Here is a 229,661-nt window from a genome sequence, read left to right on the forward strand (position 1 = left end):
AAATCATACCAAAACTGATGTCAAGGAGCTTATTGCCTCTGTTTTCTTTTATGAGTTTTATGGGTTCAGATCTTACATTCAAGTCTTTATTTTGAGTTGATTTTTGTGTATGGTGTAATGCAAGCATGTCAAACTCAAAATCTAACACGGGCCAAATAAACAAGGTTTAAGTTTATATGGGCCACAAAAAAAACAAAAGCTTCAATTTTCATAGAAACAGGTTTATTTTGATAGAGACATGCTGAATACAAAGGGCTGAAATAAATGAGCAATTGTTAACATAAAATAATAGAACATTTTAATAAAAATTGATATTTTTTCATGAACATTAACTTACCAGACACTGAATAACTGCAAAATTAATAAGCATAACGCAAGTAAACCTATTTTTCTTGTTCTCCAAAAGTGAAATAGTTCCTGTTGTACACACCAAACAAGTCACTAAAAGGACTAATGACGTGGCAATTGGCTGCTAAAATATTCGCTGCTAGCTTTGGTGGAGAGAAATGGTGCACCTGCGCATAAGACACAAGGGAGATGAATGCAACACGATTATAGTAATCAATCATTAGTGTACATTGTAGTTGGTTATTAAAATTATGTATAACGGGATATTGTAAAAATTAAGTTATGAAAACTTTTCTAATTTATTTTTTTCTTAAATCATTATCTGTGTACATATACCATTGCCCCCCTCCCATACATGTCCTTCCTCCCCAGAGTTTTGTGTCCATTGGTTGTACTCATATGCATGTATACAAGTCCTTCGGTTGATCTCTTATCTTCTTCAGATCTCCCTCCCCTCTCCGCTGTAATTTGACAGTCTGCTTGTTGCTTTACTGTCTCTATATCTATCTTTTGGTTCATCAGTTTATAATGTTCTTTATATAAATGAGTGAGGTCATGTGGTGTTTCTCTTTCATTGACTGGCTTATTTCACTCAGCATGATGTTCTCCAATTCCATCCAGGTTGCTGCAAATGATGAGAATTCCTTATTTTTTATGGCAGCATAATATTCCATTGTATAGATGTACCATAGTTTTTTGATCCAATCATCTGCTGATGGACACCTAGGCTGTTTCCAAATCCCAGCTATTGTAGATTGTGCTGCTATGAACATAGGGGTGCATATATCCTTTCTGGTTGGTGTTTCTATTATAGTTTCTTGGGATATATTCCTAGGAGTGGGATTACTGGGTCAAATGGGAGTTCCATTTTCAGTTTTTTGAGGAAGCTCCATAGTGTTCTCCACAGTGGTTGCACCAGTCTACATTCCCACCAGCAGTGCACGAGGGTTCCTTTTTCTCTGCAACCTCGCCAACACTTGTCGTTTGTTGATTTGTTGATGTTGGCCATTCTGACAGGTGTGAGATGGTACCGCATTGTTGTTTTGATTTGCATCTCTCGGATAATTAGTGACTTTGAGCATGAGCCTTTTGGCCTTCCTTTTGTCTTCTTTTGAGAAGATTCTATTTAGATCCATTGTCCATTTTTTAATTGGGTCATTTATCTTCCTTTTATTTAGTTGTATAAGCTGTCTGTAGATGTTGGAAATTAAACCTTTATCAGTGATAACATTTGCAAATATGTTCTCCCATACAGTGGGCTTTCTTGTTGTTTGTTGATGGTTTCTTTTGCTGTAAGGTTACAAAATTTTTATTAAAACATTTCTTACATACCATTATATTGGCTGGGCCACAAAAATATTCATTGTGGGCCGCAACTTTGACATGCTTGGTGTAATGTAATAGTGCAGTTTCATTCTTTTGCATATGGCTATCCAGTTTTCCTATTACCATTTACTGAAGAAACTGTCCTTTCCAAATTGTGTATTCTTGGCTTCTTTGTCCTAAATTAATCAACCATATATTAATGGGTTTATTCCTGTGCTCTATTCTATTGCACTCATCTATGTGTTTGTTTTTATGCCAATACATACTGTTTTGATTGTTATAGCTTTGTAATATAGTTTGACATCAGGAAGTATGATGTCTCCAACTTTGTTCTTTCTAAAGGCTGCTTTGGTTATCTGGGGTCTTTTGTGATTATACACACATTTTAGATATGTTCATTCTATTTATGTGAAAAATGCCATTGGCATTTTAATATGGGTTGCATTGAATCTTTAGATTGCTTTGGGTAGTATAGACATTTTAACAATATTCTTGCATTCCATGAGCATGGGATATCTTTCTGTTTGTGTTTTCTTTCATTTCTTTCATTAACACCTTAGTTTTCAGGGTATAGATCTTTCACCTATCTTGTTCAACTTATTACTAGGTATTTTATCTTTTTAATGCAAGTTAAAATGGAATTTTTTTCTTAACTACTGATTGTTATTAGTATATAGAGATGCAATATATTTCTGTATCCTGCCACTTGACTGAATTTGTTAGTTCTAACAGTTTTTTGGTGGAGACAGTTTTACTTCACCCTTTCTTATTTCACGCCTTTTATTTATTTTTCTTGCTTAATTGCTCTGACCAGAACTTCCAATACTATGTTGAGTAAAAGTGGTGTGAGTGAGCATCTTTGTCTTGTTCCTGATCTTAAGAGAAAAAGGTGTTAGCTTCTCACTATTGAACAATTGTAGCTATGGGCTTGTCATTTATGGCCTTTATTATGTTTAGGTATGTTTCTTCTGTATTCACTTCATTGAGAGTTTTTACTGTAATGGCAACTTACTCTGAAATGCATCAGAAAGATAAAATGTGTGGATGGATGGGTGGATGGATAGATAGATGGTGACAGACCAAATGGAGCAGCTATTAAGTGATGAGTACATGGATGGTTGTTGAACAACCATATTAATTGTTCTGTGTGATTGGAATTTTTCATAATAAAATGCTTTGAAATTTATTTAGCCTATTAGAAGATCCTAACTGCTCTGACAAAAAGTTGAGCAAGGCACTGGGAGAGGGATGTGGAGTGACTGGGACGGGGCTGCCATGTTAAATAAGATCGTTCAGGAAGGCCTCCCTGAGGAGATGTTGGAAATGAGAGTGTGAGCAACCAGAGATCTCAGGGGAGAATGTTCCAGGCAAAGGGAACAGTAAGTACAGGAAGGTCCGGGGGCACAAACAGGTTCCTGAAATGGTGAGGAGGCCAGCACAATACCTGAAGCCAAAGGTATTGGGGGTGAATGTTGAGGCTGAAGGAACAGCCGGGAGGCAGATCCCAGACTTCATGGTTATGGTTAGCCTTTGACTTTGCTCTGAATGGGTGGGGTGCAGGAACAGCCTGGTCCAGCAGCATCACTCTTGCCTTCTGTCAGTGTCTCGAGACCAGCCTGAAGGAGGCAAGGCCAAAGCAAGGGGGCCAGTGAGATGACAGCAGCAGGTGCTGGTGGCTTTGGCCTGAGTGGCAGTGGTTAAGTGGTGTGGTCAGATTCTGAAGATATTTTCTTTCTTTCTTTTATGTTTTTTATGGAAATTTTTTTTATTAATTTACTTTAAATAATTATTTTATTGATTTCAGAGAGGAGAAGAGAGAGAAAGAAACATCAATGATGAGAATTATTGATTGGCTGCCTCCTACACACCCCCTACTGGGGGGGTGGGGATCGAGCCCCTAACCCGGGCCTGTGCCCTTGGTGGGAATCGAACCTGGGACCCTTTAGTCCACAGGCCGATGCTCTCTCCACTGAGCCAAACCAGCTAGGGCTCTTATTTATTTTTTTAATCCTCACCCAAGATATGTGTGTCTTTATAAAATTGATTTTTAGAGAGAGAGGCAAGGAGAGAAACATTGGTGTGAGAGACATTGATTGACTGCCTCCCACAGGTACCCGGACCTGGGATTGAACACCAACCTAGGTATGTGGCCTCACTTGGAATCAAACCCACCACCTTTTGGTGTATTATGGGACGACACTCCAATCAATGGACCCACCTGGCCAGGGTTGGAGATATTTTCAATATAGAACCAGTGGGACTTCGGAAAGGACTGAATGAGGGGTAGGGGGAGGCGTGGGGGAAAGGAGTGAAAATGACAGAGGAGGACACGGAAGGTCACGTGTTAGGGGCAGGCCAGTTCAGTTGCGGGTGGTCATGTTTGTGATGTTTGCCAGGTGGAGACAAGGCCAGGCCTTTGCAGTCAGAGAAGATGGGGGAGAGGAGGAAGCAGGGAGGAGAGAGACCAGAGGACTGGAGGAGGTGTGCTAGCCCTGCTGGCTGGTCAGCTAAGAGGAAGAGTGAGCACAGACCTTGAGGTCTGAGGGATGGTCCCCTCCCCCACTGCAGCCTCAGCCTGGGCCAGTCTGACAAGAGGTGTAACCACTCCCCAAGGCCACAGCCGACCTAGTTCTTCTTCGCTCTTCCTGGCTGAGGTTCACTCAGTCTCCTACAGCTTTGCGTTTGTGAGCTATGTCCACATGACACCCACAGCTCTAGATCAAGAGTCAGCGAACGAAGGCCAAATAGTTAGGAAATTAGGAAATAACGTGACTGGGCTACAGCCATGCCCGTTCCCGTGGGCTAAGGCTGCTTCCACGCCCTGCAGAACAGTGGCTGCCAGGGACCATGTGGCCCATAAAGCCAAAAACATGGACTGTCTGGCCCTTCAAAGGAACGTTTGCTAACTCCCGCCTCCCCGTCACTGTGTGTGGTTCTGTTATAGGGATACTCAGCACATTCAATGGGACAGGTAGGGGGGCCCTTTTGGGGGGCCATTATGAAATGCTCCGATAAACAAGCCTGTGTTTCCCTGGTCTTGTGTACTCAGAAGTGAAATTCCTGGTTTATAAGAATTGGCCATCTTCGCCGGAGCCGGTTTGGCTCAGTGGATAGAGTATCGGCCTTTGGACTGAAGGGTCCCGGGTTCGATTCCGGTCAAGGGCATGTACCTTGGTTGTGGGCACATCCCCAGTAGGGGGCGTGTAAGTGGCAGCTGATCAATGACTCTCTTATCGATGTTTCTATCTCTCTCCCTTTCTCTCTGTAAAAAATCAATAAAATATATTTTTAAAAAAAGTTATGGGCATCTTCAGCTTTAGTAGATTTTGCCAAATTGCTTTCCAATGTGGCTAAAACGATTTACCCTCCCATAGCAGTGTAAGAAGTTCCCATATTCCTCTAAAACTTGGTCTCGAGTTGTCAGACTTCCAGGGAGCGGTTCTTCGGTGTGTGGGTTCTGTGGTCAGTCTGCCTGTGAATGACCGTTCTCTATCTTTCCCTGTCTCGGTGCTCTGGCAGGGACTTCCAAACAAGACTGCGTTTTGTTCGGGGAAAAAGTTTTAAAGTTTGTCCCTGGCTTTAAGAAAGCAATGCTTAACCTTTTATCATATGCCGTAGTGTTTTACCGTTAAGTATAATGTTTGCTGCAGGTGAGGTTTTGACTTTTATTTCGGGAGAGCTCACGTAGAAAACTATTTGGACTAGTTGGTTTTTTGAGGTATGTGTCTCTCTTTCTGCATTAGTCTTGCAAGTGATATTTTCCTAGAAAATTGTCCATTTCATCTGTGTTTTAAATTTACTGGCATAGAGTGTCTAATCTTATTGTTGTCATTTCTGATAATAACATATTTATGTACCTTCTGAAATTAGTGTTTATTTTATTCAAAGATCTAGCTTTGTGGTCCATACTAGTGTTTTTGTTCTATATTTCATCAATTTCTTTCTTTCTTTTTTTTAAAAAAATATATTTTATTGCTGAAACCGGTTTGGCTCAGTGGATAGAGTATCGGCCTGCGGACTCAAGGGTCCCAGGTTCAATTCCCGTCAAGGGCATGTATAATACCTTGGTTGTGGGCACATCCCCAGTGGGGGGTGTGCAAGAGGCGGCTGATCAATGATTCTCATCGATGTTTCTAACTCTCTATCCCTTTCCCTTCCTCGTATTGTATTTTTATTGACTTTTTTACAGAGAGGAAGGGAGAGGGATAGAGAGTTAGAAACATGGATCAGCTGCCTCCTGTACACCTCCTACTGGGGATGTGCCCGCAACCAGGCCACAGACTGACACTCTATCCACTGAGCCAAACCGGTTTTGGCTATATTTCATCAATTTCTGCTCTTCATTATCTTCCTTCACCTTTTCTTTTCTTTTTTACACTGTTATTCATTTTTTTTTAATTAAAAAAATTTAATCCTCACCTGGACTGTTTTGTCTTATTGATGAGAGAGAAAGAAAGAAGAGAAACATTTCTCAGTTGCTTCCCATATCTGCCCTAACCAGAGGTCAACCCCTCAACCTGGGCATGTGCCCTGACCGAGAATCAAACCCACCACCTTTTGGTGAACAGAACGATGCTCCAACCAGCTGAGCCAGGGCTGTTGTCCCTTTTAAAAATGCTTTGACACCGCTCATTTTCCACATTCCTTCTTACCTAATAAGGTTATAAATTTTCTAATTGCAGCTTACTATGGCCCCCCCCCCAATTTTTTATGTTTCTCATTTCTTGTTTTAGCCAGTTTTATTTTCTATATGATTTTATCTTTGAGTAATAAGTTTAGAAGAATGTTTAAATGTTCAAACATTTGACGTTTATTTCGCTCATGTCTATCACCAGGGAATGTGGTCTGTATGAAATGGATTCATTGATATCTGTTGAGCTGTGTCTTGGGGTCCAGTAGTTAGGTAATTTTCTTGTAAAGGTTTCTTGTAAAGCTTGAAAGTAAAATACTGGATTGGGTTCATGGTTTTGTCAGGATCCATTGATCAGGACTATTAAAATCTCCTACAATGCTACAGGATTTGACACTTTTCCTTTGTATCTTGTCACTTTTTCTTTATACATTTTCAACCCCTTTAAAAACCTCTAACATACAAGTTTAAAATTGTTACATCTTTCTTGAAAATTTGTCATTTTGTGGTGAACCTCTTTAAAAAATTTTATTGATTTCAGAGAAGAGGAAGAGAGAGAAATATCGATGGGAGAAAATCATTATCGGATGCCTCCTGCGCGCCCACACTGGGGATGGAGCCCACAACCCAGGCATGTGCCCTGGCCTCTGGGTCATAGGTTGACACTCAACCACTGAGCTAAGCTGACTGGACTGGTGACTCTCCTTTATCCCTGATAATGACTTTTCCCTTAAAGCCTGTCTTGTCTGATTTTTCTATAGATACCTTTTGGTTAGTTTTTCTCAAGTATACTTTCTTAAAAAACTTTTGGTGCCCTGAGGTCTTAAATGTCCTCTGGTAAGTGGCATGAAGCTGCATTTTATTTTTCTTGACCAACTTGGTCACCTGCTTTAGCGGATGAAGGTAAAACATTTCCCCGCTGGTTTGGCACCATTTATATACCAGTTCTTTACGTTGCTCCCTTTTTCTTTTCTGCCTGCCATTATATTGTATTTTAATACCCTCTACTAACTTTTTCTCTTTTCTGTCTCAGAAGTCATACTTTCTATTCTTTTAGTGATTCCTCTTAAGTGTCTGAAATACATGTTTGACTATAGAAAACTGCACAATTATCTCCTCCCCTTCCTCCTCTCAAACAAACCAAGCTTCTTAGCACACCTGAGCTCTGATTCCCCTCGCCTGTCTTGTTATTGTGTTTCATGCTCCTTGTTTGCACTCCACAAATTAATCATCGCCATTCATGTTCTAATTAGGCGCTTGTTTAGATGACTTACATGTTTACCAGGTTAGCTGCTCACCATTTTCCATCCACTGCCCCATCTCTCAGGTTCTGCAGATTCACTGCGAAACGCCCCAGTGCTTTTAGTTCCATTTATCCGGCTCTGGGTTTTAATTCTGGAAACTCTTCTTAAGGCACTGCCTCTACTATATTCTTCTCTTCTGGAATTCCGATTGGACAGGTGAGTTCTCACTTTACTTTTCCACTCCCTCCTTTACGTTTTATCCCCTTGTTTCTTAGTTAATTGTTTGATTATTCTCCAGTTCACAGATTCTCTTCTGCTGTGTGCAGTCTGCTCACCTGCCTTATCGAGACTTGAATGTCAATAGCTCTATTTTTCAATTCTAGGGATTTCTTTTAAAAGCTCTGTTCCTTTTTAGTGACTTGCTCTTTCATGTTTTGATCTCGCCCACCCGCCTTTACCGTTCTCTAACCAAAAGCCCCGGACTTTTTGGTTCTGCCATCCTCAGCACCTCACACTGCCCTGGACTGACAGCCTGGGTGTGCCTGTCAGTGGCAGGGACAGGAAGAGAGGATGCGGAGCCGCAGCCTGACCGTGATGTGATTTCCCCACCGCGAAGCTCTGACTCCGCTCCGCGGCAGCCTCCCGGCTTCCCAGCCTCCGCTCCGCCGGCCTGGGACGCGGCCACGCAGGCCGTGACGTCACGCGACTGTGACGCCCGGGAGCCGCCCCTTCCTGGTGCGGGCGGGGACTCCAGGCTCTGCGCCCTGACGTCAAGGTCTCGGCGGGCGGGTTTTGCGTCGGCCCAATGGGAGCAGCGCGCCGGCCTCCCCTTTAAGGAATGTTGTGACCTGACGTCACCCGAGCGAGTTACCTCCCGGAGCCTCGGACGCGGGGCTCAGCGTGAGCCCGAGCCCGTGAGCGCGAGGTGAGGAGCCCCCGCGCCCGGACCACACCACCGCCCCGCCCGGAGCCCGGCCTGCGCCCCGCCGGGCCCGCGAGATGCCCTCGGACCGGCCTTTCAAGCAGCGGCGGAGCTTCGGTGAGGCCTGGCGGGCGATCTGCGATCTGCGATGTGGGGGCGGGGGGCTGGGGAGTTGGGGGCGCGACCCAACCTCCAGCCGAAGGTGACGTCAGCCCTGTGACGTCAGCTCCCCGCCGGACCCCAAGCTGGGAGGCAGATTCTGGCCGGGGCCCTCCCAACCCGGTCCTGGGTCCGGCCTGCCGAACGGCCGGGGGCGGGGGCTTCGGGGAGGTGGGGCCGGGCCGCTCCTCGAGGACAGTCGGGGCGAAGGGCACGGAGGACCCAGGTCCAGCCTCACCGCCTGACCTCCTCCCGCAGCCGACCGCTGTAAGGAGGTGCAGCAGATCCGCGACCAGCACCCCAGCAAGATCCCGGTGAGTCCCCGTCCCCGCCCGCCCGCCGGCCCCGCCCCGCCCGCCCGCCCGCCCGCGCTCACGGCCCGCCCCCCGCCCCAGGTGATCATCGAGCGCTACAAGGGCGAGAAGCAGCTGCCCGTCCTGGACAAGACCAAGTTCCTGGTCCCCGACCACGTCAACATGAGCGAGCTGGTCAAGATCATCCGGTGCGCGGGCAGCGTCCTCAGAGGGGGCTGGAGTCCTGCTGGGCCGGGCCAGGGCCGCCTGAGTGGGAGTGGCCATAGGATGGGCACTGGGTCCCTCTCCGGGGAGGATGGGAAAGTTCAAGGTCAGGGATGGGTGTGGAGTCGGAATCGTTGGGGAGGGAGCCAAGCCCCTCACTGTCCGCCCTCCTGCCCCAGGCGCCGCCTGCAGCTGAACCCCACGCAGGCCTTCTTCCTGCTGGTGAACCAGCACAGCATGGTGAGCGTGTCCACGCCCATCGCGGACATCTACGAGCAGGAGAAGGATGACGACGGCTTCCTCTACATGGTCTACGCCTCGCAGGAAACCTTCGGCTTCTGAGCCAGCAGTAGGGGGAGGGGTTGGGAGGGGAGTGGGAGGCCCCGCCAGGCCCTGCCCAGGGAGCTCCTGGCTCCCGAACTGAGCTTCCTCTGCCCCTGGGGGCGGGGCGGGGCTGCTACCCCTTACCTTAGGGGGCACCAACCACTCCGCCTCTGCTCCGTGCGGACCCGGGCCTGCCAAGTGAGGGCTGCCCCTCTGGGTGCTGGCTGGGGGATGGTGGGGGGCAGCCCCGCCACCCCTGCTCTGTCTGGTTTGTCTTTTTTACTTTAGGCCCCTGCCTGTCTGCCCCTCCCCCACCCGAGGCTCTGCTTCCTGCCTGGAACCACCCACCCTTGAAGGACTGGCCCCTGGCTCACCTGTCTGACATGGTGTATGGATCTGTGGTCACTGTCCCTCTGCAGAATAAAGATTGCTCAGGCCAGTCTGGCCCTCTGCCTCCAGCTGCTTGGGGGGTGGGAGGGCTGCTGGTGGCTGTCCCACGCCATCTGGGCTCACCAGGGCACACTCGCTCTGCGGACGTGGGTTCATTCTGGAAGCCCACACCCTGTGTCCTGTACCACGGAGGTGTCAGGGGCCCACGCCTTCCAGGAGTGCAGTGTGGGCCCAGGGTAGACTTCATACCAAAAAAAATTTATTACGTCAACAGCCTAACAAACCCTGCTCCCTGCTCCCTCCCCTCTCCTGTCCGGGAGGGGCTCCTTTGTGCGCAGAGCCAACGCCCACCCGTGGGTCCAAGTGGAGGTGCGCCTGGCAGAGCCCCACAGGCCTGCGCCGGCCGCGGCTCTCCTCTGGTGCCAAGATTGTGACCCTGGACTTGAACCTCATCTGCCTGAGGACTTGCCTGCTGGCAATTCCGGCTCGAGGGCTTGGCCCAGCTTCTGGCCGGTCCAGTCTACCCCCTGAAGTCCGTGCAGCCCTGAGCCCGGCCTGGCCTACTTGAGCACAAGCATGGCCTCTGTGCCGTCCTTGGCCGTCAGGTAGAGACCATGAGTGAGGTAGTACTCTCGCCGCAGGAAGGCATAGAAGTAGTCAGAAATCAGCAGGATCTGTGGGGGGAGAGGAGAGAGTGAGAGGCTTCGAGGCACCTCCCCCTGAACCTTGGGCCCCGAGGAGCTAGGCAGGAGTTGGGGAGACCCTCCCGCCTCGGGGTCTACACTTGACCCTGCAAGGTCTCACTGGCACCTTCGAAGTGCCCGTAGGGCCCTCCCGCCCTCCACATTGTCATAGCTCCTTCCCAAGCCCTGGCCTCTGCACTCCAGATGGTGCTTCTGCAGCCAGACCTCCCCTCGCGGGTACCCGCAGGCCTCTTGGATGCACCCCGTCAGACCAGTTTCCCCCACTGGGAACCCAGGCCTCACCTCTTCCAGGTGCTCCGGCCACAGGATCGCCTGATATTTCTCCCATATACACAGTTCTACCTCCTAAGCTCTCAAATCCACCCATTTCCACCCATCCTAACAGTTCCCACCCTGGACAAAGCCACTATCAACAGCAGTCCCGTCTCTGGGCTTCCTAATCTCAAACTTCCCCTTCCCTCAGGCCATTTTCCCTGACAGCCAGAGGCTGCTTTTCAAAACAGATGTGGTCATGTTAAGACCTCCGTCTAAAGCAGGGGTCTTCAAACTACGGCCCGCGGGCCACATGCGGCCCGCAGAGGAGTCTGATCGGGCCCGCCAGGTTTTTTGGGCAGTGAGCGCAGCCGAGGTGTTACAGTAGGAATTAGTAGTTCATATAGTCCGGCCCTCCAGCTCTCTGAGGGACCGTGATCTGGCCCCCACTTTAAAAAGTTTGAGGACCCCTGGTCTAAAGGCTTCCTGTGGCGAGTCAGGGGGTGCAGATCCCCTCCGGGCTGAGGCCTGCACCGGGTCCTGCTGTGGAGAGAGTGCCTCCCGCTCCCGTCCCACCGGCCTCGGCCTCGCTCCAGCCACACTGGCCTCTGCCTCCCCCTGCAGGGTCTTGGCTGTTCCCTCTGCCTGGCCCGCTCTCCCCACTTCCATCTGCTCAGCCCCTGCTGGCCCCCCCTTCAGACCTCAGGAAGGTCTTCCTCAGAGAAGCCCGCTCTTGTGCCCCAGACCAGTGGTCGGCAAACTTGCAAGCCACGGTTTGCCGCTCTGTTAACTAATGAGTTTGCCGACCACTGCGTAAGGCATTCCTCTTCCCCAGAAGTTCTGACTTCAGGTTAAAGACATTAGTGCATTATTAAAATGTTTTTTTAAGTGTTTTTCCCTAAGTCAGTGGTCGGCAGACTCACTAGTCTACGGAACGGCAAACCACGGCTTGCGAGCTGCATGTGGCTCGCAAGCCTCAGTTTGCCGACCGCTGCCCCAGACTGTGTCTTGGCCCCATTAATCTCTATTTGGCAGCATAAACTCATCCAAATTGCAGTTTTACATTCGTTTCTGCGTCTGACGAGTGCTCCTCCCTCCCTGCACGGGGCACGGTGCTGTGTGCACCCAGCTCTTTCCTGTGTGAACCACAGATGTGCAGCTACCACCCCTCTGAGGCCGAGCAGAACTGGGATTTGCCAAGGTCCCCGCATGCTGGACCTACAGTCTTACAGCCCATGTGGCCCCAGACCTCCAGTGCCTGGGGCAGAGGAGCAGGGCCAGCCCCATGGAGAGACGACGAGAGGGGCCACCAGTGCAGACACCACAGCTCTCAGGCACTCGGAGGCCTCTCAGACTATCAGCACCAACCACCTCCTGGCACAGGTGGGGAGACAAGCCCAGAGCAGGGGGAGCACCGGCTAGGGTCTTGGAGCAGATCAGAGGTTGAGCTGAGCCTGGGATCTCGGCCGCTGACCCTGAGACCCCAATCCTGGGCAGCCGCTCTCACACCAGCCAGGAAGGAGAGCACAGAGTGACCTGGAGGAGATCAGGGCCAATGCCAGCAATGGCTTTAGGATAAGGACACCTCGGGAGCCTGTCTGGAAGGATGATGAAAATTAAGGCACAAGGGGTTCAACAGTTGGTCTAAAACTTTACAGGGGGAGCTGGACTCACGGCCATGACCTGCAGGCCATGCATCAGTGCCAGCGGGCACAGGACTCAGGCTCCGTGGGCGTCAGTAGAGCAGACCAAGCCCAGGAAGCCCTCAAGGCCTGGCACCCCAGCTGCCCTAGGGGGGCAGGTGTCACAGCAAACACCTCCCATCCTACAGCCCGTTCTTACACAGGCACAAGGCTCCTGGTCCGGGGAGCCTGTAGCTGTGGTTGAGCTGGTGGGGTCTGATCCCCAAGCCAGGTCAGATGAAGGGCAAGTGCAAAGCCACAATTCACAAACGAAATGAGCCAACACCAATGACACATAATCAGCTGGACAAGCAATAGGAAGTCAAAATAACAGGTATTAGGTTGAACCATATGAAATTGCCATTTTACAGCTCAGTTGACTATTGTCAATTTCATATAGTTCAATCAAATGTAATGTAAAAAGAGAAAAAGAACCAATAAATACAGAGTAAGCAGGTTATCTAGAAGTTCCTGAACAAATAAATAGCTATAAGATTTTAGGGAGTTATTATTTTTCCTTAAAAGCCTTAACTTTGTAAATTAGATGCATGCATTATGTTGATAAAAAATAACAATCTTCCAATATATAATTGAATAATACACAAATGGTGGGTGATTCCTTTTGATATCCTTGCAGGAGAATTAAAAATAAGCCCTACCTGATTTGGCTCAGTGGATAGAGCATTAGCCTGCAGAATGAAGGGTCCCGGGTTCGATTCTGGTCAAGGGCACATGCTTGAGTTGCAGGCTTGGTCCCAGTATGGGGCATGCAGGAGGCAGCCGATCAATGATTCTCTCTCATCATTGATGTTTCTATCTATCTCTCTCTTCCCCTCTGAAATCAATAAACATATATGAAAAAATTATATATATAAAAGCCTAAGTGACCGAATGACTGAACAACTGGTCACTATGATGCACACTGACCACCAGGGGGCAGACATGCAATGCAGAAGCTGCCTCTTGTCATCAGTGTGCTCCCACAGTGGGAGCGCCGCGCAGCTGACCCACTCATCCTGGTGGCAGCCACTCTCTCTAGTCCTGCAGGCCCAATCAGGGGAGAACGGGCCAGGCCCCGATGGACTGGCCTGGCTGGCATGATTGGTCCCGACAGCACTGCCAGCCTCCTGAAAGCCAGCCTCTGGCACTGTGGCCGCTTCCCCTCCCTAGATGCTGGGCAAGGAAGAAAGGATATAAAAGTGGCTGCCAGGTGGCTCCTGACAACCGGCATGAGGTCACTGGGCCAGCAAGGCATCCCCCCGCAGTGTGTCCCGGCACCCCCACTCAGGACGGGCACCGGATGCAGGGCTTGGGGCTAGCAGTGCGGCTGTGGCAAGAGCCTCTCCAGTCGGGACTGACTGGGTGGGAGCCGAGGCAGGCACAGCAGGGCTGGGATGGGTGGGAACGGCAGGCAGGAGCGGCAGGTTGCGTTGGACTGGATTTTGGCCGATCCCCTCAGGCCAACCCCAAGGGACCCCACCTGTGCACAAATTTGTGCACCGGGCTTCTAATAATAATAATAATAATATATGAACTGAGGGAGGAAACCAAGATGGCGGCATAGGGTAGACACCCGAATGCATCCTACCACAACAAATTGGAATTTAGAACTGGAAAACAGGGGAGGCATTGCCCTGAAGCACGGGACGACTAGCTGAGAGGAGACTCTGCCATCTGGGAAGGAGGGAGAAGGTGCGCTGAACCTCAGGAACTGTGAAGGTACGGAGAACGCGCTGGCTTAATCCAGGCGCGCGGAGAGGGCGGACAGCTATGCGCGGCTGGCTTTCTTGTTTGAGTAACAGAATCACCCTATTGCTCTGATAGACTGCCCCAGTCAGGGAGAGGCCAGACTGTCAGGCAGTGGGCAGAGATCTCTTGGAGGTGTGTGAAGCCAGAGGCCATTACTGCGGGACTTGGGGAGGAGCCGAAGGGAAAACAAAGCTTGTCTGCACCAACCGGAGACTCTGCCCCATCTGTGGCTGAGCACAGAAGCTCTCCCAGAGGCTGGCTTTCTCTAAGGAGGGATTGGCCAGAATCCAAAGCTTGTCTGCGCCTTTACCAAAGAGGTGCACGTGCCTGCAACCAATCTTCCGAAACTCTCAGAGAACAGGTCTTTTCTAAGGCGAGACTGACAGGGAACCAAAGATTGTCTGCACCACCCCGAGACCCTGCCCCATCCAAGCGGAGTACAGAAGCCTTCCTAGCTGAGATACTGCTGATCCTCACAGCCAATTGGCTTGGAGATCATCGCTTCCCAGTGATACCAACAAAAAGCAAGGCTTAACAACAAGACTGCACACACAGCCCACAAAGGGCTACACCAAGACTGCCCACCGCCGGTAACTGGGAAGGCTGTGCTACTGGGCTCTACCAGAACACCTAGCACACAAAGCTATTCCATCAAATCAGGGAAACAACTAAAATGCAGACAAGAGGAAGGACCCAAAAGAAGGAGATGGAGGAAAAGAAAAGATTGGACATTGAGTTCAAAATTACAGTTATAAGGTTATTCAAGAATATCCTAAAAAAAAGGCTGATAAAATAAATGAGACCTATAAGGATATGAAAAGGGAGCAATGAGAAATAATAAGGGATCAACTAGAAATGAAGAAAACATTCTCTGAAATAAAAAATATTACACAGAGTCCTAAAAACAGACTGGAAGATCGCAAGAATCAAGACAAAGATTTAGAACACAAAGAGCCAGAGGACACTCCTCCACAGAAGCAAGAAGACAAGAGAATCCAGAAAGTTGAAGATAATGTAAGAAAACTCTGGGACAATTTCAAGTGAACCAACATCAGAATTATGGGGATCCCAGAAGAAGAGAGAGAGCAAGATACCAAAAACATACTGAAAGAAATAGTGACAGAAAACTTCCCCCACCTGGTGAAAGAAATAGACTTATAAGTCCAGGAAGCCCGCAGAACCCCAAACAAAAGGAATCCAAGGAGGACCACACCAAGACACATCATAATTAAAATTCCAAGAGCAAAAGACAAAGATAATATTAAAAGCAGCAAGAGAAAAGCAGGTAGTTACCTATAAAGGAGCACCCATACGATTGTCAGCTGATTTCTCAACAGAAATCATGCAGGCCAGATGGAAATGGCAAGAAATATTCAAGGTGATGAATAGCAAGAACCTACAGCCAAAAATAATCTACCCAGCAAAGCTATCACTCAGAATCGAAGGCCAGATAAAGAGCTTCACAAATAAAAAAAAGCTAAGAGTTCATCACCGCCAAACCAGAATTATATGAATTGCTGAAGGGAGTTATTTAGGAAGAGGAAGAAAATAAAGATAAAAATTATGAAAAACAAATACGTAACTATCAAGTGAATCTAAAAACCAAGGGAATTAAAAAATCTGATGAACAATATTAACTGGTGTCGAAACCGGTTTGGCTCAGTGGATAGAGTGTCAGCCTGCGGACTGAAGGGTCCTGGGTTCGATTCCGGTCAAGGGCATGTACTTTGGTTGCGGGCACGTCCCCAGTGCGGGGTGTGCAAGAGGCAGCTGATCGATGTTTCTAACTCTTTATCCCTCTCTCTTCCTCTCTGTGAAAAATCAATACAATATATTTAAAAAAACACAACAACAACAAAACAAAACAAAACAAAAAACAATATTAACTGGTGAATATAATAGAATCAGAGGCATGGAAAGCGAGTGGACTGATGATTCTCGGGGAAAAGGGGAGTGGGGGTGCGGGAAGAGACTGAACAAAAACTGTGCACCTGTGGATGAGGACAATGGGCGATGGGGAAAGGACAGAGGGTGGGGTGGGAACCTGGTGGAGGGAAGCAATTGGGGGGGGGGAGGGGAGAGGAACACATTTGTAATAATCTGAATAAAGATTTATTTAAAATATGTATATATGTGAACTCTTTCCTCTCGCCACCCAAGATGCCTAAGGGGAAGCAGGTGGCCCTGGCCCCTGTGGTCATGAAGCAGCAGGAGGCCAAGAAGGTCAATCCCCTGTTGGAGAAAAGGCCCAAGAATTTTCGAATTGGACAGGACATCAAGCCCAAAAGGGACCTCACCTGCTTTGTCAAATGGCCCAGCGACATTCGGCTGCAGCAGCAAAGGGCTATTCTCTACACGTGTCTGAAAGTGCCTCCTGTCATTAACCAGCTCACCCAGGTCCTGGACCGCCAAACTGCTACTCAGCCGCTGAAGCTGGCCCACAGGTACAGACCAGAGACAGAGCAAGGAAGAGGAGGCTGCTGGCTCAGCTGAGAAGAAAGCAGCCAGTAGAAAGGGGCGTCCCCACCAAGAGGCCACCTGTCCTTTGAGCAGGGGTTAACGCTGTCACCACCCTCAGGGAGAGAACAGGAAGACCCAGCTGGGGGTGACCACACACAGTGCGATCCCATCCAGCTGTGGTCTCCTGCCCGCCCTGTGCTGGCAGACGGGGTTCCCACTGCATGAGCAAGGGGAGGCCAGGCTGGGCGTCTCGGCCACAGGAACCTGCACCACTGCTGCCTTCACACAAGTTAACCCGGAGGACAAGGCAGCACTGGCTGAGCCGGGGGAGGCTGTCCAGACCAGCTACAAGGACAGATATGGTGAGATCCGCCGCCGCTGGGGCAACGTCCTGGCTCCCAGTCAGAGGCTCCCACGGCCCAACTGGAAAAGGCCAAGGAACCGGCCACGAAGCTGAGCTAAGTGTGCTGTGGAGTTTTTCGTACATAAAATAAAAATCCTTCTCCAGCCTAAATAATGTATAAAATCCCCCTTCCAGAAAGTAGAGCTTAATTCTTGCCCACTCTCACCGCCCCCGAGGATGGGCGAGGCTCGGGGACTCACTCCCAAGAGCAGAGCAGGAGCAGCTTCCCCAGGGGAGACTGGAGCAGGGTGACCGGACGATGGAGGTGACAGCGTGGAGCCGTGTGGCTGCCTGTGCACGGCCTGCTCCAGGAGCCCCACGCCCGGTCCCAGGACGAGAAAAGCGTCAGCCGAACTGGCAGTGGGGACACCCGGCACGTCCCTGCCAATGCTCCAAGACTGTCCAGGTCGTGAGAAATGAGGAAAGCGAGCAGAGGACACAGGGAGGCTTGACAACTAAGTGTCATGTGGTGCCTTTGGGCCCTGGGAGCCAGGACAGGGAAAACGGGAATTCTCCATCCAGTCTGGAGTTTACTTAGTCATCATGGACCAGGGGCAGTTTCTTGGTTTTGACAAATGTGTCACGGTAACATAAGATGTGAACACGGAAAAGGTGGAAGCAAGATCTAGATCGACAGAAAACTGCTTCCTGTGGCAATCATGTTCTTCGCGGCACTTCCCAACTGCCCGAAGCTTTCCCCTCACAGCCCCCTCCAGGCGAGGAACGCCAGCAGCCACCCCCTCCCCACAGCCTCCTCCCTGGGCTCGGGTTCCAGCTCACAGCCCTCCCCTCCCCTTCCCGGCAGAGTGCGGCTTTCAGAGCGTGAATCTTATCGCAGTGTCCTCAGCTTAAAACCAGAAGCTCAGCCTGGTCCTCAGCACAGTGAGGCCCAGGAGGCCACACGCTCGGACGCTGCTGACCTGAAATGGCCTCCTTCCTATCAGGTGGCACTCACCCGGCCTACGGAGCTCCCTCCTCCCCCACCCCCTCCGCCCCACACACATCCCGTCTCAGGACTCCACTCAGAGGGCTCCCTCCAGAGCTTCCTAACTGCCCAGCTCCGAGCTGTCTGTCTTATTCGGAGCACTACCCGGCCGCCCCAGCCCTGCCTGTTTCCTTTTCTCTCTCTCCCACAGACTGTGGGCTCCTTAGGAGCAGGGCTCTGTCTCCTTCACCCCAGTGGTGCACAGCAGGCACCTAATTCATACTGCAAATTAGTAAATCAGGCCCACGGAGCTCTGTGACGGGTCTGAGGCCAGCGAGCCAGATGGGCTGGGAATTACTGGAATCAGGGCTTCCGAAGCTCAGGCTTCTGGCTGGCCGTGCCCCCATGCACTTAACCCAGGCCTTCCCGTCACTCTGGCTGGGAGGGAGGCTATGAAAGCTTGTGAGAGACAAGCTTGGGATGCTGAGCACGGACCGAGGTCTGTGGATGAGAGGGATGAAGGAATGAAGACCTTGGCGAATGCCACTGGAGGAGGAAACCCAAGTAAACACGACAGCCCGCTGGACAAGGGCTCAGCCTGGCCACAGGCACCCTCCCCGCTGCCCACAGGAACAGCCTGGAATGGCCGCCGCCTGTCACAGCGGGGCCACATGCCCCAACACTCCCTCCAGGGCCACTCCCCAGAATGACACCAGGAAGCTGAGGCAGTTCCAGGAGGCAGGACTGGGTCTCATTTGTCCTGAAGTGAATAAGCGAGTGCTGAGCAGGGCCCGATGTGCCAGTGGCTGGTGCCCAGATTCCAGGGCTTCCTGGGGACAGAAAACAGGGCCAGCCCAGGACCGGGGTCTGTAGCTCGAGCAGCGCCAGGACGGCCTCCCAGGGGCATGTTCCAGACCCTGCTGGAAGGGACGGGCAGGGCCTGCCGGAGGCAGGAGGGGAAGGGAGCTCTGGCTCTGACCCCCTAAGAATCCAGCAGAACTTGCCACAGGCCCAGCTGGGACCAAGTCAAACTGGAACTGGGAGGTTAGGATGTATAAGACTGAGAGATCACTGGTCATAAAATATGGTTTCTAATCCCTGCTCACTCCATTCACCAATAAACAGTCACTGAACATTACTGGTGCGGGATGTGGTGGTGAAGGAGGGAGACCAGGGCTGCCTCAGAGGAGTCTGCAGGCTGAGGGAGGCCGGGATGAGCAAGGCATGACTCAGTGCACCTCTGTGGAGGTTTGTGATTTCCGAGCCTCAGCATCTTCACAGGTGTCAGGGAGGAAGAGCAGTGCCTTCCACAGGTGAGTTAATGAATTCCTTATCCTAATAAAATCAAGTAAAACAACTTAGAGGGCTGTCAGTAGGGGAGTAGTTACGTCAGGTGTGATGAGTCCACGTACCTTGGACTCAAAAAGGAGCTTCCTCTCTCATGTACGAACATAGGTCACCAAGGTGTTTTACTAAAAGGACAAAACGTCATGCTTCCATTGTGATGCCAACAATCTCACACACACACACACACACACACACACCTCTTTCTCCATGTGCACATGAGTACATGCAAAGCAAGGGAAAGGTCGAGGCCACAAAAGCACATGATCCAGAAGATGAGAGATCGTAGGAGCCTGGCCTCTAGCAAGCTCTCTTTAAACATGAACCCCTATTATAATTTGGGGGAAAGACTCGTGTTTCCTGATTTTAAGTTGAATCAGGGTGAGTGGGATATCTTATTTTACTCTTTTTAAAAATATATATATTTTATTGATTTTTTACAGAGAGGAAGAGAGAGGGATAGAGAGTTAGAAACATCGATGAGAAAGAATCATTGATCAGCTGCCTCTTGCACACCCCCTGCTGGGGATGTGCTAGCAACCAAGGTACATTCCCTTGACCGGAATCAAACCTGGGACCTCTCAGTCCGCAGGCCGACGCTCTATCCACTGAGCCAAACCGGTCTCGGCTTATTTTACTCTTTTTAAAAAGCTAAACTTGGTGCACACCCCCTCTGGGGAACACAGCCATGCCATTTCCTTCCCCTCTTCCCTCCCCCCCACCCCCCCGCCCCCACATGCATCTCCTAAACCCCAGGCACCCTCTGAGGTGCATACAGGGAGCAATGGGCAGCAGCAGCTCATCCAGGGCTGAGCCCCTGAACCTGTCCCTAAAGCCCCCTTTCCTCTGACTTCCCAGAGAGCCACAGCAGCCCACCCAGGCTCTCCCATTGCTGCTTCCTGTCTCACTGTCTCCTGCCTTAATAGTACTCTCAAACTCACCTAAAAAAGAAAAAAAGAAAAAAAGCTAAGTTAAAATGCATCCCTGTTTGTTTATATGTCATCCTTGAAGACCTGCAGAAGAACAGGGTCAGTAACAAAGGGCCCTGGGGGGGTTGTGGGGGGAGGGAGGCTGTTCTGCTTCTGGGTCTGAATGGTTTCCTAGGAAATTGCTCTGGGTATTTGAAAAGGAAGTTTGTGCTATTTCCCATGTTCGACATATGAATAATGGCAACAGGACCACACGGTACATGTCCAATTCTTTCAACACCCCGAGAGGTGGGAGAAAACGCCACCCAGAGAAACTCAATCATTTGCTGAAGGTCACACAGTAAGGGGGTGGAGGGGGACCTCAATCATCCAATCTATTTCAGTGTACACACACACACACACACACACACACTCACACTCACACACACACACGCTCCTCTACGGACGGGTGTTGTCATTTCCTGGTCACTGACTCTGAGGCACAATTAGCTAATGATCCGTGCCACATGCTGGAAAACACTCAGTGGCCCCAGGGGATGTGGGCCGAGGTCACTGGTGGTTTACCTGCGGGTGAAACTAGTAATCTACCCATAGACTGTTCTATGACAGGCATGGCACCGACCACCTCTAACCGAGCAGGGCTTAACTCCACAGGCCAAGATGTTCCCTACATTCAGCTCCTGATTCAGCAATGCCGGCCTGGCTCTGGTCGCCTGCTGAAAACCCACACTCACCAGGCCTCAGGAGAGCTCCGGGGAGAGGAGGAGGACCTCTGGCGCCGCCCCAGCGAGGAGAGCTGAGAAGAGCTAGCTGTGGCCTGGACCCCTCCCTGAACGCCATACTTTTCAACGGCAGCACTGACTCCAGGTCAGACTGCGGCAGAGGAGCGGGTGCCGGGGCGTCTTCACTGGCCAGAGACCGGGCTCTGGCAGAAGCTGGAGAAGCGTTGTGGGAGAGCAGCCCTCCTCTGACCTTAGCCACTGGGGTGACCTGGCTCCCTCCTGCCACTCCTCGGTGCTCCCCTCCCTCTCACTCGGAGTCTCTAAGGTCCAGCTGCTGCTCCTCATTCCCTGTGGCCTCCCTTGACCACTCACAACAGGAAAGGATCTGCTCCCTCCAGATCCCTCCAGTGCTTACTCTGCACATTTGTCCATTAATCACATGATGCTCCCCCTGGCTATCTTTGGTTCGTTCATTCATTCAACAAATATTTGCTAAACAATGCTCTGTACCAAGTGCTGGTAGCTGGGGACCCTGCAGTGGGAGGACAGGCCAATCTCTGCCTTTAGGAAGCTCACAGGCAGAGAGAGAAGAATAAATAGTCTAGCTATAGGTAGGGTAAGAGTGATGAAGGGGGCTAACAAACAGTGGGGCAGGGGAACCTCATGAGGAGGTGACATTTAACATCCTAAAATTCCGAATGTCTCAGCTTTAAACCCTGTGACTACCAACAGGTGCGAGGGCAGAGTAAGTACAACCCTCATGACAAGGGCTGCTCTCCTACCTCAGCCAATGCTCCCTGACAGCAATATGACTGAGTGCCCGGCTTTCTGAATAAGGGCCCCACCTGACAAGCCCCTTAAGTGACCTGGTGGTGGCAGCCGCAAAGCCCCAAGCCAGCAGCCCCGGAAGCATCTGACCCCACAGAGCTGTCTCTGGCTCCGAGCCACAGAGCCCAGATCCCAGGCGGCCGATGACACATGGTGCTGGCTGTGCTTGAACAAACCACAGCTCAGTCCCTTGGACCGCTGCTGGGAAGCCTGGAGGTGTTCTGACCCGTCTGAAGGGCAAACTGGCAGCATCTGGCCAAATGTACAATGTAGATGCCCTCTGCTTCAGCGAATTCCACCCCCTGGAATCTATCCTAAGAAAACACTGGCATGCCTATACAAGAGCACGCGAAGAAATACGCAAAACAATACTCTTCCATTTATAGCAAAACAATGAGAAGCAACCTGGATGTCCATCAGGATACATCATGGTACAGCCTCACTGTGGGATATCGGAGCCACTAAAAAATTATCGCGAGATCAGATCACTAAGTGAAAAACAGCAGTGCAAAGTGTGATTTCTTTATATAAACTAAAAAGCTCGTGTGTGTGTGTGTGTGTGTGTGTGTGTGTATGAACGCACAGGGGACGTCTGCAGACACACACCAGACTGACCCCAGTGATCACAGCTGCACGGGGCAAGGGTTAGGGTCCAGGCAGATTTCCAATTTTCATTCCATATGTTTCTATGTTGACTTCTTTTCCCTAGCAATAATGAATTCATGTATTACTTGTATGATTTAAAACACATGTTAGCCCTAGTAGGTTTGGCTCAGTGGACAGAGCATTGGCCTGTGGACTGAAGGGTCCCAGGTTCAATTCTAGTCAAGGACACCTGCCTGGGTTGTGGGCTCGATCCCTAGTGAGGGGTGTGCAGGAGGTAGCTGATCAATGATTCTCTCTCATCATGGATGCTTCTATCTCTCTTAGGTCCTCTCTGCAATCAATAAGAATACATTAAAAAAAAATTTTTAAGATAAAAAGCAATGCCAAAAATCAGCCTGGTTTTTCACTGTAGCTGAGTCATTAACACACTCCATCTACCCAGCCTTTGCTTCCCACCCCCAGTCCCATCCTCCTGTCCCAACAGTTCAGTTCCTCTTGCCTTTAGTGGCACTTGACCACTTGCCGAGATCTCCATGCCATTCACAGCGACCCTTGCTTAGTAAAGGCGCCAAAGGCAGCACATAGAAAGCTGTTCTCTGGCAGGTTCCACAGATGCTTCCTCATCACTGCGATCCCACCCACCCCCGGCCCACACCTGACACTCATGGCTGGACAAGCCGGGGGCCATTCCAGTGGCCTCGCTGAGCTCCATCTCCCAGGGCAGGCCCAATGCCCACACCTGCCAGTCATCCCTTTCAAAGGAAAAGGGGGTTTTAGAAAGACCGAAGAGCCAGGACCAGCCTCCAGACTCCTCCGAGACACTAAGTCGATCCTGCAAGACGTAGGTAGGAGGTGCTGAGCACCCGCCACCAATAACTGCTGTGCGACAGGCTGCTCCCACCCAGGCCACAGGCCCTTCATCACTCTTCCTGTTGTTCACAAATCAAGATAAATAGCTGGGCTGGACATTAATTGGCCAGAAATGTCCATGCAGGAAATACCAGACCCATCACTCACAGCAGAAGCCCGAACTCCCTCCTTTTTCCCAGAAGCTAACCTTGGAGGCAGGCCTCCCTCGGGGTTACTCAGACCATCACAGGCTCCCGCTCCCTGCCCCCCTTCCAGCCCATTATGCACAGGAAACGCCGGGCTGTGCCCATGGCAAATGGAACGGTAAACGGGACCACGGATCCCACGGGGCCTCCCCTGAGGACAGAGCCAGCCCGAGGGGATGCAGCACAGCGGAAGGGACCTTTGGAGGTGTCTGCTCTCCACCTGAAACAGAATCTCTGGAAGAGCTTGTGAAAACCAAATTTCTGACTGTTTTCCACATCTACTGAGACCACATCTGTGGAAGTGGGATTAGAAAATCAAAGCCATGTAATGGTAACAGATATAACTACATAACAATACAGATTAACAAGACCCTCCCCACCCTCCAGGGATTCTGCTGCCCAGGGGGAGGCTTGCCCTGGGCCAGGGAGGGCTGGGCTCCTGGCTGGCACTTCTCATTCAGTGACCCATGGCCTCCTCTCCTGCTACTCCCAGCCGTGCAATTTGCACTCCAGACTCACCCTGTAGCTAGACCCAACCATTTCTCGGGTCCCTGTCTTTGCTCCTGCTATCCCCGGAGCCTCTCCTCCCCCGCTCCTGCCCCCCCCGCCCTCAGACGGGCACTCACTCGGTGCCATGCAGCCAGGCACTGTTACAGAAAGGGGGTGGCCTCAGAAACCAAGCCTTCCCGACATTCTGTTCTTGGCTCCTCCAGTGACCTTGGTCAAGAGGCAACCTTCATGGGCCTCGATTCCCATTTGTTGTTTTTTGTTTGTTTTTTTAAAAACTTCATCCAAGGATACTTCTCCACTGATTTTTAAAGAGAGTGGAAGAGAGAGGGCAAGACAGAGAGAGAAATATCAATGTGAGAGAAACAGATCGACTGGATGCCTTCTGCACACGCCCAGACCAGGACCCGAGCTGGGAAGGAGTTTGCAACCGAGGTACGTGCCCTTGACCAGAATTGAACCCAAGACCCTTCAGTCTGCAGGCTGACCATCTATCCACTGAGCAAACCAGCCAGGGCTCGATTCCCATTTATAAAATAGGGGCAACACTGTGCCAAGGCTTGCTGTGAGAATTCAACAAGGCAGTGGCTCAGCATGGAGCCCAATTAACGTTAGCAGATGCAGTTTTCCCATTGCTCTCAGTCCCGATCTTCTCTACCAGACAATGAGGTACTTGAGGGGAGGAACTGTCCCCTCATTCACATCCAAACCCCTAGTTTGCAGAACCCACAGCCTAGGTCACATATGAATACAAAACGAACCCCTGTTCCGTGCCCCCCTTCACTCTTACCTGCCCAACGTTGAAGGTCAGTGTGATGGCATAGAAGAAATTGGAGTTGGCACTCCCTGCGTAAATCCAGAGGTGCCACAGGACCGGGAAGAGCAGGGAGCAGACAATGATGATGCAGCCGAGGACGAAGATGTTCCGCAGGACTGCAAACACAGACGGTCACAATGAGCCCGAGGCTGACTCCGTGCGGAGAGGCCCAGGGAGAGCCCAGTGCAAACATCCGCCGCCGCCCCCCCCCCCCCCCCCCCCCCCCCCGCTCCTCAGAGGCCCTGGGTGCCAACGGCAGACCCCAGTCATGGCTCCCTGTGCCCAAGGCCAATGGGAGGTCCTCGATTTGGACTCTGTACCTCCTGCTGTGCCTCTGGGAGCAAGGCATGCTCTCTGCCCCAATCTCAGAGGGTCCTAGAAACACACCTTCCATTCTGCTTAATTCATGTTTTAGGTCTCCTGTCTTGCTCTTCAAATGTCCCCCACTCTTCCTTAGGTGATTTAAACACCTCGTTCTTACACACACCCCCAACGTCACACCCCCCGGAGGGAGTGCGGAATCCCACCGAGGAGCAGCTCTCCACGGAGGCCTGCACACGGCGAGGCCAGCAGCAGGGCCTTCAGGGAGGGGAGGCAGCGTGACAGGGGGGCACAGGCTTGCCTTTGCCTGAGAGATTGGTTAAAATTCCTGCTTTGTCAGCAAGCTCCTCTGAGTCTCAGCTTCCCCCTCTCTAACACAGGACTAAAACGCCAATTTCATAGGAGTGTTACATGGATTGAACAGGAAAACCTGGCACAGCCGGATTACTGTGTGTTTTTAACAAATTACCACAAATTTAGTGGCTTAAACAATGTAACTTACTATCTCACAGATCCAGAGGCCAGAAGTCCAAAATGGGTCTCACAGGCTAAAAACCAAGGTACCTCCAGGCTGCACTCCCTCCGGAGGCTCAGGGGGAAACCTGCTGCTTGGCTGTGGGTGGGCAGAGGCCGCCTGCGTGCTCGGCTCATGGCCCCTTCCCTCTTCAGCCCGCAACGTCGGATTAAGTCCTTCCCACCTTGCCTCACTCTGAAGTCCTCTCCTGACGCCCTCATCACTCTTAAAAAACAGACTCCAGTCCTGACGGCTTTTCTCCGCGGTCAGGGTAAGAGGTGCAGGCTCTCCGTCCCGGTAGGGCACGGGAGCATGCAGGAGGGAACCAACCGCTGTCTCTCACACAGATTTTTTTTCTCTCTTCCTCCCCTTCCCTTCAGCTCACTCTAGAAATCAATGGAAAAGATTTCCTCGGGTGAGGATCAAAACAAACAAACGAACGAAAAACAGACTTGAGTTTTGAGAGCAGTTGTGGATTCTCAGCAAAAGGGAGAGGAAGGCTCAGAGATTTCCCATGTGCCCCTGGCTCCCGCCTGATCACATGGGGCCCAGCTGGACATTCCAGAACACTCTCCCTGCAGGTCTCTGGGCCAATGGAAGGCGATACAGCCGCAGGTTTGGGGAATTATGTGAAGATCGTTTTGGGAGGTGAAAGGGACGTTATTCTGCCTACTACGCAGTGCTTTTCCCCCCTTCTAATTCAACAGGGGAACTCTGAAAGTAAGATTATATGCTAATATTTTTATTTCATTCTTTACACTTTATTGCATTTGTAAGTGAACTAAGAAATATTATTTAAAATAAATTAATTAAAAGAATACCTTGCCCAGCCAGCGTGGCTCAGTGGTTGAGCATCGACCTATGAACCAGGAGGTCACGGTGTGATTACTGGTCAGGGCACATGCTCAGGTTGTGGGCACAATCCCCAGTGTGGGGCATGCAGGAGGCAGCTAACTGATGATTCTCTCTCATCACTGATGTTTCTATTTCTCTCTCCCACTCCCTTCCTCTCTGAAATAAATTAAAAAAAAAACCCAAACCTTAAAAAACACACAAAAACCCCCGTTCTTTGGTTCAGTGGATAGTGTGTTGGCCTGTGGACCAAAGGGTCCCGGGTTCAATCACGATCAAGGGCACGTACCTTGGTTGCAGGCTCCTCAGCCCTGGCCCTCATCGGAAGCAAACCAATCGATGTGTTTCTCTCACATCAATATTTCTGTCTTTCCCTCTCTCTTCCACTCTCCCCCCTCCTCAAAAAAAAGGCAATGGAAAAATATCCTTGGGTGAGTTTTAACAAAAAAAAAAAATAAAATAAAAAAATTAAAAATTAAAAATTAAAAAAAAACAACCACACACAAATAAACCTTCATTCTGAGTCTGGTAATGGTGAGCATTTAATGAATTACAGTTCCCTTCCTCAGCCTGATCCTGACCTTCCGGGAATCCCTTCTCCTAAGTCAGAATTTTGGGGCTGCGAATATCAGCTGTGCAAAGACTTGGCTGAAATGCTGTTGTGGGGGCTCCATGCATTGGGAAGAATGGCTTACACACGGTTCTCAATTTTGGTTGTAAAATGAAATCATCTGTGGAAGCCACATTAAGTAAATCAGAGTCTCTAGGGATGGGTTCATCATAATTTCTAAAAGCTTACCCCATAAAAATAAAATAAAATATCTTCCCTTGATTCCAATATGCAGCCACGGTTGCGAACCACTGAGACCCTCAGCAGTCTGCAACAGGACATCACTGCCACAGGGAGAGTGACCGGACAGGTAGTTCAAAGCTCTTATGAAAGCCGAATGCTTTCAATTTATGGTTCATTCCCTTTGAGAAATGACACGATTTTGGTTGCTGGTTGTTGCTTTTGTATAAAGCCCTCTTTTATGAAATGGAAATGAATGGTTGGTAGTTGACTGTTTTTTAAAAACAACAAACAAACAAACAAACACGTTTATACTGATTTTAGAGAGAGAGGCAGAGAGAGAGAAACTTCCATTGGTTGCCTCCCGCATGCACCCTGATAAGGGATCAAATTGGCAACATTTTGGCGCACTGGGTGATGCCCAACCCATTTAACTACACTGGCAAGGGCTGGTAGTTGGCTTAATGTCATCAGTAAAAGAAAAAGTTGGCAACTCTCTGAAATCCCACGATTTAGAATGGACTGGAGGGCTCTGAGGTCCTCTTTTATGATGTGAAATTTCCACACGATTCTGGGCTTTCACAGCTGACAGGTTAAAGCCTTTCTGAGACCTCTCATCCTCTCTCCCAGAACAGGAAGTTTGGAAAAGGAATGTGTGCACTGAGAATTATTATTGTTGATGTTGTTATTATTAAGCAATGTTACAGCCTTGAGAAGTAATAAACCTATTTATCATTGCTCCATCTCAATATCACTATTTACATTTCAGTGTTCTTTCTCGCTCTCTGGAAATTATTTTGCTAGAAAGGATATACATTTTTCCTGAAAGAGAACTCCGGTGGCCTGACAGCCCAGGTGGGTCTTTATTCCATGCCTATCGCCTCTCTGGACTTCAGATCCGGCGACAAGGTGACCTAGTGCACAGAGCCTGAGAGAGGCTCACAGCAGCTCCGGGTGCAGTTATGAAGACCTGCAAAGACACATTCCCATGTGCCTGGAGGAAATGCCACCGGCATCCAGCTGGCTCCTGGCCTGGGTGACCTTTCAGGACTGGGAGCCGCTCCGCGCTCCTGCCGGCTGGCGGGCCAGAGGATTAGAGCTGATGCCAGAGAAGATGCAGAGGGGCCCAGGGCACAGGACAGCTTGTTCCAGGCACCAGGAGGTGTCAGAGATGTCAGCGGTGACCAGGGCCCAGCGAGACGAAAGGGTTCACCCTTCATGAGACTTGCCGGGCCAGATGGAGTCAGGTTTCCCACTACCTTCACTGGGCTGGCTTCTCCAATCTCTGGCTCCGCTACTGACAAACTGAGACTTCAGGCAAGTCACTTTCTCTCTCTAAGCCTCAGACATTCAGAAACAAAATTCCAGTCCCATCGGGAGGAACAGAGGGTATTTAAGGATTTCAAAGGTCATGGGGCCATTCCCTTTCTTCCTTCCCTTCCTTTTCTTTCTTTCCTCCTTGCTTTTCCCTCCCTCCTCTCCCCGCCCCCTTCCCTTTCTCCTTTTTTCTCTCTCTCTTTAACGTTAGTCCTGACCCAAGGATATTTTCCCATTGATGTTTATGACAGTGGAAGGGAGAGGGAGAGGCAGAGAGAAACATTGATGTGAGAGAGACACATCGATGGGCCGCCTCCCACACGGGCCCCAACCAGGCTGAGGATGGAGCCTGCACTGAGGTACGGACCCTTGACCAGAATTGAACCTGGGACTCTTTAGTCTGCAGGCTGATGCTTTACCCACTGAGCAAACCAGCTAGGGTGTCACTCCCTTTCTTAAACTAGGTGCTAGGTACATGGGAATTTATTGTATTATTATTCTTTTATAATTTATATATTTTGTATCAATAGTATTTTATATTTATATAACAGTCAATGAAAACAAAGTAAAACACACAAAATCCAGCCCTTTGGTAACTGGCTTTTTCAGCTGGACCTCGGCAGGTGGCAAGGGCTCTGCCAGCAGGCTGCTCCCTAACACCAGTGTGTGTCCTGTGATTCATCCTGGCCCGGCACCACAGAGTCCTGGTGCGTCTGGGGCCTCCACTCCGGGAAGGGCCCCTGGGCCTCTTCTCCCCGCTGAGCAGGAGAGGAAAGCAAAAAGGTGAACATGTGAGCAGGCATGTTAGCACTGGTAACTAACGTTTAAACTGAATTCTTAACCACATCAAAAGTCTGGATGTATTCAACTTAGGCTTAGAGTCTTCTCAAAGCCTCCACTCATGTTCTCAGGCCCAGGCTACAGACACTCCTCACTGGGTGTCATGACGCACAGCTGTCACGCCCCAAACAGACACATGAGTGCCCAAGTGTGAGGACACTGGCAGCAGGGACGGCCGCCAGCCCTCTCTGCAGGCCTTCAGACAGCTGACATTGCCCAGCCTGCCAGCAGCAGCATCTATTAGATCATCCAGGTTCCTGGAAACTCCATCCTTATTTTGTTGAGCTTCATCACCCCAGAGGGCATAAAATAGCTTATTTCAAGTTCTGAGGGTATGTTTATTTGAATGGCTCTGAAGGACTCTGGCTTCCAAGCCTGAAGCTTTGATCATGGAACTCTGCAGCAGATGTCCGTCCCCACATAATTATTACTCTGATAATAACTACAGTGCTATTTATATTTACACTGTCCCAAACTTAAAACTCTCGTGATATCCTCCCCACCTGACAGATGAAAAAATGGGAGGACCGGAAAGATGAAATGATTTGCCTTAAAACACACAGGAAAGCCAGAAATGAGACGCAGGCCTGTTTGGGCCAGACTGCGGGTGAAAGATGTTAGCAGAGGGACAGATGCTCTGTGTAGGATAGACAGCTAAGAAAAAAAGTACTCTACTTTTAGGGAAAGAGGTTCGATGTTCCCAAGACCCATTATGTCACAAACGGGTACGTTCACATGTTTGGTGGCTTCATGATCTGTCACTAGCTACTCTCTGCCAAGGGGCCCCAATCTGACCCTGAGCCCGCTGGGCTGGGTGATTCTTATCTGTGCAATGAGGATGTCACAGGCAGAGGATGACACTTCCTCCGCCCAGCCAGGCAGGGCTGGTCATCGCCCCACCGGGCCATCACCTGCACAGCAGGCCTGGGGCCCGCCCACTCAGTGTTTACCTCCTCAGAGGCCCTCTTACAGGCAGGCTTCTTTCTGGCAGCTGGGCAGTTTCACTTCCTGGTTGACTCCCAGACAGTCCCCAAACAACAAGCCTGCCCTTCAGGATTCATTCTTGACACCTTGCTATACACCCACTGTAAGCGAGGAAAGTCCAACAGCTTCCTTTCCATTCTGGTCAGAGAATCGGGGTGCTGGGCCGCTGACACGGCCTCTTTATTAGGGGTTTAAAACCCCCACCCACAAGCATTTGCCGAGCTGTGCTGTGTGTCAGGTTTGATCCTAGGTGTTGGAGACAAGTGAGTCATGAGCCTACAGAGCCCACAAACACTTAGGGAACACTGGGGGCTAGGAAGCACAGCTAGATCACCACTCAGCCATCTTCCGAGCAGGGGGTGGTCAGAGGTTAAAGGGGTCTTCACGTAGGCTGGAAATCTGGTACTGCTCATCTGTTTTCTATAGACCTCTGAGTGCAGTTCTTAGAAATGGTTCAAAGCCCTAGGTCTATCATTGTGCTAATATGATAGCCTTCACCATGTATGGCTTCTTAAGTTTAACTTAATCTGAATTAAAAATTCAGTTCCTTAGTCACACTAGCGGCTGGCTACTCTATTAAACTGTGCAGACATAGGACATTTCCATCACCACAGAAAAGTCCTATTGGTCAGTACCAGCTAGAGGCTCACAGATTTGGATTCCTATGCTAGCCCTTCCACTAACCAGACACATGACCTTGAACAAGTGGCTCTACCTTTCTGTACCTCAGTTTTCTCATCTGCAAAATGGGGATACTCTCCTCAAAGGCTGGCATGAAGATAAAATGAGCTCATGCATGTAATACTCTTAGGACCACAATGGCCAGGTACATAGTAAGTACTCAATAAATGATATTTTTATTTTCATCATGAGTCTATAGTACCAAAGAGGCAGTTACTGTGCCTCATGTCACTGCCTCTCTCCTGGTACTGTTGGCATAACAGATGATGCCCATCCAATGCCCCTCAATTCCTTTTCCCTGGCTGCTTCCTCTGAGCCAGGCTGACACGTACCTGCCACCAGGGGCTAGAGGCAGGAAGGAATACTCACATCTGTAGAGATGGTTCCACACGGGGAAGAAGGCCATATAGAGGGCCACATCCCCCACTGTTGGGTAGGACTTGAAGATGGAGATGATGGCAATCTGGATGAACATGAAGAAGATAGGATGCTCCCTGGGGTAGGGCAGGACAGACAGACAGACAAAGATCAGTCAGGCACCAGGCCCACCCCTGAGATTCCTGACTCTCTCCTTCAAACCCAAAACTACTCTCCAGGGAACTTCAGGCAAGGGCTCACTCTGCTACCCATAAGACACTGGGGCCAGGTCAAGTAGCAGAGCCAAAAACTGTGTGGCCTGGCTGTCATGGCTCAGTGTTTGAGTGTCAACCTATGAACCAGGTCATAGGTCAATTCCCAGTCAGGGCACATGCCTGGGTGGCAGACTTGATCCCTAGCAGGGGGGTGTGCAGGAAGCAGCCAATCAATGATTCTCTCTCATCATTGAAGTTTCTATCTCTCCCTCTCTCTTCCTCTCTGAAATCAATAAAAACATATTTAATAACAAACAAACAAAAACCTGTGGGGACCCAGAGATGCCCAGAGGTGGTGGTGAGGGCTCAGCAAACACTGGAGAAACAGGGCACAGAGACATTTCCCATCATCCTCCCCACCGCAGCCCCAGGAGCCACCACGGGAAAAACAAGTGAAGCCAGCCGCTCTTCTGACTGGGCTTACAGACTGCGTGTAATTAGTCTCCCGGCCAGAGGCCCTGCTGACAACTGGGCGCAGGGCAGGAAGTGCTTCCTTGCTGATGCTTTCTCTCTGGCAATTGGGTCAGTGGGGTCTACAGATCCTTAGCTACGACGAATTCTTTTCCAGAAAGAGAAGTGAGAGCTGGGCAGCTTTTCAGCTCTTAAGGGCTGGAACTGGAGTTCTTGTTTCCTTAAGCTCATAACAAAATGGTTACCATTCCCTGAACCCTTGCTCTGCTAAGTTCGTGCTAGGCCCTTTTCTTACAATGTTGCACGTGATTCTCTCGACGCCTCTACTGCCCCTCGAGGTAGGTAATGTCACCTGCACTGAGCAGATGAGGAAATTGGGTTCAGAAAAGTCAGAGTTAGCAGGAAGTGAATGAGCTGTTTGTCTTCAGAACACCTAAGCACCCCTGAGACTGTTCTCCTGAGTGCCGAGCACAGGACAGTCTGTCAGGCAGGGCGGGGACACAGTTCAGTCTCCAGGGTTCCACCAAGAGCTGACCACAGGCAAAAGGGAAGCAAGCAGAAAGAGGCCAGGTCTACACCCTCCTTAGCTACATCTGAGCAACCTGCACGGGGCCTGCATCTGCAAAGTTCCTGGATGCCCAACTCATGGAGGTTTTCTTTGGAGGTTAATGGCATTCTTGTCTTGCAGGTCAAAAGGCAGGGTGACTCAATGGGTGTAAATCTGACAAACATGAAAACCCAGTAAACATGTACACACCCAAACATACAATCCTTCTACAGAGCAACTACAGAAACTCAGCTTGGCAAAGTCACGCAACCCTGTAGCTCTTAAGGGTTCATCTACCTCAGTGATCATCTTCCTAAAGATAACCCAGATCACTGGCTTTGGGCTTTAGGTGGCTGATAAAAACATTTCTTTGAAGAGACCAGTAAAGCCCTCGCTGGTTTGGCTCCGTGGATAGAGCGTTGGCCTGCGGACTGAAGGGTCCCAGGTTCAATCCCAGTTAAGGGCACATGCAGGAGGCAGCCAATCAATGATTCTCATCATTAATGCTTCTATCTTTCTCTACTCTCCCTTCCTCTCTGAAATCAATAAAAATATATTAAAAAAAAAAAAAAAAAAAAAAAAAACCAGTAAAAATGCAGTGCCAGAAAGCATGGAGACCAGAACCTCCTGCGACGCTGCCCAGAGACAGGTGGCCTGCAGGACCCTGGTTCCACACTGACGCAAACCCCGCAGGAGCTTCCGATCCTCTGCCTCCTGCTTCTGAGCCCGTGGTGGTGTTGTCTAACTAGGAGTGTCTGTGGCCTCTCACGTGTTGATGATGGGAGCTGGCGGAGAGCTGGCTTTACAGAGTGAGGAGAGATGCTCTGGGCTCCCACTTCCCTCAGCCCAGCGGCCGGGCCTGACAAGAACAAGGGCAAGGAATGTGGTCCAGAGGCAGCTGGAGAGCTTGCCTGGGTAAGGCTGCCAGAGTGCTGGAGCCTCGGCCAGGGAAGGGTGGATTCCTGTCAGATGCCAGGCCAAGGCTGTCATGAGAAGGAGGCATCAGCTCTGAGCTTTTACCCAGTGGGACTGGTTCACTGGCCATGAGGAACGGCAGAAGATTAGAGCAGAGAACTCAAGCTCTTGAAATCCAAATCAAACTCTCCCAGCCTTCCCGGACCATCCAGGCTTAGCGGTAACTGTTTTCCCTTCTTTGAAGCTAAGATAATAGAACTATTTCCAGGGGCTACTACAAGTGATCTCTCTCAGATCAAGGGGCTGAGCATAGATTCTGGAGCCAGACAAACCTGAGTCTGGATCCCAGCTCCACTGCTTAAAAGCTGTGTGACTGGAAAAATCACTCCACTTCTCTGAATGTCAGTTTCCTCAAGTATACCATGGGAGTGATGATCGTAAAATAATGTCTACGTCCAATAGCTACCGAAGGGTTAGGTATGAATACCTTTCAGAAAACAGAGAAAGGTGCCTGGGATGGAGCTAGTTAGCATGTTAGCTCTGTCATACTGCAGAAGAGAGCTCCACAGACAATCCTTTTGAGGGAAATTGATGAGAAGATTAAACAGAGCTACAGGTGGCCAGCCTCCCACCTAAAGCATCTTTTTAAAAAATAAAATAAAGAATTATATATTTTATTGATTTTTTTACAGAGAGGAAGGGAGAGGGATAGAGAGAAACATCGATCAGCTGCCTCCTGCACACCCCCTACTGGGGATGTGCCTGCAACCAAGGTACATGCCCTTGACCGGAATCGAACCTGGAACCTTTCACAACGCAGAGTACTAACCACTATACGATCACGGCGAGCTACCGGAGCCTTGAACCTGGAACCTTTCAGTTCACAGGCTGATGCTCTATCCACTGAGCCAAACCGGTTAGGGCCACCTAACGCATCTCGAGTCCCCTTTGACAAACTGTCACTGGGCTGCCGATACAGGACACCCAACAAGATTTACTTTTTCCAAAGACAACCTCCGACTCCAACCTATGCTGTTATCCAGAACAGTGAGTGGCCTCAGCAGCAGTGTGGGTGCAGGTGCCCCAGCGGAGAAATATCAGGGTGCTCCCTGCAGCCTGCACCCGTGTGTGACTCCACTGCTGGCTATGGCCACTGACACCCAGGGCGGCTGAGGGCAGGGCTCCCTGGCAAAGATGGCAGAAACCTAACAGCAGATGCTCCCAACCTGAAAGGCACCTGCAAGGCTACACATGGTTCTCTGAACAGAGAGGGAGCAGGCCCAGCCACTTACTTCAGCTTTATGGCTAAGGGGATCGTGTAGAAGAAGACGTTGATCTGAAACACACACACGAAGAAGAGGCTGAAGTGCTCAAACATCTCCGCAAAGAAGTACCAAAAAAGACCGATGTTTGGAGTGAGGTCTGGCACAGAAAGTCTGGAGTGAAGAAAACAAAGGGAGAGAAAAAAGAGAGCCACGTTACAAATGGTCTGCTTTCACCTGGCTTTCTCCTGAAGACGCTGATCACTGCGGGGCTGTGAAGATGACTTTGTCTCCACAGAGATCGGGGTGTGAGGGGCTCCATAGGCACCCTGGATATAGCTAATTAACAAACGTAACGACAGAGAATGACAACCTATAATAAATGTCAGCTGAGCCAGACTCTGGCATGTATCAAATATCTGAAATGAGGCAGGGATTCATGCTAGAAATCAAAAGACCAGCCCCTATTGTACTGCCAAGACATACATGTTTAAAATTAGGAGTTACTCAGTACTGTAACAAAAGAGGAATGGGTTCTCCATGAACAATAGCTATTTGGGCATTCCAAAGACTTGTCTAGAGAAACAAGCTCGAAGACTCTGCTCCTCCCCATTCCTGCTCGGCATCCCACAGCGGGGGCCACTGCAGAGAGACTTCTAGGGGCTGAGGAATCACCAGCAGGTTCTGGCGAGGATACGAGACCTCATTTGAGAAGTACGGGTTTAACTGGAAAACTTTTTGTCGAGTTGTATCAGATAAAAATTGGCTGCAATTCTGGCTCTTCTAAAAATTTACTTTATATTTTTTATTGAAAAAATATGGAGTGGAAGCTGATGTCATTCACAATTTCACAAGGGGAACACATGGAGCATGAAGAACATGAGGAAAGCACTCGTGGTCAGATTTCACTAACAGCTGCCCCCAGGGCAGGCCTTTGCCTTCTGCTGTAACTACATTTCCTCGTCTGTCAAATGAGATACAGAACAGTGTGTGGCCAGCAGGAAACCAGGAGAGGCTTTTCACTCCTATCTGAGTGTTACAAATTCCGATTCAAGGCAGAGCGTGAAGAGCTGAAAGTTACTGAGATATTATTATATTCAGCCAGGATTTAACAAAATTAGCAGTCCAGATTCCCAAAGGGGAGTCTGCCGCTCCAGATCCCCTCCCCCCTGGTTTAAGTGTCTACCACCCCCCTGGACTGTGAGCTCCCGGAAGCCTGGGCTTTAGCATGTCATCCAGAGAGCCTTGGAAATGTCTGCAGAATTCTTACTGCAAACCCATTCTGATTTTTTTCTAAAAAGGTTGACACATGGGAGGTGGCATTATTTTAAAGAGACCCTCTTGCCGTGAAGGAATACATCCGTTCCTCTTAGGGACTGAACCAAAACCTTCTAGGCAGAGGCTGGTGGTCGCTTTGGATGTTCCTGGCGAGTGCACTAGTTCAAATATATGCTGTAGACCAGTGGTCCTCAAAGTGAGTTTCCTGGACCAGCCGAACAGCATCAGCTGAAAACTTGTTAGAAATGCAAATTCTTGGTCCCTACCTCAGACTTACTTAAAACCTCTAGAAGTGGGGCCCAGCAACGGGGGTGTTAGCAAGCCCTGAGGCAATTCTGATGCGTTCTAAAGCGGAAGACCATGGGTCTAGATCAGTGTTTCCCAAACTTCTCTATGATGAGAATCACCTGGTGGAGTTGTTAAAACACAGATTCCTGAATCCCAACTAAGAAGTGCTAAACTAGAATTTTTGGGAACATATAGGTAAAATTGTATACTTAACTAGTGCTCTAACACAGATGTTATATACAGAGCACTAAGTTAGGTATGCAATTTTACCTATATGTTCTCAAAAATTCTAGTTTAGCACTTCTTGGTTGGGATTCAGGAATCTGTGTTTTAACAACTCCACCAGGTGATTCTCATCATGAGAGAAGTTTGGGAAACACTGGTCTAGATGCTCCCTGTGGTTGCTCGCACTCAGATTCCAGCTGGAGTTGTGAAAAACAAACTAGCTTCCAGAGTTTTCTAATGAGGTCACTACTTACATGAAGCCGTAGACTGCGGGGATGAAATCCCAAGAGCTGAGAAGGAAGAAGGAGAGGCAAATGATTACCACTAGGCTCCCCACGTACATCATGGCATACTCCCAAGAGAAGATCCAGAAGGCTCTGCTCTTTACTTTCACAGGTATGTACTCCCGCTAGGAGAGAAGGCAAAACAGTACATTTAGGGAGACCAATAATATAATAGAGGGTAGTTATCACCTTAAACTGAAAAACACAGGAAATAGAAAAGGTTGAAAACCAAAGGATTGAAAATATATACTAGGTAAACACTAACTAAAAGAAAACTAGTTTGATTATACTGTTACCGGATAAAAAGTATTACAGAGATAAGGATGCTCCATAATCATAAAAGGTTCTAGTCATCAGAAAGATATAACATTTCTAAACTTGTATGTAGCTAATAACACAGTCTCAAAATATATAAAACAGACATGGACAGAGCTACAAAGGAAAAACAGACAAATTGATCATCAGTGTATAACTGAATAGGTCAAACAGGCAAAAACCAGTAACCAAGTGGCACGTGTGAATAGCAATATTTAATAAATTTGGTCTCATGAGATCTTATAAAACATAATCCTATATAATAAAGATGCAATATGCAAATGGGCATTATGTGTCCCCTTAACGACCGGATCAGGAGGGTGGGGCACCGAGCTACAAGTGGAAAACTACAGGAAGGGGCCGGGGCAGCAAGCTATGAGGGGAAGTGGGGAAGAGGGTGGGGGGCGGGGAGCTACAGGAGGTTGGGGCAGCAGGCTAAGAGCTACTGGAGGGCGGCAGCAAGCTACTGGTGAGCTATAAGACACACAGATTCATGCACTGGGCTACTAGTACTTGTATAGAATAGTACACCAAATAATGGGAGGATTCACATTCATTTTAAGCATTTGGGGCATCTATTTTTTGAAAATATTTTTAAAATTTATTTCAGAGAGGTAGTGAGAGACAGAAACCTCAGTGATGATAAAGAAGCCTGCCCAGTGTGGCTCAGAGATTGAATGTGAACCTATGAACCAGGAGATCATGGTTCAGTTCCTGCTCAGGGCACATGCCTGGGTTGCGGGCTCAATCCAGTGTGGAGCATGCAGGAGGTAGCCGATTGATGTTTTTTTTCTCATCATTGATGTTTCTATCGCTTTCTCCCTCTCCTTTCTTCTCTGAAATCAATAAAAATATATTTTTTCCCTAAGAAAAGGAACAAGACAGGGATGTCCCCTTTCACCACTCTTATTCAATAAAAAATATATTTTAAAAAAATGATGAGAGAGAATCATTGATCATCTGCCTTCTGTATGCCTCCATGGGGATGAAGCCCACAACCCAGGCATGTGCCCTGAGCGGGAATTGAACCATGATCTTTTGGTTCATAGGTCAACATTCAACCTCTAAGCCACACTGCTAGGCTGGGGACATTTATTTATTTTTTTATTTCAATTTTCTATACTGTTAAGAGTACTTACAGAGTCGCCCCCCCCCTCCCGCATTGTCCCCCTTTCCAAGTTCCCACCCAGTCCTTCACCACCCTATTGTCTGCATCTATAGGTTCTTTAATCTCTTCCCATCTTCCCTTCCCCTGTCCCTTGGAGATTATCCATTCTATTCAATGTTTACATGCCTCTAGTTCTATTTTATTCATGAACTAGAGGCCTGGTGCATAACATTCATGAATGGGGGGGAGGGGGTAGGTGTCCCTCAGCCCGGCCTGCACCCTCTCGCAGTCCGGGACCCCTTGGGGAATGTCCGCCTGCGAGCTTAGGCCCACTCCCAGTCCTTTGTGCTGCCCTGGAGGTGAGAGAGGCTCCTGCCACCACCACTGCACTTGCCAGCCATGAGCCCAGCTTCTGGCTGAGCAGTGCTCCCCCTGTGGGAGTGCACTGACCCCCAGGGGGCAGCTCCTACATTGAGCATCATAACACTGTAGTTCTGCTGTTTGGTTGATTTGCATATTAGGTTTTTATTATACGAATTTAGTTTGTTCATTAGACTCCTTATTTGTTTATTTTGATTTTTACTAGTAGAATCAATTGTTGATAGATATGTATTTACTGCCATTTTATTGTATTTTTATCTTTTTTTCTTCCTATTCTTTCTCTTAAAGAATACCCTTTAAGCCGAGACCAGTTTGGCTCAGTGGTAAAGCGTCGGCCTCTGGACTGAAGGGTCCCAGGTTCTATTCTGGTCAAGGGCATGTACATTGGTTGCGGGCGCATCCCCGGTGGGGGGTGTGCAGGAGGCAGCTGGTCGATGTTTCTCTCTCATCAATGTTTCTGGCTCTCTGTCCCTCTCCCTTCCTCTCTGTAAAAAATCAATAAAATATATATATTTTTAAAAAAGAATACCCTTTAATATTTCATGTTAGATTGGTTTGGTATTGATGAAGTCTTTTAGCTTTTTCTTGTCTGTGAAGCTCTTTATCTGACCTTCAATTCTGAATAATAGCTTTGCTGGGTGTAGGTCCCTGCTATTCATCACTTTGATTATTTCTTGCCACTTTCTGGCCTGCAAAGTTTCTGTTGAGAAATCAGCTGACAGTCGTATGGGAACTCCCTTATAAGTAACTTACTGCTTTTCTTTTGCTGCTTTTAAGATTCTCTCTTTGTCTTTAACCTTTAACATTTTATTTATGATGTGTCTTGGTGTGGCCTCTTCAGGTTCCTCTTATTTGGGACTCTCTGAGCTTCCTGGACTTGTAAGTCTATTTCTTTCACCTGGTAGGGGAAAGTTTCTGTCATTATTTCTTCAAATAGGTTTTTAATATCTTGCTCTCTGTCTTCTCTTTCTGGCAGCCACATAATACAACCTCACAGTACAAATGTTGTTATAAATGAAGTTGTCCCAGAGGGTCTTTATACCATTTTCATATTTTTGGATCCTTTTTTCTTTTTGCCCTTCGGATTTTTTTGCTTCCTCATATTCCAAATTGCTGATTTGACTGGTGGCATCCTCTACTCTACTGTTGAATCCCTATAAATTATTCTTTATTTCAGTTAGTGTATGCTTAATTTCTAAGTGGCCCTTTTTCATCTTTGATGCTCTCTCTCACTAAAGTTCTTGAAATTCTATGTCCCTTGAAGCTCTCATTAAGATCCTTGAGCATCATAATAACAATTGTTCTGAACTCTGTATCTAGTAGATTGTTTGCTTCCATTTCATTTAGTTCTTTTTCTGGAGGTTTCTTCTGTTCTTTCATTTGTGAAAGGCTTCTTTGTCTCTGCGTTTTGGTTGCTTCCCTATGTTTGTTTCTATGTATTAGGTAGAGCAGCTATGTCTCCTGGAATTGGCAGAGTGGCCTAATGTAGTAGGTGTCCTGTAGGGCACAGTGGCTTATCTTCCCCAGTCACCTGAGCTGGTCACTCTAGGTATGCCCCTGTGTGGGCTGTGTGCACAGTCTTATTGTAGTTGAGCCTTGATTGCTGTTGGCATCACTGGGAGGAATTGACTCCCAGTCCACTGGCTGTGAGGACCAACTACAACTGTAGTGGGAGAGCTGCTGTGCAAGTCCCTATGGAGCAGAACTTGCTTCCATGGGACTTTGGTACTCACTGAGTCTGCCCCATGAATGTGTAGCTGGTGGATGTGTAGAGTTGTAATCTGGTATGGTCTGAAGCTGTCCATTGGGTGCACTGGCTCTGGGACCTCCCAGCAGAAGCTACAGAGTTATCTGCAGATGGATGCTAGTCATGTTGGGCTTGGAAGTGCCAGGCGAGGTCAAGCTGTGAAGCAAGGCAGACTGGTTCTAATGCTAGGACTTGGGCCTTTTATTGAGAGTTATGGGGCATGCTGACACCAGCTGCTGCTTGTTTGGAAGAGTTAAGCAAAGCCTGAGCCAGGACAGGCTATTCATATGGAAAAGCAGCTGCAAACAGCTTGGGTGGGGTTGCAAACTGTATGGATCAAGGTCTCATAATCACCAGGGCAAAGTGAACAGTGTGAGCCAGATTGATGGAGACTCAGATATGGCTGCCAGTCAGCTCTGTGACAGGGGAGATCTCAGCATAGGAACAATGATCCCTCTGGCACTTCTGTCTGGGAAAAAAACCGCCCCGGAGTTCTTGCACCAATGCCAGACAATCCAGTTCCTCTCTGGTGTCCCTGGGTCCCCCCAAGTCACTACCCAGCACTGGAACTTAGAGGGAGCAAGTCTGAGTAAGTCTGTGCATGGCCCTTTAAGAGGAACTGCTGGGATTCTGAGAGCCTCCACGTCACTCAGCCACAATCCCCGCTGGTTTTCACAGGCTAAAGTTATGGGGATTTCTCTTCCAAGCACTAGAAGCCTGTGCTGAGGGTACAGTGTGGGGCTGGTACTCCTTGCTCCTTACAGGAGGTCTTCACAACCGAGATATCCTTCCTAATTAAAGAAACCACCACAGGTGGGTGCTGGAAGCCTCCCTCCCATTTACCATCTCAATGTGTTTTCTTCTTTACTTCTCTAGCTGTAAGGTTTCCATTCAGTCCTATTTCAGGTGGTTCTGAATTATGGTTGTTCTGTATTTTAATTGTAATTTTGATGTGGTTGTGGGAGGCACCAAGTACTGGCATTTACCTACGCCACCATCTTTATTCCATTCCAAGCATTTGGGAGCATTTATAAAAATTTACCATGTACATAAATCAGACCACAAAGAAATAACAACAAATTTCAAGGATACTATAGCATACAGATACAAATCTGTGACCATAATGCAATTAATCAAAATTGTTAATAAAAAGATAGCCGAAATCTTAGAAAACCTTTTCTAAATTACTCAGTGGTGAAATAAATGATAAAAGAAAATTTTTATGTTAGAAATGATTACGAAAATACCTTATATCACTTTTCATATAATGTGGATAAAACGTACTCTGAGGAAAAAGTACAAGCCTTATAAGCCTATATTTAAAACAGAGGGCTGAAAATAAATAAGCTAAACATCCATTTTAGACATTAGAAATAGAATAACAAAATAACCACTCCCCAAGAAGAAAGGAAATAATAAAGGTAAAAGTAGAATTTGATGAAATTGAAAAGTCACTATATAAGGAAGCAACAAAGCCAAAAGCCAGCTCTTAGAAATGACTAAATAAGACTGATGAAACTCTAAGATTGATTAAGAAAAAAGAAAAATCAAAGAAACAATATTAGGAACATATAAGGGGACAAAAAGGATGCAGCAGTCTTTAAGAAATACAATTTAAAAACTTATGCCAATGTGTTAAAAAACTGAGACAAAACACATTCTATGAAAAATATAAATGTTTTAAATATTTCAATTAATATGCCAGTGTCATACAAAATAAATAAAAGGAGATGAAAGGAGGTGACGATGAAATGTAATAAAATATTCTTGATTGGATCAAAATTGTTCTGAAGGCTCTGTACATAATTGAGAACTTGAATTTGGAGTGTATATATTAGATAATATGAATCTATGAAAGTTCAACTTACTGGGTGTGCTAATAGTTATGTAGAAAAATGCTCCAGTTTTTAAGAGTTACCTGTTGAGTATTTAGGGCTGATATGTCTTATTATATGTCATTTCCCTGAAAATAAGTCAGAAAAAAAGAAAAAGAAAGAAAAGATCTGATACACACACACACACACACACACACACACACTAAGATATGGAAAATGTGGCAAAATGATAACTGGAGAGTTTACATAGAAGGTATTTATTATTCTAGTCTTCCAACTTTTCTTAAAGCATCAAATAAAAAATTACCAAAAATCAAATTCATGAAGAAATAAAAAATTTTGAATGGTCCTATAACCATTTAAGAAATAATTCAGCTACACATGAAAAAGATCATGATAAAGTTGTGACTAGGTTTTTTCCAAAAATTCAAGGTTAGTTGAGCATAAGGAAGCTATCAATATACGAACCACAAACAGCATCAAGAAATCCTATTAGTATATAGATATATGCAACAACTATTTATGATAAAAATAATAAAAAAAATCCAATGAAGTGGGATAAAAAAATTAACACAGAAATAGCTTTCAAATACAAAAATAATAAAAAATTAAGAGGACACAGCTGAAACCGGTTTGGCTCAGTGGATAGAGCATCGGCTTGGGGACTGAGGGGTCCCGGGTTTGATTCCAGTCAAGGGCATGTACCTTGGTTGCGGGCATATCCCCAGTAGGGGGTGTGCAAGAGGCAGCTGATCGATGACTCTCCCTCATCGATGTTTCTAACTCTCTATCTCTCTCCCTTCCTCTCTGTACAAAATCAATAAAATATATTTTTTTTAAAAAGAGGACACAATGATAGATGAAACCACGTTTATAATAACACCAAAAAAATAAAAAATAAAACTAAGATTTAAATTTAACAGGAAATGTGCAAAACCTATTCAAGAAAAATTTTAAAGCAATCCTGAAAGACACTAAAGTCAACTGCTTAAATTTGGTTACATTACAATGAAAAGTTCTGTGCAACAAAATCACTATAATCACTATAAGACGAGAATGTATGTCCACACAAAAACTTATACATGAATGTTCATAGCAGCATTATTCATATTGCTTCCTATAGATGCCTTCACCAGGGATCAAACCTGCAACCCCAGTACGTTATAACGAAATTCGTGCACGGGAGGGGGATGTCCCTCAGCCAAGCCTGCACCCTCTCCAATCTGGGATCCATTGAGGGATGTCCGACTGCCCATTTAGGCCCGATCCTAGTGGACTGCTGGCTCCAACTGCTCGCCTGTCTGCCTGCCTGATTGCCCCTAACTGCTTCTGCCTGCCAGCTGATCACCCCCTAATCACTCCCCTGCCAGCCCAATTGCCCCTAACTGCTCTCCCCTGCCAGTCTGGTCACACAATGAAGTACTATGCAGCTGTAGAAAAACAACAAAACAATAAGGACTATCTGTTTAAATAGTTTCCAGGAAATAATGTTAAGTGGAAAAAGCAGAACACAAAAAGATTATCTATCCTTCATAAAAGAAAAAAAGGGGAGGATGTAAGAGAATATACGTGTGCTCTGGCTCAGGTGGTTGAAGCATTGTCCTGTGGAGTGGCACATATATTCCATTCCAGTCAGGGCACATACTTGGGTTGCAGGTTTGATCCCCAGTGGAGGCATCTATGAGAGGCAACAGATTGATATTTCTCTTTCACATCGGTGTGTTTCTCTCTCTCTCGCTTTTCCTCCTTCTCTCTAAATAAAATAAAGGAAGGAAGGAAAGAAGGAAGGAAGGATACAGAGATACATGGATCTGTTAATTTGTGCAAAAGCAATACAGGAAAGAAACTGAAAACTAGAGAGATTAATTACGTGGGGTAACAGGGAAGGTAGAAAGCAAAGACCAAGATAGCAAGGATGAGCCTTAGCTGGTTTGGCTCAGTGGATAGCGTGTCAGCCTGTGGACTGAAGGTTCCTGGGTTCGGTCAAGGGCACATGCCTGGGTTGCGGGCTCAATCCCTAGTTGGGGGCATACAGAAGGCAGCCGATCAATTATTCTCCCTCATTATTGATGTTTCTATCTTTCTTCCCCTTTCCCATCCCTCTCTGAAATCAATTTAAAAAAGGTAGCAGGGATGAGGATAGAATAGTTCTCTGAATATATCTTTAAAAAATATATAGGTTATCATCTATTTCTGCATGTGGTTTATATTAAAAACATCCTATTGGAACACTCAGATCTTAGTCACTCTTTGACTCTGAGTTGGACATGGTCTGAATCAACCTGATTTGACCTCCTCAAATGTCCCCATTGGGAAATCTTATCTTGAGACTAGGGCATTCTGCTTGTAAAAAAACAGGAACATACCAGAATTCTGAGCAATAAATCAATCTAATAATTGAAATGAAGACAAGGTTCTGACATTGTCAGAACTACTGGCCCAAGGAAAAGTAGGTGCAATGAAGATTTGACAACACAAGTCATGGATGAGCTAGATAGACTTTCCCAGAGACAACAGCAGACTAGAAAAGCAGAAAGATTGTTGTTTCACTTCCTTATGGGTCTGGAACACTGTGTCTGTCTTAGAGTTGCTGAATATATCTTTTTGTATAGCCGACTCTTAGAATTACAGTAGTATTTAAATCCCTTCACATACTCCCCAAATAAACAATTAAAATCAACCAGGATATAGGGGAAATCCAAAATGAATATAAACAGTAATAAATTAACCTAACTATGTCACAAATCAATAACATAACCACACTGAAGGGTTATATGGGGTAGAAAAGAACTAAACTGACTATGAGAAATAGTAAGTTGACAGAATACTATAAGGCTAAAGGCAAAAAGAACTATATATGAACGTTATAATCAAGTCAGTAAGTGTATTTCTATGGGGGTATTCTCACAGCAATTCTAGAACTACTTTATATGCTTACTAGAATTGAACAAACAAGAAAATATATTGCAGACAATGAAAGCTAGGTTTCTCACTGTTAAGAAAAAGAGAAAGAAGTTATAAGGAAAAGGGAGAGACTAAAGTGAACCCGGTGGTGTTGGCTGGAATCACAGGTATCAGTATAAATGGATAGAAAGGTAAAGAATTACAGATGGCCCTAGCTGGTTTGGCTCAGTGGATAGAGTGTCTGCCTGAGGACTGAAGGGTCCCAGGTTTGATTCTGGTCAAGGGCACATGTTGGGGTTGCAGGCTTGATCCCCAGTAGGGGGCGTGCAGGAGGCAGCTGATCAATGAATCTCATCATTGATGTTTCTATCTCTCTCTCCCTCTCCCTTTCTCTCTGAAATCAATACAAATATATCTATTTTTACGAAGAATTGTAGATGTGTATATATGTTAGTTAGCATACATATATTATTTCATAGCTCTGTCTCTCAGAAGCAATGACTCCCTTTTAACAATAAGCATACCTAAAACCATTGGTTTCTAAATAACATTCTTCAATAAAAGGAATCCAACTGTCCCTGAAGAAGTACTGATTTCAGGGCTGGGCGAGAAAATACAAGATGAGCCTGGAACATCTTGTGGTATCAGAAAAAAAGGGAAGGAAAGGCTCAAAATAGTAGGGGCTTGTCAAAATAACACAGGAGCGAACCTGAAGGACTTCTTCATGGTCAAAGCTAGAAAAATATGAGCAATAAGCTAATGATAGCACCCAATTTTTTTTTTTTTTGAGGGGAAATTCCTATAACGTACATTTAACCATTTTGAAGTGTGTGATTTGGTGACCATTTTAATCATGTATAATGCATAGGTTCTTTAACAGTTATCTTGAAAGAAGTTTGAGGCGGGTGAGAAATAGATCCTCCTCTACAAAAAGGAAAGCAAGCTCCGGAGCAGATTCTGGCATATTTTGCAACATCTATTAAGCAAAAACATTTTAAAAAAGAAACTCAAGGAATCCTTTGATTTCTTGTTATTTATAAACCCTAGGGCCAAACGTAATGTACGAGTCCAGCCTGCAAACTTCACAGTGAACAGATGGGGATTCGTTTTACCCACCTCTTGTCATTTACAACCTCTTTTGCTCAATAATAAATGCTAACTAAAAATGAAAAGTGTGTAAGTGCAAGTGTTGAAAGAATGATGCTTAAATGTTCTGATCAATTTTTAAACCTTTTTATTTTAAAACACAGAAAACTATGTAAAAGATATAGCTTAGTGAATGATTATAAGGCAAATATCCTTATAACCGCTGCCCGGGTCCAAAGAAAGACATTTCCAGTGACTCCCCACGTCTCTCTCCGTGTCCTGTCCCCACCACAATCCCCTCTTCCCTCCACAGTAACCACATTTATCCTGGCTTTTATATTAGAAGAAAAATATCACTTCCTTGCATTTCTTTATGGTTTTCCCCATAAATGTGCATCCCTTTACATTATAGTTAAGTCTTGGCCATTAAAAAACATCTGATTCAACTTTTAAGCCTCTTTTAATGCACAGGTCCTGTACCCACCTCACTCCCATGCATTGCTCTTTCTTTCTTCCTTAGAATTCATCTGTCGGAGTAACTGACTCATTTAATCTCGGGAATGTCCTGCAATCTGTTTTTTACTATTACACGCTTTGTCTTCAGTATTTCTTACAAATTGGCAGCTGGATCCAGAGGCTTGATCAAGTTTGGCTTTGATCCCTTTGGGCAAAACTTTGGTGGCAGTATGTTCTTTCATCATGAGGCATTATTTTTGTTTGTTTTAGTATATTTTTATTGATTTCAGAGAGAAGGGGAGGGGGAGAGATGGAAACATCAGTGATGAGAGAGAATCAATGATCGGCTGCCTCTTGCACGCCCCACACGGGATTGAGCCCGCAATCCAGGCATGTGCCCTTGACCTGAATTGAACCCGGGACCCTTCAGTCCACAGGCCAACGCTCAATCAACTGAGTCAAACTGGCCAGGGCTTGTTTTTTTTAATGTTAATCCTCTATGCCTAAATCAGCTGGAGACAGAATTATACTATCCTATCATTTTGTTTCTATTTATAAGCTGGAATAATTTCATAAAGAGATGCTTCCTCTCACTTATTATATGCTTACCTCATGATACAGAAAAGGCAGGATAAATGCTTAATTTTTTCTTTTATTTATCCAGTTTTCAAGATAATGAACTTGTTCCCTGTCAATTCTCTTAATTTGACCGATTAGATTCCTTTATTTATTTTTAATTTTTTAATTTATTAAGGTATTACATATGTGTCCTTATCTCCCCCATTGCCTCCTCACCCCCACCCCCACTCATGCCCTCATCCTCCTGGTGTCTGTGTACATTGGTTAGGCTTATATGCATGCACACAAATCCTTTGGTTGATCTTTCCCCTTACCTCCACCCTCCCTTACTTTTCCTCTGAGGTTTGAAATCTGATCGGTGCTCCTCTGTCTCTGGATCTGTTTTTGTTCATCATTTATCTTTCTCTGGCTAGCTCACTTCACTTAGCATAATGCTCTCTAGTTCCATCCATGCTGTTGCAAATGGTAAGAATTTCTTCTTTTTTAATGCAGCATAGTATTCCATTGTGTAGATGTACCACAGTTTTTTAATCCACTCATCTGCTGATGGAAACTTAGGCTGTTACCACATCTTAGCTATTGTAAATTGTGCTGCTATGAACATAGGAGTGCATATATCCTTTCTAATTGGTGTTCCTAGTTTCTTGGGCTATATTCCTAGAAGTAGGATCACTGGGTTAAATGGGAGTTCCATTTTTAGTTTTTTGAGGAAACTCCATACTGTTTTCTACAGTGGCTGCACCAGCAGTGCATGAGGATTCCTTCTTCTCCACATCCTCACCAGCACTTGTTGTTTGTTGATTTTTGATGAAAGCCATTCTGACAGGTGTGAGATGGTACCATATTGTTGTTTTGATTTGCATGTCTCAAATGATTAGAAAATAAACAAATGGGACTACATCAAAATAGAAAGCTTTGTGCAGCAAAAGAAACCATCAACAAAACAACAAGAAAGTCCACTGCATGGGAGAACATATTTGCCAATGTTATCACCGATAAAGGTTTAATCTCCAACATATACAGGGTACTCATACAACTTAACAAAAGGAAGATAAATAATCCAATAAAAAAATGGGCAATGGACCTAAATAGATACTTTTTGAAAGAAGACATAGGAAGGCCAAGAGACAATGAAAACATGCTCAAAGTCACAAATCATCCTTCTCCCTTCCTCTCAGTAAAAAATCAATAAAAATATATTAAAAAAAAAGAAAAGAAAAAAGAAAAACCTGTTTGGGTTTAGCTCCTTTGATACCAGGTAGAACCATGTAACCTATCCAAAACTCCAGAAAGTATAGAAATCACAGGTTTAACCCTTTCAGTTCAAAAATAAGAGGTCAGATTGGATCCTTAAGGGCACTCACAAAGTATTTTCTCCTGGTTTCTGTCACTTTATTTCAAAGAAAATAAGAACCTCAAGCCGTGTAAGGGGATCCATGGCTTTAGGAATCCGAAGCAAAAGGAGGAAACTAGGAACTTCCCTGACTGCACCTCTGCTAGCCTCACAGCTCGGCCTCGAGGTTCTGTGCACTTTAGGGCTATTTTATTCTGCACGCTATCAGATCATAACATTTAAAGCTTGTCTCTCACTTGGAAACTAGGCCCTAAGCCAAGGTCAGAGGAAGAGTGAAGATCGGGGGGGGGGGGAGACCAGAGGGCTCAAACTACCATTCTCATAAGTGACTCACTAGTGAGCCAGATGGAGCACTCCCCGCCTTGGTGCTGAAGCCTCCCTGTGTCTCACATGGGAAAGAGAAAAACAGCTTTACCTCTGACATTGGTTGGACACTCGCTTGTCCACCTCCTGCCCTCTCAAAATTCTACCAGCAGAATGGAGGCAAGTTTGTAGTGTCAAAGAAGTTAAGTACAAACTAACTTTCACAGTTCCTCTGACCATAGAAAATGAAATATTTTCTTTTTCTTTTTCTTTTTTTTATAAAATATATTTTATTGTTTTTGTACAGAGAGGAAGGGAGAGAGATAGAGAGCTAGAAACATTGATGAGAGAGAGTCATCGATCAGCTGCCTCTTGCACACCCCCCACTGGGGATATGCCCGCAACCAAGGTACATGCCCTTGACCGGAATCAAACCCGGGTCCCTTCAGTTCCCAAGCCGACGCTCAATCCATTGAGCCAAACCGGTTTCGGCAAAAATGAAATATTTTATTTTCCCCTCATCACTCCAGGTACCTTCAAGCTGGTGACCCTGTCCTTTCTATGAACATTTGAGCACTAATCAACAAATCAAATAATAACCATAACTGATATCTACTAAACTCTTACCATACTCTGTTCTAACTATTTGACATGCATTAACCGTTTTCAGTAGCTACTATTATATTAACCCTATTGTATAGGTGAGTAAACAAGGCATAGCGAAGTAGTTACTTTCCCAAGATCACAAAGCTAATACACATCCAAGCCAGGACAACTTCAGAGCCTATATTCTATCTCCCTCTTTTTAACTATAAAATTTTCAAACACAAAAAAAGTTGAAAGAGTATGCTAATCAACTACATATCTGTCACCGAGATTAAATAGTAACACCTTGCCATACTTTTTATCTGTGTGTATAAATATTTCTGTGCATAAATTTTCTACATATCATGACACCTCTCCCAAAAACACTTCTGCATGCAGCTCCTAAAAGGAAGGAGATTCCGCCCAGCTGGCATGGCTCAGTGATTGAGTGTCGACCTATGAACCAAAAGGTCACAGTTTGATTCCTGGTCAGAGCACATGTCTGGGTTGTAGGCTCTGCCCCAGTGTGGAGCCTGCAGGAGACAGCCAGTCAATAATTCTCTCTCATCATTGATATTTCTATCTCTCCCTTTCCTTTCCTCTCTAAAATCAATTAAAATAGGTGGTTTTATAAAAAAAAAATATTTAAAAAGTAAGATTTGCCTATGAACCATAATACTATTATCACATCCAAGAAATTACAATTCCCTATTATCATCTAACTAGAGGCCCGGTGCACAAAATTTGTGCTCAGTGAGGGAGTGTCCCTCAGCCCAACCTGCACCCTCTCCAATCTGGGACTCCTCGGGATTGGGCCTAAATAGGCAGTCAGACATCCCTCTCACAATCCAGGACTGCTGGTTTCCAACCGCTTGCATGTCTGCCTACCTGATTGCCCCTAACCGCTTCTGCTTACTAGCTAATCACCCCTAACTCCTTGCCAGGCTGATAGATGCCTAATTGCCCTCCCCTGCCAGCCTGATTGTCCCTAACTGCCCTCACCTGTCAACCTGGTCACCCCTAACTGCCTTCCCCTGCAAGCCTGGTTGCCCCTAACTGTCCTCCCCTGCAGACTTGGTCACTCCCAACTGTCCTCCCCTGCTGGCCCAGCCACCCCTAACTGCACTCCCTTGACAGCCTAGTCACCCCTTACTGCCCTCCCCTGCAGACCTTGTTGCCCACAACTGCCCTCCCCTGATGGCCATCTTGTGGCGGCCATCTTGTGTCCACATGGGGGCAGCCATCTTTGACCATATGAGGGTGGCCATCTTGTGTTAGAGTGATGGTCAATTTGCATATTACCTCTTTATTATATAGGATATCTCTCTCATCGATGTTTCTCTCTATTTCTCTCCCTTCCGCTCTGTAAAAAATGAATAAAATATATATATATATAAAAAAGAATAAACTGTGCCGAAGCTGGTTTGGCTAGTGGTAGAGCGTCGGTCTGTGGACTGAAAGGTCCCAGGTTTGATTCCGGTCAAGGGCATGTACATTGGTTGCGGGCACATCCCCGGTATGGGGTGTGCAAGAGGCAGCTGGTGGATGTTTCTCTCTCATCGACGTTTCTAGCTCTCTATCTCTCTCCCTTCCTCTCTGTAAAAAATCAATAAAATATATTTAAAAAAAAAAAGAATAAACTGTAAATATGAAGTAAGAAAGACAATACAAACAACAACCATTGTTATGTGGAAAAATGCTTGGATTCAAGAAGAATCTAGAAAGAAACTCAAAGCAAAATAATTTCATAATATGATGTTATATCTATTAAACTAGCAATCATAAGTCAAATTTAAAAAGCCAATGGCTGCCCTGGCCAATTTCATTCAGTGATTAGCATGTCAGCCCATGGACTGAAGGATCCTGGGTTCAATTCTGGTCAAGGGCACATACCTCGGTTGCAGGCTCAATCCTGGCCCTTATCAGGTGCATGAGGAAGGCAACCAATCAATGTTTCTGTCTCTCTCTTTTTCCTTCTCCCCTCCCTTCCACTCTCTCTAAAAAATTGACAAAATATCCTCAGGCAAGGATTAACAACAAAAAGCCAATGGCACCCTGCGAGGAAGTGGTTCATTTCACTTCAGACACCTATGGTGACACTGCAAATAGGCCCAGGATTTCAGGAGAACAATCTGGGCTTGCATAATAAGAACTATTCAACTTCTCTCACCTTTAGTTCAAATGATTCAGCTGGAGAAACATGCTTTAAGGAAATAAAGAAAACCAGATTTCTACACTATTTTTATTAGTGACACTAGGTCACATCTCAAAATAATCAAGTAGAAGACCAAGCTAACCATGCATCATCATGACATCAACACAAAGATATATTAAAAAGTCAGTTAAAATGATAAGCATATAGCCTATTCCAATAAATGGGGATATATATTTGGTTTTAGCAACAGTGCTTATACTTAAGAACAATGGCTCTGAAATTAGACATTTCTTGGTTTGAATCCAAACACTGCCCCCTCTACACTTCGAAGAAATGTTTCTCTTTAAACAATGGATTTGTAAGCAGAAGAAAGTAAGTGTGAATTAAGCCATGATAAGCCATGCCCTCCTTTCCCCCAAGCAGAGACAGGCTATGTATCAAATGTCACTTGAGTACTGGCTTCTGACCAGCGAGTGCTTACCTGGAGGAGATAAAGGAGTCCTGGGACAAACAAGGTGAGTGGGTACAGAGACTGGTATGTCGCTAAGGCAAGAAAAATAGCACTGAGGAAGGCACTACCTGTAAAAAGAAATAAATGTATGGAATAATCCAGCCTCATCAATCAGAATTAGATTTGGAGGGCCCCCAAATCAAGAAACTTTCTCTAACTTTTCAAATAAATCACCTGTCAAATATCCCCTGATATACAAGGTGCTTTGGAAACTCACAGAGAGCCTCTTGGCTTGAATACCAATGAAAGAAAACAAGGAAGTCAAAACCATTTACCTTTAGCAACCTGAAATATTAGAGGTATATTTATTTTAACAATTCCAGACCCATAAAGATTTTATAAAACTTCAGCCCAAAGGGGGGGCGGGGAGTAAGAGATCAAGAAAGGATTTGTATGCATGCATAGAAGCATAACCAGCTGGGAGCGGTTTGGTTCAGTGGATAGAGCACTGTCCTGTGGACTGAAGGGTCCCGGGTTCGATTCCGGTCAAGGGCATGTGCCTTGGTTGCGGGCACATCCCCAGTGGGGAGTGTGCAAGAGGCAGCTGGTTGATGTTTCTCTCTCATCGACGTTTCTAACTCTCTGTCCCTCTCAATTCCTGTGTAAAATCAATAAAATATATTTTTAAAAAGGCAAAAAAAAGCAAAAAAAAAAAAAAAACCCAGCATAACCAATGGACACAGACAGTAGGGGGGTGAAGGCCTGCGCTGGGAGCTGGGAGCGAGGAGCAACTGGGAGAGGTCAGTTGGGGGAGGGGGGAAGGAGGCATATGTAATACTTTCAACAATAAAAAACAAAAAACAGAGGAAGTGATCACGTTTGTTGCTTGGTTTAAAATAAATAAAAAAGGTTTTTAAAAGAAAAAAAACCCAAAAAACAAAAAACAAAAACACTTCAGCCCAAAGATGAATAAAGGGATCAAGTCTATTAACATCATGTCCTATTTAAGTTACCAATTGATTATGCCTACAGTTATTGCTTAAGCTATTCAGAATGAGAAACCTATCCTTTTGGATGTTCTAAAACCCCATCACTATTTTTTTTTTTTAAGCGTACATTTATTAAAGCTGGGGACAGTGAAATAAAGGGAGAGCTTAGGATAGAAGAAGCAACAGAAGAGAGCCTAGATGGTGCTGCTTTGGCTCTATAGAAACTTAAGAAGTGAGCCACACCAGGCTTCCTGGACTCATTTAAAAGTAAAAGTCACGTGACAGAAGTGGGCCAAGGCTTTTAGCTTATTGAAAAGTCAGAGAAAAGGGGGCCTTGGAGACAGGTTCAGGGGGTTGGCCCAGGATGAGCTGCCGCTGCTCCCCTGGTTGCAAGTCTTGTGGGGATCCTTAGAGTTTAGGAAAAAGAGAATAAAAGTTAATTCCCAAGAAAAGGAGGGGTACGGGTGTGCCCTAAGGCGAGCAGATTCCCGGCACTATTTTTATAACACCCTTCTTTATGTACTATCTTCAAGACGTGTTTCTTTTTCAAATTAACATTTACTTATTTATTTATTTATTTATTTATTTATTTATTTATTTATTTATTGTTACTCCTCACCCAAGGATATTTTCTCCATTGATTTTTTTTTTTTTTTTTAAGAGAGAGTGGAAGGGAGGGAGGGGAAGTGAGAGAGGAAAGGAGAGAGAAGCATCTACCATATGTGAGAAAGATATATCTATTGGTTGCCTCCCGCATGCACCCCAACAGGGCCAGGAATCAAACCTGTAATCCAGGTATGTGCCCTTGACCGGGAATTAAACCCAAGATCCTTTGGTACAAGGGCTGATGTTCTAACCACAGAGCAACACCGGCCCGGGCTTAAAATATATTAATTTTATTAATAATGTTTTCATTCTCTACATAAAATAAACCACTATGGAATCATTAAACATGATGGTATAAAAAATTTGCAATGACATGGAAAGATGTTTATAATCCCATTAAGTGAAGGTTACAAAAGAGATACATACTAGGATTTCTTTAAAAATATGCATAGCCGAAACCGGTTTGGCTCAGTGGATAGAGCGTCGGCCTGCGGACTGAAAAGTTCCAGGTTCGATTCCAGTCAAGGGCATGTACCTTGGTTGCTGGCACATTCCCAGTACGGGGTGTGCAGGAGGCAGCTGGTGGATGATTCTCTCTCATCGATGTTTCTAACTCTCAATCCCTCTCTCTTCCTCTCTGTAAAAAAATCAATAAAATATATTTTAAAAATATATGTATAAAAATATGCATAAACAGCTCTAGCCAGTTTGGCTCAGTAGAGAGAGCATTTGCCCCTAGACCAAAGGGTCCCATGTTCCATTCTAGTCAAGATTTCAGTTCAATCCCCAGCCCAGGTGCATGTGGGAGGCAACCAATCAATATGTTTCTTTCACATAGATGTTTCTCTCTGTCTCTCCCCTACCTTTCGACTTTCTCTCTCAAAACAAAAACAAACAAACAAAAAAAGGAAAAATATCCTTGGGTGAGGATTAACAAAAAAAAATATGGATAAACAATTTTATTAACCTGTGCTACCTCAATCAATAAAAATAAAAAATTATATTTTCAATAATAAAGAATTATAAAAATTTAAAAATATATGCATAAACAAACTTGTTTAAAAAGGCTAAAAGGCTAGGCAGCAAAGTTCACAGTAGTTATCTCTGTCTTGTGGGATTATGGATGATTTTTCATACCTTTGCTTCTATGTGTTTTCCAAATTTTCTATGATGACCATGCATTGTCTTTGCCATAAAGAAAAGACTGATTTCTTTTTCTTTTTTTCCCCCCAAAACACATAGCTATTCCCTTTCAGATGGCTTAAGATAACAGATTACCTTAAAGCAAGCATGTCAAACTCAAAGACTGACATGGCTAAATAAACATGGTTTAAGTTTATGTGGGCTGCAAAAAAACAAAAGCTTCAATTTTCATAGAAATATATGTTTATCTCAATAGAGACATGATGAATATAAAGGACTGAAATAAATGAGTAATCATTAACATAAAATAATAGAACAATTTAATAAAAATGTAAATATTTTCATGACCATTAACTTATCAGACACTGAATAACTGCACAAATTAGTAACCATACTGAAAATAAACCTATTTTTCTTGTTCTCTGAAAGTGAAATATTTCCTGTTGCGCACACCAAACAAATCAGTACAAGACTACTGACATGGCAATCGGCTGCTAAAATATTCACTGTTAGTATTAGTGGGGAGAAATGATGCGCCTGCACGTAAGGCACGTAAGGGAAATGAATGCAACAGGATTGTAGTAAACAGTCATTAGTGAACGCTGTGGTTTGTTAATAATTATGTATAACAAGATACTGTAAAAATTAAGTTACAAAACTTCCATTAAAATATTTATTACATACTGTTCTATTGGCTGGGCAGCAAAAATATTCGCTGTGGGCCACATGCAGCCCGCAGGCCACGAGTTTGGCACGCTTGCCTTAAAGCCTTGGCTAGAAAGGCCTCGCTTACAACAGGAGTTTCAAAGTAGCTTAGAAATCAGTATAGTGTAATTGATGGTCTAAGGCTAGTGCCCTATATAATGATAATGTTTCACTAAATGGCAGTATCCACGGTCATTCTTATTAGTGTGGGGTCACTGTTCACTGACTGACAGACATCCTCCTAACGGTGCTTCCCAACAGGAGAACTAGTCACCCCACTCAGTCCTCCCAGGAACTCCATCCCCATTTTACACGTAAGGGAACTGAAGAACAGAGAAGTTATTTGTCCAGGGTGACAACACTGGTGAGTAATAGAAATGGGGTTTGAACCCAGAGAGTCTCATTCCAGACCCCACATTCTTAAATTGCATCAATATGCTACCTTCTGGATCTCAATCTTGCTGTACCATAAAAATCACAATAAGCAGGGCAACTATTTGTTAAGCAAGTTCTGGTAAGGAAGCGTGTTAAGCATTTATAGTTCTCATTATTTCTTCACCAATCCAGGAGGCAAATACTATCTATGATCACATTGAAACTCTTGTGGCTGGGTAATTTGCCTAAGGTTAAATGCTGGTAACTAGAACAAGCAGGTTTTGAATCTGGGTTACTGTGACAAAACTCTACCCAAGGCTTTGTACTTGGGTCCCTGGCTCCTCTCTGACTCTCTCCATAGGAAGGGCCTTACCCTACAACAGTGATTTTCAACTGGTGTGCCTCAAGAAGTTTTAAAACATGCAATACCTGAATATTTAGACCTCTTTCCCCTTAGATTGTAAATAAGAATAATAATAATCACAGCCAATACAAAAATAGCTGTGAATGCAGTCTTGAATCCTAAATATATAGATCCTATAGCAGACTTGCATCTTATTAGACACATTGCAAAATAAGGTTGTTCTGATTGGTTAATTCTTGGTACGGGAAATTGTTATATACAAGTATAGGCACCTGATATTTTAAAATGTCACTTTGGAGCAAAAAGGATAGGAATTACTATTATTATTTTATAAATAAATCAAAATTGAAACTATTTTTGTTAGATCAACAAAAAATACATATATACTGAGTGGTCAGATTATGATGATCTCTGAAGGCATAATAATCTGGCCACACAGTGTATAACCTATATAATAAAAGGCTAATATGAAAGTTGTCCCCTCAACCAGGAGTTTGATCAATAGGCAGGCCATCCAACTGCCCATGTTCTCTCCCCCTGGCCAGGCTGGCTGGAACCCATCCCTGCACAAATTCATGCACCGGGCCTCTAAAAAACACACACACACACACACTGAGAGGCCAGATTATTATGCATTCAGAGATCATAATAATCTGGCCACTTAGTGCATATTGGTGTGCTGCAGAATTTTAGTAATTTAGTTATGTCAGCCATGAGATGAAAAAGGTTGAAAACCGCTGCTCTAGAGGAACCTCAGATGGAAATGATGGAATCCTCAGGCCTCAGGATCATCACTGCCATTGTTTTTCCAGGGCTGGGCTTCAGGAAGAAAAACTCTTGTTTTAACCTCCTCCCAGTGCTCCCCTAAAAGCCTCAGGAAGTCTATCAATCCTGAGTGATCTTTTTAAAAGGAGGGTATTATTGCCTGGCTGGTGTGGCTCAATGGTTGAGCACTGACCCATGAACTAGGAGGTCACATGCCCGGGTTGTGGGCTCCATCCCCAGTAGGGGGAGTGCAGGAGGCAGCCCATCCATGATTCTCTCTCATCATTGATGATTCTAGTTTTCGCTCCCTCTCCCTTTCCTTCTCTGAAATAAGTAAAAGCATTTTTTTAAAGGAGGATATTATTAAATAGGCACCTGATATTTATTAAGCACTGAGCACATGACCCTACACCATGCTTGCTTTATTTTTGTTTGTTTAATATATTTTTATTGATTTCAGAGAGGAAGGGAAATTGAGCCCTTAACCCAGGCATGTGCTCTGAACGGGAATCAAACCATGACCTTCTGGTTCATAGGTCAACACTCAACCACTGAGTCACACGGCACTGGGCAGTGCTTGCTTTTTTGTTAATTCTCAGCCGAGAACATGTTAGTGAGAAGAGGAGAGAAAGAGGAAGGGGGAGAAAGAGAGAGAGGAAGGGGGGAAAAAGATAGAAAAAAAAATCAGTGTGAGAGAGAAACATCAATTTATTGCCTCTCTTTTGCCCCAACCAGGGATCAAAACCATGACCCAGGTATGTCCTTGATTGGAAATTGAACCAGCCAACTGAACCACTCCAACCAGGACACCATGCTAAGTGTTTTATATGCACTTACACTGAATGCATGTATATGTATTTACATTCTCATTTACTCTATGCAGTAGGGACTGTTTGAATCCCCATGTTATAAACAAGGAAATGGAGGCCAAAAAAGTTAATGATTGGCTCAAGATGATGTAACCAGGAAGTGGTGGAGCTGGGATTGGCTACCTGGTCTGTTGACATCAGAGCAGCCTGAACTCCTAATCGTGCTGGACTGCCTCAATAGTAATCCTTCTTTTTTCTTGGGAAGCAAGTCTTGTCACAAGGCCTCCTCTAGTACAACAAGGAGAGTTGTAAGGCTCCTTAGGTGGCAAACCTTGAGAATTTATAGCCTGGAACATTTCATTATTGATAAATACCAACAATGTACAGGAGTACCTATTAACATTTGTCTGTTTTCCTTTTTAAAGCCTAATGAAGCCGAAACCGGTTTGGCTCAGTGGATAGAGCGTCAGCCTCGGACTGAAAGGTCCCGGGTTTGATTCCAGTCAAGGGCATGTACCTTGGTTGCGGGCATATCCCCGGTGGGGGGTGTGCAAGAGGCAGCTGATCGATGTTTCTCTCTCATCGATGTTTCTAACTCTCTATCCCTCTCCTCTCCCTGTCTCTCTGTAAAAAAATCAATAACATATATTTAAAAATAAATAAATAAAGCCTAATGAAGACTAGGATGGAGTATTTTCATTAGCTCACTGAGAGGCCGAGAATCCTAGACCAAAGCCCCTACCTTTGAAGTGAAACCCAAGCTACTCTACTAAACTAATATCAACCCTGCTCACAGACTGTTTCCCAGCCAATTCCCCAACAGGACATCACAATAGAATGCCTGGACCTTGTCCGGGCCTGTCACTCAGGATGTCCCAGGAAACCCTGGATGCCACAAAGGAAGCCAAGGTAGGACAAATAGGAGACAAGACAGAGCAACTGAGGCCACTCTCTTCTGCGGGGCACCTGCTATTTGGCAGTGTGGGGAGAGAGTTGCGAAGTGTGCTTCCACAGTCCCTGTTTTCTTGTTCACCAAGTTAATTTACTTATTAATTATGTGCTCACTGAAGAAACTTTGGAAAAAAATAGATATAGAATTTTTAAAAAAATATATTTTATTGATTTTTATACAGAGAGAAAGGGAGAGAGATAGAGTTAGAAACATCGATGAGAGAGAGTCATCGATCAGCTGCCTCTTGCACACCCCCTACTGAGGATATGCCCGCAACCAAGGTACATGCCCTTGACCGGAATTGAACCCGGGACCCTTCAGTCCCCAAGCCGACGCTCTATCCATTGAGCCAAACCGGTCCCGGCAGAAAATTTTTTTTTAATTATCCATAAAGTCACTATACGGAAACAAGTTACTCTTTCTGAATATATTTTCTCTTTTTGTTTGCACTTTAACATGATTGAGATTATATTTTATTAAAATATATAATTTTATAATCTGCTTTTAAAAAAGAATATTGTCATATAATTATTTTGCAACTATTTTTAAATATCATGTGCATGGGCACAATGTATTTAACTATATGAACAAACAGTGTTTTACTTAGCCTTTTCTCTACTTTGAAGTATTTTCCTGTCATCATAAATAATTGCATTTAATAACTTCACATCATAAAACTTTGTTTGTATGTCTACATTCCTTTAGAATAGATTCTCAAAAGTGAAATTAATAAATCAAAAGCACAAACATTTAAAGACTACTGTCAAACTGCTTGCCAATAGCGTTATATTAATACTAGTGGCCTGGTGCATGAAATCTGTTCAAGGAGCATGGGGGTGGGGGTGCTCTCAGCCCAGCCTGCACACTCTCCAATTGAGGACTCCTTGGGGGATGTCCAACTGCCCTCCCCTCCCCTGCTGGCCTGGTTTCCCAAAATTGCCCTCCCTTGCCAGCCTGATCTGGCCCCCAACTACCTCCCTTATTGGCCTGGTTGCCCCCAACTGTCCTGCCCTGTTGGCCTGATCCTGCCCTCAACTGCCCTCCCCTGCCGGCCTGATCTCGCCCCCAACTGCCCTTCTCTGCCAGCCAATTTGGTTCTGATTGGTTGGTTTCTATGCTAGTAAGTGTCAAAAGCTCCTCACAGTTGACCCAGATTTGGTTCTGACTGGTCAGTTTCTATGTCAGTAAGCATCAAAAGCTCTGCCTCCTAGGCAGCCATTGGCTCCTCACACTTCACCCAGATTTAGTTCTGATTGGTTGGTTTCTATGCCAGTTAGCATCTCTAGGCCTATCAACAGGGCCTGATCAGAAAGGTGAGCTGATCAGCAGCCCTGGAGGTGCGGCTGCTGGTGAAGCCTGGAGAGAAAGAGAGAGGCAAGTGCTGATCAACAGTTGCCACACAAGCTACGGATCAGACCCTGCCTCTCTCTTCAGGCCTCTCTCCATTCGCAGCCCCCTCAGCAGTCAGTGCTGGGTCGCTGTGCCTGCAGCCGCAGCAGTCAGTGCTGCAGGACTGACTACAAGACTGACTTCCAGTTGGTTGAACCTCCAGTCATGATGGACCCAGGGTTTTTATATATTCGGATATAAGTCAGCTTGCCCTGTAGGATAATGCCTATTTGGATAGCACCTTTGTCAGCACTGAAAGTTTTCTCCTAAAATCTTTGGCAACTTGAAATGGGAAAAATAAAGCCACTTCTCTGTTATTTCAATTTGCTTTTCTTTATTAATTATCTATGGAGTTGAATATTTTTTTCATGTTTTTCAATATAAATTTCCTCCATTTGTGAATTCTCCCAACTGTTTTATCTATTAAATAGTGAATTATTTCTTTATTAATTTTATTAAATATTTAAAGTATGTGGAATAAATATGAAATGAAAAATATGACTTGTAGATTTTATAAGTGAGCTAACCTCCTGTATCTTTTGTGTGTGTGTGTGTGTGTGTATCTACTTTTGTAGGAATTACTACTAATATACTCAGAGTTAAGAGTAGTTCAGAGACCTCACTAAAACAGAATTCTCCAAACATTTTAACAGATTAGAAATGTTATTTGTGATGCTCTCTACAGCTGCCAACAGTGAAAAATAACAAATGTCCAGCAAAAGAGAAGGCCTTGGACCCCATGACAAATATACTTGAGAAACAGAGGAGGTAGGGAAGGGTGATATCAGACTTCTCATTTTCTATGTTTGAATATCATTTTTCTTACCAAGTACTTAAACTCCTAAATTTTTAAAAACTAAATTTAGATTAAAAGTAAATGCAACTATGTGACCAACATCACACGATTCTTATGAAATACGTGATAAAAATAAAACAAAACTATATATATATATATATATATATATATATATATATATATATATATATACCATTACAAAAATGTCTATAAATTCATTTGACAGAAATCTGAAGTGATATAATAATTTTTTTTTCCTCCAAGTGACTAAAAACAATATAGCTGCAAAAAAATACATGTAAATTTTTACAGGTTTTCCCCCCAAACAAAACCTTTCCGTTGACTTAAAAGGTTATATAAAAGATGTATTTAAAATGGTATAATTTACATTTTTGTGTAAGACTTCTATTAAATGCATCTTCAGAGAGTATATCTTCAATATTTCTAGCTTTGCGAATGGCTGTTTTATTTTATTTTTAATATTTTTATTTATTTCAGGGAGAGAGAGAGAGAGAGAGAAACATCAATGATAAAAGAGAACCATCAATTGGTGGCTGACTCCTGCACGCCCCACCCTGGGAATTGAGACCACAACCTAGGTATGTGCCTGACCAGGAATCGAACCGTGACCTCCTGGTTCATAAGTTGATACTCAACCACTGAGTCACGCCGGCTGAGCTGCACATGACTATTTTAAAGGTGACATTTCCCAAGGCCAGAGCTCAGTCCCTTCTGCCCAGCTGTATTATATAATCCGTATTTTAATGGATACCAAATACCTTGATAAATGAGTCTACCTGAGCCTGGTGCTCTGCAAACAGTAAACAGTCCTCACTATTTCAAAGCACAATCTTCAGAACAAGACAATTCAGGTCATTTTAAGTAACCTGATAATAATAAGTTAATACTAAGTGGCTTACAAAAAGACCTAAGTCATCCTATATGCCACTCTAGAAAAGGTAAGTAAACTGCAAGTAAAAGGTTCTACTGAAAACTTGTTATTCTTTATTTCCTGAGTGTGCAAACTATTTAGCAATAATGTAAAAATAAGGACTCTCATACACTTCTTACCGGAGTGTAAATTGGTAAAACTCTTGAAGGCAATTTAGCAATAAATTTCAGAAATCCTAAAGAAGGTACATATCTAGTGACACAATAATTCTACTTCTAGGTCTTTATAAGAAAGTAATTGAACGTGATGTGAAAATTATTGTATGTTAATAAATTAATTTGTAGTATTATTTAAATATCTGAAAACTAGAAAATGAGCTAAATATTTAATTAGTAGATAAGTTGGTTAAAGAATCTCTATACATTCATCCATATAATCTACATTAATAAAAGAGAAAGATGCAAATTGACCATACCTTCACGATGCCCACCAGCCAATCAGGAGCATGCAAATTAATCCAACAAAGATGGCCGGTTAATTTGCATACACAGGCCCCAAGCAGGGGCAGGACACTTGCATCATCGCTATGGCGATGACGCATGCATTCCGCACTGCTCTAGCTGCTCCGGCCTCTGGGCAGCATGGGAAAATGGAAAGGCGGCTTCAGGCTGGAGTACGGGCAGAAAGGTGGGTCTGGGCTGCAGCAAAGGCAATGCCAGCAGCCATGGAAGAAGGCCCGTTCTTGCATGAATCTTTGTACATCGGGCCTCTAGTGGAATAACATACAGCCATTAAAAGCAACAGACTAGATGTTTCTTGACATGTATGGTAGGTTGTATTTTTGGCACGATTCTACACCCCTTTCTATGTCCAGGCCGTTTACCATGTAACTTTGCAGTGCCCTTCGATTGTGGGCAGGATGGAAGTCTCCACCCATGGGCTCAGCCATGTGTCATGTTTTGATTGCTGTGATGCAACAAGAAACATAAAAAGTGTATGCCTGACTGGGCTTGCTCACAGTTGTGCCTCTGCTATCACTATGACAAGAACATACCTACTTTCAACAATAAAGATAATTTTTTTTTTTTTTTTTTTTTTAAAGAACACACCTAAATTAGTCCCCTGGAAGATAACAGACATGTGGAGAAGAGTTCAGTCTAGTTTAACCAACTACACCTAGCTACTGATGCAGGAATGAGCCCTGATGAAACCAACAAACTGCCTTGCCACATCCAACCCAGACTAGAGGACCCATGTTGACTTACAGACATAGAAGCTACTGCTTATTGTTGCTCTAAGCCACTGAGATTTGAAGTGGTTTGTTGAATAACATTCTTGAGGTGATAGTTAATAGATACAATATTTAAAAGTTTGAAAGAAAAATGGATAGAAAAAATATGGAGATATATACTCCAAAGCTAACAGACTTCCAGTTAAAAAATGGTAGATTGGTCACATGTGTATCATCTCTCCAAAAAATTCACTTAAAATGACGATAAAAGAATAAAACTAGTCTTAAGCCACAAAACTAGTCTTAAGCCACTAGTCTTAAGCTACTATTTATTACATTTTATTTTGCTGTAAAAGGAGATTACAGCAAAATAAAATGTAATAAATAGTAGAAACATAAAGCAGGTAGAAGAAGGATAAATGACTGAGCAATGTGGAAGAAATTACAATTCAGGGATCTCGGAGAGGAATACCAATAAAAATAAAGCCAACCCACTCCAAAGAACTTCTGAGAAATTCATCACCTTGAAGGCATCAGATACTATGGAAGGTGAGGTAAGGTACAGAGATGAAAATCAAGCTGAAAAGTTATATACAGATCAGGCAGAACCTCAGGTCTCATCTTAACTATGTACACTCCAACTTCCAACTTTCTACTCCATCCAGAGACTACAGTTCTGGAGAATATTAACTGAAGAAGCACAGGTTTAGGGTGCACTTAGCATGGTAATGGGCTGAGGAGAAGTGTGGGCTGAAGAGAAATGAGATTATATAAAATCCATACGTTGCAATCTGCCACCTCCTCTGTTCCTACTCTCACAACTTCAATAGTTGGTCACATGAACCCCACCCCACTGCAACTCCAACTCTGTTACTATTGGGAAGAAAACTGGAAAATTCCTCTCTGGAAACAGTAAATAGTTTCAGAGAAAAAGAAAACCTATAAATGATTACATAAAGGGATACTTCCAACCAAAAAGGTCAACCCAATGCCCAATCTCCCTACAGCAAGAATGATCCATTAACAAGTCCTGCCCCTGCAGTCTCAAGTCATCATGTGAGTGCCTCACTCTTAAACATAAACAGACAGCCAAGGATCACCATAAATGAGAGAAAATCCTCCCAAAAGACGGAGCCTGAAAGAAACAGAAAAAGAAAGTGGTGGAGGGATGACAAAGAAGACAAAAAGACTATGCTTGAAACAGATGAGAACTGAGGGGGGGGGGGGGGGGGGAGGGGGCGTGAAGCTACTTCAAAAAATAATTGAGATCAAGAAAAAACTTAAAAATGAATTAGAAAATTTAAAAATTCAAGAGAAGAGTTAGAAGATAAAAACAAAGAAATATCCCAGAAAAAGAGAAAGTAAAAGAGCTGGAACTATCGATAGAAAATAAAATATACAGATTAAATCAATCAAGAAAGTCCAATATCTAATAGAACAAATAAGTGAACAGAGAAAACAGAGAATTTGAAAAAATAATATAGAAATACCTTCTGGAACTTAAGGATACTAGTCTCTACATTGAAAGGACATACCAATTGCCTAGCATGATGAATTAAGAAAGACCTATGTCAAGACATAGCATCATGAAATTTCAAAACACTAAGGATAAAAAAAAGGTCTTATATCTTTCAGAAAAGAAAATATAATGGCAGTCAACAGCTCAATAACAACCAGGATTCTAGAGGACAGTAAAGCAATGCCTTCAAAATTCTGAAGGAAAGGTTGTTCCAATCTAGAACTGTATACTCTGCCCCAACTATTAATTTGGTGCTGAACTAGAGCAAAAACATTTTTCAGACATAAAATGACTCAAGGTATGTATTTAATACACCCTTTCTTAGAAAACTACTCGAGAAACTACTTAGCAAAACAAAGAGAAAAAAATCAATAAAGGAGAGAAGAAATCCAGGAAATAAGGAATACAATGCAGGAGAATTATGAGAATTATAAAGAAAAGTCCCACAATAGCAGCTTTGCACCAGGCCTGGGCAACCACCAGGTCAGCTAGGGGCAAAACAGAGGATGCGTGAGGGAGGGCTCCAGAAAAATAATAGCACCGATAGACTATTTGAAGTCTTTAAGCATTTAAAAAATATATATATATTTTATTGATATTTTACAGAGAGGAAGGGAGAGAGATAGAGAGCCAGAAATGTCAATGAGAGAGAAACATCGACCAGCTGCCTCTTGTACACCCCCTACTGGGGATGTGCCCGCAACCAACGTACATGCCCTTGACTGGAATCGAACCCGGGACCCTTCAGTCCGCAGACCGACGCTCTACCACTGAGCTAAACCGGTTTTGGCTCTTTAAGCATTTTTTAAAAGTATTTTTAGGCACTTGACAGATCTAGGGAAGCAACTGGAGGGGGAAAAAAGAATTATTGACCACAGGAAACATAAAAGATTGTATAAGAAGGAAAAAGTAATCTTAATTACTATTTTGCCCAGTAGTAAATAATATCTACAGTGTCATAGAATACAGATACCAATTACTGATTTAATCAAAATTGTGGCATAACTCCTTGAATAAAATGAGGTAAAGGGAAAGTGGAGATATTGGTACAAAAAGCTAAATCTTTATCTTCTATGAGAATAGAATTGATGTCTAAAATTTATAATTCATTAAATAGCAATATGAAGTCTTATTTAGAAATATGGAAGTAAACACTAGCAAAAGCCAGAAGAAATGCTATGAACAAGTTAAACTACAGGTAAAAAGAGAGAGGCAGAGGGGCTGCCATCTCATTTAGAAAATTATAAGCCATTTAGAAAATATTTTTTTCTAATCTTAACAGTAACTCTCTGAATGATAGAATTTTGAGAAAAATTTTAAAGAACTGTTTTTGATTTTTAAAGAGAGAGAGAGAAACATCGCTGTGAGGGTGTAACATCCATTGAACCAGCAACCTTTTGGTGCACACGACAACGCCCAACTGAGCTACATAGGCCAGGGCTCGAGATGTTTTGTTTTATTGTTTTAAATATATTTTTATTGATTTCAGAGAAGAAGGGAGAGGGAGAGAGAGAGAGAAATATTAATGACGAGGAAGACTCGTTGTTTGGCTAACTCCTGCATGCCCCCTATTCGGGACCAAACCAAGGGCCTCTTAGTCCATGGGATGATGCTCCATCTAATGAGCCACCAGCTGGGCCAGGGCTCAAGATGTTTAAATAAATCTTTATTTCGGCTTAGACATAAACACTGATGAAAGAGAAACATCGATAGGCTGCCTCCTGCATGTCCCGCCTGGGGATTGAGCCCAAAACCTGGCGTGTTTCCTGACCAGGAATCAAACTGTGACCTCCTACTTCACAGGTTGACACTCATCCACTGAGGCACACCAGTGAGCTGTATTTTTTTTAATTTTTTAAAATATATTTTATTGATTTTTTACAGAGAGGAAGAGAAAGGGATAGAGAGTTAGAAACATCAATGAGACAGAAACATCAATCAGCCGCCTCCTGCACACCCCCAAGCCCCTCTGGGGATGTGCCCGCTACCAAGGTACATGCCCCTGACCGGAATCGAACCTGGGACCCTTCAGTCCGCAGGCCGACGCTCTATCCACTGAGCCAAACCGGTTTCGGCTGTAATTTTTTTTTGTAGTTCTTTTTTTTTTTTTTTTTTAGAAGTTTTTTTAAAAAAATATATTTTATTGATTTTTTACAGAGAGGGAGAGGGAGAGAGAGTTAGAAACGTTGATGAGAGAGAACATTGACCAGCTGCCTCTTGCACACCCTCTACTAGGGATGTGCCTGCAACCAATGTACATGCCCTTGACTGGAATCGAACCTGGGACCTTTCAGTCCGCAGGCCGACGCTCTACCACTGAGCCAAGCCGGTTCGGCTGTAGTTCTTTTTTTTAATTGGATTTATTGGGGTGACTCTGCTTAATAAGATCATACAGGTTTCAGGTGTACAATTCTTTAACACATCATGTGTACACTGCATTGTGCAAGCACCATTCAAAGTCAAGTCTCTTTCCCCCACCATTTATTCTCCCTTTGTCCTCTTCCACCGCCCCACCCCTCTTTCCCTCTGGCAGTCACCATAATGTCTGTTTTCGTTTTCATTTTGCTTAATGCCTTCATCTTTTCCACCCAGTCCGCTAACCCTCCTCCCCTCTGACAGCTGTCAGTCTGCTTTAAGTATCTATGGGTTGTTTGTTAATTTATTTTGTTCTTTAGACTCCACATATAAGTGAAATCACATGGTATTTGTCTTTCTCTGCCTGGCTTTATTTCACTTGGCTTACTCTCCAGGTCCATCCACAGTGTCCCAAAAGGTAAGATTTCTTTTTTTTTTTTTTAATAGCTGAGTAGTATTCTATTGTAAATGTACCACAGCTTTTTTATCCACTCATACTTGTGTAATTAAAAAAAAAAAATTTAAGTGTTGCATTGTGTTTTTTAAAAATCCACAATGTGTTACAATACTCTACAAAAACCAGGGCTGGTACTTTCTGGGTGTCTTACCTTTTATCGTGGTCAGAATGAAGAAAGCAATGAGGGCATTGTTGATGGCGCAGGTAGACTTGGCAACACAAGATAAGATCGTGTAGGGATTTAAGAGATAGCTGGGGAAAAGCACACATATTTGGTATTAGTAATCCTGGTCAAAGGACCAGAGAGTCTATGTCACTATATCCAGAAAATTAAAGAGATTTACTATAAACATACTCAAGGGGAGGCAGCTTCTTAGAAATGAGTTCTCCTAAGTAAAAGAGAATGGAGTGGGCTTGAGGCCAATGCGTAAAAGGCACTGAACTTTCACTCCTTTTTCTGTGCTATGTGATCTATAGAAAACTGTCTTATTTAAGCACTAGAAGCCCAGCGCAGAAAATCGTGCGGCCCCACCCACCCATAAGCGTCTCACCAAGCCCACCTCACCACGCCCCACCCGCCTGCTGCCGGCCTGCCCACCACCCACCGTCTTGCTGCGATCGGAGCCTGTGGGTATGCCGGGGAGGGACCGAGAGATGCTCCATGCACTTAATGGTGACCGGTTGTTTGGTCGTTATGGTGTTAGGGCCACTGGCTTTTTATAATATATTACAAAGATCCTATAAACTAGCAATAACATTATTCCTGTTTCGCAGATGAGGAAGCTGAGACTCAGTTATTAATTAACTTGCCCAAGGTTCACAAGCTAATGAATATATTAAAAATTAGGTCTCTTCAGCTCTAAAGCTATATTTTTTTCTACTACCTCAAACTTCAAAATGATAAAATTACACCAATTTCCCCATAATCATATGTCTTAGGAATGCTACATGCACCTCTGAAAACCAAAAAAGTACTTTTCCTCAGTCAGGTTCCTAAGCTATGACACAGGACACCCCAGTTCAATGGCAGAGCAGCTTGGATTTAGCCCTCTTGGTGGTAAAACAGTGTCCACGAGCCAAGACCCCGAGGGCGGGATAAGTTATCTGCTGACTCCGACAAGCTAGTTCCACAGAACTTCACAGGCACCTGAACTTCCACTAGGATGGCACTGAGCTGAAACATGTAGTCTTTTCTTGAGATGAAAAGGAATGGACTAAGAAAATGAATTCGAAATGAATAAGGAAAGCTCATATACTCATAATGGATTATTATTTTTATTTATTTCTATCTTGCTTCCACAAAAGATTAGAGGTGACTCAAATAAGAACCGAGAATAAAAAATAGCAGTAAAATAAAAACAGAAATAAAGAAACAAGACCAGGGAAAACATGAATAAAAGGAGAAAGTGAAGGCCAGGGAAAGAAGACCCAATTTGTCTTCAACAGCACCATAATAATCAGCTTCAAATCTGGCTCTGCGTTTCCTGGCAGACTGTGTGAAAAGGGAGACCAGTTACATAATTCTGATTATCAGATAGGAAGAAACATACCAGTGTCTCAGGGAGATTATAATTATTATTTACAAATAAAGACCTTAAATCCAATACCTCCCAGGGCTGTAACACTAGCAGTTCTAAAGACAAAGGCCTAGAAATTGTTGGTGTGTGTTTTTCCAGCAATGACAGATAGGCTTATTACACAACCTTTAAAGAAATGGCTGCTGCTATTACAAAACTACCCTCAGGAGACATATTAATCCATAAGGGACTAATAGTGTCCTTAAACCTCTGGTTCTATTAAATAGTTCCCAGCAATATTTCTAAAATACATAGATATGAACTGATACCTCAAAACTGGTGGTGGTGGTGGGAGGGAACCATTTCTAAGTAGAAGATGATGTTTAAGAGGCAGCTACACAGCCAACTCTCTGGACTACTGAACAGGAGATTCACACACAGGCAGAGGGTTGAATAAACTGTCCTCAGAAGGCTCCTTCTAATTCTAAAGTTCTAAGGTCATGTTTTTCCATGAGGAAACTTGTCTGACTTGTTTAATGTGTATCCCTAAAACTAGTATATTATTAATATTCAATGACTATTAGTTGGTGGAATAATTATTCACATTTGCCTATCTCAGGCATATAAACGGGAATAACCTGAAAGAATTAATCTTACTGACAGCACGGAATACTCCTAAGGCACTCTTTCACAGAGCCTCCGTAGTTTCGCTCTCCCACACCGGTCACCCTTTTAGGCATCTGGGATGGGTCTGTTTGGAACTGTACTTGTTTTCTGACAAACGGGGGGCTAACTTGTACATGAAGGATAAAAGCTGCTGAAAACAACAACCACATAAAGACCAGAATTTTATTTAATCCACTTATCACAACTGAAGAAGGATCTTTTTTTTAATTTTTTTTTTAAAGAAACACACAGTGGTTACAAGTAGGCTAGAGCTCAGATCAGCATAGAGTGAAAAAGAATCTGTGAAGGGTGGATTGTGCGTGTTCCTGTATGAGGCTTTGTCCCAACAGAGAAAGAATGGCTCTGTCTCTTTTGCTGGCCAGAACCCCAGTTGTGCAACAGAACTACAGCAAATACTTGATGACTAAGACTGCAAATCTCCAAAAATACAACAAACAACATGAGAAAGTCTCATCAGATTTTCCTCGCATTTGCTGGCACTGAGCCTGTTTTGTCAGAGAATACTTACAACAGGGCCACTTTCAGAGGGATGTAACGCATTTCCATTGGCGTTCGGATGAGCTCGGCCACATCTGGGGCATACTGGTCTAGTTCAAGGAGGAGTTTCTGCTTTTTAAACTGGAAAGAATGACAAAACACATGAAACAAATTACTTTCTGTTGCTTTGAGGATGAAAACAAAAGTCCTGCCATGACCCACGTGGCCCCACCTCTCCAGGCGCATCTCATGCCCACTCCCCCCACCTCTCACTTTCTGAGTTCAGATATCATGAGCATACCAGGCCCCTCCTGCTCCCAGGCCTTTCTTTACATTTAACCTGGAACAACCTCTGCTCTTACCCTAGTGAACTCCACACAGACCTGAGTAAAATAATCTCTTTCTCAGCGAGGCACATTCACCCCCACCTCGATTGGGTAAAATCTCCCCATTATGCACATTGTTTCATAGCACTGTTCAGTTATAACTTTCTTAAAAATGTATGTGACTAATATGCGGTTCCCTCACTAGACTATGAGTTCCACAGGGTAGGGACAGTGTTTATTGCCAATACCTGGCACAGTGAGCAAAGGATAAACACCCGTTGGATGGTTATATGAATGACTAGGTGGCAAAGCAAAGTTCTTATTCATTCTGAAGTCATTATCAGTGGCCTAAAGACTGCAAAGTCCCATCAGCAAAGTGAAATGTTTTCATGCAAAGTGAAATGGTCCCTTGAATGTCACAGTATCCTGAGTTTTCTTCTGCGCTCTCTTGTTTCAAGTTGTTGACTTCCAAAGAGGAAGTGGGGAATGGCCAGGATGAAGAGGAAGAGGCTGGGCATGGCTGGGCAGCTGGATGGGGAAGAGGGAGTGAGATGGGGGTGGAAAGCTTTGCCTTACCCTGGTATGTCCCAACAAGTTCACAGGTGTGTTCCAGAATGAAAAAGGGTTAGGCAACCTTATAAGTAAACATGGGTCAGACTATAGATGGAAAAAGTCTTTGAACCTAAAATGGGTAGCCTTGCTCATTTAATGATCAGAGAATCTTATTTAGACCATATAAAATCAATGCTGCAACCTATTATAAAATACAGTAATTCAGAGCAGCCAAAGTAGCTAGCACTTAACTATGTGAGTAAAGATTCAATGATGAAAATGACAGGTGACAACAGAATATATACTGCATTGTACCATTTATATAAAGTTAAAAGCATGAAAAAAAAATCACTACATGTGATTTAGGGATATTACACGGCCATGTGTAGAAATAATAAATGCAGAAGTCAGAACAGTGGTAACTGGTGAGAGGGGGAGTAAGGAGATGAAAGTTTATTTTTTGGCTCTATGTGTAATGGTTTATTTTTTAAGCCAAAATAGATTCATAGCATGTATTTTTAAAATATATTTTATTGATTAATGAGAAGAAGAGAGAGGGAGAGAGAGAGAGAAACGTCAGTGATGACAGAGAATCACTGATCCGCTGCCTCCTGAATGCCCACACTGGGGATCAAGCCCGCAACCAGGGCATATGCACTTATCGTGAATCAAACCATAGGTTGATGTTCAACCACTGAGCCATGCCAGTTGAGTGTATTATTCTTTATAAATTTTCTCATATCTTAGATATTAATAATTTAAAAATTTTAAGTAAAAAAAAAAAAAATCATCTTTCAGTTCAAAAGAAATTCAAAGAATCATCACAGGAATACAAGTAACCCCAGATTTCTTATATAACTTAAGCTAGAGGCATAATCAGAAAACCTGAACAAACTTCAAACTTCAAAAAACCTCTCTTTGATCATCTCTGAAAGTCCAAGTTAAGTTGTAGGAATTATCATCAGTAAAACTTATGCTGCCATGCACAGTTGGGTTTGTTTAATTAAACGGACAAAATATAGACTACGGAGTAGCAGTGGTAGAACTGAGGCCCCGCTAGCTAAGGATTCTGGAGTTCTGTGGCACAAAGAAGGCCCCCTGAAGGGTGTGAGATCCAGGAAACGTAGGGAGTTCATATAGGAGCAATTTAGTCTCGCTGGAGTATGATATGGGCTCATTCTGAAAAAGTGGGGAAGATTTGGAGGAAGACATGTGCCAATACTCTATCTAAACCAACCACAGTTTATTAGTATCGTCAAAATCTGCCATTTAGAATGAGTTAATTTTTAACATAGTTTATTTTTTAAAATATATTTTTATTAATTTCAGAGAGGGAGGGAAGAGAGAGATAGAAACATCAATGAGGAGAAAGAATCCTTGATTGGCTACCTCTTGCATGCCTCCTACTGGGGAAAGAGCCTGCAACCCGGGCATGTGCTCTAGACTGGAATCGAACCTGGGACCCTTCAGTCTGCAGGCCGATGGATGCTCTACCCAATGAGCCAAACTGGGTAGGGCAATTTTTGACATAGTTTAAATGAAATTCTTATTCTGACCACATAACCAAATGTTCGAATAAGCTGAATTCTGAGGATGAAGAAACAAAACTACCGTATTTTCCGGCGTATAAGACGACTTTTGAAACGAAAAAAAGTCAACCGAAAATCGGGGGTCGTCTTATACACCGGGTATATCCCGAAAAACATCTCGATATGCCGCTAAACGAATTTTCCAACTCGATCCCAAAAATCGTCTGGATATGCCGATAAACGAATTTTCCAACTCGATCCCGCACCAATCACTGCAAGGCTGCTCGGACCACCTCTCTAACTCAGCCAATCCAAGCAGGCTTTTTATGCATACAAATTATACATGTTCTGTACCCGAAGCTACACTGTGTTCTAGTAAAAAGCCTGCTCAGAGTCAGGGAGGCGGTTTATTAAAAAAAGAACTGGTGTTGCCTCGGAAGTGGGGGGTAGTCTTATACAGCGAATACAGGGCTAACCTTTGTTTTAATGTAAAATTAGGGGTCATCTTATACGCCCGGTCATCTTATACACCGGAAAATACGGTATTCCAAAATTTAAGTCGGTGCCAATGATAACAGAATGTCTTGGTGTGCTAAAAAACAAGGTAGTGACAATTAGCTCATTTGGGCTTTGGTTTCCCTCTTTAAATCACACAGAGAAAAAAAAATTAAAAATCTCTATCTGTTTCCATATAAATTAGGAAACAAGTTATTGCCAAAACTGGTTTGGCTCAGTGGATAGAGCATCGGTCTGCGGACCGAAAGGTCCCAGGTTCGATTCCAGTAAAGGGCATGTACATTGGTTGCGGGCATATCCTCGGTAGGGGGTGTGCAGGAGGCAGCTGGTCAATGTTTCTCTCTCATTGATGTTTCTAGCTCTCTATCCCTCTCCCTTCCTCTCTGTAAAAATCAATGAAATATATTAAAAAAGAAAAAAAGAAAAATTATTGATGCATGAAGCCAACAATATTCTCCTTGAATTTTCTGTCACATAAACTAGTGAACTCGCCCAGCCCATGTAGCTCAGTGGTTGAGAATCAACCTATGAACCAGGAGGTCATGGTTCAATTCACACACATACAGTTGAGGGGACCAGGCCTGCAAGGGAGGGCAGTTGAGAGGGACCAGGCCTGCAAGGGAGAGCAGTTAGGGGTGACCGGGTTGGCAGAGGAGGGCAGTTGTGGGGACCAGGCCTGTAGAGGAGGGAAGTTGGGAGGGACCAGGCTTGCAAGGGAGGGCAGTTCGGGGACCAGGCCTGCAGGGGAGCAGTTAGGCGTCAATCAGGCTGGCAGGGGAGTGGTAAGGGGGTGATCAGGCAGGCAGGGAGGCAGGCAGGCAGGCGAGCGGTTGGGAGCCAGCAGTCCTGGATTGTGAGAAGGATGTCTGACTGCCTGTTTAGGCCCGATCCCTCCTAAACGGGCAATCAGGCATCCCTCGAGGGGTCCCAGATTGGAGACGGTGCATGTTGAGGGACCTCCCTTGTGCATAAATTTCGTGCACCAGGCCTCTAATTGCTAACAAGTATCTAAAATGTAGTTCTTAATCATTTAGGGTAGGAATTAAGAACTCTTTGAGCACTGTTAACAATTATGAACTCTCCACATGAAAAAAAATGACATATCCACATACATATACAAATTTTCATACCACCTCAAGGGTTTCATAGACCTAATAAGGGACCCCAAGTAAAAAACTCTCAGTCTAGATATTTTAACAGTGTCTCTGAGGTCTAAAATTCTGTAATTCACCATTTCATTTGTTACTGATGACAGTGCTACAGAAAGGTAGACTATTTCTGGTTCTATTACTTGGTAACAGAAGTGAAAATGAACCACAGACAGACAACACTAATGGGATGCAGCCTTCTCTCACCCTGGTCTAAATCTCAGTGGCTCTCAGCCAATCAAGGAGGACTGCAGCCAATTTTTAAAATAACTACATAGATAGTACACATGGTTAATCTGTTAACTCTCTCAGAACCAAGGAAAATGAAAATTGTCCCACTATACAATTCTCCTTGGCCATTACATATGGATTAAAACTAAAGTTTGCATCAACACTTTCAACAGGTGTTTAATATATGCCAATTTTTCCAATTAAGATTGCTCTCTGCAGAGAAATAGAAGCTTCACTAGGAATCTGATTTTACCTCAGATAGGCATAGCACAGTGAGTTAAAAGCTGTATTAATTTTCCTCTGTAAAAAAACAAAACTGGTGAAAGGTATGGAATAATTTTTAAGAGTCCTCACTAATATAACTGGGGTTCAATTCCACTTGCTCCAAAAAGTCTGAACTGGCCCAGGTAAGAGGATATTAAGCTACAAAGATTAAACGAATCTTTCTGTATCTATTAGTAAAGTTGTCTTGTTCAGCTATTCCAGGCCTGGCTGAACAAGCCAGAGCTGCACTCCCACATCTCAGTGTCTTAACACATGTTGTATCCTTAAGTACGTACATGCATGACCTTTGATCTTCTTAATAACAGATACCAGCAGGTTACCAGATTCTGTAAGTTTTGTCCAACACACTGACTACTCACCACAACTTTATTGAAGTCCTGGATTGCAAAATACAGGGCAATGGCAGTGAGTGCATCAGTTATCTGTTAAGAGAAGCAATAGTAACAGGAAATGAACCCAATTAGTGTGAGAATAAAGGAATGCTACAAGGGTCTGAAGTTTCTGGAAGGCAGTGGACTATCCAGTACTGACTTCTTAAAGTCAGGCAGAACCTCAGCCCTCACTTTGACTACCCAAAGAGAAAGCCTTTTCAGGGAGGTATGACTGGAGAACTTGCTTTATAATTACAAGTTACTAAGTTTTCTGTAAAGCGGAAATAATACCCACTGCTTTGTAGCCTGATGTATGTCAAGTGCCTAGAACAGAGTAAGTCCGCGATAAACAGCACTCATAATAATTAAGGAAGAGCTCAGTGGACCTCCTATTTTACCCAGATTTTTCAACCCTATATTAATCAAGTGTTTCAAATTACTATGCTCTCAAAACATAGCCCTGTCTTCCCAATTTCTTACCCCTGAAAGTCTCACCAGGCCTAAGTCCTTGTCACAGAATCTCTTGGCAGAATGCTCAGGAAATTGAGGATATCCTCAACACTGGCACCATAATGAAAGCCAGTCATAGAATCTTGGAGCTAGAAAATTCAAGGCTGCATACTTCACATATGAAATTTTAAAAATATAAGAAATTAGAACTGGTCATATGTCATCAACTACTCTTCATAATTCCATAACACAGTTGATCTTGAACATCCTGGGTTTGAACTGCATAGGTCAACTTATATGCTGATATTTTTCAGTAAACATTTGTACTGTTTTCCACACAGGGTTGGGAGTCCACAGATGCATAAAGCCAACTATATGCATTGATCAATATCATTTTATTTAGGGGACTTGGGCACCCAAGGACTTTTTTATATCCATGGGGTGACAGGGAAAGGGGAAGAGGTTGTCCTGGAACCAATACCCCTGGATACCAGGTGACAACAGTGTGGGGGGTTGGCACCATTAACCCCCTATTGTTCAAGGGTCAAATGTACAATTACAGTTCCATGAATCCAAATTAAAAAATAGGTTTTTGCTTTTATATTCTAAGAAACTCCTGAGCTCCTAAAATATATTATTTTCTTAAAAACAAGAAGATTAAAGACAATAAAATTTAAAATATATACATATTCATTTTATGTGGAAGGTTGCTTACCATAAATACCAATTCAGCATAGTCAATCAGGAAATGAAAGAGGTATATTATTAATGGAGTCTGCAGGAGAAAAATAAACAAGCAAATTAATTTAAATCTTACTGTTATCAGTGTCCATAGGAGGGGGTGGGGTTAGAAGCTATCCTGTCAGGAACAATGTCTTTCCTTCCTAGAATACTTTCTATGCTAGTTGACCAGTGTACATATGAGGGAGAATAATTTTGTATCACTGGATAATTTTGTGCCACTAGGAATATCTGCTGAATTGAATAAAGGGCTGACTACTGGGTCTGCAGGCCGGGGGACCCAGCAGTTACTGTTGAGGGGGGTTTGAATCAGGCCTGGAAAGAGACCTGAAGAGAGAAGCAGGGGCTGATCTGTAGCGTCTGTGGCAGCTTTTGATCAGCACTTGCCTCTCTCTTTCCCTCTGAGCCTGGCCAGCAGCCCTGTCTGTCCGATAAGGCCCTGTTAATAGGCCTAGAGACACTGACTGGCATAGAAAGTGGCCAATCTTGCCGAAACCGGTTTGGCTCAGTGGTAGAGCGTTGGTCTATGGACTGAAAGGCCCCAGGTTCAATTCCGGTCAGGGGCATGTACGTTGGTTGCGGGCACATCCCCAGTAGGGGGTGTGCAAGAGGCAGCTGGTCGATATTTCTCTCTCATCGACGTTTCTAGCTCTCTTTATCTCTCCCTTCCTCTCTCTAAAAAAAAAAAAAAAAAAAAAAAAAAAAAAAATCAATAAAATATATTAAAAAGAAAGAAAGAAAGAAACTGGCCAATCAGAACCAAATCTGGGTCAACTGTGAGGAGCCAATGGCTGCCTAGGAAGCAGAGCTTTTGACCCGGACTGGCATAGAAACTGGTCAATCAAAACCAAATTGGCCAGCAAAGGAGGGCAGTTGGGGGCAAGATCAGGCCAGCAGGGGAGGGCAGTTGGGGGCAACCAGGCCAGCAAGGGGAGGGCAGTTAGGGACAAGATCAAACTGGCAGGGGAGGGCAGTTGGGGGCAACCAGGCTGGCAAGGGGAGGGTTTTGGGGGGCGAGGTCAGAACAGCAGGGGAGAGCTGTTGGGGGCGAGATGAGGCCAGCAGGGGAGGGTAGTGGGGGCAAAATCAGGCTGGCAGGAGAAGGCAGTTGGGGGCGAGATCAGGCCCCAAGGGGTCCCCGATTGGAGAGCAGGCAGGCTGGGCTGAGGGAATGGCCCCCTCCATGCATGAATTTCATGCAGCAGGCTACTAGTCTATAATAATATCTACCCTTCTTGAGTATAGTCCTTCAGAGGTTCCTAATGAAAGCCAAGTCTTGCCACCTTGGTTAACCATGCACTCAAATTCATATTTCCGGAGCACCATAAGATCGCCAATAACTCCTTAACCTTTTACCAGCCAATTTCTGCTCTGTATTTCTGCCTCTTAGCTGTACCTCTTATAAATTGGTAAATGCATCAAGGAGAAAGCAGCTCAGAATGTCACCGTCTCACATTTTTGTGCTTTCTTCTCTGGGACCTCGGCCTCTTGAATCTTGGCTACCTTGGTACTTTCCAGTGTCTTCAAGCAAATGTCTTTTGTATTCATCATGCTTTTCTAATTGTTCTGGCGTGGAGGGTTGGTCTGCTACTGTAATAGGAAAGTGCATGACTTGGTTTTAGGGAGTCCATGCTGGTGACTCAGGAGGCCTCTTCCTAAAGCCAACCACACACAAAAATGTGTCCTATGATACTGTAAAGGTCATCGACAGGCTTTGTAGTGAGAACAAGCTGGCTTTGGAATCAGACGCAGGTTTAAAACCAGGTTCCAGGAGCTGGTTTGGCTCTGTGGACAAAGCATTGACCTGAGGACGGGGGCACATGCCCAGGCTGCAGGGTTAATCCCCGATGCGGGGCGTGCAGGAGGCAGCTCATCAATGATTCTCTCATCGTTGATGTTTCCATCTCTTTCTCTCTCTCTTCCTCTCTGAAATCAATAGAAGTATATTAAAATCAGGTTTTACCTGTGTGCCTTTGGACATGCTGTTACTCCCCTGAGCCTTAGTTTCCTCAGCTATAAAATAAGAATAGTGACCTATTTCATCGGGTTCTTGGAAGGATGGAGTGTAATTTGCACAAAGTACTTATCACACAGTAAACCTCAATATATTAGCTGCCCGAGATAAACTTTTTACCTCTTTTTGAAAATGGGGGCATCAGCTTTGCCTTTCAAAGTTCTAAAAGAATTAAGCTTTTACAACTATCTACTAATGGATTCTTTTTTCTCCATTTATCTTTGTTAGTAAAAAGTAGTAACTTGATATTTATATTACCAATAGCCTCCTTTCAAAGTGTTTTGATGCTTCAGATAGTTTAGAATGGTTCTAAATTAGTCTCAGAAATATCAGAACAAATACCGGTAGTTCTCAAAAAGCCTATCAGTAAGTGGGCTGGTTTCTATAATGAACTAACATATATGCAGTAGTTTAATTGCATATAATACTACTAGTGGCCCGGTGCATGAAATTTGTGCCAAAGGGGGGGATTTCCTCAGGCCAGCCGGCACCCTCTCCAATTGGGGACCCCTTGGGGGATGTCCGACTGCCAGTATAGGCCTGATCCCTACTGCTCTCCCCTGCTGTCCTATTCTCTCCCCCAATGGCACCCCCTTGCCAGCCTGATCTCACCCCCAACTGCCCTCCCCTGCCAGCATGGTTGCCCGCAACTGCCCTCCCCTGCTGGCCTGATCTCACCCCAAAGGCCCTCCCCCTGCTGGCCCAATCTCACCCCCAACTGCCTCTGCCTGCCTGATCACCCTCCCCTGCTGGCCTGATCTTGCCCCTAGCTTCCCTCCCCTGCCAGCCAATTTGGTTCTGATTGGTCAGTTTCTATGTGACTCAGCATCAAAAGTTCCGCCTCCTAGGCCGCCATTAGCTCCTCACAGTTCACAAAGATTTGTTTTTGATTGGTCAGTTTCTATGCCAGTCATCATCAAAAGCTCCACCTCATAGGCAGCCATTGGCTCCTCACAGTTCACCCAGATGTGGTTTTGATTGGTCCATTTCTATACCAGTCAGTGTCTCCAGGCCTATCTCTGGACCTGATCAGAGAGGTGGGGCTGATCAGCAGCCCCTGCAGAGGCCCTGAGAGAAACAGAGGCATGGTTGCTAGGGAAGCCCGGAGAGAAACAGAGAGGTAACAGAGGCTGCAGATCAGAACTTGCCTCTATCTTCAATCCTCTCTCCAGGCCTGATCCACAGTCCTTTAGCAGTCAGTGTTGGGTAACACACGAGCACCACACCCACATGGGCAGCAGTCAGTGCTAGGTCACCACAGCAACTCAGCACTGACTGCAGGGCTGACTACCAGGGTTCAGTTGAGCCTTCAGTCAGTCATTACGAACCTTGGGTTTTTATATATTAAGATTATAGAGAATACACTATACACTTTTCTTTCTTTTTTAAACATATTTTATTGATTTTTTTTTTTTACAGAGAGGAAGAGAGGGATAGAGAGTTAGAAACATTGACCAGCTGCCTCTTGTACACCTCCTACTGGGGATGTGCCCGCAACCAAAGTACATTCCCTTGACCGGAATCGAACCTGGGACCTTTCAGTCTGCAGACCGATGCTCTATCCACTGAGCCAAACCGGTCTTGGCTACACTATACACTTTTCAAATACACTCCCAATCAAGGTTGTTAAATTCGTAATTTACAGATTTTCCTTCTCTACTTTCACCTGTTCTTACCTTTCCTTAAGAATTATATTTTAAAATCTGTTGAAGATTTCAATGCAAAGCAATGATGAACTTTCTTTTCAAAAGTATTCTTTTCATCTGGCTTGACATTTTATTTATTTATATTTTATTACTTCAAGATCAATGTTTCTCATCAATGTTTCACTGATCCATAGGATTATACCCAGTAGCAACTAAATATGCAGATATTAATTTTTGTATTGAATACCAAATGAATACCAAAGGTTGGAAATCTTTAGGAGACATTTCATGATTATGTGTTAATTTTCTTATAAGCTGGGTGTTCATAAATCGATAGCCAGCTGTATTTTATTATCTTGAAGTAATAAAATATAAATATTTATGCCTATATGAGAAAAGAAAGGTCTCAAATGAATGACCTTCGTGCTATCTCAAGAGACTAGAAAAATAGGGTAAATTCAAAGTAAGCAAAATGAAAGAAGTAGAAGTAGAAATTGGCTATTGGGCTACTCTTTGGTATGCCCATACAACTTGTTCCCAAACCTTTCATTTATTTTTTATGTTATTCCTTTCATCTCATTGAGAGGGATAGAGAGTTAGAAACATTGATGAGAGAGAAACATCAATCAGCTGCCTCCTGCACACTCCCCACTGGGTATGTACCTGCAACCAAGGTACATGCCCTTGACCGGAATCAAACCTCAGACCCTTGAGTCTGCAGGCTGATGCTCTATCCACTGAGCCAAACCGGTCAGGGCATGAAAACTTCTTCTTTTTTCTTTTTTTTCTTTTTTTAATATATTTTATTGATTTTTTACAGAGAGGAAGGGAGAGAGAGAGAGAGCTAGAAACGTCGATGAGAGAGAAACATCGACCAGCTGCTTCTTGCACACCCCCTACCGGGGATGTGCCCGCAACCAATGTACATGCCCTTGGCCAGAATCGAACCTGGGACCTTTTAGTCCGCAGACCGACGCTCTACCACTGAGCCAAACCGGTTTCGGCATGAAAATTTCTTATACAGACATATAAAAAAGGGCTATTTCTAAATATGATTTTCAAAAATAGATTTTTTAAAATGTCTGTACTAACTAGAGGCTAGGTTTTGGTACCTGTGGCTATAAATTCCTCTTAATACCCATGAAAGAAAACAGGAACACTTACTTCATGAAATACTGCTCCTGAATATGGGGACACTCCCAAGTCCAACAGCGAGAGGCCTTCAACCACTGAAAAGTAAGACATCCAAGTTCATTCTTACTTCAAAGACATATGCAGATGGCTATAAGCCAGTGTCAGATACTCCCAGGACAAAAAAGGTCTTATAGTTTATCAAATCCCCTTAACCTTATTCCCAGAAAGTGGGTCTAAGTCTTAATTTGAACATTTCTGATAATGGGGAGTTTTCTTCCATAGAGTATTCCTTACCCATGTGGCAAACCACTTATTATGGGAACATTTTATATTAAACTATAAATTTCCTTTGATCTCCTTGTAACTCCCACCTACTCTAAAGTGTTTCATTTATGTATATTCTGCTCCATTCCAAAACACAGTAAGATAATAAATTAGAAGCTGGTGAGAAATGTTGCTCATAGGTGGGGAAATGAGCAATCACTCCAATGCGGGCTTTGATTGACATTTGCATTAGTTTTTCTTCAGGGCAATACGTATGTTTTCAGTGTATGTTTTTTGACCCAGAAATTATTGTTCTTAAATTAGGGCAATTTATTCAAAGAAGAATTATCATGCTCAAACGTGGGGGAAAAAATTAAAAATAATCTCAATGTCCATTAATAGAGATTTATTTAAATTAATTATGACACTGCTATCGTTTCTAACTCACTTATTTCAGCCAGTATCATCACTATTCTTCCTATTATTAAAACTCAAAATCTTAGAATTAGCCATTTTGACTTTCATTACTGTGCTAAGAACTTCAACATGAATCATCTAATTTAATGGGTACATATTATAACTTCCGATTTCATAAATGAGAAAGCTGATGTTGGAGATCACACAGATAGTAAGTGGCAGAGGCAGAGAGGGACTCAAACTCTCTTTAAGATTCCAGACCCTGTGCTCTTAATGGCCATACTACATTGCTTCATCTTGGATCCCTCACCCTGTCAATCCTATAAGCAATCAGATGTTATAGTTTCTTTTCTTCAATATCCTATCTAATAAAGAGGGAATATGCTAACTGTCCCTCACACCATTGCAAAGATGGCATCACCCACAGCCAATAAGGAGGGAATATGCTAATTTCTGCCACGCCCTCAAGGATGGCGGCGCCCAGTCTCCTCAGCCCCACTGAGGCAGCAGGTGCACGGCAAGGCCGGGCCTGCCCCCAAGTGGGCCCAGCTTTGCCATGCACCTGCCTCTGGAGTGCTCCGATCTCCTCAGCCCCCCAGCCACCCAGTGCCGGCCTAAGGCGCAGGCAAACCTCTGGATGGCGGCTGCCCAGCCACCCAGGGCAGGCCCGAGGTGCTGGCAAGCCTCAAAAGTCAGCTGCCCAGCCACCTAGGGCCACCCAAGGTTTAGGTAACCAGGGCCAGCTGAGGCTTGCGCTGCTGGCAATGGCAGCAGCAGAGGTGTGATGGGGGCATCACCTTCCCCTGATGGCCAGGTCACCTCCCACCCCTGAGGGCTCCCAGACTGTGAGAGGGGACAGGCCAGACTGAAGGAACCCCCATCCAGTGCATGAATTTTCAAACACCGGGCCTCTAGTTTGTTCAATAAGTTAACTATGCAATTACTCTATGCCAGACACAAAGAATTCAGGGATGACTATAACAGCTCTAACCTTCAAGGAACTCATATTACAGTGGAGAAACTAGGTATAATAAAGAATTATGATGTAAAATGAGAAATGCTCTTAAGCCCAACCGCCATGGCTCAAGGGTTGAGAGTAGACCTATGAACCAGGAGGTCATGGTTCAATTCCTGGTCAGGGCACATGCCTGAGTTGTGGGCTCGATCCCCAGTGTGGGGCATGCAGGACGCAGATGATCAATGATTCTCTCTCATCATTAATGTTTCCATCTCTCTCTCTTCCCTTCTCTGAAATCAATAAAAATAAAAGTAAAAAAATAAATGCTCTTAATAAAGGTATGTATAAAGAGAGCAGAGGAAGGAGGGCCTAATACTGCCTTGGGTCTTCTGCTATCCAGAAGAAAGCAAGAACCCAAATGGCTTCAACAAAATATCATACACAAATATTATATGCAGAGATATCAAATCTAAGTTCTTACCATCACACATACGAATCACTACTATCTTTATTACAATTTGTCAACTGGAGAACTGGGACAAATTATTTATCTTCATTAAATCTCAGTTTCCTCAACTGTCAAATGAGGAAAATAACACCATCTAACAGAGAATTACTGGAGGATAAAATCAGGCTTATCATAATCTCTAATATACAGTGTTTTTATTTATTTACTTATTTTAAAAATCTCTATTGTTGTTCTGACTGATTTGGCTCAGTGGATAGAGCATCGGTATGCAGACTGAAGGGTCCCAGGTTTGATTCCAGTCAAGGGCATGTACCTTGGTTGCGGGTACATTCCCAGTGGGGGGTGTGCAGGAGGCAGCTGATTAATGTTTCTCTCTCACAGATGTTTCTGATTCTCTATTCCTCTCCCCTCCTCTCTGTAAGAAATCAATAAAATACATTTTTTTTAAAATCTCTATTGTTGAAAGTATTACATATATCCGTTTTTTCCTTCATTGACCCCCCTTCAAGCTCACCCCCAACCCCTGCCCCAGGCCTTCATCACCCTGTCAGTTATACATACACGCACACAAGGTCTTTAGTTGATTACCTCCTACCCATCCACCATCCCCCACCTTCCCTCCGAGATTCTGCACTCTGTTCCATGCTTCCATGTCTCCAGATCCACTCCATTCATCAGTTTCTTTTGTTAATTAGATTCCACATGAGTGAGATTATGTGATACTATAATGGTTACCCATCAACAAATCAACAAATGACAAGTGCTGGTAAGGATGTTGAGAAAAGGGAACCCTACTACACTGCTAGTGGGAATGCAGACTGGTGCAGCCATTATGAAAAACAGTATGGAGTTTCCTCAAAATATTAAATATGGAACTGCCATTTGACCCAGTGATCCTACTTCTAGGAATATATTCTAAGAAACCCAAAACACCAATCAGAAAGAATATATGCACCTCTATGTCCATAGCAGCACAATTTACAATAGCTAAGATCTGGAAACAGCCCAAGTGCCCGTCAGTAGACGAGTGGATGAAAAAGTTGTGGTACATTTATTACCAAGGAATACCATGCAGCAGTAAAAAAAATAATATTTTGCCCTTTGAGACAGCATGGAGGTTCCTGGAGCATATCATGCTAAGTGAAATATGTCAGTCAGTGATATATAGTATTTTTAGAACTCTTAGCTCTAATTATTAATTTTAAAGAAAAATTATTTTTATTGATTTCAGAGAGGAGCGGAGAGGGAGATAGATACATCAATGATGAGAGAATCACTGGTCAGCTGCCTCCTGCACACCCCCATTGGAGATTGAGCCCATGCCCTGACTGGAATCCAACCATAACCTCCTTGTTCACAGGTCGATGCTCAACCACTAAGCCACAATGACTGGGCTCTAATATGCTTAAACACTCATTTATTACACCATTTCCCATTCCAAAATGTTTATGGGACTGCCCTGGCTGGTGTGACTCGGTGGTTAGAGGGATGCCTGGGCACCCACGGTTCAATTCCCAGTCAAGAGTAAATACCTGAGACACATCATAATTAAAATGCCAAGAGCAAAAGACAAAGAGAGAATATTAAAAGCAGCAAGAGAAAAACAGTTATCTACAAGGGAGTATCCATACAACTGTCAGCTGATTTCTCAACGGAAACTATGCAGGCCAGAAGGGAGTGGCAAGAAATATCCAAAGTGATGAATAGCAAGAACCTACAACCAAGATTACTCTACCCAGCAAAGCTATCATTCAGAATTGAAGATCAGAAAAAGAGCTTCACAGACAAGAAAAAGCAAAAGGAATTCATCACCGCCAAACAGTATTATATGAAATGCTGTAGGGTATTCTTTAAGAAGAGAAAGAAGAAAAATGTAAAAATAAAAATTATGAACAATAAAGTGAAACAAATACATATCTATTAACAGATGAATCTAAAAATCAAGTGAATAAAAAGTCTGACTAACAGAATAAACTCTTGAATATAATAGAATCAGGGGCACAGAAACGGAGTGGACTGACAATTTGGGGGGTGGGGGGAGTTGTGTGTGGGGTGCAGGAAGATAATGGACAAAAATCATGCACCTAGCCAAAACCGGTTTGGCTCAGTGGTAGAACGTCGGTCTGTGGACTGAAAGGTCCCGGGTTCGATTCCGGTCAAGGGCATGTACATTGGATGTGGGCACATCCCCGGTAGGGGGTGTGCAAGAGGCAACTGGTCTATGTTTCTCTCTCATCGATGTTTCTGGCTCTCTATCTCTCTCCCTTCCTCTCTGTAAAAAATCAATAAAATATATATTTTTTAAAAAAAGAGAGAAAAAAAAATCATGCACCTATGGATGGGGTGGGGGTGTAATGGTATGGGGTGGGGTGGGAACCGGGCGGAGGGGAGCTATGGGGGGGGGGGAGTAACAACTGTAATAATCTTAACAATAAAGATTAAAAAGAAGAAGAAGAAGAAGAAGAAGAAGAAGAAGAAGAAGAAGCAGCAGCAGCAGAAGAAGAAACAGTACAAAAAGCTGCACTGCGAGCTTAGACTGAGAGTAGACATCTGAACCCCTCACCTGGGATACCCCCTCCCCCGCCCCTCACACACCGTCCCATACTCCAGGGAGCACCACTGGAGATCCCGGGTTAAATTCCAAGCCCCCTTTTATCCCCCCACCCTGCATGCCCTCTAAGCATCCCTCCTTGGACCACTTCCCCCGGCTCCAGGCCCCAGTGGGACACACCCCCTCAGACCTTCCTCCCGCAGGCGTTGCCGCTCTGGGACCCAGCCCTCACCCAGCAGCCCACGCCCCCTCCCCCGGCAGACGCGTCCTCGGGCCCCGCCCTCGGAGGGCGCCCGAGCGGTCCGAGCGCGGCGCTCGCGGCCAAGGGCCCCTCTCCCATTCAGAGGCCCCGGGAGCGAGCGCGGGAGGGGCCCGGCCGCCTCCTCGCGCCGGTGGCCTCACCTCTCTTCCAAGAGCTCAGTGGGGACACCACCTCCACCCGCTCGGAGATGAACTCGGCCAGACTGGAGCGGAACAAGGCCGCCCGCACAGTCACAGCCACCACCAGCACCAGGGCCAAGGGAGCCGCCATGATAGCTGGGCGGCGCGCCGCCGGGGAGGGAAAGGCGATGCGCAAGAGCCTCGCGGCCCGTGCGCCACCTGTGTAGTTCCGCGGTCCGGAGCGCCAGGCGGCCGCTGCCGTTGCAACTACCTGACAGGGGACTACAACTCCCAGGAAGCCTTGCGGCCCGGCAGGGCGGGACGACGGAAAGCCGAGCGAGTCAAGCTTGTAGCGAAGGGTTAGGCGACGCCTCCTGTGACAGTTGGTGCATTGTAAAAGCGCTCAGGAGCTGAAGTGCTGCTGAAAGTAATCAAATTAGGAATTTATCTTCGTGGGGCTGTGAGTGAGTTTTAAAGAGATGTTAGTTTCGCTCTTGCGGTGTCTATGTTTTTAAGGCTTAAATGTTTCTCTTCTATGTTATTAAGGACTATTAAGTATTCATGTACTTGCAATTGTGTATTGAACGACAACTATCCCCAGGCACTGTATTGGATTCTGAGGATACATTTTGGCATCGTAGACTGGTTTGTTAGCCCTGCGGCCTGGAACAATTGCTTTACCTTTCTGTGCCTCAGATCTCTCATCTGAAAAATGTACTGGCCCCTATGGCCTGCTGGAAGCAACTAAAGAATGCTTAGAAATTCTCCTAGTCACTTTTGAAAACAGTGGTAGCTTGAAATCCCTCCTGAGGGGAGTGTTTACACCACAGAAGTGAGCACACACTTCAAATCAGGGTTTTATAGTCTGGAGAGCCCTTTGATAAGAATCCAGAAGCACACCACTTCATTAATTAGTGTATGAAAAGTGCTTGTGGTGAGTGCTTCAATGTTAGCTATAATAATATTAAATATATGAAGAAATGTCAGATCTGTAAACAAAATGAAACAGGTTGCGTGATGAAGAATAACTTGGTGGCAGGGTAATGTTACCCAGGGAAGCGGGTGCTGTGAGGAAAAGAATTTCCCAGGGTCCCAGTGGGTTTTCTTAAAAGCTTTATTGATTGTGCAAAGTTAAGGAGGCTCCTCTCTAAGGTCCCACCGTGGAAAAGTCCAGTCTTGTTTTCAGCAGCCCAGAATTTCTGTTCCATATTAAAGTCCGCTCCAGCCAAAACCGGTTTGGCTCAGTGGATAGAGCGTCGGTCTGCGGACTGAAAGGTCCCAGGTTCGATTTTAGTCAAGAGCATGTACCTTGGTTGTGGGCACATCCCCAGTAGGGGGTGTGCAGGAGGCAGCTGATTGATGTTTCTCTCTCATCCATGTTTCTAACTCTCTATCCCTCTCCCTTCCTCTCTGTAAAAAATCAATAAAGTATATTTATAAAAACAAAACAAAACAACAACAAAAAACAGCACATGTAAGTGTCAGATCAGCCTGTTCAGTGCCTCCGCCCCTCCTTCCAATCTCAATGTGCTTTCTTAAAAAAAAAAAAAAAAAAAAAAGTCCACTCCAGTCCAGCAACTGGCTAGTTTAGCTTGTATTCCCAGCTGCAATCCACTGTGTGTGGGGTCTGCACAGCCACGGGCCATGAGGCTGCTTAAACCCACATGGCAGGTGAGCACGCCGATGAGTGCAGGTCAGGAGCAAGGGAGAACAAGAGACAAGAGAAGGGAACTTTTCGTCTGGGGATTTAACCAGGACCTTCCAAGATTTTGCACTTTTCTGATGGGGTCTGCCCCCTAGCTAACCCGTTGTTCCCCGGCTAAAGTGATAGGCAAGCGCCTTCCTATGTCACCCAGACTTTGCAGCCCATACACTCATCTTCCCCTGTGTTCGATCCCTTCCCCCACTGATCTGCAGGGAATAGACCACTGGTTCCCTGGGGAGCTTGAAGCTGTAGCTTCCTGCAGAAGCCACCCAGATGACCATGCTTATGTGTGGCCTCCCCTTTGCTTTCTTCCTGTTATTGATATTAACTAATTACAATGATAATATTAACCCTGGGCAGGGTGGTCAGGGAAGGCTCTGAGAGGAGGTGACATTTAAGCTGACACCTAAAAGATGATAAATTAATCAGAGCTTCCAAGCTGGAGGCCACAGACTCCGAGTCAGAAAAAGAAGAAGATAGACAGTAGAAGGTGTGGATGGAGAGGCAGATAGGAACCAATCAGGTAGGGACCTGTTCGCCATGGTTGGGAATTTGGGTTTGATTCGAAGTGCAATGCATGTGCCTTTGGAGGATTTTAAACAAGAAAGTGTATATATATTTAAAGATCATTACATCCCCAGAAGCTATACTGGGAGTTGGGGAATATTACAATGACAAAGTTGTATTTCTTGCTTTATGGAACATAGCATTTGCAGAGATGTGATAGTTTTAAAAATAACACAGCCCTGACTGGTTTGGCTCAGTGGATAGAGCATCGTCCTGCAGACTGAAGGGTCTGGGTTTGATTCCGGTCAAGGGCATGTATCTTGGTTGTGGGCACATTCAGTGGGGGGTGTGCAGGAGGCAGCTGATCGATGATTCTCTCTCATTGATGTTTCTAACTCTCTATCCCTCTCTCTTCCTCTCCGTAAAAAATCAATCAAATATATTTTTTTAAAAAGAATAACACAGCCGAAACTGGTTTGGCTCAGTGGATAGAGCGTCGGTCTGCGGACTGAAAGGTCCCAGGATCTATTCCCGTCAGGGGCATGTACATTGGTTGCGGGCACATCCCCAGTAGGGGGTGTGCAAGAGGCAGCTGGTTGATGTTTCTCTCTCATCGATGTTTCTGGCTCTCTATCTCTCTCCCTTCCTCTCTGTAAAAAATCAATAAAATATATTAAAAAAAAAAAAAAGGAATAACACAAATAGAAATAAAATCTCAAACCATGATGAGAGAAGGAAGAAAGAACAGGATGCTAGCAGAATGCAAAAATCAGCCCTGGGACAGATAGCTTTCTTGCCCATTGGGAGGAGCAGGACTCCATTGTGGGAGGGGATCATGAAGGAATAGAAGCACTCTCATCCTTGGAACCCTGCTAAGCGTTGTGTCATACTTTTAACACACGTCTGCTTATTTAGTCTGTACAGCCTTCTTTCCTAAAGATGTAAATGTGAAGTGTAAGCCTTGACATTGGTGTGGGTTTTTTTTTTAATGTTACGCAAATACCTATCTTAAGCTTTGATTGCCAACGCATCCACTTCAAAGACAGCTATCTTGAATAAACACGTTGTCCGCGCACAATTAGATTAAGAGCCAGATGGCCTCCCCTTACTGAGGCTCCTTTGTTTTAGAGCTATTGGTTGATTTAAATAACATCATTTGGGCTACTTGTTTATTTTGCTCTCTCCGGAGGGCTTTAAATTCCTGCTTTTTAAATTCACCAATAAAGTGTGAGCCCATGAAAGTTTTAAATTCAACTCCAAACTCTGGGCTACTGCCCAATGAAAACAGCCACCCAGGCCTGTGACCTGTGAGTGCATGTGTGCGCGCTCTCTCTCTCCTTAACCTTATGATGTGGCCCCAGGTGTGCTGTGTAATGTTTAGGTCTCGCAGGTCTTGTAAGTAATAAACCTTATCTTTTCAAAGTTTCCTAATGGTTATTGCTGAAAGGTATCTTGAAACCATAGTGAGAACCACAAGGGCTGGCCCAGCTACAGTGCTGGTTGTTGGCAGGCCGAGACAAGTGTTGTTATTTCCTTTTACATAAAAGGAGGAGGCATGTGTTACATCATCTCAGGGCAAAGTATATTACACCTTGAAAAATGGAGGAGATTAGGCAACATAGTAAAGATTGAGCAAGATTATGTAATGTAAAATGCTTAGCGCATAGCAAGTGCTCAATACACATTGTTAACTATTTTATTATTATTTGTATTATCCTAACCGATGACTTAAAAATTCTTAGGGTTTGGATTGTGTTTGGGAAGAACAGAGATTAGCCATGATAGGTAGAAAACGTAACCTAACCCAGTGGTTCTTAAACATGAGTGTGCATGGATCATAGACCTAAATATAAGGCCCTAGAAGACTCCCTAGAAAACACAGAAATAAGTCTCCATGACCTTGAGTTAGGCAATGGTTTCTTAGTTCTAACACCAAAAAGCACAGGCAACAAAAGAAGAAATAACTTGAACTTCATCAAAATTTAAAACTTTTGTGCTCACCTTGGCCAGTTTGGCTCAGTGGATAGAGTGTCGGCCTGGGTCCCAGGTTCGATTCCCATCAAGGGCATGTACCTTGGTTGCAGGCACATCCTCAGTAGGGGGTGTGCAGGAGACAGCTGTTCACTGTTTCTCTCTCATTGATGTTTCTAACTCTATCCCTTTCCCTCCTCTCTGTAAAAAATCACTAAAATATATATATTTTTGGAAAACAAACTTTTGTGCTCCAAAGGACACTATCAAGAAATGAAAATGCTGCCGAAACCGGTTTGGCTCAGTGGTAGAGCGTCAGTCTGCGGACTGAAAGGTCCCAGGTTCGATTCCGGTCAAGGGCATGTACATTGGTTGGTTGCGGGCACATCCCCAGTCGGGGGTGTGCAAGAGGCAGCTGATCGATGTTTCTCTCTCATCGACGTTTCTAGCTCTCTATCTCTCTCCCTTCCTCTCTGTAAAAAATCAATAAAAAATATATGAAAAAAAAGAAATGAAAATGGTTCAGCTAGCATGGTTCAGTGGTTGAGAGTCGACCTATGAACCAGGAGATTATGGTTCGATTCCTGGTCAGGTCATAAGCCCAGGTTGCAGGCTCAACCACACAGTGTGGGACGTGTAGGAAGCAGTCAATCAATGATTCTCTCTCATCTTCGATGTTTCTCTCTGTCTCTCCCTCTCTTTTCCTCTCTGAAATCAATAAGAATATATAAAAAAAAGAAAGAAAGAGAAAGAAAGAAAGAAAGAAAGAAAGAGAGAAAGAAAGAAAGAAAGAAAGAAAGAAAGAAAGAAAGAAAGAGAAAGAAAGAAAAGAAAGAAAGAAAGAAAGAAAGAAAGAAAGAAAGAAAGGTGACAGGATAGTAAGAAGCTAGGAAAATTCCTAGGCAACTGGAATGGGGAAACTGAGAGAAGAAAATTAACAAAGCCAAACAGCTTGGGCAGCTTGCAGCCAGCTCGCTAGACAACTTCTCTAACCAGAAGACACATAGTTTAAATCACCCTGGCCTGGAAAGATAAAAACAAATAGCCAATGACATTTGTGCCAGCTAAACCCAAGGGCAAGGACAGATGAAGTCTTGGGGACAAATAACAAACCCCCCAAAGCATCTGGATGGTATCACTTGAGGGGTTGGGGGGTGGGGGGGAGGAGAGGGATGTTAGGCAGGAAAGAGCTGCTAGGGCAGGAGGAGGGGGAGGGGGAAGGAGGGAGTTTATCTCACCCACTGAACAAGGAAGAAGTCAGCAAGATAAAATCACAAGATGTTCTTACAAATTCTGGGAAAAGCTGCAACAATGTAAAAGGAAAACCTTGAAATCTATTGTGGCGTGGTGTGTGTGTGTGTGTGTGTGTGTGTGTGTGTGTGTGTGGTGGGGGAATGATAAAACCCTTGAGCCCCCACCAGGTGCCTGGAGTGCTCAGACTAGCCGAGTTGTCCACTTGTGCTTTATGCCAGTTGTATTCTTAATAAGTTTGCTTGCTTTGCTTCACCACTGCTTTCTGTCACTCATCTGAATTCTTTCTCACGAGTATAAGAACCGAGGGGCAAAGAGCCAGCCCCTTTGACTTGGGTGGCTCTCTGCTAATAAAAAAGACAAACCACAGAATGGGAGAAAATATCTACAAGTCATATATCTGATTAGGGACAGTTATCCAGAATATATAAAGAACTCTAACTACTCGATAATAAAATGACAAATGACCTAAGTAAAAATGTGCAAATTATCTTAATAGATATATTTCCAAAGATACACAAGTGGCCAATAAGCATGTGAAAAGATGCTTAACATCAGAGAGAGAGAGAGAGAGAATCGGAATGCTTCCAGGTTGGTGAACACGTGGAGGTGCTGAGATGGTAGAGGGCATGGAAGCTCTGTACCCCTGGCCTCCTCTGCCCACTTCCACATGGCTGTTCCTGAGTTGTGTCCTCTATCATGAGCCTTGAAAGGGAGAAGGGAATTGAGAGGGAAAGACAGAAACATCACTCGAGAGAAACACTTCTGATTGGTTGACTCCTGCATAAGCGCCAACCAGGGCCCAGGCCAGGGGGAGTCTGCAACCAAGCAGCCCCTTACTCAGGAACCAGACCACTCTCTAGCTGTGCTGGATGGGGAAAAGAGAGAAATATTTATAACAAACAAGAAGAACTGGAAAAGCTGCTAATAAAAATATTGACGTCAAATGCAAGTCAGAAGTCAAATTTTGAAGCCATGAAATTGAATAGGAAGGGCATAAGACTAGGGCTACAAATTATGCCTCCTTTAAAGTGTAATGTATGTGTTACTTGGCTCAACCTTTTTCAACTAATAGGCCTGGTTTCTTCAAATAATTATGGAACATCCTGCCTGTCATAGTATTATTCTCTCAAAGTCGTATTTGTAATACTACTTTTGAGCATCTTGCTCAGAATTTACTTATTAATATCTGACTCTCTAAGCGGGTGTTCCCTGGTAAACTTACCTGTAATGACATATGTATAAACACAGGTTATGCCAAAAAAAAAAAGAAAAGAAAAGAAAAGATGCTGAACATCATTAGTTATTAGGGAAACATAAATCAAAACCTCAACGAGCCCTAGCCAGTTTCCTCAGTGGTTAGAGCACTGGCCCACAGACTGCAGGGTCTTGGGTTTGACTCTGGTCAAGGGCATGTGCCTCTGTCAGGCAGAGTACATGTGGAAGGCAACCAATTGATGTGTGTCTTTCACATTGATGCTTCTCTCTCTGTCTCCCCCTCCCTTCCACTGTAAGATCAATGGGGGGAAATATCCTTGAGAAAACAATATCCTGAAGTGAGGATTAACAAAACAAACAAAAAACCCGCCTCAATGAGATATCACTTTATACCCATTAGGGTAGCTATAATATGAGACCGGTGTTGACAAGGATGTTAAGAAATTGAAATCCTCATACAGATGGGAATGTAAAATGCTGTAGCCATTCTGGAAAACAGTTTGGTGGTTCCTCAAAATGTTAAACATAGAGTTGTCACTCTGGCCATGTAATTAATTGTTAGGGTGTCTCTCTAAAACCAATAAACAATTTAATATAACAATAATAAAAATAACTTGTATATAAATATTCATAGCTTATTTATAGTTATTCATAATAGCCAAAAACTGGAAACAACATAAATATCCATTATATTTGCCATGGATGGCAATATGGTATATCTGTACAATGGACTATAATTGGGCAATAAAAAAAGAATGAAGTATTGATACATGCTATAACATGGATGACTTTGAAAACATACTAAGTGAGCTTTGCCTGGGTAGTTCAGTTGGTTAAGAGTGTGATCCCTGGCCGAGACCGGTTTGGCTCAGTGGATAGAGCATCGGACTGCGAACTGAAGGGTCCCGGGTTCGATTCCGGTCAAGGGCATGTACCTTGGCTGCGGGCACATCCCAGTGGGGGGGTGCAAGAGGCAGCTGATCGATGATTCTCTCTCATCGATGTTTCTGACTCTCTATCCCTCTCTCTTCCTCTCTGTAAAAAATCAATAAAAATTATTAAAAAAAAAAAAAAAAAAGAGTGTAATCCCTAAACACCAAGGTTATGGGTTCAGTCCCTGGTCAGGGCACAAATAAGAAACAACAAATGGCCTGGTCAGTGTGGCTCAGTGGTTGAGGATCAGCTCATGAGTCAGGAGGTCATGGTTTGATTCCTGGTCAGGACACATGCATGTCCGGGTTGTGGGCCTGATCCCCAGTGGGGGGCATGCAAGAGGAAGCTGATCAATCACTCTCATCATTGAGGTCTCTATCTCTCTCTCCCTATCCCTTCTTCTCCCTGAAATCAATAATTAAAAAAGAAACAAAAATAGAACAAAACACTCTCTCTGGCTCTGTCTCTCCCTTTCTCTGAAATCAATACATACATTTTAAAAATTATGGTGCCCTAGCCAGTTGGCTCAGTTGCTTGGAGCCTTGTTCCATGCACCAGAAGGTTGTGGGTTCGATTCCAGTCAGGGCACATACCTAGGTTGCCGGCTTAAACCCCTTAGTTAGGGCAAGTACAAAAGGTAACTGATCAATGTATCTCTCTATGTTTCTTTCTCTCTCTCCCCCTTCCTCCCATTCTGAAATCAATTAATAAATATATTACCTCTTAGACATCACCACCTGGATATCCCAAAGCTACTTTAAATTCCAAATATCTAAAACTGAGCTCATGATCTTTCTTCTGAAAACTCACTCTTCCTCCTTAATCCCTAATTTCTGTGAATGGCACCACCAATGTTTCACATGCTCAGCCAAAGACCTGGGAATCATTCTATAATAAGTATCTCCGACTTCCCCATCCTGTGCATACAATCTACCTTCAAACTTTGACCTAGATATCACTCAAATTCATCTAGTCCTCTCCATTTTCACTGCCACCACCCTGGGCTAAGCCACCGGATTTCTTATCTAGATTTCTGTTATACTCTCTTGAATAGTCTCTGTTGTCACTCTTCATTCTCAACCGATTCTCTATCCCTGACACCCACTGTTGAGTGAATGAGTGAATATCATTAACCTCTCACTTAAAACCTTTCACTAGCTTTCCTTTACATTTAGTTTAAGAGCCAAGTCCTGTCCAGCCAGTGTAGCTCAATGGTTGAGCGTTGACCTCTGAACCAGGAAGTTATAGTTCAATTCCCAGTCAGGGCACATGCCTAGGTTGCTGGAGCATACAGGAGCTAGCTGACCAATGATTCTCATTATTGATGTTTTTCTCTCTCTCCTTTGTCCTGCCTGAAATAAATAAAAATATATTAAGAAAGAGCTAAATTCTTAAGATGGCTCACAAAGGAAGGGCCAGCGTGATCTATCCCCCTACCTCCCTCCCTTTCCTCTTCCTCCATGTTTCTGCCCTCTTTGCACCTGAGAAAATACTATATAATAAAGAGGTAATATACAAATTGACCATCATGCCCTCACAAGATGGCTGCCTATTACCAGGCCAGCAGGGGGGTTAGTGAAGGATGACCAACGACTAAATAAGAAGGCTGTGTGGGGCGACCAGGCTGGCAGGGGGATTAGTGAGGGATGACCAAATGACTGAACAGCAGGCTGTATGGGGCAACCAGGCCAGCGGGAGGGAGGGGGGAGGCTGTGAGGAGAAACCAGGCTGGCAGGGGAGTGCAGTTGGGGGCGCCCAGGCTGGTGGGTTAAGCAGTTGGGGGCAACCTGACTGGCAGCGGAGGGCAGTTAGGGGTGACCAGGCAGGTGAGCAATTAGGAGCTAGTGGTCCAGGATTGTGAGATGTCCGACTGCTGGTTTAACTGGTTAACATCCCTCGAGGGGTCCCGCATTGGATAGGGTGCAGGCTGGGCTGAGGGACCCTCCCCCACATGCAGCAATTTCATGCACCAGGCCTCTAGTAAGTTAATAAGTAGCCATTCCCTTGGTACATTCTACTATGTACACCCCACTGGCTATGCCCAACAGTATCTGTCCTTACTTGGCGAAGTCCTACATATCCTTCAAGGCCCATTCTTAAAGTTTCCTTCTTTAAGAAGATCTTGATTCCATCAGGCAGTTAGTTTCTTCTCTGTGCTTCCAAAGCATTTACCAGCTACCTCTCTTCTACATTAATGATCACTAGCTGATAATTCTGTTATCTGAAGTTATTGAGAGTGTGCTTCTTCTGTTCGTTAAATCTTACTTGTGGTGGATTTTTCCTTGTGTATTTCATTAGTTTTTTCCTTTCAAAATAGTTAATGTTTGGAAGAGCTTTATATATGGGAATTCTATGTAGTCTGCAGTGGGGGATAGGTGGGGGGATTTGATTTGTCTCTGCTAGGCATCTGAGAGAGTTTTGGAGTAGGTATCCTTTTATATTGACTTCTTAGCCTCAGAGATTCCCAGCCTTTAAAATATATATATATATATATATATATATATATATATATATATATATACACACATATATATATATACATATATATATATATATATATATTTCTTTATTGATTTCAGAGAGGAAGGGAGAAGGAGAGATAGAAACATCAATGATGAGAGGGAATCATTGATGGGCTACACGCCCCCCCACTGGGAATCAAGGCTGCAACCCAGGCATGTGCCCTTCGCTGGAATCGAACATGGGACCCTTCAGTCTGTAGGCCAATGCTCTATCCACTGAGCCAAGCTGGCTAGGGCCTCTGACTCCTTTTATATCACCTGTGGTGATATGAACCCCAGACACATTGAGGTCAGGTATGTGGTTTCAAATTCTCAGGAAATAGCTTTTTCCCACCTAAAAACCAAGTCAAGACAAACACACAGGACACGGAGTTTTGTCTCCTTTGCTAGCAGTCAGATGTCTGTGTGTTTCTCCCTAGTCCACTCTTTCACTGAGCGTGTAGACCTTCAAGGTCCTAGTTTATCAAGAGCCTCCAAATGCCATGTAAGCTCAAGGCTTCATCTCCCCAATTGTCTGTTAAAATCCAAACTATTGCAAGTCCTGCTGTACACTTAAAAGGATGTTTATTGTGTTTATTTCCAGCATTCCCATGTGTGTAGCAGGAAGTTCCAGATATTTTCAGAAAAGGAAATCCAACTCAATACTGAGTAGACAGAATGTCATTGTCTGTTTACTTATCTATTTTCCCCATGAGTATCAAGCTCTGAAAGGGCAGGATCTGGTTTTGATTCATCTCTGGGTCAAGACGACGACCCTAAAAAGAAAAAGAAAAGAAAAGAAAAGAAAAAAAAAAAAGACAACGACCCTAGACACAGGAAAATTTGCTCAGTGCATTTATTGATACCAAACCTCCACTCAGACACTTCTAGAGATAGGGAGAGCTCATTTTCTCCCAAAGTAGCCTTTTCTTTGGAAAGGGTTGTGTTATCTGGGGTGACCACTTGATTAATGGGGGACAGCCTGGCTCTCATATCTGTTCCTCCTTCCCAACACTCAGATTCCACAGGGGGCTGGGCATCAGTGCCTGAATGATCCCAGTGATAACTGGGACTCTGAACTTGGATTCAGGAGGAAGTACACGGGCTAGTCCTAAATGTAAACCTAAAGCTCTTATGCACCACCAGAGGTGCAGTGCATGAAATTTGTGCACTGGGCGAGGGTGGGTCCCTCAGCGCAGCCTGCACCTTCTCCAATCTGGGATCACCTGTGGGATCGGGCCTACACTGGCAGTCAGACATCCCTTGCACAATCCGGGACTGCTGGCTCCCAACTTCTTGCCTGCCTGCTTGCCTGCCTGCCTGCTTGATTGCTCCTAACCACTTCTGCCGGCCAGTCTGATCACCCCCTAATCACTCCCCAGCCAGCCTGATCGACACCTAACTGCTCCCCTGCTGGCCTGGTGGCCCCTAACTGCCCTCCCCTGCTGGCCTGATCACCCACAACTTCTCTCGTCTGCCGGCCATCTTGTGGTGGCCATCTTGTGGTGGCCATCTTGTACAAGGGTGTGACAGTCAAATTGCATTTTACCTCTTTATTATATAGGATTAGTAGAAGTCTAACCTGGCACAATACTTTGGGAGATCAATTCAACAGCATCTATTTAAAATTGAAATATGTATGCCTATCATCTTACAATTCACTTCTCTGAATCTATTCTAGTCATACAAGAATAGTCACTAGAGCATTGTTTGTGAGAGCAAAAAGATTGAAAACCACCCAAATGTCCATCAACAAGTGATCAACTAAATAAGCTATCTAATAACCATACAATGGGAAGCTGTATGACAGTTTTTCTTTAATGAGGTATATCTACATGTATTGACATAGATAGAACCCTAAGTCTAATTGCTGAGTGAAAAATGTGAATCTGCAGGATAGAGTATATATTTATGTAGAAACAAAATAACTTACAAGTAGTATAAGTTGTTACATCCTGGAAGCTATTTGGCAATATCTATCAACTTTACATTGCTCCTTAAACTTTTTAGATAATCTCAACCTACTAATCCCTACTGATACCCTGTTTCCCCGAAAATAAGACAGTGTCTTATATTAATTTTTTCTCCCAAAGTTGCACTAGGTCTTATTTTCGGAGGATGTCTTATTTTCGGGGAAACACGGTAGATATTTTTACACGTAAATATGCAAAATAATGGATAAAAATATTAATTGCAGTATTATCTGTAGTAATAAAATATTGGAAACAACTTTTCTTTGATTAGGAGAATGGTAAATACCATGCATATTACAATGGAATACAATGCAGGTGTGAAAAAGAATGAGGTTTGCCCTACCTGCTTTGGCTCAGTGGATAGAGTGTTGGCCCACAGACTGAAGGGTCACAGGTTTGATTCTGGTCAAGGGTATGTATCTTGGTTTCAGGCTGGATCTCCAGGGCACATGTAGGAGGCAACCAATTGATGTCTCTCCCTCATGTGTTTTCTCACATTGATATTTCTCTCTCTGTCTCTCTCTCCCTTCCTCTCTGACATCAATAAAAATATATTTTAAAAAAGTTTGCTTGGACCGAAACCGGTTTGGCTCAGTGGATAGAGCATCTGTCTGCGGACTGAAAAGTCCCGGACTTGATTCTGGTCAAGGGCATGTACCTTGGTTGTGAGTACATCCCCAGTAGGGGGTGTGCAGGAGGCAGCTGATTGATGTTTCTCTCTCATTGATGTTTCTAACTCTCTATCCCTCTCCTTTCCTCTCTGTAAAAAAATCAATAAAAATATGGTTAGCTGAAACCAATTTGGCTCAGTGGATAGAGCATCGGCCTGCGGACCGAGGGGTCCCGGATTCAATTCCAGTCAAGGGCATGTACCTTGGTTGGGGGCATATCCCCAGTGGGGGTGTATAGGAGGCAGCTGATCAATGTTTCTCTCTCATCGATGTTTCTGACTCTCTATCCCTCTCCCTTTCTCTTTGTAAAAGATCATTAAAATATATATTTTTTAAATGTTTAAAAATATATATTTTTTAGTTTGCTTGGAATTTATACAATATTTATGTAAATTGTAACATTTAAAATACATTTTAATTTAAAAAATACTTTTATTGATGTCAGAGATGGAGATAGAAATATCAATGATGAGAATCACAAATGGGCTGCCTCCTGCACATCCACAAACTGCAGGCATGTGCCTTGTCTAGAATCAAACCCGGGACCCTTCAGTCCGCAGGCCAACGCTCTATCCACTGAGCCAAACAGGCCGGCACTACATTTTAATTTTTTAAAATCGCCTTCAGATGGATAGCACAGGCACCCCCAGGCTGACTCTCCTTCTGAGAGGAGGATCCGCGTCATGCCCTTTGTCTCACCCGCTTTCCCTAAGGACACCCTTGCTCAGGAGGAGGCACCTGGGCTGCTCCTGGCATCATTCCAAAGAGCCTTGTCTGTCACCTCTCACCTACTTGGCTCCCTGTCCCTCGTATTCTGGGCTGAGAACCAGAGTCAATTGACCATAGGGTCACATTTCCAGAAGTCCTGATCGATGTGAAGTTGGGCAAGGCAGCCCAGAAAAATTGGGGCAGCTGGCTCCGGCCTCTTACCTCTCTCTGTTCAACCCCTTCAGTACCCCACCACTCTTTCTCCCACCTCCAAAAATGTATTTCTCTCTCAGTCCATTCAGTGGAAAGAGGTCATCTGAAGAACCCATCCAACTACCCTGTTTCCCCGAAAATAAGACAGTGTCTTATATTAATTTTTGCTCCCAAAGATGCCCTAGGTCTTATTTTCAGGGGATGTCTTATTTTCGGGGAAACACGGTAGATGTGCAGGAGTTTAGTGTAAGGGATCTGGAGCCAGGCTGACAGGATTCACATCCCAGTGTCACTCAGTAGCTTTGGCAGATAACCTTTGGCAGATAACTCCAACTCTCTGTGCCTCAGTTTCAGAACCTGCAAGATGTGGACAACGAGAGTAGCTCCCTGTCAGGATTATTGTGAAGCTGTAATGAGAGATTACATGAAAAACCTTTAGAACACCTGGAATGGAGAAAGCAATAAATATTAGCCATGATTATTTTTAAAAATATATATTTTATTGATTTTTTTACAGAGAGGAAGAGAGAGGGATAGAGAGTTAGAAACATCGATGAGAGAAAATCATCAATCAGCTGCCTCTTGCACAACCCCCACCGGGATTGTGCCCGCAACCAAGGCACATGCCTTTGACTGGAATCGAACCCAGGACCCTTCAGTCTGCAAGCCAACGCTCTATCCACTGAGCCAAACAGGTTTTGGCTAGCCATGATTATTAATACCTGTGCAAATACTTTTTTATTAAAAAAACACACATATTTTATTGATTTTTTTTACAGAGAGGAAGAGAGAGGGAGAGTTAGAAACATCGATGAGAGAGAATGAGAGAGAAACATCTACGGTATCAGCTGCCTCCTGCACACCTTCTACTGGGGATGTGCACACAACCAAGGTACATGCCCTTGACCGGAATTGAACCTGGGACCTTCAGTCCACAGGCCGAAGCTCTATCCACTGAGCCAAACTGGTTAGGGCTATGCAAATACTTTTTTAAAAGACAGCACTAAAAAACTTCAAAGGTTCCTTCAGAAGAAAAATTGAATCTGGCAAGTCAATAAATCACCTGTATTAAACATCAAGGAGGCATTAGTCACTAGCTTTCTAATTTGACTCAAATCAGGAATAGTGATGACAGAGGAAGTTCTTGAACAAAAAAAGCTAAGGAAAATGATGTTCTGACCCAAATCTGTGACAACTTCATTTCAAACATGGAAAAAACATCTGACCTGGGAATTTATCAACTGCTGACTTTGCCCTTCTCAAATGAGTTGGTCAATGTTGATTTTGTGCATGTAGGTCAGTGATTATATTGTATTTTCTTAACTAAGTTGAATAAGTATACTTTAATGTTGCCTTTTTATTCTTTTTTAAACCAAGTTAGTTGAGGTGTAATGAGTTTTGACAAATATAGGGTGTCCCCCAAAATGTATACACATATTTTGAATAATTATACAGGCAGTGTTCATTAAAATACATTTCACTTTTAAAATTGAGCTATCAGCTGTTAAAGTGTGCATACATATTTTGGGGATACCCTGTATATGCACCCATCCAACTAGATTTAGTATACAGACAGGAAATACTGAGCATTCCTATCACTGCAAAGCAGTCCCTGTTCCCCTGTGTAGTTAGTCCCCAGGCAGCTATTGATCTGCTTTGTTAGTACATATTACTCTTACCTATTCTAGAAGTTCATATAAATGGAATCATATGGTATGTACTCTTTTGCATCTGGTTTCTTCTGGCTCCGGCCTTGTGTTTTGAGGTCCATCCTTATTTTTTGCAGGTGTTAGCTTATTCCTTTTTTTAATGCTTAGTATAGTTCATTGGATGAATATACTATAGTTCTGTTAACTTTATATACTATTTTTTAAAAATAAAATAGTTTTTATTGATTTCAGAGAGTAAGAGAGAGGGATAGAAACATCAATGATGAGAGAGAATCATTGACCAGCTGCCTCCTGCATGCCCCCTACAGGGGATTGAGCCCAAACCAGGGCAGGTGCCCTTGACCGGAATTGAACCTGGGACCCTTCAGTCCGCAAGCCAATACTCTATCCACTGAGCCAAACTGGCTAGGGCTGTATAGTAGATTTTGAAAGAATACAGATTGAATGTATTTGAACTCTAGGAGAGAGTGAAGCGGTAAGAACTGCCCCAAGTTCCTGTCCTATTCCTGACCCTTTCATTCTTTCCTTCTGTTACCCTGCACAAGTCCTTCCCCCTCATCTAGGCTTCAGTTTCCTCATCCGTAAACTTAGTCCACTAAATGATGTTTAAATAACCATTCCATGCAATTCCATTACCGGTGGAAAGGTTTAGTCTTACAGAGAGGAAGAGAGAGGGATAGAGAGTTAGAAACATCGATGAGAGAGAATCATCAATCAGCTGCCTCTTGCACAACCCCCACCGGGATTGTGCCCGTAACCAAGGCACATGCCTTTGACCGGAATCGAACCCAGGACCCTTCAGTCTGCAAGCCAACACTCTATCCACTGAGCCAAACTGGTTTTGGCTAGCCATGATTATTAATACCTGTGCAAATACTTTTTTATTTAAAAAAAACACACACATATTTTATTGATTTTTTTACAGAGAGGAAGAGAGAAGGCACTTTTTTTTTTTTTTTTTCTTTTTAAAGGTTCACAGGTAAGGTCCTGCCCCCAGGTGCAGTGTAGACCCAGTGAATTCCTCTGGCAGAAAAGGGAGGGCAGGATCCACAGAAAACCAGAAAAGCAATGGAGAATAAGCAGGGAGTCTCCAGGCAACTCCAGGAATTGATAGATATTTACACTCTATTCAGAACCTCTATCCCTGGTTTTTCTGCCAGAAACTCCTGGCGGTAAACTCTTGGCTGGACCAATAGAGTTTCATAGAATAGGAGGGCTTCTGAGGACAGAGAGCAGACCATGGTGAAGACGCAGGCTGCCGTTCTGGGCCCAGAGGGTAGGTAGGCAAAACCAAGGGAAAGGATGAGGGGAACAGCTTGATCCAGAGAATGGATCCAAATCTCTGAAAGATACCATTGGGCCCAGAAACCTCCATTTCCCAGATAAATCCCAGGGTCCCATTGGCTCAGGATTACCACCTTCCATGTCATGGATTCTTAGAGAGAGAGGAAGGGAGAGGGGGAAGAGGGAGCCCCCCACAGGGGACAAAGCTGCAACTGAGCATGTACCCTTGACCAGAATTGAACAGGCAACCTCCTGGTGCACAGGCGACATCGAGATGAGCCACACCAGCCAGGGCAAATCGCCCCACCCCCACTTGTTTTAGATTCCCCTAGCACCTGGGCTTACTTACTATTCTAAACGTAATCTCCCCGTATTATAATGTCTCTATGTTTCTGTCCACACTGAATGAGGTTCTCAAGTACAGGAAAGGTTTGTCTCCCAGAAGGTAACTAGGCATTCCTGAGTGTGTGGTGAACTGAGAGCATGTAGTGCTCGAAGAGACAGGAAAATAATGTGTTTGGGGACCTCTGAAGAGAGAGGTTACTTTCTCCCAGAGAGATCTTCCTGGAGGAAGTGCCATTTGGCTAGTAGATATTCTGGAGTCCTGTAGTTATGTCCCACATATTCATATTATCCAGTTTCAACTACATGACTTCGGCAAAAGAAACTAGGAAAAAAATCATTGTTCCACCCAGCCAGAGTGGCTCAGTGGTTGAACATTAACCTATGAATCAGGAGGTCACTATTTGAATCCCGGTAAATGCTCTATCCTCAGAGAGGGTATGCAGGAGGCAGCCAATCAATGATTCTCTCTCATCATCGATGTTTCTCTCTCTTGCTCCCTCTCACTTCCTCTCTGAAATCAATAAAAATATATATATTTTAAAATCAATGTTCCAAGTTATAACACTTTTAATTAGCTTCACAAAAATATTTGCACTAAGATAAAATATACCAGAGTAAAATTAGTAACTCAAGCTGACTCTTAATTTTTATGCAAAAAAACTTTTTCAACATATGTGTTGCAGTTTTCTATTATTGTATATCAAACCTCTACAAACTTAGGGGCCTAAGACATTTAATTGGGGTGATCACTTCATAAGATATATAAATGTCTAACCACCATGTTGCACACCTGAAATCAATATAAATATTGTATATTAACTGTAACTGAAAAATTAAAAAATTTTTAAATAAAGATGTGCCACATTAAATATTAAAAAAAGAAAAAGAGACAACATGCATTTATTAGTTCACAGTTCTATAAGACAGAAGTCCAGGCACAGCTTATCTGAATTCTCTGCTCCAGGTCCCACAAGGCTGAAATCAATTTGTTGGCCAGCTGTGTCTTCATCTGGAGACTCAGCTGGGGAAAGTTTGGTTTCCAGCTCCCTCGGATTGTTGGCAGAATTCATTTTCTTGCGGCCATGTTACTGAGATCCCCATTTTCTTGCTCTCTTCTGGGGACCACTCTCGGCTTCTAGAGGCCCCTCCTGAACCCTTGCCATGTGGCCACCTCAACGACATGCAGTTTGTTCCTTCAAGGCTAACACGGGCAAAAACACCTGTACATTTTTCACATGTAGGCTTTATAACTTTTATGCTATTTATTATTGCACACACGTGTATATACTATGTTTCTAAGCACAGTTAAAGGTACAGACATATGCACTGGCTCTTATTAGCTTTTGGGCCTCAGCAGTTTGAGCCCCAATTTCCTCATCTGTAAAACGGGGATAACAACAGAGTCCATCTTGGAGAGTTATAGGCACAAAGTAAATACCAGATAAATATAAGCTGCTGATTACTCCTGAATAGAGAGGGTATAGACACAGGAGATGAGGGAAGTGGACAGGGTTCTGAAGGAGGAGGATTTTGCATCAGCAGGAAGGCTGGTGGTGGTTTAGTGTGTGACCATTTGCACAGGGTGTGTGTGTGTGTGTGTTGTCAGGATAAACAGAGTGGGTGAGGGCAGCTCCAAGTATGCCTTCTGTTGTCACTTACTGAATGCTTACTGTGTCCCAGGTACCATGAGAGGAGGCCTGGCCAGCAGTGTGGATTGCATCTGGAAGTGGCAGGGAGGCAAGGAAAGGCTGTGAGCAGAAAAGGACAGGGCTCTGAGCTTTAGGGGAATCCATTTGCTCCCAGAAGAGTGGCTGGGAACCCTGCTGTCCACTCTTTCCTCCCCAGCCTCAAAGCTGGAAAGAATGTAACCATGTGCCTTCAAAAGTTCCAAATGTGTGACTTCACGCAGGGCACTCACACCAGAGCAGCTCCCATGGGTACCTGTCCACACTCACAGCACAGCCACGGCCCAGCAGAGTCACCACCCACCCTCACACACCAACAGATGGACTGAAACTAAGACAGGCATTTGGCTTCCTGCCACCTGCCTCCTCTTCCCGAGATGAATCCTGCCCTGACCCCATCACTTCATCATCAGGGGCAGTAAGCTCGTTTCACACAAACACACGCAGATGCTTGGAGGTTGGGAATGCAGTACAGTTTAGAAAGCTTGGGGCCAGCCATTTTGCAGATGGGAAACTGAGTCTCAGTCAGAGAAAGTGACTTGCACAGGGCCAGGCAGTGAGCCCGGGATTTACAGAACCGTGATTGAAATCTGGATTTACATACAATCACACACACACACACACACACACACACACACACAGAGTTGCCCTCAATTCAGACATCTCTGGGTTGAATAACAAAGCTTTTTAAGTAAGATATGCCCCTTGTTAAAATATAGGCTTATCTGTTGGGGGGGAATTTGTGAGTATGTCTACTTTAGATGGCTTTGCCAATTCAATTTCTTCCCATCTCTGTCTCAGTTTCCTCATCGGTAGAATGGGGGAAATAGTATCTATGTTAGGGGATTCTTATGAAGATTAAATGAGTTATCAACACAGGTAAGGGATTAGAATAGTACCTAGCACATAGAAATCCCAATGGTATCATCATTATGCTGTGTTAAGGAGTGTGGTATTTGAGAGCCACAGGAGGTTTTAGAAGAGGCAAGTAGTGTGACAGGAAAGGCATGTTAGGGATTATTTAGTTTAAGTCAACAAGGAGGTCAAGAGAGGGTATGAAGTTAACAGGAAGTAGATGTGATGGGCAGAGACTCAGGGTTGCACCGAATGAGGATACTTTGATAATACCACCCCAAGGGCCAAAACTCCTCCCTCTGGAAACCTCTGGGTATTATTTCCTGGCTCCTTCTCCTAGTTGCTAGGGCTGAAGATTCCCTCTGGGGTTTCAGACTAGGCAGGGACAGGATTTTCTCACCAGAGCATGAAGCTCTGGCCTAGCTCCTCCCCTCCCAGGTCCCACCCCTCCGTTGGGCCAGATGGGCAGCTCTCAGACCCAGCCCACCAGCCTTGCTTTGCTGAGAGAGGGCCCAGAATCTCTGAGGGTGGGTATTTGTGGTCTCTCTCCAGCCATTGTGAGGCCTGGGAGCCTAAGCATGGGATTGGCAGAATCCCGAGGGAGGAAAGTTTGGCTCTTTGGACATGTTGAGCTTACAGATAAGAAAATAGAGACCCAGAGGGGTAACACAGCAAGTTTAGGGTAGTCAGGACAGGGCCCGGTCTCCTGGAAGAGGCTGAAGCGCTCTGGGGGTTGTGAAGATCAGAACACATACACGTCCGGTGCTATAGCACATAAGTGTCCATGCAATGCCAGCTAATGGTCTGGCAATGGCAACAGTAGGTACTCAACAAATGTTGAATGCACCCTTGAATATGCATCCACACACTAACAGTAAGATTTTTGAGCCTCATTTTCTCTGCGTGTAAATCTGGACGAATAATCCTTGTCCTGTCACTTTGCTGTCCAGCCCCCTGTAGCAACGGACTAAATAAGGTGTGTAAACTTCCAGTACAGAGCTGTCTCTAGGTCAATGTTTACTCAGCCCGGAGCAATTCCTCTCCGAGTCCTACTCCGTCCCATTTCTCCTCAGCAAACCAACCCCTCTGCCTCCCAGGTGCTGTCCCAGAACTAGGAAAGGAGCAAGTTCCCCTCCCCCCCACCCCCAAACCTGCCCGGCTGAGGCAAAGTGGGTGAGAAACCACAGAATGTGCAGGGGCGAGGAGGTGAGACTGACGGAAGGGCGGAGGGCCAGCAAGAAGACCAGTGGCGGGAGGAGGGCGGTGCACAGCCGGGGTGTGGACTGGGAGCCCAGGCCGGTGGTCTGGACACGGTAAGCCGGTGAGAGGATCTGGGGGCAGCGGGAGGGGCGAGGGCGCTGGGACAGGAGGAGGGAGTGCGGAAGACGGGGTTCCATAGGAGGGAGCTGGGATCTCCTCCTGGAGAGGTCTGTGGGTCACCCCGGGCGGGGACCCCAGCTCCCAGCGGTCGCGCCGGCCGGCGGCGCCCCGGGGCTCGGCGCCGGGCTCGGGCCCGCAGCACCGTCCGCGGAGGCGGAGGCGGCGGGAGGGGGATCCGCGGCCCCGGATTGGCCGCCGCTGCGGTCGCCGGTGACGCGGCGGGCGGGCCCCTTTGTGACGTCACGATCAGCTGTTGGAACGCCCGGGCTGGTGCTGCGGACCCGCCGCGGCGGCACTCACTCCCGGCCCCGCGGGAAGCGCAGCAGCCGCGGGAGCCCCGCCGCCCCGCCGCCCCCGCGATGCCGTCCGGCCTGTGACCGCCGCCGCCGCCGCCCGCCGCCGCCGCTACCTCAGCGCCGCGCCCGCCCCCGCCCGCCCCGGTGAGTCCCCGCCGGCGCCCGCAGCGCCCGCGCCCCGGCTCCGGGGTCTTTGTTTGTCTCCGTCCGCGGCCGCCGGGACCGCATTCCCGCCTCCCGATTGGCTGCCGCGCGCCTGGCAGACCATGACGTCTCTCTATTTGCATTTGACATTGAAACGTCACTAAGGCCAGCCCCGCCCTCCCCCCCCCCGCTCCCCCTCCTGCCCCCCTCCGCGCACCCCCCCCCCGCACCCCCGCTTCGGGTCGTCTGTCCTCCTTTGACCCGGGGGTCGCTGGGTCGGGACTGGGCCCATGGGTGAGACACGCTGAGAAGCAGTGGGGCCCGGAGGGGCCGTGGCCGTTTCCTGGGTGAATCCAGGGGTTGGGGTTCATGCCTCTGAACCCCTGCTTTCTTTCCCCTGTGACTTGGGAGGGGCTCAGGGAATGCTGCCGGGGCTAGGTGGGTGGTGGCGGTGGGATCGATGGAATTGAAGGGCGCCCTGGAGTTCCAGCCCAGGTCTTGGGGCAGCGCCAGATGGTGGCGGGATCCCCCCCCTGCTCCTCCGGGACAAACATAACATCCTCCTAAGCTCTGACGTGCGTGCGTGTGGGCTTTATCTGACTTCACTCCCAGCCCCGAAACTGGGGCTCTTGGGTCCCATTTCACGGGAGGGGAAACTGAGTCCCTTATTCCCCGTTTTGCAGCCAATTAGAGTCAAGCCTGACTGAGTGAGAGACAGATGCATTAGCCATGGGCACATGCCTGGTAGGAACTCAAGTAACAAGTTTCACATCCTCCTATCACTGAGAACACTACTTTGGACCCCAGTACCATCCAAATTTGATAGGGCTGCTAGGTCTCCTCACTCCTGGGTCTTTTTCCAGGGGTTCTTTGGAGATCGGGTCCCCCATTTTGTGGCTCTGACCCTCACCTTGTACCTTGGAGCCCCACAGCCCAATGAAATTGCTGTCTCCCAGCTGTTTTGACCACCGGCCATTAGCTGTATCAGGGTGTCTCCAGAGCTGATGTTGGAGTCGGGGCGGGAGGTGAGAGCGTGGCCCTTCATCACCTCCCCAACACCCAGAGTTATCCGGGAGAAGGCCGTGGCCTGGCCCAGTGCTGGTGGATGGAAGACCTGTGCTGCCCCTCTCTGCTCTCCGAGAGAGGCAGGAGAAAGGCCAGGAGAGAGCTTCTGACTTTCTAAGCGGATGGGCCCATAGCTGGATGGGCTTTGCTCAAGGATGGGCTGGGGTAGAGGTTGCTCAAGTGCTATTCTGGGCACAGCTGCTGCAGTTATTAAAGGGAATGGTTCTCCCTGGAGCAGGGCTGGGAATGTGAGAACCAGGAAGCTGGCAGGGCCGGGAAAGAAAACTCAGGAGACTCCCCAGTGGTCATGAGAGGGGCGGGCACTGGCTGGCTGGCTGCTGCTGCTCTTGGCTCTGTCACTGACTTGCTGTGTGACCTCGGGCAGGCAGCTCTCGCCCCGCCCCAGCCTTCTTACCTCAATCTGTCTGTAATTTGAGGAGGCTCAGAGCAGGCTCTGGTACATAGTGGGTGCTCTGGAAAATGCATGATAAACCTTGGTGTCAGGAACCCCACACCCTTCTACAGCTGGGCAGGGAGGTCAGAGGGGAGCATTGACTTGATCAAGGTTTGACTCATGTCTGACCTCTCTATCTCTTCTGCATAACGAATATTTTGGGGCACCATTTGCACTGAGGTTTTTCTATGTACACTCTGGACCGGACACTCAGTGAGTGACCTGGGGCTAGGCCTGTCCTGAGAGACTTATGTCCTCTAATCCTCGGGTTGTGAAATGAACTGGATGAATATGATAGTCCCTGAAAAAGTTCTTAACGTTTTCACCTCCTCAATGGAAAGGGGGGAGGGCGGCTTCTTCAGGAAGGGTCAAACTTTCTGGATTTTTGGTAACTGAGTCACTATGCCTTCCTGTGGCTACGAGTGGTTTGGGGTATGTGGCTTGTGCTGGGCAGGTCCTAGTTGGGATGGCTCAACTTTTCATAATCCCCATAGGTCTCCCACCAGGGAAGCCAGCAGCCAGGGAGCACTTCCTTCTGGAGCCGACTGTGGGCCTGCCTATGCGGGAATACTCTCAGGATATGGAGTTTAGGGGATTCTGTGGCAAGTGTGGAGACATACCCAGGGAACAGGAGAGGTAGTCACAAGCACATAAATATCCCAGGTGGGTTAACAGTAAGAGTAGAATGCCTTCAGGGAATGGAAGTGTGGACATGGCCCAGAAAGTTCTATAGGAAGTGTGGAAATATCCTTCAAGGAAGGTGACAGGTGGCCCAATAGCAAAATTGCTGGTCATCTTCAGGGGACAGATGTGGAGGGTCAAGCTTTAGGGACATCCAGAGACTACCCCAAGCCCAGGTGTAGTCCTGAGATAGGCTGAGGTGGGAAGTGGAGCAGACCAGTAGCCACCTCCTTGGCGTCTGCATTCCTGAAGTAAGAGGTCTCCTTCCTCATCTTCACCCAGAGGAGGGCTGGCTGAGGCCTTGGATCCTGGTCTAACCCTCAGTGCTAATCCTTAAGGGCTCTTGGGGTGTGATAGCTCCCTCCCTCCACTCTCACCTCCCTCTGACCTGTTGTCTCCCCGGGCCAGGCAACATGATCTGCTTCCTAGCCAGGGATACTGCTGCCCTTGAGCAGAGGCTTGGGAATGAGGGGTAAGAAGGGGGAGGGCCTGTGGGAATAGGATCTTCAAGCTCATTTTCACAGACAGAACTGAGGCCCATGCAATGACACGGTAGCGGTTCAGTGAGATTTTTGCGAGCCAGCACTTTTCAAGCCACACCGGTAGTCCTGCTTGGGAAATCATGATGGAAACCAAGGTCCTTCTCCCAGAAAAATACACATGAACCATGGCTTTTGGCCACCAAGTTAAAAACGCCTCATTCAGACAGACACCCGGCAAAGGCAATGGAAGGTCGTGATTATGGTGCTGCCTCTGGCATCTGACTGCATGGGTACAAATCCCACCTCTTTGTCTTATGACCTGTGAAACTTTGGGCAAGTTACTTTACTTCTCTGAGCCAGTTTCTTTGCCTGTAAAAGAGGGACACTAATTATACTCACTTCCTTGAGGATTACATCAGGTAATAGAAGCAAAGTGCTTAGCAGAGTACCTGGCACATGAATGTTAGCAATATTATGACGATGATGATGATAAATAATCACAACATTGGGCAAAGTCTTCCTGGCGTGGAGAACTCCTATTTACCCTCCAAGATCCAGCTCGGATGTCCAGCCCTCTGGAAACCTTCCTTGAGAGAGCCTGGTCACATACACCACTCTTTCTTTGTCCCTAAAGCATACAATAACATTAATAATAACTAGGTGATTCATGTATTGAATGCTTACCCTGGCCAGGTACTGTCCTAAGCTCTTTGTGTTTGGCTCCTTTAATTCTTGTTAGACCCCAGAGGAGAATACTATTATTAGCTCATTTAATTCTTATAAGGGCCAAGAGGAGGGTACTGCTTTCCTTGTCATTTGATAGATGAGAAAACTAAAGCACAGGTAAGTTAAGTTACTTCCTAAGGTCACACAGAAAATAGAAAAACCTGAAAGCAGGCTGACCTACCAGAAAGCCCACACACTGCAAACCTCCCCGTTGTGCTCTGATCTGGTCCGGGACTGGGGGTGGGATCCGGGAGCAGAGGTAGACTTCCGTCAGCGGTGACTCTGCCTCCTCTCTGCCTCCCAGGTGTTTGCACTGCTCTAGAGCGCCCCCCGGGGCCGCTCCGCTCTCCCACCATGTTCCAGCGCCTCACCAGCCTGTTCTTCAGCGACCCCCCGCCCCCCGAGGACCTCGACTGCCCCCGAGCCTTCGTCTCAGAGGAGGATGAAGTGGACGGCTGGCTCATCATTGACTTGCCTGGTGAGTGAGGCCTGGGTCCGGGGCCAGGACTCCCGACTCCTGGCGGCCCCGTGAAGGCCAGATGGCCCAGCAGCGGCGGGAAGGGAGCTGCTAAGGCGATTGGGGGCGTTCCCTCAGGTCCACTGGGCAAACTGGGGCTGAGACGGTGACATTGGAGGTGGGGTGCAGGGTGCCATCCCATGCAAGCCGGGCCGTCTTCTGGCGGCGCAGTGCTGGGGCCCTAGCGGGACGCTTGGCCCGTGGGTGCCCCATGGGCGCGACGGGCAGGGCTGCGGGTCTGACTAACGATGCCCTTTCTCTCTCTCCCCCCTCTGTGTCCGGTGTGCGTGTGTGTGCGTGTGTGCGTGTGTTCCTCCCCTCCCGCGCCCCGCAGACAGCTACGCGGCTCCGCCCAGCCCCGGGGCCGCCGCCCCGGCCGGCCGCCCCCCGCCCGCCCCCTCCTTGATGGACGAGAGCTGGTTCGTCACCCCGCCCGCCTGCTTCACTGCAGAAGGGCCCGGCCTCGGGCCCGCGCTCCTGCAGAGCAGCCCCCTGGAGGACCTGCTCATCGAGCACCCCAGCATGTCCGTCTACGTCACCGGCAGCACCATCGTGCTGGAGCCCGCGCCCCCGTCCCCGCTCCCCGACGCCGACCTGCCCGACGCCGACCTCAGCGAGGGGTGAGCGGGCGGGGCCCGGGGCGGAGGCCGGGCGGGCCGCGGGGCTCGGGGAGCCGCCCGGGTGCGGGACGGGCGCCGGGAGGAGAGTCTTAGAGGCAAAGGGTCAGGCCTGCGGCCGGGGCGGGGCGGGGCTGAGGGCGCAGGGGCGGGGCGTCGGTGGGAGGCGTGGCTCCAGGTCCCGGGCGGGTTATGGGGTTGGAGGATGCAAGGCCAGGGCGTCCTCTAGAGGCTTTTACAAAAGGCACTGGGGTCTAGAGTCGAGTCCTCCCTGGGGCCCGGTTTTTACCTGCCACGGGGCTTAGAACCACGGAGGCTCCCCCAGGCTAGCTGGGAGGAAGGGCTGGTTCCCTCCAGAGGGCGTTGGGCGCCCCCTGCTGAGCGGAGACAGCGCCGCACCCGCGTGAGGGTGCGGGGACCCGGTGGGCAGAGTTGGGCTCGCCTTCGCTCCTCTCGGTCGGTCGGGCCCTGACCTGCCCCGCTCTGTCCCCGCAGGGAGCCGGCGCCCGTCCGCCGCGAGCCCCGCGCGCCGCCGCACGCAGCCGCCCCCCCGCCGGCGCGGGCCGCGCTGCAGGAGCGGGCGGGCCCGGCGCGGCGGCTGCAGCGCGCCCGGCAGCGGGCGGAGCGCCACGCGCTGAGCGCCAAGGTGATGCAGCGGCAGAACCGCGCCCGCGAGAGCCACCCGCGGCGGCCCAAGCACCAGGGCAGCTTCATCTACCAGCCGTGCCAGCGCCAGTTCAACTACTGAGCGTCCGCCGGCCCAGCCACAAGCCCTTTGCTGACCCGCCACCGCCGTCGGGCCCCCCTGCGGCAGCCGGTGTGCTGCTCCAGGGGCGCCCGCAGCCCACCTCCGGCCGATTACACAACCTCCCTCAAGTGTGCGAGGTGGGGGGATAGCCCCCTTTTCAATCCCCTTTGATTTTCCCATCTCTGATTCTCTAATCCACCTCCGGCCCTCCACTCTCTTCCGGCCCCCACCCTCACCATCTGTCTAATCTTTCATCTCCCATACTGACACTCCATCCTTCCTTTTCTGGCCTCCATCCTCGCCTCTGCCCAGACCGTACCCTGTATCTTTACCCTCCATTCCTCTACCTCTGGCCCACCCCTATTTCCCAAGAGTCTCCTTTTCCAGTCCCAGATCTAGCTGTTTCCTTACCTTCAATTCCCACTTTACAAGCCTCACCCTATCTGTGTTTGGCACTACACTCGCTCCTGCTTCCTTATTATTCATTTCCCACATTTCCCTCCCAACGGGTGGGGTGGGGGAGGGAGGTTGAGACTAAAGGTTTCTGTGTTTAGCCTCACCCTTCCCTCTCACCCGGGGGGCTGGGCTCCTTGTAGAGGCTTAGGCCTGGGAAGGTAAAGTATGTAGAGGAGGACTGCGGGATGTGAATTAAAGGGAGAAGGTGGAGGGAATTGAGGGAAAGAGGCAGCCTACCGGAAGTGTAGACAGGACAGGTTGAGAAGCTGTAGGAAGCAGGGCACCATGGGAGCGGGTACTGTGTGCTTGCTCAGAGATTGGCCTAACCCTGCTCTCAGGCTGGAGCCTGGAATCTGCCCCCACTTCCCTTTCCTATAATCTCACCTCCCAAATCTCTTCCTGAAATCTACCCCTCTGCAGGCCCCAGTCTGAAAGGCTTAGTCACACCTACCCCCAACATGTCACCCCGGGAGCAGAGGCTGGCAAGGCCCTGCCATCCTGGCCATCTGTTCACATGCCCAAGGTGCTAGCACTAGCTTAGGGGAGATGCAGGCCAGAGGGCTTCTCGGCGGGGACACTGCACACCCACTGTGAGGGTGCAGAAGGATGATGCTGAGGACAAGCTGTGGGGGGAGCCATCCCAAGACTGACAGCTCAGCGCTCGTCTTGTCTCTGGCTTTGTATCTCCCACCCTCCCAGGATGGCCACAGACACGCCAGGGCAGGAGGCCGAGCCTCACTGTCCTGATCCCAAAGTCCCTCTCCAGCTGGGCCACAAGGGCCACGCTCCACTTTCTTCCCGAGTGCTCTCTTCCTTCCTAGGTTGCTGGGGAGAAATGGGTGCCCCGTGGTTCCCCTCCCCTTCTCTTCAGTAACTGCCTGACGAGGGAGCCTGAATCCCTGGGTGAAACAGAGGGCACAGGGGTGGCCAACTTTCCCCTTCTCACGGTGGGACTGAATTTTGGGCTCAGACACCAGCAGTAGCCTCTTGGGATGCCCCAAGTTGCTTCCCTTTTTTTTCCTTCTGTCCTTTACTAGTGTGTGCTCTTTCTTCCTTGAAACTTAAGATTTCCTGTTAGAAACTAACATAGGTCTTCCCCCTCACCCTAATTCCAGGTTTCTAGGTCTCACAGTCAAGTGGAGGCGTGGCGATAACTCTGCATTCCCATGAGGGCAAAGGCAGCTGCCCTTCCTGACCCTGTAGCCCCAAGCCTCATGTGGGATGTATGGGTACGGGAGAGGGTAGGCCCATGGATGCTGGGACGGGGACAGAGGAAGCCTTGTTGGGGTTTCCTATCCAGGGAAGTAAGCCACACCTACACTAAGAACTGATCAAAGTCCCCACGCCAGTCCATTAGGGCCCCGGTAGTTGGCAACCTTGTTCCTGGCCCCAAGCTCCTCCTTCAGTTATGACCTCGTCACATTTTTCTTCCAGCTCCCCCTTGGTCACTTCACAGCCAGCGTAGGGTCTTCAGTACTTCTAAGAGCTGAAATTACCCCCAGCCCCTCTTGTCCACACCTTTGCTGCCAGCTGGGGCCTAGGCTCAGTCCCGGGTAGTTCCTTCTTGTGGTGGAAGAGTAATAGGGCATTAGGTTCAAATTTCAAACGGCCCCTCACCCATATTTCTGGAGCTCCTGTAGTTCTAGAACCTTCCAATCTCATCACCTGGCTGATTGCAATGCTCATAGGTTTTTGTACTTTCCTATAGATTCCGTAGTATTTGAGTGTGGCAATATTTTAATTGTGTATAAATTTCTAAGAACCAACATTACTCAGTCTCCTGCTAGTCTAACTCCTGAAGCATCATACTGTATTGACTGTGTATGTGCCTTTCACCTTGAGCATGCTTCAGGACTTTTTTTAAACCACAGAACTTGAATATATGAGGGAACCAGAATTCACAAAGTCCTATGCAACCTTAAGACAGGTGGGGGGCTAGAGAGTCTGTCTTGACTGATATTCTCAGAGAACCCTGGAGAAGTTTGTTCCAGTTTGTATTAATTCATGTCAATACTACCAGCACTTTGCCAAAACTGAGTTTGTCAGAGGGACCTGTTTTTCTAGAGTGAGTCCCAATTACATCCAAGGGTGACTTACAGTGACTCCCCAATATGTCTGAGTGCTCTCTTCAAGCTGGGTGTCACTTTCCAGCCTTTGCCAGTCTGGCCCCAGCAGGGTGTCACATGTGTATGAATGCAGTTTGCTGCTGTTTGGAAGTATGCCTGCTCCCCACTCCTGCCGGTACCCTGATCAATCTGCTCTAACCCCTAATATCTTAGGTGCAATAAGGACCCCACCAGAGCTCTTGGAGGCCTCCTCAGATCCATGTGGCTTTATGTGGGGACCGAATGCAGACCCACTATACTCCCTATATCTTCCCACTTGTCCTGCCACCTAGTTCCACATGGAACCAAGTAGAGTGCATCCCTCTTGGGTGTTTTGTGTTGAGACTGGCTGAAAGGAGGAGACTCTGTTTGACCATGTTGTGACATTTCAACAGACTCAAGGACATAACCACCTCAACACGGTCATGTGGCATGCCTGTGTATGTGTGTAACAGAATTCTGATTGTTAGATTGTAATGTTATTCCTCTATGGGAGAGAAAAATATAAAGAAAAACAAATAAAAATCTATTTAAAGCACATTATACTTTCTGTCTGAATAGAAGTAAAGTCTGAGAAGCACTTCGTAATCTCAAGCACAGTACTGACAGGGTATTATTAGGCTGGCTTTGGTTCTCGTGAATGTCATAAGAGAAGGAAGAGGGTAGATAAGCTTGCTGGGAACCCAGTCAGACAGCATGGGATCTGACTCATAAATAACTACTTTTAGAGGATCCTTATAATGTAAGACATATATAATAAGACAGTTGAAATAGAGATGATACTAAGAGCACGACAGAGAATCACCAACTCATCCTTTTTATCTCAGGCACTGAGTTATGGCAATGGCAAGGAGCTACTGCAGGGGAAAGGATGGAGTATATGTTTAGCTTTTAGGAGACACAGCAGAAGGCTGAGACCCAGACCAAGACAAGGACAGGGCCCCAAGCATTGAGTCTCCTGAAGGTGGGTAGGGAGTAGGGTGGGAGCAGAAGCAGCTGGTTTGTAAATTTAAGTGTTTAGGTAAGAATTAAGCCAGGGAAGGGGAAAACCTGGGGATGTTGATAAATCACCCCTAAGCCTGGTGCAGATGAGTTCGAGGGCAGCCAAAGAGTGGAATGTAATGGGCATCTCTGAAGAACAGAACACAAAACGACTGCTTTTCTCTGGGGACTGCCCATCTAATCACAGAACTGGAATGAAGGTGGAAAGCTGACCTAAACTGGGCTAGATTCTTGATGCTGTTAAAAAGATTCTTGCTGGTCAGGCTGGGTTTATCTTGAATGGAGGAGGTATAAACATAGTTGTTTGGGAGCAATCCATCATGTGCCCAGAGAAGCAGTTGTATGAAGTGGAGAAAAAAAGTGCTATCTGGGTTGCTGATGACTTCCTGTCTCTAGAAAATCCTGGGTGGCCTTTGATCCTCTCTAAATTGATCGTTATTTGCAATAAAAAGAGATTTGACCAACATATAAAGTGTGCGGTACAGTGTTGTAAAGGGCTAGTTTCTTTAAAGCCAAGAATGAGTTGAGTGAGCAAGACTGCATTTTCCTCAGGTGCAATCAGGACAAGATGGGATTCTAATTCACAAAGAAGGCTGTTCCTATTCATTTATGATTTTAAAAAAAGCACTTGCTCACCAAGTAACCCCCTATCAATAACATACATTTATGTTCTAAGACAATTACATTTATTTAACACATTCAATATTTCACATTGTACAAATCCTTAGATTCTCTTTATTCACTGGTCCATTTCTACAACAAATACATCCAAAACACTATTTAATAAAATTATTTACAACATTTCCAAATGAGAAGATTCCTTTTGTCCCCACTACTGCTACTCACACAGTACTTCCACAGCACAATACATCATTAGACCTAAAAATGCTCACCCTGTACGCTAGGCTGCTTAGGAAATGTGAAAACTAATAACATAATCACATTAGCTCCTCTCAATACATGGCAACATTTTAGAAACCTTGAACTTCATCAACACCAAAAGGGTTCAACAAATCTGCTTTTCTCGTTGCACTTTATGAAACAGGTTGCAGGGACTAGGAAAAGGGCCACATTATTAAAATGACTAGCTGTACAGAAAGTGATTTTAAAAAGTCACAGCTCAAAACTGCTTTTTGTAAAATTCATACACATTTACAAGTATCAAGTCGCTGTCCAGCTTGTTTACTTGGATTTTCTTCGCTTGGATTGCACCGCACTGGTTATGTCTGTGGGGGAAAGGAAGGACATGTTCAGCTAGGCAACTTATTATAGCAGTGCCTCTTAGGCAGTCCACAAGAACACAGATTAACCTACTTGGAGCCCTATTGGCTCTGAATCAGTCTAAGGCTGTGGTCGGCAAACTGCGGCTAGCGAGCCACGTGTGGCTCTTTGGCCCCTTGAGTGTGGCTCTTCCACAGAACACCACGGCCTGGGCGAGCCTATTTTGAAGAAGTGGCGCTAGAAGAAGTTTAAGTTTAAAAAATTTGGCTCTCAAAAGAAATTTCAATCGTTGTACTGTTGATATTTGGCTCTGTTGACTAATGAGTTTGCCGACCACTGGTCTAAGGGCCTCAGAACGGGCACTCAGAATGAAGAGAGTTTCTGGCTTCTGTGTACTAGAACCTGGCAACTGGGAAAATGTGATACAGGTGGTGGGAGAGGAAGCACACATGCGTGGTTGGAAAAAGTGGCAGGAAGGGGAAAGCTTCTTTAGCCAGGAAATTAACCCCACAATCTCCATCACCAAATCCCATCACCCAAAGAAATGATGGATAGAATTGACAGTGCTTTTGATGAGAAATCAATGAATAATGCAACACACCCAAGTGAGTCAATTGTGCCTGAGTGCAAAACAAGTCTCTGGATCCTTTTGGAGCCTAGCCATTGTTTTGCAGTAATGAACTTATTTTGCCATGCTTATAGCCAAAGCTTCTAAATAGCATGGCCATGACCCTTGGTCACCAAGTGTCTAGCCAGGTACATTACCATGGTTGTGGATACATACAGGCGTATAAGCAATTCAGAGCAATCCATTGCCTATTCTGTGAGCCCCGGTGAGCCTGAGGACTTCAAGGAACAGGTGCAAAAACTGAGTGATTTACACACAGGGTAATAGTGATATAATTCCTTTTGTATCATCATAGTGTCTTACATCAATCAATTCAATTTTATCTCATATTTAAATTATGTTTCTAAAAAACTTTCCCACCAAGTTTCTTAGAACAGAGTACAATGAAGTTTGAAATTCTCCAAATGTAAACATTTAAAATCTCATATTGATCTTAAAAATTCACCCTCATTCTTCATGCTGCTACATATTTTGGTTTTAATATAAAAACAGTATTTTAAAATTATTTCCTATCAAGGAGAAAATAATTTTCTAACTCATTAATGTGTGAAATGAATCATATTTATCTATTTCTGAAAACTAGGCTGAATTTCTAGATGCTGCATTTTAGATTTGGTGTTCTAAGCAATTTTTCTTCTCTTTTGTATCATAATATTTTGAGAACACAGATTCAAAAGGTAGATGTAAAAAGCAGTATTAATGCTAAGAAGTGACTTTCCAAGAGGTGACCTGTGAAATGTTTTTGGAAATTTCAATGTCACATATTGAAATTGAATATATATATATATATATATATATATATATATATATATATATATATATATTTTATTTTTATTTTTATTTTTTTTTTCTTTCCCTTTTTTGCTGGAAGGTCATTGTTGCTTGTGCTATGGGGTAGAATCAGTCTTTCTGATTTCTCATTAGTCTTTTGCTAATCAGAGGACAGTTAATCTGACAGAATGCTGATAATGGTATTCATTTTAATTGCATGTAATTTAGAGTCTCACACAACCAAAATTCCCCTTAATCAATTATTTTACTTTCAACATTTAAGCTTCATTGTCACAATAGCAAGCTGGTCATTTGCAGTAAAAATATACAGTTTTGTCTTGATGGAATATTCATCCTTAGGAAAATATTAATTAGGTCAACTTTGGAAGCTTTTCTTTTGTTGTGATATGAAGGATCAAGTGGTGTGTCTGAAAAACACATATGTGGCTGGGAAAAGAGGCGAAGAGAGTGTAGGGAGGGGGACCTGGGTAAGCAACCTCAGGCTTTCCCTCCCCATCTCCGTCCATCTGTTACTGCTCCAAAGAACCCAAAAATCTGGCAGGCTGCCTCTGCTCCTGAGGATGAATCAATGAGTGGGACCCTGAGTAAACAACTGATTTATGCTAGAAACAAAAAAAAGTAATCTTTTAGATACAGGTAGAGGATGGTATCTAAAAGATACCATGAGGAAAAAAACATATCGACTTGATTCTGAAGTCTCTTATCATCTTCCCTGGATAATCTAGCCAATCTGGGTCACAGAACAAATTCATTTTTAATGTGTTTATAAATCTGTCTTAAAGATGAGTTTTTGTTTTGTGATTCAATTTTATACTCTCAACAAAATGTTACCATTTTTACTACTCCATTGAGTATAATAAGAGAATCTGAGGCAAACCCTTTAAGGCACATATGTCAAACACAAGGCCCGCGGGCCAAATCCAGCCCGCCAGGCCTTGCAATGTGGCCCGCACCGCGCTGTCATCACTGCACTCCGCTGTCAGTTTATGACATTGTCAGTTTATGACTGTTCAGTAAACCATTCGGCCCGCGATTAAGCTGGATTTTAGATTTTGGCCCCTTCTCTGATTGAGTTCGACACCCCTACTAAGGTAAGGAATTCTAGGTAACTTCAGGCTGTGCATCAAGCATGTTCCTAAAGGTTGCCTAGTTTATCTGATTGAGCATAATCCCAATCCCAAGACCCACCCCCCCTTCAATATCATAATGGCAAAAAAATCCCAAAACCATCACATATATTGTCGAAAAAATTGCTTTTAAACCACCAAGGATTTTACAAATTAATGTAAAGATAGATATACAAATAGATAAAAAACTAATGGTGGAGTTACAGCATTCATATGTTCATATTTTAGAACTACCTATACGGTAAAAAACAACAACCACCACCTAAAAAAACCCCACCCCAAACTGGGTTAATAACGGTCTTTTAGGAAGTTGTCCATTTAAATTGGTAATTTGATATGGGCATTTTTTTCAACCTGGTTGTCTCATTTTGACATTAAGCAAACTAGGCCAAATCTACAGTACAAGATTCTATTAAATCTTCTAGTAGGAGGGCTTTGCTTTACTTTCGAGGAATTTTAGAAACTGAACTTGACTTTGCTCACTTCATTGGTCTTTTTACTGTACTACTTCTAGCCAAGATTTCTACTTAATTGTAAAAAAAATTCTGAACATTTCCTTTCAAAATTTGCATGTCTGGTTTCTAAATGATTCAATAAGAATGCAGCTTCAGACAGTTATTGTTCAGGGTTTTTCTCCCATAAGATATATCTATGCCTGTTCATTTGTATTTCCACAACAGCACTTCTGTTTTAAGAATATCTGTACACATTATGTTTTTATTGTTATATATATATCTTTTTATTTCAGAGAGGAAAGGAAAGAGAGAGAGAGACATAGAAACATCGATGAGGAGGAAGAATCATTGATCAGCTGCCTCATGCACGCCCAACACCAGGGATTGAGCCCACAACCTGGTCATGTGCCCTGATTGGAATCGAACTATGACCTTCTGACGCTCAACCACTGAGCCATGCTGGGCAGGCCATTCTATGTTTTTAGATTGTTGCTTCTCAAGTCACTGGCTGTGGGTATGGTAGGATTTTCACCCCACTTTGCTGTCTTAGGTATCTCAGGGCCCCACAGGGACACCCACAGCTGCTGCTGACTACAAGTGCTATGAATTTCCCTAATATTAGCTTATTTTCCTTGGTTTCTAACTTATGCATTGAACCTCATGTTTTTAACTTCTGATCCTTTTCCCTGCTTGAAGATATAACACAAAATTATACACAGAAGAGTAAATAAAGAATGATAAGGGAAAAAGAATAATTTCTGTGTTAATGGGGAACTCCTATGCCAGGAGTAGAACTACTCATTTGCATAGTTATAAACAACACTTCTGATCAAGTCCAATTTTAAATAGTTCACTGATTTGTGGGAGCCAATTCCTGTGTTTGTAATTAAAAGTGTGTGTGTGGGAAATCCAACCATCTAAAAACAACAGATTAGAGCATAACTTATCAACCATGTGGGCCTCTCTGAACTTGCCCAGAAATCATCCATCCCACCTGCTCCAAGCTGGCAGTCTAGTACCCTGTTTCCCCAAAAATAAGACAGTGTCTTATATTAATTTTTGCTCTCAAAGATGCGCTAGGTCTTATTTTCAGGGGATGTCTTATTTTTCCATGAAGAAGAATACGGTACACATTTATTGTTAAATGAAAATAAAGGAAATTTATTTACAGTAGTACGGTAGTTATCAACACAAACCGGACAAACTGTGAATCCTACAGTATCAAGAATTTACTCATTTATTCAATGACAATCATGTCATCATCTTTTGGAACATCATCATAACAATCCAATTCCTGAATTTCCTGTGACTCAATTTCTTTCAGAATCAGTGGACCAAATCTCTCATGTTTAGCAATAGCACTGTCTTTAAATGAGTACTTCTTGTCAAGGTAGCCTGCTCGCAGTGCATTTGCAATGCAACTGTCAGTGATTTTCTCCCATGAATTCTTCACCCAAGTCACAACTTCTTGCAGTTTAGGTTTCACAAAGTTTCCACGCTGATTTCTCTCCATTCTATTTTCAATGTAGTCATTAATTTCCATGTGCAAATTGTCTTTGAATGGCTTCTTTATTGCAATATCAAGAGTCTGGAGATAGGCCATCATTCCTGCGGGAATCATTATCTGATCTATTTTTATTTCGTGAAGAAATGTCTTCATGTCGTTAGCTCGGTGAGTGCTGGCTGCATCCCAGACTAGCAGACCTCTTTGGCTCCCTTGTATAACAAGTGGCAGCATTAAATTGACCCACTTCCTTATAACTGCTTGTGTGGCCCAGGCTTTTTCAGTTTCAAAATAAAAATGCCCAAAACACGTTCAATCTTTTCCTTCTTGCCCTTAGAAATGATTAAAGGTGGGATTTTAGTGCCATCCAGACGAATTGCCAAAATACAGGAAACACATGCACTTTCGTAAGCAGTGGAGGGAATGTACACTAAGGAGGCACCCCGCTGTTCAATTGTTGTTTGAGAGGATTGGCCCATAAACACTGCAGTTTCATCCATAGCAATCATGTTGGAAAGATTGTATTTAGAGAAGTCAGCATCATCAATAAAGGACTTGAATGCAAGTGCTCCCTTAATAACTTGAGTATCTTCCAACCTAAACAATGTTGTAGATCTTCTTAAAGACAGTTCACTTCGCTGAAGGAAATTATCCAGCCAATGTTGTGATGCTTTGAAGTCTTCAGGGGCTATGTCCAACTGTGGTGCCATTGCAAGGGCAAATTCTTGAATCTGAGCCCTATTCACAACCAAAGCCTTTGCTCTCCTGTCAACAACCCATTCACAGATCAGGTCTTCCAGCTCGGAAAATAATGGTTGCTGACCTGATCCACACTTGTGCTTTTTAGCATTTCCCTTGTCCACTTGTTCAATGAGGTTACCATACTCTGCTCGCCATTTTTGGACTAATCGGATACTCAACAAATCTCTTTGCAGAAAGCAGTAAGATTTTGGCCCCAAGAGTCTTCCTCGATTCCTCTCTTGTACGCCACGAAGTAGCTTTTTCTTTTTGCGCTCATTTCTAGGGGTAAAAAAAGGAATTGGGGTATCAAGGTGGTGGGAGGGGGATCACTTAAAATGACACAGGGAGGATCAGAGGGGGGAATCAAAATGGCACAGGAGAATCAGAGGGGGGATTACCATTTTAGTAACCCCTTTTGATCCTCCTGTGTCATTTTGATTGCTCCCTCTGATCCTCCTGTGTCATTTTAAGTGATTCCCCTCCCCCTATCCCTGTGCCACTGAACACCTTCACCAGACATCCCCCTTACCCCTTTATCAGACATTTACCCCCTGGGACCTGCCTGGGGACTGTCACTGGGCTTGCTGGGGCCTGGATCTGGGCTGGAGCAGGGTCTGCCACTAACTGAAAACCTTCAGTCATCATGAGGGCGGCCGAGAGCATCAGGTAGTGTCACCAGAGACAGACCAGCATTCACCACATTCGCTGCGTCCGGACCACTCTAATCCTCCTGTTCTTCTACACACATCTGCGAAAGTCTCCTCTTCTCTCCCCCCCGCCCCTCACTCCGACCTCCGCTCCGCCTCCACAGCAGTGACGTCAGGAATCTGCGTAACGTCACTGGTTGCTAGACCCCAGTCGGGGGGTCCCTAGAGACCAGTTTACGGTAAATTAATTTTCATTCTAAGACAGAGCCTAGGGGGCCTTATTTTCGGGGGGATGCCTTATATTTCACTCAGAAGGAAACCTGTAAGTAGGTCTTATTTTCGGAGGATGTTTTATTTTCGGGGAAACACGGTAGGCCTTAACCAACATGATATGAGCAAACTGTTCTCACAGTAGGAACATGATTTATGCTACCATATCCTCAATAATTCAAAAGTACCAATACTTTTCATTACAAACTGCTCTCATAATCTTTTTTTTTTAAAATATATTTTATTGATTTTTTACAGAGAGGAGGAGAGAGTGATAGAGAGCTAGAAACATCGATGAGAGAGAAACATCAACCAGCTGCCTTTTGCACGCCCCCTCCTGGGGATATGCCCACAACCAATGTACATGCCCTTGACCGGAATCGAACCTGGGACCTTTCAGTCCGCAGACCGACGCTCTACCACTGAGCCAAACCGGCTTCGGCAATACTTCTTAGTTTTCAAGATTCTTGTGAAAAAACACTATTTCTGATTTTGTTTCTGCATATCTGACCAAAATCTTATGAGTACAAAAAGGCAAAATGCTTTTTCTCTTCAAAACTTTAAGAACTGATGATGCAGGAAGATGTTTCAGGTCCCCAGTACTACACATTTCCAAGTTTGAGAACCATAACTTTTAGAAACCAGCTTGATATTTTATGATCACTCCATAGTTATGCATTCAAATACAATCACAGAAAAGCTATCTTATGGCTTTGGTTCACATCTGGACACAACATGGCTGGCCAAATAATTAATATATATATATATATATATATATATATATATATATATATATATATATATACACACACACACACACACACACACACACACACACACACACTAGAGGCCTGGTGCATGAAATTTGTGCATGGGGTGGGGGGGGTGTCCCTCAGCCCAGCTTGCACCTTCTCGAATCTAATAAAATATTATGCACCAGGCCTCTATTCTATCTAATAAAAGAGTAATATGCAGATTGACCATCATTCCAACACACAAGATAGCTGCCCCCATGTGGTCAAAGATCCTTCCCTCATGTGGATACAAGATGGCCACCACAAGCAGGGGAGGGCAGTTGGTAGGGACCAGGCTTGCAAGGGAGGGCAGTTGGAGGTGATCAACCCTGCAGGGGAGGGCAGTTAGGGGTGACCAGGCTGACAGAGGAGGGAAGTTGGGAGCAAACGGGCCGGCAGGGGAGCAGTTAGACATCAATCAGGCTGGCATGGGAGTGGTTAGGGTGATCAGGCTGGCAGGCAGAAGCGGTTAGGGGAAATCAGAAAGGCAGGCAGTTGGAAGCCAGCAATCCTGGATTGTGAGAGGAATATCTGACTGCCTGTTTAGGCTTGATCCCACCAGGATTGAGCCTAAACGGGCAGTTGGACATCCCTTGAGGATTGGAGAGAGTACAAGCTGGGCTGAGGGGTACCCCTCTGCCCCCATGCATGAATTTCATGCACCAGGCCTCTAGTGTGTGTGTGTGTGTGTGTGTGTATTATTATGTTATTAATAATATATATAATTATTAATATATATTATTGACCAGCTGGTGATTCTTGGGGTCTGGCCAGAGCTCTGCCATCCTCTACTAAGCACTCCTCTGAAGACCACAGTCACTATAGCCTCTCCTAAACTATTTGTTAAACTTCAAAACATGTATGGGGCAGGTATTCCAACATGATTATCATCACTTTGGAATAAAGCCCAGTTTAAGTATAGAAGCCTATTACCCACCCCTTTTCTAAAACTGGTTCCAACTTTCCATCTCTTCTTGGGATTACACTCAACCAACTGAGCTACACCAGCCAGGGCCATGTTTACACTTTAGACTTTAACTCTAATGGTAATGAATGGTAATGGTAAATCATTGAAGGGGTTTAAGCTGGATAGCAATAAAGATGGATAAAGTGGATGAACTTGGGCCACCTAACAAAATCAGCAGCTTTTTATGATGGACATGAGAGTGAGGTTGAGAGGTGCCAAGGAGGACTTGCCTAATAAAGATGGTGGTCCCAATCACTGAGGTGGGGAACAATGGCAGAGCACTTGACACTGGGGTGAAAATCATAAGTCTGTTTTCAGACATGTTGAATTTGAGTTCCTGTTAAGGATATACATGCAGTTATCTAAAATCTCTAGAGTCTGTACTAAAAATCAATTCATGAGTTGTCTATGAAAGATTCTAACTGAAGAATGGAGGCATGAATGAGGTAAGTTAGGGAGAAAATACAAATTGAAGAAAAAAGACAACTTAGGATTGAAGTTTGAGGAAGGCCAACATGTAATGTCTTGGTACAGAGATTGAGAAGAAGCAGTCAGAGTAGTCAGAAAACTATTGGGAGTTCTGGGTCATAAAAGCCAAGGGCAGAGTTTTAAAAAAGGAGATAATAGTCAACAGAGAAGAGAAAACTGGTAGTGTAATGGTCTTGAGAAGATCAGAGAAGGTGGGATCAAAGGCACTGGCCTTCAACTTGAGGAGGGACAGCTACTCTATTATAACAGGAGCAAAGGAGGACATTGGTAGATTTATGTCTTGGTAGTGAGAGTAGAGGGATTCTATTTTCCCTGGGAAGAGGTGAGAGTCTCTGCTGAGAAGAGGAGAAAGTAAGGGTTGTAGGTTTAAAAACAGTAGGGAGGGGGAAAAGAGAATTGATTACAGAAACATAGAAAGATGGCTGGGCCATTTTATTGAGGACATATCTGAAGTGGTGATAATGAATCAATCTGCTTGTTACGTTCTTTTTTCTAACAGTGGTTGCTGTTCTTATGTAGGCACACAAAAAACACAGTTAAATGAACTAACAAAGGACCAAACAGAAGTCAAAGTAACTTGACAAGTTTGAGAAATGGATGCAAAGATGAAGCAAAAAGTCCTCTGCAGCTGTGATAAGGACCCCATTCTCCTTTTGACCTACAATAGTACCCACACCCCCGCTAACCTTTAGTAGAGCTGGAAGCTGAAGCAGGCCGAGAGGATCGCTTCCGATGTCCGTTTTCCACACTTTCAGAAGCCACAGTTGGTTCTTCAGTTCGGGAATTTCTCCGGCTTGGGGTTTTGGACTTTTCAATTATGTCTTTGGGATCACTGCTGACAGACGGAAGCACAAAGTTTCCAAGGAGGTGAGGGAATCAAGTCACACAAAAACGGGTTCTTCAGATAAGAGTTTCATTCATAAGGCAGGAGAACTATATAGTCATTCTGGAGAGAATCCTGGGACAATGAGCACAATTACCTTCTATAATTACTGACAATTTAAAAGCAAAACTAACGCATTACATTAGTAAAAATAAAGGATTAAAGCATAATGCTAGTGAAATTGTGTAAAACAGGTAGAAGACATGGAACTTCACACAAAAATCATGCAACTTCCTCACCCATTTTCTTAAAATAATATTATTCCCCTTCAAAAGTTAAGAGTACCTAAAGTCTAGAAATTACTAACATATGCTGGCATTTACTATGAGCCTGGTGTAGTCAGATAATGACTTATTACAAGTCATATTACAGAAGAATATACATGGGAATATATTCACAATCCACTGATGGATATATATATATATATATATATATTTTTAAGATTTAAAAAAATATATATTTTATTGATTTTTCACAGAGAGAAAGAGAGAGGGATAGCGAGCTAGAAACATTGATGAGAGAGAATCATCGATCAGCTGCCTCTTGCACACCCCCTACTGGGGATGTGCCGGCAACCAAGGTACATGCCCTTGCCCGGAATCGAACCAGGGACCTTTCAGTCCACAGGCCGATGCACTACCCACTGAGCCAAACCAGTTCCGGCTACACTGATGGCTATATCAATTGTCCCTATTTTAATCCCCCTTTTTAGTATGTGAAGATTTTAAGTTGGTAATATCCAGTATTGCTGAGGGTATAGGTACAGAAACTCCTGATGGAGTGTAAACTGAGTATCACAATGGTTTTCAATAGGGGGTAGTTTTGTCTCCTTGGGGACATTTAGCAATGTTGGTAGACATTTTTTTATTGTCATTTTGGGGTGGGAGGGAGATGAATGCTATTAACATCTTTAAGTGGCACCTACCAGGATGCTACTAAACATCCTATAATGCATGAGACAGGCCCCCACTCCCAATAATTATCTGATCTAAACTGTCAGTAATGCTGAGGCTGAAAAACCCTAGTGTAATCCTCTGGCACAGCAATTCCATTCCTGGATTCCTAAGGAAACAAATGCTTTTACAGAGCTCTAATTCCACACCAGATTGTCAAAGCATTTTATTCATATTAATGAAAACAGAGGACATAAACACTTAACTATTGATCAGTTAATTAAATCATGGTACATTATATGCAATCATGAAAATTATGTTGTAAAGGCTAATGATAAAAACTGTTCATGAGACTTCTGATCAAGATGATGGTGTAGGTAAATGTGGTACTGGAATCCTCCCAGAAGCACATAAAAAATACAATCAAATTACAGAACAACCATCATTCAGAACCACCTTAAATCTTGATGAATTTAAGTCCTACAACTAAGAATTTAAAGAAGCCACATTGAGTCCTATTCAGTTGGCTCAGTGGCTAGAGCATCAGCCTGTGGAGTGATGGGTCCTGGGTCTGATTCTGGTCAAGGGAACATGTCTGGGTGGCGGGTTCAATCCCCAGTTGGGGGCATGCAGGAGGAAGCTGATCAATAATTCTCTCTCATTATTCATGCTTCTATCTTTCTCTCCCTCTCTGAAACAAAAATAAAGAATAAAAAATAAAGAAGCCACATCAAGACTGAACTGATAGGCAGGCACCACATCTGAGACATCATCAATCTGATTTATACTGTCCCACCCCTCCTTCCTCCCTGGTGATTCCCTGAGGTTCTGCCCCCCACAACCTGGCCCATCCAAGCAGTTCCCAGTGCTTTTAAAAATATATATATATAATAAAAAAAGGATAGCCGAAACCGGTTTAGCTCAGTGGATAGAGCGTCAGCCTATGGACTGAAAGGTCCCAGGTTCGATTCCGGTCAAGGACATGTACCTTGGTTGCAGGCACATCCCCAGTAGGGAGTGTGCAAGTGGCAGCTGATTGATGATTCTCTCTCATCGACGTTTCTAACTCTCTATCCCTCTCTCTTCCTCTCTGGAAAAAATCAATAAAATATATTTAAAAAAATAAAAAGGATAAAATCTATCTATATAAAACCCTAATATGCAAATAGACCAAACAGTTAAACGATTGAACATCTATTCACTATGACGTGCGCTGACCACCAGGGGACATGTGCAGAACATGGCTGGCATCTGCAGCAGGTGGCAGAGCATGGAACATGGCAGGTGTTGGCTGTGGCAGGATGGTGGAGCAGGTGAGTACGGGTGTTAGACTAAGGTGGGGCGCCAATCACTGTCATTGGGGTGAGCCTTTGGGGGTTACCAAAAATTCTATGCTCCTGAGCACTGTGGTCCTGCTTGGCACTTGCACCTGTTGCTGGCACCAGCCCCATTCACATCTACTGCTGGAGCCTGAGCCACTGCTTGCACCCACTGCCAGTGCCCAGTACTGGCTCCGATTGCCCCTCAGGGTTTCTCCACCTCCCCCTGCTCCTGAGGGGCGATCATGGCAGCAGCTGCTGCTCACATCCACTGATGGCACTGGTCCTGCTTGCACCTCCTGCTGGTGCCAGCCCCAATCACTCCACGCTGTCAGTGAGTGTGAGCTGGGCAGTGCCAGAGTGGGATTAGAGCTGCTGGCAGACAGGGGACAAGGGTCCGTGGCAGGAGGGGCTGGGCAGGGGCACAAGACCTGCCCCTGTGCCCAGTGCAGCCTTGTGGCCCAAAGTTCCTTTCAAGATGCAATGGGCCCCTAGTATGAATAATAAAATGGCAATAAATGAGATGGGAAGGAGGTTGGAGGGATGGTAAAAAAGGTGAAGGGATTTAGAATACTAATTGGTAGTTACAGAATAGTCATGGGGACATAGAGTATGAAAGAAAATATATATGCATATATGCATAGCCCTTGGACACAATGTGGTGAAAGCTGGGGCAGGGGACAGGCAGAAAGGGGCAAGTGGGAGAAAATGGAGGCCATCTATAATAGTGTCAACAATAAAAACACAACTGTTCATGATATCATAGTGAGGAAAAATGCTACCAACATTATGTATAGTATAATCCCATTTTCATAATATTAATAAATATTGAATGGATATGTGTGAGATATACGTGTGTGTGTGTGTGTGTGTGTGTGTGTGTACAATGAATAGCATTTATATAGGATATCCCAAAAATGTATACACACTTTGAATAATTATAAAGGCTGGGTTTATTTGTGTTTTTGTTGTTGTTGTTAATCCTCACCCAAGGATATTTTTCCATTGATTTTTAGGGAGAGTGGAGAGAGAGGGACAGAGAGAAACATCAATGTGAGAGAAGCACACTGATTAGTTGCCTGCTGCACGAGCCTCGACCAGGGCCAGGGCCTGAGGAGCCTGCAACCAAGGTACATGCCCTTGACCAGAATTTGAACCCAGGACCCTTTGTCCACAGGCCAATGCTCTATCCACTGGGCCAAACTAGCTAGGACTATAAAAGCAGTGTTTATTAAAAATACATATAGTTTTTATTAAAACTGAGCTATCAGCTGTTAAAATGTATATACATTTTTGGGAGACACCTGTATATAAACACTATACACAATAAATATTATTGAGTCACAGGAATACTGGTTTACTGGTAATTTACTGATCTGTTCACTCTTGTCAGCTGACCCTTTGCTAGTGGCACTATGGCTGGGAATTTAGCCATAGTGTTCATTATCTTAGTTTTAATGTAATGATTGCCCCAGAAGCCAAGGTAAGTCAAGGAGAGGCGAGGCTGAAGCTGGGTGGAGTAACAGGTCAGAGAGATTTACACATCCTTTTAGAAGCGGTGAGGATGGCTTTCTGGCGGGGAGCCCAGAAAACGGTCAAAGCCTCTGAGGAAGAAAGATTTCTAATGGAGGTGCCTCTTTCTCTGTCAAAACGATAGCCACAGCAATACTGCCCTGGTGTTTATGTGATCAAAGTTCAGATAGCTCTAGAAACAAATACCCAAAGGGTATTTTTTTGGTCTGATTATCTTCTTTCTCTAGCCACATAATTGGTGTAGGCTTGAGAAAAGTAAATAAATTCAATTATCAGCCCAATATAAAAACAAAAAGCCTAGACAGGCACAGTAGAAATAGCAATGATTTTGGAGCCAGAATAACAGGGGTTAAGTCTTATTATGCATTTGTTGGACATGATTTGTAATTCTAAGCTTCAGATTATTGATCTATACATCTCATTCACAATACGTTAGTGCAATGTGAGGGCTCAGAGTCATGATGCCTGGGTTTGAATCTCAGCTTCACATTTACTAAAATCTGTTACCTTGGGTAAATTAGCTAACCTCTATGATCTATACATTCCTTATCTGTAAAAGAGAATTTACTTTCCCAATAGATACTGTGAAAATCATGAGGTAATACATCTAGGAAGCTTATAGTCCAGTGCATGGCATAGAATAACGTTCAAACAAATACTGGCTATTATTACCACTGCACAGGGTCAATATGAGGATTAAATGACAGAATGATTGTGAATGTGTTTTACAAACTAAGTTGATGTACAAATATGAGAAATTGTTTAAAATGTTATCTAGTGCATTCCTACACTGAAAAGAAATGGCTTTGTGAAAATGACAATACTCTTCTCCATGGGGCTAATGAGGTGGAAGCCACAGTTGTATTTCACTTTGTCGGTTTATGTGAGACAGCATAGATAAAGCATGAGTTTTGGGGTCAGACCACGCCGGGCTTTCTCTTCTGACTTGAGGATTAAACAGCTATACTTCAGAAGGTGTTGCAAGGACTATTATTAATGACTACCATAGCAACAGCTCCTATATACTGGACATTTACTATTTACTCCTATGCTGAGTGCTGAACGTATCTCATTTAGTTTTCAAAACAATCAAGAAAGATATTTAGCCACCAAGTTTTATTTTAAAAAATGTCACCTCTGAAAGGTTAAGACTCATGACAGCTCCCTACGTTAGAAGGGGTTTCAAGGTAAGAAAGCAGATACCCTGCAAAAAGGTTTATGCCAGATTGATGCTAAGTTTGCAGAAATGATCATCTTACCTTTGTCCAGAGACTACGGCAGCATTTGCCTCGAGTTCTGTAAAAAATACAAAGGACAGAAATGAAATGTGGAAGTGTATGGTGTATATGTCCACAGGGAGAAGCGAGGTGTCCTCAAGATTTTAAAAAAATATATATTTTATTAATTTTTTACAGAGAGGAAGAGAGAGGGATAGAGAGTTAGAAACATCGATGAGAGAGAATCATCGATCAGCTGCCTCTTGCACACCTCCTACTGGGGATGTGCCTGCAACCAAGGTACATGCCCTTGATGGGAATCCAACCTGGGACCTTTCAGTCTGCAGGCCAACGCTCTATCCACTGAGCCAAACCGGTTTCGGCTTTTTAAAATATATATATTTTTTATTTTTTACAGAGAGGAAGAGAGAGGGACAGAGAGTTAGAAACATCAACCAGTTGCCTCTTGCACACCCCCCATGTGCCCGCAACCAAGGTACATGCCCTTGACCAGAGTCGAACCCAGGACCTTTCAGTCCGCAGGCTGATGCTCTATCCACTGAGCCACACCGGTTTTGGCCACAAGATTCTGAATGTCTTATTTAGGCTAAGATGTCTCTGTGCCCAGCAGTATCCCCACCCTATATGGTATAGAGACAGAGCTGGCACAGATACAATTCGGTTGTCTGGGGCATAAGACACATACTTGGTTTATTTTTATTTTTACTCCACACTGTGAAATAATCCTGTTTGGATCAATAGAACTAAATTCACACTGCCTAGTTAATATTCCACCCAGGTATAACTAGGTTAGTAAAATAAGCCTCTTTCTCTCATGTAGATGAGATTTGTTTTCATTCTTAAAATATTCCCACTCTTTTGACACTTTTTAAATAATGACAGTAACCTTCCAATATGTCTTATACATCTATTAAGAATGCATTCTCCTTATGGGATTTTAGAGGGCAGAAGCTTTGCTTTTGAGATATTGTCTACAGACCCCATTATGTTCCTGTTCTTCAACCTCTCAGCAATGCCCTCCAAGAAAGAAAAGTCTCAGTAATTTGTCTATCAACCTTTTGCTTAAATAAGCATCCTATGGGTTTACCAGGCATTCCTTTCTCAGCTCCAGCAGCAAAATATCTTTTTCCTACATTATATGCCTTTAGGTAGTTCATCTTTTCTAAAAGACTTCCCGGATGCATCAGATAACAATGATCTCTCCTGACTCTAGTCTCCTACAGTCCTGTCCCTACTTTTAGAGAATTCAGCACCTCACACTCAGCGTACTTGTCTAACATACCTTATTGCTTAATTGATAATCTCCTTAGAGGCAATGAAGCCTAGAGTGCCTAGGTTAAAATCATGACTTTATTGCTTAATAGTCATGTGACCCGAAATAGATTACTTGACCTTTCTGTGCTCAATGCCTCATCTGAAACCACTTTACCCATTTCAAAGATTAAATGAAATATCACATATAGAAATTTTAGTACAGCACCTGGTGCTTAGTAATAACTCAGTGTTAGCTATTATTATTTTAAAGTAATTTATTTACAACATTTTAAATTTGTCTTTATTGTTGAAAGTATTACAGATGTTCTTCTACTCCCAATGACCCCCTCCACCCCACTCCTACCCCCTAGTGTTAGTTATTATTATTGTTGCTATTATGCTCATGTTGATGCAGCTTCATATGAGGGGGCTGGATTATTCTTATTTGCTCCTAAGCTCCCCATATCTGACCCATATAACATGAAAACCCTTCCCTAAGAAACAGATGCCAACTCATGAGTCTCTGCAGCCTTACTGGCTCTGCTGGAGCAAAGAAACTTAGGTAATGTGCACAAAAATGAAAATGTCTTTGTCAAAAGAGGGTGATTACAAAAAAATCTTGATCAGCTTGCTCTTTTGGAACAAAATTCAATACTATCACAGTTAATTCATGTAAACCGGGATCAAAACGGGTTTGGTGAAGGCAATTAGTGGCTTTGGGGGTATTTTAAGGAGATTCATCTAAGTCAAACTCTGAAAAGGAACAGGATTCTTGGGCCAGTTATTCTGAGGAGGACATATGATATGGTAAAGCCCATTTCCTGGAGTAAAAACTTGGGATAGGAAACAGAATTTCCTTCCCTTTTTTAGTTGCTTCTTTTCTCACCAAAAAATGAGGTTTACCATCGTAACCCTTTGTCTAAATAACCTGTTCCATTCCCACAAATGTCAGGTATCATGTGGCCAGATGGTAGCTAAGGAAGAGTCTGGGTGGCTGAAATGTTTTTGTTCATTCGTTTGTTCAGAGGCCTGATTTTACCAAGAGTGTGCAGTAGAAAGTTATCACACAGGACGGAGCACCCTGAAGCAGGTTTAAAACATTCAATCAAAAGTGATACCTCACTTTCACTGGCTTACAAACAAAATTAAACACGACTGTGTTTCTTGCTTATAAATGTTATCCAGTGTATCAATTGTGCTGTAAATGAGATTGTAACCTACTTGTGGAAAGCAATCATACATCTTTTTTTTTTTTTTTTTTCTGGTACCCCTAGAATGACCTACAGTGACAATGACGTGGGCAAGACCAAACTGCAACATATCTATGTTATTTATCTGTTTGGCTGTCTGATCTATGAAGGCAGTGCTGTTATTGCCATCAAGATCCTCATGCCTTCAGAGCTGACCCAGCATCCCACAACAATTATTTGTCAGATTACCATCAACTTCACCTTCCAAAAACACCATCCTTAGTGCTATTTATAGTAACTTGGTCATGAGAAGAAACTTAATGCCATCCAGAGATGACTGAAATGACTCTGTTTTCCTGAAGGAATTGCTACCTCACTGTAGCAGAGGTTCTCACAACAAGCCTCCACTCCCATCATGATAATGCAGTTACTATCTTAGTGCAGTATCGCTTGTCACCCCAGTCAGTACCATATTCTAGCCAGTCAGCTGCCAGCTGTGAATGCCAGGGTATGGAACAGGGTGAACTCTGCCATGGAAACGCCCATGGCTAGGCGAAGACAGACAATGGGCACGGAGATGCTCTTCCTGAGTTCCCTGGCTGACACCAGGCATGTGTGAGAGAGTAAGCTGGTTGGGGGAAAAATAACCTCAAATAGTACTTCACAAGCTCTGCCACTAACCAAAGACCGCTCTGAAGCAAACCGATTAAGATAGTTTCAGCCACTTCCTGGCACATTCAGGACAGCAACAGTTCCTTCACTTGTAACCCATTCCACTCTGAGTTTTTCCAAAGTGCACCTTACCTGGTCTGGCAACAGACCCCTGCAGTGCTGTGGCTGGAGTTTCCTTTGGGACTAAATTCTGTGAAGGGGCTAAGGCAAGAAAAAAACAAATACATAAGTCTTTTATTTTCTAAACAAAACAGAAAGCATTGATTGAATCAAGGTCTAAGTAACTGCTGAAATATATATACTCTTAGAACGTAGTGCTTGAAGTTGATTTTGAAAGTATATTTCAAAACTTACTTAAAAAATTTACTACTACAATACTGAGTAATAAAGACTAACCCTAGGGATATTTGTTTTTTCTTTTTGTGTGTACAAAGATCAAGGAAGGAGGTGGCTATGAGAATAGCACTCATAATTTTTGCTTCTTGGGGTTAAGTTCTGTCCTGTCTTCAAAAAACCCAAAAGTATACTTTAGTAGGCAAACCAAACCACTTTCAGAGGAACAATGAATTACACCATTCATCTTACCATTTAAAAAATTGTCTCATCCCTCTAAAGACTACAATCCTTGAGGTTTGAAATGAACCATATAATTTATTTTGTACTTTTCTACAGCACCTGGCAAGAGCAATGAATAGAAAATAGGTACTCAATTCATACTTAAAAAATTAATTTGATATGTTATTTACTTATCTGGCAAGGCACTGTGCCAAGCACACTGAGAGACCAAATTACATCCTTTCTGCCCATAAGGAACTCAATCAGGTATTAAAGATAAGATATACATATGTGGGACACTGGAATGCACTGTGGTGTTATATGCAGATCATATAAAGTGCTATGGGAGTCAATTCTAAACTGAGAAATCAGAAGGGATACTAAAGGAAGAAACATAAGAATTAGGTTTTTGAAGGACAGAGAGAACGTAGGCCCTTGAAGAGAAATGGAATAGAATATACACAATAAACTCTAGGATGGAAAGTTCTTGGACCATACAGTAAATATTAAAGGCACAGATATGCCACAGCCACTCAAGGGTATGTCCTCCCACCCTAATACTTGAGTCTAACACCCTATATTCACTGCATTAAGTTTTACCCGCCTATGGAAATTATGAATTTTTAGATTTCTCTCTCCACTAGGTAAAAAGTCAATAATGCATTTGCATTGAGTTTTTATATGCTTATCTGATAAAGCTTAAAATGATAACTTAACTTCTACTTTTAACTCCAGTATTGCTTTCTCACATTTTCAAGATGAAAGCACAGCAGCCCCTTAAAAAAAAAAAAAGAAACAATCTTAACTAAAATTAAGAATTTTTCCAGCCGAAACCGGTTTGGCTCAGTGGGTAAGAGCGTCGGCCTGCAGACTGAAAGGTCCCAGGTTCGATTCCGGTCAAGGGCATGTACCATGGTTGCGGGCCCATCCCCAGTAGGGGGTGTGCAAGAGGCGGCTGATCAATGATTCTCTCTCATTGATGTTTCTAACTCTATCCATCTCTCTTCCTCTCTGTAAAAAATCAATAAAATATATATTTTTTTAAAAGAATTTTTCCAATTGCTGGTTCATCTTCCCAAGGCTCACATATTTCCCTAGGATTATATATGATCCAGATAAAAATATTTTCTAATAACTTCATCATTATTTTCTTGGTACCAGAGGGAAAAGTTCCCTGAAATGAAGTAGAATAAAAACATTTAATAGCAGAGACTATATTTAAGTAATATGAGGTTGCTTTTTAATCCTTAGGGCTCACCTACCTCCGTGGAACTAAAACTAGAACTAGAACCAGAACCCGACGGCGCTCAGCCCTGTGAAGTCTGTATTTTCTGCAAGGGCAGTGAGCTCCTGAAAGACCGTTTCCCTCTCTGTATCCTGAGCATTGGAGTGAAAAGGCACAGGGTGGGAATTAGCCTTTCCAGAGACCTGTGAGGCAGTGTGCTGGCCCCTTTGTGCTAGGCTCATTGAGTCTTTGTATAAATTCTGTGAGGCAAGAATTATAATCTCCATTTTACAGGTGAAGCAAATGGGCTTATAAGAAGTTAAGGAATTTATCCAACTCTGATTGGTAACCAGTAGAGCTAGAATTAACTCTGATCTTACCCTGAAGCTTGTGTTCTTTCTGCCCCTTCTCCTGGGTACTTACCACGCAGGGGTAGGCACTTGAAGCATTTTGGCTGCATAAACAAGACAGGCACTATTAACTGTCCTAGGATATATCAAAGGTCCTTCCTAGCTTCTATACTACTTAAGATTCTTAGAAGGAAGAGAGAGAGAGAGAATGTGTGTGTGTGTGTGTGTGTGTGTGTGTGTGATGAGTGTGAAGGGAAGAGGGGGAAGTATTAGAAAACTATGCTTCCATTGTTAGGCCACTTTAAGAGAGGAAATGATCTGGACTAGATACACATAAGCAGAATAGAATAATTTACAAAGAAACTAATAACACTTTTATTACCATTTACTAAATTATTACTATATTCTAGTTTTGTGCTAAGCATGTTATATGCATCATCTCATTGAATGCTTACAGCTATTATTGTCCCCACATAACAAAGAAGAAAATTGAAGTTTGGAGTGGTCAAGAAACTTGCCTAAAAGCCACTTATCTGGTAAATGCTGGTGCTGTGATTACCAACCCAAACCTGTCTCTTAAGCACTTTATTTTGCCCATGTCTATTATCATGAAACCTGAGCAGCAGTCTGGATGGAATAGTCTCTGGGACAGAGTAGAGTGAGGAAGGGGATAGGAGAACCCTGTTCTGAAACTGTTGAGAGCATTTTTACCATGGTAAGGAGAACCTGCAGAAGCTGCTGTTTACATTTCAGGGTCAATGTCAAACTGGAGGCTAACAATATACACTTCAAACAAATACTGAACTACTCTGAGCTTCAATCTACTTATCCATAGAATGGGGTCAGGGCTACCTAACATAGTTTGGTATGAAGATGATGTGACATATGTAGAAAAGTTTCCCTGTAAAATGGAAAACTACAATATATAAATGAAAGGCATATCATTATTTCAGGACCACGTTAATCAATGAAAGCTTAACATGGGATTTTCAAAATATATTTCCCCAATGTACTTCCAATAAATGAAACACCACTATTGCCATTTAGCCTATTCTTCCTCCAAGTAGAAAAGGAATCATGCTTTCTTGTGGGATAGGTCATAAAAAATGGACAGGAGATGATGCCAGGCCCGAGTACATACCTATGCTGGGAAGCAGCTCTGGATGGGATCCCACCTTCTCCTCCACTAGGCCACCTGCAAGTGGCTCAGATGCTATGCCAACATGATTGTTTTTTGTAGCTGGCGCCGCAGAGATGAGCTCAGAGGGTACAAGAGTGGTTACAATTGAGCGTGCACTGGTGGGAAGGGTACTGCCAGGTAAGCTGGGTCCTGCTGAGGTGGAGCCCGAGCCCATGGGGCTAGAGGTCACTTTTAGCATAGTGGATGCTGGGGGCGTTGGGGTTTTACTGTCCAGTTCTGTGGGTAACTGTTCTGTTCCCACAAGCCCTGGAGCTGTGGTCTCAACCCCGTGGCCTTCAGTCTCTCCATCTGCACCGTATTGCTCTTCCCCTTTATCGAGAGAGCCTGTAACTTTCTTACACGCCTTGGTTAGCAAAATCTGGCCGATTTTGTCCACTTTTCCTTTGCCCTTACTAGATGAAACTGGGCTTCGCCGGTTGACAGAGGAGCCTGGACTATTGGTCAAAAGGGGAGAAACCATTGTAGTTGACTGTGAAGAGGGCAGAGTGCTTTGATCTGCTGAGGTGTTCACTTGAGAACTAGCCTCATCTGCATTCAATTCTTTCACTTGCTGGACGGGGGGATGAGGTGGGACAAATGGGGAGGTTGTACAAGGCGGGGAAGGAAGCTGAACAGGGGTGGCTCGTGAGTTAAGGACCAAGGGTCGACCTGTATGTATGCTCGGAGCAGGACTACCGGAGGGAGCATTAGGCGGTACAGGAGCAGAAGAAAATTTTATGTTCTGAGGTATGTGTAAAGGGCCAACAACTGCAACGGAGGGAGGTATCAAGCCAGAGTTAGTTGTCAGTGGGGCTGCAGGAATTGTGCTTGGCTGTGATCCTTTCATCACCTGAATTATTGAGGATGAATTGATAAAGACAGGTGTAATGAATTGAGGCCGGGCATTAGACTGAGCAGCTGACTGTCCCTCAGAAACCATAACCTTGCTACCCACATTGGGCATTGTGACGACTGTTGACATTAGTGCAGATTGCAGGTGAGTTGGCAGAGCTGCTGATGTGTTAGCTGAAGTTGTAATGGGATTGGAAGTTACAAAAACAGTTATCTGATTTGGGGGCAAAGGAGTGGAAATGGAGGAAGAGCTGACAGGTCTTGAGATTACTGGAGGGATGCTTGGTGCAACATTAGAACTGACCTCACTCAATTCTGTATGAACAAGGGTTGAACACGGCTCATTACTATGAGGTAAATTTAGGGAATTTGAGGGTTCTTTAGAAGACGGATCCTGCAGTGTGGGAATGACAGATGCTTTTTTCAGATCCTCACCAGAAACTACTGGAGGTGTTACTTCTACATCTGTAAGCCCAGGGGGTTTAATGGTCACATTAGGAGCTCCAGAGTTGTCAAGAAGTTGACTTAATGATGTTGGTGCTTCCCTCATAGCAGGTGACACCAAAGTTTTGTTCTCTTCGACGCTGGGAAGTTTGTTAGGATCCAAAGGTTGCCCATCTTTTTTGGATTGATCTTCAGGGACAACCATTTTAACTTCTTGGGCAGGTACCATTTTTAGCTCAACATTTACCTGCTCCTTCCTACCCTGGGAATTCTGGCAATCGCTGTCCTGAGGCATATTCAAGCTCTCCTTGTTATCCTCCAGAGTGCCCCCCACGGCAGCCACAGGCACGGTAGAATTCTGAGGATTCAGCCCACTGTTGTTAGGAAAGCTCCCAGGTACAGGGGGATTAGTCAAAGGAGTGGGACTGACCAATACATTTCTTGGCAACTCCACGTTCTGTAACAGGGCTGCATTTGTCTGAGAGGCCAGAGTGAGTTTAGGGGCTTTTGAATTTTGTCTCCCAGGACTTGGAGTGGTTTTCCTACTGGACCCAGGACTAGACCTGCGACTGTTGCTTGGGCTTGCCCGTTTTGTTGCTCCAGAATTAGACTGCTTTCCAGAATTCACCACCACAGAATCTAATTTGTGAGTCTGTGGGGCAGCAAAGTTGGAAGGATTATTCATGGTAAGATTTGAAGGTGCTTGCCCGATGGCCTTCAAAGTTGTTGGATTTAGGCCCTGTTGATCAAAGCCCCTGTTTAAATTTGGCCTAGGAGGTAAAGGAATATTAATCTGTGGGGGAAACAGTCCTGCTATGGAGGCATTGAGTCTTTCTGGCGATAGACTGATTTCTGAAGGTTCTGTGCTGGGAGGGCGGTTGTTGGGTGTCTGAGGATAATAAGGCCTGGGGCTGGCTCTGTTTGGTGTTTTAGGCCTAGATGTTTGTGTTGGAGCAGCCACATTTGGAAAGTGGTGGCCATGAGAGCTAGGCAGGGAATTTATAGGGGGTTGCTGGGGAGTTGCACCTTGAGTTGCTGGAAGGGGTGATGGTCCAGGTTTGGGCACTGTCATCATTAACTGATTCTGGGAAACCACTAAATGTGAAGGCATGTTATTTGGGCCTCCGGAGACAGATGGTATTTCACTGCTATTTGCTTCAGGAAGTGAGGACATATCTCCCAGTGGTGAGCTGGAAGGATTCTGTGGGTTTTCCTGATACACTATTTTCCTTGAATTGCTTCCCAAAGGAGTATTCACAGGCATTGGCATTCTTTGTTTATCAGGTGATGGTGGCACTTGCAAACTGACCATGACAGGCATACTGCCACTCTGTTGCATGGGCATTCTCTGAGAATCTGGGTTCAGGGGCCCCCTTGGGGGATGGACATTTTGGGAGACTGGAAGCCTAACTGATTTGGGGTCCTGCTGCATCATGAGCATCATCATCATTTGTTGTTGCTGCTGCTGTTGCTGTTGCTGCTGCTGAGACTGTGGCTGACTGGGAGGTGGTGGTTGCTGCTGCTGTGGTGGTGGCAGTTGTGGCTGTGGCTGCTGCTGTGGTGGCTGTGGTGGGGGTGCCACATGCTGCATGAGCTGAGGAGGCATCTGCTGAAGTGGCCTCTGTTCAACTGGTTGAGAAGAATAACCTAAAACAAGCCCCCAAAATCAGGGAAGTTAGATTTTTAGCAAGAAAAGCTTTGCTACCTTCAGAGTATTGTCAAACAATACTCATTTAGGCAACTGTGCACAAATAGCTCAGGCATGCCCACTCCCAGGGGGGCAGGGGCAGCCCCCCCATTATTTGACATAAGCAAAGGGCACACTGCTTAAGGAAGCAAAAAGCAAAGCATCAACTTGAGCTCCTCAGTCTTTAGTGTCTCAATGAGGCATTACTACTAAGACTCTGATAGACAGACACTGCAAGTGGCTGATTTTATACATTTAGATGAAACGAGAAACATTTAGATGAAACGAGAAAAACTCCATCAACAGCAAGAAGCTGACCACTCAGCACTGGGGTCTCATGCAGGCATAAATATTTCACTATATTTGTGAATGAAGTAAAGCAATTGGGATTCACTCAGTTTAATTAATTTTCTGTTCAGATTAATTTTTTTAAGACTTGGTTTTGTTGAAAACGTCAGCATCGAAGATAGCCTTTTTTTCTGTTTTATGGAATGCTTCATGAATTTGCGTGTCCTCCTTGCGCAGGGGCCATGCTAATCTTCTCTGTTTGTTCCAATTTTATATGTGCTGCCGAAGCAAGCACCAAGATAGCCTTTCAAGTCTTTCAACAGAAGTAAAATATAACATTCTAGGATTCAATTACTTAAGAGGAATTTAAATTTATTTTAATCCATTGGCCGCACACACCATGCTGCATCTCTTAGGTTCAATCCTTTGGGGGAACCCAACTGAATTAAACTACCCTTCCAACATAAGTCAGTTCAATAAATTGTTGGGGCTAAAAGAAATTGATATACACATTAAAAATAAAATGAGGGCACTAAATTTTTTATGTATACTAATTTTATTTTTTATGAATCTATAATTGGAGAATAAGTAAGCCAGAAGCATAGTCCTCAGGAATAAAAAATAATTTCATACCGGCCAGCGTGGCTCAGTGGTTGAGCATATGAACCAAGAGGTCACAGTTCGATTTCTAGTTAGGGCACATGCCCGGATTATGAGCTTCATCCTCAATGTGGGGCATGCAAGAGGCAGCTAATCAATGATTCTCTCTCATCATTGATGTTTCTATCTCTCTCTTTCCTCTCCCTTTCTCTCTGAAATCAATAATAATAATTTCAAGAAAACTCTGAGGGACAATGCCCTATAGATTTGCAGAAGGCAACATCTCAAATGATTCTTTTGTGAAGATTTTATTTGGCATTTAAAACCTAAACCTTACATCATCAACCGAAAGGATGAAAATATTAACCAAGAATAAAGGTGGTTCAGTGGGAAAAAGTGGGCATATAGTTGGTATACAATTTCACAAATTAGATTTATTCCATTGTTGCATGAAAAATACATTTGGAAAGTTTTAAGAAGGTTCAGGAGTTAGAATGGTTGGCTCTGGCATTGGAAGAAATGCTTGCTCAAGATTTTAGATAGCTACCAAATGCTGCTGATCCACAGGGTCAGACCCTGTGCTCAAAAGTGAATCAATGTCTTCTGGCCAAAGATTTCCACGGCACCAATGAGTACAATGTGCAGAATCCAGTTGTGAAGATTTTTAAAAAATCCTTTTTTGTTTTAGGCTCAAGTAACATCTTTACATTTATAAAATCAGTAACATGGCATTTCCATAGGTTTAACTCACGTTCACATGTTATGAAAATTGTAATTATTATAGAAGCCCCTTGATGTCAGGGCTATGACACAAATGCCTTGTATTGTTAAAATCAGGCCACCAGACAGTATATTAATACCAAAGAATGTAGCATAGACAATACTGCAGCCTCTCAAAGGTTAAGAGCAAAGGGGATGACTGCTATAAAGTTCTAGAAGCTGGAGGCAGCAGTTCAAAGGACACTAATGGTAAGACAGATGGAGGTTGCTGTAACATAATGGCGAAGAGGAAAAGCCAGGACACACACAGTGCATATAATATAATTAAGAACCAAATTTATTAATCAAGGAATGCAAACTCATATGCCTTTAGGGCTCAGGCTGGTTGTGAAGAGAAGTGGCCTGATATAAGACAGAAGGAGTTCTGTGGACAGGGTCAAAACACTGAGCAAATGCTCTTGTCTAAAGGAATTTAAATTTAGGCTTTTTGTTTGGTTTAAGACACTGCATGACACCACAAACACATTATAGGCCAAATTCAGCCTGTAGGCTCCCAGTTTACAAACTGTAGACAGGAAGCAATAATCGCAGGTGTGAGGACCTCTGGGATTCATATAATAAGACTTCAGATGTGTCTGAGGGAATTTTGAACACCTTCTAGACATGCCAAAGACTGGTAACCGCCAAGCCTCAACTGTGCTGCTGCAACTCACTGACAGGAAGTGCCCAAAGAATTTGTAATAAATAACACAAAGTATTGACATCATGATGAACTTAATTTTTGAATTACTTTAAAAATACATAAATTAAGGATGGGTTAAAGTTTATCCCTAAAATGATACCACTCTCTCATATGCCAAAAAGAAGGTGAAATAATTTGTGAGAAAGTAAAAAACAAAGTCTTTTGTACACATAGAGGAGAGTGTCCTAAATGTGACAGGCTTGTGTGTTTTCAACTGTGTTACAGGGGAGTAAGGTTACAAATCACTGCTCAGGTATAGATATTATGGCAACTGGCCTTGGTTCTATAATTCCTAGGTTGGAATGAATGAATTTTGGAAACATTTTCCTTTTCAACATTTAGAGGGTAATATTATTTTATAACCAGAGAGGGGTACAACACAATATTGGTCCTATTTATTTTTAGACTAGGTGGTAGGTACACAAGTGTCCTTTTTATAACTCTTTATGTATTCTTTATGTTCAAAGATTCATAATAAAACTTCTATTTAAAAACTTATTTTAAACCCTGGTAGTTCTCTGCTCTGAAAAAGCTCCAATAGGAAAGGCTACAGGAAAAAAGCAGGCAAGCAGGAATAAAGTGAAAATATCTTTTCATTTAATCTTATTCCATTTTGATGCCAATTATATTGACAAGAGGCACTTGACATTTCAGTCTGATCTTATGAGGACTTAAACACTAATTTGAAAAGAATCTATATGCCTTCAGAAATTATATTTGAAATTTTTACTTATCAAAGCAAAATTTCCAAATACTAGACACATTAAACTGCTAGCATAGTTAGGAGACAAAATATTATATTATTGTTTCCCTGAAGAGAAGTCTTGTAATGCTGTATAAATGATGACAAGAATATAATCTTTAACATTATATCACCTGGTGGTCGGTTTGAAAATTCTGGCAGTTTAGGGCCTGAGCTGTCCAAGTTGATTCCTTGTTCTCCAGGCAATGGCTGCTGATCGGCCTCCTCTAGACCAGCTGGGCGAGTATCTGGGGTACTAAAAATAAATTGCACATTTGAGTAAACTGTATAGTTCATACACAAAACTGGCTTAAATCTCTCCCCCTCCCCCATTTCGGAAGAACTAAAATCTGTTTGCATGATAATGCCTACCATTATTTACATCTCCCTAGTCCAATAAAATATTTAATATTTGGCATAAAGATAATCTGGGCCCTGGCCAAAGTGGCTCAGTTGGTTGGGCATTGTCCCATGCACTGAAAGGTTGCTTGTTTGATTCCTGGTCAGGATGCATGCCGAGGTTGTAGACTTGAACCCCAGTAGGGGGTGTGCAGGAGGCAGCAGATCATTACATTGATGTTTCTCTCTCTCCCTCTCCCTTCCCCTCTCTAAAAATCAGTAAAAAAAAAAAAAAAAAAAAAAATCTGGCAATTTCATTAAATTTTTTAAAACTATTAGCATATCTTTTAGATGTTTTAAGACTGGATCATAGTTTGAGCTATCAACATTATAAGGTACTGTCCCTGAGAAACCACACTATCTGTGCTATATAAAATTCAACCGGAGAGTTCAGATTGTCTTTTTCATGGATATTACAGTGCTGGCTCCAACATTTAAAAAAACCTGTCAAGAAGTTGTAGGTTGCTGATGAAAATGGTATTCAGAAGAGACAGAGAATACCAGAACAAAGCAATTAATTTTGCTGCAGAATGAACATTTGCAGACATTCCTATTGGGTTTGGGATACTTTACCTGAGTGTAGATTAAAATTCTTAATGGGAAAGAAATGAAAAAAATGTTATTTACTAACATTCACATTCCCCAAGAACCAGTGCTCACATCCCTCATTCTGTTTGTAAGCTTACTCCTAATTGCACATTTCTCTCCTGCCTTTAGGTTCTCCTTGCCCTGTTCTTGGTCATCTACTTTCCGACAGGATTTTATCTCACTGTATTCTGTGTAGTAATTGAGCTTTACCTTTAATCCATTTACATTAAAAAGCCAAAGAACACATGCTTGCATCGATTAGTTCCTTATATGACTTCTCTCTCACTTCAAATTACAGGTAAGGATTTTATAGTATCCTTTACTTTCAAATAACTACACTGCTAAAAAAAATTTCAGATATCTAGTCCAGCCACCTTATGGTATGGATGAGAAAACAAAGGCCCAGAGAGGTATGAGACAGGCCCAGAGTTCTACAGTGAGCTAGTGGAAGAGTGGGGAGGAGGTGGTCTTCCCATAAAACCTACTGTCTCCCTTTCCTAGGAATGACACTGTATAAGGCCTCTTAACAATCTGTAGACCCATCAAGTAAGCAATCTCCCTCAGGGCTTTTGAAGATAGCAAAAATGCGTACCAATAATTTTTGCACAACCTTGCAATTTTGCTTCTAGACAACTGGGAGGAAGAAAGAGTACCACAAAAAAATATTATTCCCACAGGTTGATAGCAGTCAAGAATTTAACTTAGATCTATTGAAAAAATTATATAATTGAAAGGCTTACTGAGTCTGAATTTAGAAAATACAGGTTAATATACAATTATCCTAATAAAAGGGTAATATGCAAATTAACTGTCACTCCATCACAAAGATGGCAACACTCATAGCCACAAGATGGTGGTGAACCAGTCCTCTCAGCCCCACTGGAGTCCCCAGTTCCCGGGGAGTGGCCGCTGAGAGCAGGCAGCGTGAGCAGGCAGCTGAGCAGCCTGGTGGAATGCTTGCCTTGTTGCCGTGGCGACGAGGCAAGCATTCCACCTTGGCGCAGAGAGCCTCTGGGCGGTGGGCATGGAGCAGGGTGTGTGGGGGTGCTTGTGTCGTCACCCGGGCAATGAGGCAAGCTTTCCGTGCCCGGCTGCAGATGGGCCTCTGGGCTGTGGAGAGCCTCTGGGCCATGGAGAGCCTCTGGACAGCAGGCGCAGAGCGGCCAGGCCCCACAGAGAGCTGCTGGTTGCATGGATTCGTGCACAGGCCTACTAGTTGATTTATAATATTTAAGAAGCATCAAGTGGACATATTTTACTAGAGTATAACCAAAGAAATATTATGGGGAAGCTGGGAGAAAGATAGTTTTATTTTGAACATTTATACTTTACTAAAGCTCCCCTATTCTTTTCTACAGTTCTAGCAATTTACTTTAATTAGGCCGTTTCACATTCATTTATCACTATTTCCTGTTAATAAATGTCTCTGAATTCCAGTTTTGTAATTAATGGCAGAAAATTCAGTTTAATCAATATTCTTTCTGGAACTATTTTATTAAAACAAAAAACATGACTTAAATGAACACTTAGCTTCAGGAAATGAAATATAAATTAGTTGCCCTTACTGATCTTGAAAAAGAACTCCTTATCTTTCAGAAGTATATACTAAAATATTTAAAATGAATTTGATTTAGGCCTGGCTGGGTAGTTCAGTTGGTTATAGCATTGTCCCTATACACCAGGTAGCTTTGGGGGACCCACACACATAAGGGAAGAACTGCATTGTCTGGCACTAGGGCAGGAACTCTTCCTCCCAGGCAGGAGTCATTGTTCCTGTGCTGGGACCTCCCCTTTCACAGGGCTGAATGGCAGTCATATCTGAGTCTCCATCAGCCTGGCTCACACTTTATTCTGCCCTGGTGATTCCCTGAAACCCCACTCCATGCAATTTGCAGCCCCACCCGAGTTGTTTGCAGCAACTTTTCCATATGAATGGCCTGTCTCAGGCTTCAGACTTTGTAAAATCACTCAAACAAGCTGCAGCTGGTGTCAGCAGGCTCCAAACCAGTCAATAAAAGGCCTAAGACCTGGTACTAGTACCAGCCTGCCTTGCTTCACAGCTGGGTCTTGCCTGAGCACTTCCAAGCCTAATACAAATAGCAGCCATCTTCAGGTTGCTTTGTAGCTCTGTCCCTCCCTGGAGGCCCTAGAGCCAGTGCATCCACTGGATAGGTTCAGATCATACCAGATTACAACACTACAACCCACAAGTGACGTACTCACTCAGAGAGCACCAAAGCAAGTCCTGCTCCATAGGGGTTTCTCCTACCCAGCAGCTCTCCCACTGTAGTCGCAACTGGTCCTCACAGCTAATTGGCCTGGAGATCAATTCCTCCCAGTGATGCCAACAGGAATCAAGGCTCAACTTACAAGACTGTGCACACAGCCCATACAGGGGCACTTCAGTGCCCAGCTCAGGTGACTGAGGAGGCTGAGCCAATGGGCCCTACAGGACACCTACTACATAAGGCCACTCTACTAATTCCAGGAGACATAGCAGCTCTACTAGAAACAAACATATGGAAGCAGCCAAAATGCAGAGACAAAGAAATATTTCACAAATGAAAGAAATGGAAGCAAGCAAACTACTGGATACAGAGTTCAAAACCATGATTATAAGGTTACTCAGGGATTTTCATGAGAGCTTCAAGGGACTTAGTGAGAATTTTAAAGATCTTAGTGAGAATGTTAAAGATATGAAAAAGGACCAGTCAGAAATTAAGCATAATTTACAGGGATGCAACAGTAGAGGATTCTGAGAATCAAATCAATGATTTGGAATATGAAGAAACAAAAAGAAAAAACAAACAAAAAGAAATGAAGATGGTATATAAGGAGTCTTTGGGACAACTTCAAGCATACCAACATTTGCATTATGGGGGTAGAGAGAAAAGAGAGAGCAAGATATTGAAAACTTATGTGAAGAAATGATGACAGAAAACTTCTCCTACCTGGTGAAAGAAATAGACTTATAAGTCCATGAAGCACAGAGAGTACCAAACAAGAGGAACCCAAAAAGGCCCACACCAATACACATCATAATTAAAATGCCAAGGGTTAAAGGCAGAGAGAATCTTAAAAGCAGGAAGAGAAAGGCAGTTAGTTACCTACAAGAAAGCTCCCATACGACTGTCAGCTGACTTCTCAACAGAAACTTTGTAGACCAAAAGGGAGTGGCAAGAAATACTCACAGTGATGAATAGCAAGCATCTATACCCAAGATTACTCTACCCAGTAAAGCTATAATTCAGAATTGAAGGTCAGGAAAAGAGATTCTACAGACTAAAGTAGTTTACCATCACTAAATTAGTATTACATGAAATGTTGAAAGGTATTTTTTAAGAAGAGGAAGTAGAAAAAAGTATATAAAAATATGAACAATAAATATGTATCTATCAACAATTGTATCTAAAAATAAACAAGAAATCTAATGAACAAAACAAACTGGTGAATTAAATAAAATCAGAGGCATGGAAACATGGAACAGACTGATGAATCTCAGAGGGAAGGAGGCAGAGGGATGGGAAGAGATTAACTAAAGATCTTACCTATAGACACAGACAACCTTGGGGAATTGGGAACCAGGTGGAGGGGGGCAATGAGGGAAGAAGGGGGACATCTGTAATACACTCAACAATAAATATATATAATTAGCAGATCAAAAGCTTATGTACAGATTGTATCATCCTTAGAATAGAGCTAAATGGTGGACATATGAAGCTATCTAGAGTACAATTTTGTAGCCCAAATAAAAAGGGTTAAAATTGTGTTCTTTGATATAAAAAATGTAATGTCTTTGGCCCATTTAACAAAGTTTAAGCAAGTGATAATACCTCATTTGTCTTTGTTGGCTTGTTATACAACTTAAGAGGGAATATGCATGTAGAACAAATTTCTTAACCTCAACATTATTAACATTTGGACCAGGTAAGTCTTTATCATGGGGACTGCCCTGTACATTTTAGGATGTTTAATTGCATCCCTGGCCTCTACCCACTAGATGCCAGTAGCACTGAATTCCTCCCCTGCTCCCATTCCACATAGTAATGACCAAAGTATATCCACACACTGCCAATTGTCCTTAGCAAAATTCCCTGGTCGAGCACCGCTGGCATATTATAATGTAAATAATGCTTCCTAAAATTGTGTAACATGATTCCAATCAGTCAATTCCAAAATTATACTTTCTTCTCAAGTCCTCCTTTCTCTAATAAACTCTATCTTAAATATATTTAAGATCTGAAAGGTCCTTTTTATGACATACATTTATATTTAAAAGGTACATGTGGTTTTTATGTGGTGCATTTATGTGGACCACATTCTCTATTCTCTGTAATGTTATTTTGTTTTTAAAATACTTATTCAGTCAATAGGGGGCATAATTAACTCATATATCATTCTGTATACCTATGTGCAAAAAACACTCATTACAACTTTAACATGACATGAATATGTAAATACTTTAAAATAAATATATTTTGTTTAAAAAACACACAAACTTATCATAACCTACTTTAGATCTTGCTGACTATTTTTCTTCTTCCGAGGGGGTTTCTTCTTCTTCGGTTTATTTGCATTGGTATTGTTTTGTTTATTGTTTACCCCAAAATGGCCTGCAGAGATGTCACTCTGCAGTAAGTTGACCAACAACGGACTTGTTAGAGTGACGTCCTTATTGACCGGAAAGCCTGGGTTCTGACCACAGGACATCTGGTTTCCATTGGGCGCTCCGCTGTACGGCGCATTGAAAGGCATCCCGTGGCCTGAGAAGTGGTTTCCCGAGGCACCGTTTCCCTGCATGGCCTGCACATGCGGGGGGACCATGTTGGTTTGTTGCATGTTAACATCAGGCATCATTTGAGACAAGCTGACGTCATTATTTGCTGTAGTAGCAGGATCACCATGCTGCTGGGCCATGTGTGAGCTGGGCCCCGGTGGCCGTAAGACCTGGCCCTGAATTCCCATAACCTGAGAAGGACTGTTGTTCACAGGCCCTTGCTGGGGCAGCATCTGTCCTGACATCTGTCCCGTAAACTGCACCATGTTTCCTTGCATGTTTGGAGTTGGTCCCCTCATTATCTGTGCTGGTCCCGGCATGACATTGGATTGGTTCTGAGTGTTAAACTGTTGCTTATTCCCCTGCATCTGATTGGTCATGATCTGTTCTATCATTGGGTTCTGCTGGAGCAAAACTTGCCCCTGAGTCCCCAACATCTGGTTATGTGGCGCCATCATTTGTGGGCCCTGCTGGGGAAGCATCTGCTTGGGTGGGGTCATCCTTTGGGGCGAGGGCCCAAGATTTTGGCTCTGAGGGTTCACCATCATCTGGCCCTGCGGCATAAGCGGGGTCCTTGAAAGGATCATAGGGTTCTGAGGGTTCAAGCTTCCTTGTTGCTGGACCATCTGGCCCTGGGAGGGCACGATCTGCTGGTGCATGCTCATCAGCTGAGATGGTGGGCCCTGCTGGGGCTGGCCTTGTATGTTGCCCAGGTTCACTTGAGGAACCCCAGAACTACCAGTCTGCTGGTTGTTCATGTTGCCATGAATTCCCATGAGGCTGGGCTGCAGCATGTTTGGTGGCCCGTGGGACACCTGCATCTGGTTTTGAGGAGGACCAGCTCCTTGACCACCTGAAAAAAGAAAAAAAGAAGAAAAAAAAAGCAGTTTCAGAAATACTATTATCTTACTGGTATTAAGATACTCAAATGATCTCAATTAGAAAAACACTCATCACCCATATATCCATTGACCAACATAAACAAATGTGCTGTGCTTGACATACCTGCATTGGATTTTTTAAAGTATGGAGATTTGACTGTGGGATAATTATTACATTCTCAATAACCATACAATAGAGAAAAATCCATTTCATTACTCTTATTTGATATCTTAAAGATAACATTTCAAAGATCAACAAAGCTTAGTTTCTTTCAGATTAAATGAAGAGCAAGGCAACATCTCATTATTTAAAAATGACTTGGGAGAGATCCAAGATGGCTGCGCCCAGGTGAACACCTAGCCGCAGCCGCACACAACAATTTCAATAAAATACAACTAAAATATAAAACGGACATTGCCCAGAACTACAGGAAGGTTGACTGACTGGAAATTCTACAGCGAGAAGCAAGGAGAAAACCAGAAGGAAGCGCGGAGGAGCTGGAAAAGCCCAAGGTACGGAGGCGGCACGAGGAGAGGACGGAGCCAGAGAGGAGGGGGAGGCAGAGTGCCTGGCGGGCGTTCCCTAGCGGAAAGGAGATAAAACTCCGACTGTGCTGGGCCCCCGACTGCTCTGAACCCCAGTTCTAGCCCAGACCCCGGGGACCCAGGCTCATCCATAGGGAGCCGGGCTGTAAGGCGGGACTCCGGGGAAGCGGCGAAAGGAGGTCCCGGAGTCGCGCACACTGCGCGCAGAGAAGGGACGGTCGGCTGTGCCGTGGGATTGCCCTGGCCGGAAGGAGACTGGGGCTCCAGACTGCTCTGAACGCCACCTCCAACTCCACTTCCAACTGAACTGAACCCCAATACCAGGCTCATTGGGGGAGAGCACAGACTGTTTGGCAGCAGGCGAAAATCAAGGGCACCTTTCTCTCAGAGGCGCCAGCAGCGAGCACTGAAGGACCCGCATAGGGCGGGGCTGACGGAAGCCAAAGCTGCAGGCTCCACCCTGAAACCCTGTCCCATCTGTAACTGCGAAATGCGACAACAAAATAGATCACAAACGAAAGAAATGGAGGACAAAAAGCGTCTGGATATAGAGTTCAAATCTACGCTTATAAGGTTTTTCAAGAATTTCCTAGAAAAGATGGATAAGACCTATGAGGATATGAAAAGAGATCAACTAGAATTAATAAGGAGTCATCAAGAAATGATAAGGGATCAACAAGAAATAAAGAATACATTGTCTGAAATAAAACATATTTTACAGAGTCCTAAAAACAGAAGGGAAGATCGCAAGAATCAAGTCAAAGATTTGGAACATAAAGAGCCAGAAGACACTCCTCCACAGAAGCTAGAAGGCAAGAGAATCCAGAAAATTGAAAATAATGTAAGAAACCTCTTGGACAACTTCAAGCGAACCAACAGCAGAATTATGGGGGTCCCAGAAGATGAGAGAGAGCAAGATATCGAAAACATACTGAAAGAAATAGTGACAGAAAACTTCCCCCACCTGGTGAAAGAATTAGACTTACAAGTCCAGGAAGTGCACAGAACTCCAAACAAAAGGAATACAAAGAGGACCACACCAAGACACCTCATAATTAAAATTCCAAGAGCAAAAGACAAAGAGAGAATATTAAAAGAAGCAAGAGCAAAGAAGGTAGTTACCTATAAAGGAGCACCTATACGATTGTCAGCTGACTTCTCAACAGAAACCATGCAGGCCAGAAGGGAATGGCAAGAAATATTCAAGGTGATGAACAGTAAGAACCTACAGCCAAAGATAATCTATCCAGCAAAGCTATCACTCAGAATCGAAGGTCAGATAAAGAGCTTCACTAATAAAAAAAAAAAGCTAAAGGAGTTCATCACCACCAAACCAGAATTATATGAATTGCTGAAGGGGGTTCTTTCAGAAGAGAAAGTAAACAAAGATAAAAATTATGAACAACAAATACGTAACTATCAACAAGTGAATCTAAAAACCAAGGAAATTTAAAAGAAAAAATCTGATGAACAATAGTAACTGTTGAATATAATAGAATCAGAGGTATGGAAGGGGAGTGAACTGATAATTCTTGGGGAAAAGGGGAGAGGGGGGCATGGGAAGAGACTGAACATAAACTGTGCACCTATGGATGAGGACAATGGGGAGTGGGGAAAGGGCAGAGGGTGGGGTGGGAACCTGGTGGAGGAGAGCAATGGTGGGGGGGGGAAAAAGGAACATTTGGAATAATATGAACAATAAAAACTTATTAAAAAAAAATAAAAATAAAAAAATAAAAATGACTTGGACCCCATACCCACTGAATGTTTCTGGCCAAAGAGATTTTTCCTATACCAATGGCTGGGGTCCACCCTCCAGGCCTGATGGGGTGTCTGCCTACAGCTGAGGATGTCAAGGTGGGATCTGGAGGGCATGTTGGGGAGATGACGGAATGGGCTAATTAAAAGCAATAGCCAAATTCAATTAGAACTATTTTCTGGGACTCTCTGGGGAGAGCATGGCATTCTCCCTGTGACACCTGCCCTTATTTGCCGGGTCTAGTAACATCTCAGTTTGGGGTGGGAATTGGGCCTTAAGAGAACATGTGTGAATTTGTCATGGGCTGCAGTCTGGTTTAATCTTTTATTAATTTAATAAATAATTGATAGAGTAGATTAAAAAATGACTTATAGCTACCTCAAGATGATGAAAATTTATGAAAAGCACGTTGATTAATGAAAAAACTCTGCCTTAGATGGGTCAAGGAAACAAAGAATGTGATGCATCCTCTTAGGAAAACCTGAACAATGCCGAAAAGACATTTAAAAGTACTTCTTTTATATAGTGGCCAGGTGCACAAAATTCATGCAGGGGTCAGGGGAGGCTGTCCCTCAGCCCAGCCTGCACCCTCTCCAATCTGGGACCCTTTGAAGGATGTCCTACTGCCGGTTTATAAGGATTGAGCCTAAACTGGCAGTAGGACATCCCTCTCGCAATCCAGGACTGCTAGCTTCTAAACACTCACCTGCCTGCCTGCCTGATTGCCCCTAACCACTCTGCCTGCCAGCCTGCCTGCCCCCAAATGACCCCCCCCCGCCAGCCTGATCATCTCAACTGCCCCCTGTGCCAGTGTGCTCACCCTCAACTGCCCTCCTGCTGGGCTTCTCACTCCTCCCCTCCCCCCCGCCTTATCACCCACAACTGCCATTCCATCCTGACCTGACCACCCACAGCTGCCTTCCCCTCTTGGCCTCTAACCGCCTCTACCTTGTCCCCACCACCATGGCTTTGTCCAGAAGAAGGTCTGGAAAGTCTCCTGGAAGGTTTTCCAGTCTAATTAGCATGTTACCCTTTTATTAGTATATCCTATCTAATAATAGAGTAATAAGCAAATTGACCATACATTTGCTACGCCCACCAGCCATGCCCACCAGACAATCAGGAGCAAATATGCAAATAACTCCACCAAGATGACTGCGGCCATGGAGAACAGGAGGGAGGCTTGGGTTTCCCTAGCAATGGAAGAAGCTAAGCTTTCCGCCTGCCCTTGATGGCCTAGGTGTCCACTCCAGGATACAAAGTTTCAATTATAGAAGATAAATAAATCCCAATAGAAATGGCTGCCGCCACAGAGTGAGCAGAAGGCTTGGCTCTGCTCCAGGCTACAAAGTTTCAACTGTAGAAGATAAATCAATCCCAGATACCGGGGCCTCCACTTGAGACACCAGGGGGCGTGACCAGCCTGCAAACTACCACAGGCCCCTTGCCCAGGCCGCTCCATGCCCCATCTGGGACACCCTTCAGGGCAAACCATCGGCCCCCACCCAGGCACCTAGGCCTCTATCCTATCTAATATGCAGATTGACCATCACTCCAACACACAAAATAGCTGAACCCATGTGGTCAAAGATCCTACCCCCTCATGTGAACACAAGATGGCCACCACAAGATAGCAAGCAGGGGAGGGCAGTTGGGAGGGACCAGGCCTGCAAGGGAAGGCAATAGGGGGTGATCAAGCCTGCAGGGGAGGGCAGTTAGGGGTGACCAGGCTGGCAGAGGAGGGAAGTTGGGGGTGACCAGGCCTTCAGGGGAGAGCAGTTGTGGGGGTGGGGGCAGGCCTGCAGGGGAGGACAGTTAGGGGCAAACAGCTGGCAGGAGAGGGCAGTTAGGCATCAATCAGGCTGGCAGGGGAGTGGTTAGGGGGTGATCAGGCTGGCAGGCAGAAGCAGTTAGGGGCAATCAGGGAGGCAGGCAGGCGAGCAGATGGGAGCCAGCAGTCCTGGATTGTGAGGGCAGTCGGACATCCCTCGAGGGGTCCCAGACTGGAGAGGGTGCAGGCTGGACTGAGGGACATCCTTCCCCCTGTGCACAAATCTCGTGCACCAGGTCTCTAATATATATTTATTGATTGGTTTCAGAAAAGGAGGGAGAGGGAGAGAAACATCAATGATGAAAGAGAACCATTGATTGCTGTCTCCTGCATGCCCCCCTCACTGAGGATCGAGACTGCAACCTGGGCATGTGCCATTTACTGGAATTGAACCTGAGACCTTCAGTCTGCAATGCTGACACTCTATCCATGTGCCACACTAGGTAGGGATAAAAGTGCTTCTTGAAAAACTAATAATGACTCTATATGTGTGATATAGCGATGCTGTACTTTAAAGGAAAGAACACCTAATATTTCCTAAGGACAAGTCTCCTCCGCCCCAGTGTGGGAAAAGTTATTTAATCCTGATCTGAAAGCTGAGTCCCTGGAAGGAGTCAAATGACAGATGACCCAGAAGCTGTAGAGAGAGGATAGTTAACAAGGATGTTAAAACTTCAGTGACTCTGCTCTGGCAGTTTCTGATGAACCACCTGGGATATGTTCTATTCTCAGTGATTTATAACTTAGACAAAGAACACTGCCTGGCTTGCTGCAGTGTTTACTTATTTTGGGTCTTTGGGATTTTCCCAAAGCTATCATTCAATCAACAATTATACATTGAGTACCTAATATGTACAAGGCATTGTTGGGGTTGAGGCAATATCAAAAAGTAAGACCAATCAAATCCCGATACTTTGAAGTCTAGTTGACAAGACACAATAACAAACAGATAAGTATTTTTACAGGAAGAAGTAAAAGCTAACAAGATAGAAATAAAGCAGGGTAAGAGTACAGAAAATGATAGGCAAAAGTAGAGATATATTAGATGGGATAATGGGGAAATCAAAATAAGATGAGCATGTGGAAGGCACCATATAAAAAATACATACCTGTGCTTGGGTGGAATTATAAATGACTTTATCAGTTTTAACACTCCCTATAGAAAACATGAATTCACCTAGTTCAAGAATGCAGCTTTGCACTAGCAGATAGGGAAAGACAAGCAGTTTCCCTACCCTCACTCTTCAAGAGGTAGTTTCAATTATTTTTTGTTAAGTTAGTATTTTTATCATTCCTTAATGATTTACAATTAAAACTGGAACCATATAACTAAATTAACTGTAAGTGGGGATGGGAGTTGAGAAAATGTTTGCACTACCTCAGTCCTAACTGCCTGAATGAGAAATGGTAAGAGGATTAGTCAAATGGTGCCTAAGCAATTAGAAACATGAAGTCTGAACTTATACAATGCTCTTTTATAAATACTTTTTAGCTGTTTTGCTACAACCTATTTCTCCTCCGAATTTCTTCTTATATACAATACATTGCTGGCATTAAACCAGTACTGATTAAAATTCAGTCTTCAAACACCACAGTGTAAATCAGAATACAGATATTCAGCACAAACATAGCTAACATGTACTATATATTTTTAAAGTTGGCAGCTGTCCAAAATGTCATGTGCCTCCATGCCTTTGTACTTATAGTTTCCTCTGCACAAACACCTTTTACCTTTTTACTAACTCAGCAGTCGGCAAACTATGGTCCATGGGCCAAATCAGACCCATTGCCGGTTTGCAAATAAAGTGTTTGGACATAGCCAAAGTCATTCATTTATATATTGTCTCTGTCTTCTTTTGCATAACAGCATAGTTAAGTAGTTGCAAAGCCAAAAAATACAGGATGTCCCCAAGAAATGTATACACACTTTAATAGCTGATAGTTCAATTTTGAAAATGAAATGTATTTTAATAAATGCTGCCTTGATAACTATTTAAAGTGTGTGTATACATTTTTTGGGACACTTTTTATTTATTATTTGGTTCTTTTAAGAAAAAAAATTTTTTAATTGCCAAAACCTGTTATTTGTATCTTTTTCTTAGATGTTTCCAGGTTTTTGAGACATTGTACCTACTTTCAACAGATCAGTTATTGCCTTGAAAGAATAATTCATATTCATGGGTTTGAAATTAGGGTGAAAGAGCAGGACTTGTGTTTATCCTTGTTGCTCATTACAGTATCTACTACACAATACTCTTACTATAAAATCTCAACAAAAATGCTTGCTGAATAAATCATAGAAAACAAACCTGCATGCTGGACATTTTGATTTGCTTGCAGCTGAGGGGCTCCTGAATTCCCAGGGGTGGTGGTTGTGGTCGAAGGCACCTGACCTTGCATAAAGTTCGGATTGGCCTGTCCTGCTGAGAAGCCAGGTGGGAGGCGTTTAGGCATTCCTTAACAGAAAACAATGAGTAAGGCAGTTACCTAGCAAATTCATACTCTTTCTTAGAGGTGGAATGAATAAGGAAGGATGAGCTGCATGAAGTCTCCACTGGCTTAGCTCTCTGTCACACTGGTAAGATCTTTAATAATAAGGTTGGGAAAGATGGTTAAAAAAATCAACACAATCTCTTACATGAGCATTGTCAAAATGAAAAAGAAATACTAAAAATTTACACTTAGAACATGCCAAGGAAAAGATGGCAATCTGCTCCCTAAATGTGATCTGAGGCCACATCACAGCAAGGTTTAGAGCTCTTTACTTCTCTCTGTAATAGAGTGGACTCCAAAACTTTACATACTTTAATACAGGTACCAATGAAATAAGTTCTCTCATATTCAAACAAATTGATAAGAAATACTATGAAACAAAAGCTAGGTCCCAATAGGTGGTCTTTTTCTCCATTGAGGGAAATAGATGACAATATCCTTTGTAGAAAACTTCCCCCCAATATTATGCTTGTCTCTTTGAAAAAGACTAAAGATTAGAAGCAATTCTTAAGAGCTTCAAAGTGAGGCTATGTAAAATTTATCATTATGCCTTCCCCTCATAAAGTTTGCTGCCAATTCTGACAGCAAAAACCATGCTCTAATGGAATATCACTAAAGTACTACTTCCGTTTAGAGGAAGGTTTAATTTCAGGAAATCGGTAATACGGAGAATCTCCGAACACACTGTTTATAACGTAGGCCTTGATGTGGCCAGATCACCTAGGTGAGCACATCATCTGCTCTATGAAAGCATCAAGACCTAAAGCTCACTTAAATTTTTTTGTATTAGTCCATTTACTTTTTTTTAAGGGCCAAATTTTCAATGTCCTGAAAAACGCTTCGTAGACAAATATGCATTTGTCCTTTCTTTAGCAGTGACAAGTCCCCATTTGCATGCTTCCATTGTAATTAAATAAGAAATCACATTTGCAGGAGGGACTACCCAGCTTCCACTGATCCAGGGCTAGATGCCCAGAACAGTGAAGTTTGGAGCTGAAACATTCTTGCATTTTCTGAAAACTTCTTAGGATTCAAATATTAGAGCCTGCATGTCCATAAAATTAATTACAAGAGTGAAAAGACTGATGAGCAATTTAATTTCACCAGAAACCATGGGAACATGCCTTTGCTATGTTGCACTAAAGATGCAAGGGTTTTTTCTGGGTAGGCAATGGGTGTCTTTGGTGGGGGGTATGTTTATCAGATGACAGCATTACTGATACTCTCTATACCTTACTGAAAAGCTCCAAGCACATTCTTGTGCACTAGATCAATGATTAATAAGAATAAATAATAAACATGGAGATGGATAAGTTTTACTGTAATCGTTTTACCTCTCACACATTAAGCTCCATTGCTTTTTCTTCATACAAGAGGCACCTTACAAAATAAATAAATAAATCTCCTTTAGGTATAACTGGTGGAATTCCCTCTCTAAGGAGCAGGCATTGACATTATAAAACTATAAAAGTCAATGATTTCTCAACTTACTCCCCTTTAATTAAATTTTACAAATACCATGCTATTTTACTAACTTAGGATTATCAAAATTGAAAACTAGAAGGGCCTTTCCCCCAATAAGACCCTTACTTATCTTTATTTTTTGCTGTATTGCATAATCTTAAATTTTTCTACAGCTGAGCAGTATAAGTTGTTAATAAAATGCATGTTTCTTCTGGACATTTTACTAGTACAAGATAAAGCAGAAATAACTTGAAAACAAAATGAGCATATCTAAATTGAATTTTACCTGTATTTTTATCCAGAGGGTTAGCTTAAATGTAACCAGTAAGATACTGCATAATGTATCAAGTTAACTAATTTATATCAAATATTACCACTATATCCACAAAACCAAATAATTACATCCTTATTTCACTCCCTCTATCATCTCAAAATTGAAGTTCTACTAAGATCTATCTTCACTAAATTTACCGACACAAATAGCTTCAGTGTTTCTCACCTCCTAGGCCTGGATGTAAACTCTGTGGCCCCTGATTTGGTGGTTGCTGCTGCATCACCATGAAGTTAGGTGGCACGTTTCCCTGTTGAACCATAGGATTCCGACCCGGAGAGCTGACAGGTTGTTGAAATCCCTGGGGAAGTGGGTTATTTTGAGGTGGCCTTGGTCCCATCTGCTGCTGAGTTTGGTTAACCGTTGGGGAGGATGCAGGGGATCCCTGCTGGAAGGAGGAGGGTGAGGAGGCAGGAGACTTGTTGGTGAGGTGGGGCTGCTGCAGGGGGGTTGGAACCCTGGAGTGCCCTCCCTGCATGCTCTTCATCTGAGGAGCTGTGAACTGGCCTGGATTGCTCATCTGAGGAAAGTTTGTATGGGCTTGTGAGGCTTGCTGGCTGCCAAAGGGATATGGAGGGGGAGGATGGGAAGGTGTCTGTACCGTGGCTAAGGATGGTCTTGCCTGAAGTTGCTGTTGCATTGGACCAGGCAAGGGAGCCTTCTTCCACCCTTGGTTTGCAGTCATTGTGCCCAGAGAACCCTGGGCTGGAGGAGGCTGAAGGGCTCCGGAAGGCAGCTGGTTCCAGCCTGGAGGAACAGGCACCTGAGTTGGGGCAGTAAACTGGGGTCGAATTCCCTGTGGCTGTTGCTGCTGATGTTGCTGTGGGGGTCTTGCCTGCAACTGTTGTTGATGCTGCTGTTGTTGATGCTGCTGCTGTTGATGCTGCTGCTGCTGCAGCTGGGGAAAATTAGCTGGGTTCATTTGTCTGTTCACAGAGACAGGCTGCAATGGGTGATGTGGGGGTGCTAAAGATCCTGAGGGATGACTTTGCTGCTGTATATGGAGCCCAGAGAGGAGTGGATCCATTGCATCTGTTTAAAAATTGTCAACAAAGCAAAAATTAACTTACTGAAACCTAGGTCTTAGAGCAGTAGTATTGGAAGTTCTGTAAATACAGAGTAAAATCTGCTGGTACCATTCAATGAAATGTTTGTGAGCATTTTCTATATCCGTGGTCGGCAAACTGCGGCTCGTGAGCCACATGCGGCTCTTTGGCCCCTTGAGTGTGGCTTTTCCACAAAATACCATGGCCTGGGCAAGTCAATTTTGAAGAAGTGGCGTTAGAAGAAGTTTAAGTTTAAAAAATTTGGCTCTCAAAAGAAATTTCAATCATTGTACTGTTATTTGGCTCTGTTGACTAATGAGTTTGCCGACCACTGTTCTATATGAAAAGCAATGTACCAAGATGATAGAAAGATAAATCTTATCTAAAAGAGCTTGTGATTAAAAAGTGGACATAGAGACAAACATAAAATGTGGAGTGGTATTTTCGGAGCATATTTTGGGAACTGTGTTCATTAATGTCATAAGAAAATAAAACAAAAACATAGTCAATTAGGTTTGGGAAACATTGGACCTAACCACTCCAGTGCCTCCAAAGACTTTCAGTGCCTTCGAAATGTTAATTTTGTATCTCTGGGAGAAGGATGCATTTAGCAAATTTACTTCCATGTTTAGAATTCAATGTCATGGAGTATCTTGCAGGACTAAGTAGGCCAATAGTGCATTTTTTTTAGGAATGATGGAGTAAAACTTAGAAGAGGATAATGAGAAAATTTAAAAAGGAAATGATGACTTTTAGCTTGAAGAAATTAGGGCACATTTTGTAAAAAAGATGGCATTTAAGTTGGGCAATTGGGAACTCCATCAGAGACAGTTGAATTTGTAATGATCTGTGCAGCAAGTTCCAGCCTCTTTGATCCTAAAAGACTGGAGGTCAATACCTGACTGTGAAGCAGGGCGAGGAGTCCTGGGCTGCAGTTCTGAATTGGGACCTGGTGCCATCATGGAAGATGACATGTTTCCACCCTGGGGTATCATAACAGTGGCCGGGTTGGTCATTCTTATTAATCCTAGAGAGAGATTAAAAAAAAAAAAAAAGTCTAGAATGGAGTATTGAAATTGGTATAATGTTGTTGTTTTTGAATAAAATATTTCAAGAATATGAAAAAGTATGACAAATTTCTGTACCATCATCTACCTTATATATATCTAAACATTTTGACCTATCTCCTTCAGATACATATACATACATACATATGTGTGTGTGTATATTCTCTCTATATAAAAGCCTACGTGACTGATGACCAAACGACCCCTCACTATGACGTGCACTGACCACCAGGGGGCAGATGCTCAAGGCCTCCTGGTGGTCAGTACACTCCCAGGTTCCTACAGTGGGGAGCACCGCTCAGCTGACTGATGCCAGATGCTGGTGGGCACAGCTGCGGCGGCATGAGCCTCTCCTGCCTCCACAGCAGCACTACCAAGTTGTGGCTGAGGCAGTCACAAAGGAGCCAGGATGCACAGGAGCAGCCACTTTCCCAGGTGCCTGCCACTTTGTGAACTACTACACCCCCCGTGTGGGCCCGGATTGCAAGAGGGCATAGGCCAGGCCGAGGGACCCCACTGGTTCACGAATCCATGCACCTGAGCCTATAGTGTATATATTTATGTATATATGTATATGTATGTGTATATGTATATGTATATATGTATGTATATACACACCTGAGAAGCCCCCTACTCCTTCCCAATCTCATTTCATTCCCTCCCTCTTATCTTATAACTGGGGTTAACAGTTCCATGTATGTTTTATTTTCTACATATGTAGGAAAACTATATTGCATTTTTATATGCTTTTAATCTTCATGCAAGTGGCACCATACTATATGCATTCTTCAGTTTACATTTTCACTTACTTTTTGAATTTTATCCATCTTGACTTCCATAATAGTTTATTAATTTCCATAATAGTGCCTCTATTATATACATTCATTCTCCTATATTAGGTCCCTACCCCCCACCCACCCTAACTTTTCATTCTGAGAATTTGGTAATGTCATGTATTCTTGTGGACATATGAGCTTATCTTTATACTATATAATTAGAATTGCTAGGTTTTGAAATATAAGCATTTTCAATTTTACTAGATCTTGGTAAACTGCTCTCAAAAGTGGTTATACAGATTCATACTCCAACTAGATTTTTGAGAACTCCTCTTGTTCCTTTTCTTTCTAATTTCTGATACCCTTAGACTTTTTAGAACTTAGCATCTATGTTCATAAGTGATAATAGCCTATAATTATATTCTCTTCCTGTCCTTTAATTTTGATCAAGAAAAAATAGCATTAAAATGAGTTGAAAAGCATCTTTCCCTCTTTTCTATGCTCTGGAAAAATATATCTAACTGTTCTTTAAATATTTAGTAAAACTCACCTGTAAAATCAATAGGGCCTGTGGGTTACACTAATTGGTTCATAGGGAGACAGATTTTTAATTATTTCAATTTCCTAAGTAGTTAATAGGTTTTTTAAGTTTTCTATATCTCATTAAGTCTGTTTCGGTTAAATTATAGTTTCAAGAAAATTGTTAACCTGCCAATGCTTTACAATTTATTAGCATGAAGTTATTCATGGGATACCCATTTTTTCCATTCTTTTTATTTGTTTCCATTCTTTTTAAAAATCGAGACAATTTACATACTATAACATACATCCTTTTACACTTTATTTTCATTCTTTACATTGCCTGTGCCTTTTTTTTTTTTCTTTTCTTATCAGGTTCATCATTTTAGTTGTCTTTTCAAAGAAATATCTTTTAGCTTTGTTGCTCTATTCTTTTTTAAAAAATGCATACTTTACTTATTTCTTTCCTCCTAAATTATTACTCTGCTGTTCATTTTCTTAAGCCATACAGTTAGCTTTTTACTTTTCAGTTGATGTTCTGCTCTAATATAAGTATCTGATGGCTTAATTTTCTTCCCAGTACTATATTGGTTATACCTTACAAATTCTAATATGTGCTTCTCATTATTCCAAATATGTTCTAATGTCCATCGTGATTAATTTTTAAAAAATTATTGTGTATTTAGAATGTATTTTTTAATTTCTAAAACTATGGGATATTTTAGTTAGAGGTTTTTTTGTTTGTTTTTTTGTTTTTGTGTTTTGTTTTGTTTTTTACCACTGACCTGCACTACAGGTTAGGGAACAAATTTTGGCATTTACTAAAACTTGCTTTTGGAATAATACATAACCAATTTATACAAATGTTCCATTTATGCCTGACAACTGTAAATAGAAATCCTTGATTTCTATTTACAGTTGATCCTTGAACACGGTTTTGAACTGTGCAGATACACTTACATGTGGATTTTTTTCATAAATGTGTAAGTACTGCAAATGTAGTTTCTCAATAACATATTCTTTTCTATAGCTTACTTAAGAATACAGCACATAATACATATAAATACAAAATGTGTGTTAATTGACTATTTATGTTATCATAAGGCTTCCAGACAATAGACTACTAGCAGTAAGTTTTTGGGGAGCCAAAAGTTATACGCAGATTTTTGCATGGGTGGTTGACGTCCCTAATCCCACGTTGTTCAAGGCCAACTGTATACCCATTATATCAAATTATTTTAATTATGTTATTCAAACTTTATCCTTACTAGTTTTTTATAAGCTCAACACATCAATTACTAATAGGAGTTTGTTAAAATTTCTCCTAAGATTTACTATCTACATGTAATTCTGTCCATTTTTGCCTCACATATTTTAAGGATAGGTTATAAGAAAATAATAGTTTAATTATCTTTCTAGTAAACTTTCCTTTTCCTTTATTTTTATTTAAAAAATTTTTTTTTTTTTTTGTTTATACTCACCCGAGAATATTTTCCCATTGATTTTTAGCAAGAGTGGAAGGGAGGGGAAGAGACAGAGAGAGAAACATCGATGTGAGAGAGATATTGATTGGTTGTCTCCTGCATATACCCGGGATCCAGCTTGCAAACAAGGTATGTGCCGTTGACAGGAAATGAACCTGAGTCCCTTCAGTCTGAAGGGGAACACTCTATCCACTGAGCCAAATCTGCTAGGGCTCCTTTTAAAAAAAAAATCCTCAGCCAAGGAGGGAGGATATTTCCCCCCACTGATTTTTAGAGAGAGTAGAAGGGAAGTAGGAGGAGGGAGAGGAACATTGATGTGAGAGAGGGACATCAATTGATGTGTCCTGCATACACCTTGACCAGGGCTAGAGGACTGAACTTATAGTGGAGATACATGCCTTTTATTGGGAATCGAACCCATGACCCTTCAGTGCATGTGCTGATGCTCTAACCACTGAGCAACTGGTCAGGGCTGAACTTTTCCTTTTACATCATACAATGGCCCTATTTATCCTCCATAAGTCTGTTTTATCTGATAAAAATAGTTCTACCTTTTCTTAGTTAACATTCATTTGGATTATCTTTTTATCTATCATTTTAGCTATGAACTGAGTCCTTATAATTTATATCTGATTTATTTTAATCAAACTTCAGAATCCATTTGCCTTTACTATTAATTACTGGTATAATTTGGTTTATCATTTTGTGATACCACTGCTTTTTACACTTCTTTTTCTATGCTGTTCTCCTATTTTTCCTGAATTTTGTTTTCATCATGCCTTTCTTCCTATGAAGTTATATAATCTATTCCTATTATTTTAATGATTATGTTTAAAATGCCAACAGACATATTTGACTTAGGTCTAAAGACAATATATAGTAGTTATCTTTATACTAAATAAGTCAATATTTATTTAGAAATATTTACCACAGGTTACCAATTATTTAGCTCACCATTCCTTCTTAGCTCTTATTTCTTCCATCTTAGGTTCAATTTTCTTCTTCCTGAAGTACATCTTGAGCAGTTCAATTAGCAAGGGTCTGTTAATGGTAAATTCTCTTAGTCTCTTGGAAAAGGCCTTTATTTCACACTACTGTTGATAGTGTAGCTAGGTTTAAAATTTGAGGCTGTCAATAATTTTCTCATCACTTTGAAATATTATTCCTAAGTTTTCTGGCTTCCAATGTTTCTGTTAAGAAATTAGTTGCAGGCCCAGCCAGTGTCGCTCAGTGGTTGAACATCGACCTATGAACCAGGAGGTCACAGTTTGATTTCCGGTTGGGGCATATGCCAGGGGTTTTGGGCTCAATCCCTGGTAGGGGGTATCAGGGTGAGCCAATCGATGATTCTCTCTCATCATTGATGTTCTCTCTCTTTCTCCCTTCCTTTCTCTGAAATCAATAAAAACATATTTTTTAAAAATTAATTGTGGGTCTCATAGTCTTTCCTTCACAGTCTTTGCCCTAGCTGGTTTGGCTCAGTAGATAAAGTTGTTGGCCTGTGGATTGAAGAGTCCCAGATTTGATTCCAATCAAGGGCACATACCTCAGTTGCAGGCTCCTCCCTGTGGTGCATGCAGGAGGCAACGAATCAATGTGTTTCTCTCACACTGATGTTTCTCTCTGTCTTTCCCTCTCTCTTCTACTCTCTAAAAATCAATGGAAAAATATCCTTGGGTGAGGATTAAATAAAATAATAATTGGTCTTTTATTTTGAGTTGCTTTTAACATCATCCTCTTTGCTTTTCATGTTCTGTAGCTTTACAATTTTGTGTCTTGGTGTGGATTCATTTTTATTTATAGTGCTAAGGATTACTGGGCTTCTGAATCTGAGGACTCATTCTTTCACCAATTCTGGGAAAAATTCAGCCATTCTCTATTTGATTATTATTCCGCCTCAATTTCTTTGTCTTCTTCTGGAATTATTTTCAGACTTATGTTAAACCTTCTAATTTTATCCTTCACATCCATCTCTTTTATTTTTTTTCTGTGCTGCATTCTGGGTAATTTATTCAAGTTTATCTTCCAATTCAGCTGTGTCTAATAAGTTATTTATTACTATTTAAAAATTTCTATAAGTTCTGTTCGCCCCTCCCTGCCCCCAATTCTCTTTATGTTTTGATAGTATCTTGTCCTCTTCTTAGGATTTTTATAAATTTAAACACCCTAATATTCCCATTATCCAGGGAGGGAGAAGAGCTAAATGTTGTAAGTCTGGAGTATAATCCTATATAATAAAAGGCTAATATGCAAATTGTCCCCTCAGGAGTTCTACCAACCACGAGTTTAACCGCTCCCTATAATGAGCGCTGACCACACAGGGACGGCATGGAATGCAGGGGTCATTGTGGAACGAAGGAAGGCCCCATCTGGCAGCCGGAAAACCCTGATCAGCCCTGATTGCTGGACAGGCCTAGGGACCCTACCATGCACAAACTTCGTGCACCAGGCCTCAAGTCTCATTTATCATAAGCTTTAACTATGAGAATATGCAATGGCTTGGGTTGAGAATAAGCTTCTCCAGAGCTTCAACAATTATTACTGGGTTGAGACCAGTCTAAAACTATAATACTTACTGACTTAGCTCGGCTGTTCCTGAGTCATTTCAATATGAGGTGGGACAAAAGTAGATTTACAGTTGTTTATAAGGAAAATACAATAAACAATAATACAAGAATAAACTGTATTTCAAATACAACTGTAAACTTAGTTTTGCACTACCCTGTATATTAAATTTCCAACTGCATGAGGGTAGAGAAAATTCCACAACCACCTTTTCCCCAGTCCCCAACTAGGAGCCCAGGCCAAGAGAGATAAGTTTTGCATTTGTCTTCCTGTGCCAGAAAGTAAAAATTTTTGAATCATTATTTCACTGAAAATTCTCACTTCATGAGGGATTCTGAATTCTAACTTCTTTCTTTATGTAGACCCAAGTAAGGCTTCATGTTTTATCCCTTAGCCCTTGCAAAGTCTTATTTCTTTATTGCTACTTAAATTTTCTTCTTTGACTTCTTTTTTGCCCTGGGGATTTTCCTTACTTTCTTATAAGCTCAATTCTGCATTAAATATTATATGTTTATTGAGCACTTTTAGATGTTTAGTTGAGGAGGGCAGTTAGGTAAATGATGAAACTGGATTTGTTTCTTAGGAGCCCCATCCCATTTTTCAAAGATGGCAACTAGATAGTAAAATGTTCTTAGGAGATAACAAGCAGTTTTTCTCAGTCTATAATCAGTCTCCTAAACTCAGAAATGTTTAAGCACATGCTGACTACATGCTCAGTAGAGACACTATCAATATTAGAGGGAATATGGACTAAATCCATGGTTCACAACTTTGGGGGGGGGGCATTTTGTACGCCAGGAAACATTTAGCAATGTCTAGAGACAGTTTTTGTTGGCACTACTGGAAAAGTGCCATGCTGTACTAGCATCTGGTGGTTGAAGCCAGGGAAGCTGCTAAACATTGCACAATGCACACGACAGCTCCCCACAGGAAAGAATTATCAGCCTAAAGCATTAATAGTGACAAAGTCGAGAAATCATGACGAAATGACTACTATGGAATCCTCACTAATCTTGAGCTTCTCTAAAGGTATGGGGAAAAAAACCATCAGGCTATGGATATGATTTAATTACAAAAGTATTTTGCTTATAAGTTAGTTAACTTACTATTGCCAATAGAGAAGGTAGTGCTAAGAAAAATTTACAATCTAATACATTGTACAATAGATACACAATTCTAAAGTATTTTTACTGTGTTATAGGGTACTGAGGTCACTTTCCCTAGAAAAATTTCTCTGCTTAGTTTAAACTAGTATCAAAATTGTTTGCATCCATTGTCCCCATGGACAATAGAGAAAAACATACCTGAAATATGCTTGGCAGTAAAGAAAGATTAGGGATTAAAATGTTACTGTGACTACAGATCATTACCAATTCATTATTCCTGAAACTTCATATTAGATCACAATCAGTGGCCTTCACTAAATTTAACTTAATTTCAACCTAAAGCTTCTAAAGTTTCTTATGTTGACAATAAACTACTTATATTGCTATAATTTAGACTCATTTCTCAGAGATGCATAATAAATATGCCTGCTATTTTCCAGATACTGGCCAGATGTTAAGAGAGCTACTTGCTAGACACTAGGAGAGCTAGACACTAGGAGAGCTTGCTGACATCGGTTTAACAGGATTCTAACGTTTTAAGGCTGGAAGCAGTCTATATAGCATTGCTTCTAGGACATCCTATCTAATAAAGAGTAATATGCAAATTGACGGTCATTCCAACACACAAGATGACTGCCCCCATGTGGACACAAAATGGCTGCCACAAGATAGCCTGCAGGGGAAGGCAGTTGTGGGCAATCAGGCCAGCAGGGGAGGACAGTTAGGGAGGACAGTTAGGGGTGACTGGGCTGGCAGAGGAGGGAAGTTAGGGGAGACCAGGCCAGCAAGGAAGGGCAGTTGGGAGGAACTAGGCCAGCAGGGGAGGGCAGTTGGGGGGGGGGACACTAGGTCTGCAGGGGAGGGCAGTTGGGGGCAACCAGGCCAGCAGAGGAGGGCAGTTAGGGGTGACCAGGCTGGCAGGGGAGCAGTTAGGTGTCAATCAGGCTGGCAAGGGGAGTGGTTAGGGGGTGGTCAGGCTGGCAGGCAGGCAAGTGGTTGGGAGCCAGCAGTCCTGGGTTGTGAGAGGGATGTCCAACTGCCAGTTTAGGCCCAATCCCACTGGGGATCGTGCCTAAACGGGCAGTCGGACATTCGTCAAGGGGTCCGAGACTGTAGAGGGTGCAGGCTGGGCTGAGGGACACACACACACACACACACACACACACACACACACTGTGAATGAATTTCGTGCACCAGGCCTCTAGTAATTAAATATGTTTACAGGAAACTACAGCCAGTAAATATTGTCATTTGGCCAGGAATCGAGACTAGAACCCAGGTTAAATCTCATTTTATTTCTATTCATTCTTTTACTAACTATATGCAACTTGGTTAGGTTCTTCCCTCTCTTCTTCTGACCCGATTCTTCACTAGTGGCAACAGTGCCACCTATAATCTCTCATTATGCTGCCTTAAAACCAAATGATCAGATTTCTGTGGAGAATTACATCTACTGACTTCCAACTATAGGTACCAGGCTGGGTATTTTCCATCTACTATATGGTATCCCACAATAATCCAATAGTACAGATCCTGACATATAATAGGAACTCGGAAATATTTGCTAAATGGCTCATCTTCTTTAAGAATGAGTTCAATAGATTACAGGCAGTATTATCTCATTTTATAGGTGAAGAAACTGTTGCTTGGAGAGATGCAATAACTAGTTTAAGGTAACCACTAAATGGCAATGTCAGGATAAAAACCTACTTCCTATTCTATAAAGCCAAGTTTTTAGCTATTGTTCAAACAATGGCTTTATAAATTGAGCTTCTCCATTCTCCTGCATTTCTTCAAGAGCTGCTATACTAGGTGGGGAGGTGAATGATTTGGTATAGATTCAGGTGCTTCCTCTGCTTTAACCACAGAAGCTGTGCCTTTCTGGTTTATTTGGATACAGGGTCCTGCAGCAGAAAAGTATGAAAGCCATGAGTGTAGTGAAAAGAACATTAAACTGGGAGTTAGATCTGAGATATTAAGCCTACTGCTATTTGACTCTGGGCAAACTGCTTCCTTACATGAGCTCCACAGCTTCCTCAGCTTATATGTGAGAGCCAACTCAATTGTAATATTCTGTGATTCACAGTGTGTTGAATTCAATCTCCAAAGAAGAAATTTCAGGTTTACTTCAAAAGGTAGCAAATAATTTATAACTCTTTCAAGCTCTAAATATAAAAAACACATATTCTCCTACATACTTCTACAGATTCCAAATAAGCATGCAAGAACTCTTAGCTCACAGATTCTCAGCCTACATTCTACATTATGCTATAAACATTCTGAAAGTAGGGTATACTTTATTCGTTTTTTATTCATTTCTATTTTCAACAGTTAGCATAGGTGCTATCATTCAAGAACATAATCAATGTTTGCTGTATTGCTCAGTGCTCATCTACATTTAAGCTTGAGCCCCAAAGATTGTAAATACTAGCTGGCCTCCCAAGAGTGATTTCATGTCTTTATTTCCTGAGCTAATAAACAGAGATGTGTCAGGAAACCCTGCCTATCTTGTAGGACCCAAATGAACATACATTAGCAAAGAAAGCAAAAAAAGAGGCAACTAGTAAAATGTCATACAATTGAGTGAGAGATCTCACCTGGACCACCTGCCATAGGAAATCCTGGCTCCATTCTTAATGAATTTCCACCTCCCATGGGTCCATTCATTCTCACATCTTGGCTTCGGTTCTGAGCCAAAGCCAGGTTGATAGCACCTTCCCCTGAAAATGACAGTCAGGATATAAAAAGGAAATCATCAGAATAAATGCAAATTTCATTTTTTTAAAAAGGTATACAAGACTCGTAGTTTTCTCTAAGGTTTGCTTACATGAAGCACAAGAACATAACCAATTCTCACAATACAGAGATGGGCAATGATTATATTGCAAAGAGCAAGGAACTCTAAATATTTATTTTCAATCAGCTCATAGGGGGAGGGAGAGAATGTATGTGTGTGTATAGGAAAAAAACAGAATGGGGGCACTGTAATATTTGTGGGCAAAATGCCATTTCCCTTTAAATAACTGCAATATAAACAGATATCCAGCAGAAAAATTGATGCAATGAAGAGTAAATAGGCCGTTAAGTGCCCATAGCACACAAATGGATGAAGATGTGGTACACATATACAATGGCATATATAACTTAGCCATAAAAATGAATGAAATTGTGCCATATGCAACAACATGGATGGACCTAGAGGGTATTAGTTAAGTGAATGATTTTACTTATATGTGGAATCTAAAAAACAAAATAAAAGAACAAAAAAAACAGGAGCAAACTCATCAATACAGAGAATAGATGGTTGCCAGATGGAGGGAGATGGGGGGTGGGGATGGGTGAAAAAGTTTGTGAAAGCTAAGATTGAGAAGCACAAATTGCCAGTTATAAAAATAGTCATGGGGATGTAAAATACAGCATAGAAACATAGTCAATAAGCCTATCTAATAAAGAGAGAATATGCAAATTGACCATCACACCATCACAAGATAGCAGTGCCCAGTCTCCTCACCCCCACTGGAGTCCCTCAGTCCTGTCAGCCCTGCGGTACAGCTGGAGCTGTGTGCGGTACAGCTGGACCCGCCCTTAACCCCTCAGCCTCTCAGGGAGGGCCCGAAGCACAGGCAACCAGGGCCAGCCAAGGCTTGCGCTGCCAACAGTGGCAGCAGCAGAGGTGTGATGGGAACGTTGCCTTTCCCTGATCACCAGGTCGCCTCCTGCCCTCGAGGGCTCCCAGACTGTGAGGGGGCAGGCTAGGCTGTGGGGCCTCCTCCAGTGCATGAATTTTCATGCACTGGGCCTCTAGTATTGTAATAACTATATATGATATCAGATGGGTTTTAGACTTATTGGGGTTATCACTTCGTAAGTTACATAAATGTTTAATCACTATGTTGCATACAAGAAACTGATATAACATTGTATGTCAACTTTAATTGAAAAAACAAGGAGTAGACAGGTTTCTACTAATCTATCTCTGAGACAAATATCTGATGATTAGAACATTTGTATAGGATTGTTAATGCCTACAAAATTTTATCTAATTTGAACCTAATAACCTGGTATGTCACTAGAAGTGTTCCAATTGAGTGTACCCTAAAGTTATAGGCAACTTAAATATTACTTGGTTTAATGATAAAAAGGTCTTTGAGCCCTGGCTGGTGTGGCTCAGTTGGATGAGTGCTGTCCCAAGCACCAAAAGATTGCTGGTTTGATTCTCAGGCCACATGCCCATGTTGAAGGCTCAATCTCCAGGAGGGGCTGTGCAGGAGGCAGCAGATGGATGTTTCTCTTCCTTTTCCTTCCACTCTAAAATCAATCAATCAACCAATCAATAAGTATTTGAAGTAAGTTTTGGGGTGCTTCACGCCTTTAAAATTTTGACTGCTGTTACTCTGGAGAACAGCACCACCTTGTGGACAAATAAAAGTATAGCTGGCCTGTGGCTGAGGAGTTGAAAGTTTTCATTCACTTGTCTTTCTTTACATAATCAGATGATAAAGAAGGAAGCTAATCCTAGCTGGTTTGGCTCAGTGGATAGAGCGTAGGCCTGTGGACTGAAGGTTCTCAGGTTCGACTCTAGTCAAGGGCATGTACCTTGATTGCGAGCACATCCCGAGTAGGGAGTGTGCAAGTGGCAGCTGATCGATGATTCTCTCTCATCGACGTTTCTAACTCTCTATCCTTCTCCCTTCCTCTCTATAAAATATCTGATTGATGTTTCTCTCTCATGGATGTTTCTAACTCTCTATCTCTCTCCCTTCTTCTCTGTAAAATAATCAATGAAATATATATATTTTTTAAAGGAAACTAATGAAAAAAAGAAGAAAAAAAAAGAAAAGGTACCTAAGGAGAGCACAACAGTTTCCTCGGTCTTGTCAGTGCTGTACGTTAGTTTTCTGTTTTAACCAGGCAGGTTGGTTAGTCACAGGAAACAAACATCCTGTGACCAATCACCAGCCCAGCCGGTGTGGCTCAGGGGTTGAGTGTCGACCTATGAACCAGGAGGTCACGGTTTGATTCCTGGTCAGGGCACATGCCCAGGTTGTGAGCTCAATCCCCAGGAGGGGGAGTGCAGGAGGCAGCCAATCCATGATTCTCTCTCATCATGGATGTTTCTCTCTCCGACTCCCTTCCTCCTGCTGAAATCAATAAAAATATAATTTTAAAAAAAAGAGAAAGAGAGAGAGACCAATAACCAGAGGCTACAAAGATGCTCTAAGTTGCCTATGGGAGTTAGGAATAAAAGAGAAAAATATAGATCTTGAGGGTTTCCAATGAAAGGAAAGGACTACTAATATACCAATCCTGCTAGGACATCTTAAGCAGAAAGAGTACTGTTCTTATAATGGACATCAGATCATGCCATTTCTCTACTTAAAACTACTCCATTTCTTCTCACTGCTTTAGAAATGCAAGTCAAACTTCTTAATAGGGTCTACAATGCCTCTAATGATCTGCCCAATGCTGCTCAACAGAAATATAATATAAGCAACACATGCAATTTAAAAATTTCTAGAAGCTGAGTAAAAATAAGCTGAAGTTAACGGCAATATACTTTTTTTTTATTAACCCAATACACGTAACATATTATTTCAACATACAATTAATATAAAAATTATTAATGAGATACTTTACATTCTTTTGGGGGAAAGCTAAGTCTTCAAAATCTAGAATGTATTTTACACTTAAACCATATTTTCAGTGCTCAATATCCATATATGGCTTGTGGCTATTATACTGGACAGCCCAGATGTGGCCCTTGCCTATGTCTCTAACCTCAAAAACTTACACTATTTTCTCCTTCAATAAAAAGGATTCAGCAGAAACTGGTTTGGCTCTCTCTCAACGATGTTTCTATCTATCCCTTTCTCTTCCTCTCTGTAAAAAAAAAAATCAATAATATATATATATATTTTTAAAGAGGATTCAGCCTTTGTGGCATTTTTTTTTAGTTTCCTGGGTACACAAACCTGCTTCTCACCTTAAGATCTTCAAGAATGCTGCTCCCTTTACCTAGGACTCCTGCACTATTCTCACATTAAGTCAACGCCTCAATTTTCATGTAATCTTAAGTGTCACAGGCCCAGAAAGGCCTCCTCTAACCATCTTATCCAATGTTATGTCACCCTATCAGAACAGCCTGCTATTTCTTCAGAGCACATCCCATGTGAATACTTATTTACTGCTTTCTTGTCTGCATCCCCATCATATACAAAGGTAACCATAAGTCTGTCCTAGTTCCTTTATATCTGTTGTCTCAGGATGGTTATTTTACTCTCAAAGGTGATAACTTATAAGTCTACCCTAGTTATGCGCTTTATATACACAGAACAGTGCCTGGCACATGGTAGGTACTCATTATCTATTTACTGACTATATGATGAAGAGTCATCTTATATAACCTTACAAAGAATTACAGGCATTTTTCTATATGATAAATGCATTCCTGAAAAACCTCCCATTCTATAAAATCTCACACTGAAAATAACAGGTTTTAGTAGAAAAATATTGTTGGGGCAAACTCAAAACTCATGCATCTCTGTAACCAGAGCTCTAATAAAAACAAAAATTGATAGAGATAATATGTCCCAAAATGCTAGAGTGGAAATGCCTGGTGAAAGGTGCTAAGATAATGCAGATGCAGTGGTGATCTGAGCCAGTGGGATTGCCATTAAGGCAGGCACAGGAGGAAATGAAACTTGTCACAAGCCGAAAGCCATGAAATGCTGGGGGGTGCACTTCTGGGAACATACTTGAGTGTAAGATCTCATTTTTAATTTTCTTTAAAAAATATATATATTTTATTAATTTTTTACAGAGAGGAAGAGAAAGGGATAGAGAGTTAGAAACATCAATGAGAGAGAATCATCGATCAGCTGCCTCTTGCACACCCCCTACTGGGGATGTGCCCGCAACCAAGGTGCATGCCCTTGACTGGAATCGAACCCGGGACCTTTCAGTCCGCAGGCCAACGCTCTATCCACTGAGCCAAACAGGTTTGGGCAAATTTTCTTAAAATAAAGCTGAAAGGACTTCCACCTATGCAGCAGCTGAACTAAAGGCTCCCCCTAGCCCTCTTATGAATATTTATCCTCCTAGTCCCACTATTATAGTTCACCTGCATAGGAACAATCACATATGAATAAACAGTTTTCACATTATACTGCTATTATTCCCCTAACTGCCAACTACATGTAACTACTGCTAAGTTTTATTAAAAACAAACAACAAGGACAACCAAGTTGGCGGCATAAACACCTGAACTTGCTGCCGTGCACAATCACATCAAAACTACAACTAAAAGACAAAACTAATAACATCCAGAACCACGGGAAGGCTGGCTGAATGGAAATTCTACAACTAACAAGGAAAGAGAAAAGTGCACTGAGCCCGGTAGCAGGTGCGGATGTGTGGAAGTGGGGAAGTACAGAGGCGCGTGAAAGGGGCTGGCAACTGGGTACACTGCTGTCTTTCTCAATTGGGAGGACGATACAAGTTCCCGACTGCTCTGAACTCCAGTTCTGGGCGAGACTCTGGGGACCCAGACTCACACCTCAAAACTGGGCTGTCTGGCATCAGGCCGGAACGCGAGGGCAGCTTTCTCTCAGAGGTGTTTGCAGCAATTATTGTTTCTGCATGGTGCCACAGGACACAGAGACCAAGGGGCCTCTTAGGGGCAGGGCTAATGGCAGCCATTGCTGTTTGCTCTGCCCTGGTGATTCTCTGAGACCCTGCCCCACCCAATTTAGAACCCCACCCAAGCTATGTGCAGAAGCTTTTGCATTATGAATGGCCTGGCCTTTTGCAATCTAACAAATTGCTGCTGGTCAGAGAGCCCCAGAGCTTCCAAAAGAAGACCTAAGGCTCCACAGCAGCTTGCATTGCTTCATAGCTGGGCCTCATCTGGGCACCTCCAAAACCCAAACAAAGAGGAGGAATCTGCAGATCTCTCTGTAGCTCCTGCTGGGTGGCCTCAAGCAGTGGGTGACTTTGCACTTCCTGGGAGATCCAAGAGGCAAGGGTACCCAGTGGTCAGAGTGAGACCATCCAAATTACAACTCTTTACATCTATAAGAGACACACTTAGGGGGAAGAATCAATAAGCACCAAAGCCCTATACTGAAGCAAGTCCTACCCCATAAGGGTGTCTCCAGCACAGAAGTTCTCCCAATGTAGATACAACTGGTCCTCACAGCCAGTTGGCCTGGAGGTCAATACTTCCCAGTGATACCAAAAGCAATCAAGGCTTAACTACAACAAGACTGTGCACACAGCCCACAAAGGGGTGCACCAAGAATGTCCACTTCAAGTAACTGGGGAGGCTGAGCCACTAGGCCCTATAGGACACCTAGCACACAAAGCCACTCTATCAACTCAGGGAAGCAGCCAAAATGCAAAGACAAAGAAACAGGCCACAAATGAAAGAAATGGAGAAAGGAAACTACTAGATATAGAGTTAAAAAATCACGGTTATAAAGTTACTCAAGTATCTTCTAGAAACCTCCAAGAAATATAGTGAGACCCTCAAGGATATGAAAAAGGACCAATTAGAAATTAAGCATACACTGACTGAAATAAAGAATAAAATACAGAGATCCAACAGTAGACTAGAGGATCCTAAGAATCAAATAAAAGATTTGAAATACGAAGAAGCAAAAAACACCCGATCAGAAAAAAGAAAAAAGAAAAAAGAAAAAAGAACCGACAAATATGAAGATAGTGCAAGGAGCCTATGGGACAACTTCAAGTGTACCAACATCCAAATTATGGGGGTGCCATAAAGAAGAGAGAGAGCAAAATATTGAAAACCTATTTGAAGAAATAATAACAAAAAACGTTCCCTACCAGGTAAAAAAAATAGACTTACAAGTCCAAGAAGCACAGAGAACCCTAAACAAAAGGAATCCAAAGAGGACCACACCAAGACATATCATAATTAAAATGCCAAGGGCAAAATACAAAAAGAAAATCCTAAAAGCAGCAAGAGAAAACAGTTATTTACCTACAAGGGAGTACCCATTCGACTGTCAGCTGATTTATCAGCTGGTCAGAAGGGAATGGCAAGAAATATTCAAAGTGATGAATAGCAAGAACCTACAACCAAGATTACTCTACCCAGCAAAGCTATCATTCAGAATTGAAGGTCAGATAAAGAGCTTCGCAGATAAGAAAAAGCTAAAGGAGTTCATCACCGCCAAACCAGTATTATATGAAATGCTGAAGGGTATTCTTTAAGAAGAGGAACAAGAAAGGTAAAGATAAAAATTATGAACAACAAAGTTACAACAAATACACTATCTGTCAACAAGTGAATCTAAAAATCAAGTGGATAAAAAAAATCTGATGAACAGAATAAACTGGTGAATATAATAGAATCAGGGGCATAGAGTGTGGACTGACAATTCTCGTGGGGAAGGGGGTGTGGGGGATGCAGGAAGAAACTGTACAAAAATCGTACACCTATGGACCAGGACAGTGGGAGGGGGGGAGAGGGAAAAGGGCGGGAGGGAGGGGTGTGTGGAAACTGGGTGGAGGGGGGCTATGGGAGCATAAAAGAGGAACAAATGTAATAATCTGAACAATAAAGATTAAAAAAATAAAATAAAATAAAAATAACTAAAAAATAAAAAATAAAACCAAACAACAAAAAACAAGTGGAACCCGTGGAACCCAAGTTGGTTTGGCTCAGTGGATAGAGCGTCAACCTGTGGACTGAAGGGTCCCGGGTTTGATTCCGCCTAGGTTGTGAGCTTGATCTCCAGTAGGGGACGTGCAGGAAGCAGCCAATCAAATGATTCTCATCATTGATGTTTCTCTCTCTCTTTCCCTCTGAAATCAATAAAGGCACATCTCAAAACACACACACACACACACACACAAACAAAACAAAACAAAACAAAACAAAACAAAAAAAAAACCCAACATGTAAAGAACACTATTGGCTCCCAAACTTGCCTGTTAGGTGTCAACTATCTTTATGGGCCAAATCTAGCCTGTGGCCTGTTTACTTAAATAAAGTGTTATTGGAACACAGCCTCACTTACTCATTTACACATTGCCTATGGCTGTTTTTGTGCTATAACAGTTGAGTTATTACGACAAAGTCAAAGAAATTTATTCTCTGGCCCTTTACAAAAAAATGGTTGCAGACTTCTGCTTCAAATCACCATGAATTTACAGAAGGGTCACAAAATGCCCTCAAAAAAGTTGTCTCCCCAATTCCCTGGCCAAAACTCAAAAAAAGGAAGGTACAAGGAGTATTCTTCACTGGAGAACAGACTGTTCGGGGAACAACCTGTCCTTCCACCCTTGCAGCAGACACTACGACAGTGGCTACACCTCCCCTTATAATTTACAAAGGCATCAACTTACTACCAGTTTCACAAAAGCAACAGCTGCTGCCACCACTTCCCTCCTTCCTGAGTTCTCAGAGAATGTGGAGAGAGAAAGGAGATCCCTAGGGATACACATTACCAAAAAGTTAAAACCCTTCTTTCTGTAATATGTGAATTTAATAATATCTAGAAATGTTATCTATTTTGCCTCTTTACTGGTACTTACGTTTGAATATATGGTTATAACAATAAAGGGGAGCCAGCATCTTACCCTTTTAAGAACTTGTAGTAAGTAGGTCTGATTAAAAGAAACTGGTGTTTCCTTTCTCCACTGGAAAACACTACCAAAAAAGCCCTTTGAAGTCAGGTAAATAGGTAACAGAGACCACAAACATTTGGGGTTTTCACTTATGTGTTTCTTATAAAGAGTACATGTGCTTATGTGCTTATAAAAAAGTCAATATAGTGTTATTATAACCAATACTTGTTTTATTTCCACTATTCCTAAAAATTCACTATATTCTGTAGATTGCTATGAATTGATTTTACTTTCCTGAATCCTTTTAGACAACCCCAAATTTTTCAAAATAAACTATTTATTGTTTAAGCCACTATTCCTTCATTTATCAAGTGATGTTAAACCCCACCTTTCTTTCTTTCTTTTAAAATGTTTTTATTGATGTTTGGAGAGAGGAAGGGAGAGGAAAGAGACATCAATGTGAGAGAGAAACAATTGACCAGCTGCCTCCTGCATACCCCTATAACCCAGGCACAAGCCCTGACCAGGAATCGAATTGTGACCTGGTTCATAGGCTGACACTCAACCACTGCGCAACAATGGCTGAGCTCAGCTGCTGACGTTTTGTGGAGCATTTAGGTTCTAAGCAAGCACAGCGTCAGGAAGGCTTCGCCTACCAGTGGAAGGGAAGGCTGAAAACGTTGGTTGCCACCTGCCTGCATCAATGTAAGAGGGAAGGAGATTGTTTTGGTTCACTGGGCACCCAAAGATAGAGCCTCCTTTGTGCTTCCCCACACTTGGTACTTACACCTTTCACAGGTTTGTTTGCCTCACCAAGGTCATGAACTCCTTTTGATTTCATAAAAACAAGGACTGTATTTTATTTAGCACTGTATTCTGAGTACTGAAACAAAGTGTTGCCATTATATATGTGCTTCCCTTGGTTTCATTCAACATATATCTACCAAAGAACCTAAAATATGTACAGTCAAGCAGCGATCCAACAATAAGCCAAACAAGACATCTCTATCCTACTTGAGCTTGCAGTCTTTGGGGGAACAAAACAATCATCAAATAACTGCTCTAATAAAAGTGTGACCTGAGGGGGGGAAATGCAGACTTTGGTGAGTATACATAACAAAAAACTATGACTGTGTCAAGGAGTTTAAAAAATACATCCTCAAGAAGATATAAGCTGATACTGGAAGCTGAGGAGGTGTTTAAGGGAAAATGATAGGGAACAATATTCCATCAATGCCAAGGACCTGTGGCAGGAGGAAGAAATGCATATTCAAGGAACCAAAAGCAAGCTGGAAAGGCTGGAACACAGCAAAGAGAGAGTTGTACAAGATAAGGCTGGATGAAAAAGGTAGAGATCAGACCACGCAAAGCCTGAGGTCATAATAGAGAGTCTGGTCTTTTGAACAATAGCAAGCCATAGCAGGGATTTAAGTTTAAGCTGTGTGTGTTTATATAGTTTATTTTCATTTTGAAAAGACCACTCTGGCAAAGTATTTGAAAAATGAATATTACTACAAAAGAATTGTTTAGGGTCTCCTAATCTCTGTTAGGTAAGTAAAGATATAAAAACTAAGACTTAGTTGGTAGAAGGAAGCAACTGAAATTAGATGTTCTTCAAAAGACAAATCAGTTTCTGGTCAGAATGCCAGTAAAATCAAAGTATGACAGGCCAACAGCCAAATCAGCCACAGGAACGGAGTCTGAGACGACAGATGCTAAAGCATCGCGACCCAACTAGAAATTCAATTCCTCTTTATCCTAAGGTGCTACAATGTGAAGCACAGATTACATAAATTACTTGGCATTCTAAAACTGAAGATTAAATCAGCACAGGAAATCATGCCGCATTCTGCTGTTGTTATGATTTGTGTCTAGATGGGCACCTTCAATCTGAACGGAGAGAATCCCCAGATCCCGAAGCTGCTGGTTGTTGCTCTGAGCCAGGATCCGTAGCCGCTCCGCTGCTTCTCGGGGGATGTTGAATGTCACACGCACACTATTCCAGGGCTCCACCTTCTGTACCTTTAGCTTGCTGGATTCTTGGTTGTGAAAGAAAGAGAATAATATTAGTAATCTTTTAGCCACTAAAAGACATGAAACAAACAATAACAAAAAGATAAAAGAACAGGCAAAGCACTAGCTTGGAGTAGCTAAGAAGCTTAGGCTTTGGGTTCAGACTTCAAATCTAATACTAACTTTGCCACTTAGCATCAGGGTGCCCATGAACAAGTTATTTGATCTTTCTGAAAATTACCTTTCTCTTCTTTAAAATCATGAAAAAACCTACTTAGAGGTTGTGATTGCTAAATGATATATGTCCCAGAAACCTAGTACAGGACCTACTACATACACCATAGCTACTGAATAAATGGAAAGCAGTAAAACAGAGTAGAGAATATGAGAGAAGAGAGAGGTTAAGTTTAAATTAATAAGAATAACATCTAGTCTGGACTCAGATTAATGTATGTGAACTGAGAAACTGAGAACATTTAGTCTCCAATTTCAAGTGAGATTCTATAAAAATTCAATTGGCAGATATGCCAACTGTTGAATACATATGAAGGAATCTGCAGCTTATTTAAAGAAACAATACTATAAAAGTCACTAGTAAATTTACTTATAAAAAGGTTACGCAGAAAAAAGGAAAAATAAGAAAAGGTTAAGTAATTTTACCTCTTCAAATAAAACATCTGAAATTTTAATACTCATATTTAAATATTCACTGAGCATCACTGTGGAAAATAATTATAGAGACAGAGAGCAAACATATCTTATAATGTCCTATAAATGTTTCAGTTTAAGGAGGGCTTAAGTCTTGATTCTTTATGTCTTTGATTTTTAAATCTTTACCTACTTTAACTAAGAGTACAATTTCTACTGAAGCACATGAAACTGAGGGGGAAACAACAAAATTTGACAACCAGGCTTCAGTTAGGATATAAAAGCATTACATTTCAGCAAGTCTGAAAAAGCAATGCAAACTTCAGGGCATGTCTTTAAAAGAAGATATAAAAATTAGCTAATTGAGGAGGTAATATTGTTTGTAATTATATTTTACAGATGGAAAAACAAATCCCAGGACCAGTTAGCAGACTAAAAACTTTTTTCCCCCCAACAATGCCAGACAAAATAATTTTCCCTTTTGTTAAAATTCGGCTAAGTTAAATCTTTTGTATTCTCTATTCAGTTTTACATTTCAATATTAAGAAAATGGTCTTGCTCTAGCTAGTTTGGCTCAATGGATGGAGTGTCGACCAGGGCACATACTTTGGTTACAGGCTTCTCCCTGACCTGGGCCCTGGTCAGGACTCATGCAGGAGGCAACCAATTGATGTGTTTCTCTCACATCAATGTTTCTCTGTCTTTCCCTCTATCTTTTACTCTCTCTAGGAAAAAAAAAATCAATGGAAAAATATCCTCAGGCAAGGACTAAAAAAATAAAGGAAAATGGACTTGTGGGTATATCTGTTCTTAAAATAAGAAATATCCATGGATGAGGGAAAGTGCCTACATGTCGCCTAAAGCCCCTGCCGACTCCAAAACCATTATACATTGAGAGTTAACTTACCCAGACATGAAGTTCACTTGTTCTAATGTGGTAAAAATAGAACACTTGCTAAGAGCAGTGAGATAATAAAATCACAGAAATTTAGAAAGAATTAGGCAATGTTTAGTTCAAGTCTATTTTATAGGTAAGAAAATGGAAGCCCAGAAAGGCTGAGTGACTGGCCCATAATCCTGTGGCTACCTGGCAGTATCAGAGATGGCATTAAAATCCTGCTCTGATTCTCAGGTCAATTTCTTTTCCCTGACACTATGCCTCCAATAGCAAAAGGCAGGAAGCTTGAGACCCTGTCTCCACAGAGTACAGATGCTACAGGGCTTCTTCCTAATCTGAAGAGTATTGGAATCTTGCATGTGGTCTAGACTACATTTTATCAAAAATAGCTACATTTTATCAAAAGTTTTTAAAAGTTCCATTATATTTGAGAAGATATGACTTAAAATACATTTTTGCACCAAGAATATAATCTAATAACTGCATAGGTCAGGGTTTGGTAATTTGTTTAAAAGCCATGAAAAAACTGACTCAGCTATTTAAAAACAAGCGGGGGGGGGGGGGGGGGAATGTGTAATTAAGAGCAATAAGCAAGTTCAGGCCCAGCTGGGCCCTCATAAAGTGACATATTATGACTGTGATTATGGTGACAATGACAGTAATAACTGCAACTTTAACAAAAAATTCTCTAATACTATGCTAAATAATACATTCACTACAAAGAAATCTTACACAACACACTAAAAAAATATTTGAAAAATAAACTACAGCAGCTTCCCTCCTGACACCAAATCTCAAAAGAAAAAAACAACAACGCACGCCTAAGAAAAGCTAATGAGCACTTGATTAAATCAAGATTTGTGATAGAAAGATAAAACCTAGGCTTTGCACTATGTCTGAAGAGATTAGATAATTGTCCTACCAAGAAAGATGGGAAACATCTGAACTAAGATTCAAAAACATAAACGAGGGGGAGGGGATCAATTGGGGAAAAAGGAGACATATGTAATACTTTAAACAAACAAACGAATAAATAAAAAATAAAGTGCAAAATTGCCAAAAAACAACAACACACACACAAAAACAAAAAACCCGCCGAAACCAGTTTGGCTCAGTGGTAGAGCCTCGGTCTGCGGACTGAAAGGTCCCAGGTTCGATTCTGGTCAAGCGCATGTATGTTGGTTGCGGGCACATCCCCGGTAGGGGGTATGCAAGAGGCGGCTGGTCGATGTTTCTCTCTCATCGACGTTTCTAGCTCTCTCTCTCTCCCTTCCTCTCTGTAAAAAATCACTAAAATATATTTAAAAACAAATAAACAACCCCCACACACACACAAATGGCCACAAGACCGAGACAGGTAATGTAAATGTGTGACAAGATCAGATGGAAGTTGTGATGAGATGAGGGGCTGTCTTTGGTGCTGTTCAGCATCATCTGGGGCAGAGGGAAAACTCAAAACTATCACATCTTTTTATTTTTACAGACAAATGCAAAATATGGATTTTTATGTAAAATATTTAAAATTTTAAAGCATGGGTAATGAAACTCAAACATTAAAAAATTAAAAAACAAAAAACAAAAAAATGAAAGTGGGCCATAACATGCGGCTGATGGCTAGATTCAGAATCCTCTGATCTAAAGTTTAAGAAAACAAATTTCAAGCATACTTTAAGTAGAACCATGAAGCAAAAGACTTAAAGATCCAGTCTACACTCCTCATTTTATACATAAGGCCAGAGAGTTAGAAACAATAAATATATTCGGGTTTTGAGACTTACTCCTGTCCACTAAAGCAGGCTATTTACATATGCTATTTAAGTTCAATTCCTCCATGAACTTAAAATAAACACCACAGCATTTCTTGAAAAGGAAAAAGTCCTAAAATTCTAACTTTACAATTAAAATGAGTCTTTCAAACCAGTACAGCAAAATTTTACATTGGAAAACTCAAAATAGTTACAGAAGGGCAAATACTTAGAAGGCAAAAGTAATTAAAGCAAATTACCCATGTGTAACAAATTGGGCACATTCTCCAATATTGTGTCCAATTTCCATTTGAAGTCTTTATCATCTATATTTCCTTTGAAGGCTACAAAAATTGTGGAATCCTCCAAAATACTATCACTTTTTGTGTCATCATCTTCTAGTCCAGAGTCAAAATCCATCTCTGAGTCTTCCATTGTTGATGAACACAAGGAATTATAGATGTCTTCTAAGTTTGGAAGGTCATCCAAAACCATGGTGAATGTTATTCCTGAAGCATGTGCCAAGTGGACAATAAGAAAACCTTTGAAAAGAGAATACAGAAAAAGCATGGTAATGCATAATTATATAATCAATAATGTAGACTCCATATTTTTTTTTAATATATCTATCTATCTATCTATCTATCTATATACAATATATATATATATATATATATATCTATTATGTTATACTAGAGGCCCAGTGCACGAAATCTGTGCACTGGAGGAGAGGGGTCCCTGAGCCCAGCCTGCGCCTTCTCACAATCCAGAACTCCTTGGGAGATGTCCACCTGCCAGCTTAGGCCCACTCCCCGGGGGACTGGGCCTAAGCTGGCAGTCAGACATCCCTCTGGCAGCCTGGGAGACCTCAGGGATGTCCGACTGACAACTTGGGCCAGTAGGACTCATTAATGCTGCCGAGGAGGCAGGAGAGGCTCCCACCACTGCCACTGCGCTCGCAGCTGTCAACCTGTCTTGTGGCTGAGTGGAACTCCCCTTGTTGGAGCACTCTGACCACCAGGGGGCAGCTCCTGCATTGAGTATCTGTTCCCTGGTGGTCAGTGAGTGTCATAGCGACCGGTTGTTCCCAATTGTTCCGCCATTAGGGTCAATTTGCATATTACCCTTTTATTATATAGGATGCTACCTTTTTGTAAGTCTAGAGTATGGGGAGGAGGGAATAAGAGATCATAAGAAAATAAAACAAGTGCTTTTTGAGAATTTATATAAGCCTTTGGTTGACCCCACAACACAAGAAGCTTCCCAAGACTTGCCTTACTCCTGTCCTGATAAAAGTTTCTGAGAAGTCAAGGTTTCTAAAGCCCTCCTCTTTTGCTAAGTGGATAGAGTATGGCCTACGGAATGAAGGGTCCTGGGTTTGATTCCCATCAAGGGCACATACTTCGGTTGCAGGCTTCTCCCCAGACGAGTCCCTAGTCGTGGCATATGCAGGAGGCAACCGATAACCAATCAATGTGTTCCTCTCACATCAATACTTCTCTGTCTTTCCCTCTCTCTAAAAATCAGTGGAAAAAATATCCTTGGGTAAGGATTAAAAAAGAATTCTTATGCAAACTAAAATTATAATTATAACTATGCTTTCTTTTTTAGGATGGATAAGAAAAAAGGACTAAAAATCAATAAACTAAGATGCAAACAATATGGCCGAAACCGGTTTGGCTCAGTGGATAGAGCGTTGGCCTGTGGACTGAAAGGTCCCAGGTTCGATTCCGGTCAAGGATATATACCTTGGTTGTGGGCACATCCCCAGTAGGGGGTGTGCAAGAGGCAGCTATCAATGTTTCTCTCACATCGATGTTTTTAACTCTCTATCTTTCTACCTTCCTCTCTATAAAATATCAATAAAATATTTTTTTAAAAAATGCAAACAATAATTGTGCTAGGCTAAATATTACAGCTAAATATGCTGTAATATAGTTATATTATTTTAATAAATGGAAAAATGTATTAACTTTTATTTTTGGAATAGTCAATAAACTCCAAGGGCAAATGCTTTTCAAAAATGAATCTAAGCAATCTTATGGGGGAGGAGGGCAAGTTCCATATTATAAGTAAATATTGAGGGAAATTTTGACATTTGATTAAAGCACCTTATAGTCTGGTATTGTAATTATTAATAAGGAACAGTGTGATCTGGGTGGTTAAGAAACACCAGCATTCAGAAAATCCTTTAGAAATACCACTGCCCTTAATCAACTGCCATCTGCATTTTACAGAGTTTAAAGAACTTTAAAGGTAAATAAACAAAGCTTACAGAGATTTTTAGGGCTTAAAAGCTGCTGCTCAGCAAGGAAAAGTGATTGCTTAAATTGCATGAAAAACAGTAGCTATTTAGCAGCTGTTCCAAAGTTGAAACAACTGTAATAAGAAAAATTAAAATTTAAGAAACATTTTCCAAAAGAACCTTTAATTGGAAAGAAGGAAACCAACTAAAAAAATCTGGACTTAGAGAGTCTTCTAAAGAGGTCACATGGTCATGGTATAAGGCTATGTATCAAGATTTGAAAAACTCTCTATTGGCAGACACACAGGTCAGCTAATTTAAATTCAGGAATTACCAGTTTAACAGTACCTATGGGGCACTACACAAATGCTTAAAAAAACACAAAATTGAAAGAGTCTATGAAAAAAATTGTTGACCTTCCTTCCAGAAAAACTTTTTAAAGTAACTTTTTAGATAACTTCATTGAGAAGATTCCACTTAAAATCTATTAATAAAGAATCAATATAAAAATGATTAATTAGTTTGAAATGCAGAGAGAGAAAACAGGTTATAGCTATCTCAAGAGACTCATTTGTTCACTTATGGTTATCTATCAAAAAATAATATATTCTATTTCGCTGGGTTTACTAAGATTAAACACCAGTTATCTTGCTCACCTACATTTTAAATTTCTAGATTACCTATTGATTTCAATTCTTACTAGAGCTCCTTTGATTTTTTATGAGGAATCTAAGAAAAAAATGTGATATTCAGGAGAAATTTTAAAAGCAAGCATACTATTTATTCTACATTTCCAAGGTAGAATAAAATAGATTTATAAATGAAATCATTTCAGGGTAGCTAAATAGCTCCAGTTAATGAAAGCTCTTTATTATAGAAGAATGCCAACTTAAATGTAAAAAGAAATATATTGTTTAAAAAATATAATTTTGAAATCCCTAATAAAATAATTCAGGTAAAAATCATTAATAAATATAAAACTTTGTGACACACAACTGGATAGCACGTGATGTCCAAGTATCATCCCAGATTCGTCTTGTCAATGGGAAAAATAACTTCACAATGGAAGAACTGTCAACACCTGAACACAATGTTCAACCTTAGCATCATTAGCACAGAAACAATCAGAAATTATGTACAGTATGAAATGCACAGCATTACCTATGAAACAGTCTTGCCAAAAAAAGTTTAACCTGAATCTAGCAAGTTTTTAAAAATATTTTTATTGATTCCAGAAAGGAAGGGAAAGAGAAAGATAGAAACATCAATGATGAGAGAGGATTATTGATTGGCTGCCTCCTGCACGCCCCCTACCGAGGATTGAACCCGAAGCCCAGGCATGTGCCCTTGACTGGAATCAAACCTGGGACTCTTCAGTCCGCAGGCTGACTGAACCTAGCAATTTTTTAACAAGAGACAAAAGAACAATTTACCACCACGAGAAAATAGACAAATCTAGAATATAGGATTTCTTAACACAATTGGCTTGCCATCTTAGTAAAAGTTAGATAAAACTATTCTACATTAAAAGAGATTTAAAAGACTTAAAGATCAAATGCAGTATATGGTCCTTTATTGAATCTTGGTTTGAAAAAAAGATGTAAAGTACATTTTTAGGATAATTAGGAAATTATTACTAATTTTGTTAGGTGTGATAATAATGTTGTTGTGGTCACACAGGACAATGTTCTAATCATTTCTCAAGTGATGCATACTCAGTCCTGGCTGGTTTGGCTCAGTGGATAGAGCACCGGCCTGCGGACTGAAGGGTCCCAGGTTCGATTCCGGTCAAGGGCATGTACGTTGGTTGTGGGCACATCCCCGGTAGGGGGTGTGCAAGAGGCAGCTGGTCGATGTTTCTCTCTCATCGACATTTCTAGCTCTCTATCTCTCTCCCTTCCTCTCTGTAAAAAATCAATAAAATATATTAAAAAAAAAATAGAGAGAGATGCATACTGAAACATTAGGGGTGAAATGTCATGATATCTTCAATTTACTTGAAAATACATTAAGCAAATATGGCAAAACAAAATGTTAATATTGGTTAACAATAGATCATGAGTATATAGGTATTATTTATACCATAATTTTATATATGATTGAAATTGCTCATAATAAAAAGCTTTTAAAAAAAGTATTTATATTATCCCATATAATAAAAGGCTAATATGCAAACTGTCCCCTCAACCGGGAGTTCAATTCTTTCGACAAGGAGTTCAACCAGGAGTTTGACCAGGGGGTGGGGCTATGCACGAATTCATGCACCGGGCCTCTAGTATCCTAATATATAAAAACCCTGGGCTGTAATAACCAGAGGCTGACCAACCGGAAGTCACAAGCAAGCATTCAGGGCAATCAGGCAGGAAGACAGAGTAGTTAGGGGTGATCAGGTAGGCGAGTGGTTAGGGGCGATCAGATAGGCAGACGGTCCCTTGCAGGGCTTGTCCCACCCCCAAGCAAGCAGGGGCAATCAGGCAGGCAGGCAGAGTGGTTAGAGGTGATCAGGTAGGTAGGCCAGTGGTTAGGGGCAATAAGGTAGGCAGACGGCCCCTCGCAGGACTGGCTCCATCCCCAAGCAAAGAAAGAGGGAGGCCCAGGCCAGCCAAGCCATTGCATCCCAGCCTGTCATCTGCAGTGGTTGGGAGGTGGGGGGTAGATGGCAAGCAGTGGCAGGGGTGGGGTCAGCTGCCTGCAGCCTGAGGAAGGAAAGCCCTGATAGGCCCTGATCTCAGGCCAGGCCTAGGGACCCTATTCAAGGGGTCCCTGATTATGAGAGGGTGCAGGTCGGGCTGAGGGTCCCCTTCAAGTGCATGAATTTTCGTGCACTGGACTTCTAGTTATATATATTTAGCTATCTGCACCAATCCTTTCTCTTCAGAATTTTTACCTGGAGCAGGTAGCTGAATAATCAGTAAAATATTGTTTCAGGCTATTCAAATTATTTGACTTGGATGCCATTTGGGCAAAAGACAAGACACTATTATCCACATCAGATATCACAAACTCACATACCTATTGGAGTCAGGCAGGTAAAATAACTAAGAGAAGAACACTGGCCATTAAGTGTATTTACACATACTGTATGAATGGTTTAAGCAATGAGAAACTCAAATACCCATCTATGATGAGCACTCACAACTTTACTCCAGCTTATTATTTTTCTTTGGAGTGATGGGAGGAATTCTAAAGGCCCGGAAATAATAAATATTTTGAATTTTAAGAAAAGACAAAAATCCATATTTAGTGAAATCTCCAGATTTTCAAAGAAATTTACATTTTTGTAAATACTCTATGGGCCAAATGAAACACACTGCAGCTGCATATGGCTCACAAGCCATCAGTTTTCAATTTCTAATTAAATCTGACAATCCAGGTATGACTCATGTGATTGACTAGTACAGCACTAGACCTGAATGAACTATGTGGGTTTAGTGTATCGCTGGAGAAAACCTGATATTAAAAATGCATTTAAGTGTTATGACGTATCTCTTGGGAGGTCTGTGGACTCCTCACAAAAAAAAAGAAAAGAAAAGAAAAGAGAGAGAGAGAGAGATTAAGCAATCTCTTAACCCCAGAAGAACAGAAGGTTCAAACTTGGTGAATTTTGGCTTCTTTAAATATGCTGAAATCTCCCATACCTTAACCTTTGACAAAACACTAGATGATGAAGGAAACAGTTTTTTGCTTGCTATGTAATGGTACAGCCATTCCATTGCTTGGAATTAAGCCAAGCCATATCCACTTTCTCATGTAAGATTTCACTCACCAAAATATCTTTCTTAATTTTTGTCATTTATCCAGGTCATCTTCTACATCCAAACAAGCTGGCATTTTTAGGGACTATATTTCAAGGTAGCAGCCAAATAAAAATTCTGAAAAAAAGAAAAGAAAAAGAAAGTTACAATATTACATAGGAATTACACGTTACCTATTTTTGCAACAGAAGTTAATGTAAATATCACAAGTTATCAAGTCAACTTAGATATCGCCAGACAATGTTAAAAAAAGGGTTTTCTTTAATATCTTTTTTCTGAGATCTTAAACCACTCATCAACAAGCATTCAGAGTATAGAAGCAAGCTCAGGGACATATACCAGTTTCACTTAATAATAATCATGACACTGTGACACTAAGCATGTCAAATTAAAAAAAATTAACATCATGTTGCACTGTTTGCAGATACTTGGTGCCAAAACCAAAATATTCTGTATACACACTAAATGAAAGACACACCTCTTCTAGTCCTGGCCACTGTGCTCAATGGTTAGAGCATAAGCCCTGAGCACCAAAGGTCAAGGGCACATACCTGGGTTGCAGGTTCAATCCCTGGCCCAGTGGAGGTGCATGCAGGAAGCAATCAATTAATGTTTCTCTCTAACAGATGCTTCTCTTTTCCTCCCTCCCTATCTCCCTTCCACTTTCTCTGAAAAAAAAAAAAGAAAAAAAAAGGAGGAAAACTAATAATGTAAACTGAAAGAAAGCAAAGTAAAGGAATTAATACAGATGAAAGCAGAAATTAATAAGAAAGTAGAAAAACATTAGAACTAATAAATTAATCTAAAAAGTGGTACATTGGGGGAAAAATCTGTAAAATAGTTAAACCACTAATTAATCTAGTGAGTAAAAAGGGGGAGGAAACCCTAATATATAAAATCTAATATAATAAAAGTGTAATATACAAATGGACCAAACAGCCGAACAGCGGAACGACCATCTGGACACCATCTAGGACCATCCTATGACACCCACTGGCACCCCTAGCCAGGCAGGAGCGATGTGACTGCCCATGAGCCTCCTCCCTGCCCCTCACAGAGGGAGGCCCAGGCCACTGGCTGAGGCGGGTGGGTGGGCCTCCCGCTAGGAGAGAAGCCCAGGTCCAGGTGCCAGCAGCCAGAGGGAAGCTTGGGTCCTGGATGCCACAGGGAAGCCAGTCTGGGCAGCGGGGAAGGAAGGCCTACTGTGGCACAAATTTCGTGCATCGGGCCTCTAGTAAGAAATAAGAGCTCTAGTCGGTTTGGCTCAGTGGATAGAGCGTTAGCCTACGGCCTAAAGGGACCCGGGGTTTGATTCTGGCCAAAGGCACATGCCCAGGTTGCGGGCTCGATCCCCAGTGTGGGGCGTGCAGAAGGCAGCTGATCAATTCTCTCTCATCATTGATGTTTCTATCTCTCTCTCTCTCTCTCTCCCTTCCTCTCTGACATAAAAATATATTAAAAAAAGAGAAAACCACAGACACAAAGAAAATTAAAAAGACCAAAGAGACTATTTTACTCAAGATTCTGCTCACATCTATCTATGTCAATAATTTTCAATGGGTGTGCCACAAGAATTTTTAAAATATGCGAAACCTGACTACTTAGTCAGGGGCAATGACCTCTTTTCCCTTAGATTGTCAAATAAAATAAGTGACAACAGCCAACACAACAGCTGTCCGATGTGAATGAATAAAAAAATTACACGTTTTTTTGTGTGCTGCAGAATTTTAGTAATTAGTGTGTCATAAAATGAAAAGGTTGAAAATTGCTGATTTATATAAATATGATTATGCCCCCAAAAGTGCCATGTACCAAATTAATGAAAACACTATTAACCCTGTAGAGAACAGATTAAGTCTAATGATCTGAAACTGTTACACAGTATATAAAAAGAAAGCTTTCCAATTTTCTTATGAAATAAATACGAGCATCAAAAGCTGAAACTAACTGCAGACAGAAAGCTACAGATCAATCTCTCCTACATTGCTCAATCTCTCTATATTAAAGCAATATTTCTAGATCAATAAGGACACATATGTAATATCTTAATAAAGAAATTAAAAAAAGATTTCTAAGCCAAATTTCAAATAGAATAAAAGAGTAGGAGTCAAGATAGTCTCTTCAATAAATGACGTTGGGAAAATTGGACAGATACATGCAAAAAATGAAACTAGACCACCAACTTACACCATACACAAAAATAAACTCAAAATGAAAAAAGGACTTAAACGTAAGATGGAAAACCATAAAAATCTTAGATCTGTGGTTGGCAAACTGCAGCTCGCAAGACACATGTGGCTCTTTGGCCCCTTGAGTGTGGCTCTTACACAAAATACCATAGTCTGGGCGAGTCTATTTTGAAGAAGTGGTGTTAGAAGAATTTTAAGTTTAAAAAATTTGGCTCTCAAAAGAAATTTCAGTCGTTGTACTGTCGATATTTGGCTCTGTTGACTAATGAGTTTGCCGACCACTGTCTTAGAGGAATCCACAAAATTTCAGACATATGCTGAAGCAATATCTTCACTGATACAGCTCCTAGGGCAATGGAAACTAAAGAGGAAACAAACAAAGGGGACTACATCAAAATAAAAAGTTTCTGCACAGAAAAAAAAACCATCAACAAAACCACAGAAAGTCCACTGCGTGGGAGAACCTTTTTGCCAATGTTGTCTCTGATAAGTGTTTAATCTCCAACATTTACAGGGAACTCATACAACCTAACAAAAGGAAGATAAACAACCCAATCAAAAAAATGGGCAATGGATCTAAATAGATAACTTTTCAAAAGAAGATATACAGAAGGCCAAGAGATATATGAAAACATGTTCAAAGTCACTAATTATCCGAGAGATAGAAATCAAAAAAACATGAGGTACCATCTCACACCTGTCAGAATGGCTATCATCAATAAATCAAACAAATGACAAGTGCTGGAGAGAATGTGGAGAAAAAGGTACCCTCCTGCACTGCTGGTGGGAACATAGACTAGTGCAGCCACTGTGGAGAACAATATGGAATTTCCTTAAAAAACTAAAAATGGAACTCCCATTTGACCAAGTAATCCCATTTCTAGGAATATATCCCAAGAAACTAGAAACGCCAATCAGAAAGGATATATGCACCCCTATGTTCATAGCATCACAATTTACCATAGCTAAGATTTGGAAAGAGCCTAAGTGCCCATCAGCAGATGAGTGGATTAAAAACGGTGGTACATCTGCACAATGGAATACTAAACTGCTGTAAAAAGGAAGGAACTCCTTTCATTTGCAACAGCATGGATGGACCTGGAGAGCATTATGCTAAGCGAAATAAGTTGGTTGGAGAAAGATAAATATCACATGATCTCACTCATTTGTGGAATATAATGAACAACATAAACTGGTGAACAAAAACAGATTCAGAGACAAAGAAGCATTGATCAGACCATCAAACCTCAGAGGGAAGGTAGAAGAGGGTGGGGGTAAGGGGGAGAGATCAACCAAAGGACTTGTATGCATGCATATAAGCATAACCAATGGACTCAGACAATTGGGGGGGGGGGGAGTGAGAGCATGAGTAGAGGGGTAGGGGGCAATGGGGGGATAAAGACACATATGTAATACCTTAATCAATAAAGAAAATTAAAAAATAAATAAAAAGAAAGAATACAAGAGTATATCAAAGAATAATGCACAACGATCAACAAAGTTTCTCCTAGGAACGCACAGAAGGCTCAGTATTAGAAAACTAAGGGGAAAAGAATCATATGGTCATCGTCACAGGTACTAAAGACATTTGAAAAAATTCAACAACCCTTCTTGATCAGAAAATTAAAACCTGCCCAGCCGGCATGGCTCAGTGGTTAAACACTGACCTATGAACCAGAAGGTCACAGTTCAATTCCTACCTGACATGCAGGAGGTAGCAGATCAATGATTCTCTGTTATCATTAATGTTTCTATCTCTCTCCCTTCCTCTCTAAAATCAATAAAAATACATTTAAAAAAATATGGTGTAGCCCTAGCCGGTTTGGCTCAGTGATAGAGTATCAGCCTGCAGACTGAATGGTCCCAGGTTCAAGTCCAGTCGAGGGAATGTACCTTGGTTGCAGGCTCAATCCCTGTGAGGGAGATAACCAATCAACGTGTCTCTCTCACATTGATGTTTTTATCTCCCCCTCCACTCTCTCTAAAAATCAATGGGGAAAAAATAAATGTAAAGATATAAGAAGAAAATTTAAAAACAGGGTCCAAAAACAAACAAGACCTGAAAATTGGATGACACACCAAATTCTTAGACAAAAAGATTCATAAATGTCAATGCTCCCTAATCTATAATTTAACAATCCCAATAAAAATGCAAACTTCTTTTTTGAAATAAACAAGTTGACTCCAAAACTCATATGGGAACAAGTCAGACAAACTGAGAAATCAGAGTAATAAAGGGACTCCTCCTACTAAATATTAAAACAGTCTTAATAATTAAAATTGTGTGATACTGTGATATAAATATTCAGTGGAATTTTAATAGGTCAAAGAGGGGGGAAAATGCATTTTTACTAAATAGGACTAGGTAGCCACATAGAAAAAAAATTAGAGCTATACCTCACTTCAAGATATCTCCAAATTGATCCAAAACTTTAGTGTAATAGATGAAACCCTAAAAGTGTTAGAAGAAAGTACAGAAGAAAAAAAATTTAATGTATTTTTGTTGAGTTCAGAGAGGAAGGGAGAGGGAGAGAGAGAGGTAAAAACATCGATGGTGAGAGAGAATCATTGATCGGTTACCTCCTGCATGTCCCCTACTGAGGATCAAGTGGGCAATACAGGCATGGTATACTAGAGGCCCGGTGCATAAATAAATACATACAAACATACATATATACATACCCAGGTGACTGGAAATGAACTGTGACCTCCTGCTCACAGGTCAACGCCCAACCACTGAGCCACACTGGCCAGGCCAGAAGAAAACGTTTTTTAAAGAAAGTAAGTTTCCTTAATTTAAAAAAAATTTTTTTAGAGAGAGAAACATCAATTTGAGAGGGATACATGGATCAGCTGCCTCCTGCATGCTCAATATTTCCAATAAAAATGGCTATCTTCAAGGTAAATTGAAAAAATCATGTTTTGCCCTGGTCAGGTGGCTCACTTGGTTGGAGTGTCATCCCATGCACCAAAATGGTGTGCGTTTGACTCCATCAGGACTTGTGTAGGAGGCAGCTGATCCATGTTTCTCTCTCATATCGATGTGATTTTTTTTTCTCTCTCTAAAATCAATAAGCCCAGTTGGCATGGCTCAGTGGTTGAGTGTACACCTATGAACTAGAAGGTCATGGCTCTATTCCTGGTCAGGACACATGCTTGTGTTGCAGGCTTAATCCCTATTGTGCAGCATGTAGGAGGCAGCCGATCAATGATTCTCTCTCATCATTGATGTATCTCTCTTTCTCTCTCTTCCTATCTAAAATCAATAAAAATGTATTTTAAAGTTAATAAGCATGTCCTTAGACAAGGATTAAAAAAAAATCATATTGTACCAAAAGATAAGAAAGTGCTTATTCAGACCAATGTGGATTTGTCACAAGGACATAGGAGCCAGTTTTAAGGGATCCCCACTAGCAAATTTGAAACAATCTATACTAATAAAAGGGTAATATGCTATTTAGATCGGGAGACCTTCCAAACCTATGGTGGCAAGGCCGAGGCAGTGGTGGTTAGGTGGTTAGGGGTGATCAGGCCAGGAGCGGGGGAAGGGGGGGGCGGCGGGGTGTGTGTGTGTGTGTGTGTGTGTGTGTGTGTGTGTTAGGTTATAAAAGATGGACACTTCTATCTCCCTAGAAGAGTAGTCACTAACCTTTCGGACCTCATGGACCACCAGTGGTCCACAGACCACCAGTTGGCAACCGCTTCCCTAGAAGACTCTATTTATTGCCTTTTCAGCATGCCGTTTTGGAGAGGCCACATGGCAAGGAACAGAGAGCAACCTGCAGGCAACAGCCAGTGAAAAATCAAGGCCTTGCCAAAACAGGTTTGGCTCAGTGGATAGAGCATCAGTCTGCAGACTGAAAGGTCCCAGGTTCAATTCTAGTCAAGGGCATGTACATTGGCTGCGGGCACATCCCCGGTAGAGTGTGTGCAGAAGGCAGCTGGTCGATGTTTCTCTCTCATCGATGTTTCTAGCTCTCTATCCCTCTCCCTTCCTCTCTGTGAAAAATCAATAAAATATATGAAAAAAGAAAAAGAAAAATCAAGGCCCTTAATCCAACTTCCCTTGAGGAAGTGAATTCTACCAAAACACAACCAAGTGAGCTTGCAAGCAGTTCCTTCATTAGTCAAGCATTGAGACAAGACTTGAAACCTAACTGACACCTGTAAGAGGCTCTAAAACAGATGACCCACCTAAGCTGTGCCCAGATTCCTAACCCATGAAAATGTGCCTTAATAAACGTGTTTTATTAAGAAGCTAAATTTGTGGTAATTTTTTATGCAATAATAAATTTAAAAAAATAAATGCACCCTGACTGGAAATCCTGCTGAATATTCACCTCCTTTAACACTGTTTGGCAATTTCTTAACATGTTAGATACTATACCATACAACCCAGCAATCCCACTGCTAGAGATTTACCAAAAAAATTGAAAACATATCTATACAAAGACTTGTACAAAAATGCTTATAGTAGCTTTATTCACAATCATCAAAACCAGAAACAGACCAGCCCATATGTCTCAGTGGTTGAGTGTTGAGCTATGAACCAGGAGGTCACAGTTTGATTCCCAGTCAGGGCACATACCTGGGCTGCAGGCTTGATTGCCAGCAGGGGGTGTGCAGAAGGCAGCAGTTCAATGATTCTCATCATTGATGTTTCTCTCTCTCTCTTCCTTTCCCTTCCTCTCTAAAATCAATCCTGGCTACCCAGGCCTCCACTCAAGGCTACAAAGTTTCAATTATAGAAGATAAATAAATCCCAGATCCAGGGTTAGGGTTAGGGTTAGGGGTTAGGGGTTAGGGGTTAGGGGTTAGGGTAGGGGTGTCGAACTCAATCAGAGAAGGGGCCAAAATCTAAAATCCAGCCTAAATCGCGGGCCGAATGGTTTACTGAACAGTCATAAACTGACAATGTCATAAACTGACAGCGGAGTGTAGTGATGACAGCGCGGTGCGGGCCACATTGCAAGGCCTGGCGGGCTGGATTTGGCCCGCGGGCCTTGTGTTTGACACATGTGGGTTAGGGTTAGGGTCGCCAGGGGTCATGGCTGGCCTGCAAACCACCACAGGCCCCTCGCCCAGGCTGCCCCATACCCATGAGAATCCCCACCCTGATCTGGGACACCCTTCAGGGCAAACCAGCTGGCCCCCACCTGTGCACCAGGCCTCTATCATATCTAATAAAAGAGTAATATCCAAATTGACCAACACTCCAACACACAAGATGGCTGCCCCCATGTGGTCAAAGATGGATGCCCCCACGTGGATATAAGATGGCCATTACAAGATGGCCAGCAGGGGAGGGCAGTTAGGAGGCACCAAGCCTGCAAGGGAGGGCAGTTGGGGGAGATCAAGCCTGTAGGGAAGAGCAGTTAGGGATGACCAGTCTGGCAGAGGAAAATTGGGGATGACTGGTCCTGCAGGGAAGGGTAGTGGGGGTGGGGTGGGGGAGACCCAGGCCTACAGGGGAGAGCAGTTGGGAGGGGACCAGGCCTGCAGTGGAGGGCAGTTAGGGGTGACCAGATCTGCAGGTGAGGGCAGTTAAGGGCAAACAGGCTGGCAGGGGAGCAGTTAGGCATCAATCAGGCTGGCAGGGGAGTGATTAGGGGGTGATCAAGTTGACAAGCAGAAGTGGTTAGGAACAATCAGGAAGGCAGGCAGGCGAGCAGTTGGGAGCCAGCAGTCCTGGATTGTGAGAGGGATCCCAGGTTGGAGAGGGTGTAGGCTGGGCTGAGGGACCACCCCCTCCCATGTACGAATTTCGTGCACCGGACCTCTAGTAAAAATATATTTAAAAAACAACAACACAGGGGAATGGATAAATAAACATGTTATATCCACACAACAAAGCAATACTGATACTTAGCATTAAAAGGGAATAAACTACTACTGCTACATGCAACAACATGGGTAAATATAAAAATCATTACTGAGTGAAGGCTAGCATGAAAGAAAATATAATGTATGAATGCATTCATACAAAATTCTAAAAAATAGGGGTGCTGGAGGGATAGACTGAAAACCAAGAGTATAGAAACTTTTTAGGGCATTAGAAATTTTCTGTACTTGATGTGGTGATTGTTTCAGAAGAAGTACTATAAACTAATAAGTACATTATTAAAACCCATCACCAGCAGAAACAGGTTTGGCTCAGTGGATAGAGCGTCGGCCTGCAGACTGAAGGGCCCCGGGTTTGATTCCAGTCAAGGGCATGTACCTTGGTTGCGGGCACATCCCCAGTGGGAGGGGTGCAAGAGGCAGCTGATCGATGATTCTCTCTCATCGATGTTTCTAACTCTCTATCTCTCTCCCTTCCTCTCTGTAAAAAAACAATAAAATATATTAAAAGACAAAACAAAAAACTCATCACCAAAGAATATATGCATCCCTATGTTCATTGCAGTGTTCTTTATTTATTTATTTATTTATTTATGATACATGATTAAATTATTTCTCTGACTCCAGGGTTAAAATACAGAAACCAAAACAAGACATAATTCTATCTCTGTAAGAGTCAATCCAAAAGCAATGCAGCTCTCTAAAACACTTTCCTATGTATAAGTATCTATTATTTGTGTAACTTTTAAACTTTAAAATAAAAGTACTACATTTATGAGTAAAAAAACAAAACAAAACACCCATGCGTGCAGTTTACTGTATGTAAATTATGCCCCATTAAGTTGACAAAAAAAAAAAAAAAATCACTTCTTTGTCAGGATTTCTTTAACTACATTTAATGCAGCTGATTCCATTATTCTACCTTATCCCTCAAACAGTATTCTGCAGGTAAATTATCCAAATTGCAGAGAAACCAGGACTTCTTGAATTCTACAGTAGTTAAAACTTACAGAACATTATTATGTGTCAGGCACTGCTCTGAGTGCTTTGCATTGTTAACTCTACTATTCCCCATGGAATAGATCCTGTAACCCACATTTTACAAATGAGGAAGCCGAGGCACAGAGAACAAACTTGCTTAAGGTCCTACAGCTAATAAGTGACAGAGCCAATATCAACCCACTCTATATCTCAGACCACTCAAGTATTGGGTAAAGCATACTTTCAGCTCACTAGAGACTGATAGGTTCATTCACTCATTCAACAAATCACTTAAGCATGCAATATAAACCAGGTCTTACTCTAAAAGCTCAAGATATGATGGTGAAGAAAATAAAAACATGGTACTTGGTTTTATGAAGCTTACATTCTAGTAAAATCTTAGATTTCAAGCCCAGGATTCTTGCCCAGCCAGCATGGCTCAGTGGTTGAGCGTCAACCTATGAACCAGGAAGTCACAGTTCGATTCCCAGTCAGGACACTTGCCAGGGGTTGCGAGCTTGATCCCCAATGTGGGACGTGCAGGAGGCAGCCAACCAATGATTCTCTCTCATCATTGATGTTTTTAACTCTCTCCTTCTCCCTTCCTTTCTGAAATCAATACAAAATATATATTTTTTTAAAAAAAGATTTAGAGTGCAGGATTCTTAATTATTTATCTAAATATTTATGAGAGAAAAAAAAGGTAAGCCGAAACCGGTTTGGCTCAGCGGTAGAGCCTCGGTCTGCGGACTGAAAGGTCCTGGGTTCGATTCCCATGAAGGGCATGTACATTGGTTGCAGGCACATCCCCGGTGGGGGGCGTGCAAGATCAGCTGGTCGATGTTTCTCTCTCATCGATGTTTCTAACTCTCTGTCCCTCTCCCTTCCTCTCTCTGAAAAATCAATAAAATTTAAAAAAACAAAAAAACGTTAAAAAAAAAAAAAAAGTTAAGTTGCATAGTGGCCAGATTTGCTTTAACCAGCTAGAGCAGAGGTCCCAAACCTGTCTGCACTCTAGAATCACCTAAGCATCTTTTATTTTATGTTTTAAATTTGTTTTTTTAATATATTTTATTGATTTTTTTTTTTTATTTTTTTTTTTTACAGAGAGGAAGAAAGAGGGATAGAGTTAGAAACATCAATGAGAGAGAAACATCAATCAGCTGCCGCCTGCACACCTCCTACTGGGGATGTGTCTGAAACCCAGGTACATGCCCTTGACCAGAATCGAACCCAGGATCTTTCAGTCCACAGGAGAATGCTCCATCCACTGAGCCAAACCGGTTAGGGCACCTAAGCATCTTTAAAAATTCCAAAATTCAGGCCATACTCCCAGGCCAACTAAATAACAAAATCCCAAAGGGGTGGTATGTGGGGAGGAAGGGAGACAAAGGCATAAGTAATTTGCAAAGCTCCATCAAGTGACTAGAATGTGAACACAAGTTTGGGAAATCACTGAGCTAAAGTTTTTATGTCTGATTAATGATAAAGTTTATTCATGGTGATGAGAGAAGTAAATGAGTGAAAAACAAAACAAAACAAAACAAAACAAAACAAAAACCGACTATATACACTTGCTCTTCTCTCAATCAGAGACTTGCAACATAGCTTTGATTTCCCCCCCCCAATGTTATAAATTCTGAGAATATCAGAAAGAGGACCAAATAAATATTTTCCTTCTTGGATTTATCCATGCCTTCAATCCCCTCCAGAATCATGGACAATTAAGATATTCAACTTTTCATCTTTCCTTGGTACTTTCCATGTAGCCAATAAAGAACTCTTCCATATTGCATATTTCCAAGAGAACAGAAAAAGATATAATTCAACTGCTTTTCTATTATGCAGATGTTTTTAAATATATTTCTTTATTGATTTCAGAGAGGAAGGGAGGAGAGTGATTGAAACATCAATGATAAGAGAGAATCACTGATTGGCTGCCTTCTGCACACCCCCTACTGGGGATCGAGCCTGAAACTCAGGCATGTGCCCTTGGCCGGAATTGAACCTGGGACTCTTCAGTCTGCAAGCCGCTGCTCTATCCACTGAGCCAAGCCAGCCAGGGTATACATATTATGCAGATTTTTTATTTTTTATTTTATTTGTTTTAAATATATTTTATTGATTTTTCACAGAGAGGAAGAGAGAGGGATAGAGAGTTAGAAACATCGATGAGAGAGAATCATCGATCAGCTGCCTCTTGCACACCCCCTACTGGGGATGCGCCCGCAACCAAGGTACATGCCCTTGACCGGAATCGAACCCGGGACCTTTCAGTCCCCAGGCCAACGCTCTATCCACTTGAGCCAAACCTGTCCCGGCATATTATGCAGATTTTAACTCAGTCACTTTGGGTCCAACCCATAGGCCAAATGCAGCTTGCCAAAGTAAAATAATTTACAGACATTGAAATAAAAGTGGCTTCTTTTTAAAAAGTCTTATTTCTAATTTAATCCTTTGTTTAAGTAGAAATCAAGTCCTTTATAAATCAAACTTCATAGAATCAACACACCTGTGTAAGAACTCTGACCACTTTCAGAAAAGACAGAGGTTCAGTAGGACCCCTCTCCATTCTATCCAGGACCTAGACAGAAAGGGAAAAAGGGTAAACAGGAAGAGAGACATCAGAAGACTATATAAGCCCCATAAACTTCTTCAAAGTAAAATTTTCGTGATTGCCCAAATTTGTTCTTCCACTGTTTCTGCTAATTTCACTCTAGAAAGAGTTGTAAAAGGCATGAGATCACCTATAGTCTCAAGTCCAGGGTTTTGTTTAACAATGAAAGCTTATCATAATCACCGAGGGATACTTTTCAAAATACATCAGTAATGATTACAATAGGGTACATTTTATAATTCAACACCCGTATGATTTGTGCACTTCACATTGTGTATGTAATATTTCAATTAACAAATATATAAAAACCAATATATTTGTCCTGAGGAGAACCCTGAAAGATTCTAATTAAGTGGGAGCAGAAACAGAGTCCCCCAGATGTTACATGATTTGTCCTATGGCATACATAGAATTAGCTAGACTTAAGTCTTTCTTGACACTTTCCTGCTCTTTCTGTTGTAAAACTATAAATATGCTGATTATACTTTTTATTCTGAAAAAACTTCATTACATATGACAACTGTAAAAAAACAAACAAGCAAACAAATAAGTAGAAAACACATGTCCTGGGTTTACCATTGCTGCACCATTCATATAAGAAAATTAAATAAAGCCAAATGCCCAGGGAAACATTTCCTAACCTCAATATCCACTTTTTAAAATGTTTTCAGCCCTGGCCAGTTTGGTTCAGTGGTTGGAGGATCGGCCTGTGGACTGAAGGGTTGTGGGTTTGATTCCCAGTCAAGGGCATGTACCTCGGTTGTGGGTTTGATGTCAGGGTGTGTGCAGGAGACAGTTAGCCAGTCAGTGTGTCTCTCTGACAGGGATGTTTCTCTCTCTCTCTTTTCCCCACCCCACTTTTTCTCAAAAGATCAATGGAAAGAAAAAAAAAATGTTTTCAGGCCCGGCTGGTGTGGCTCAGTTGGTTGGGCGTTGTCTGTGCACCAAAAAGTTGCCATTTGATTTCCCAGTCAGGGCACATGGCTGGTTGCAGGCTTGATCCTGGTAGGGAGCCTCCAGGAGACAGCTGATCTCGATGGTTTGCTCTCACATCAATATTTCTCTCTCTCACCCTTCCTCTCTCTTTAAAAACTAATAAAAATATTTTTTAAAGGTTTTCATACAAATGTCAAATTATTAGTTATAAAATCAACTGGGTATGTCTTGAGAATATACTAGAATTATTTATGATAATAAAACACAGCTCTGGCTGGTTTGGCTAAGTGGATAGAGCATTGGCCTTCGGACTTAAGGGTTCCAGGTTTGATTCCAATCAAGGGCACATGCCCAGGTTGTGGGCTCAATTCCCAGTAAGGGGCATGCAAGAGGCAGCCAATCAGTGATTCTCTCTCATCATTGATGTTTCTATCTCTTCCTCTCCCTCCCTCTCTGAAATCAATAAAAATATATTTTAAAAAATAAAAATAAATAAAACACAGGTAACAGAATAGAAAAAGAGCTAGGCTGAGCATGGCAGAATGCACCATGAGTTCTAGTCATGATCTTCCCATAAAGCTGTTGCATGATTTGGGGCAGGACACAATTTCTCTGGGCCTAAGATTCCTAAATTATAAAATTAGAGGATGAATTACTAAGCTCAAACTAAATAGAATCTCAGGTTCTTCTAGCTTTATGATAACTCAAGAACTATTTATTAAGAATGTTAATTATTATTCTATATGCTTTCACTTTAACAAATTAATATCTATATTCAAGTATTTTAAGTAGCTTTGCAAAATAAGAATCCTAGAATTCCTACATTTTCTGCCTTATAAACCTAAATCTGGATATTATACTTATAGTACTAAGAAATTAAGTTGGCCTTTTATAACCACACTAGTGTCCTGGTGCACGGATTCATGCACATCGAAAGGAAATTAATTAGGTGGCCAAGGGGTCCCGGATTGCAAGAGGGTGGTTCTTGGGTTACGCAACCTGGAATCGGGCTCCCTCCTCTCTGGTTCTGGGATGCTGATGTCATCCTAGAACTGCAGCTGCCAAGTCACTGCAGTTAGGCAGCTCCTGTGTTGAGTGTCTGCCCCCTGGTGGTCAGTGTGCATCATATCTACTGGCCAGTTGGATGGTCACTTAGCTTTTTACATATATAATTAAAGGCCTGGTGCACACATTTGTGCACCAGTGGGGTCCCTTGGCCTGGTTGAAACCGGCTCTCCAACATTCCCCAAGGGGTCCCAGATTGCAAGAGGGTGCAGACCAGGCTGAGGGACCCCACCAGTGCACAATCAGAGCCGGAGAGAAACGGAAGAGGTTGACCAGCTGGGGAGGGACTGCAGGAGGGCTCCAGGATATGTCTGGCCCATCTTAGTCCCTATTGGTCGGACACCAGAAGCAAGCTAACCTATTGATCAGAGCATCTGCTCCCTGGTGGTCAGTGCACGTCATAGTGACTGGTTGACCAGTTGACTCTTTGCCCCCTGGTGGTCAGTGCATGTCATAGAAACTGGTCAACTGTTGGGCCCCTGGTGGTCAGTGCACATCACAGCGAGCAGTTGAGTGGCCTTAGCATATCATTAGCATATTACGTTTTGATTGGTTGAACGGTGAACCAGCAGACTGGACACTTAGCATATTAGCCTTTTATTATATAGGATTGCCTTAAATGTTTCAGGATAATTTATAAGGCATTTAAAAAGTGTCTAAATAAATAGCCATGAACTGTCCAAGACAATCTGCCATAGCACAGCTTTGATGGATCCTATCCCATCATCCCTTCACCCTCTTGTGAGGTTCTTATGAATACAAAATTATACATGCTTCCTGTTTCCAAGTCCAGGGCCACAAGGAAAAATTTAGTTCCCTGAAAGGATCAACAAAATGCCTGTCAAGGACAATGGCATTTCAATACTGTAACAATACTGTTTTGCTCTTGGTAGGCATAACAGACAATTTAAGAGATTAGAGAACATAAACATTAACTCTTAAAACTTCAATCCTAATATTTTAGTATAAGAGACAAAAGATAAATTAGTGAAGTATAAAATTTTATTTTATTTATTATGTTTTTATTGATTTTAGAGCAAGAGGAATAGAGACAAAAACATAGATGAGAAACATTGATTGGCTACCTCCTGCGCACACCTACTGCACATGCAACCCAGACATGTGCCCTGACCCAAAATAAAACCGTGACCTCTTGGTTCATGGATCAATGCTCAACTACTGAGCCACACCTGCTGGGCCGAAATATAAAATTTTTATTCCTAAACTAGCACTCATCATAACACAGATCCTATATAATAAAAGCATAGCATGCAAATTGTCCTCTTGACCAGGAGTTCATCTGAGAGTTTGACCAGGCAGTGGGGCTGGCTAGGGGAAGAGAGGGAAGTTCCGGCCAGCAGTCAGCAACTGCTAGGGACCCTATCAGTGCCCGAATTTTGTGCACTGGGCCTCTGGTAGCTAATAATTTAATCATGCACACTGTAAACCAGAAGAATAAATCAGAGGCTCAATGAAATTTTTCCAGTCTTGTTAAATACCATAGTAGGTGGATAAAGTAAAATTTAGGGAAAGACTACTTCATACACCATGTTCTAATTATGAATACCACCATGTTAAAGCTATAATACAAAAAATAACATGTTTGGAGTATCAGTCTTTTAATCCATGCTCTATATATACAAATGACATTGAAAAGTTGACCAAATCCTACAATCTAGGACCTAATAAAAAATCTCTAAAAATAACTTGACAAGAATTTGAGCACAGTAAAAACCAGAGAGACCTTGGCAATAATCTGGTCCAATACCCTTCTGGAATGGATGAAAAATTAAGGCTTGAGTCAACAATTTATTCAAAGCTTCTTAGTAGTAGGGAAACTTCCTATGTGCCACTTCTTTACAAATTAAATACTTCATTTTGAAAGAACTAGAAAAGCAGCCCACACAGGGGTAGCTCACTGATAGAACCTACATAAATGAAATATTATGCAGTTGGAACAAGGAATTAGACATCTATTCCATGATAAAAATGAAAATGTGATATCATAAAAAGTAAAAAAAAATAAAAGTTGTAGAATAATGTATATATGGTATCATGATCATCTTATAAAATAAGAGAAGATGAATTTGTAGGTATATGTGTTTCTACAAACATAGAGAATATTATGGAATACTAGGCTATTTCACTTGAGTAGCTTAGAGGAGAGGAACTGGAGATTTTGACTTTTTTTCCATGTACCTCAAATGATGTTTTGCTTGTTTCAGTTCGCTTATACAACATTTGTGGTTTGAAAGGAAAATCCTATTTGAGCATAACTTAACAAAAAAAGAAATGAAGGAAGAAAAAAATCTATAACAGGAATGAATGAAAAATAGTTAGTTAAAAGTGATTAAACTGGTTAAAGTTAAAGGTTCAATTTTCTTTAGGATCATTCCTAAATTCAAATTTTCTTATATTAGTTATATCAATATATTTCACATTGATATGTACATGCATGTATATGCATGAACTTCTGTTTATATCCACGATGAGAAAGAATGTTTAACAAATCCATTATTTAGGGTATATTAAGCTGTCTCTATTAAATCTAGTCAGATGCTGGTTTACCTATCTTCCCATTTTTAGTGGTCTTTGGTAGTTAACAACAGTGTCTTTAAATTTCTCCCAGTGTTTGAATTTTTTAAAGTCCATATTTTACAAAAGAGACAATCTTACTTCCATATAACATTTAAAATTATGGAAAGGGACTTAACTTAGCAAATAATTTCCCTCAGTAAAATCCAAAACAGGAATGTGATTCACAAATTGGCAACTATTTCTTCCTGAGAGAGACAGCTGCTGTCTGATCTCTAGAAAATGTACATAAATGATACTATAGAACTAATATTAGTTCTATATTCAACGGTTCAAAATCAGTAAAGGAGCTGGTTAATGGGAACTTCTGTTGCCTCTTTATGTGTGTATGCAGGGGAAGAGAAGGAGGATTTGCAACTGCTTAATTCTAAATACAAACCCAAATACCTATTTGAAGTATAAATACCCTCCAAATTTGGTGATCATTAACATTATTAACTGACATTGTTTTTCCCCCAGCTTTACTGAGGTATAATGAACATAAGTTGTATAAGTTTAAGGTGTATGACAAGATGGATACATGTATACACTGAAAAATAAATAACAAATATAACAATAAGGCTAGTTAACATAATTACCTTTTTTTATGTGTTGAGAACATTTAAGATCTCTCTTAGCAACTTTCAAGTTTATAATACAGCATTGTTAGCTCTAGTCACCATGCTGAACATTAAATTTCCAGAACATTTTCATCTTATAACTAGAAGTTTGTACCCTTTGATCAACATCTCCCAACTTCCCCCACCTCCCAGCCCCTAGCAACCACCATTCTACTCTTTGTTTCTATGAGTACAGCTTTTTAACTGACATAGTTAATATTAATTCATCATTAATAGTTTAACTGACATAGAATATACAATTCATCACAAGTTGAAGAAGATGTAGTTCTATTTTTTTTTTTTTTTTTTTTTTGCTTTATAGGATTTATATATAAAATATAGCTTATCACCTAGGGCTGCATTACCTCCTCCAACAAAGTCACTGTATTCTCTTTATGTATAAAGGCAGTCCTTGGGTTACATCGGACTCGACATATGTCGTTTCCTGGTTACATCTCCATCTCCCATTTATTTATTTTAAAAAAAGTTCCATCATTTTGACATACGTACATATGTGCTTTATGTTTTTTATTATTTAAAATATTTACCACAAGTAGACCGGTTTGGCTCAATGGATAGAGCGTCGGCTTGGGGACTGAAAGGTCCCAGGTTCGATTCCGGTCAAGGGCATGTACCTTGGTTGCGGGCATATCCCCAGTAGGGGGTGTGCAAGAGGCAGCTGATCGATGACTCTCTCTCATCGATGTTTCTGACTCTCTATCTCTCTCCCTTCCTCTCTGTACAAAATCAATAAAATATACTTAAAAAAAAATAAAAAATAAATAAAATAAAATAAAATATTTACCACAAGTAAAGGTCAGGAATTGTTATCTTTCTTTTAAATTTTGTTTACTGTTTCACTTCATTACTGCTGTGTATGTGCTCCATGTGAGTGACGTAGGTGCTTATGTAGGAGGGTTCCAACTTATGGCAAAAATACATTATGTCACGCCTAGGAACAGATCTCTGACATAACCCGAGGACCTACTGTATACTAGAGGCCTGATGCACGAAATTCGTGCAAGGGGCTCGGCCCTCGCAGCCCCAGCTTCCTCTGGAAGGTCGTTCTGAAGGACGTCCGGAAGGTTGTTCGGCTGTCCAGTCTAATTAGCATATTACACTTTTATTATTACAGGTTTATACATACCTCTGTTTGTTTATTAACTCAGCAAATGCTTATTGAACTCCTGGGCAGCCACCTTGTCTTTTTAGATTAAGGCGAGGTACAAAAAGATTAAAATTTTAAAAAAATAAATAAATGTGCCAGACAACACGCTAGAGAGACATTAGGGCCACAGGGCAGGGAAGGAGGATGGAACAGACACAGGCCCAGCCCTCAAGGAGCACCCAATCTAGTGAGGAGCAAGAGATCAAACTAATTCTGTATCTACACTTCAAGACCAGGCTTAACTTTCCTTATGTACAGTTTTAATTATGCCATCATACGGCTAAAAACTTTTGTTGACTCCCCATTATTTAGTCAATCAAGTTGAAATTTCCCTGCTTAGAAATAAAAAGGATTCAAAGCCTTCCATGATTCAGTTGCACAGGATGTCGAGGCTAAGAGTATAAGCTTTGTTCTGCCTGGACTCTCCATAATTGTTAGCTCTATGCCTCAGTCTCTTTACCTGTAAAAAAGAGGATTACAAACAGCAGGTTGTTGTGAGGTTTAAATGAAATACAGTAAACCTCAATATAACAAACTAATTTGTGTGAAGGGGTATCCATTAAAGACAAAATTCTGCTATATAATAAAGATTTCCCAAATGCATATGTTAAAAAAATGGACAAATCAGTTTACCTGTTTTTACTTATGTAGACACATTTGTGTAATTAAAATGATGTATGAAAAGTTTAATTTCACAGAAGTTTTCTATATGTATTACAGTAATTTTATATTTAGTAAATGCATGCATTATGAATATGTCTAGTACATGAATGTATTCCCCAGTCACAGAGAGTAAACACATGCACATGGCGGGGGCGTGGCTTAGTGCAGGTGGGAACTACTGCAAAGTCACACCAGGCGACAACAATTATCATGATGGAGGCGTTGCGATCACATGCTAATAGTTGTTTAGGCTGTAACTCTTCAATTTAAATATGTAGACTATAGCAGTAGTTACCTAATATTTATGTCTGTGAAATTACTACAGTGTTTTTTTTTTCAACATATGCCTATTTGCTAAAATTTGTTAAAAATAACAGTGAATTAATAACAAAAAACCTTTTAATTTAATTATAAGAAAATCTTGGTTAAAAACATTTAAACATTAACAAGGTGTTAATTTTCATTTATGACATACGGACCAGAAACTTTGTCCATTGAATCCGAAGTCCATTAAATTCAAAGTCCCAAAAATTGACGATTTATTGTACTAACTTATAAAATGCTTGGGACACTATCTGGCAAATAGTATACATGCAAAAAATGTGAGCTACTATTATTACTGCTGGTTTTGTTCAATCTCCATTTCCAGCCTTAACTCTATTATCTGTTATAATCTTGTTCTCCAGCCAAACTGGACTCTGCTATCTCCTAAACACCCATATCTCTATAATCAGGCTTTCACTCACCCTGCAAAAAACTGCCTCATCTCCAAGTATTATAAACTGAACCATTCCTGGCAACTCCACCCAAAGGCTACCTCTTTCAGGCACCATTCTCCAATATCTCAGGTCCATCACACATTCCATATAACATATAACCCACATGACACTTAAACCTTGGCTAGCCTCATCTTCATATCCTGTAGAATTCTAGCCAAATAAATGTACATGATAGGGCTCAATAAATGTTTGACAAATGAATGAATTCCTATATTTCCTCTCTCTCATCCAACTGCTCTCTTGGAAAACAGCTCTACATCACAAGTTAAAAAAACAAAACTACTTTTCTGTAGTATTTCATAAAGCTAGCCAGCTACTTTTCTATCATCAATGTGGTAATTTCTTTTTTTTAATATATTTTATTGCTTTTTTACAGAGAGGAAGGGAGAGGGATAGAGAGTTAAAAACATCAATGAGAGAGAAACATTGGCCAGCTGCCTCCTGCACACCCCCTACTGGGGATGTGCCTGCAACCAAGGTACATGCCCTTGACCGGAATCGAACCTGAGACCTTTCAGTCCATAGGCGAACACTATCCACTGAGCCAAACCGGTTAGGGCAATTTCTTTTCTTTTCTTTTCTTTTCTTTTCTTTTCTTTTCTTTTCTTTTCTTTTCTTTTCTTTTCTCTTTTCTCTTTTCTTTTCCCTTTCCCTTTCCCTTCCTTTCTCTTTCTTTCTTTCTTTCTTTCTTCCTTTCTTCTTTTAATGTTTTATTGTTGAAAGTATTACATATGTCTCCTTTTCTCCCTTTTGACCTCTCCCCAAACACTCCCACCACCCCCCGCAGCACATCCCCTCACCCCCTTACCATCTATATCCATTGCTTATGCACATGCATACAAGTCCTTTGGTTGATCTCTCTCATACCCTTCCCCCACCCTCCTCTGACTTCCCTCTGAGGTTTGTCGGTCTGTTCAATGCTTGTCTCTGTATCTATTTTTGTTCATCAGTTTATGTTGTCAATGTGGTAATTTCTAATGTACCCAGCTCATAGATGCCTAAATATTCAGTGATTTGAACTAAATTTCATTTTCTAATATCAATTATCATTTTACTTATTATAATCAAGTATGAATCAATCTTTTTATTTATTACCTGCCTACAAATTCATCTGTCAATTTCTGGCCATCTTGACCCTATCCCAGTATGTCATTTATTGATTTAGAAGAGAGTTTTTTGTTGTTGTTAATCCTCACCCAAGGATATTTCTTCCACTAATTTTTAGAGAGGGAAAGGGAGGGAAAGAGGGAGAGAGGAGAGAGGGAGTGAGAAAAAGGAGGGAGGGAAGGAGAGGGGGAGAGAGAGAAAAAAAGAGGGAGAGGGAGAAAGAAACAACTATCTGAGAGAGACACATCAGTTGGCAGCCTACTGCCTGTGCCCCAACCTGGGCCAGCTGGGTTGAACAGGAGTTGAACCCATGACCATTCGGTACACCGGCAATGCTCTAACCATTGAACAACTTCTGGCCAGGGCAGAGAGATAATATTTAAAACCTCAGTAGAACCAAAAAACTAAATACCTAAAAGATGATAAAAATAAATGTGCAAAGGACCATGCAGAAAACCAGAAAACACATCCCACCTAAAAGTTTCAGCTTTTATTGTATTGTATGAGAGAATATGGGTTTGGTGTTGACAGATCTTATAATTTTTCAAGATATGTCAGGAACTCTGAAATCTGTATAAATTTTTAAGATATTAAAAATATTAGCCTGGCTGGTGTGGCTCAGTGGTTGAGTGTTGACCCATGAACCAGAAGGTCATGGTTTGATTCCTGGTCAGGGCACATGCCTGGGTTGCTAGCTCAGTCCCCAGTTGGGGGCATACAAGAGGCAGTTGATCAAGATTCTCTCTCATTATTGATGTTTCTATCCCTCTCTCCCTCACCCTCCCTCTTTCTAAAATCAATAAAAACATATTAAAAAATTACTGTCTGAATCAAACAAAAGGTGTCTGCAGTTCAAAACCAACCACAAGCTGCCTGTTTGCATCCTCTGCTACAGAAGTTCTCTGTAAAAATAAGTGTTGGGTTGGGAGGACTTCCACGTCAGCTGACAGTTTAAGGCAGCAGTTAAAACAGACAACTTGGGAACATCTCCTGTAACACTTACTCTAACTCTCAACCTTTCTGTGATGACCAGAAAACCAAACTAATCCTACAGTTGTGTTGAGCACAGGGAGCCTCTCCACTTGCTTACTGCTGGGAATCAGATGTGAACAATAGTGCTAAATACTGTGCATTTTCTAGGTGTCACACAGTTCTACATGTTACCTGAATTAACTCGCTTAATCCTCAAACAATCCTATGAGATAAATACTATTATCCTATTTTAAAGATGAGGAATCTGAGGCAACTTCTCCAAAGTCACACAATTAGCAAGCGGTAGAGCTGGAATTAGGACCTCAGAGTCCACCAAAAGAATTCGTAATTTGAAAACAAAGGCCATTCAATAAATGGTACCGGGATAATTAATTGTACATAGGGTGAGAAAATGAAACTGGATTCTACCTCACATCACACATGAGAGCAGATTCTAGGTGGGTTAAAGATATAAACATCAAAGACAAATTAGTAGAGACTCAAGATGATGACCTAAAGAATAACTTCAAAATCTCTGGAGAGGAAAAGATGGATAAATTTGTTTACTGAAATCCAGAAATTCTTTTTGACAAAAGACATCTTAAAGAGATTTAAAAGATCAGAACAAACTGGGAAATGGCATCTATAATACTTGTAACCAGGAAACGATTAATAATCAGAAAACATAAAGAAATCTTTTAGAAAGAAAAAAAACAAACAAACAATAGAAAAATGGCAAAACAAGCCCCAGCAGAGTCTAAGCTGTAAAAACCTAGCATTAGGGTGGGGAGTTAAGGGGGTTCTAATATATGGTGATGGGAGAAGATTTGACTTTGGGTGGTAGGCACACAGTGCAATACACAGATCTTGTAACATAGATACCCAGTCCTGAAACCTATGTTACCCCAATAAGTTTAATTAAAAAAAGAAAAAGAAAAAAACAAAACCTGGTATTACCACAGTTGCCACATAGCAGAACCAAGAACAGTAGACCTTGGCATCACTGACCAATATATAATATTCAGGATCTATGTCATGCTGCAGGTACACAGAGCATGGGGAACCCAGCCAGAAGGACAGAGCCAAGATAGTTATTCTCCATTATATAGAAACTGGATGGAAAAACAGAAGCTGAACACCCAACATTCAGACACACAGATCAGGGACTGGCAAATGTCTTTGTTAGGGCCATACAGTATAAACATTTTCAGATCTGTGAGCTATATATTCTCTGTCGCAACTACTCAACTCTGCCATTGGTAGTGTGAAAACAGCCAAAGACAATATGTTAATAAATGAGTGTGCCAGTGTTCCAATAAAACTTTATTTACATAAATAGGTAGTGGACCAGATTTAACCCTGACTTTTATTTGCTAACCCTCTAATTTCATGAAGCAAAAAGTACACATTTTACAGCTTTGTGGTTTCCAAAAGTCTGCTTCTTTACCAAAAAAAAAAAAAAAATCTTCTCCCTTATTATCTGTGAAAATTTTCACCTTGTTTTCTTTTCATCTTTTTAATATCTTTTGACAGTCACTATCCCAAGCTAAAAATCTAAAAAAATTCTCTAGCATTCACAATGTCAATTATCACACCAAAAATTCTAACGTTGTTCAATGCTCAAAGTTCAAGCCCTCATTACTTCTTCCCTGCTCTGCAGTCCACCCTCCTTCTAAAGAACATCCTTTCATCGGGTTAAATCTCATCATACAGTCCCCTCCTCGAAGACCTTGAATACCGCCCTACCAGCTAAGGATTCAGTCCAAACTCCTCATATGTAAGATCTTTCACAACTAGAATCCAATCAACCTTCCCAGTCTCATCACACACTCACTCACACACACACACTCACACACACACACACACACACACACACACACACACACACCCCTCCAGCCATTCAGTTACATTCCCTAAAAAATGCATGATATGCATGACTTTGCCTCGAATATTATTCTCCTCAACTTTTCTCTGGCAAACTCCTTTACCTTTCAGGACACATCTCACATGTCATTCTTTCACAAAACCTTCCCTAATTCCTAGAGCAGAGACATGCTCTTACAACCTCTGATAACTCTCCAATGGCCTTTACCATTCTAAACTATCATTATTTACATGTCTACTTCTCATGGGACTGAATACCCAAAGTGAAAAGACCTTGTTCTAAAGACCTTTGAATCCTCAAAGCCTAGCATAATGCTTTGCATGTAATTGATGTCTAGCACCCAGTAAATGTATGTTGAATGCTTCATGCTAGTAGTTTCTTAACCTGGGGTTCATAGACAGGAGTCCACAAATAGAATTAGGGGGTGGGTCCATGAACTTAAATAAGACAGTAAATTCTCTCTTTATTTCCACTAACCTCTGAGTTATTTTCTTCAAATATGAATGTAGGCAACAAACCATTCTAGTATTAGCAGGATCTGTGACTCTATATTCTCTGTCACAACTACTCAACTCTGCCATTGGTAATCACCGATATCTTTATATCACACTAGGGGCCGGATGCACAAAATGTGTGCAAGAGTAGGCCTTCCTTATCCCAGCTGCCGGTACCAGCTTCCCTCCAGCACCCAGGACCCAGACTTCCCTCCGGCTGCCAGCAAGCACCCTGGACCTGGGCTTCCCTCGCAGCCCTGGCTTCGTCTGGAAGGTCGTCCGGTCTAATTAGCATATTACCCTTTTATTATTATACCGTAGATAACAGCTATGGCAGATATCTTAAAATATTATTTGTGCTCATCACATCTTTAAAATTATAAAATTTTATTATGTGCTGATAAAGAAGTATAACCTATATTACTACATCATAAGTTGTATATTTTGGTAACTGTATTTCAATATAGCTGGTTTTGTCATCAAATGTATTTTGTTTTATGAAAGGGGTCCATAAGCTTCACTAGAAGCTAGATGGGCCCATGGCACAAACAAGATTAGGCCATCTTGCATTAGAAAGATCCAGAACAAATGAATCACGTTGCTTTATATACATATGGTATACACATGTTAAATATATATTGAAAACCTTATTGCTATGAATGTCCTCACAACCTTTTTGTTGAAAGTCCTTCTTTATTAAATGGGAGCCTTAGTACTACTATATCAAGACTGATTTGCAGAGTTTTCCTCAGAATTCTCCCATAGCCCATTTGAACTTTCAACTCTTCTCTTTAAATTTTTATCATGATAGAGATCCTGGGTTTCTACCATTGTTCACTGTTTGCTTGTTTTTTCTAGGCATATGTCCCTTTGCTATGAACACCTACAAGGAGGAAGGAGCCTCTCTTAACACTCCAGAAAGTGAGAAGTCAAGGATCCTGAAGATAACTTCTTTGCACAAATGCAGGTGGACTGGAAATGATCAAAGAGCTGGATATATATATCCCCTTAGCCTTTGAACTGACGGAGCTCATTACAGAAACAAAATAAATTAATAGGTTTTTTTTTTTGTTTTTTTTACATAAGCTGCCATGTTCGACTTAACACTTTTTTGCCCGCTAGCAAACTCCTCTAAGGCAGCATGTTGAATGAGGCGGCAGACCTGCGTGCCAGTACCTCCTCTGACACGAACTTTTAGGATCTCGAGAAGTCAACTTTTCCTTTCTCTATCTCAGCTACAGTGACCACATCACCTGACACGGTTACAGGATCTCTAAGATATCTGCAGCTCTTACACTTTCACTCCTTCCCTATTCCCACGGGCTTCAATGCTGCCTTTCTGATGACCTCCCCAGGTGACCCGGCCCTCACAACAGTGGGCTGTCCCCTTCCTGGGAAGACACGTTGGGTCACCGCCCACAAACAGCCCGGCCCCTCCTTTTAAAGACACACACCGACTCCCTAAGCGGATGGAGGCTCTCTTCTCGCCAACCAGTTCCACTCTCTGCACCCCTTTTGCTGGCCAGTTCCTGCACCCAAACCTCAGTCCCTCTCTTTTTTTCTCTCTTCCTTATCAAAATCTTCCCACTCCTACCCCCTTTTTGTTGTTGTTGTTGTTGTTGCTCCCCCAATAAGAAGTGGAGGACCCTGAGGGCACCTATACCCTTCAGTCCCTTAGGAGTTATACGGTCTTTGCAATTTCGCGACTCGGAGGAGGCTGCCGCCCCAATGTGACACCCAGGGAGCCCCCCTTTCTGAGCAGCCCCCTCCTCCCCGCGCAGAGGGCTGCCCCGGTCCTGACAGCCCGAGCGCGGACCCCACGCCCCTCCGGGTCCCGCCGGCCCGGGGGTCCCGAATGCCGCCCACAGCCTAACCCAACTCCGGGTTTCGCCTCCAGAGCTCCACGGACCCCGACCCTGGTTCCGTGTGGACCCAGGGTCCCTGGTCCGCGACACGGCCACGACCTCCCGCTCGGCTGCCGCCAGGTCCTCGGAACCGCCGCGCCAGCCCGCGCGGACCCCGGCCCGCCCGGCTCCCGCCCGTCCGCCCGCCCGGCGCCCCGACCCCGCGGCCGGCCCGCGCCCTCCCGGGGCCCCGCCGGCGCCCGCTCCCTCCAGCGCCCCCGCCCGCCCGCAGGCCCGGGGCCCGCTCCCCAACATGGCGACGGGGACACGAGCGCGGCGGGCGGGCGGGCGGGGCGGCTCCGGGCCGGGCCCGCACGGGGGCCGCGCTCCGCGGCCGGCGGGCCGGCGCCATCTTCCCGCGCCGGGCCCGGGCGGCGCCTCCTGCCCGCGGAGCCAGCCGCGCCGGGGCCGCGGACTGCCCACGGGCCCACCCCTTCAGGGCCCGCGCCGCCGGCACTCACCTGAGCGCGGCCCCGGCCCTCCCGGGCGGGCCTCGTAGCGCCGGCCCGGGCCGTGCGTGCCCGCGGCCCTCCGTGAGTGCGTCCGGCCGTCCTCGCGCGCGCCCGTCCGTCCGGCCGTCGGCGCCCGGCTGCCAGCAGCCCGACCCGGCAGGGCCTCAGGGAGCCGGCGGGGCGGGGGATGGGCCGGACCGGGCCGGGGAGGGAGGGGGAGGGAGGGAGAGAGAGGGAGGGAGTGCGGGCGGGCGGGCGGGGTGGGCCGGGGTGGGTGGGGCCTGGCCACGTGACCAAACGTCCCCGGGCGCGCGAGGCGGAGCGCGCACCCATTCACTGGGGTGCGGAGCTCGGTGCTGGTGCCCCGTGGGTGTGGGTCTCCTGGCGCTGGGCTATGCCCAGGGACGCCTGCCCCCGCCCCAGAGTCACTGTGCAGCCCTGTGGCAGGTTTCCGGCTGGGTATTCGTGGGCAACTCAGTTCTTCAAGCCTCAGTTTACCTGTGTGAAATATATAGGGATAGTAATAGTGCTTGCAAAGAGGAAATGAGGGACAGCATGGAAAGCACCTGATACATACTATCTAATAACGCTAATGGTGATAAAGATAACCTTTAGTCTGTATTACTATTTGGCTCTAAGTCCCTCTACCTTTTCCCACATCGCCATCAGCCCTGCACACTCAGTAGGTGCCTTTCTCTTTCTTCAAATGTTAGAGAGGAGGGCTCTCCGGCACCGGATTTGATGTGTCATCAGATCTGATGCCTGGATTCCTATTTTGCTTTCACCCTTCGTAGCTGTGTGATTTTCTTTGTCTCTGGACCTCAGTTTCATCGTCTGTAAAATGGTTTTAAGGTATGTTGCCACAGAAACATCACAGTCGATGAGCAAGTGGATTGTAAACTTACTGCAAAGCTCAGGCATACTTGCTTCATCTAAGAAAAGGAGTCATGCGTTCTTTCATTCCACAATTAGTGACTGAACACACACTGTATGCTTGGACTGGTGTCCAAGCCATCCAGGGACTTTTTACATCCACCCTGCTGTCAGAGTAACGTTCCTAAGTCAGAAATCTGATTTTGTCCCTTCCCTATTTAAAACTATGTGATGGTTTCACATTACTCTTAAGATAAAGGCCAAATAGATACTTAACTATTGCTCTTTCCACAACTCAAGACACATTGCAGACATGTACCTTTGTTGCAGGCTTTTCCCTCTCTCTGGACTGCAACTACAGTGCCTTCCTTCACATATTGTACTTCTCTCCTCAGGACCCTTACACATGCTGATCCCTCACGCCTAAAATGCTCCCGCCTCCCTTTGATAACTCATCAGCCCTGCCATTCCAGCTCACACATTGCTATCCCAAGGCTGCCTTCTCGGATCACTCCCCGACAGGTTTCCTTGTCTTCAATAGGATGCACTAGGCTTTATTTATTCCCCATCTTTACTACTAGACTGTGGGCTTCGTAAGGAGGAAGACTATCGATTTTGTTTATTGCTGTTTCCTCAGCACATAGCACAGTGCCTGGCATAGAGGAGGCGCTCAGTAAATATCTTATATAATAAAAGGCTAATATGCAATCAATCGAACCGTGGAATGATCGGTCGCTATGATACGCATTGACCACCAGGGGCAGACGCTCAACACAGGAGCTGCCCCCTGGTGGTCATTGCGCTCCCACGGGGGGGGGGGGGGGGGGAAGGGGGGGGGAGCTCCGCTCACCCAGAAGCCACCTCAAGGCTGGCAAGTGCAGAGGCTGTAGCAGGAGCCTCCCCCGCCTTCGCAATAGCACTAAGGATGTCCTACTGACAGCTTAGGCGTGGAGTGGGCCTAGCCATCAGTCAGACATCCCCCAAGGGCTCCCGGACTGCAAGAGGGCACAGGCTGGGCTGAGGGATCCCTCCCCCAAGTGCACAAATTCTGTGCACCAGGGCCTCTAGTTTGTTTTATGTATGAATCCTGGACTCTGTACTAGGTGCTGGGCTCCAAGGCAGAAAAAAGTGAAGAGAACCACAAGCGACCACCTTGGATCTTTGAGCCTACGAAGTTAAAGCCAAACGGATTTACAAGAGCCTGGAAAAAATTTTAAGCTTTTTTTTTTTTTTTTTTTTTTTAACTTTTATTACTTAGTTTAATCCTCACTCAAGGGTATTTTTCCATTGATTTTAGAGAGAGTGGAAGAGAGAGAAAAACAGAGAAAAATATCAATGTGAGAAAAGCACATTGATTGGTTGCCTCTTGCATGCACCCTGACCAGGGCCTGGGCTGGGGAAGAGCCTGCAACTGAGATACATGCCCTTGACCTTAATCAAACCCGAAACCCTTCAGTCTGCACAGGTCAATGTTTTATCCACTGAGCCAAACTGGCTAGGGCAAGCTTTTTCTTTTTCTTTTTTAAAAATATATATAGTATTGACTTTTTTTACAGAGAGGAAGAGAGAGGGATAGAGAGTTAGAAACATCAATGAGAGAGAATCATTGATCAGCTGCCTCTTGCACACCCCCTACTGGGGATGTGCCCGCAACCAAGGTATATGCCCTTGACTGGAATCAAACCCAGAACCTTTCAGTTGCAGGCTGACGCTCTATCCACTGAGCCAAACCGGTTTCGGCCAAGCTTTTTCTTTTAACTTTTAAAAATGAGGTATAATTTTCATAAAGCAAAATGCAGACATCTTAAGTGTATACCTAATATTTTTATATGTTATTAATCCTCAACTGAGGATATGTTTTTATTGTTTGTTTATTTTTTTAAGAGAGAGGAAGGGAGAGAGAGAGAAACATCTATGTGTGAGAGAAACATTGATTGCTTACCTCCTGTACTCGTGTCAACTGGGGATTGAACCTAGGTATGTGCCCTGTCCTGGAATCGAACCTGCAACCTTTTGGTGTACGGGACAATACTCCAACCAACTGAGCCAGGGCCGTAACCACTATTTTGACTTCTAGTACTATCGATCAACTTTGACAGTTCTTGAATTTCATATAAGCATATACCCTCTTTTGTGTTAACCTAGACATCAATCATGCTCCAAGAGTGACTCTTTGGATAATGATACTGTTAATGAATTAGATGATTAATTAATTAATATGAAAGATTAAATTAGAAACTCTGGTTATTTCATCATGCAGAGACATAGGTCCTGCCAAAAGACAGCCTAGAGGCTGATATGACATAAATACACCTCCAAGTCTAAAAAAAAAAAAAAAAATTATAGTGGTAAGGAAGCTCTGAAAAATTCTGAACAACAAATATCAAATCTAAAAATAGGCAGAAGTCTTGAGTAGATATTTCTCCAAAGAAGACATGAAAATGACCAATAAACACATGAAAAGACATTTAACAGCACTAGTCATTAGGGCAATGCAAATCAAAACCACAATGAGACCACTGAACACCCATTAGGATGGCTATTTTGAAAAAGTTACATGTGCTAGTGAGGATATGGAGAAATTAGAACCTTTTTACATTGCTGGTGGGAATGTAAATGGCTCAGCAGCTATGGAGAAAATGTTTGGTGGTTTCACAAAAAAATAAACATAGAATCCAGCAATTCCACTTCTGGATATTTACCCCCCAAAAAAAGTAGAAGCAGGGACTTGAAGAGATATTGTACAGCCATGTTCACAGCAACATTATTTAACACTAGTAGCCCTGCACACGAATTTGTGTGCCAGTAGCTCTCTGCAGGGGCTGGCTGCTCTGTGCCCGCTGCCCAGAGGCTCTCCGTGGCCCAGAGGCCCATCCGTGGCCGGGCGTGGAACACGTTTTTCATCGCCGTCACGATGAAGCAAGCATTCTGCCAGGCCACACATGCTGCCTGCTCTCATCAACTGCCCCCCTGCCCCCGGGACTGGGGGACTCTGGTAGGGCCAAGAGGACTGGGCACCACCATCTTGTGTCTATGGGTGCAGCCATCTTTTGTGATGGAGTGATGCTTAATTTGCATATTACCCTTTTATTAGATAGGATAGCCAAAAGGTAGAAGTAACACAGTGTCTATCAACAGATGAAGGGATAAGCAAAACGAGTTATTTACATACAATGGAATACTTAGCCTTACCAAGGGAGAAAATTTTGGTACATGCTTCAACATGGATAAACCTTGAAGATGTTATGCTAAGTGAAATAAGCCAGCCACAAAAGGACAAATATTAAATGATTCCTCTTATGTGAGGTTCCCTAGAGTAGTCAAATTCATAGAGACAGAAAATATAATAGTGATTGCCAAGAGTTGGGGGGAGGGGGAATGAAGAATTACTGTTTAATGGGTACAGAGTTTTAGTTGGGAAAGAAGAAAAAGTTCTGGAAATGGGTGGTAGTGATGGTTGTACTATAATATGAATGTATTTAATGCCAGAAAACTGTATACTTAAAAATAGTTAAAATTCTAAATATATGTGTGATATATAATATATACTAGACGCCTGGTGTACGAAATTCATGCACGTGGGGGAAGGTGTCCCTCAGCCCAGCCTGTACCCTCTCCAATTTGGGACATCCCTCTCACAATCCAAGACTGCTGGCTCCCAACCACTTGCCTGCCTCTGCCTGATTGCCCCTAACCACTTCTGACTGCCAGCCTGATCACCCCCTAACCACGCCACTCCCAGCCTGATCAATGCCTTACTGCTCCTTGGCTGGCCCGATTGCCCCTAACTGCCCTCCCCTCCTGGCCTGGTCACCCCTAACTGCCCTCCCCTGCTTGCCTGATCACCCACAACTGTCCTCCCTGCAGGCCTGGTCCCCTCAAACTGCCCTACCCTGCAGGCCTGGTCGCCCACAACTGCCCTCCCCTGCTGGCCCAGTCCCCGCTAACTGCCCTCCCCTGCTGGTCCGGTCCTCCCGAATTGCCTTCCTCTGCTGGCCTGGTTGCCCCTAATTGCCCTCCCTGCTGGCCTGATTGCCCACAATTGCCCTCCTCTGCAGGCCTGGTCCCCCAAATTGCCCTCCCCTGTTGGCCTCGTCCCCCTAATTGCCCTCCATTGCAGGCCTGGTCCCCCTCCCAACTGCCCTCCCCTGCAGGTCTGGTTGCCCACAACTGCCCTCCCCTGCTGGCCTGATTGCCCACAACTGCCCTCCCCTGCTGGCCTGGTCCCCTCCAACTGCCCTCCCCTGCTGGCCTGGTCCCCCCAATTGCCCTCCAATGCAGGCCTGGTCCCCCCCAACTACCCACCCCTGCAAGCCTGGTCCCCCTCAACTGCCCTTCCCTACAGGCGTGTCACCAGCAGCAGACCTTCATTTTTTCCTCCATAAGTGAAGTGGAAAAACCCTAGATCACCTTCTTGGATTCTTATTACCCAAGTTACCAAGAATACTACAAGTGGCATACAGGGAGCTTAACCAATGAGCAGTCAGGAAAGCTGTCTCCTCTGCAGCTCATGCACAGAGGCTGGACTGCTCGCACTCTGTGGTGTGTCTGCTGTGGGCCTGCTCTAGCTGCACCTTGGCGGCTGGGGCAGGTCCCCGTATGTGTCTACTCTAGGCCTGTGCCATCCATGACTTGCCTCACCATGCACGCAGTCCCCTCCCGTCCATCTGCATGAGCAGCCTCCTCCTGAGTTGGTTGTGACTGTTACGGTGTCCTGGCTAATTTGCATATTATATATATATATATGAATGAGGTCCATTGCACGAAGATTTGTGGAATAGGCCTTCCTTTCCCTGGCTGCCGGCACTGGTTTTCCTCTGGCACTGGGATCGCTCCAGCTGCAGTGAGGAAGCCAAGCCTCTTCAGTCTTCAGTCGTCTTCAGTCTTCAGTCTTTGCTTGGGCTAGAGCCTTCAGTCTTCGCCCTGCACCTGCATATGCAAATTAACCCTCCATCTTTGTTGGGTTAATTTGAATACCCAATCCTGACTGGCTGGTGGGTGTTCTGGATGTATGGTCAATTTGCATATTTCTCTTTTATCAGTGTAAATAGACTAGAGGCCCGGTGCACGGATTTGTACATATTGAGAGGAAGAAATTAGAAGAAATATTTTAGAGGCTGGGGAGAAACTGCAGGAGGTTGGCCAGCTGGGGAGGGACTGTGGGAGGGCTCCAGGGTGTGTCCGCTCCTGTCTCAATCAATCCCAATCAGCCAGACCCCAGCAGCAAGCTAACCTACCAGTTGGAGTGTCTGCCCCCTGGTAGTCAGTGCATGTTATAGCAACTGGTCGAATGGTCAAACTAATGGTTGGACACTTAGCATATTAGGCTTTTACTATATAGGATTGTGATAATTTACCAGTAGATGGCTGTAAATTGTCTTTTTATTAGAAAATCAGGTTAATAATTTTCAGACAATAGGACAGAGACTTTCAACTGGTGTGCCACAAGAATTTTCAAAACATGCAATCTCTGTCTATTTAGTTAGCGGTATTGATCTTTTTTATTTTGTCAAGTTTAAAAAATGACAACAGCCAAGACAACAGTAGCCATCCAGTGTGAATGAATCAAAATTATATCTACTTTTTTGTCAGATGGGCAAAAATTATATTTTTGGTGTGCTGCAGAATTTTAATATCTAGTTTATATGTGTCATGAGATGAAAAGGGTTGAAAATTGCTGCAATAGGAAATAGAAGGGTCACTTCTACTTTGAATAAAGGCTTATTATGGGCAAGTAATGGTTTGCTCTTATGAAAAAAGATTGAAAAATAGAGTGATAATTACACAACTGAAAAAAATTTAAGAGTATCAAGAAGTGACAAAAAACAAAAACAAAAACAAACACACACACACACACACACACACACAAAACCCAGGAGAAATATTGTTAGGACTTAAAAGCCTGTTTTCAAAAATAGTCTGAAAATTTAAAACTCTTTGCCCTGGCCAGTGTTGTTCAGTGGATAGAGCACTGGCCCAAGCACCAAAGTGGAGGAGGTTTGATTCCCAGTCAAGAGCATGTACATGGTTGCTGGTTCTACCCCCAGCACCGGTCGGGGCACAGTCAGGAGATAACCAATCTATGTGTCTCTCTTACATCAATGTCTCTCTCTCTCTTTCTCCCTCTTCCTCTCTCTTTACTCCCTTCCACTCTCTCTAAAAAGTCAATGGGGAAAATATTCTTGGGTGAGAATAACAAAAAACACACAAAACTTTTGTTATTAGAGGATAACATAAAAATACACAAATCATAAGTGTGTAAAGCCTGATAAGTTTTTACAAAGTGAATACACATCTAACAAAGTCCCAAATTAAGAAACAGAACATTACCTGCCTACAAAAGCCCCTTTATGACCCCTTTTCAATTATTACCCAGGCCCCTGAGGGCAAAACAGTATCCTGACCTCTAACTCCATAAATTAGGCTCCCCAGGTATTATATTTTATGTAAATGGAATCTTACAAAATATACTCTCTTGCATCTGGCTTCTTTTGTTAAATTTTATGTTTTTGTAATTCATTTATGTTGCTGCAAATAAATTGTAGTTTGTTCCTTTTCATTGCTTCATAGCATTTCATTGTTTGTATATATCACAATTACCCATTCTGCTGGTGATGAGTATTTTAGTTTGCACTCTAAGTCTATTTTTTTAATTCTATTCTATTGATTTCAGAGAGGAAGACAGAGGGAGAGAGAGAGAGAAACATCAATGATGAGAGGGAATCATTGATGGGCTGCCTCTTGCACGCCCCACACTGGGGATCCAGCCTACAACCCCGTGCATGTGCCCTGATTAGGAATCAATCTATTGACCTCCTGGCTCATAGGTAACCTCAACCACTAAAACACGTCAGCCGGACTTTAGGTCTATTTTTAATAGTACTACTATGAATATTTTTGAACATGTCTTTGGATGAACATGTGTACAGTTTTCTGTTGGATTTATACCTAGGACTAGGAGTGCTGGGTCACAGAGTTTGCATGTGTTCCTCTCTGGTTGATATTGCCAAATGCTATATCTTTTTTTAAAAAGAATGGCTTTATATAGAGATAATTCATAAACCATACAATTCACTCATTTAAAGTGCACAATTCATTGTTTTTTAATATGGTCACAGATAGGTAACCATATTAAAAAAACATCACCATAGTCAGTTTTGTTTTTTTTTCTGTAAAGATGGCTTTTTGTTGTTTATTTTTTTAATTTTAATTTTTCTTTTTCTTTATTGATTAAGATATTACATATGTGTCTTTATCCCCCATTGCCCCTCCACACCCCCCCCCCACTCACCCCACTGGTGTCTGTGTCCATTGGTTAGGCTTATATGCATAGTCAATTTTTCTAGAACTGTTTCATCACCTCAAAAAGAAACCATGTAGCATTTAGATATTGCCCTCCTTCCAACACCCCGCCCCACCCCCCCGGCCCCCCCTCCCCCCGGGCCTTCCCCATTCCTAAGCAACCACTAATTTGCTGTCACTATACATTTGCCTATTCTGGACATTTCATACAGATGAAACCACATAATGTATGACCTTTTGTGTCTGGCTTCTTTCACTTAGCATGTTTTCAATGTTCATCCATGTTGTCGCATGTGTCCATATTTTGTTCCTTTTTATGGCTGAATAATATTCCATTGTATGAATATACCACATTTTGTTTATCCATTCATCCATTGATAGATATCTGGGTTGTTTTCACCTTTTGGCTTTTGTGAATAGTGCTGCTATTCATGTACAACTTTTTGTTTTGTCACCTGTTTTCAGTTCTTTGTAGTATATATCTAGAAATGGAATTGCTGGGTCAAATGGTAATTCTGTTTATCTTATGAAGGAAATGCCAATTTTTCCACAGTGGCTACACCATTTTACATTTCCACTAGCAACGTATGAGGGTTCAAATTTCTTCACACCTTTTCCATACTCATTTCTTTCTTAAAAACTATTTTTTTTAAATGTAGAGTCATATCAAAATGTGGTTTTTGTTCTCTGTTTTTCTAGTGACTTATTATATAATATTGATTATCTTGTCATAGACTTATTGACTTGTATATATTCTTTGGAGAAATATCTATTCAAGTCCTTTGCTCATCTTTTAATTGGTATTGTTGAACTTAAGTTTTTTGTTTGTTTTTTTTAATATATTTTATTGATTTTTTTACAGAGGAAGAGAGAAGGTCAGAGAGCCAGAAACATCGATGAGAGAGAAACATCGATCAGCTGCCTCCTGAAGCCCCCACACTGGGGAGGTGCCCGCAACCAAGTACATGCCCTTGACCAGAATCGAACCCGGGACCCTTCAGTCCGCAAGCGGACGCTCTATCCACTGAGCCAAACGGGTTTTGGCTGAACTTAAGTTCTTTATACAATATATTCTGGGTATTAGACCCTTTTCAGATTTGTGATTGCAAATATTTTTCTCAGTTTGGGGGATTGTCTTTTCGCTGTCTTAATGTCCTTTGAAATTTTTTTGTTTTATTTTATTGACTTGAGAGAGGAAGAGAGAGGGGAGAAAGAGATAGAAACATCAGCGATGAGAGAGAATCATTGATCACTGCCTCCTGCATGCTCCACCAATGGGGAGCCAGCCCACAACCAGGGCATGTGTCATCCTGGTTCATGGGTTGATGTTCAACCATTCAGCCACACCAGTTGGGCTGTCTTCATGTCCTTTGTTGCACAAAAATTTTTAATTTTTATGCAGTCCAATTTATTTTTGTTGTTGTTGCTACTTGTGCATTTGGTCTTGGTGCTATAAAAACCACTGCCAAAGCCCTAACCAGTTTGGCTCAGTGGATAGAGTGTTGGCCTACTGACTAAAAGGTCCTGGATTCAATTCTGGTCAAGGGCATGTACCTTGATTGCGGGCACATCCCCAATCAGAGGTGTGCAGGAGGCAGCTGATCAATGTTTCTAACTCTCTCTTCCTCTCTGTAAAAAAATCAACAAAAAATATATATTTTAAAAAACCACTGCTGCTGAGATCAGTTTGGCTCAATGGATAGAGCGTGGGCCTGCGGACTGAAGGATCCCAAGTTCGATTCTGGTCAAGGGCATGTACCTTTGTTGCATGCACATCCCCAGTGGGAGGTGTGCAGGAGGCAGCTGTTGAATGTTTCTCTCCCATCAATGCTTCTAACTCTCTGTCCCTCTCTCCTCCTCTCTGTAAAAAATCAATAAAATATATTCAAAAACAAAACAAAAAACCACTGTCAAAGTCAAGGTTGTGACAAACAAACCTGTATATTTCTAAGAGTTTTATAGTTTTAGCTCTTATATTTAGGACCTTGATCCATTGTGAATTGCTCTTTGTGATGTGAAGTAAGAGTCAAACCTCATTCTTTTGTATGTGGATATCCAGTTGTAGCAGCACCATTTGTGGAAGAGACTATTCTTTCTCTGTGAATGATCTTTGCACTCTTGTCAAAGAATAGTTAACCATAGCCCTGGCGATGTTGCTTAGTGGTTAGAGTGTCAGCCTGGCACTGAAGGGAGACAGGTTCGATTCCCAGTCAACAGCACATACCTGGGTTGCAGGTTCCATCCCTTGGCCTGGTCAGAGTGTGTGTGGGAGGCAACCAATCAATGTGTCTCTCTCACATTGATGTTTCTCTCCTTCTCTTTCCCCACTTTCACTCTCTCTAAAAATCAGTGGAAAAAAATATCCTCCAGGGGGGATTAAAAAAAATATCAATAGATCATAGATATATGGGTTTATTTCTGGACTTTTGATTCTATTTCATTGATATTTTTATCCTTATGCTAGTACCACAATATTTCGTAGTAACTTTGTAGTAAGTTTTGAAATTAGGAAGCTTTATCTCTTAACCAAGATATAAAAGGAATAGCAAAATATCCTATTTAAGAAGTAAGGTGTTGTATGTTGGAGCTATTTGAGGCCTGAGAGAATATAATATCAGAAAAACTTTTGAAATTTCCAAGCATTCATCTCTTCAATTCATAGCCAGCAAAAATTCAGTTCTCAATACTGAAGTAGATTTTATGTTTTCTATGGTAGATCAAGATAGTACAGTCTAAATAAAGTAATTGGGATTAAAAATACAAATTCTAGGAAAGCAAGGACCACGTCTCTCTTGTTCACCAGTATCCCCAAATGCCTTAGACAGTGCATGGCAAAGAGTAGATACTTAAGAAGATAGTCATGGAATAATATATTTCATATAATAAGTGATTAAAAAGGACTTTTTGTCCTGGCCAGTTTGGCTCAGTGGATAGAGCATCGGCCTGCAGACTGAAGGGTCCCGGGTTCGATTGCAGTCAAGGGCACCTGCCCAGGTTTCAGGCTTAATCCCCAGTAGGGGCATGCAGGAGACAGCCAATCAATGATTCTCTCTCATTATTGATGTTTCTATCTCCCTTTTTCCCTTCTTCTTTGAAATAAATAAAAAAAACTTTTTAAAAAACAGATTTTCTAAGATATCAGAATTTTGTTCTAAAAATAAGAATTGTTCCAGTAAATATTTTTTATTCAAGCCTATCGTGTGTGTGTGTGTGTGTTTGTTTTATTGGTTGATTTGCATGAGAGAGAGGAGAAAGAGAAACATTGATTTGTTCTTCCACCTATCTATGCATTCATTGGTTGATTTTTGTATGTGCCCTGACTAGGGGATTTGAATTCACAACCTTGGCTCATCAGAATGACCCTCTAATCAACTGAGCAACCTGGCCAGGGCTGTCATTTGTATTTTTTTATTTTTATTTTATTAAAATAGCTTATTGCCCTGGCCGGGGTGACTCGGTTGGAGCATTATTCAGTGCACCAAGAGGTCGCCTGTTAGATTTAGCCTAGGTTGTAGACTAAATCCTCAGTAGGAGGTAGCCAATTGATGATTCTTTCTCTTTCTCTATCTCCTTTCCTCTCTCTAAAATCAATAAAAACATATTAAAACAAAAAAACAATAGTTTATTGATTTTTAATTTTTTGTTAATCCTCACCCGAGGATATTTTCTGTAATGATTTTTTTTTTAGAAAGAGTGGAAGGGAGGGGGAGAGAGAAAGAAACCAATGTGAGAAAGACACATCGATTGGCTGCCCGGAGACTGTGACCAGGGCAAGGGATCAAACCTGCAAGCGAGGTATGTGTCCTTGATGGGAATCGAGCCCACGACTCTTCAGTCTGAGGGCCAACGCTCTAACCACTGAGCAACCGGGTAGGGCTAGCTTGTTGATTTTTAAAATTTTTAATATATATTTTTATTTATCTTTAATTATTTATTATTATTTTTTAAATCCTCACCCGATATTTTTCCATTGATTTTTAAAGTAGAAGAAAGAGGGAAAGACAAAGAAACATCAATATGAGAGAAATATTGTTTGCCTCCTGCAGGCACTCTGACCAGGGCTCTGGGGTGAGGGGGAAGCCCTTGACCGGGATCGAACCCGGGACCATTCAGTCTGCATGCCCATGCTCTATCCACGGAGCCAATCCAGTTAGGTCAGTTTATTGATTTATTTTTTTTATTTATTTTTATTTTTTTTTTAGAGAGAGAGGGAAAAGGATAGGGAAAGAGAAACATCCATGCGAGTGTGTAAACACCGATCAGGTGCTTCCTGCACGCCCCCTACCGGGGACTGAGCCACATCCTGGCATGTGCCCTCACCAGGAATCCATTGGAAAACACCCAACCAACAGAGGGACACCAGCTAGGGATGCCATTCGTATATTTAAGAAAGAAAATGACCTAAGAGACCCACATGGCCCCTGAAAAACATGCTGTATGGAAAGTCCTATAATTCCATCACTTGAAAGACATCCTAGGAGAGTTGGTAAATTACAAGGATATTCTAAGTTGCATTGGAAACTACCCAAATATTCAATAGGAAACTGGTTAAACCCTACAATGAACTATGATGCATTGTTGTAAATGAATAGCTAGATATATATGTATTTATATTGACATGGAAAAATGCTCATGTTATATTGGTAAGTAGAAAAAATGGAAGTTGTGAATAGTGTGAATTATATAATCCCATTTTTATTTTTAAATAAAATAATATGTTATATTTACAAAAAAGGAGTTGGGGTATGTATATTAAAAGATTGGGTTTTTGGAAAGTTGAGATTTTTAGGGCATAGATCATCTACATTAGGGGTGTCGAACTCAATCAGAGAAGGGGCCAAAATCTAAAATCCAGCCTAAATCGAGGTCCGAATGGTTTACTGAACAGTCATAAACTGACAATGTCATAAACTGACAGCGGAGTGCAGTGATGACAGCGCGGTGCGGGCCACATTGCAAGGCCTGGCGGGCTGGATTTGGCCCGCGGGCCTTGTGTTTGACACATGTGATCTACATCATATATTTTTGGATTCTTTGATATTCAAATAATACATCTGTAACCAGATAAATGCTTTTTAAGAGAGGAGAGGGACATGATCTTTGGAGTAAAAAAGACTGAGTTTGAGTCACAGATCTGCCAACTACCAGCTGCATGACCCTGGGCATGTCACTTCATGCCTGGAGTCACAACTTCCTCATCCATAAAATGGGGAGATTAATACATGCCTCATAAGAGAGTCTCATACCATCATCCTCTGTCAGTATGCTCTAACATAGGGGTCAGCAA

At 43.1% G+C, this 229,661-nt stretch overlaps 4 protein-coding genes and 1 pseudogene across 14 annotated transcripts; 3 read left to right on the forward strand and 2 right to left on the reverse strand.

The window, feature by feature from the left end:
• Positions 1 to 8,270: 8,270 nt before the first annotated feature.
• On the forward strand, positions 8,271 to 9,910 carry MAP1LC3A (microtubule associated protein 1 light chain 3 alpha). Its single transcript, XM_084888602.1, has 4 exons — positions 8,271 to 8,587; positions 8,888 to 8,943; positions 9,025 to 9,131; positions 9,327 to 9,910. The coding sequence occupies exons 1-4, from the start codon at positions 8,548 to 8,550 to the stop codon at positions 9,487 to 9,489; spliced, it is 366 nt and encodes a 121-aa protein (XP_084744728.1). The 5' UTR covers positions 8,271 to 8,547; the 3' UTR covers positions 9,490 to 9,910.
• Positions 9,911 to 10,098: 188 nt separating this feature from the next.
• On the reverse strand, positions 10,099 to 86,548 carry PIGU (phosphatidylinositol glycan anchor biosynthesis class U). 2 transcript variants are annotated; one of them, XM_084888577.1, is made up of 12 exons: positions 86,277 to 86,548; positions 81,246 to 81,310; positions 76,396 to 76,455; positions 75,219 to 75,281; positions 70,304 to 70,413; positions 67,743 to 67,843; positions 52,275 to 52,372; positions 36,956 to 37,110; positions 34,941 to 35,084; positions 31,513 to 31,637; positions 24,818 to 24,960; positions 10,099 to 10,535 (listed from the first exon to the last, which is right to left on the reverse strand). In XM_084888577.1, exons 1-12 carry the CDS (start codon positions 86,404 to 86,406, stop codon positions 10,422 to 10,424), a joined length of 1,308 nt encoding a protein of 435 aa, XP_084744703.1. In that variant the 5' UTR covers positions 86,407 to 86,548; the 3' UTR covers positions 10,099 to 10,421. The 2 variants fall into 2 exon arrangements, with proteins under 2 accessions (XP_084744703.1, XP_084744704.1); XM_084888578.1 differs by having other exon boundaries at positions 37,043 to 37,110; positions 86,277 to 86,517.
• On the forward strand, positions 16,409 to 17,272 carry LOC311624705 (large ribosomal subunit protein eL8-like; annotated as a pseudogene). Its single transcript has one exon. The product of its transcript is annotated as a large ribosomal subunit protein eL8-like (transcript).
• A 71-nt stretch (positions 86,549 to 86,619) lies between the features above and the next one.
• TP53INP2 (tumor protein p53 inducible nuclear protein 2) lies at positions 86,620 to 115,959 on the forward strand. Of its 3 annotated transcripts, none has more exons than XM_084888589.1 (4): positions 86,620 to 86,715; positions 111,278 to 111,451; positions 111,825 to 112,110; positions 112,603 to 115,959. In XM_084888589.1, the coding sequence occupies exons 2-4, from the start codon at positions 111,328 to 111,330 to the stop codon at positions 112,853 to 112,855; spliced, it is 663 nt and encodes a 220-aa protein (XP_084744715.1). In that variant the 5' UTR covers positions 86,620 to 86,715; positions 111,278 to 111,327; the 3' UTR covers positions 112,856 to 115,959. The 3 variants fall into 3 exon arrangements, with proteins under 3 accessions (XP_084744715.1, XP_084744717.1, XP_084744716.1); XM_084888591.1 differs by lacking the exon at positions 86,620 to 86,715 and adding an exon at positions 106,930 to 106,951; XM_084888590.1 differs by lacking the exon at positions 86,620 to 86,715 and adding an exon at positions 107,347 to 107,565.
• Positions 114,323 to 216,428, reverse strand: NCOA6 (nuclear receptor coactivator 6). 7 transcript variants are annotated; one of them, XM_084888539.1, is made up of 16 exons: positions 216,209 to 216,428; positions 201,476 to 201,547; positions 189,964 to 190,069; positions 184,213 to 184,494; positions 180,532 to 180,687; positions 170,650 to 170,772; positions 161,434 to 161,562; positions 159,658 to 160,521; positions 157,511 to 157,657; positions 149,921 to 151,037; positions 144,555 to 144,676; positions 138,307 to 141,288; positions 135,168 to 135,236; positions 131,941 to 131,977; positions 126,740 to 126,888; positions 114,323 to 117,644 (listed from the first exon to the last, which is right to left on the reverse strand). In XM_084888539.1, the coding sequence occupies exons 4-16, from the start codon at positions 184,445 to 184,447 to the stop codon at positions 117,601 to 117,603; spliced, it is 6,174 nt and encodes a 2,057-aa protein (XP_084744665.1). In that variant the 5' UTR covers positions 184,448 to 184,494; positions 189,964 to 190,069; positions 201,476 to 201,547; positions 216,209 to 216,428; the 3' UTR covers positions 114,323 to 117,600. The 7 variants fall into 7 exon arrangements, 6 of the variants coding, with proteins under 6 accessions (XP_084744665.1, XP_084744669.1, XP_084744668.1 ...); XR_014795402.1 differs by lacking the exon at positions 201,476 to 201,547 and having other exon boundaries at positions 126,740 to 127,011; XM_084888543.1 differs by lacking the exon at positions 201,476 to 201,547 and having other exon boundaries at positions 157,511 to 157,621.
• Between the last annotated feature and the right edge of the window lie 13,233 nt (positions 216,429 to 229,661).

Source organism: Pipistrellus hanaki (genome assembly GCF_964339955.1).
Source record: "Pipistrellus hanaki genome assembly, chromosome: 6".
Taxonomy (NCBI): domain Eukaryota; kingdom Metazoa; phylum Chordata; class Mammalia; order Chiroptera; family Vespertilionidae; genus Pipistrellus; species Pipistrellus hanaki.

Excerpts from the sequence above, each read along its gene's own strand:
- MAP1LC3A (XM_084888602.1), top strand. The coding sequence starts at position 8,548 with ATGCCCTCGGACCGGCCTTTCAAGCAGCGGCGGAGCTTCG. Across the intron at positions 8,588-8,887 it reads CAAGCAGCGGCGGAGCTTCG|CCGACCGCTGTAAGGAGGTG; the intron begins GTGAGGCCTGGC and ends CTCCTCCCGCAG. Across the intron at positions 8,944-9,024 it reads AGCACCCCAGCAAGATCCCG|GTGATCATCGAGCGCTACAA; the intron begins GTGAGTCCCCGT and ends CCCCCGCCCCAG.
- PIGU (XM_084888577.1), bottom strand. The coding sequence starts at position 86,406 with ATGGCGGCTCCCTTGGCCCTGGTGCTGGTGGTGGCTGTGACTGTGCGG. Across the intron at positions 67,844-70,303 it reads CCTCTGAAAGTGGCCCTGTT|CTATCTCTTAAATCCCTACA; the intron begins GTAAGTATTCTC and ends GCTTTTCCCCAG. Across the intron at positions 31,638-34,940 it reads CCCTTAGCCATAAAGCTGAA|GGAGCATCCTATCTTCTTCA; the intron begins GTAAGTGGCTGG and ends GCCCTACCCCAG.
- TP53INP2 (XM_084888589.1), top strand. The coding sequence starts at position 111,328 with ATGTTCCAGCGCCTCACCAGCCTGTTCTTCAGCGACCCCCCGCCCCCC. Across the intron at positions 111,452-111,824 it reads GCTCATCATTGACTTGCCTG|ACAGCTACGCGGCTCCGCCC; the intron begins GTGAGTGAGGCC and ends CGCGCCCCGCAG. Across the intron at positions 112,111-112,602 it reads GACGCCGACCTCAGCGAGGG|GGAGCCGGCGCCCGTCCGCC; the intron begins GTGAGCGGGCGG and ends CTGTCCCCGCAG.
- NCOA6 (XM_084888538.1), bottom strand. The coding sequence starts at position 184,447 with ATGGTTTTGGATGACCTTCCAAACTTAGAAGACATCTATAATTCCTTG. Across the intron at positions 161,563-170,649 it reads TCCTATGGCAGGTGGTCCAG|GATTAATAAGAATGACCAAC; the intron begins GTGAGATCTCTC and ends ATCTCTCTCTAG. Across the intron at positions 144,677-149,920 it reads AATAGTCAGCAAGATCTAAA|TACCCCAGATACTCGCCCAG; the intron begins GTAGGTTATGAT and ends ATTTATTTTTAG.